The following is a 288358-nucleotide window of genomic DNA, read 5'->3' as shown; positions in this document are numbered from 1 at the left end:
CAAACCAGTTATATGTGTTACAGACATAAATTTAGGATCTCTGTAGATTGTGAAACAGTAGCCAGAGAATAATGGCCATGTAGTTCCTGTGTTTGGTAAAAGTAGCTAAGCTTCCTCCTGCAGTAAAATCTGTATTTTGTAAAAATGTCCAGTTTACCAAGTTCACTGTTTCCTGTGGCCTCAGGTGAAACTGAAAAATGAGCAGCTCAGTTTTGGATTTCCAGAAGACAGAAAAAAATTATGCTTGAAAATTGAAAGAAAAGTGATAGTAAACACACACAGCTCCAGCCCCCTCGTAATAAACCAGCCTTTTTTTTTTTTTTTTTTTTTATGGTAGCACAATAAGATGTTATGATAAAGTTTAGCTGACTTTTCAGCACTTAGCATATTGTGGTCAGAGCAGGGAGATGGGGGTACTATTTTCCATAAATCAGACAAAATCAGCAGTGACTTTAACGACGTTGATATGTATGAGCACAGACAAAAGGAAGTAATTCAGTTTTGCTATATCAAAAGTATCTCACAGTATTAAAAGCTGGCTTAATACCAGGACATATGAGAAGGTAGATACCTATTTGTATATTTCAAAGCTTCAATAACTTTCAGAAACAGAACCTTGTATTTTTGGTACCACTCCATTCTTCCAATTTCAGAAGTTTCCTCTCACTCTCTTTATTCAGGCATGTAGATTTCAATAGTAGGCAAATATTTCTGTTTGTGAAACTCGGCCAAAATTATTTCTCTGTTCTTCTTTCAGAACAGTGGCAAGCAGCACCCTTCAAGATCAACTGAATCAAAGGAGGCTTTGATTTTAATTTTTAATGTAAAAAATTCTCCAAACAAGCTTATAGGTAAGGGATAATGTTTTCCTCATGGTTTCTTCAAGAATTAGCAGGAAGTTAATAAAGCTTTAAGCAGGCATATCTAATGATCTTTAACAACAGGTGGTAAAACTCGCTTACACAGTTTACCTGATGCTAGCTGTAAATGAGGGTCCCTCAGGAGAACTAGCCACAGAATGGCTTACTTCTTTTAATAATACCAATCTCTGTTTCTATGGAAACAGCACATCATGTTTGCTGCTTGCAAGACATGTGTTTAGCCCCTTTTAAAATAAACTGTGTTCTCTTCACATTGTTTTTAAAACTAAAAGAAGCGCTCTGCTTCAAACACACCAAATTGTTAATACCTCTCCTTTCCCTCTAAATAAAAAAAGGCATTGGCTGGATGTCCCGTAGTAGTTAATTACCATAAGTATCGGCATTTTTGTATGTTACCATTACTAGGAATAATGGTTATCCGACTGCTTTACAGCAGTGCATTAGAAATTTCGGAACTGTGGTTAAAATCAAATACTATCGGTTTAAAAATGGTAACCACTTGGCTTCACTAAGCACACACTCCCCTGCATGCTTTTACATATGTCTGAATTTGGTGATTCTCACCACTGCTCTTTGAAGTGCTCATCATATTGCTAGGTATTTAAAGTATTAAAAATGCCATCTGTCAAATGCCTAATGTGTCGCTTGCATGTGCGTGCGCTTACCTGTGCTTGTACCGAGCCATCAGCTTTTCAGCCTGAGTCACCACTGAAATTAATGGGGTTTTCCTCCCCGATTGCTGATATAAAACAGCACTATGTAATTATATTGCAAAGGAAATAAGATGTTAAAAGCCACAACTTGTCTATGTCATTCATGGGTGTTTGGAGCATACTGAAACTATTTTAAAATCTGATTAGTTTACCACGGAGGCTGTTTTTATATCTTCCCATATCTTGAGCAGCGAAAATAGACTGGTCTGTTTCAAGCTGTGATGGAATGAAGATTTACAGGGCTTGGACAGTCAAAAGGATGGCATTATAGGGTTGTCAGAGTAACAGGCCTTGGGAATCTGCACTGTTTACTTTTAAAGGGAGAAGTCGGCTGGAGGCAGACATCTGAGACATGTTGGATTGATTTGTATCTTAAAAGCAGATTGTGTTTGGGGAGAGAAGAATAGAATTCTGGCTCACGTCTGTCTTTCAGATGATATAACAAAAAGACACCATGAAAAAATTGGTATTAGTGCTGCCCCGCTCCAACAGCAGCACTTTCAAACACCTCATGAAACACATCCCCACCTTCACAGTAGGTAATTAAAAGGTTGTTGTAGTGATGGAAAGCAAAGCCAACCAGCCTCATCCATTTTTAAAAAAATAAAAAAAAAAAAAAGCTATTCAAGGTTAAAGAAAGATATATCAAGCATATTTCACACAGCACTTCATATGGTATTTGAATACCACTTTTTGAAGTATGGAAGAGGTTTCATCCCACGTTTCTCACTCAGCAATCTGCCCTCATTGACTGGGGATTTATTCAATGTTCATGAGCTAAGTATAAAAGTATAATTTGCATAGTGAATTTTAAAAAGTCATCATTGTAGAGAACATAGGTTGGGATGAGAGAAAAAATCTCAGATGATGAAAAGCATTGCAAGGATTAAATGAAGGATTTATGAAATTTATAAATTAATTCTCTTGATTCACGATACAAATGTGGCTGATACGAAACTAAATGTCTCTTTCTTTTGTGGAAAATAGAAGTTTTACAGTGTTAGGAAGCTTTTGATGCTTCTGTTTCTCTACTGCTTCTCAGAACTATTCTCTGTAATTCATTACTGCAACCAAACTCCTTAGTCAATTTGTGAAGATCTGCAATTTCCTGTCTGCTTCTATTGTGCTAAATTGTACCTCATCTCATATTACTGTAGCATTTTCAATTCTCTATAGATCAATATGATGCACTGTCATTTAAAGGCGAATATTTACTCTGGAGTTGAAAAGGTTTTGTACAAGATACACAGTAATTTTCTCCTGAGGTGAGTCATCTTTCCTCCTGCCTTGTTCTATGCTATTTCTCTGTGTATTTCTGTTGGAAAGAAATTTTTTAATATGAGCTTTTAAAGACACACAGGGTGTATCTCTATTACAGCTAAAACTGTTGATTAAATGGGTAGAAATATCACAAACTTTTTTTAGTAAATCCCTCATAGCTACTTTAACCCTCAATACAGCATAATCTAACCTACTTCCAAAGGCAACGGTAGAGTACTTTAACAGTAGAGTCTTCACACCTCACCGTTTTTAATTTCTATTTGAATGAAAGTATCTTAAGGAATCATCTGGACATTGTAGTTCTGCACTGAGGGATATGGACCATCAATTTACCTTTTGATTTGCCCTGATTTTTTCCTATGACTTTTTCAACTTTTATAGAGTGCTGGAAAGGTTTTGCGACTTGCACTTGTACAGTAAGGGTACAATCTCTAGCTATCTATTAACTGGATAACTGTAACAGACAGAGACAGCGCTTCTACATTCAACAAGCAGAGCCTAAAACATTAGATCAACATATACATTCAACATATGCATTGCAAACAAATCAAATGGTGCTGCAGGAAGGAGTTTGTGCACAAGGTGAGAGTTCTCTTCTCACACAGGAGAGCACCCATGCCTGCCCCCAAATCTCTGGTGCCTGTTTCTGCTGTCCCTCTCTGCAGCAATTCCCCTGTGGGTGGCCCGACCCACTACCCTTTGGCCATGCATCCTCTGATATATCAGGCAGATACAGATTATATATCATCTTATCTCACACAGATTTAACAGTCTAAATGTTGTGTCCAAACTGCTGTTTAGTGAGCTAATGGTTCTCTGCCAGTACCAAAACTCTTAGGGAACACTCTCTTTCCCTTGCTTTCCTCTCAACATCTGTTCAAAAAGTCAGGACTGCATGCAGAAGGAGAAAATATAGGTAAAAAATGCTTATTTCTTTTCAGTAGGAGCCACATCAAAATACTTGCCTATTTTTCCAGGTGTTGAAAAATGTAAGCATCTAAATGCTCAATGAGCAGAAGAGGATATATGGTTTGTAAACATCATGGAGAATGACTCTAAGCTATAATTGTTAAATTATTTCTTCCAGTCTGTTGAACTGCAGAAAACCTTGGAAGGCTGGCATAAAAGTTCTGATACACATCCAAAAACATTATCTGAAGTCTCACAGGGTCATAATTTTTAAGGACAGGATGGAATTATAATTGTGTCCATCTCCTGTTTAAGATAAACCAGGAAGATGTGGCCAGTAACTAAAATTCATGCTCTAACCCATCAAACCTATCTATTCCACTTCTTTAGTTCTACATGATTAATATCAGTATTATTTGCTCACTCTCAAGTAACATTTGTAGTAGTGTGAGGACTTGTTTTCCATTTTAATTTAAAATCATATTTATTTTCATAAAAATCTCCAATACCTATGACATGATATCACTATATCTGGTAATACTCAGACTTGTGTTTTTCATGCTACCTTTCCGCCAGTAATTATAGTATTAGCAGTTGTCCTGTCCATAGGCTATGAAGTTGTAAAGAGAGTTTGTAAACTGGACTGCTCAGTGATCACATGTGCTTCCCATACACAATTCAGTAAGGAAAAGGAGGTCATTTCTGCACCCACGCTCACCAAAGAAGATAAGGAAAAAAGGTGTTTTATTATGTGCAGCATTAAAGTATGTTCCACACTGTGTGCTAACATACAAAGGACAACTTCCATTATAAAAGCTATAAACAAAATCTTAATTTTCATTGAAGATTAGAATAGGAGAAAGGGAAAAAGCACTGTTGAAACATTTTAATACAGATTTCTCTCATTTTAATAATTTTCTGTTTTCCCTTTCATTTGAGCTATGTGAAATATCATGTGGGATGATTTGCAAGGACATCACCAGCTGTTGCACTTTCTTGCAAATTATTCTGAAAAAAGAAAGACTTTTAGAAGTTCTGGCATGTTGATACTTAGCTTTTAGGTTTCTTTTCAAGCCACAGCATCATAACACAAGCCAAAAAACAGTGTTAGAGATCCTAGCATCAGAGGCTGACTAGTCGCTGAGAGAAGTGGAGGGAAAGGTTGCTCTTTCCAGCCTTCCCTTCTTCCTTCTGTTCAGTGACCATCAGATAAACAACATTCAAGCGCAGCAGCATGATCTGGTTAAACAGTTTCAAATACATTCTGGTGATTTAAGCCCATAGCTCTTGTAACACTAGCAGTCCATTTTGTCCTTATTTGTTTTGTAGACTGGCATCCATAAAACTGCTTCACAATCGTGAGTAGAAGTAGACTTCTGATATCTCAGGCAATTTAGACTAAAGTTGTCGGTCTCAGAACCTCATTTGAACCATGCAACTCAGCAGCAACTCCCAAAGTTAAATGTCAAGGTGGTGCTGTGAGCATGCTGTGAATGTGATGAAGAGAAGACCCAAGACAAAAGTCATGACAGCCACCGCTGCTTCCAATGTCCAGCAAATGCCCATGAGCAACTAGATCTGAAATTCTGCTCTGCGGCTGTACTCTCTTTTTCACCACTCAAAGTCTTCCAATGCAAGTTTTGTGGCACTATTTGGTATTTATCCTAGTTAGGGACAGGCAGTGATTGAGCAAGAACAAGAGAGAAAATGGAAAGCAGAATACAGAAATCTTTCAAGAAAGTAATGAATAAACGATTAAGGAATTAAGATAGTGATCAGTGCAGAAGCATGAAAACTTCAGATAAATAAAACACTTGAATCACTGCATTTAGAAAACAGAAGCATAAAGATCTCTTTGTTTCATTTTTTTGGAAGAGAAGAGCTTGACCCATCCCTAAAATCAAAATCATGCATGTTCTTATCTCTTTCTACGGTTGCATGCACAGATTTAGCTGGAATAAAAAGGGGAAGTTTTGGAATGCCAGTTGAAAGGCATTTTCTCTTTAAGTTTGTTGCATCGATCCATAGGATTTACAGTTTGGATAATATACAGTAGTCCCACACCGCTTGAAACCTAAACCAACCACATAATCTGTTGAACTTTGACAAGTTTAACCTTATGGGCATTTTCTTTCATATTTTTCTGTTTAAAAATCTGTGCTTTTTAAAAAGCTTTTAAACTCTTCTTCATTTTTATAAAATACAGGGAAAAACCCTATATTAGTGCATGACACTCATCTCTTTAGTTTTTAAAAATGAATGTTTTCTGTAAGTCTGTATGGGGAAATTCACTACTTCGTTGCCAGCCACTATAAATGACATGCAAGCTGAGTCATACATGTGTACATGCATGTTTGTATGTGCCTACACACGTATGTATGCACTAAAGTTTCTTATCACAGACTCAAACACCTTCAGCATCCGTAATCTGCATTCCAGCTTTCAGGATAAGCACAATGGGAACCAGGAATGATGCCAAAACACAACCATAGGTGTTTTGTAGGGAGATTTCAAATTTTTTTATAGAAATACAACCACTAATATTTTAACTGTGATCAGTGTCTGGATCTATATTCATTGACCACCTCCCCCCCGCAACCACAAAAAAAAAAAAATTAGGTGTGGTTTTGCTGTATATTCAAACACTCGTTATACTTGTTTTTTGACTTGTCTAGTTTTTCGCTTTCAAATGCCTGTTTTCATGTTGATATAATTTAAAAACCTGTTTTTTTTTTCTACTAACCTGTGCTAAGACCTGTAAAAGTGCAATCTCTCTAGATTGCCAGGTCTGGCTGAACTGTTTCTTAATGAGAAAGAAGTAAAACAAACCATTCAGATTTGCTTTAAATCTGTGTCACAAATATTAGCAACCAGATCTCTCTTGCTTCTCTAATTATTATTCTTTGGCAATGTTCAGCAGCGTAATTGCATTAACCTTCCCTTTTTGGCTTATGTAAAGAGAATAAGGGAAAATCAGAGGAATTTTTTAATTGTCACCTACATATCACAGATTTGCCAGAGATTAGAATTTGCATTATGAGATTGATTCTATGCACATTACTTTATTACTAGGATAGACAAATGTCATGATCTCCAATTACAAGGATAGGATGGTAATTAGTCCACTCAAACACTTTTACCACAGGTTGGTAAAGCCCAGAGGTAATGGGAGGCTGGCTATGCATCTTGGAGGTGCACACAATATTGCTCTGAAGAGTTGCTTTTGCTTCTTTTGCTATACCAAAAGAACAACAGAAAACATTACATTTACAAGGAGGATTTCCACCTTGTAGCCTTAAATGCATAATTTCAAAATGCTATTCATTTCAGAGTAGATCTCCTGTGGGAATACAAAATGGAATAGACATCCTGAATCATCAAGGCCAGTCCACTGCCCTGTCTGCAGTCTCAGGCAATCACATCATACACTTTTAATGACTGTTTAAGTGCCACCTTAAAGCTGGATGCACTTAGAAATTTTGTGTATTAAGAGACTCACAAAATAGTTCTTGGGCTAAAAGTCTGCAATTTCTTAATCTAACAAACTAAGTAAAAGCATTTGCAGCTGCTTATATATGCCTTCATGACTCAAAAGGCTGTTGACTTGATGGGCTCCCTGACTTAAAACCAGTCTTGTTTCCGCTTTAGGCTGGGCCACTCCCATTCCTTCTATTCACCTGGCCTTTGACCTGGTCTCCCACATTTCATATCAGTCTTTTCCCTCCTTCCCACAGACCTTCTGTGTGTCTTAAATAGTCTTTACAGAGATGGCATAAACATTTTCTGTAAATGTTTCCCCTCTTTGATGTGACTCAAGTTCTGGGTAGGCAGTGTTTGAATTTTTGGCATAAAGAAACTACAAACTTCCTCTTTCAAATCCTTGAACGTTGAGACACCTTCACTAGGTTGGAATTTACTACCATTGGCTTTGCCTCCATTCCACCCTCATGCTTGCTTTCAGGATTTGTAATTCATCAGGAAGGGTTAAAAGTGTTTGAACTCATTAGGGTACAGGCTTGAAATCATTAAGTGTGAGGTGGAATAAAAATGCTTGAGATAAGTACATGGCAATCTATCAGCAACAAGAAAAGTAAACAGTGACCAGGAGATTTGGTTAGATTTGCTCTCACTGCATCTTCATGGCTCAGTTTTTATGTTGGGGTGGACGTTTGTTCCAGGGAGGGGAATAAGGATGGTTGGCATGAGGTCACGCAAGAGTCTGCTTGGAACAACACACGGTTACTTAAATGAGTAGAAATATTCTCTGGATGAGATGATGGCAGCTGGTGAGGAAGTAGCTGAAAAATTGTAAAACATGTAAATTTAAAGTACATCAGATTTCAATCTAACACAACTTCTGAAATGCTCACACAGTCAGTCCCACGGTGCCTGCATGGTCTAGCAGTACAGAAGTCCAGCACATAGGCAGTTTTTCACCACCTCCTCTTGTAGCCTCTTTCTGCTAACCACAACAGCAGCTACTATGTTTGGCATAAACTTGGAGCTACGTGAGATGTTTCTGTAACTAAAAAAATGATCAAAAATATTTTCATGCCTTCAACTAAGCTGTGAAAAGACTGAGAGTTACAGTAGATGAATGAATAGTGGGGAGGCTTTGCCTTTTTATGCACTTAATATCATAGCAATCTGTGTGGGTCATGTTTTCTATCAGCTGAATGAAATTGTATACATCTAATGCATATCATCTAGTTGAAGGCATACCTGAAACAGACGATCCTTCACAAAGTGTCTATGCATTCTTTAAACGTTCAATTATTTTGGGTCTTTATGGTAATTTTCTGTCTCAGGCCCGGTACTGTGAGATGAAACGCACTTTACTGCATGATTCAGATTCTTAGAGTGTATTGCTCTAATATTTAAACATGGGGAAATGAGTTGCTGATTACTTTTCAGTCATTATTTTTGATTTCTTGGTTTTGTAGATTTAATCAGACCCCATTTATTTAAATACTTAGAATTACCTTTGATTTAAAATGTGCAGCTATGCTGGTTAGTGCTTAATACAGTGAACAAATCACTGTTTTTTCATGTTACAGTTTTTGTTATATTTTATACCATGGCTATAAAAAAATGACATAATGTTCCCTCAGTACTTTTCATTTTAAAGAGCTTATCACAAGTAAAATAGCTATGTGGCTTTTTGTATCTCCTTCATATTACAATAGAAAAATAATATGAAATCTCTTGGCAGCATTTCAAAGTATGCATATGTGAACTTCTTTGTGTATAGAAAATCTCCTTCATGCACTGTATAACATCTTTGCAAAAAAAAAAGAAAAAAAAGTCATGGAAGCTTTCCTACCAGTTAATGCTTTATTCTTCCAACATTTTCTTTCTTCCTTTAAACTCTAATAGGTGTAGCACTATAAGTGAAAAACACAAGCCATCACCATCATAGTATCTGTACTATCCAAGTTCTTATGCCATTGAAACTTTACAAATCTTCAGTCAGATTCCTAAATTATTCCTAAATGACTGTCCTGTTGAGGGCCAACTTTGAAGAATTATTCCAGTAGCTCAAATTGGGGCAGTTTTAAAAGTTTTGTCACCTGTTCCACAAAATGAAAAAGAAAGTAGTAGCACTGTATGTACCTCATTATATTGAGCTGTGTTTAATTTTAATTTTATTTTTTTTTTCTGTTGACACGATAGTATCATCACTGACATGTAAATCAACTAGATGAGCAAAAAAGAACCTATCCGTCAGAGATATCCTGCCTCCACTCCTCCATACACAGCTGGATCTGTCCTGAGGTACACTGATCTTGGAGGATTTAATCCAGACCCTGAGTCTGAGGTTTTATATGAATAAAAAGGAGGATCCTGTGTGCTTAAGGATTCTGTACTCCAAGTAAATCCAGAAGACTTAATGCATGTGACTGTAGTGAACCTAAGCTGATTCCCAAAGAGTAACCCTCTATTTTCCTCAGCAATTGGTCTGCTGATCATTCTCAATCTCAGTTCATGATGATGCTTCGCTATCTAGAACAGGTAACCCAGGATTGCAGGAAAAGGCACAGCAACAGAGAGGAGAAGGTGGTTCAATGATGAAGGTATATCTTGAAGTATGTTATTGGCAAAAGAGATCAAAACTCCTCTTCTCTGAGTGTTTGATCATGTATGTATTCTCTTTGTAAATGCTTCCAGGTGATAAATCCCTTTTAGCTTATCTGGAGGAAGATCTAGGAGTCTTCAAGCCAAAACCCACTGTTATTGACATGCTCTGCAACCAAAACTGTCTGATCATAGACAGTTCTGTTATATCTATGGCAACTGGAAAGATCAGGTATTTGCAGCTGGCTGTGCCCACAAAAACCTCTGCTTGCTATATAGCATGTAGGCATACAAAAGTTTTCTTTGTTGTTTTTAAGTGGCTTAGTATTACTGAGTCCCAGCCTCATGAGGACTCTGAGGAAAGACCCTGGTTTTAGGTCGTTGGAACTGGAACAAACCAGCAGCACCACCAGTTAGCCTGGGCTTTTATAGAGGGCCCACCTTTTGCTCCATGGCCTTATAGGTGGTAACAACAGGAAGAACAGTAGGGAACTGTCTGCTAGCAGCCCATGAGAATGATAAGCCTTGCCTGAACTGAGAGCGTGGAACAGCCATTTCATGATATACTGTGTTTGCAATATGATTGTACTACATGTGTTGCTCATTGATTACAAATACCAGTCACTTCACAAAATGACTGCAATTACAAATGAATTTTGCACACAACCCAGATCTCTGATACAGAACATATGCTAAAATATAATCAACATAGTGGAACTGGAAGAATGTGGTCTTCCCGACTGCAGTCGTTGACAGAGGCAGCAGACACCTGAGCCACATAGTGGGCATCACCAAAGACAGAGGTGAGTTTATGCTGCTATGAGAAAATGGAATTCTCTAGCAAATGTACAGAGCACCATTTGACTTGTCAATTTCTCCTCATGATAAAACTACGAAGAGAGAGAAGCTTGATTGTGTCAATGCAAGAAGCTGTTCCCTGATATTCTAGCAGAAGAAGTTTTGAAAAATGTAGTTAAAACAGTCTGAGAAAATATGAAACAAACAGATGCAAATGTTTCAAAGCAAAACAGAAGTTGATGCCTCAGTCAGGAAAGTAAGCTTCACTCTATGCAGCAGCATTTATTGCTGTATGTTTAGAAATAAGTATAAGACTCCATAATTTTGTCCATAAACATAATAGAAAAGCAATTTTTACATATACTTTTGAAATAGCAAATGACAGGGAACAGTTTTTTCAAAATAATATCTAGCTGTTTTTCCTACCCATTTTGCAGAATAACTGACACTTTTGAATTATTTTTTTTTTAAAGGACTAGTTTCTCAGGGTGATCATAAAGCATGCACTCAGAGAGTAAAAGGTTTGATTCAGAGTGCAAAGTAAATTCCAAGACTGAAATTGTGGATTTATTACTACATACATATTGGGGAGCAGATGGAACCCCATAAGCATGAAATCACTTTCTATGTGCAGTCATAAATCTTAAAAGCACTATTTTTATCAACAAGAATAAAGTGATGACTCATTTTGACTTTGTGCATTTGTACATCATCTTCTGTTCCTTTTTTTTTTTTCTCATTTGCATACATTCTTTTCAGAGGGTTAGAGTATTGTCTGTACCTATTTTTATAATGTAAATGCCACTAAAACATAGGAAATGTTTAGAGGAAGGATGAAAGCCTTTCACATAACACAGTCCATAGTACCAAGATATGTTTGTTAGCTGGTCAGCTAGCAACAGGTATTGACAGGATTCCCAATAAAAAGAGAGGAAATGCAGAAACAAAACATCAGCTGGAGAAACTCCAGTGATTTGGCATAGGGATGCATAGTTTTACATGTACTTTGTAGTCCCTGCCCCACATATCACCCTAGTGTGATATGGGAAAGGTTGCTGAGGAAAAACGGCAATTAGGAGGAAAATGGCAAAGTTACATCTGTCATAGTCATTCATCCTTCTTGAAGCTGAACTTCTAAAGAAGGCAGCTGGAAAGAGGATCTGTGGACCAGGTGAATTTTCTCCAGGGCTGGTTTGAATCAGAGGCTGTGGGTTGAGTGCTCATCTAGGAGTATTGGTTTAATTTCACCACAAGCCACTGAAGGCTGGATCAGTTTCAGCTCATAGGAAAGAGGCCAGAATGGATGTTTATGAAATCAAAAGCATTGGTGTTTTTTCTGCATCAGTCACCTACTGTATGTTCACTCATGGTAGAGATGGGAAGGAGGAAATGGTTTTAGGAGTGCTTCCTCACTGCCACAGGCAGTGGCTTGAAGCCAAATTGGACACATTCCTTGTGGCCTGTTTATTTGCAGTATTTGCAGAGTTTTGCTGGACCTGCTCAAAGGTCATGGACAATGTGTCTGTCTCCAAGTCTTCCTTTGCAATTGTTTATCACTCAAACATTTCTCTGTCAGGCATTAATTTAGTAGAAAAGTAATCAATTGACAATTTTGAGAAATATACTCCTTGGTTGCTGAACAAGCCAAGCACAAATCCCATTTCAAATTAAGGTGGCAGCTGAAGTAATTGAATGTGCCTGGGAAGGGCACTACAATGGGCAATACTTGCACTGTAGTTGTGTTCTCTTACTATTGACCTTACATTTCTTTTAAAATTTGATTCCCCAGGATCTTTGTTAATATATGGATCATGATATCATAGAATAATTCAGGTTGAAAGGGAGCTCTACAGGTCTTTCATGTTGTATCTTTCTTGAGAAAAAAAAAAAAAAGGAAAGAAGAAATAATGTTTGTAAATGTCATGAGAACAATTAAGAGTGTTTGTTTTTCCTTCCTTTACACACAGGAAAAGGTTTCAAAAAACCGTTTCTTAGAAGTTGTACTTGGGGTCAATAAATAAGATTACATGCTCACTAGGACCATTCCATTCATTCCTGGGACTACAAGGTCAAATGTTAAAATCAGTTACATCATATTTTCTTATCTGTATTTGGAATGAGAATCTAGTTTTCAACACTTTCATACTTTTTATAAATTGGCTTAAAATGTACATGCTATACAGTAACAGAACCTAGAAATAACTTGTCTTTTTAAAGTCATTCTTTGCCTTCCTGCATAATGCTGTGAACTCTGACATAGACATAGTATAAATATTGAGATATACCGTATTTATATTTCAGAACTTGAAATATTTATTTTAGTTCAAGACTATGTCAATGCCAAGTTGTTCTTCTGAAAGATGCTGCCCTCAGGACCCTCTAGACCTTGGAACACATGCACCACCAGTAGTTGGTGAGGACACAGAAGGAGATTTTGTTCTCAAAGACATGGCCCAGCAATTGTCTGGTTATCTTGTACACTTCTTATTGTGTCCAGAGAAGGTCCATGTGATGTCTGCTGAAAGTTGAAGGTGTGCTCATGACCATGGACTTTGCATAACACATGTACTGTCAATAGTGTTGTAATATGGGGCACAGTGTTGTGCAACCCACAAATGATGATGATATGTGCAAGTCACCGATGGTGCAATGGATCTTCACACTTATCTTCTTCATAAGAAAGTGTGTTGTGAGGAAGGTCCTAACTATTTAAATGCATAAAGTCTTATTAGATAAACTTTTCTCATGATTTTTCTAAATCGTCTGAGGTAGAAAGTGGAAGCAGTGTCGCACTGGAAAATATGGTTTCAGTACAATACCCAACCCACTTTGCATGCGGCTATTGCTCAAAAAAAAAAATGAGTGTCATGAGCCAGCTGGACACATCTTTTTCCCATCTGTTCTCTATTTATTTATTTCTTCAACATTTGGTTTACTGTTTAATGTTTATTTCTCATATTCAGTACTCAGTGGAGAACTACAAAAAGTCATCAACACTTCCTTCCCTCCCAGCCGTCCTACAGTTCCCACAGTCAAACATGGCTGCAAAACCAAGCACAAGCTTTGTCGCCAAGCAGGCAGGTGTTTTATTTATGTGCCTATGACACTGTCAATTGCTGTATATTTTCCAGCTATCTTCAGGCACTCATAATATAAATAGCATAATATTCTCCAGGATAAAATAAAATCTAATTTGACTTCTCCCAAAGAATAAATTATGATCTAATAGATCAACTAATCATAATACTAAAGCTAATACAGGAGCAATCCTAAATCCTCAAACCCTTTCCACTTCAAAAGACAAGAAACACAATGTCTTTATTCTTGGAAAATTTAAGAGGTATTCTTGGGGGAAGAACTGGAGGAAAACGAATCCTAATGCTAAGTGTGTCTCATAGGATGTACCTTTCAGTTCTGATTTAGGTCAGTCAGTGCATCTCTAGGAATTGGCAAGGCTGCTAACCTGCTTTGGAAAGCAATTTCACAGATACAGTCTCACTAAATTAGTTTAGTTTTGTTCTTATGAAATGGTTTCTTCATACTCACTAATATTTGTGTTGTAGTACTGCTGCTGGAGAGACACAAGAAAAGAGAACTGGGAGAAGTCAAGAGTTACCAGTGACCATAAGCTTAATAAATGTTTAGTGGTACAATACATCACATTAACAACCACCACTCCTGGCAGCGGGGAGATCCAGAGCCAGATCAACTTTTACTTGCTTAAAAACAACTAAACCCTAAACACTCCCAAACATCTCAGATCTAGCAAGCCTAGGAAGCCTAAATGCCAGAAGTGTAGTTCTGAAGGTGCTGCCAACCATGTTGCATGGCTTGTGTTTGGCTTTACTGCAGCTCAGCAGAGAGCGCTGCTACAAGCACTCTCTATCGTTTTTGCTGGGCCAGGAATACAAGCTGAAGTTACCAGTTTTATCAGCACTGCAGGAAAATCTGGTTTTATCTGGAAGGAACAACCACTTGAAGTGTTATCCTGCATGTCTAAGCTTGGCAATGTCTACTTTTTTTTTCATGAAACCACTTCATGTACCATTGTTTGGAAGACCACAACTACTCAGATCTTGGCTTTTGCCTGAATTTCTCATCTTGTAGCTCCATGCAGTGCAGTCCCACTGCCATGCTCATGACTGCAGTACTGGATTTACAGTTTCACTTGGTTTTGAGCATACTTGTTGAGGAACTGCAACCGTCATCCAGACAGAATAAGGAAGGAGGACAGAGCGTGCACCAACTAGGAGAGCAGAGCAGGAGGTGGACGGTACAACAAGTATTCCTGCTATTGCTGTATTGCTGTGGGCATAACTTGAATTCCTGACTATCACTAGTAAACAATTCCTTACAAATATTTTGTTTGTTAATGTTGTTAAATGAAACATTGTTAATGAAATTGTAGTATCAGTTCATTCTTCTATTATGATGGTGGACTACAAAACAGTCCAGATTTCCCACCTACCATACTTTACATATCGATTCCTGCAATGAACTGTATTCCTGTTGTTTGCCTGATTTCCAAAATTTTGATTTATATTTAATTGTAGTACCTGAGCTAAGTCACACCTGTATAAACACTGATCATAGTACAATGAATTTCAGGTTGAACATCACTCTCATAAAAAGATCTTTGTTTCCCTGCATCTCCTAATAGTTTGCATGGTGTCAATTGAATTATGCCTCTTCTGTTTAGTCCAGTTTTTTGGATTTCAGTAGGACAGATTTTTGCAGATGAGGACAGAGTGGAATGTTTTAGGAAAAAAATCAAGATAGTATTTTTAGTAAAACAAATTCAGTGCTCCCAAGCTGCCAGGAGAGCAGGCAGCCTGGAGAGCCCCTGTGGGACTGGGCTGCCCAGGTAGACACACCAGAATCAAGAGGATAAAAATACTCTCTTTAGTGAAGTTAGTTGGTCAGGAGAAACAACACCAAGACAATTGCTATACATATGTGCTGCAGGGCCTGACAATAAATAGATTGAGGCTAAATATGCATAAATAGAATAAGGAGTGTCTGGGCCAGACAAAAATGGTTATAGGGCACATGTATAGTACTGCAGATCTTGAGAATGATATAAAAATATACGGATATTTTTGGCATATGTTTACAGCAGTGTCAGAGCCACTCTTCCTGGCTGCCTGGGAAATGGATGTTGCAAGATTCTGGGGAAATTAGGCTGGGTTCAGTGGGACCATATTCCCTGCAACCAGACAGGTGCATTCCACCTCATACAGGATTCAGCTTTTTGCCTCTTAATTAATCTCTGTCAGAAGAAGAGGGGATGATTTAAAGAAGTTTGAGGTTTTTGTCCACCTGATTTGCACAATATGGGGTCACAAGATATAGTCAGGAATCTGTTTGGGAAGAGAAAAATTATTTTTGAAGTATACTTCTCAAGCTCTATGAGTGACACTGCCAAGACTATCCTTATTTTTCATGCATAGGGCCTAAGAGTTATAACATTATATTTAATCAGCAGAAAGCACTTTTGCAATTAACTTTTATTTGGAACTTTATCTGGCTTTATAATGTTTATTTTACAGCTCATTGGATTGATTGTTATATTGCACTGGAAGCAATACAGCATTTTATGTATGATTACTATTATTAAAGTTGAAGCAGAGTTAAAATACCTACCACCTACCTTGGTAACAAGGTAACAGGTAGCTAAGAAAAACTAGAAATTGTGGGCAAAAATGAAAATCACTTCCTCTATACTGCAACTTTCCTCTCTATATTCATGACCTTTGCCACAAGCTCAGATATAATGGATTGGATTTCATGCAAAATGCTATTGTTTCCTTGCCTCTGTATTAATATCCAGCAGCAGTGCCATGGGATCAAAGCAGAAAAGCAAAATGCTGAAGAGAACTACCTTAAACGGAACAGGCAGGAATAAGAAGTGCTTCCAAAGAAACCTATGTGTATGCCTTCCTCCCAAAATTTCCCTCACAGGCTAGACTTGGTAAGGTAAATGTCAGTTATGTGCAGTACTGATGAATCAGCACAGCTCGATGTGTGACTTCAGATTGGATTTAATGTACCTGGTGATAATGAAATCTCCTACACCCACTTTAGCCAGATCACGTGGGAGGTATGAATGTCAGTGCAGGGAGAAACATGATCAGATATTATTCTATACATTGTTCCTTATATTGTTAAGGGGGGAACAAGTTTTACTGTGTATTTTGTTCTAACGTATTCATTGAAGTATACAGACACACCCCTGAAAGAATGGAAACAGTGGTTAGAGGGAGAAGAATGACAGAATCACTGTAATCGAAATAGCCTGATTTATTAATACCTTTAAAAATAACTCAGCCAAAACTCTGTTTATACTAATGGTGGTGGATTTTTGGTTTTGTTTTGTTACTAATTTAGTAACTGCCACCTTCCTCATGCTATGCCAAGATTCTATGTTTACTGATGTGTATAAGCATTTTTGGGATGAGAGCCTTTTGGAGGCACGTGCTGTGTCTAAGGTGTGAAATAACTGAGTCAGGCTGTACCTGTGTGCAAATGGCAGTATAATGGGGTGTAGGAAAAAAACAAGGACTTGGCAAGGCTTTTGGTGAAGGGAGCCAAGCCTGTGTCTTGTCCAGAAGGTGAGGATGCCATATCCCTTAGATGAGAATAGCAGTTGTATGTTGGCTGGGAACACCAGGACTTGTCTTATATGGCTCTTCTGCTTCCTTTCCCATCTGCCAAGAGCTATTAGCCACACACGTGCACAAACAAACCAAGAATAGCTAGACATGCTTTTAAAAAGCTTGCATTTGAATTGCTGCTTTAAAAAGTGCATTCATACAGCCAACAAAATCCATCAACTGGACAGTTACACTCCCTATTTCTTGTAAAATATGCTGTAAATGCTTCTTTTCTGTCCCCATTCAGACATCCCACACCATGGTGAAGGACAGCTGGTTGCAGTTTCCTGTCCTTTTACTCTGCTTTTGACTCTATTCAGGCAGTATCAGAAATGTCATGCTCCATCTTGTCCCTGGGCTGACTCCCCACAAGAACAATGGCATTCCCCTTTCATGTACGGTGATGCAACACTCGACGATGGGGGAAGAGGAAAAGATTTCAGGCCCAGTAGGTTCCCTGATAAATTCAATCACATACCCTGTGCAGTAGAGCTTGCTGTGGCTGGATGCTGCAGAGCATTTTGTGCAGAACAGCCTAGTGAGCTGTACTACGCTCATGCAATTTGACACTTTTTTTTTACTAGGTTTTTTACTAAGTTTTTTACTAGGAAGTCTTTCAAAATAAAAGAATTCATAAGCAGGAAAGCACTGACAAATTTGCAGGACACAAGATGGATACAGCAGGAACTGGCCAATAGTTTGATTAGGCTCATTAGTCTGTAGATGTTGAAACTCACTAATTAATACTGAGTGGTGATATTGATTATTTAATTTGCAGTCTGCAATGCACTTCAGCTGCTGGATTTTGTATTGTAGTTATTCTGACAAAGGAACATGGCTTTTCTTTCTTAGCTCTTGGAAACAGAGCTAAGAAAAATAAGAGTTTGGTGCAAGATTCCAGAATAGCAATTCCAGGGAATCAAGGGAATCTAATTATCCAAAACACTGCAGTGCAAGCTTTCCCAATTGCCATGACAATGTGTCTCACACTGACATGGAGAAGCCCAGCAAAAGGTGTTGAGTGGGCGTTTCATACTCCTTACTTATTAAAACCTTGGTCTCTGCTTAGACTTTCACAAAGGCTCCCAGTTAGTGCCAATTGTGATGATGGCTTTGAACATGTGGATGTTTTTCTTCCAGGAGATGGTGGGAGTTCCCACTGCAGCTCTAAAACAAAGATTCCTCAGTAGGAAAACAAATCTAAGAGTTCCAAGAGCAGCATCTCTGAATGTGCTTTAAATGAAATATTTGCATAGTATTAAAATGCTTCAGATATTGGGCTTATAAAAAAATGCATTCTGAAGAAAACAATGATAAATAATAATACTAGAATATATTCTGTACTTTAAGATAGCAGGAACAATTACCTTGCAGAAACCAGAGGAGAGCAGTGACAGGGAGCAGTTAATATTAGTGACAGGCTGCAAATATGAGATAATTTTACACAAAACTGTTAATATCACAAGGTATTACTTAAATTATTTGCCTGTGTTCTAAAAATTATTTGTAGCAGTCATGCCTGATTCTTAGTGCATATCAGTATCTGTTATTATGAAAATAAATCAATTCTCCAAAGATACTATTGAAAGAACATTTTGCATTTCAAAGAGGCTTTGAGCAGTATTACTTGGGTTACTTCTGAAATTAAGGCATGTAAGTGATGAGAATTTCTATAGAGAATGAATGACTTGAGGTCAATGCAATTTTGTTTCCATCAAAAGTCATTATACATGTTGGAAAATGTAACAATGAAAAGGGACTAGGATTCTTCAGAGGATGTATAAAGGTTCAGAAGATTTTGGCTCAGCATCATTAGCAAATTCTTACTCATACAAATTCAATAGAAGGAAAACAGAGAAACAGAAAGAAAGAAAACTCCTGCATACATGCATTCTCATCCACATGAGCATGAAGAAAGCAGAAGTGACAGCAATGGACACACAGCTAAGAGAAAGTCTGGATGACTTGTAAACATTCTCCAATACGTGAGAGAGATCATATCAAAGCAGATAGAAATAAGATTACTGCTGATACTCAATTTCAGTGGCTTTAATGCCTCTTCTCTGAATTTTCAGACCTGTAAGCATGGTCTGGGAGGTGGCAGACCAGGAGGGATTTTCATTTTTTTTAAGACAAAATCATCAGTAGCACATTATTAAAAAATCACCTGGCCAGAGGATCTGAGAAAGGCAGCAGGCGGGCTCAGGTATACAAGTATAAGAGGTAACATTTCTTAAATAACCTTTCTCAAAACAATTTATGCATCTCTCTGCATCTTTCTTCCTGCATCTTCCCTCTTAATCCAGAAGCTTTGTAACAAAATTATTCTTGTAAAATACAAATGTCATCCACCACATTTGTCTGCAAGTTGGAATTATCTTGATGAGTAGTCATGCTGATGTTTAGAGAAAAGGCTTCCCTCTTACCTGTTTTAGCTTGTTTCCTCAAAACAGAATCAGAACCTGTTTGTTGAACCAGTAGGAACATCAGCTGCAGAAAATGGGAACTATGTCACTGCACAGGGAGAAACGCTAAACATTTTTGTCCTCATATTATTTTGTCCTCATATTATCTTCTTGTAACAGAAACTGCACAGGAAAAATGATAATTTAATAAAATGATGTCTTCTCATGTTCACCCTACATACTTGCCGTGTATCTGAACACTTGTACATATTGTACGTAACGCCCAGGTGATCATTCAGATTGTCCATCCAACTAGCCAAAACAGCAACAGCTGAAAGAGAAAGATGAGCAGACATTACTTCTGGAATAGCTATACTGTGGAAGGCTGATTCAAAGACCATTGTAATTTATTTATTTATTTATTTTAGTATCGAGGGATCACAGACTCACAGAATGACAATGTTTGAGGTTGGAAGAGACCTCTGGAGATCATCTGGTCCAACATCCCTGTTCAAGCAGGGTCCCCTAGGGCACATTATCTAGGATTGTGTCTGGACAGCTTTTGAATCTATCCAGAAAAGGAGACTCCACAACATCTCTGGGCAACCTGTTCCAGTGCTCAGTCACCATCAGAGTAAAGAAGTTTCTCCTCATGTCCACATGGAACTTACTGTGTTTTGTGCTTCAGTTTGTGCCTGTTGCCTCTCATCCTATCACTAGGCACCATTGAAAAGAGTCTGGCCCCATCCTCTTGACAGAGGATGGCCTGCTGGCCATCTTGACCACAAGGGGGACATTACTGGCTCATGATCAACTTGTTGTACACCAGGACCCCCAGGTCCTTCTCCACAGAGCTAAATTCTAGCAGGACAGCTCCCAGTCTGTACTGGTGTATAGGGTTATTCCTCCCCACGTGCAGGACCCTGCACTTTTTTTTGTTGAATTTGAGAGGTTCCTCTCTGATACCTCTGGGATTCCTCTGGGATACCAGATATTTTCAGGTTTAGAAACATTTTAATTCAGCATTTGTTGGTTTAATGTTTTGGGCTTTTTTGTTTGCTTGTTTGTTTGTTTTGTTTTGTTTTCCTTGTCAGGCTGTTCTAGGAAAAAAAAAAAAAAAAAACTTATTTGATTGGCTTTGCTATAGAAAATCTGAAATTTGCCAGAGAAAAATAAAATCGACATTTCCACGTTAGATGGACTGGTTAAATAATTGGATTTGTGCACTATTAGCGTACAGATTGCAACTACTGTTTAAAAACTCCTGCATAAAAACTTCTGCTCTACAGTACAGTGGAAAAAATCTGTCACACAGTAGGACTTCTGCCCTTCTGCTTACACTAGATGTTCACAAAGAGACATAGACCAGCTATTACTTCTTACCAAGAATAGATTTCTTCCCATCCTATATCACAGTGACCTGATCTGGTTGTTAATGCTCTTGTCCCCACTGGATCACTTCACTGATCTTCAGGCCTGAAGACTTCTGTCTTCAGATTAGCATGAGCAGCCAGAGCTGGCATCTGTCTTCTGCTGTGGATTTTGGTGGAATAGAGTCAAGGGAAAGATGTTTGGAAGACGATGGGAGCTGACATTCATGCTATGATTAAGCCTAGTATCCCTCTATTAATTGGTAAACAGATAAGCCCTTTCTGATGTGCTCTGAATTGCCCTTTTGTAGACTCCACTTTTTACTTAACATATCTGAACTAAACTGGGTTTAGAAACTGGCTGAATAAGTGCTTGGGAAGGAAATCCATTAACACTTACTAGACACAAAGACACCATCTCTGACTGAGCTGCGAAATATTGGAGGCTAGGTGAGAGTCCTGGGAAAGTAACGTTACATGTTTGCTCTATTTTTGTACTCTTACTAAGGCATTTTCTGTTGGTCACTGTTCAACGGGACACTGAGCCTTTGGTCTGCCCCAGTACAATAATTTTATGAGCAGGTAGCAGGTGCTTATATCTATGCCTTGAACCCAGAAAAGGTGGAAATCTTCACCTGCCTAAGGAGGGACATGATACACTGCATCTCTGTTCTTCCAACATGCCAGAAATTTATACAATAATGCTAAACTTTATCTGTGGAGCTTTTGAAGATAAGGTTCACAGGTACCTCTCCCTAATTGTTGAACATTCTGACCACTGAACTTATGGCTATGAATTCCACCGTCTATGTCTTTATGTACTTTAGTGTTGTCAGCCTTAGGACTATAGATACCTTTTTCTTCATCTCAGAAAAGCTAATACCCCCAAAATCTAGGTTGTAGGTATCTTGCCCAATAAAATATTCAATAAGCAACCTGCAAGAGAAAAGGCCATAGCTCCAAGTGTGAAAGCAGTAACATTTTGGAACACACAAGGATATATTGCATGTTGTTATTTTTAGGACACAGGATGTGCTAAGTGTATGTGTTTCATAGATTTAATACTCAAATTATGATATATTTTAAGGGAAATTGTTGTAGTTACTTTCTACTCAGAATGTCAGTCAGATTGTACTGAAGATAAAGAAACCTGATCAAGAGTGTTGGAGGGCTTTGAGTCACACAGTTACAGGGCAGCAAACATCAAAAACTAGTTCATGTTGGTTTTGCTGTGAAAACTGCCAAGGACTGCCTTTGTTTTTAAGAGTTTTTTAGGTATAATAAAGTTATTGGAAGCATCCTGAAAATTAATTTGCCCCTTTTCTAAAACAAGACAGTCTACTATATAATGTAAATGACACTTTCAGAGTCTGTAATGGCTTTCAAACTTTGTTATGAATCAGTTGCTGCCGAGATGCCAAAAAAGTTATAAAGAACTCTGCAGTGCACCTAAGCCTTGAGGTGTGTTGATGCGTACATGAGCACAGTTGCAATATTCCTTCTTAAATCAAAGCTATATGTTTCTTTTCCACATCTTGACCTACCTTGACTTCTCCACCAAGAGAGGAGGAATTGGAAATGCATAATTAAAACCTTCTGCCTTTACTATCACTGAAAATTTTGAGGGAAAAAGCCATTGAACAAATCTTTATATCTTTATCTGTATTTATCAGTCTGTATTTTTATCAAGATACTTTATGTCTGCAAAGAAATAATGTTCAGTAAATTTCTAAGGCAACACCTCTTAAACATCTTACCTTCAGCTGCAATGGCTAATTATGTCATAACATCTGAAAAAATTCTTCCCACACCAAAGATTTCATGCCAGGTTTATGTAATTTTCTATTTCCTCCACGTACAGTTATTTCTCTGGAGATTATCAAAGTAAGCTTTATAAGGAAGTCAGGTAACCACATTAAATCAAGGAAAGAGAAGATATATTTTATTGTGATTAATTTCATTTTGCTTTCTTAGCCCTGCCATATGTTAAGTTCAAGGAAAGATGGTACTCTTCCACTGCAATTGTACATAGAGAAAATTTTAGGTTATCTAATTTTAAAGAATTTACAGACCGAATTCAAATATATTTTTTCTCCATTTTGACACAGATGCACACCCACATGTGAGAAAGTATATCCCACAGCAAGACACATTTATAGAAAAGCCAACTATACATATTGTGCTGCATCAACAATGATATCAGTGGAAATAACAACAACAAAAAATTTGAGTTCACATTTCTGTTTTGCCTGTGTCAAATCATTGCCTGAGTGGGACAGAATGACAGTTTGTAGCACTGCTAAAACCATACTTTTCTTGACGCCAAAGAAAATAGCCTTATGAAACAATAATATGTTTTAAGCAAATCTTGACACTGTTATTTAGGAACAAAAAAAAATCGTAAGTCACTTGCATCCATCTTCACCCTGAAAACACAAAGCAGTAACTGCTTATGATAATAGTTCCTAAAATAGAAAATTAAATGTTAACTCAGAATAAATTGGGACTGACATGAAACAGCTACACTTGCAGCAAGCAGCTTAGATCTCAGCCTTGCTCCATAAGGTTTAAGGTTTTGCAAGGCAACTGTACATACACCTTTTAAATTTTAAATGCATTGTATCTGTTGTCTGTGAAAGTGAAAAATAAATGTTTCACATCACTTTGCTACCTGGGAGAGGCTTTGTGCTGAGATGTTAGCTATGCATGTGTGGTCAAATTATTTTAACAAAGGAAAATGCAGTGAGAATTAATTTGGGCATTTTCAGAAAAGAAAAAACTGTGGACAAAACAGATTGGACAACTTAGTGTAAATTAAGAAGACAGTTTATTTAGTAGATGGCATAACACAGCCTGCAGCACTTCTAACTCGATATTTTTGATACATTTCTATAAGTAAGGAAAAATAACACTTTCTAATTACAATTAATGTAAATAAAATGTACACATATCACCTTGCAGAAAAAGATATTCTGGTTAAAATTTTGCAAAATTCTGGTCAGAGATTGTTTTAAGTGTGATTCTGGTTATGTCTGAAAGCTTATGAAGTCTTGGATTCTTAAATTAATTACATGAGAGACATGAATAACCAGGAATTCCATAGTTTCTTCCCTGAATGTGACACGAACTCTGAAAGGTTTCACCTGATTAAAATAAAAAAAATATATAAGTATACAAAATAGGACATTATTATATTACAAGACTGCATTCAGCGAAGTATAGCTTTTCATCAGGCAGGAAATGGAAGAACTCATTACAGCCATATTGTCTCATGAGAGACAGGACACGGTCTGACATGTAATGCAGCAGATCATTTGGATTGCAACAAATTCACTTTTTAATCTCTAAATTACATGCCTGCAGATAGTGAAAGGACTGCAACTTCTTTCCAAAAATGTTGGTATTGTTCTTTTTATTATTAGTATTTTTAATATTACAATAGTGTTGGCAAATTCCCACTAGGACTTAGTTATGTCAGGTGTTGCAAACATGCGTGCAACAATGGTGATCCCTCACTGAAAGAGCTTCTAAACAAAAATTCTTCAACCATTTATTCATAGTTACATTATTTTTCTTGTGAGTCACCATGCTTCTAGGTCAGGAAGATACATCCGGAAGATGTATCACTAACAGTCTTCCTCACACGAATGCTAGTAAATATCTAAATGCTAGTAAATACCTAAATAAAGACCAGATATACCATGCCAGATTGCTCATTAATGAGAGTCTTTACTTCAGGCTGGGTTAATGGCAGAAATTACTTAATGTTGGCTTATACTTAACAGTTTTACTAACTATATTTCTTAATCGTTTCAGTAGAAGATGTATTAACAGAACTCCGTCGTTAGTTTTCATCATTCTTTCACTGATTTTACTCTGCCTACAGGAATAGGCCTCTTAAATGTTAAAAAAAATACTGCTATTTCAGTTTTCATTGGTTAGTTTGTTTAAAAGTGAAACCAAAGTGTAATGGTCACTGGAAAAACAAATTTTGAACCTTATTCCCACGAGAAGCAGGAACATGGCACAGCAAATTTTTATGTTTCTTTGACCAAAAAAAAATAAATAAATTGAAATTAAAATTAATTTAAAAGAGGAAGGAAGGAAGGAAGGAAGGAAGGAAGGAAGGAAGGAAGGAAGGAAGGAAGGAAGGAAGGAAGGAAGGAAGGAAGGAAGGAAGGAAGGAAGGAAGGAAGAGAAAGAAAGAAAGAAAGAAAGAAAGAAAGAAAGAAAGAAAGAAAGAAAGAAAGAAAGAAAGAAAGAAAGAAAGAAAGAAAGAAAGAAAGAAAGAAAGAAAGAAAGAAAGAAAGAAAGAAAGAAAGAAAGAAAGAAAGAAAGAGAAAGAAAATAAAAAGAAAGAGAAAAGAAAGAAAAAGTGTATTCCTTTATATTCCCTTCTAGCAAACATTAACATTCACACACAGTAGTAAGTGCAAGAATGCAGATGCTGTTGCTTTCAGCTGGAATGCCTGCGTGCTTGAAGGCATTGCTCTCAAAGAAAAGATTTTTTTCCCAGTTAGCCATGAGATGAAGGAACAGATTTGATCCTGAGACACTTCTGACTAACTGCCAGTGCAATTACAAAGCTCAAATTAAAGCTTTTCACTTCTAAAATGAAATGTCTGGAGGACCAAACCTTATTAATTACAAAATGAATCAGGCATAGTGTGTCGAAAATGCAAATGCTACACCAAGTGTCCTGCAGGCAGCTGATTTTTATTTTTTTTTTCATGTGCCTGTTTGGATAAAGGATATGGCTGGGAGGAAGCTGAAGGCACTCAGTCTGGCCAGAACAGTTGTCTGAGGTTACCGGGACCACTCAGGTAAGTAAACAAGAAGAAGAACCTAGACAAGAGGTTGAGCTAAAAATTATACAGGAAGGCTGTATGTATCTGTCACTCTCTTAGAACCCCTTCAGACTGGAGTCCAAAGGAAGCAGCTGCCTTCAAAGCCTTGTAAATCTTTTAGAAACCATTCTCACTGGATCCTTGCTTCTCCTCCATCTGTGTATTTTCACTACTTTCAGCTGAAAAAGTAAATGGCTTCAAATAATGCCTTGACTTGGCTAAAGCTCTAGGAAAAATAATGGTAAACTCATACTATGCTGATTAGTGCTGGGCACATGTTTTAGGAGAGAAGCATAAATAAGGAAACTCTCTGGTTTTAGCCAAGCATTACAAAATCCACTTAGAATGGTAGTTGTGGTAAGGCAAACTGGTGTCTAAGAACACAGAAATGAAAGCTATTTGACATACAAACTAATGAGTCAACATGGGAGCAATGCATTTCACAGTTTCATAGACTTTTATAAAGAACTAAGGGTTTAGGCTCTCTTTGTTCTATTCTATAATCAATACAAGTGCAGGCACTGTTTCAGAAATCACAGTGGACCTTTTTGGAGAAGCATTTAGTTATTTCTAATTCACATAGTCAAGATTTCAAAAGGAACTAATTCTGCACTAACGAGCAAGCAACCTGAAAGGTTTCTTGTTTGTAAACTAGGTTTGGTTTAATCTGAACAACTTCAAAGAAAGCAGCTATCACTACTGAGACTGCAGTATCGTTAATGTCAGTCAAAAGATTTCAATAATAAAAACAGCTGCTTACATTTAAATCCAGATTTGGGGAAACATCTCAGCACTGTCTCTCCACAACCATTGGACAAAATCTGTAGAACAGAATCTGCTTTCTCAGACCATATTAAACATGGAGCTGACACAGAGAGCTAAACAAAGATCTAACACAAATTACTACTCCTGTTATTCTAATTGCACACTGTTTCTGTAGTACTCAGAATTCCTCGTGAAGGACTAGAGATGGTCCCATTGTGTTATATGTTTTACAAATGCATAAAAAATGACTATCGTTGCCCCACAAGAACCAAGACCACAGTTTTCAAGTATGGAGGAGCATAGGGAATATATAAGAAAATATTATTTGCAATGGAAAATTGTGAGTTCTGTACTCCAACAATCTAACCATGGTCAAGACTAGTTTGTAGGCATCCTGGCAGAAGAGACCTTAGGGAGGGTTTCATGGTGATTCTGTGGATCTTCTCAGGATGGTGGGCCAACTGTGGTAATAACATGCTATGGGAAAATTGTATTGCAGATGAATTTCAACATGGAGGTTATGGTGGCAATGCGCAGGTCCTCATCACAGTACCAGCCAAGAATTGTGGTGCCTAGCTCTGTTCAGGAAGATTTTTATAATCTTTTCTGAGATAAACTTCTGTAAGACACAGAAACCAAATAGAGAGGTGTGAGGACCAGCATAGCAGTGTACAGGGCAGCCAAAGAAGGATCTGATATATGGATGGGAGAAAGGTAGAAGGATCTGGAGGGGGAAACGGACTCACTGGTGCTTTCTAAGTGGGTTTGACTTGTGAGCAAGAAGTATCAAGAGAGATAACCGTAAGTAGTAAAGAAGAGCTGAAAATTACTAATGCAAGTGAAGAAGAGCCAAGCAAAGAAAAACAGCCAAGAAATCTCTGTGTATGTCAGAAAGTGAGAGAAGAGAACTGTAGGAGGAGAAGTCAACAAGAGGATTAGACAAAAGAAAGGATGACTACTCTGTCAACTTTCTCTTTGAGGAAATCCACAAGATCCCATGCATTAAGAGAAGTGAAAGCAGAAGAAAAGGTTAAAAAAGAGGTAGTGCAAAGGTCATAGTAAAAGAGCAAACTACTACCAGAGAAAAAATGCCCAGGTATGGGGCTGTTGCTGGCTGGCCCTGGCCTGCCCTGCTTCCCAGCTGGGGGTGGCTGGGCAGGGTAGGCCCATCCCACCATCTCTTTCCACTTGACCTGATCACTAAGAACCCTTAGTTTTCCACTCTGGCAAGATGTGATAAGGACTTAGTGACTTCCTAAATTTTGTTCTCCCTCAGCCTTCTCTGAATTTTGAATTCTCTCCAGTGAGAAAAGCATTGATCCTGACTCTCCCTCCTGATGCCTTACAAAGCAGGTTCACCCCAGTGATACTTCTGATGCTTGCAAGGCCAGAGAACATTTTGTTCAAACAAGGAAGGAATTGCCAGCTTGATAATTCGGAGTTGGATGTCTCATTTCCATCAGCTTCTGGATTTAGTGGTCTAAGTTCTTTAATAGAAGGCTGCTTAAGGCCTGAAATAGTAGCCTAAATTAGTCCAAGTACATCAAATAATATTCCACTCCCTGGGGAGATTGTATCTTAGTCATCAGCCAAAAACTTATGCCACTAGTTATGAAAAATACATCTGATTGGTCATTATCAAATAGTTTAAATTGAAATTCAAAGCAATATTTGGAACTTTAAAATGTGTCTTTGTATAAGAAATCAGGATCAGAGTATATGTTGATTTAAAAGAGTAGGAAAAGAATAATAAACTGTGTTCTGGAATTGTTGCATGCTTTGGGAGCACAAGCAACTAACTTACAGGGCAGTATATTATCTTATTACTCCCAGGATCATTATCATAGTGAACAGCACATTTGTCATAGGATATGCCTTACTTCTTCCAGGAAATAGTGGGACAAATTCTGGCAACTTTTCTGTAGAAACTATCATTACTCTTTGTGTAATCACTCATTAGTCAAAGCACTGCAAGTTACAAAGAGGTGAATTGTGATGAATTATACTCTACTCATTGCAATTCCACAGTGGGAGTATATGAAGAATATGATCCTGGCCCAAGATTACCAAAGTAGATTAAACTATTGATAGTCCTTGAAGTAAAGGTATTCCAGTAACTTTTGTCAATAAAAGATTTTAAATACAAACCCATCTTGATTCTCACCAGGTATTGTTCTTATACAGTTTTTTAAGGATCCAATTTTTAAAGTTTCTAGGCACTTCCTGTGAACTACTGAGCACTGTCAGTTTTCATGGTCATCAATCATTTCTTCCAGCACAGAATTTCAGAACATTTTCCTCTCTAAGGACCATTAAGGTCAATGAGGAGCAAGAGATGGGTGAAGAGAGAGACAAATGCATGCAGAACTGCCACTGCTGATCTGAGTAACCAGGTAGAGGAAATAGGAATGTAAGTACTAAAGCAGTATTTGCTGAGAAACCTGCTATAGTAGCCCTTTCTTATACTGTCAATATCACAATTTTGTGCAAATACACTGATTTCATTTGACACATGTAACCCTGCATGCAACTGCTGTGTAAAAAATGTAACCACACTATCTGTTGGAACCTCCCAGGCTTCCACATTGAGCTGAGCGCTTCAGTGCTTCCATTTGTGCTGTATGAATAATACATACAGCTTTAACATCTCAGAAATCTTATTAGCGCTCCTGTAATGGGTCTTCTTATTATCAGCACCAAAGTTTCTGTGAGGTTTCATGTGTGATAAATGCAACAATGCAGAGTGAAACCCATACCTCCCTGCTAAAATCAATAATCACTCAAATTTATGCAGGTATCTCTGCCAGCTTAAGAGAATGCCTACCTTAACAGCTCTGTAATTGGAAAAAATGGCCATCATCCTTCATCTTCTCCCTTCTAAACAGGTTTACACTGGTGTATTCATTTGTCAGTTCATACAATGATTATTGCATATCTAGTGCTGGGTATGTGTTGCCAGTTACCAGATATTTAAGAAGCAAAGCCAAAAGTTGGTTATCACCATTTGTCTCCACAAGAAGGAATGCATGGTCATAATTGTGGCCTGAAACTAGACTGTATTTACTTAGAAATGTGTTATTAAGATACCTAGCCTATTGTTATTTACTGTCTAGAGTGACAGTTAAATGTTGACAAATGAGGAAGCTGGAGAGGGGTGTACTGGGTTCTTCTTTCTTTTGTGGCATTGATTCACAGTGAATCCCACCAGGTATACCTGGAGCCATGTGCAGCCGTTACATGTGCAAAATAGGTTTTTAACCCCCCATGTATACCAGTATTATTCTGCATCGGGGTAGGCTTTATGGGCATGATTACATACATGTACATATTTACTTTCATGAGGATTAGTTAAACTTTTTTTTTTTTAAACATTCTGAGTTCAGTGTTTACAATCTATCTATAACAGATATTCTACGAGAATAAAGTATTATTTAAATTTCAGCTGGTAGAATCCACACTTTTAGATATGCTTGACTAATTATCTATAGTCATTATCAGCTCTATCAGTGAATAAACAATCTGTGTTGTAGGCAGTATGAGGACACAAAAGAATGGAGAATACTGTGAGGAAATGATTTTCATCAAGAAAAAAAAATGTGAACAAATTCTTTCTGCCTCCAAGTGATCTGTCGATAAAAGGTCATCCTGTAGAAGCCACACTGAGCACTGGAATCTGCCTCAGTACAGCTTATCTTCATTAAAGTCAGTGAAGCTTCTCATGAGTAGACCATGGCATCTATTTAAACCTTCTTGAAAGCAGCTGGGGACTGCTCTTTGGAGCATTCAGAGCATCAGCTGATGGTATTCTTGGAACAGAGAATCATTCAACCTCCAGCTCATAAATCATACTTACATGGAAAAAATTATCAGCGTTTAGGATACATTTTCATATGGTTGTATTTGTTTTAGTAGTTTTCCTGCTATTTTTAAAAATAATGCATAGAATCCAAACAATTTCTTCCTATCATATTTGTCATTGACATGAGTTCTAGGATGGCATTAGGAAACACAGAACATTGCACTGAGATAAGTAAAGGCCTTGATTTATCTGTGTATCCATTTGTTATACAATTTGAACTACTATCAATGGAGAATCATACCATTACTCAGCAAGGGAGCTGTCAGGAATCTATGAACATTACTGAATTTTTAATGGCATTTCTTATTCATATATAATAAGCATACTTATTCACAAAAGTACTTGCTACAGAAGACAAGCAAATAGATTTATGTCAGTCGGGCCAAGAAGAAACTAGAGAAAATGTTTCTCTACTGATACATTAAAGTACAAATATATTAACACAAGCTTTGTAAAAATTGACATTGTGTTTATACAGTGACTTTCCAAAAATGGATCTCCACATGAGATCGATGGCATGGGGTCATAATAGGAATTTTTGTAGATATTGGGTTTGGAGAGCTACAGTTTTGATTTTGTTTAGTCTCTGATGATTAAAATATACATTTTATTTTTTTCCAACTCTTCCCATACTAAATACAACCAAAATTTCACTATTTATTGCTTTTATAAAGTGTGTCACATTACCATTAGATTCTTAACCAAGCAAATTTTTGCTGTTCAGCTACTATTTAGAAGAGCATAACTTCTGCCAAGCTTAGAAATGTTTATGCACATGCTTAATTTTCTACCTTGTGTCCCTGCTAAAGGTATTAAAGCTATTCTCATCACCAAAGTTAAACAAGCACACATAATAAGTGATAACAGGGATCCAGCCTGTAGTTAGATTCAGACAAGGACTGAATTTGGGATGAGTTTAGGACTCAGTTGTAAAGCTACCATGCTTTCTAGTCAGAAATGATTTTGGAACTGCTTATCTGACTTCAGCTCAAACAGGTATTTACAACACCATTGAATACTGCCTTTGTGTTCTCTGTTTCTCCTCAAGGAAAACGTTTAGCAAGATTGTTATGGAGATACATGTCATGATTTTCAAAAACATGGTGGGAAAATAGAAAGGAGTGTTCTTTCCATCAAACAGAGAGGAAAGAGAATTTCAAAAGTATTTTCTGTGCTGGAGGATGGTAAAACCATGGCTTTGCAAGCAGATACACTTCTCTTGATTACAGATGGAGGAAAAGCTGCTCAGCTCTTCATAAAGCTAGAGTATATGTGACTTATCTAGGTGGAAGTTGAAAGAAGAAAAGTAGAATCTTGTGTAAAATTTCTTGTCCTCTGACAACAAGAAACTGCAGTGGATTCATGTCTTGGTTTGAAATCCAATCCATTTATTACATAGCTAAGAAAATGTGAGGCATTTGAAGAATAAATGTTAAGCCTCAAGGCATGCTTAATTTAGCAAAACCAAGTTTAAATATAGCTCCAGATATGGAGCACACAGCTGACTCATCATTTTATCTGATATATGAGCAAATCCCAAAATAAATGAGGTAAGACCAGTGAACATGAGGAGACAATCAAAAGTAATCTGCCAACTCCTTCTCCATGCCCAACAGCAAAAGTAGATCAATGGCTGTGCTGGCAAAAAAACATTTATGTAGCAGCAATCTAGTGTAATTCATAACAACATGTAGACATTCTCCAAAATATTTGGGATAGATATTCTTTTATCTTGAGAATATCTAATCTTCATTCCTGCCAGAAAAATAATTGATTAGTTGGAAATCTTGGTGGGAGCAGGAGTACTAATGATAAGAACTGAATTTAAGAATCTAGAAGATTCTTAGTACGAGATGAAGCCCATATTCCTTCTCCCCTGAGAATCCAGCATTTTGGATAGAATTAAATTTAAAAATTTATGGGTAGAAGAAAGATACAAATCAGGGACCTACAGCTTTTACTGAGATAAGTGTTTACTTATTCATTGGTGAGCTTTCCAATTTAGTGAAGAATGATATCCTCAAGTTCATCTTGTTCACATCAAACTTCAGAAAAATAGAATTGCAAGGGACCTTCAGAGAGAGTGTTATTCTGTAATAGTACAAACAGGCATACCAACATCATGCATAATGAAAAGATGAATATCCTTAAAATTGCCATCTGCTGAAAACCTCTATTAAAACTCTTCAGGCAATGTCCCTGGGATACAGAGACAGGGAGGAAAGGAATCTGGGAGATTCATGAAAAGTTGTCAAGAAGACCACAAAGCAGTGAGCAGCAGCTCTTTTTCACCTAGAAAGGATAATGTTTTTTGATGACTGGTTGTGACCCTTCATGAGAAGCAGAGATCTGATAACTACCATTAAACACTGACATAGAGCCAATCCTCCTGAGGAGGAATGAACATTTTCAGTGCAAGGGAGCATGGGAGCAAATGATCCAGAATGAATTCTCATTTCCAAAAAGCTGAAGAAAGACTGTTTTTGGGTATCTTTTTTCTTCTCTTAATTCTAATACGAATCTTGCCTCAGTTTAAAGATATTGTGTTTTATTCCATCCATACCTCCAGTATTTCCTGATGATCATTCTCACTGCTGGATTCATTTTAATTAGTTTTCATGTCTCTTGAACCATTGATACACAGTATGGCCTTGAAGCCAGTTTTTCATGTAAATTTCTATATTCAGTAAGAATAAATTTTGTTAGGTGGGTTGTATGTGTGTGTAATGAAAATATGTTTAAACATACAAGACATCTTCTACTTTTCTCCCACTCACAAAACATATCATCCTGTCCTAGAAAGAGGTTAGAATAGTCTGACTTGATTTGTTCCTGAAAAAAAATAAAATAAAGAAAAATTTAAAAATTCCTCATTGCTTATTTATTTTAAGAGATAGAAGCTTAATTGGCTAGAGTCAAAACTCTGGCTCTACTTTTCCCTCACTTTTAAAGGTGGCTACATCTAGTCTTCTCCGTCCTTTCACAAGCTTAACCATCATCTGTTTTTTTCAGATCACCACCTTCTGTCCTAAATAGACTTGCTCCATTCTCAGGCAAAGGTAATTCATCTTAGAATTGCTAATCAAATTGAAAATATCTTAAAGAAACTAACCCAAGCACTTTCAAAACTTTTCACCCAAAATCTAGCCTGAATCTGTACTCTTTTTACTCTCATATTATTATACTCTCATTACTCTCATATTAGTTGGCTGCTTATGGTTAGTCTTTCAAAAAGACTACTTCAGACTTCTTTCCTTCCTTTGTTAATAACTTAGGAATTAATATATTTTTTTAAATGATTTATTTTTAAGTTTTCTTTTTATATCCTTTAATACCTTTTTTCTTTCTTACATTTTTCCTTTCTATACTACAGGTATTTAACTTTTAAATGAATCCTTCAAGGAGGAAAATCAAGGTACATACATATACTTTCAGTTCTGAATGGGGAAATGTCCTCTAATTGTAGTCATAAATGGGGAGAAATAATTTCATTCGCTTCAGTTTTCTAAAAGCAGGTGAGTACTGAAACATTTTCAACTTTAAAAAGAATAAAATACATTAGGAATATTTATCTAAGACAAGAGAAAGCTTTTTTGTTTATTCAGCACTGAAGAAAATTTGATGGTATCGTAAACAAAATTGACTACTGGTGTCAAAAACAATTCTCTATGTAAATATGAGATAAGAATTCCTTTTGGTAAACATGTATCTCTTAAAAGTCACTGTTAAATTTAAAACTTTCAGATATCTGGAAAGTGCACGAAAAACTGATTTTCAAGAACAAATTGAAGGAAAACTGAATTTTATGCTAGTACAATGATAATAGTAGAAGTTCTTACAGCTCTGTCACTTTCAGGCAGTTTGTGTGTTGTAAAAAAAACATATGTCAATGTACAAGATTTGATACTTGCTTTTTATTCATGGTGAAAATGAAGTACTAAATGAGCCTACAGGTGTTTTTTCATAGAATACCTAAATTCTCTGATGGTAGTGTTAACAAGACCTAAAAAGTTTTGTAACTTTTGACAATTTGATTTTTTTTTTCACAGACTCAGACTCTTGTGAAATTAACAACATTTTAATTTACATAAAATTGTAAAACCTTGGAATAGGATTCCATTCATAATACTCTATTTTTATAGTGGATTGTAAAACTTCTCCTAACACTAACTTATGTACTTGGATTAAGTATGAAAACTGTCAACAGTTAGTTTTGCTCAGAGTACCATGGAATATGTGCAATATATGTTTTTACAAGAATTTAAAAAATATGAAAATGAAAAGAAGAATATCCTAAGTATTTCTAAATAGTCTTTAATATATCTGTTTATGTTCCTGAGTGGTACGCACAGTTCTGGGATGTGTGCTATATGCTTTTCCATTTTCTCTTAATGGCAAAACCAAAATAAAAGTATATCCTTTTTGGACCACCATCAAGAGGTAGGAGGAAGAACTTGAGAAATATGGAGTTATTTTTCTTAGGAGTTGCTCAGCTACATTACAGTGGGTCATAATTAAATCAGCAGAGAGTGATATCTCTGGAACACCCGTTGTATGTCAGACTGGTATTAATCATCTCCAAGGTGATCCCAGTTACTATGGGAACTATGATATTTGTTTGTGTTCTTAGCACTGGCTGGTGGCTGAAGTTTGGCAGCCTCCTTACAGTAATCCAGCAGATTAGAAATGTTAAGTCTCTGTCATGAATTTTTCATTACTGCTGTCAGTATGAATCTGTCCTTTACCAAAATAATTACTAATTAATAAATCTTACTCTATGTTCAGATGGGAAAGATTGCCTATGCTAAACTTGCCCTTTTGTAACCAAGCTGTTTAAACCCTTTTGGATTTTGTCAAGCAAAGAAAGCACCCTTTTTTTCACTTGCTAAGCTCTTTTGAAAATGTGAAAACTCCTTGCCATTCCTTTTTTCCTGTGACTTTTAGAGATATTTATTGAAAAAAAGAAGAATCGTTCTGAAGAGAGGCTTGACTCAGATGTATCAGTCCCTCTTGTTTAATTAATTTCTGCTCTCCATCTACTCCAGAGAATTGCTCTAGTTAACAAAAGAGTGTCTGAAGGTACAAGTGAGCTCCTGGACCAGCTCTAGCACCTTTGTTCTCTCCCAGAGCTGGGGTGAGACCTGGCTGTGCCCTCCTTTTTTCCTGTGGATGGGTGGGTGACAACATGGCTGTTCTGTACCTCACACATCCCCACCACTCTGGGTGCCCCATCAGAACTGATCCCTAAGAGCTTTCTGGATGCTCCTGCTGACTTCAGGCAGTCTTTCATGGTTCATCCATGGAGAAAATGCCTGAGATTCATTAGATCCCATTTAAACTGTCGCAGAATAGCAAAAGACTTGCTCCAGGAGGGGGGATCAAAGGAGAAAGAGTGGGGAAACATTCTTAAATTTCCAGAAATTTGCAGAACTAATTCATCATCATGGAAAAAGTCTTGTTATCCTTGACTCAGTGCTAAAGAAATGTCACACAAAAAACTGGATGTATTATTGGAAATGTAATTGGAGGAGGGGAAGGAAAAGCAGAGGCAGCTAGAGAGCATTTCATTTTCCTGCTTCAGTGGCTATCTTTCCTCTGTGTAGATGCCATGCTTTGCTTCCCCTTTTATTTTGTCAGGAGAGAAGCAGACAGCCCTTAGAAAGTCAGCTGCACTTGAGTCATGCAGAAAATCTGATTTTACTTCGCTATGAAGTAATATAAACTCTCAGAGACACCTTTGTTGCAATGTCGAGTTATGTGTGTATCACAGTACCTCATGCTCATATATTTTTTTTTTTTTTTTTTTTACAAAGACATACTTATCCTGAAGGAGTTACAACCACACTGTGCCTTCATTATATATATATACACACACACACAGAGATATATATATATATATATAAACTTTAAAGGGTCTTTTTCAGCATGCAGCCTTACTCCAGTCTTTTCTATGATCCAAGCCAAGAACAGGTGAAGTTCAGGGGCTCACTATGAAGATTTTTTGCAGGAATGGGGCCTTAGTGATTGGTAATACTGAAGAGTAGTCCAGACCTCTGATAGGATGTTGAAAGAAATAAGAGAAAAACACACAGGAGTTGAGGAAGACAAGGGAGACTGCTCTTGAGGAGAGCACTTCTAAGCAAAGTGGAAATTTTCATCTGAACTCTGTTGTTGATGGTTTATTTTAGCCAAACGTGTTCATCATCAGCATTAATTTGTGCTGAGGAGTTTGCATCTCCATTTTAAAAAGCACTGCCTTCCAAAATGTTGTCTGAATATAAGATATGAAAATGCTATGGAAGATTTAGTCAAGTGCCTAGAGCCAATTGACAAAATTTTAGTTTGAAAGTTTGAATACCTATACAAATAATTAATTAACCTAAAGAACCTCTATTAACCTGAAATAAAAACACTTGCAGGAATCCCAGAAATATGGTGTTGGGAAGTGTGGGTGATTTATATGGTGCAAGAAATTCTTCAAATTATGACTGTCTTCCACTACACACTTTAAATGCAACAATGTGGAAACCTTGTCATAATAGAACATAGTAAAAAGGGATATACTCAGAAAGAGTTAAGACACAGAATTTCGTTCAAAAACAAGACACGGGAATGAATATATAAAAATATTCTTGTGAAAACTTGAGAATACTTTTATCATTTTCTGCAGAAATGATCAAACAATCTAAAAATAAGAAATGTTCATCCAGGATAAACTTTTCACATTCTTAACAAAGGATGAATTAGTCAAAGCATCAAATATAGAACATTTAGCAAAAAAATTCTTTCCATTCTGCCATGCCTTTCTGAATAGTTAAGTGTTAAAATATGTGAAATAACATCCATTAATCATCACTGAAAATATTTATGTCAGCTTTGTGGCATCACAGAAAAAAAAATAATTTACAATTTTGGAGACACAGTGAAAAGAGCTGGTGAATCAACTGACACAAATGTTCACCACTGAAATCTTTACATGATTTGAAAAGCCAATAAATACTATCAGAGCTCTGAAAATATTGTTTCTTTGCATATCACAGTTGAAATAAATTATCATCAAAACCACATATCTGCTACCTGGAGTAGATAATTTACACTCCTCTGATTATCTTTGCCACAGAATATGGAGGTGGTTGTTTACTCCTATGAAATATTCATCAGGAAGATTACTTTATATTGTTAAACATTCACAACTATAATCTTCCTTTTTTTTTCTTTTTCTTTTTTTTTCCTTCTTTTTTTCTTCTTTTTTCTTTTTTTTTTTCTTTCCATGAAAATAGACTTTTATCACAACAATTTTGATTTTTTGATTTAATTTGCCTTACTCCTTGGAGAAGAAACTTTCCAAAGATGAAAAAAGCAACAGCCACACCGGCAGGCATGTATTCCAAGATTCCTACCTATTTCCAATAGTTAATCTAATGTACTGGCATGCTACACCTCACTTTAGGTGTAATAAATTAAAACTTCTGATATTCTTAGTTTGGAAAGACAAGGCAACCTCACAGGCAAAATGCCTGAATTTTGCATGACCAATAGCTTAGTGCTTAATTGCATGTATCAAAGAAGTGCCAAAAGTTTAGATCAATATATTCTCAACATCAGTACTTCAGCTCAGTTATAGCTGCTTTAAATTTAGATACAGTATGTATCAGACATGTAGATATGATCAAGACAGAATTAATTAAGATCCTTAGTCATACTGAGCATGCCATAAATCAAAGCAAAACTTAAAAGAAAAACAAACTCGTTTTCAAGATGCTCTAAGAGGATGCCACACAATAAGAATTAGAAATTGGGTTATTCTCTATCATATTTTATACATGCGTTCAGTAAAATACTCACAGAGATTCAAAACTCATTTAAGAGGATATCCTTCCTCATCAAAAATAAAAGAGCACATTACATGAATAATGATGAGACTGAAATTAGCTCTTGTCCCTTAAAAAAGCACCATCTCTGTCCAGTTTAGAGGTACTTATAGAAGAAAGGCAGCCCTGGTGTCATGACTGTGTTCTTTAAGTTGATGTTGTCCACAGGGTATAACCACTGTGTATCATTCATGCAAGGCACCCTTTTGCTGGGATTTCTGCAGGGAAAGAAGAAGCTTCTGTGAAGGGGATGATGGCTAAGCTGCTTAATCCTTTCATAATGAATTTAGTACTTGTAAAACATATCAGATGAAAAGGTCTTCAGTACTGTCTACCAGATCATAGGTATGGTCAAACTTGCCCACAGGGATCTGGCAGTGTGCCCTGCTTCTTGGAAAAAACATCTTCAGAGATAACAGATCAGTTCAACCTTTTCATCCAGCCACAATTTCTTTCCTCTTCTGTCTACAGAGGTAGTCAACTTGTTCTTGTAGGGGACACTGCAGATTACAGTAGCTTCTGAATAGCAAAATCAAAACTGAGTGATAATGATAAAATTTAGTATAGATTGTTCTGCTGGATGCCACACTGATATCAAGCAAATATTTTTAAAAACTAAGTTTTGGTTGCATAAGTACACAAGTGTTTGGGAGTTACTGTTCTTCATAAAATGACAGTATTTCCACATACAGAAAACACATGTAGAAATAAATATTATTCAGTATTTGCTTTTCACTGTTCTTTTTAAAAAATTTCTGTTAACTAATAAGACAACAAAGGAAGTATGTAGGACTGCAGATTCCAAAGGCATCTCAGAAGGTAACTGTTCAACTGACACTGGAATCCACAAACTTGTGAACTTTATTAAGGAAACCAGTTTGGATGAGCAACCAAATATCTCAAGTATTGTTTGACAACCATCAAATTTAAGAAAAATCAGGTTTCAAAACCTCTTTTTCATCTAACCAGAAAGGTATAAACAGAATTGATTTAGGACTAGGCTGCTGTTGGATTAGGAATGGCTACTTAGGTAATATCTATCTGCTGTAGTTTTGAGTATTTTTTTTTCCAATCAGTATTTCACAATAAAATCATATTTTATTAAACAGCTATACCTGTTTTAAAGATTTTAAAGATGAGAGCTGAAAACTTGGGAAAAGAAAGTGGACTATTATTTAAATCATATCAGGAATGCCGTAGTAATAGTTCGTATGTGTACTGAGCTTGGGGTTAAGCTTTGGCATAGCTGGGGTTAAGCTTTGGCATAGCTGTTTGTGATAGAAAATTAACATGAGATTTGCTTTTCTTATTGCATTTTTATCATCCAAGACCTAAAAGATAAATGGTTATGTCATTTCAGCTCCGTAGGTGGAACTGTGCTGAAATAGTAACAGGTGGAAAATTAACCACACATAAGCAACCATGCTAGGAAGAAAAATAAAAACATTTAAATGCTCTGCACATGCAGTAAGACAGCTTCGATATCAGAATTTCATTCTGACTTCCTTCCTCCACAGAAATACATCATTCATTGTTCTCTGCAAAGACCAATATGGCATTACAATGTGTGTCATTTTGATGAGGCAGAAAAATTTAACTAATGACAGCCTGGTGATTCCAAACATCTGCTTCAGTTGTCATGAGGTGCTCACCCTATGATGTGGAAAACAGGGCCCCAGCAGCTTCCCCAAAAGCAGCGCCAGTGTTCAGTGTAACGATATGAAGCTGCAGAAGTTTTCAACATGTGAATTATTTCTTTAAATGAACAGATCATCTGTTAACATAAAAGAGCTGGGGGGGGGGGGAAGGAGGTGTTAATTTATTTATTTATTGCATCCTAGGCAAAACATGAAGCTGTATCTATCACCATTATCCTTGTCTTTTGAAAAGAGAAGAGACTGGGCAAAATTTCTTGGGGAAAGTCTTGTGTAAGACTTACCTTCCAGGACTAATTTAACAAACAAACAAGCAAACAACAACAACAACAAAGATAGTATGCTACTGTTTGAGGAAAGTACTCAACGAATTGATAAAAGAAATGAAAATAGTCATCATTCATTTTATTCTTGAATTTAGTATATTGGTTTAAGGCCAGTATTGGCAATATATATATATTAGCTTATAGCTTAAGGTTGTACCCTAGTTATCAATCATATATAGCTATCTTAAATAAAGTGGTGGAATCCCCATTCCTTAACGCATTTGAGGGACGTGAACTTGACACTAAGGAACATGATTTAGTGATGAGACTCAGTAGGTCAGGCTGATGGTTGGTCTTGATGATCTCAAAAGTCTTTTCCAACCTAGTGATTCTACTGCTAGATGGACAAATGGATAACCCCCATGCTGTCCTCAGCAGTTAATACTATTATATATCCTCTGACTTCCAACAAGTTTTAAATTCCTGCACTGCCTAATTAGGGAGAGTAATTCCCCACAGTTTTCTTCCCCACCAACTGAGAGAAATAGGCTACTCCAGAATGTTATTAACTTTTTAGATATGCTGTATCACCTACTGTAGAGTTTCTGTGTTGTTTTTATTATTATTATTATTATTATCCTTATTATTATTAAATGTAACAAAGGCGTTGGGCAACCTATACTCACTTACAAGTTAATTTCAAGTGTGTATATATGTTTTCATGAAAAGGAAGGGAAAAGTTTTAAAACTCCTTTGCATAACTGGTAAATTACAGTAGTTTTGTATGACAGCATAAGTTAACTAACTTCTGTAGTTGACAGCAAGAGCTATTGACTCAGGAGGAAATGACAAACCTGTGAAGGCTTTTCAATGAAAGTAACCCTCAAATCTGTCTTTCCTAACCTCTACAGATCATTTTGAAAAGATGGATGGAATTATTTGTCAGTTGGGATACAAGTCGTATTTTCATTAAAAATAATTTATTCCCACATTTCAACACTCTTATGACAGAGCTATGTTCAGGGACATTAGAATAAATTCGTCAGGATGAGTGCTACTAATAAGGGAATGCTGTCTGAGTGATAACAGTGCAGTAATGGCACAGATCATCCAGAAACATGAATAACGTAATGGCTCACTTTCTCTTTTAATTGCGTTTCCTTTTACTGGAAGATTGAGGCTCTGTTTTCCATCCAAATCTTTTCACAAGTAATTAGTGGGTGCAAACTTCTGTCAGATGTGAATATTTTTCCATAGTCCTCAAACCAAAGAAGGCAACAGAACATTAGGTCTGGCATTTCTAATTACAACTCTAATTATATAAAACCTTTTTGCCCAAAACAGCAAGAAACAGCTCCTACTGCTTAATGGAAGTTAAGCTCTTACCAATCACCATTCTAGTATAGTACTCATTTATGTAAAAGTCAATTGCTGCATGCTACCCACTGCCAACTGTTACCCACATGTAGCTAGAGTGGCAAAATCCACCTAGCAGCGTATGATCATTCCAGCTTTCTTTAAAATTCTGCCTCAGCATGGTGCTTTCTCTTTTTTTTTTTTTTTTAATAAGTATGTTACCAACAATAAACTAATATCAGAAGCAATAGGGAATCGCTGCTGGCCAGCTATCAAGTTCCAGTGTTCATTATATTAGTCACCAATGCAACTCTCTCACTTCTATATCACTTTATTACAATTTCCGCATCTTACAGCCTGAGAGGCCACTGGCAACTGATACTGCTTGCAGCTAAACACTACCTAGTGTTACTCACCAACACAAAATCTTTCACACAGAAGAAAGAGAGAGGAATGGAACAAAGCAAAACCAATACCCAGGACACAAAGGAGCTCCTAGGATGCCCTAAGAGGGACTAGCTTATGCTGTGCAGGCAGGAGGGGGGTGGTGTTTCTCATGATGCACTCTTTGCCATGTTGAATTTTGTCTCCTCTAATCACCTGGAAAAATATGTAGCCCTACAGGACAGTAAGACATTGGCAAACACCATCATAACCAGGGTTTCCTGCAGTTTCTTATTTCATAATCAGATGTAAAGGAATATGTGAATTCATATCAGTGGAAGACAAAAACAGAAGACAAACTTTTCCCAGCAAAAATAGCTTTCTGCCTTTGGGAAATGCCAAGCAGCTGGACAGGAAAGAAACACTTCTTTCCAGCACAGTAGGCTTTGTTGCATCTAGCAAAGGTGGAGGATGATTTTAATGCTCTTTATGCACAATATCCGGATGCATGTGAACTGCATGAAGCTTCCATTATCTCTGAGGCGAGCACAAAAATGTAAGACCATCCTCTTGCCTAGACCAAAGTCTTGCAAAGCAGCAGAAGAGTTGTTAGCACCGTCTTTGCTATGCACAGGCATCCTGGCTAGCGTTGGAGGAAGTGTGCCCACCTGTTATGCTCATAACCTGGAGCACAATTTAAAGAGCAAAATTTGACCAAGAGCGGATTTCTTTAAGGTATTTAGGTGCCTGTATCCCACTGCTGCCTTAAAAACTCTACAGTGAACAGTGCAAATTTGGCTTCACCCATATACAGGCAATTTTGATTCCTGTGCTTATATGACATGAGATCTTTGGTCACATTTCCAATGGTATGTCTGTAATTTCCAGCTGTGTTCCCAGAGGCTCAGTAATGTAGAAAGTTTCTGATAAAAAATGCTGATAAAATGGAAAAGACTCCTTTGCAATCATGCTGTAGCACTTCCACATCAAACTTCCTTCCATGGGCTATGAACAGACCTTTGACTTCTGTTGGGACTAAAAAAAAGTATAGCCTCTAGTCTTTGTCCTTCCAGCATTATTTTTTTGTGTCTGAGCCTCTAAAATTCTCATGTTCAGAGAAGTTGTACAAGTGGTACAAAAGTTTGAAAAAATGTAGAGAAAGAGAGGTTTCTCTGTTTTCATTTTTTTTGTTTTTTTGTTTTTTGTTTGTTTTGCTGCCTCATCATAGTTAACAAAATTAGCAAGTAGAGTCAGCAATTAGATAGCAGATTAGCACATGCATCAAGATATGCTATAAGGTCATTGATGGAGAAGCACATGCAAACTCTGAAGAACAGCAGTGAGAGGGAGCTTTCAAGAAAGGAACCTTTTCATTCCCAAAAGACAGAAAGGCATTTCACCACAGGAACTGCTGATCAATAAGCTATCAGTCAGCTAATTGTATTGTTCCTTACCCAGATCTCAAACATGACCTTTAGAATAAACTTCTGCCTTTACTGACAGGCTGAAGCTGTTTTCTCTTTTGAAGCTTTTTAGGATCTCACTTGCCTAAAAAAAGGGGGGAGAACTGATACATTTGGAAGAGAAATTCTAATACTATAAAGCAGACCATTAAAACATTGATCTAATTCCCCCCTCCCTAACCTCCTTCCTATTGATCTAATACCTGAACTCTCTTACTCATGAGAACAAGATGTCAAGGGCATGCATCTGCTTAACACAGACCAACTGCCACTTGGTTATAACATCCTTCCTCATCACCATAAATCTTCCATTTATTAAAAAAAAAAAATGCCCTCAATGAATGATTTTTGTTTCTCCAGCCTGCTGTTTAACTGCTCAGCTCCAGTTAAGTGACTGCTTGAAGAGATCACCACCTGAGCAGTTTGCCACTGGGCCCTGAACCAGTGTGAGTCAGGGCTTTGACAGGCAGGAAAGCTATTCTGTGGTTCTCATTGGGATGCATTTGCTGTTATACCCCCCAAACAATGACAGCGGCCTCCTTCTGTAGATGGTGCTTTCTTGCATTCAGCATTTGCAGAGAAAATCAAAATACAAATACAGTTATCCTGTAAGCAATGCTTCTTACATAAGAACCATCCTTTCTCATGGTTTCTGCTGCAAGAGAGCACATACGTAATCCTCTCTGCCCCAGGGTCTCTCAAGTGTTTTTACTGCCTATAGGATGTCTCTTTGTGGTGTTGTTTCTTCTTTCTATGGGGAGTTGAAGGCTGTGCTGCAGCCTGCAAGGCAGGATGGCACTCTGTGTGGGTAAGATTGTATATTTAGCCCTCAAGTAGCAGTTGTTGAGCAGCCACTCTGTCTGTCAAGTGTAAACAAGAGCCAGGTTTCAGAGCAGTGTACACAGAAATGGCAGTGAATGCATCTATTTGAGGATGCTTACTCCTCTTCCATCTGCCTCCATCCACCAGCACCAGCTAAAGCAGACCTTTGACTTGTGAGCTGGGACAGAGGCAGAACAGAGCCCATTGTTTCCTCAGGATGTGGCCCCTTTGCAGGCTGGCATGCGTATGGATATCTAGTCTATGCATCAAGAATGCGAGTAGCAACATTATGATAGCCTCCAAGGGTGCCATATCTGGCCCTGAGCAGAATTTACCCCACAAAATACGATGGACATAATGAGTCCATAGGGTTCTTGAGGGTTCTTTCACACCAAGAGTTCATCCAAAGATCGAGGCACCTCATATGAAAATCTGGTGAGCTAAGGTTATGTAGGTATTTAAATGTTTCTGTTGATCTTTGGAGTCATCAGACATACCTACTTCTGGGAGACAAATGCTCTTCCCTTTTCCTAGCTCACAAGTCAATTTAAAGAAATGTTGCTTTTTTTTTTTTTTTCAAAAAGAGGTTTGATAAATAAAGGATCAAGAAGTCAAAGAGAATGAACAAATCTTACACAAGTAGGAAATTGTCATATTTCACCTTCTGCTCACCAGCTCTGTGTTTCGATCTGGCACTCACTGAATTAACTGTTTCTTGGTACAGGTCTCCTTTCCTGCCAAATCCTGTCATCTGTCATGTCAGAGTAAAGAACCAAATAATTCTGAAATCCAATCCTGAAATAAATATAGTGCAGTGAGAAGCATCATTTTTTGCTTTCGCTCCACAAAAGCACAGAAGCTACACATTGAAATAAGCTTTCTCTTCTTTTCTGCTCTCTCTTCCATGATCTCTTGAAAGGGCATTGAGGAAAAGAAAAAAAAAGGCTAGAACTTAGGAAAAAGGCCATATAGCAGGAATCTCTCCACAGGCACTTGCAGTAATGTGGTTAATTCAGCGAGTGTAAACCCAGGTCATCCACTCAATTAAACATTATGAATCCCATTGTCAGCTTCCTGTGCAACCACAGGACAGAGATTCAGACTTGCTGCTGGGACACCCATAACTTTTTCCATGGTAGATATACATGTATTTTTATTGCAAGTGTACACAGCTCTACAAGGAGTTCTGTGTTTGCACAAGGAGCTAACCCCTCAAAGCAGAAGTCTTGCAGCTGGCCTGAATTCTTTCCTGTCCAAGGTCTTCAAAACTGGTTTAAATATAAAAAAAAATCAAGTCTAACTTAAAAAAAAAAAAAAAAAACTTTGTTTTACAGATCATATCTTAAAGTTACAAACTTAATCTGTCTCCATCACTATCTCACTTCTGCATGTGCAGAGTATACTCAAGCCACACTTCCCAGAGTTTTTGCAGGATGGAGGATGAAGAGTGAAGGGGTGGTCTAAGGTTTGTTTTCCCCTCCATAAAGAACATAGGTTCCCACAAATAGCAAGAAAATCAGTCTGCAAATAGTGAAAGATTTACAATCAAACCATGGCAAAGTGGTAAGAGCAGGTACAGCAGATAGTTGTTTGGCTTCTGCTACTTTACAGGACTCTTTCCATGAGCCCTCAAGCCCTCTCTTCCCAAAATGTGTAAGAGCTCTGTTCTGAGCCAGCTTGTGCTTCTTACGTGGAAAGTCACTCCTCTGACAGCTTTCTTGCTTGCTCAGCAACCTGCCCAGGTTATTGTCACCAGACTCCTACCCAGTTCATAATCTAGGGCAGCACAGACCTCAAGCACTGCTGCTATTGCTGGGCTTGAAATTGTCTGCTGACACATATTTTTTTCAGGCTAAGTTTCTGCAGTAATCTGCTGTAGCTTTGCTGATTCCCCAGACTTGCTGCCTCAGCTGGGGAAGGGTAGCACAACAACTTGAGTTCAAGATCCAGAACTGGAACAACGGCACGCAGAGCTTTAGCTCTCTCATGTTCAGGAAAAAGTGGACAAACTGAATGGTGGGTAATTTCCTGTGTGCAAGAATTTGATATAAGAGGCAAACCAAACCCTGATAATTTGCAAAAAATATACCTATTTGGCTCTCTTCCTTGTGGGTTTTTCTTTCAGGAAATCAGTCAGTGCCAGGTAGGTAACTGCAAGCTCAAATGTGAGCAATGCCCTGTTTTGTGCACATAAGAAGGCGTCTTTTTTTTTTTTTTTTTTTTTGACTGATTCAGAAATATTCCCAGCAATATCCGTTCTTGGTTTTGTGACTGTTCATAGCAATACAGTTCTGTGAACCCAACAGAAACTGTTGGATTTAACTTTCTATAGGTGCTACACATCTATGAGAAGACACATTTCTTTCATTGTTCATTCTACTAAGAGCAAAATGGACTTACTTTTGGGATTCTACAAGGAGATCTGGAACTCCCCTCCTTTAAAGGGACTATTTTGTTTCCCAGCATGCAGTGTATTTGGTGGTAACTTTCAGCCAAGGAAACCTGTAGCCTGAAGCTTGTGATCTCACTGTTGTAAGGTGAAGGGCATGGAAGGTATGGAAGATAATCAGAGATCCTAGCAGAAGACGTAGAATGACATAGAGAAAAAATAAATTAGCCATTCATTGTAACTGAAAGGCTGCAGGGAGGAATCATCAGTAGTGATATGGAGAAGACAAGGTACAATGGAAGCCCCACTAAATGCATAACATAATGTTGGAAAGTCAAGTTCACTGTAAAATAGGAAGTAATGTTAGCTAAGAGAGACACCAAATCTTCCTTTTCCTCCCCTTGTTTTGAGCCTGTACATGGGTCAAATGAGGAAATCTTTATTTGGAAGATGGACTAATGGAGAAAACAGAGTGAACTGGGCATACACTCTTCACTGCGTAAAGGACCATTGAGAAAACACAATCAGGCGCACCGCACTGAGTGAGTTTTGTGCTGTGACCCTGATTTTGCTGCACTCTCTCAACTACTCAGTAAATCTTTTCTCCCCATGAGCAACAAAGGATGTTGTTGTTCCTACTGAAAACAGACACAGCTTGAAAAGGATGGACAGACAGGAGAAAAAGTCAGTTAATTTAAGGGTAGAAGTTGGAATGGTGAGTGGCTGAAATAGGAAGGATTTAGAGAGTCTGCTGGGCAAAATAATTCTTCTCATTCTCTTATCTGTTAAAACCAACTTTCATTGTGACAGGAAACAAAGAGTGGTGACAGGGCTGAGAGAAATGGGAATATAAATCTCTATTCCTACTAACAGAAAATTGAATTTTTCTTACTATAACCAGTTAAATTTCTGCTATATCCAACCATATATATGCTGTGGATGTTCATATACTTTTCAATATGTTATTTATGTTCCTTGGAGAAAGCAAATGTTGTTTTCCTTTTAGATAATGTTACAGAAATTATATACGTCCTTTGTCAGTATTACTTGTGTAGGAGAAAAAACAGATGGTTCCTTCATACTGAAAAAGGCAAATATTACATTTTGAGCTTCAGGATGATAACCACAGGCTTGAGTAGCAAAAAAATCTTAAAGGAAATTTTGGTAAATTTAACTATGCTGATCGAATGAGGGAGACAAGCTTAAGTGGAAAACCAATGATAGTTTCAAATTCTGAATCCTGCAGGTCTTGTTGATTGCCTTTCTGATACTGTCCAGCTTTTCCCTAGTTATTAGTTAGAAGTCAAGAAACCAACATTTTGATCAATTCAAACAGACACCAGCTGTCATTTTAAAATAGCTGAATCATTTTTAGTGTCTGCTCCAGGATTTACAGGAGATACAGTTGATTACATGAAGACCCATAGCCCATATATATTATCCAAAAAACTGATATTGAATAGAAACTTACGTTATCTTGGTAAAGTTCCCAATGTACTCCATGTTCCTAACATAATTAAATGTTATTACTCCTGTACACGCATGAAATAATTAAGGGGTCTTAGTTTAGAACCTTTATTATCACATTGACTTTATGATTAGCTTTAATTATTAAGTTTTTTTTTCTCACTATTAGAGAGGACTTTAAAGAAAAAATAGAAAACTTCAGTTTCCTTTATATCCTGGGGATACTTTCTTTTAAATAGAGCAGATGCTTATTGATGAACATATATAGAACAACCTATACCTTTATGAAGAGATATTGTCATTCTAACTCTTCTGACCAGCTCCAAAAAAACTAAAAAGACATATATTTCAGGCACTTGATGCAACAAAGCGTTGACCAAGACAAATTTCTTCAACAGCTTCTGTTCTACAAATAGGAAAAGAAAAAAAAATCAAACATGCCTATATAATGTATCTACTCTCTAAAATGGCATACATCTAATTCCATCAGCTGATGAGATTTATGTCTTTCCACTCTACCCAATATATTCAGAGGTCTCTCAGGACTGTGGTTTTGACAAGAGGTGAGAGTCTTCCAAAACTATTTTCGTTCAATTTCTCCAGGTTCTGTGACAGAAGCTTGTCATAGAGCAGCTGGTTTTGAAATTTATTTGTTTAGTATTTCTACAGGACATCATTTGCTTCTACATCCTTGAAAATATGAGAAAAAAGACTGCACTAGCGTAACAAGGAAAGAAAGTGAAAACATTCACCATGATTGTCCTCCAAGTCTGTATGGTTTCAAACTGACTTACAACTTATATTTTGATACTAGCAGATACTGTTTCCTATTTAGGAAGAAATCCATCTATAGACAATAGAAGTGAAACACTTCACTAAAGCAGGCCCTGGGCTGTTTAGGAGGACATTCAGGTATACATTTTTTGCAGGTTATGTCTGAGCTGAGCTTTCTGGAAGCTGAGAAATGATGCATTATCCTTCTCATAGCACTCAACCTGGATGATTTTAAACAGCTGCAGAGAATCTATCAACATTGCAGATTGAATTTCACCTTTTAAGAAACCCAGTATCCTCTTCACATCTTCCTCTGCTCAGGTTTTAAATAATACAAATCCTTTTGTCTCCCATTGCAAATTCTTGCTTATGCTGAATCTGTACTTTATTAAATACAAAAGCTTTTCTTAGGTAGATAACATGAAGAAATTTAAACTGCCTAAAAGGTATATAGTCTTTTCTGCAGATACTTATTCAGATTTGAAAATCAATGTCAGCTGGACTGAGGTCATTATCTGTGTATATGTGTGCCACATGTAATCATATATTGGCACGTTTGGTGAAAGTAATTTTAAGTGTCAATACTATCAAAATCAAATATGAACAATATTGTTGAAAATAAGGTCAATGCCGATGCATTAATTAATTGGTTTGGTGAAAAGCACAGTCTGTCTTTCCCTGAATCAAATTTTTAGCCATGGTAATGACTACTTTATTTTCTGTCATAGAGTTCTGCAAGCCCGTCCCACTTCTTAGTGAAACTTGTACATCATCCTTACCTGATGCTATTCAACTCCAGAACACATTTGAAAGCAAAGACTATGTCAGAAGCAGCTATTCTTACATGAATACCAATCTTTATGCTACAAATCTTTGTTCTGTCAAAATAACAGTGCATTTAATTGCCTTTGAAGCTGCCAAAGACTAAATAAGCTGACAAAGACTGGTATCAGCATATATGAAAATACACAGGCTTTCTTTACCTTGGTATGCTTTCCCAATGTCAGAGAAGAAAGGAAAATAAACTAGGAAGGGTGTGCAATCACACAGAATATACTGTGTTTGTTACAAGCATTAACTCTGCAAGGAGTTTCAGCCCCTGACCTTCTCAGAAACCTGCCTCAAAAAGGCAGAAAACAAATGTCACAGAGTCCAGTCACCCTGACTAGTTTCGATTCAGCACACAAGTTTCGGTTCCAGGAGTTCAAAATGAGAGATGATTTCTTCTCCCATGGAAAATGTCTGATGGTTTACGCCACGTAATAATATGTTTTGAGGTGTTTTTACTAGCAGTGTGATAATAGCAGAAGTATGTTTGTAGTAGACAATCCCCGTTTGTTCCCAGCAACAGATCTCTTTCTGATTCAATATACTAACTTTTTATTTTTTTCCTGGGGTTCTCCAACAATGATTAAATCAGAGGCATCACCTTATATTTCAAAAATCAAGTAATTTGATAACATGATAAACTGAAACCTCCAAAACTCGATTTGGTGATATTTTAGACTGCATATTCCAGAATGTTAACCTAGGATGCTAGCCTCCTTTTTATGTCTCTTTAATCTCATTAACAATTTTCACATATTTCTGAGTCTTTCCATGTGATGATTTATATTGCTATTATTTCTATTGAGGCAGGAATGGATTAAGGAAAATCAGCTTTTTGGGCACAGGCATCATTGACTCCCCACTCACTTTGCACCATGCTGTTTATTTAAAAGCAGAATGCTCTGAAGTAAATCAGCTTCCAGATCCAATCAAACCTGTTACGTATGTATATAAATAAACACATATGTGTGTGAGTGTAGAATTCATATGATCTGATACATTATACAAATGAAAGAATTTAATTAAAAAATAATCCTTTCAATCTGTTCTGGAAATATGGGAGAGCTCACAGATACTTTTTTTTTTTTCCACTTGCCTTAGGTTTGGAAAGATACTTATAACATCAACTAATTAAGCTTTTCAGATCTTGGAGGAGAAAGTAACTGGCTATTGTAGACACAGTCATTAAGAAGCACCCATGCCTAACTTCAGAAGCAGTTCTGAGGCTGAATAAAATGACTTAACAATAATACGTGCCAAGTAAACTTATTTACTATTTTCAGGAATGGATTTCAATTTCTGAAATTGTTGTGCTCATTCATAGATAATAACCAAGAAAGTGGATGTTTGACAAGAGTAAATAGAGACAGAAAATCAGATAAAAATGTCATTGACCACACAACTGTTTAAGGAGTTGGATTATGTAGAAAGGTGTGGAAAGGAAGAAGAGGTCAGAGTCTAACCAGTATGTTGGCAGACAGGGTTTAGTCATCATAAAGCAATTATAAGACCAAAAAGTCTGTAATCACTGTAATGGGGTGTAGGTGTGTACATAAACATCAGAGAATTCTTAGTGATTTCCAGGAATGCTCTCACCTGTTCTACTTTCAAAAGAAAAATGCAACGTACAATGAAGTATTAAGAAAAGACACAAGAACTTTGCAAACCTGCCAGTCCAGATAACAGTGAGATAGGTATCAATGTTACAAGAATAAAATTATTCTTTCAAAAAGTCAATGGATATGAAATGTGTACTTTCTTCTTTAGAAGAATGACCAGGACCATCTTCTGTGATAGTTAGCAAGAGTTCTTCGTTTGAGTGCTAGTTATAAGGCATATAAATTTAGAAAATGTAGTTTAATGAGAATCTGATGTTCACTTTATTATTTCCTAACCCCTCTTAATCTATTTTATAAACCCAACTCCTCTGCAAAAGATTCAAAGAGTACTGTTATTTAATTTAGTTATAAGTCTAATGCTCTTCCTGGTCCCCACAAAGAGACAATAAAGAACACTTGTTTGCTACAGATATAATAAAATATGCTCACATAATATATCAGTGCTTCCTGTCTGTTAAAATGATAATGGATTCTCTGCAAGTGCAAGTTGAGTTTAACTATATTATAACCTCTGTATAATAGTAGCTGATCTTCCCCATATTTTTCTATTCACACATTTTTATTTGAGGTCATTGAGACCCTTGAAAAACTGGTGGCTACAAGAAGAAAGTAATAAAAATCAACTGGAGCAATATTCCTTCAGGGTAACATATCTGAATTTAAAATTATTTCTGAAAAACACACACACACAAAAAAAGTGCACAGTGGAAAGTTTTCTGAACTGCTTCTGTACTGTCATAATCTCAAAACAAACTGAACTTGCACAGAAAAGCAAGCCACATCTCAGTGAAGGTAGCTCAGTGGAAATACATGATGTTCATCAGTATGACTGGAAAAAAATACTGAAAATATAATTTTCTGTTATGTAACAAAGTTATACTCTCATCCTGGATACTTTGTTTTAGCTTTCTGTTTTCAGGAGTATAATGCGGAAATATTTAAGACCTCCAGAAAGTCAAGAAAAGTAGACAGAAAGCACAGGAATATTTTTCCCTGTGATGAATGAATTAAAAATTAGACATATATTAATTATTGCTTTGTCTTTACCTTGAGTTTTAACCTTTGCCTTGCAGAAAACTTAATTTCCCATTAAAAAAAAAATAAAGACTGAACAAATGGTGGTTGTGACAACTGAGTATAGAGATCCCTGGAAGGAAGAGCCAACAGATGTCTACCACAATCATTGTAGCAAAAACTGAGTAGCTTATGTTAAGCACTAAGTGTGCCATAGACAAGATGCTCCTACAAACTGAAGTAGTAATGATCTGATCCAATTAATTTTAAACAACAGGGATAAACTACAGTGGAACTCCAAGTCAGGTGTTGATTTCAGATGAAAAAATTTTGATAATTTCAGAAGAAAGCTAGTTGTTGAAATAATCCAGACAAGAAGGCTGGGGATTTGAGTATTGGATAAGGAAGACTTTTTTTTTTTTTTTTAGACTAACACAAACAAACATGCACCTCATCTGCAGGAAGCTTCTGAAGAGAATTCCAGTCCTAGCCGAATTAATGAGAACATCACCAAAACTAAACCAAAAAGAAAAGAACACCTACAAGTAAACGTAATGGGAAAATGTAACACAGCAGACAGTACATGTGGAAATGCACTGCAAGACGTAAAGTGTCACATTCAGATACTCTTTTACCCAGTTTAAAAAGAAAAAAAGTTCATTCCAGATACAGCCTATATGCTAAGTGAATACTTTGCCTCATTTTTCACCTGGGGTCACTATTACAGAAGTGGGATGAAAAGGGATGACTAGTAGGAAAAAAAAGTCTGGAAAAGGGAGATGGGGAAGTGTGGCAAATGGAAGAAAGTGTGAAATGAAAGATATGTAAATTCTCACCTGTAAGAAGGCTAAATTCAAGCCTTGAATGCTCTCACTGTGTGGAAGCACGTAATCTCTCTTACAGCAGCCTGAAAAAACTGGCACATGAAAAACATTGTAGCAAGGAATTTCAATAAATCTACTGAGTTGACAGAGAGAGGGAAGCCAATACGCATTAAAAATAGTAATCTTATTAACTGCATTTATGAAATGGCAGAAAGAAGGAAAGGAGGAGCTATCTGGTCTCTTGTAAGCCTGCTAGTGTGATCCAGGTAGGATGGAAAACTTCAGGAAAAAAAAAAAACAAAGAACTGAAGACAAGAATTAAGTTGGTGCCCACAGCACCAACTGCAGGTCTGCTTCTGTTGGGTCCTCAGCACCAACTACAGATCTACTCTATTGGGCTGTGCTATCTGCTATTGCAGCCTAAGTAGGGACATTCTATCAATATGGGAAAGATCAGAAGGAAAACTGAATTGTCTTAATGAGATGACGAGATGAGCAGAAATTTAACAGTAAAAGTGAAAAAATGTGTACTAGAACAAGTATTTCCTACAAGGCAGGAACTTATTCTGAGAACAGAAAGATCTAAGTGTTAAATGTGTTGTGCAGTGAATCACAGGATAACTCCGAGCAACTATTGTGATGGATTTCTTTAAGAATAGAAAACCCACAGAAATATCAATAGATACCAGGTTATTTTGGGTACATTTTTTTAATAGCCCAGCAAGTTGCTATTGCAATGAAATTAAAGTGCTGATAAAATTTTTAAACTGACAAGGGAAGTATATTTATTGGCATAACTCTTAATTAATCTGCAGTAGTTTCCAAAATAAATATTAGTAAACCGAAGGGCTTGGTGGGATTCAGAAATGGATTAGCTATTCCTAGGAATGCTATCCTGAATAATTACACTAGCTGGAATAAAAAGTGATAAAAGACAACAATGGATTAATAATTCTTTCTGTGGATAATTTATAGTGATTCTATACTCTCCTCTGAAGCTGTCTGCCAATTAGAATTAGAACCAAGACAACAATTAGACATACTGCTTTTCATTTAATATAGTATGTTCTTATATTTTAAATTCAATAAACTATTGTAAACTAAAATAACAATAAATAAATAAATTTAACTATCAATTATAACGTAATATTATATAATATAATATTATAATTATAATTTAACTATCTAACTATTGAACTATCAGATTTCCAATGTTTATGAGACTCAGGATTGTATTTCTGCCAACTATCATTCAGATAAACTATATTGTCTGGGCTTTACTGGAAGTATAAAGTACTCTGGTGAGGTTAATTTGAAATACCGAGACCTAAAACACAACTCAGCATTGCCATTCACGGAACATTGATGAAAGAGTTAATAAATGTTAACTGAATGTTAAACATGTGATAGCTGTGACAACTATAATTAATTTGCTCCCGAGTTTAATCTGAAATGGTTTAAAAAAAGGGCATGAACTTGTCCTTGAGTAGCTAAATCATACTAATTGAAGCACTCCTACATTATAATAGACCACTTATACCATTTGCATTTTCATATATGCATGCACGCAGTCTTTCTAAAAGATTTCTGCTTGTTCACCATAACATCACATTTTGTAGGAAAATTAACAACAAAAAAAGATAATGCTAGGAATATGAAGTCAGAACTTCCAGGAAAGCGTCAGAGATACACTCCTAGAAAGAACAACTTATCTGTAAAAGTACTATACTAAACCAATCATAGAATGGCTCAGGTTGGAAGGGACCTTAAAGATCACCTGGTTTCAACCCCCCTGCCAAGAACAGGGATGCCACTCACTAGATCAGGTTGCCCAGGGCCTCATCCAGCCTGATCTTGAACACCTCCAGGGATGGGGCATCCACAGCCTCTCTGGAAGGTTCCAATCCAGGAACTCCACAAGATACTAAAAAAACTTTTCAGAGAGAAAAGATGCTGCAGGTCAAAACTATTGCCCAAATTTCATATAGGAGAAACTAATGGACTAGTAATGCTATATTTTAAGGATAAGTAAAATCAGTGCTAGATCTGAGAAAGGCTCTCTGAGATGGTTGCACAAAATTTATTTAGCTGTCTAATCTATGCTGAGGGACAGATGTGGATGCCTACCTCCAAAACTGGTAGCCTTAAAAATTCTGCTCATTTATAACATTACTTTTCATTTTTAAAACCAGGCTGCCTTTCTATCCTTTATGAAGCCCAAGCATTAGGGTAGACATCAGGATGGGGAGCACCATATTGAAGTCCTTTTGCTTCAGAGAACCCCACAGCAAGACCTTCCTGTCCACAGGTAACAGTATTTGCAGCTGGTGCGTTTGCCACTCCCTCCTGCTGAACTCTGCACTGAACTGCATGGAAAAGTCAGGTGCATTGGCTCACATGGAGAGTGAACTGGGTTCTCCGAAGGAGCAGCTAAAATATCAAACTGGCCAGACACAGACCCTGTTTTAAGGTTTTTACTCAGTCAGTATTTCATATGAAGTATAGAAACAATCTGGAAAAGACGATGCAACCCAGACTTTCTCTTCTGTCACGGCAGAATTGTCCTCTTTATTTCATGATGAATTTTGCCCAATAAATGAGCAGACTGAATCAGATTTGCCAGGAGGGATGGACAGATTGTAACACCAGTCTAAGCCACAAGCTGTGATTAAGATGCTTACCTGAAAGGTAGAACACATGTATTTTTCAATGGTCTTACGGAGAAGAAGGAGCTGAACTCACTGCTTGTACAATACAAATGGTTTCCTTCTAGATTATTACATACAAAGGATGTGGTCCCATAACATCTTCCAAGGCCTAGATGTAAGGTTTAGCTTCCTATTGCATGAAAAGTCTTGTGGGGTGTCTGTACAATTATTTTCCCATATGAGAAAAACAGTTTAAAACTTCCTGTCTTTGGCTTCGTTTTCACCCTGAAGTTGTATTGGAGCAATTCGTTGTGGGGCTGCACAGAACATCAATAGTGTTGTTCAGAGCATCAGAAATGAGCTAAATAATAATAATAATAATAATAATAATAATAATAATAATAATAATAATAAAAGTCTGTGAACTGAATCAGCAACTGAGTGAATATAGTTATGCCCTAAAGATACCAGTGAGGTTTAAAAAATGCTCCTGTCTTCACCAAGTCTTTACTTGCTATCTGAACATGTGTTACAAAGAGTTCAGACATCTGCACCCTACTGTGGTTTCCCACCTCAATATATGAAGATTAGTGTTCGGGTCTTTTGAACATTTAAAACTTTTTCTGACTAGAGGTCGAGTAGGAATGACCCAAGGAATATGGGAAGATGCAAGGCCCTTAATTTCCAGAGTGATTGTGGTTAGTGTATCTGGGCAAAAATAGAGTCCTAGCCAACTTTTTTAAAACATTAAACCTTTCATCAGACTTAGCACCTTAGACTTTATGCCTTATAAATCATTTGACACATATCTTTAAAGTTTGAGATATGAAAATCCCAGGAAACAAGGTTACCGTCACTTTTGAGTTATCTTGTTACTTAATATGTACTGGATGAGCTTATTATTTCTGGAACATACAGTAGATGCTATTATCTAAATGAAACGTTCCATTTTAGGGTAATTTGGGAATATTTTTGTAGTCAATCTGTCAATCACATAATTTCTTTGTATGGTGCTATTTTGATTTCTTGCAAATTTAATTCAGTAACTTTACTTTGGTCCCTCAACCAGGTAGATTTTTCTGAAATCAGTACATTTTTCAGTACCAAGTATCTATGTTAAAAATTAAAAGCTCCTGCCTTGCTATACTTATAAAAGGATCACTATTCCCACATATGATCGTAAACAAAAAAAACAGTCTTTTAAGCTAAGATTTAATTTAGTTATTCAGGAAATAAAAGCTTACATCATTCACGTCTTTTTAATAATAGTTTCCATTTTTCGAAATGTACTGCCAAACTAAAAAGAACAAGGTGTTCTTTTTATACAAAATTTCCTTATATCAAAAGCGTTTTGAATACATTTCACATTACATTAAAAAAATATTAGAAACACAGTAAATTCAACCTTTACATGTGGAGGGATGTCATTGAAATTAATTAGTCATAGCCAAATATCTAGTGGAAGGCTAATATATTAAGCATAATGTTATGTACAATATTATGATACTTAATCATATTTTGATATGGAGGATTTGAGATTATAGAGGAAAAACATGTCTTACAGCAGATATATGTAGAGATACATTTTATTTTCATTTCAAAAAATAGCAAATGTCTTAAGAACACAAACCGGAAAGTTATTAAAAGCTTCATAGCAAAATATTTAGCCAACTCTGTTACAATATATAGGCTTGAGGTTCTAACAGTTAACACTATGCCTCAATTCACTGAGCAAGTAATGCTCTTGATACATAAACATTGCGCAGTTGAAATCTGGAGCTGAATATTTAAAAATAAAAAAGGAGAGAGAGAGTGTGTATTTTATCTTTGATCTTTCATAACCAACTGAAGTACAACTATAGTTTAACAGGCTTGATTCTTTTTGGGAGAAGCCGTTAAAAACAATTCCTGAGTATTTAAGTGAATATATTCAAAAAGACTACATACAACCAACTTCCTGTTAGGTGAGCCTTGCAACTAGAAGTGACATTCTCTAGCATGGCTGTCATGGCAGGATCACAGCCTAAATACCTTAATGAAATACACAAAAACTTTCTGGTATGCACATTCAAATTCTCATTTTCTTTAACAATAGCCTACAATTGTGAACTGAGGAACTTACTCTGCTGAGAAAAATATTGTTTTAAATGTCACTTCCTTTTGCAAAATCTTCTAATGCAAATTACCCCAGCTAAGCCTCCAATGAACCACCATCCCAATAATTATGTGAAATATATAAATCAAAATTTAGCCAAGGGGCTTTTGTAATACTTAGTATACATATTGAATTATATGCTTTGTATCAGTATCTTGACCATAGAGACCTAGCTATTTAGCATCTTGCTATTGTAATGAGAGGCAATATATTCATTTTCCATTATTCTCTTCAGATTCATGTCATGATATCATTTTACTATATACCATGTTTCTAAAACCCTGTTAGCATTCATTATGTCCCTATGATTTTAATCAGTATACTTTGATTTTAAAACTGCTGCCAATCAAAATGCTTTAGAGAACTAACCCCAGAAGAATTTTCAGATTTCTTACTTTATGTATGCTTTCCTGGAATTTTAGGATTAAATCATAACGGATGTAGAAATATTAATGTACAAAGCATAGTTAATAATTCACAACACTGGTATTCAACTTGACCAACTACAATGAATTCACAAAAATGTTTTGATACCCACTCTTTTCTATCCACCCACCCCATACGTAAACAAGATTCTCACAATGACAATGGCAAGATTGTAGTTACTGAGATGTATTATATGTGAAAGGCAACGCCAAGGATAAAGATAAAGGCCTGAATTTGACAATTCCAGTATGTATTCCTCCTCACTTCCCATTCTGGACTGCAAACACAATTTTTAGACTCTTGCAGTCATTAAATAAGTAGAACCTACAGGTAAATGGAGCTTTTAATTCTAATGCAGGTTTTTGGAGTCAAATTGATAGAAAGTAACATGCTTGTATAAAACAGAATGAATAATGACTTGGAAAAAAATGTAGTAAGTCGTACCAAAACTCTCTGAGAAATGATAATGTACTGTATTGCAGCTGTATGTTACTGTGACAAAATACTATTGGACTTACAAAGACAAAGATCTCTGTTTACACAAGCCAATATTAATATGCTATTAATCATCTGGATAAAAACGGGCTTGTTCTAGTTTCACTGAGAAGGAAACACTTGTCAAAATGGTTTTTTAAAAAATACTGTTGAATATATTGTAAATTGCAATTTAAATATTAAAACCTTGTTTCTGAAGTTCCCCGCTTTAGGTTGTTACTCAAAAACTCATCATGTTCAAAACTCAAATTATTATGAGATCTCGATATCATAAGAAGCTTTTCTTTATTGGTAAAGTCTTTTTTGACCACTGCTTGAGGCACAAGTAACCTGTCCATCGGGTCCTCTTTGTTTTCTAGTTTCATATATCCTTTACTGTTGCTCCGATCCAGTCTGGGCCAGCTGGGATGTTTCCTTTGTTCAGTTTGGACAGTGAGTGTAGATGGACCCCTGTCCAAATCCAGGGACTTTGAATGTGAAGAGAGAAGATGCAAAGATGTGTTGGACCCAAACTGTTTCCTGGCAGCACCAGGGGATAAAAGCTTTCCTGTACTCGGTCCGAGGGTCATAGAAGATTTGAACTGATCATGTGGAGTGTCCACAAATGAATTATGCCGTGGTAGCATGGCCGCAGCTGGTTTGCAGGATTCCTTGGTGTCAGTTAATGGAATGGCCAGGGAGTCCATCGACAGATTTCTGGACCAACTCTTTGTGACCTCTGAGTCCTCGGTTATGTTGTCTATACTGGGCTCATCAATAACACAGTTATTTAGTTTAATTACTGGCAGTGTGAAAGCACTAATAGAAGATGATACAATGGACTTTGTTTCACACTTTATAGAACTAGTGTTTTTGTCATCTGAAGCCTTACTGGAATGAGGGTAAAGTCCAAAGACTGAACCAGATTGGTCAGTCAGCAGAGGTGGTAGGAGGCTAGCAGTGGTCCTATCTTCATTTAGGGGGATCTCCTCTTCTTCAGCAGAACTATCCATTCTAAAATTACTCTTGAAGCCAGAGAAAGGTGCAATCGTGTTTGCAGCCAGCCGTGATGCACATGAGCTCCCACTATGCCCAAGTTCTCCTTCCCCCAACAAGCCAGCAAAGGCACCACTCAGCTGCTTCTGTTCCTTGATCCTCAGGGTGTGGATGTCTATTACAGTGGAGTATATGTCTCTCATGTGTATGATTTTTGTTTCTTTGTCACGGTTTTCGTGTAGTATGGCATTTGCACAGATAAAAATGAAGATTCCAATGCCCATAGTAAAAGGGCCCAACATTTTCATCTTATCTGAGTGCACATGCTGTTCAAAGAAACGAAGTAAAATGCTTCCTTGGTTTCTTAGGACCTCAGTTTCATTTACTGATAGTTTATCTTCAGATCCTAAAAGCTGGTCCTTCTGGGGCCAGTATCCAAGAATGGCCATTGCAATTCCCAAGAATGCGATAAGCACTCCCAAAACAAGGAAGAACCCCGATGGAGAATAGAGTCTGATTTTGCCCCTGACAATGACTACATCTGCCCTGGGCCGGCGTCTAACTGGTTTCTTCTCCTCAGAAGCTGGTGCTGTGGCAAGATTTACATGTTGCTGAGATCTGGCAGAGTCTTGCCTTTTCAAGGCAGCCAGTCCTGTTATGACTCCGCCGGTTGCTATCATAGTTCTATATTGTGTCCTGCAGGGGAAAAAAAGCAGAAATATTGATGTAAGCAAAGTTTGTGTGTGCAAATATAAATAGTGCTCTGTTAATATATTTCTTGATAATTACAATATTCATCACTTTAAAAAAAGTTACTATATTTAATCCAGTTAGGGCATAATAAAGGTTTTAAGACTCAAATGGCATTTAAAAAGCATTTTCAAAATACTTTTATCACTGTAAATATAGGTAATATATCTTTCAGCAATGTAACAGACTAGAAAACTAGTGCTCTGTGGTGACATATCAGGATTAAACATCAGAATACTCAGAAGTCTTTATAAATGGTTTATGTCAGGACAGTCAGTAACAAGTTACAAGTTAAGAACCTCGTATGTGTTCTTGATCATTTTACCACTATAGCTAGCTCTTTTAAAAACTTCTGTGACATACAATTAATATGAATACAGATCATTCTACATACTCTCTTTAAGACATTTTGCCTTTTAAGTTTCAGCATATATTAATATATACTTATTCTATCATTTAAAGAAGCTTTTATTAAGCCTATTGAGACCACCTGAGTGTCAACTACAGAACCGTTTTGCCTTTCCTAATAAAGCTGATCCTTTGCTATGCATATCTATATCCTTTTTCTCCCCATTTTGGTTCTTCACTGACTACAAAGTAGTAGCTCAGTTTAGTTTACCAGATAACCAATTTTCATAAATGTCAAGCTCATGAATTCAAAGCTTCATCGCTTTATGAGCTTTATTCTTTTTTTTTTTTTCCTGTTAGGCTTTTCACACCTGGGTGTCTACTACATGGGAAACATGAACCAGCATGGGTTTAAAAAGAGAAACTCATGTTTGGTAGGGCTTTTTTTGAGTAAAAGTAACAAATGAAACAACACAGTTCAGGATTATTAAATGTTATTTTATAAGGCATCTTATAACCAGACTCAAAAATAGTTTCTCAGCTTAACTAGTGGATATTTGAATGAATACTAGAAAGTATTATAGTATACCATTGAGATACTGTAAAGCCAGGTATGAAAAAATATATATGTTCTTTTTGATGGCCTTGCTAAATTCAAAGATACAGAAAGGCTGACAGTCTGTTGCAGAGAGAAAAGCACCATGTCAATGCTAGGGATGGTTTAACAAGCAGACAAAGCAAAAGTTGGACTGTGTGTATAGAGAGGCAGAGAAGCAGAGGCAAAGGAAACCAGTGATTGCTTTCAATTTACAGGCAATAACTTTCATCAGATATCTTTAAATATTTGTTTTTTAAAAATCCCAACAGTGACACCCATGCAAAAAGATTAGAGCTCTTGTAGTGTGAGAATGACCATAGGGGCACTATCATGAATTTCCAACAATGCAAGCAGGTGTCAAGTAAGCTCATTTCCAAGCAGAAATTGCTCCAACCCACCATTATTCATGATTATGAAATTAATAGGGAGTTTGAGACAGGTGGCCAACTGGAAGCACTAATCCAGAAAAAAAATGTACCAGTGTTCATTATTATCTTTTCAGCATTAATTCAGGTGACAGACAGAAAGAACAGCAAGCTGAAATCCTTGCCTGCACCATTATTAATGGAGAGAGTGCTTTCTCTCCTTCTGTGAGAAACCTTTTCTTTGTGAAGGGAAGACCTGAAAAAACAAGGCCTAAGATGCAGCATTTTCTTAATTTCTGAAAACAAATTTGATAGAATTGTTTAAAAAAAAAAAAAAAACACAACTCAGAAAGTTCATTTCTAGTGACAGGTTTCATGTTTCTCAACGCTCTGGAAATTCTCACCCTTTGCAATTCACTTTCATTTTTATGCTGTCTGGGCAATTTCAGTAGTTCCAGGACAATTAATTTCTTGAATGTTCCATGAAGAGCCAATTTTTTTTTTTTTAGTGTAGCAGTTTTAACACTATGCTCCCCCTCCTCCCAAGAAAGTTAATCGAGGTTGATAGTATATTAAAAAAAAAAAAAAAAAAAAAAAGAAAACGGTGTCTCATATGCCTATATTTAAGGGTTTCTGCCAAAAGCAAAAGATCATTCTCTAAAACATTTAGACTCTCTAGGCAGAAATAAATTAAGAGAATTATGGCATATCTTTACTGAAATTAATAGATCATTTAGCTATTATCTATTTTGCTCCCTTATTCTTTTCCACATCCTAGATCTTTGCAGGGATAAGGAGTTTCCATATTTATGTGGCATTTTGCAGCACACATAAACACACTCTCATCCATTATCAGGGCTGCCAAGGAACTGCACAGGGTAGTGCTAAATCCAAGCTCTACATGTTGGCTGGATTTGATATTTTGTGTTCTGTACTGTGCTTACCACAGCTACCTGGATTTCACCAAAGGGTGAACCCAGTAAGCTCAGATCTGGTTGGTAAATATTTTAAGCATACCTCTAGCAAGAGTTCCTCTCTAACTCTGAAAAGCAGATCAAAATATATATATATTACATCCTGAGGTATCTTTCGAAAATTCTCATTTGCAAGCTTTACATATATTGCAGGAAAACCACACCACAATTTCATTATTAATTGGTCTACAGTAACCTGAAGAACAGAGAAAAACTGAGATCTTCTATAGTAAAAGGGAGAAAGAGATCTCCTAAGCCACCCGGCTGGCTTCCTCCCAGTATTTCAGGGGAACATTTTGTTCCTCTGTTCACTTTACCTGCATTAGAACTTGGACATAAGAGAGAGAGAGTCTGGCTGCAACAAGATGAAAAAGCATTTTATATATAGAAGTCTCTTTCCTATTTGTGAGTTCACATGGATATTATTAAATCTTTATTTGATGGAATAAAATCACAACCAGCTTCATAAATATAATTTGTAATAAGCCATGGTGTTGGTAAGGCTTATATACTACTTAATTTTAAGACCTGAATTTCGATCTCTTCTTCATCTAATAAAATCATTGGTATTAGCAGACCATTGGTATGAGATGATTTCATTTCATACAGAAAATTTTTCAAAAGCCTATTACAGTGAAGTGTATTTTAAGATGGGAAACCTTTTTTTTAAAAAAAAAATATTGTATTTAGAATAGTGATATTGTAGATACAATGAATTATTTTACAAATCTGTTTACTTTCATTACAGAACAGCCACAATGAGTTCCAATGTCAAATGTTAATTCTCTTAGCTTAGTACAATGATTACATTTAGTTTTACTCAAAAGCCTGAATTCAAACTTCTGAACGAGCAAACTTTACAAGATTTTGACTCAGAAGTAAAGAAAGGTTATGTTAGAAGTTTTGACAGAATTTTTCTGGTGGCACTGTGAATGACACAGGCTTACTTTAAAATGGATCAAATAATGGTAAAATGGATGTAGAGTACAGAGAAAAAAAAAATAAAGGGATAGGCCTGTAAACCATTTCATAAACACAACCATCTTGCTGTTAAAAAAGCACCACAGCTATCAAGCTGCTTTTGAAGAACAAACTTTGAGTGTTTTTTTAAGCGTCTGCCTTCCTAACTTTGTAGCTGCTCTGTTTGTTTCATCTTCAGCAGGAACATCAGTACCAAAGGCCTAGATAGTTTACAATTTTAGTCTTGAAAGGAACAGTGGCCCAGATTTACCCTTACAGCTAGCATATCTTTGTACTGTGCTGTTGTTACTAAGAGGTCCTCGCACCAACCCTGTCAGCCACTCCAAGATCACCCAAGCCTGTCTTGGTATAGATCCTGTAAAGTAGCTCCTCCTAAGGTTTGCAAACGTGAAACAAGTTGGGTAATGAAATGTGAAGCGTCAGTCTGAGATGTGGAGGGTGCCTGCTTCTTACTTACATTACACTTGCTGCCCAGATCAAGGCTCCTAGAGAGCCTGAAATGGATTCTCCTTTATCACCTTTCCATATGGGGAAAGGTTTCTCAGATGCTCAAGGAATGGCTGTCATAAAGAAAATTATGAAAGAGGTAAAACCGGCTTTCCCAGAATAGTTGTAGGTAACCACTAGACTTGCATCTGCTGAGCAAAGATTGAAGTATTCCCCTAACCAAGTCAGGAGGTCAAAAAACTCAAATCAACAAAGAAATGGAGGCAGTAGATTCACTCAGTGATACAAAGGTTAGGCAAGGATAAATTATCATGGAGAAACTGTAGCACAGGTGGACAAGTGTCCCTCTTTTCTGTTCTGATCTGCACCAGTACATCAGGATTTCACTGATGATCAGACAGAAAAATGGTGTATTTATGCTGCTAGCATTACCCACATATGAATTTGCCAGCCTGGAGAAGGGAAGGGAGGCCAGAGGCAGGTGACCTGGGGACTCATTAGAGTAGCGGGCATCTCCAGACAACTGCAGAGCACAGAGAAACTTGAACAACATAGACATGTCCACAGGGAGGTATGACAGATAAGAGGGGGTCACTCTGAGTCCTTTTGAAACTAGGAACAGCCTCCAAAAGTAATACTCAGTTATCCTTTGGAAGCCATGCAAATGACAAAATTGGTGGGATAGGATTTGGTGGGATTTGAGCCCAGTTGACTCACTGACTGATTATTCCAGATATAAGACATGTCAACTGCAAGAATGTATTATAGACTGTACATTTCTGTCATAATTGCAACTGAGGCAATTAGCTATTTACACAATGGCTCTGATACTAGACAGTCTAGAAAAATCTGAAAGGTGTGTGTGGAAGAGCTAAAATTCAATGGAAGGAACTGACTTTATTGCACGTGCTAGTGGCTCCAACTAACTTCTGGTTCCACAAACCACAAACTCCTTAATTTTCTCTTTAGCCTAAGAGGTCACCAACTTAATACCCTTCTTTCCCCTCTGATGACTAGCATCACCATTACTGTTACTGGTATCAACTATGTTTTTCAGAGCTGGTCAAACTATTAAACATGTAGTTAATCTCTCAGAAACTATATTAACTCTCAACCTGTAGTTAGCTTTGGAGCTTGGTATTTCTATTTCAGGTGCCTCAAGGCTTATCTATTTTTTCAACTATTTTGGTACAATAAAAGTTACTAATTCTACCTACAACATAAGTCTTTTGAATAAATATAGTCATTTGAATTATGCTGAGATCATACATTTAATTTGAAAGGTATACCAGCACCAAAGATAGAAAGTGCACTAAAGGATATTAGGATTATATTTCTTTCAAATTATTTTTTTTATTCCAGATATATTTCGGTGTCCCTTAGTATTTATGACCTTTGTAGTTTGCACAAATATTTTTTTTTATTATAAAACTGGAACATTTACTGTTTAAAAGATTATTGAAACTTAATTATTTGAAATTATCAGAACTGTACATGCTATTTCCTTGTAGTTTAGGTTTATATAAAACTTTCTGAAATGATCAGCTATTGTATTTCAGCAAAGAATTAAACTTCATCACAGTGAGAATTGTGATAAAACATGGCTTCAATTACCATGGCACTTCCTAACCTGCTATTTCAGCTGATTAGGAAATTTACTTCATGTTAGTACTTGATTTATTACCACTTAAGTGACTCAATCTCAAATTTTAATGAGAGAACAAAATTTAACAGCAAGGAAAGTTTCCTTTACCTTTGATAAACCTGAAGTCCTAGCAATGAAAGAGGTATATGAGAGGCTGTTTACCCAGAAATTCTCATAATCAAGAATGCAAATGATAAAGTAATAAGAGAACTGATAACACAGCTAAGTAAACAAACCACTATTAACCTGTAATTAACAGACTACATCTAAACTTTGTTCCTGATGTATAATATATCAATGTGTTATCTGCGCATAGAGGTTGTCAACTGATACAATCAGTTCTATTCCAAAGGTAAAAATAATATGTTCCATTAAAGCAATTTTATAGGCCAAAAGGATTAATATTTCTGGCAGAGATAATACAGCAATGGCCAAAGAAAGAGTAGTTCCACAAGAAACAGAAAAATCATCCAAAATTACATTTTTATTTCGTAGCTTAACAAGCAATCCCCTCCAACTGCATAACACACCAGTGAGACTACCCTATGATGCATCTCTCTCCTAATATCCAGTCCTTAAAAATTATTTAAAAAGAAAAGCAAGCAAGCAAAAGGCATCTTTTGTATTCATGATTTTGGGGTATTTTAAATGTACTTTAATTGACAATAGGCGAGATGAAAGCATGTGAAATGTGGTATTAAAAATCTTCATAACCTCAGCTGGGATTTTAAAGTCATGCAAGCAAAAGCCAAGGATAGAAAATTGCACGCCTATTTAAAACATTAAAGCTTTGAAATTTCCAGCTGAAACAAACCCTTTGGGTTCAAATTCCCTTTAATGTTGCCTCTTTTAGTCTGTAAACGGGTAAGCTTAGGGACTAATCATGTCCTTTTAACCTCCTGTTTGCCAGTCAGATTATGGAAACAGGCCAAATCATGCAAGCAGTTTCACAGCATAAAAAGGAAAAGGCAGGCTGCATATGGGTCAGGCAATGCAAGAACTCCAGGCTGCCTATGACAGAGCAGTAGAGAGAAGGTCCAAAGCAGAGATTAAAAGCTCAGGCTTCCTGGACATTGGTAGACCTGTATCAAATGGTCTGTATTTGGTTTACAATAGTACTATTTCAAACAGTAAAATCTTTGCACTTGTAAGTGGAAAACAAAAGCTTGGTATTAAGGATATATCAAAATCTGTGGGGAAATTCAAGGTCTGACTGTGTTCCATTCATTTAAAATATCTAGATCTGGCAGCATTTTTCAAATCTACATTGTACTAACCCAAGCAAGGCCAAAGGTCTCCATCAGTTACCTCTAACGAATCTATGAAAGACAGGTAGGAATGGCAAATCTGAACATTATTAATGCACATTTCTTTATGAAACTATAATTTTTACTGATGTGGATCTAGAGCATGGACACTTTGGGAAGGAGGTCATTGTTCTAATATTAAAAGTTGGATACTGAAACATAAGCTAAGAAGGGGAAAATATTGTTTTAAAAACAAACCCAAGCTCTTAGGAGAGTTATGTAAGTCAACAGATCTCATTTTATATGTATTTCCATAACTATTCTCAGTCACACTGCTTTGGAACCCATGCAAAGAAATATCTTAACATTGTATAAAAGGCCACAGTTCCCTTTTTTTTGAAATTATTTTGATGCAGTTTTCAGAAGTGGCAAGTAGCTGTTGAAGCTCCCTTCTTTTACTATCAGTAGAGAAACCTATATGGCAAAATCAGTATCATGTGTTTATTTGCATATATTTGCCATGTCGCCAAATCACAGAGAATCACAGAGTAGCTGAGGTTGGAGACCTCTGGAGGTCATCCAGTCCTAACCCATGCTCAGTAAGGGACACCCAGCACAGGGTACCCAGGACCATGTCCACGCAGCTTTTGAAGATCTCCAAGGAGGAGACTCTATAGCCTCTCTGGGCAACCTGTGCTAGTGCTCTGTTACCCGCACAGTAAAGTGCTGCCTGGTGCTCAGACTGAGCCTCCTGTGTTCCAGTTTGTGACCATGGCCTCTTGTCCTGCCACTGGGCACCACTGAAAAGATCCTGGCTCTGTCTTCCTTGCACCTCCCTTCAGGTACTTATACACATTGATAAGATACCCCTGAGCCTCCTCTTCTCCAGGTTGAACAGTCCCAGCTCTCTCAGTCTTCCTCATAGGAGAGATGCTCCAAGCCCTTCATCATCTTTGTGGCCCTACACTGGATTCTTTCCAGTATGTTTATGTCTCATATCCACATTGAATAATATATCATATCTTCATTTAGACTCACATTTGCCCTATTTCATTAGCAAACCTGAGCCATGTTATTCTCTATCATGACTTTTATGACTGTTCTTATGTTAAAGCAGGACTCTCACAGCTGGGAAAGTTCAAGTATGGCTGTAAGTAGCCCTGCTTACTAACAGTCTGCATAATGATTCTGTGGAGAGGTTATAAAATTACCCAACTCACAAAACTACAATAAAAAATAATAATAATTAAAAAAAATCCTTTACTGTTATTTGGGGAAAAAATAAGGAAAAAAAAAACAAAACAGAAAAGAAAAAGAAAAGAAGAAAAAAAAAGAGAAAAGAGAAAAGAGAAAAGAGAAAAGAGAAGAGAAGAGAAGAGAAGAGAAGAGAAGAGAAGAGAAGAGAAGAGAAGAGAAGAGAAGAGAAGAGAAGAGAAGAGAAGAGAAGAGAAGAGAAGAGAAGAGAAGAGAAGAGAAGAGAAGAGAAGAAAAGGAAAGAAAAGGAAAGAAAAGGAAAGAAAGAAAAGGAAAGAAAGAAAAGGAAAGGAAAGGAAAGGAAAGGAAAGGAAAGGAAAGGAAAGGAAAGGAAAGGAAAGGAAAGGAAAGGAAAGGAAAGGAAAGGAAAGGAAAGGAAAGGAAAGGAAAGGAAAGGAAAGGAAAGGAAAGGAAAGGAAAGGAAAGGAAAGGAAAGGAAAGAGAAGAGAAGAGAAGAGAAGAGAAGAGAAGAGAAGAGAAGAGAAGAGAAGAGAAGAGAAGAGAAGAGAAGAGAAGAGAAGAGAAGAGAAGAGAAGAGAAGAGAAGAGAAGAGAAGAGAAGAGAAGAGAAGAGAAGAGAAGAGAAGAGAAGAGAAGAGAAGAGAAGAAAAAAGAGAAGAGAAGAGAAGAGAAGAGAAGAGAAGAGAAGAGAAGAGAAGAGAAGAGAAGAGAAGAGAAGAGAAGAGAAGAGAAGAGAAGAGAAGAGAAGAGAAGAAAAGAAAAGAAAAGAAAAGAAAAGAAAAGAAAAGAAAAGAAAAGAAAAGAAAAGAAAAGAAAAGAAAAGAAAAGAAAAGAAAAGAAAAGAAAAGAAAAGAAAAGAAAAGAAAAGAAAAGAAAAGAAAAGAAAAGAAAAGAAGAAAAAAGAAAAAAGAAAAAAGAAAAAAGAAAGAAAAGAAGAAACCAGTCTTATAAAGTTACTCTTTGTTAGGGCTACCTGCATGGTTAGATCTGGTTGCATAGGTCTGTGTCTACTCAGGTGTGGAAAATCCACAAACACAGGGATAGCACAGCCTCCCTGGGCAGCCTGCACCACTGCCCCTGTGTCACCATGGGGAGAACCTTTTTCCTTATATCCAATGTGAACTTCTCTCGATGCAACTGAAATCTGCTGTCTCATGTGCTAACACCATGTAGCACTGTGGAAAAGCCTAGCTCTTTCTTCTTGTTTACCCCCCTGTAGGTACTAAAGGGCTCCTGTGAGGTCCTCCCAAAGTCATCTCTTCTCCAGGGCTGAACCAGCCCTGTCCTCAGTCTGTTCTCAGGGAAAGAGCTTCGGCCCCTGACCAACTGTGGACCCAGTGAGCTTGCTTCAGTCTGTGAATGTCTTTTCAAATGCTATTGATGTGAAATTCCTTTTTTGAAATCACCTGTGATTTTATTTGGCTTTAAACTTGACTTGAAATGGTCAAACAATAGCTAAATGTGTAATTTGGACTAAAAATTACAAACTCGGAAGTATTGATAAACGTAATCATAAACTAAGTGAGAATGCCTGTTACCCAGATCTGGGGAATGCTGTGACTTTGTTCTGTAAATTACACAAAAGAAAAATCCCTTTTGAATGCATCACCACTTACGGTATATGCCATATACACTAATTATTTCACCTAGTATGCCAAGGTCAAAAGCACGATAAACAGGTAGCAATACTGCACAAAGATGAATGCCCAAACTGCTTGCCTTCTTTGCTATTATTTCTTCTCCAGGCTGATCTTTTCAGTAGGTCAGATATTATAATTCTGTGCAAAATCAGCAACATCCAATACCAGCAGCATTGCACAGAGCTCGTTAGCCACTCACAAAAGCACAGAGCACACATCAAAGAGAGAAGGAAGCAACCTGAGTTCTATATTTTGCTTTCAAGACACTGCTTTATGACTTGGCCTAGATTTGGTCTACAAGCTTTTGCCTGGCCCAGTTGCACTCTTTTAAACTTGTTCCTTCCTCAGTTACATCTACTGATATGGTGCAGTAAATCAGGTTGAGTCTACAGAAGTTCAGAAATTTTACCAATGTAGAACACATGACATGAGGTTGGCACCTGGTCTTCTATGTCTAGAACAGCTTCTCAGTCTTCATACTTGAACCACACATGTTCTCTTCATGGCCACAAAACACCTGTCTTGTGCATTATCAGTCTGAACCATCATCACATGTGATGTCCAGAATGTCCAGCTGTTCTGCTCTATGTAGCTGTACCAGCTTAGCCTAGGTCCTTGGTGATTGACTAGAGAAACACAGGAGCTCTGATCCTGGATGAATTTGTTTGTGGAATGCCTACTGTAATCTCTGTATTTGCCACATTTAGTTACCAATAACTTGAGAAGAGTAACTTGTTTTCAGAAGTGTGCATTGATTACTTCTTCACATAAGCATAGAATTTTTCACTTCTTGTGCACAAACATGCCATGTCCTGTGTGGTGGTTTTACCCTGCTGGGCAGCTGAACTCCACCACAACCATTCTCTCACTTCCCCTCCTCAAAGAAAAGGGGGAGAAAATACAATGGAAAGGGCTCAAGGGTTGAGATAAGGACAGGGAGATCACTCAGCAACCATTGTCATGGGCAAAACAAACTCAGCATAGGGAGATTAATATAATTTATTGCCTATAACTAGTGGACAGGAACAGTGAGAAACTAAAAACACCTTACCCTCCATCCATCTTCTTCTACCTCCTCCCCTCTAGTGGCATAAGGGAAAGGGGGAATGGGTGCTGTGGTCAGTCCCTAATGCTTTGTCCCCGCTGCCCCTTCATGGTCACTCCCTGGCCCTGCTCCCCGCGGGGTCCCTCCCACAGGATGCCGTCCTTCCTGAACTGAGCCTGCGGGGGCTGCCCACAGGCAGCAGCTCTTCAAGCACTGCTCCCACACGGCTCCGTCCCACGGGGTCCATCCATCCCCCAGGAGCAAACTGCTCCAGCACGGGTCCCCCACGGGCGGCAGCTCCCCCCAGACCCCTGCTCCTGCGTGGGCTCCTCTCCACGGGCTGCAGCTCCGGCCCGGGGCCTGCTCCTGCGGGGGCTCTCCATGGGCCGCAGCCTCCTCCAGGCCACATCCACCTGCTCCACCGGGGGCTCCTCCACGGGCTGCAGCGTGGAGATCTGCTCCGTGTGGGACCCATGGGCTGCAGGGGGACAGCCTGCTCCACCAGGGGCCTCTGCACAGGCCGCAGGGGAACTGCTGCTGCCTGCCTGGAGCACCTCCTGCCCTCCTGCTGCACTGACCTGGGGGTCTGCAGGGCTGGTTCTCACTCATCTCTTGCAGCTGCTGTTGCACAACAAGTGTTTTTTGTTGTTGTTTGTTTGTTTGTTTGTTTTTCCCCCTTTTTAAATCTGCTCTCCCAAAGGCCCAACCAGTAGGGTGTAGGGTTGTACCAGTTGGTAGTAGGGTAGTGGTTGGACCAGAAGATCTTGAAGGTCTTTTCAAACCTTAGTGATTCTATGATTCTAAGACTTGATGAAAGGCTGCTTAAAAGGGGATTGACTAATAAAGCTCTTACATTGTTTTCTTCCTAGAAGAAATAAATTGAATATGCAGACAGAAAAATAAATCTGGATATCCTAGCTTTACTTTTACTTATATTTGCTTGCATTCTCCAGTTTGTTTACATTTTTATACTAAAAAAGAGCAAGAGTGTTTTGGTTGTTTTTAGCCTCAAATGACTGAGGTAGTAATTGTCTTATAACTAAAGTGACAAAATATGTTTCTAAGCTATTTTAGAACTTTGAGTAAATCCATTTCCTAGTGAAAATCAGTACTTCAAGTGGAAGCAGACATTGGCTGTTTAGTCTGATATTCATAATTATTTTTTACACATTTGTCCATTCACATTATTAGCGTTCCTATTCAGGAATCAGATAAGATCCTACATTAGCTATGCCTATAGGTGAAATAATTAGTGTTTTGTTTTGTTTTTTTTTAAGTTATGCATTTTCTTTCATAAAGAATTTTCTTATTATTGAAAAAATCATTTTAGGAGCACAATCTAATTTAAAATGTATAAAAGAAGCATGTGGGTCTGTATGCATTTATTCCAGTTTACCTTTTTTCATTTTATCTCTCAGACATTTCAAGGAATATGAAGGAGCATCTTTTAGAAGAAAGTTAAAACTATGAGGTAATACTAGAACAACCCTTGAACTGAAATTCCAAATGCACAGAACTAATGGGAATTTGGAACCAAGCTCACACAATGCAGATTAAAGTATTGACCAGATATAAACCATGAGTCATTAAATAAATATTATAAAGGTCTCTAGTTTCTGAGTGTGTAAAAGCAAAATAAAAGCTTTGTTCTCAGTCACCGATTGCAAAGGAAAGGTATGACAACAGTCTGGGGCTCAGTGTGACAAAAGATGGGTAAACTCAGTTTCCTAATTAAAAAATAATAATAATAAAACAAACAAACAAAACAAAACATGAAACAAGATCAAAGATGTTAACAAATACCTTAATGTACAATCACTAAGCCATGCTGGTTCTTCAGTCCTTGAGCACAAAATTTCAAATAACTTATGAATAAAACAGTGGTAGGCACTTAGTGTGGAGGTATATAAGCACAAACAATGTTGGAGTCCTTTGGCAATCGTTTACACTTGCATCATCTAGCTTAACCAGCAATCTGTTACTTGATTTACTCAGAGGCAAAATCTCCAGCCTAGACACACACTTAATGTAGGCAGTGACCAGCTGTCATGAGACCAAACAAATGTCCTTATCTGCACTACATGCTCAGTTAATCATGTTAATTAGCATGTTCTAACAACTGTAATTTCCCACTGTATACAAATCCAATGATTGTAAGATCAAATACTAACAGGAACAAGATGAAGGAGGTATTTAAAAGAAGGTTTAAATAATATATGTATTAGATATGAGTTAAAATCTATTTGTTCCATAACTAAGGTGTCTCAGCAAAGCTTTCCCTCTCTCCAAGAAAATACATCTCGGCCTGTAAAACATACAGGCTCAAAACTGCAGGAGTTATCATTCTCTGTTTACCATCAGAGACCTAGGAGCAATTTTTCAAACACATTTAAATAATTCAAGAGCCTAGCTCTGAAAAGTTCTTAAGTATCCACACCAAGTAGTCATATTTGAAAATCTCAGTGCATTCCAGAGACACAAAACAAAACACAAAAAGATGTAGTTCCTGACTTTGCAGAATTTAAGTACCTAGGACAAAAAGTGACTGTGAAAGCCACAAACCAGAAAAAAAAAAAAAAGAAAAAAAGAAAAAAGGCCTGCTACCTGACAATCACCCCAGCATCATAATTTGAAATTAGTGGCTGAGGCACCAGCCTGGGAAATGGGACATTCAGGGTTCCCGGCCCCTCCACCACCAGTACACTTTTTAGTCATGTTGTGACATATTAGTCCACATTATTAGAAAAGTACACACAGGGGGTATTCGGAACAAGAACTGGAATTTGTTCTCCCTGAGTGTTGCAGCCACATGACGAGAGCATTTATGTGGCCAACAGGAACAGCTGCTTCAGCACAGCTGTGGCTCTATGCTCATCTTGTCTGTCACTTGCCTTTGGAAATCTCCTTTGACACCTATGTTCTAAGCAACATTGGAAAATAGAATGGGTCTCAGGATTTATTTTTTTCCACCAAAGCCCTTTGTGCAAGGTATCTCACCCTGCCAAGAAGCAAGAGAAATTAGCGACAATACAAATATATATATATAAATAAAGCACTATTTCATTGAGAAAGTGAAGCTTAGTTCAAAAATACTTTTGGTGTACCATATCATGAAACTTTTTTTTCCTATTAATGGATGCCTCAGAAATAATTATGTAATTCACAGTAAAACTTCACCATGTCTTCAGCTGAACATTGGAACATTGGTGCCCTAGTCAGACATCTACCTGGAGACATCATTAGAACCTGTAAGCATTCACACCACTGCAGTTTGCTGACCCATAATCTCAAGTTATTAAGTACACATAAGAGCAGCAGTTTCAAGATGCGGGGACAAACAAGTTAACCTTTCATATATATAAAACCATAGAAATATCAATATCAAATTAATTTCCAGCATGTAAATTAACCCTCACAATTTCTTCTTTACTTTTAATCATCCCCATAATAATTTGCATTATAATAACCACCCAAAACTAAGGATACTGCAAAAAGCAAGAATCCACAGACAGCCAAGGGATGTATCACTAGTGAGATGCCAAGAGAGATACTGAAACACTGTGGGTCACATTTATGGAATTGTATCCAAAGCTTTGGTAGCCAAATACCTATATATAGATATATGATTTGCTTAGCAAATCTCTTTTTTCCTCTACTCTGAACAACCCAACCTATGCTTTATCGTTGCAGAGAACGAGGAGCAGGAAACATGCTTTGGCTGAAGTGGTATAGATAGGTAGTTTATCCCTTATCATTTACCACCTTTCTGCTTAAAATTGACAGAAAAAGTATCAGCACCAACAGAAATCTGGAACTTGGAACCTCTGAAAGCAAAAGAGAACAGCTAAGTGTCCTGTGCTTTTGTCCTGTGTCCTGAAACTTTTCTGTTTCTGTTTCTGTTAAAACCAAACTACTCCTGGGAAGTGTGTAGAGTAAGGCCAATTAAACAAGCAAAAGAACATCTACCCTCTCACTTCCATCAAAAAACTTTCCTTCGTGACCCTTAAATGGTCCATCTCCACTTTATTCTGTTGGCCTAAGTTTCAAATATACACAGTTTTTCCATGGCATCAAGGCCACTCAAATACAGAAGAGTTGCCATGACTTCATTTTGCATCCATGAATCAGAATATGCCTATCCTGCTGTTTTGCAGAAAATCAGCTCTATCCAGTTGTTCCAGTTAAGTCCATGACATATTGAGTCCAAAATAGAGAGTTTGTGGAACAGTAGGCTGCTAGGCCTGAGAAAAATGAGAATATTCCTAATAAATGAGGAATGATAAATGGTGTTGCTAGCTACAACACGGTACCCTACTTAAAGACCTTTTAATGGATATGTTGCCAATAGCGTGATAGTGTGTTGTTCAGCTTCAATACCCTCCATTCATAATGTCTATAAATTTGTGTTTTAACACACTTGAGCTACCCTATGTAATTCAAAACAAGATCTCAGTCAACCCATGTGATCAGGACAGATGTCAAAACCAACTGATGCTAGGTAACATTTTAATTTTATAAGGAGATGTCAACTATTATTAGCATGTATTATAGGCTGCAATTTATTCACAAATGACTTACAAAATTATTTTTTTTAACTCATTGAGGTTCTCACTTACATTGTTATTGTTACATCACTTTATGCTATTAATATTTTACTTACTCTTCCTTAGCCTGGGTCTGGTCACAGTTTACTACAAAGATAAAGGTCAGTTTATTTTAATGGAAATCCTCCTGACTTACACAAAGCCAGCGTAAGGTTCAGAATCAAGCACTTTAAATATAAGTAAGGCAAGTTTAAACTAAACTGAATGCATGACTGAAGTTGATGTACCTTGTTAAAAACTGTTGGTAGATATGTGATGCAAATACAAGTAGCATAAACAATCACGAGAAGATTTTAATAAGGAGTTAAAAGTGAAGAAAAGAGAAAATAGAGCCATTTTTTTCCAGTTTCTGTAAAAATTATATTTATGTCTTATTGCTTTAGGGTCTTCTCAGCCCATCACAGAGCATTGGTAGCTATCAGTCAGTCTGGCATGTCTAAAGCTTTAGCCCAATTTCTCCACGTATTGCTGAGGCGAAAAGAAAGTAAAGGTCACTAAAACTCTCTCAGCAGACTACCAAGTACTAACAGATACAGTGTGGGTAACATTTTTTTTCTTGTAAGAAACTACTGCAAAATTATCAGCTATGCCTGAGAAAAGCAGGACGAAGAAATAGGGAGAGGAAGATAAATTGAAAATGCAATTACAGGTTGAGCAGCAGGAAGCTGCCAGTAGTCCACCATAAAATTTTCAGTTTTGAGTGTAGGGGAAAGAGTGAAACACAATACCATCAGTTAATTATTTTTTCAATACAAGGCTAGCAACATGTTACTAAATTACTTGGAATAGATTTACTTAGACAGCTAAAGCAACAAGCAAAACCAAAACCAACATTATCTGAGCATAACTGAGGGTATCCACTAAAATGTATAAAAATATATAGAAGAATTAAATAGAGAGATACAGTACTATTTAACAAATATTTATTTATGATTTCACTTGTCTCACAGTTGAGTTTAAAGGTCACCGTTCGATGCATGTCCCACCCAATGGAAAGACAGAACCAACACCAATGTAAGCATAGAGCAAAAGACAATAGATAAATACAGCAGACTTTACAAAACAGTTGAGACTATCAAGATTAGTGCAGTTAACAACCAGAGCATGCCAGGGGCATAACCATTTTATAGTTTTCCGAGATACAGCCCTAACACAAGTCACTTCTGAAGACAGAAAGTAAGTTAGCTCTTCCATTTCCTTGTGGAAGCCTTGAGGGGTTTGATTCTGCAGAAAAGATGCTTTATAGAAAACCCCAGGTAAAGTAAATGGGTTAGGTAGCTGGATTAGTATATAAATACATGAGTTTGAGTTCATTATGGGACTAAAATGTGAAGTAATTACTGCTTGTTCAAGGCAAAGAATGTACTGCAGCAGAACCAATCAGCAATGCCACAGGAAGTCAGATACATGAGAAAGTAAAAGGACAAATGTTATTTTTTCTTAAAATGTGCCCAAGAATTAGCAGAGCAAATATTAGAAGGAAAAATTTCTGTGCAATATGAACTGAGCTTAACATTTGAAATAGTGGCTGATAGAGCTGCAAACATGAAGGACCACCCAGAGTGAATAAAGAGGCAGAGGAGCATGCAGAGAGATGAACCAGATCATGCAACTATGTGCAAATAACCTGGAATGACAGAGATAAAATATAATTTAACCAACACAAATGCCAGAAAATGAAGATAACAAATGAGAACACTCTAGGAGGCAAGGAAAAATCAAATCAACAAGATGACCTACACAAATGATGAAAAAACATGACAGATGAGAATGAAAGCAAAAAGGAGGGTAGAAGAAGCATCTCATGAGAGCTGTCTGATTTTAAGAAATGTGTGAGGTCTGTGGGAGTTAACTAGTGAGATACACATGCAGCTGCTGGCAGATTTGGAAGTTGATCACATCCTCCTGTTTCAGCTGGAGGACAAGATTTTACAGAGCACACAACTCCTTTTCCTTTCACATCACATTGTTGTTGTTCCTCTGCTGAAAGGATCAACCATCATCTGCCCAGAGGCTAAAATAACCACTTCACAGGCACCTCTTTCAAGCTTCTCAATTATTCTTCAGTTTACATTATCCTAGAGCATCACTAAGACACCAACAAAGAAAAACAATATAGAGCTGGCCAAAGTCCTCACAGAAGTCATGGACTGCTCTGTGCTGATTCAATATAGCCAGCTAGTCTAGTCACCATCGTTGAAAGAAGTCCTCTGAAGGGTTCCTAAGTATCTAACAGTTATGTAAGCTGGCTCCCTTGGGAAAACGCCTGCATTACCCTGGTACAAGTGTGTGGATTATTATGCTGTCTTGACATCCTAGAGTGTAGGTATGTGTGGCACATCCAAACCGAGAGCGTTCCAAATTCCAGCCAACACTGATGCTTTTGCCTTTGAAATAGCTGTGAATTTGAGAAAATGTTTAACACGGGTCTTCTGCAATTTTTCACAGCTGAGTTGCTGAGTGGGTGAAATAATGGGTCAGAACAGAGGACACTCACATCTTTCCTGTTGCCCTCAAAAGCTAAATTTGGAGGAGAAAGATTGAAAAATAAGATGCTTGCCAAATAATCAGAAATTTTATTTTTCTGTACTATCAGGAAACAGGTTTGGCATTTTTGTTGTTGTTCTTGCTGGCAAATTTCTATTTGTTACAGTGTTTTATTGGAACCTTTGAAGGACTTCTGGTCAGCTGCAGACTGCAAACATGAATATTCCTAGCACTGCAGATCAACTGAAAGCTGTGGTTTAGACTTTTCACATGGACAGTCCCATTCCACACAGTTCCAAGTCACATTTTCCAGACCATAGAGAGATGTTTGCATATCAGACATCTTGCTTACACATGGCAGTCTTTCTGTGACTCTTACACAGAAGAAGCCTCCCTTATACATAGCAATAGTCAGTGTCAATACTGAACCTGATGGTTCCTCAAGGGCTGCCGTTAAATACCTTTGCCGTGACAGAAGCACGGAAGTCAGCTCATCACTGCCAAACATGCTGAAAGCAGGGACACAGAATTAGGATCTTAGTGGCTGGTATTTGACTGCTTTATTTAAGCTGACTTAAATCAGCAAACAGGAACACAGCTGTGCTCTCTTTTCCCAACTTGTCAGGTCATAATCCATATGTAGATCCACAAATTCAGCCACAAAATCCCACATCTGACAAGCCAAAAAACGATAAATTTTACGTAAAGTTTGTGCATACACTATATGGAACTAAGTCAGTATCTTAGTGGATTCTGAAATGAGAAAAACCTAGATGAGTCAGCCTGCTTTGGGACCAGTGGGACAGATTCCTAAATAATCCCTAAATTAGCCTGGAAGCAATTATCTCTTCTCCAGCTCATAGGTCATAACAAACAAGACTGCCTTGCATCTAGCCTACATGCAGAACCTTTCTTGACCAAATATTCTCACTTATACTAAAATCATTACAGAAATGTCAGTAAAGAGTACTAGTGTTAATGACGACATCATCATCCACTGGTACCATAAATACCCCTTGTGATCCTGTCCACAGAGGACCCGCGTATGTACGATGATTCCAATTTTCTTTCCATATGAGGTATGACACAGATCATACCTAAAGCAGGACCATGCTGTCACCTCAACTGCTTTCAGAACTGCTGGGACATTCATGCCACTCCAAAAGCCTCAAGTCCTGAGGGCTCTGAGAGACGGCCAGAAGCTGAGATATGAATGTGTCGCCTTATTCTAGTTTGGAAACTCCCAAAGCCATGCATGCCATAGCACCTTACTCCTCCCCTATTCTATTCTACTATTGCTATACTCATGAATAAACATAGTTACACCTGTCCTTGGTGAGTATCACACAAACCTAATTGAATTACACTACAGTGTGGTACTTGCTATGAAAAAGCATTACTGAGGAATATCGATGAAGTACAGTATAGCCAGCAGAATATTTCTATGAAACCTTCAGTTTTCCAGTACTTCCTGATTATCTTCTGATCTGAGCTGTGTGACCCAGCTGAGCATTAACATTGATTTTTAAATTTAATTACTGACACTCTGGCTTGGAGAGCTGTGACATGTTGAAATTCAATTGAATTGGGCTTTCCCTGGCCTCCTCCTAATAAACAGTGTGCCAATTAATCCAATCCTGTTCTGATTTTCTGCAGTGCAGGCTACATTTATCCTTCCCCATTCCTTCATACTGAATGCCGTCCCCCACTTGCATGCTGTCCCCATGCATTCCTGCAGCTTAACCATATGACCTACATCAGCTTCTTTTTTTTCATTCAATCAGTTATCACAGAAACATATTGCTTAACAAACAAATAAACAAACAAACAAACAAAAAATGGGTAATAAGAACAAGACGAAGGAAGGGCAGGTAGAACTCAGAATATGTTTTGGAGACGGATTTACAGATTTACATTTGTATAGGCTGCAACAGGTATATATTAATCAGAACATCTTTATTCATCTATTTTTTATCCCTATCCTTTCCATTTGACAGTAATGTAGTTCTATGGTAGCTCAATTTATTTCACTGATAATGTAACTAGGTTACATCCATCCAGTGCCAACTCTTGAGGACTGACATTAGCCCTGTGGAATAATGATAAATGATTCATTTACTCCGCTGGCTTATGAAAGGGGTAAGTAAGAGATGCTGTTTCAAGCTAAGAAGTCCTGATTCATATTTCTTACCCATAAAATCATAAACAGAGTCCAGCATACCGGAACCTACTCTTGGTCAATATCACAGTAAAGTAATGTTCCAGGATGTCCGGAACATAGCTATAAAAATGTCATCAGATTATCACCAACAGAATTTATTAAAAGTTTAATATGCATTTCCCCTTCACGGACATGACCAACTACTGCACCAAAAAGCTTAGTGCAAACTTTTGAAGAATGATCCAGGACCTCTTTCAGAAGTTAACTGTAAATCTTCATTCAAAATGGAAATTGAGTTCCCAAGTTACATAGAAGTTTTTGACACTTTTACCCTTAGGGTCTGAACCTACAATTAAGGCAAGTTTTAGGCTTTAAGCAGTTGAGAATTACAGCTTCCCACATTCTACCTTTTAAAACGGGCAATGGCTCTTTTGCTCTGACCCTACAACACCCTTCTCAAATTTCTATTTACTAGTCACCAAGTAATTAAGTCATAACTGTTACCCTAGACTGATATTGCTTCTACAACCCTGCCTTGTTCTCCATGTACATCAGCTTTACAAAGAATTGTTTTTTAAGACTCCAGGCAAGCTTTAAGCTGATGAATTGCTATCTTGCTATTTGTAGATCTGTACTGTAGGGCTTTATTCTCAGTCTTTGTTAATGGTAAAAGGAGGAAAAGCATTTTAAAGAAGAATGTGCAAGCCATATTGTTTGCCTCACTAAAGTGTTTATAAGGTGATGCTCTCATTATTTTCAGACAAAATTTTTCACTATTTCAGCAGCTTGGTCTACTTGGGGTGGTGAGCTGCAAACTAAAAGCAGCTTTAAAATACATTGAATGATGCCTAAATTCAAAAATTCCTCCATTAAATTGCAGTAGGCTTTATATATATAGTGACAAAATACAGGATGTGTGTTTGTGTGTAAGAAAACTCCATTAATTCAGAAAGGATTAGCAAAGTTACTATCAAAGATTTATTATTCCTTTTCTAAAAGGCCCTGTCTAATTATAAGATCCCTCAGTTTTGCTCTTCAAAAACGTTTCCTCGCAGTCCACCCCCCAGCAATGAAATTCTAAAGAATTCTCCTGTAGAAAATTACAGGGGAGGGAAAAAAGACTACTAAATCATAAATGAACATAGGAAACATTCTTTGTTATAAATTATTACTATGAAGTATGGGCAGAAGCAATAGTTTCTTCACAAGATGTCAGTTGAATATTCAACCTGATGAGATGACATCAATATTAACATGCATACTAAGAAGAATGCTGAAATATATGAAAATTCAAAACTGTGTATTTCTATTGTCATACAACTGATTACACAAGAGGTACAGTAGGGCATAACACACATTTAAATTTTATCTGTTTAAACAAAAGGAAAATAAACAAATAATGCTTTGTTTATTTTTCCCTATAGAGGCTGCCTTGCTGAAACATTTAAGCTGGCCCCTAGACACAGTCTTCTTCATGAGGATCACTTCACATTTTACATTTAATATTCAACTGCTCAGTAAACATTAATTGTATTCTTTCTCCACAAAAAATTAAAATGAAACACATGCTTTGTACCATGTCAACTAGAGCACTTTAACATTCAGAATAACTTCTACAAATATAAACGCTTTCCATTTAGGTAAAAAAATTTATTTTATTTTTATTTTTTTTAATTCTCTCTAATGCTGCTCTTAAAGTCAAACTAAAATCTAGAGAGAAAATAAGTCATTTAGTCCCTTTAACAATGGTAAAGATAGTGCCAGATATTGTTTTTAAATGTTCTAGACCAGAAAAGATCTTCAGTTCATTACTCCACAATCAAAAGAATTTTATAATATCTTTCAATTAATCTACTGCCCCCATTTTAAAAGTGATGTATTTTTTCCCACCTTTCCAAAGGGATCATTCTGCCCCAATGTCTAGAAATATTCTTCTCACTTCCAGCTCCACTTTATTCCTGGGTAGATTATCCTCTTTTGTTTTGGTACCACATTTTCTGAGATAGTTGAACCCAATTACATTTTTGAGACAAGCAGTATCTGATGTTGAAACAAATCATAGTTGTTTCTCTCTCTAAAGTAATTTGTTATGGTACTTTCTGAATTCCCAGTGGTATTAAGTAGGAGAGATTCATCACTTTCTACATTCTCTGAGCACTTGTTTGATCCACGAATATGTTTAGATGCACACTGAACTTCAAGAATATGAATATTGAAGCTGACCTTGTAAGCATTACAAGTGTGCTCAACATTTGTTTAGCTAAAGTGCTCCATGCATTGTTGGGTGGAAGCAATATCCTCCACAACTTGCAGACTGATGCCAACGGAGCAGGAAATCAGGATCTGAGGTAACCAATACAAATAACAGGCACAAGAATGAGGACAAACTTGTGCATCAAGAAAGAATAACCTAGGGTAAAAAGAAAAACGGGATGTGGGTGTTGCTGCTCACTTTTAATATAGTAACATGCACATTAAGACAACTCTAACTATGTATACCACATTCACATATGATGCATTTGATGAATTAGCAATTAAAAAAGAAGTACTATAGCTGATATCAATGACTGTGCGTTTCCCTCTTTGCTAAGTAACTAAAATGTTTCAAACAAAGCTATTTCTAAACTTAAGTCTATCACAAGGAATAAATACAAAAATATTATTTGTGAGGCATCATTGAATATTACAGACTGAAAATGCCCTACTCTCCAGTGCAGACCTTAAGTATTAAACTCTATTTGCAGATTCATATGGTACATGGTAAATATTCAAGCGTCATGCAATCTCTTCCTTCTCCAGCCTTTCCAAATTCTAAACCTAGGCTTCTCTCCTTTGGAAATAATTCTAGTAATGGGACCAAGCGGTGGGCTGTAGCCTTTGGTGACATTAACCATTGCAAGTAAATATGGAAACTGAGCTGAAGTTCTGACAAAAAAAGGATCAAACACTTATTTGCAAAGTGGTGGATGTTTCCCAGTTGCACAAACTGGGGTTATGTCCTAACACTTTCTTATTCCTTTTCCTGAGAAATTCTGAAGTTTTTATGTAGAAGATCCACCTAGAGATGCTGAGAACCTCACATTAGCAAGCACTGCTAGATCAATGTGATTCTTTCAAATAGACTCAAGGCATTAAGATTTCTACAGGTTCAGCTGTGGAAAGATTGTAATCGTCTTTTGACATATTAACTGTTTCTGCAATTTACCTTTTTTTTTAGACAGGTGATTTTAATTCCTATGAGGGCATTTGCACAAATCCATTTTCAATCTGGCAACTAACAGTTGAAACAGAGCTACATTTTTGATATTTTTTTCCCTTTGCTTGCTTCTGGGTTGTTCAGGGTTTTGAATTTTTTCTCCACACTGCCCTGTATTTTCCTCACTGTCACCTCAGTTTACTTTCTGAAAGTCTTTAAAATTAACATCTTTAACAACTGTGAATATGTAAAACCAAAAACAAATCGTGAAGACACTGTTACCCAGCTAATATAAGTTGGAAGTAGAATATACAGCTATCTTCAGCAAACACTGAAGGGCTTCAAGTGTTTTTCTAACCATAAAGGGATGATTCCTTAATAAAAGTAAATAAGCAACATCTTATCAACATCTTACAAGTTGATAATAGCATAACAAAAGTATATTTATCCACTGTATAGAAACTTTGAAAATCCAGCTTCAGAACAATTATCCATTTGTTAATAATCCACAGTTAACCCAGTGGTATCTATCCAACTTTACTATAATGCGGACAAGAATCTTAATAACTTCCCTAAACTTTATTTGTGAAAACCACCCTAGCGAATCATGGCAGTGGTACACTAAATCAGGTATCTTCCCTCTGTCTGGCAACACTTGCAAGAAGCCCTGCGGTGTCAGCTGCAAGGCATACCAGCTACAGAAAACAAATTCCTCCCAATTTCTCTCCCTTATAACATAAAGTGACTTTGTTTAAATTTTCACTATTATTGCTGGAAATATTCTCAGTAAGTACCTGATCTTTTGAAGCTTATGAGGGTTTTGATTTCAAACATGAAATATGGAGTTTTGTTTCCTTTGACCAGTTTTGTTATTTGTTTATAATGTAGTCTAGTTCTCATGTGGGTGAAGAGGAAACACACCCAAAGCCGTCTCATTATACTCATTGATTCATATACCTTCTTCTTGTCTTCCTTTACATGTCCATTATATCTGAGGTCTGTTCCTTTCAGTTTAGTTTCTTCCAAGAATGTTATGTTTTATAAGAACAGCTCCTATGAAAATTCCCATTGCCACTCTAAATTCTGTTTCTTCATCCTCTTCCACTCCCAGATGCCATACACCATCACGAATGAAGAGTAACTGAGTAAGTACCTGTTAGACTGTAAACTCTATGGAGCAGATAAGCTGAACATGCCTCTCTGATGTCTTCCAAGCTGTAAAGGTTTCATACCTATGCACAGCTGGTTATGTACATAAATACCACAGGGCATCCCTTCCCACTTCACATTCCCTCAATTTGATAGCAAAGAGTTAAGTCAATTAAATTTTGAATCACTTTTATTAACAGGTGATTTTAAATGTTTTCTGTTGCTAGAAAATAATAATAAAAAAGAACTAAGTTTGCTTTGACAATAAATAGTGAAATCCTTTGAAAATACACAAAGCAAAACTAATGTTTCAGTTTGATTCACTTGACAAAACTGGCCTCACTAGAATCATCCTGATGGACACTCACAAAACTTTGAGATCAGATTATGTGCTATGCTCCTTAAGGGAACATTACTAAAACTAAGATAAACTTACAGCCAGAAAGGTTTAGATGGACTCTTTGCACTAAGCATAAACAAAGATGTTTTCTTGAGTCATTGCCTGAATCCAGACACCCCAGATTAAAAAAAATGAAATTCTCTTATCATCATAGACAAAATACAGATAAAGAACCTACTGTATGCTTTCATAAATCAAATACCATATAGTTAAGAGAATATCTGTTGCATAACAGCAATGAATTTAATTATTTTGTTTATCTGTGAACATTTATGTGAAGATATATATCTTCACATTTGCATCTTGACATGACTAATGAAAGTACAGTGTTTTGTCTGCGACCAATTCATTTTCACTTAATACGGCAATGACTGATTAATTTCATTTTCTGGTGTGGAGGACATCCTGTAATATAGTCAATGTTGTTTCAGAACCTTTGAACTTAATTATCTCCAAATAGAAGGCAGAGTAATAGATACAATCTTTCTCTCTCTTTTTCTCTTTCTTTTTCTCTGAAATCACCTGCTGTGAATCAGAAGATAAAATTTTCAAAGATTTATCATTAAGCACATGCTACTCTTACTTGGTGTGCAATTCTCAACATGAACTTTGCATTTGTAAGGCAAGTAAAGGTTGATTTGGAAATGTCTGATAGGGTTCTGCTTACTATAAGTTATTTTAACCAAATTAGCAAAAAAAGTCATCTACAATGAGGCCTGATCGTACTTTTCTAAGTGCATATAAAATTATCATTGGCTTTGATGGAAGTCTTGAATGTGCAAGGAATACAAAATTATATTAAAGGATATCAAGTTGTTCATCTACCATGAAATAGGATTATGAGTACCAAATAACTATACTGTGTTCAAAAGACACTGATGTTGAGATCTCTTGAATACTGTGAAAATAAATTTACAAATGTGCTCTCTCAATAGAGAACAAAGGTTTCTTATTGTTTTAAATAGCATTCTGAGACATTTCACATTGTTGCCTAAGTGTTTTTCATATTTGTGGAAAGGAATCTTGAATTCTGAGGTATTGAAAATAAATAATCACGTATGACAGCTTAGTCACAAGAACCAAGATGGCTGTGACACTACTGGGTAAAATCCTAACTATAAACATCAGCTGAAGAATTTGCATTGACCTTAACAAGGCTAGACCTTCACTTGTGGGTTGGAAGTTTATTTTGTGGATATTTTGAAACATTCCTTTCACACACACTGTCATAATTTGGAAACTACAAAAATGTGGACACCAACACACAAGCCATGAAAAAGCATAACATGCAAGAATGCTTTTTTGTTAACAGTGCTACAGTTTTTCAATTTTCTATAATACAGCTATTTTCTAGAGGATATTCACCAACATATGCACAGACTCAGCATTCTGAATTTTTAGGTGCCCATATGCTGGGAAATCTTAGGCCCAGTACTCCTGCAGTGATTTTAGTTTTTATTACTCCTAAGAATGGAATTATAGGGAAAAATGTTTAGACTTTTACCTAAATAATTTTTAGCTTTTTCACCAGAATCATAACCAACCTAAACTATTTCTGTGTCAAACAAAAGTTTTTTTGTTTTATTTTTTTTGTATTATCACCAGTTTAAAAATAGTTATTTTTAGGGTGAATTTGGACAATAACGTCCTTTTGAAAGGAAAAAAGAGGTTTTATTTTTAAAACATCCCAAAAATATTTTGGCTGTTTCAACTTTTGTTTTTTTCAGTTGTTATTAACTTAGGCCAAAACCACTTGCTGAATTTAGTATGGACACCCATACAGTTGTGTTGATTTAAAAAAAAAAAATCTAAACTGCATTTTTGGCTAACAATTAATTAGCAAAAGTTCTAATATACATGCAGTGTCCCCTCAATTTTAGTTCCATCCCACTTCAAATTTTTGACAATGGTAAAATAAAAAGATGATAAAAAGAAACTCTACAGCAGCTCTTCTTTCATATTATTGTCAACACTGAGTCTGAGTGAAATGCTTTGCACATAAAAGTGATTTTTTATAACGAAAATATTGCATGTACAGAATGACTCATGTTATAAATCACACAACTTCAGTCAAAAGAAAGAAAAACTGCACAGGACTGACATTCATCTGGTTAAGAAAAATTAACTGTTTTTTGAAATGTGATTTTGATCTCCCCAGATCATGCTTCTCATAAGAATCTTTTATACAATACATAAACCATTTTCAGATGCATATATTACCAGCTGTCACAGACTGCAGCCAAGACTGCCCCCTGAGGTTTTCCAAATTCTTGTCTTTGCTATGGAACATGCTACAAGCTTGCCAAGAGCTGGGAAGTTGCTGCCCAAATACAGTAGATTTATTAGAAGAACTGAAGATATTTATGGCAATGACCAGTTATTTTCCCTTAATGTATCCCATTGTTCTCTCACTGCAAGCTACTCCTGATTGCCAACATTTTTACATATTCCTGTTCACTAGGTTTTATGAAGACTGGAGTTTTAAACAGTAGCTATAGTGCTACTTTAAATCAAGAAGCTCCACCAAATGGATATTCTCTAAGGATGATCGACTTTATAACTTTATTTTCACTACAATTTTGTGTCAGACAACATACTTATCCTGGATAGGAGTTTGCTCAGTAAAGCTTCCTCACAAGATATTAAAGTGTGGCAGTCCTGGTGAATCTTCCTCCCTGACAGAGAGAAGACCGTATGAATCCACCAAAGCTCCGCTTGCTTCCTGGGGACTTGAGCAGCATTCATCGGACTTCCATTAAAGTATCCTCTTGGTCCCCTGTTTTGGGCTCCCTGCCTGGGATCGTATGTAGGAAGATAAGCAGACAACTACAAAAGATGGATGCAACAGAAGCTGTCTCCAGACACAGGTGAAGATGAATTCATGATCCCACAACTCCCATCTTTCTACCCCTCCCCATATATTGTCACAAATACCCTTTTTCACTGGCAGTAGTTCTGTGTACCTACTCCAGCTGTTAACTGCTAACTTTTATGCAGTCCTATTTCCCAACATTGACTTTGGCAACAATATTCAGCTTTCTGATTAACTTCCATATTAAAGTGACTTTTGTTCAATTTGCATAAAATACCATGTGCGTAACTGCATATACTTGACATTGGATAAATGTTAACACATAAAACATCACTTAAAATCAAGGTCAGTATCGTTCAGTGGTAAAGACCTCAGATGACCTCCATCTGAAAGCACTAGCAAAATTACTATAATCATTGGCACATGATCAGCCTATAAATTGCCAGGAATCAACACTGCAAGGTGTTGCACACTTTGGCTCTATGTGCTCTGAAATTAGTTTTTAGCCTGAAACATATCTCTGGGAGGGAAATTTGGCTACACTGAGTCCTCAAACACACACAAGAATCTTTTAACTCAGTGCAAGGCCAGTGTCCTGATGAGGCCTCTTAAGACTTAAGCATAGATAATTAAAAAAGAAAAAAGAAAAAAAGAAGAGAAAAAATAAAAAAAGAAAAAAAGAAAAAAAGAGAAAAAAGAAAAAAGAAAAAAGAAAAAAATAAATATTTTCTATTACTTGTTTTACTTGTTACATTAACAACTGACAGCAACTCAAAAAGTGACATATTTTTGTTAATTTTATGGATTTTATGTATTTGCCAGTATTTTTTGTACAGCAAGTTTCTCTGTTTCCTATGTGATCATTTAGACTGTTATCTGTAGTTTTTTACGCAGCAATACAGAAAACAAAAAATAAAAATTGTAAACATTTTCAGGAGCACTCAAAAGTACATCATTTGAAACTTACATTAGACACTAATTTCTAATGCTTGTTGTCTCCTTTAATATTCTATAATACACAGACAATACATATTTGAGCTAGAAGCAGTTTAGAATTATTTGTGCTGGTCTTAAAATCCAGCCAAAAAAAAAAAAACAAAATGTGTACTTCTTCCAGGAAAAGACTTCAGGAGGAAAAGACTGCATGAGGTAGTATTAGTCTATTGAACTGCCAGCCAAAAGGCAAACAGCAAATTCCAGTTTCAAGAGCCGAAATGCCTAGAAAAGACTAAAGCCTGAGCACCTGTAATTCAGCTTCCAAAATACTCATGTTCTTGATCAGTGATTTTCAAACTTCTAATGTTTTTAGATGCCTAAATATTTTCCAGTGCAGTTTCCTGTAGAATTAATGTAAGAACTTTTTTTTCCCTAGTCACTTTCCATAAATGTCTTAGAAGTTGTTCAGAGCCTCTGCTTCTTTCCACTCCCCTTGGAATCCGAAGATCACATGCTGAAAACCCCAGTTAGAAATTGAGGAGCCAGATGGACTGACTGTCTTTTAAAAATAAAAATAATTAGTTTTAGAAGACAGGTAACTTCTCAAGGCCAAATCCTGTTGTTCTCATCCCATAGTAAGTTCAGATTTCCAAAAGTCTCAGGGCCTTGATGGACTCCTACAGGAAGTCACTGCCCAACTCTCCCACTGATTGACTTTTAGCTGGCAGAACAGTAGGCAGTTTTAGTAGGCAGTTGATCAAATCTCTCTCCATGCCTTTTATGTCTCTACCAAGTAACTCTTTAAATCTTCATGGCAAACTGCTGTTTCAACAACCAGATGTCTTAAACAGTCATGCTTGTGCTATGGAGTAGATTGTCCACATAGACGGGTCCAAGTCCTCCATGCTCCCTATGAATTATGTGCTCCCTATATTCCCCGCTAGGAAACCCTTGGCAGTTTCTGAGACAGCTGATTTCCTCCAGCCAAGACGGTGTTTCATATGCATGAAAATGTGAGTAGTATGACAAATTAAGATAAGATCTCTGCAATATCAGAATAAGCATACCTAATCAGAAGAAATGAAAAGAAGGAATTAGAAGAAATCAGAAATAATGAAAAGCCTAGTATGCAGCCTTTACTCACCAGAATAAAGCAACCATACGTTGACCTTAGATTAGCCCTAAAAACTAGGGGGAAAAAGAGATAGTCAGTCTCCAAAAAGATTGTTTTTCCTAGTGTTCATGGAATTTTTGAAATATACAAATGCAGTTTTTTTTGCGCAAATATTCACATTGGTTGCTTATTATTCATCTGTGTTAGCAATTAAACCATCATACCTGATTTATTAGTTTCAACAATGTCTCAGAATTCAAGATTCCATTCCACACATGTGGAATGGAAAAACACTTAGGCAACAATGTAAAGTCTCTGAATGCTGTTTATCAAAGTAGTTACATCTGAAGACACATTCAAATACAGAACATCTGCAGCCCTGTTGTCATAAAAATCCACAGCTGTATTACAGGCTGTATACATTCTCTCAGGATATCTGCTGAGGTGGGGGATGGGTAAATAAATCAATAACCCAACAAAGGAAGAGATTCTAAACAAACGTCCCCTGTAATAACACAATTAATACAGACATGGCATCAACACAGCTGAAAAATCAGCCACATTCCCTAACAAGGGACAGAGATTTTCCACCTATAGTTGCAACCACTCCTCAACATAATCAGTACTTTGCTGGCTGGGGCTAGATTCTGTTGCTGTGACTCACAGGGGATATAACTACATTGCAAGAGAAATCCTGCTGTGATTTACATTCTGTTCAATGTAGGAGTATTACAGTAGCTCACATAAAATCATTCTGGGGTCCTTACAGATGTCAGGTAATACCTTACTATTTCTATTACAAACAGTTCAACTAGAACTGAGTGGGGCCACATACTTAGTGTTTACTATTAGTATGGATGAAAAAGCTGGACCTTTACATTTCTTAAGAAAAATACATTTTCTAACTGGTAGTATAATAGAGATTATACTCACAGATCACAAAACCCTTGAGGAGGCTCAAAACCCAAGTCATATAACTAGTACGTTTCAGAAGTTTCCTTTGAAAGTTTTTCAGTGCTCTTGTAGAAGAAGGTGTCTCCTCACCCCACTCCCAGTCTTTAACTTCCCCCATGTACCACCTTCTCTTTAGTACCTGCCAACATCTCCCTCCTTCCTCATGAAGGATCTGACTGTCTCTCATTTGGTCACCAGCAATCCCTGAAATCATATTGCCAGGTATCTTTGTTCTCCCCTTTGGAGAGACCTGGATCTCTATACACTTTCCCTTTCCTCATAACTCTCTGTACTTGGCTCTGTATGCCTCTAATCCTCTCCATCTGTACTGGGTCTGGATGGAATGAATTTAACCTTCCCTGCGGCAGCCCATATAGTGCTGTGCTCTGCACTTGTAGCTAGAACAGCATTGGTATTACACCAGTGTTTTGTCTACTGCTGAGCTGTGCTGACATGGCATCAGGACTCCATCCAACCCCCCTCAGTGGGTTGGGGGTGGGCAAGAGGTGCGGAGGCATCACCAGGGCAGCTGGCCTAAACCAACCAAGGGGATATTCTATGCCATGTGGTGTCACACTTAGCAATAAAAGGGGGTAAAAGAGGGGGGGGGGGGGGGGGGGGGGCGGGGCTCTCATTATGAAAACGTCTGTCCTCCCAGACAACCACTATGTATATTGAGGCTCTGCTTCCTGGGACATGACAAAGGCCAAAGCTCATCTGGAGCTCAATCTGGCTACTGCCGTTAAAGATAACAAAAAATGTTTTTACAAATACATCAACACAAAAAGGAGGACTAAGGAGAATCTCCATCCTTTACTGGATGCTGGGGGAAACTTAGTTACAAAAGATGAGGAACAGGCTGAGGTGCTTAATGCCTTCTTTGCCTCAGTCTTTACTGGCAAAACCAGTTGTTCTCTGGATACCCAGTACCCTGAGCTGGTGGAAGGGGATGGGGAACAGGATGTGGCCCTCACTATCCACGAGGAAATGGTTGGTGACCTGCTACAGCACTTGGATATACGCAAGTCAATGGGGCTGGATGGGATCCACTCGAGGGTACTGCAAGAACTGGCAGAGGAGCTGGCCAAGCCGCTTTCCATCATTTATCAGCAGTCCTGGCTATCAGGGGAGGTCCCAGTCGACTGGCGGCTAGCAAATGTGATGCCCATCTACAAGAAGGGCCGGAGGGTAGACCTAGGGAACTATAGGCCTGTTACTTTGACCTCAGTGCCAGGGAAGCTCATGGAGCAGATTATCTTCAGTGTCATCACACAGCACTTGCAGGGCAAGCAGGCGATCAGGCCCAGTCAGCATGGGTTTATGAAAGGCAGGTCCTGCTTGACGAACCTGATCTCCTTCCATGACAAAGTGACATGCTTAGTGGATGAGGGAAAGGCTGTGGATGTGGTCTACCTTGACTTCAGTAAGGCTTTTGACACCATTTCCCACAACATTCTCAAGAAACTGGCTGCTCGTGGCTTGGACTGGCATACGCTTCGCTGGGTTAAAAACTGGCTGGATAGGCAGGCCCAAAGAGTTGTGGTGAATAGAGTCAAATGCAGTTGGAGGCTGGTCACTAGTGGAGTCCCCCAGGGCTCAGTACTGGGGCCAGTCCACTTTAATATCTTTATCGATGATCTGGATGAGGGGATCGAGTGCACCCTCAGTAAGTTTGCAGATGACACCAAGTTAGGTGCACGTGTCGATCTGCTCGAGGGTAGGAAGGCTCTGCAGAAGGATCTGGATAGGCTGGACCGATGGGCTGAGGTCAACTGTATGAAGTTCAACAAGGCCAAGTGCCGGGTCCTGCACCTGGGGCGCAACAACCCCAAGCAGAGCTACAGGCTGGGAGATGAGTGGTTGGAAAGCTGCCTGGCAGAGAAGGACCTGGGAGTACTGGTTGATAGTCAGCTGAATATGAGCCAGCAGTGTGCTCAGGTGGCCAAGAAGGCCAACAGCATCCTGGCTTGTATAAGAAACAGCGTGGCCAGCAGGTCTAGGGAAGATGTTTGACCCCCTGTACTCGGCTCTGGTGAGGCCGCACCTCGAGTACTGTGTTCAATTTTGGGCCCCTCACTACAAGAAGGACATGGAGGTGCTCAAGAGAGTCCAGAGAAGGGCAACGAAGCTGGTGAGGGGTCTGGAGAACAAGTCTTATGAGGAGCGGCTGAGGGAGCTGGTATTGTTCAGCCTGGAGAAGAGGAGGCTTGGGGTGACCTTATCACACTCTACAGGTACTTTAAAGGAGGCTGTAGCGAGGTAGGGATTGGTCTATTCTCCCACGTGCCTGGTGACAGGACGAGGGGGAATGGGCTAAAGTTGCGCCAGGGGAGGTTTAGGTGGGATATTAGGAGGAACTTACTGAAAGGGTTGTTAGGCATTGGAATGGGCTGCCCAGGGAAGTGGTTGAGTCACCATCCCTGGAGGTCTTTAAGAGACGTTTAGATGTTGAGCTTAGTGATATGGTTTAGTGGAGGGCTTGTTAGTGTTAGGTCAGAGGTTGGACTAGGTGATCTTGGAGGTCTCTTCCAATCTAGACGATTCTGTGATTCTGTGACTGAACATCGCTTGTTGATGGGAATTAGAGAATAATTTTTTCCCTCTCTGTGCTTCTGTGCGGCCTTTGCTTTATTCCACACACACACCCTCCCCCGCCTTCCTTTTCCCTTTAATCAAATTATTCTTATCTCAACCTGTGAGCCCTTTTATTTTATTTCCTGAATACTTTCTTCTCTCCCTCTTCTTTTGAGGAGGGGGAGTGAGACGGGGTTGTGGTGGAATTTAGCTGCCCAGCAAGGTAAAACCACTACGCCATCCTATCTGCACTACATCCTTTCTCCATTCACTTTAGTCAACCTTGCTCATTTTTTTCCTATTTAGGAGATGAACCAATCCAGATATCAGTTTTAGTGGAAGTACTGTAACATCTGAGATAAAGATCTGCTATGCCAAAAATGCTACGAGTTGACATTGACCAGCATTTTGATATACTATAATGTTTCTCACACTCTGATCTGTGCTTAACAGTCCAGTAGAGGAGGAGGAGGAGGAATCTCCAGGCTCTGGAGCTACTGGAGGCAATGGCCATTCCTACCTTTCCTTAACAGTTTGTTTAAAGCTGATGTATAGGTGCCTTCAATCCTGCAGTCATATCAACATTGCTTAAATAACACCAAGGTCTTGTTACATGTCCCATACTATACCTCCCATTAAATAATAATAATAATAATAAATAATAATAATAATAATAATAATAAGAAGAATAATAATCCATTCTGAGAGGTCTTAGCTCACTGCTCCTTGCAACACTGCGTAGGATTTTGGAAGAGAATACTAGAGCAACCCATCTTATCCATCCCGGACAAAACACAGAGATAAGGTATGCCATAAAGTTGGAGACAGCTCACACTTTGCTCAATCAGCTAGTTATTGAACTGTTACATGTATTAATATTTAGTTGGGAAAAAAGTTTAGTGAGAAAGAGGTACGGAAGTCAGCAAGTTCTATTGTTAACTTTCTTCTCCAGATTTTTTATCTATCCTTCAACTATATTCCCCAAGCTCTGCATAATTTTCATAGTCATCTGTCTTAGCAATTAGATATCTGAATGCCCACATATGTGCTTTGATAGTGTAGAACAAGACAAAAGGTTAAATCTTAAGTTCAAGCAACAGGAGGTTGCCATCAGCTTAAATGGGATCAGAATGTTATATGTGATTCAGGCTTGATTTTTTTTTTCTTGTCAGTAATGCTTGATGTGTGCCTTGCTGCCTTTTCAAAATAATTGCTACTATGGTTTATTATTTATATGCTTAGGAGTCTTTGGAGGCTGTCCATTTCAAACCTTAAGAGATCCGTTCTTGTTATTCATTCTTAAACATTCATGCTTCAGCATTAAATTGGCTTATTAAACAATATGATGATAATTACTGTGGAACTTAAAAACGCTGATCTTTTCATAACCCTAAAAAGTACAAGGCTCATTTTAATGTACCCACAGGAATTATAGAACTTAAATTATTATTTCTATAGTGACAAAAGAATGCTTTATGCTTACAAATTTAGCATAAACTTCTACAGAGAGCCTGATTTGTAAACATCTACTTACCTGTACTTTCTTCATCATTTTCAGGTCATAGAACTATTACAGTAAATTCTTCAGAGTTATTGCAAGTTGCATGCAAAACAAAATTATAATCTTACAACTTGGATGCAGAATTTGTTCATTACTAACAGAAGGAGAATGCTTTTAGTGAACCTAAATTCCTGGAATTCCCTCCTTTAAAATCAGTGTGATTTTTCGTTGTCACTAAAGGATGCTAGAACTGGCAAGAATTTGCAAGCTGAGCCCAGAATACTACAGCTTTCCACTCTGCTGTTTGGCATGTGAGGAAAAATTCTGTCATTCCACAAAAACTGGCAGATCTAATCATATGTGTAATTTAATATGGTTTTGCTTATCAATGAAGCAGATGAGCTGTATAATTTTTCTAAACTTGTATTTTATTTTATTTGCAGGACTGAAGGTTTGACCAGACAAAATGAATCAATAGCAGACACCTGGTCAAAATGTTTAAAAATTATGTTTAGAAGTAGTTGTTTGTAAAGTTTCTACCATTTTTAACTTATGAAAATGGTTCAGCTAGTAGATTGTAGCACATATGAGCTCATTCATCAGTCAGGACCTTTCAGCACTACATGCTATAGAAATAAAACCCAGTAGTCCATGTCGCAAAGAGTCGTATCTGATTCTTATACCTTAAATACATTAATTATCCTCACCTCTTTATACTTTTTATTTTCCTACAGAATGGATTTTTTCTGTAGTTTCCCCTGACTCCCCCTAAATTCTCACTTTCTACTACAGCACAGTGATTATCCAGAGAAGCTCTTTCTCATATTAAAAATTAGTTAAAAGATGCATTCAGTAGTATATTTTCATGCTCAGCAAGCTGACTGTAGTTAAGTATGATATGATCACAGAGAAAAATATTTTCTCTGAATATCTTTTTAACCTAAGCTTGTCATATGCTCCTGTAAGCTAAAAGCCTTATTTTGGCTTGCTCCCTGCCTTCTCTTGAAACAAAGCCTGGTTAGTCTTTGGAAGATTATTTATCTCTGTGTTAGCATACATATTCAAATTCTGTAAGTAGGGCTGGTTAGGTCCTCACTTCCACAGAGTAATCATAAAACTCATGTGCTAGCTTTTATCAAAGCCACTCTAAAATGCTAACTATTTGAATGATATTCTGAGGTTTCTTGTGAAAGCCTCATACTGTCTGATGTCCCCAAAGAAACACTTTCTGTTTAAGATTGACAATAAAGCCTCCATCCATAGCAACCTTAAGACAAAGCAAACACTAAAGTCCACTACATGTGTGCAGTATAAAGCACTTTAAAAAAAAATACGAGCAAGTAAACAGAGATTAGAAGGACAGCAAGGACTTAATGAAATCACTAGCTCATTTTGGATTCTCATTGTTCTCCTAGCTCACCCTGTTTCTCTTTGTCTTTTATTTTGTGACTCAGTTATTTGACCCAAGACCTCAAGAGTTTCAAACAGCATAATGCCAACAGATTGGTTGGCTAAAGATAATTCATAGTCATTAGTATCTTTAAAAGCTAAAGAAACTATACTGAATTAGAGTGTGCTATTGGTGAGCAGTGATATAGCTTTTACAGAAGTGGAAATAAGTAAAATGGACTTGATGCAAATATTCAGTGAATGTGGAGATTTCAATTAAAAAAATGAATGACTAAACTATAACATTCAGATAAAACTAGAAGCTTTACAGAAAAAGCTAGCATGTATTACAAAATATTTGAGTTTATAACATAATTAGCACATTTTTACAACAATCATCAGGTAGTTTTTGTTGTCAGGCCTTTGGACAGAGAAACAATATCTTCTGAGTAGACCATAATGAATCTTTTCCCCTTTCATTACAAGCCAGAACTGTAGCCATGGGGCACAATTACACCATGCAATGAAGTGCTATAAACTGAACTCTGAGCTACCACAAACAAAAAGTGGATCCTACTGCCTTGGATAAAACATTATTTTTCTGTTTCTTTTTGCACAGGTGTTATTTTCTCCAGATGGCATGATGCTGGTTAAGCAGGTAATAAAATGTCTGACTCTGCAATGTGCAGACACGACATGACATGTTTTGAACAGTCAGCTATTAGCTGAAGGTTTCTCATGAAAACTAACAGCCCTGTATTTCATGCACTGGTATCAAGGCTTGCCATTTGTCTGAGGAAGCTGCATCCTAAAGAAAGTGCTAGATAAATCACTCCTTATGTCTGTTGTTACATTTTGACACCCAGTGCTCCTCCACATTTATCCAATGGAAGTTATCTTTTCACGTGGCTCTGCATGACTGACAAAGTCCTTATAAACATGTGATTAAGTTGGACATGAAATTAACAATTCTAGGGAAGATCTTTACGCTCCACCACTGGTCACTTACTATTTCCTAATTATTTTACATGAACTTAAATTTGGGCAAATGTATTAAGTCCAAGTATCTCTCACTGCAAAGCCTAGCAATTCACTAACAGACAAATGAAGGGCCAGAGTAGACAATTATCAAAATATTTAAATTTCATGCATTAAATGTAATTTTTTAGATTTTCAGGAAAACTACATTAACCTTGAATATCCATTTTTAAATTACTATGAAAAAATTGTGAGTCTCCACATTAAGGCTGCTTGATGTCCTCTCTGTGAAACATTTTGCTTTCTCTGCTCTCAGCATGTCAATTTAAAATATAGCCATTGTTAGTGATCATTACAGTTAGACATACTCCAGATGAAGAGCTTTTGCAGTTAAAGTCAAACAGAGCATAATGAAATCTCCCATGGTTCAATGAAAAAAAATGCACATAGAATATGACTTGGTTTTCTTCCCATGAGCATTATAATGAAGAAAGAGCTATGAAAATCTGCCATTCTTTGGTGATTCTTGTCCTCTGCCTCCTGATACTTTTCCAGATTATTTACCAAAGATGTTATCCTTCAGTATTCTTCTTGTACCTTCACCTTGCATAGATGCCTTTGGTTCACAAGAAAGAATAAATTTTATTTAGGTATATCTAAATTATTTTCCAATATTTTGCTTTAAAAGATAACTGCACTTGCAATTTATAGTGCTTAAAACAATGTTAGTCTTCTAACAATGTGCTGGATATGAGAATGAAACACAATGGCTTGACAGTATCTGATCCAGTAGTTACTGCAGCTGATTCTCCCATGGACCACAAGAAATGTTGGAATTACCATCCTCGATGTCCTTTCCAGTTTGATTTTCTGAGATTCACAATGATATTTTGCATCATTGCATTTTTTATTTTTTTTTAAGGTCCATTTTAAACACTGCCAGGTACAGTTGCCTGGTTATTTACTTTGCAAATTCTTGTTTGTAATTTTAGACAGAACTGAATAGCTATGGGCTCATGTGGAACACGTCAGTCCTACATCTGATGGCTGTGTGAAAACTTCACTAAAAACTGGTTGGTTGGCTTCTATATGAATTGGGAGAAATGCAGAGCAAATATTTCTAACTGGTTATTTGGAAATCTGCAAGTCCTTTATACTTACAAATTCTATGGAAACTTGTTGGGACATCAGTTTTGCAGTGATAAATTTTGTCCAGACTCTGTGATAACATGAAAGCACAGGATACACACACACACAGAAAAATAATAAGAATCATCTGTTCTGTGCAGAATTGTAAATTATCATTTAAAGTAAAAAATAGATCACAAAACTTTTCTTTATAAAATATAGATTTTGCAGACTAACATACACCATCATTAAACAACCCACCTAAATAAGAATGGGAAAAATTCCCAATGTTTCACACAATATTTTAACAACCTTTCTCATACAAATGATTTATCTTCTTAAAAAAAAAAAAAAAAAGTATGCCAGAAAAAGAACTGCTCAATCATACTGAGTTATGAATCTGAACAATAACAATGTCTGCTCATGTTAAATCATGAAAATCACACTTCAGGCTGCCCAGCTCTAGACCATTTTCAAATGCTGAGGGTTTAGTGAAATCCCTGAGAGTTTTGGGTAGCAAAGGGAATTTAGATTGAACAATTCATTTATGCTACTTAAGTATGTAAAAAAAAAATTCTGAACACTGTTATTAACAGGCAAACTCTCAATGATTACTTGAGACCACCACATAATGTGATGTGACATGAATATGAAGTAAGATATCCTGCACTTTGATCTAACCTATCAAACATACAAGCAACAGAGCAATTCTCCTTCTTAGTACTATCAGCAGGTACCAGCTGCAAACTTTTCCAGCTGGTTAACTAACACATAAACATGCCAAATCAATCTCTTCACAAACACTGTGACTTGTGCTTCTTATGTTCTTTGTTAAAACAGCCAAAGGGTTATTTTTCTTATGGAAGTATATATTTATCCTTAATCTAAATATTTATTTAAGACAGTATTTGCATGAAACAGTAGAGGGAATACATATGCTTAAAAATAATACTTCATTCATAGCTATCCAGAGCATGTTGTCATCTGATTGGGTTATCTTGAGAAAAACTAGCATGTCAAACCTTCCTTCTCCCAGGTCTTCCATCTGGAGTAGCCCAGTACCCCACCAAGAAGTAAATACTAATGTCATAGATGTCCTCCTTTCAAAAATATGATCCACTTCACCAGTGCCTAGGGTAGAAAGCCCAAAACCCCCACCTGAAGCTTACCAGGAGGCAAAGCCAACCACATCTACTCAGCCAACATAGTCTGTAAAACGCACAGGCAGGGGGAAAAACACTCTCTTACAGTGACACTTCTTCCTTTCAGGTGCCCATCTGGGCACAGAGCTATCAAGGGTGCTAGCCGGCTCCCAACTTGTAATGCAGCCAGCTCAGAGGGCAATTTCACCAGGGATGGAAGGAGCCTCCCCACTGAATGACCTGCTAGTGCCATCTTTAGGGCAAACTGCCCACCCAGCCTCACCACAGACAGGGTACTGCCCAGTTGAACTCATCCCTGAAATTTCATTAAAGTACAGAACCTTGTCACACACAATCTCTGATATCTGACAGCATGATGATAAGATATGCTTTTAAATATTTCATCACAGATTTATATCATGAAAGACTATTATGGCAGTTAGTTAGGCAATGGCTCCAGCACTAGTAACCAACTGTTTTTCTAATCCATACTATTTTCTAACCAAAGTGAGCAATTAGCTGTTGCCTCTTACTGGCAGATGCCTTCTGGAAGTCAGAGATCAAGCCAGGACATGGAATTAATACAAAAACTGTACATGATGCTCCATCAATCAAAAACAGTAAGGTACCCCTGATGGACTTGCAAGATCAGGTAACACTAGGCATGAAACACTCTTATTCCACTTACAGGAGGTTTTAAGACACCAAAGGAGTGCCCACCTTTGGGCTATTATTCCTTCGATTCCAAGGAGAAGCAAGGCTCAGTCTTTCCTGATGAATCATACAATCATTAAGGTTGGAAAAGACCTCCAAGATCATCCGGTCCAACCATCCCCCTACCACCAACGTCACCCACTAAATCATGTCCCTAAGCACCACGTCCAACCTTTCCTTGAACACCCCCAGGGACAGTGACTCCACCACCTCCCTGGGCAACCCGTTCCAATGCCTGACCACTCTTTCTGAGAAGAAATCTCTCCTAATTTCCAACCTGAAAACCTGATGAACTGTTGAGTCAACATACAACTAGGAATGCAAGCAGCAGCTCTATTTTTTCATGAAGCAGAAGTCATAACCTTCACAGACAGTGGACCTCATCTCCACAGCCAGTAAGGGTGTTCACAGACTCCTTCTGGAATGGCTCCAACTGTACATAACTATGTGGCTCTGAAGTGTAGTACTCTGAAGTGCAGACTCATTCCTACACACATACAAGGCAAAACCACTTATTCTTAAATCACTGAATTATAGAATAATTTAGGCTGGACGAGACCTCCAGCAGTCATCTAGTCCAAACTCCTGCTCAGTGCAGGGCTAGCTCCAAGGTTAGATCAGGAATTCACGCTAATTTTCCTACAGGCTACAAAGAAAGACAAAAGAAGAAAGGTGGCTATTTCAACTTAGAAACAGTTCAGAGAGTGCTGAAATGATCCAGTCATGTACCATACAAGATGCATGATTCAAGTCTTTTTGAGTCATCAAAAATATTAGCAAATTGCTTGTATGAAGTATTGCACATGAAATGTAAACTTGTAGCGTGACAGCTGCTCCTGACCTCACTGAGCTTGTGTAAACTATCCAGTCTTATATTTGGAACAGCTCATCTGGAGTACACTTGTAATAGCCAACCCATGTCTGGTGCCCATATTATCTCAGGCGTCACTACAGAGAACTGAACTTTGTCAGGCAGGCTTACTAATATTAACCCATTTATTTCCATGCACAAATAATATATTAAAGGCACAGTGTGTCTAGGGAGCCTTACATCTACTCAGCCACATTTGTTCCATACACTACACCAACCTTGTGCAATCTACACTTGAGCTGTGTTGGAGAGCAGCATTCTCCCTTCAGCCTAAATCTCTTCAACATTTATTTAGTAATACAGCTGGAGATACTTGCCTAAAATAAGCATGTAAACCAGTAAGTTTGTCTAAATAACAAGCTTACGTTATACATTTCAAAGTAATAGCTTTGATGGAATTTAAATCCCTCTAGAGAAAAGTACTATTTAGCTGTAAACATACGACTGTTCCAACCTATATATGTGCATATATATATATATAATATATTTAAAATATAGATTCATGGCTAGAAAATATCATTGTCATCTGCATGCTTCATACAGAACCAAAGACCTTCACCACTAATTTCTCTATCAAGTCTATAACTTCTTGAGTTAGATCTTCCAGAAAGACAGTATTGATTTTAAGTAAAAGAGGGACAACTCAACTCTTAGAAGGTACTTTAAGATTTCTTCTCAGTATTAAAAATGCATCCAATTTCCTTTGTTAATTTATTTTCAGTTTAAATATTTTGATTTCCAATATATTTTGGTGCATTAAGATGTCTTCTGCCATTAGATTCTGTTCAGGCACCAACATTCACAGAGCTCTTTTCATTCTACATGCATAATACTGATTTGATTTTCTGCAGCACTTTTCATTCAAAGGTCTCAAAAAACCCTCATGAGTATTTATGAGTGGTAAGCCTCATATAGAAATACCTCCCTTTTGTAGAAAGGCAAACTGAGGGAAAAGACGCTAGAGACCGTATTCTCCACAGGGATAAAAATAATACAAGAATGAGGTGCCTGTGCACTTTTGGGAAGGCAGAATCAGTCAAGCTCTCCAAATACACAGAATAACACAGGAAAAAACAAGAACAAAACCTGCATCACCAGATTCTTAAGCCTGTGCTTCTACAGCAAGACTACTATGATTTGAATTAATTATTTCTAGATACTGTTGTATAAGGTTTAGGTATACAACTCCATATTTAAAACAGCTCAGAAATGCACTACAAATTTAATACTAGAGTTTCAATTGCATTAATGATACAAACTGTCTTGCACAGGTGTGCAACAGTTTTTATACTACTTAAACAACTGGCCATTCTTACCACATTTCATACACAACCACACTTTAAGCCTAATGAATCCCAAATACCAGTATTCATAGCAAGCCCAAATTCACCTTGGCAGCTGCAGAAATTCTCACCTATGGCAGAGACAAAAAAGACCGCAGCCAGGCAGTTCAGTGTCTAGTGACACTGTAGCAACGGACACATGAACAGTCAGCCACTTCCTTTCACATCTAAAACTGTGAGGTAGCGTTTTATTCTGGATCACTGAACACTACTGAGCAGATAAAAGGACTTAATAGGTTTACTCCATAAAGCAGTTAATAGTTATCACAGTGTATTCTAAGAGAAGCCTTGCTAGGCATAGACCTCTTACACTCGTGGCCTCACGTCATGTGAAGCAGGTCAGATCACAGAAACAGAAAGAATAAGTGCTTCTCTCCCAGCAGGTGGGATTGCAGAACCAAAGAAGGAAAGAAAATTCTCAGCACATTTCTACAATCTTTCCTACAACTCTAAGTTTATTTCTCAAGCACACTGGGATTGAAAAGTTACTGAGACTTTACTACTATTTTTGAAGTGAGCGTTATGGGCTTTCATGAATGGTCAGCTTTTTGCAGAATGAACATCTGACCTTTTGAGATTTAGTGGCCTCAGAGAGTCTTTCATATCTGTGCTAAGGCACTTCTAAAAGTTCTCAAAAAATTATTTATCCAGGACTGGAAGAGACATCTCCACTACATTTCCATTAAGAGCTTGAATACCTCATAAGAAAACCGAACATCTATTTCAGATCTTGATTAACTTAATTAACATATCATACACTTTCATAATATTCTATTATAATCAAAGTTAGATGGAAAAAAAATTCTCCTACTCCCAAAGTTCATTCTAGTCAGGCATGTTAGATACATCATTTAGAAAGTTAAAAGACATTTTAAAATCCAGGTGATAAAAGCATATGCAGACATGCAGAAAGCTATGGTGCTCAACAAGTACTTTGCCTCAGTCTTCATTGGCAGTCAGGCTTCACACACCTCTCAAGTCCCCAAAACTCTAAGCAGGGGCTAGAGGAGCAAAGTCCCTCCCACTGTAAGTGAAGAGCAGGTTCGAGACCAGCTGATGAAACTGAACATGTACAAGTCTATGGGGCCTGATGACATGCATCCCAGGGTCCTGAAGAAACTGGCAGAGGCACTTACCAAGCCACTCTCCATCACACTTGAAAAGTCAAGGCAGTCAGGCGAAGTCCTTGGTGACTGGAAAAAGGGAACTGGGGGTTCTGCTGGACAAAAAGCTCGACATGAGCCAGCAGAGTGTGCTTGCAGCCCAGCGGACCAACTGCATCCTGGGCTGCATCAATAGATGAGTGGCCAGCAGGTCGAGGGGGATGATTGTCTCCCTCTGCTCAGCCCTTGTGAGGCCTCACTTGAGATGCTGCGTCCGGGTCTGGGGTCCCCAACACAAGAAAGATGTTAAGAGTGGGTCCAGAAGAGGGCCATAAAGATAATCAAAGGGCTGGAGCACCTCTCCTATGAAGAAAGGCTGAGAGAACTGGGGTTGTTCAGCCTTGAGGAGCTAAGGCTCAAGGAACCTTAATTGCAGCCTTTCAGTACTTAAAGAGGGTTTATAAAAAAGTTGGAGAGCAACTTTTCACATGGGACAAGGGGGAATGGTTTTAAACTAGAAGAGGAGAGATTTACATTAGATCTTAGGAGGAAATTCTTTACTCAGAGAGTGGTAAGGCACTGGAACAAGTTGCCCAGAGAAGCTGTGAATGTCCTATCCCTGGAAGTGTTCAAAGCCAGGTTGGATGCGGCTTTGGGCTACCTGGTCTGGTGGGAGGTGTCCCTGCCCATGGCAAGGAGTGGGAACTAGATGATCTTTAAGATTCCTTCCAACCCAAAATGTTCTGTAATACTGTGATTCTATGCTTAGGGACATGAAAACAACAATGAAAATATGGCTTAGATAAACTAGAAAGTCTCTGCAGAAGATACATTCCCGAAGGCTTTGGGGGTTTCAGGATGGCAGCTTATTAGTGGAAACTGATTGTCATGGCTTTGAACTAAAACCCTTCTAGCTCTTGAGAGCTGGTTGGGCTTGCTTGTGTAATAAAGGCATGATTCACAGAAAACATCTTTGACATTTTTGGGCCATGTAAAAACCAGCACAGTGTATTTACTAGGTCCATGACTAGCTAACATATTGAATGAAATCCTAACCTTGTTGAAATAGATGAGAATTCTTCCTTGATTTCACAGTCAGGATCTCACCATACCACCACAGCAACAGTAAGCAAACAAGTATAATTCAATCACTCTACAGTGTTCTTGAGATCACAGCAGGAAAAGACAATTTTTGACTTGCATCATCCAATTCTCAGTGTGTAATATCTAACCCTCCAACATTTTTGTGACATAAACTACATTAAAATCGAGGATTTATATTGATGTGGAATGTGAGCAATGATAGCGGACACTCCAATTTCTTATGTCTTTTCTGACCTGTTTAAGTTATACAGCTTTAGAAATTAACTTTGCAGGAGTCATCCAGCAAAGTTAAAGGGGGCCAGCATTTAATTCCCTGAGCACTTCCTTCTCTGATGTAGGAAAAAAAAAAAAAAAAAAAAAAAAAGGAAGAAGAAGAAGTGAAGCAAAGGATGAGAGGCTGGATCTCCTATGATATAAATAAGGAGAGGACAGAGCATTGTAGGGACACATAAAACCTAAAGAGTTTAAAAGACTATTCCAGAGAGGAACTAAGTCACCTGTTATCAAACATTTCATGTAACATCATGCTAACAAGATTCTTACATGTTGTAATACACGCACATGTCTTGTCTATATATATAAAATACTGAGATGGTTTGGATTCACATCATAAAACAGGGCCACAGCATGAAGACCGGCACTGTTCAAAATCTTTATTAGTGACATGGACAGTGAGATTGAGTGCACTCTCAGCAAGTTTGCCAATGACACCAAGCTGTGTGGTGCGGTCCACATGCTGGAGGGAATGGATGCCATCCAGAGGGACCTGGACAGGCTTGAGAATTGGGCCTGCGCAAACCTCATGGAGTTCGACAAGGCCAAGTGCAAGGTTCTGCATCTGGGCTGGGGCAATCCCAAGCACAAATACAGGCTGGGCAGAGAATGGATTAAAAGCAGCTTTGAGGAGAAGGACCTTGGGGGTGTTGGTTGATGAGAAGCTCAGCATGAGCTGGCCAGGTGTGCCTGCAGCCCACAAAGCCAAATGTATCCTGGGCTGCATCAAAAGCAGCATGGCCAGCAGGTCAAGGGAGGTGATTCTCCTCCTCTGCTCTGCTCTCATGAGACCCTACCTGGAGCACTGCATTCAGCTCTGGGGCCCCCAGCACAAGAAGGACATGGGCATATTCGAATGAGTCCGGAGGAGGGCCATGAGGATGATCAAGGGGCTGGCGCACCTCTCCTGTGAAGACAGGCTGAAGGAGTTGGGGCTGTTCAGCCTGGAGAAGAGAAGGTTCCAGGGAGACCTTATAGCGGCCTTCCAGTGCCTAAAGTGGGCCTACAGGAAAACTGGGGAGGGACTTTGTCAGGTTGTATAGTGATAGGACAAGGAGTAATGGCTTTAAACTAAAAGAGGGTAGGTTTAGATAAGATATTTCAAAGAAATCCTTCACTCAGTGGGTATTGAGGCACTGGCACAGATTGCCCCGAGAAGCTGTGGATGTCCCATCCCTGGAAGTGTTCAAGGCCAGGTTGGATGGGGCTTTGAACAGCCTGGTCTAGTGGAAGGTGTCATTGCCAATGGCAGGGGGGGTTGGAACTAGAGGTTAGTCTTTAAGGTCCCTTCCAAACCAAACCATTCCGCGATTCTATGATTCTATGAGGGTGCTTCTACTGGTATCCTTTGGAGCACACTACAAAGCATGGCCTGGAAAATTTCTATATGACACAAATTCACTACCTGATTTTTATTTTTACTTTTATTTTTTAACAAAAAGAGGAGAAACAGTTCCCTAAACCCCCCATTCTCCTCACAAGACAATATACATATGGAAAAGGCAGGTTTGCTTGAGGAAAACGGAAATTACTGTCAGATCCACCAGAAAAGCCACAGTAGATTCAGAGACATTCAAATTATGCAATACTGGTTTGACTACAGGCATGCTTTTTTTCATGCTCCCTGTTCATGAACTATTCAAACAGAATAGAGATTTGCTGCACTATAACTACGTTGGTCAGTCTCAGTTAAAACAAACAAAACCCACACTGAGAAGGAGCAATAAAAAAAAAGTTTGACAATAAAGTACCATAAAAACTAAAACACAAGCCAAATACAAAATGATTAACACAAGCCATTCATCAGCTCCAATTTTGTCATTCTCCCAAAGTCATGACATGAAGTCATATAATCTTTTGGGTTTTGATGAAATCCAGGATAGGTTCTTTGGCTGTTTTTCAGACCTCTGCTGTGGCTCATATTTTCTGTTTTTACAGTTTGATCATAATGACTGATAGTTCTGAAAAATCTGTGTAAAGCGTCATACTCAGCAACATTCATCCTCTAACTTTTGCATACAAAGAGCTTATTTAATTGTGGCCACATCTTTACATGTGAGGTATGTGAAAGTGATTTTATATGTTTTTCAAACAATTTCTGTTGTTTTGACCAAATCTCAAATCCCCAGGAAAAACTTAATGCATCCAAAACAGTAAGAAATGTATAAAGTAGGATCAGTAGGCATTTTCTGTCTCATTCATCTCATTTGTGTTCCTCTCTGAGAATATAATTTCCTATCACAATGGGATTTTAAGCACAGGAATCATAGAAATCTGCCCAGTACCTCAACTTCAAGTTCCAGGTGATGACATGTTCAAAAATCTCAACTTTTGGAAACAAATTGCCTCAAGATCTTGAATAAAAATCTAAAAAATCTCAACCTATTGTTCTTGTTAACAATCCCTGCAAATACCGCTTCCTCCTCTATCTTCCACATCACAAACCAACATATGTGGGCTGCAGTTTGACTGGAAAATAACCCCAGAACACACTGTCCATAGACTATCACCAAGTACATCACAGTCTAAAAGGCAGAAGTATGACCAAAAGGAGGACAAGAAGCTGTATACACATGCATACAACCACAGTAAGAGCAGTCTTTCACAATGCAGTGTGCTTGTTGCTAGAGGTTTTAAGTTGAGAATTTGCAGAGTTCAGAAGCCACAAACAATTGGAGAATAGTAGGCACAAAAGCAGACCAGACGCCTTTTATGGGGCTCTTTTATTGCTTTATGTCAAAATTTTTGCTGTCACTGCTGCAGTCCTGAATGTTACCATCTCTGTCTTCTAAATGATAACCATGGCAAATACCAACACCTGGCCTCATCAATGGATTTAATGAAAGATGGGAAAGAAAGAGTTGAATGATGAATGCCAGATGTATCTTTAGTCACACAACATGGGAAGACCCACATCTTTTACTTCCAGTTATTCAGATAAGAGAGAAGTCTCCCTGCTACTTAAGATATTATTGGTAAAAACGTGGGCTTGCCCCCAGAAAATAATTAATGTCCATGGTTGCTGCTATAGTACTGAGCTATCTCCCTCTCCATCTGCATTCTGTCCCCATACCATCATTATATTCACAGTACTGCAGCAGTCAAAGAACGAAGTGTGTTTGAGTACATCTTTTTTTTTTTCTTTTTCGTTTTTTTTTTTTTTTAAGTAAGGCAAAGAAAGTGTAACAAACTGTCAGAGCTTTCTGGCTAGCACACAGCTAATGAATAGGGGCAACTGAATCAAATCCATGCAGTCCAGAACAGCACAGCAACCAAATTATTAATATAAAACAATGGATGAATCTGCACAACAAGCATTAACCAGACCTCCAAGCACTACATCTAAACTAAAAATAATAATAATAATAATAATAATAATAATAATAATAATAATAAAAAGCCCCTAAGTACCAGAAGGGTTTCAAAAGTCACATGTTCCTGGAACACGGGTGTTCCCAAACAAAGTCTCACTGTTGAAGGGCAACAAGGGCAACATCCTCAAATAATTCCAGAGCAAATGACTCATCAGAAAAATCTTCCAAACCAAACTCTCCATAACATCAGCACCCTCTCTCCGAGGGTCATCTCTACTTCAGGCTGTTTTTACTGATCTTTCTCTCTCTCAATCTCTCTCTGTCCACTGATTTCATAGTTTGTTGTACTGGAGCTCCTTTTTGTTTTCTTTTTCTTCCCCCGTTTTCCCCGGAAGATGCTTCTTTAACTGGAAAGGAACAATTACTGGATTAGGAAAGAAAGCTTGGAACTAAACTCCTCTGAAGTCCAACACTTCAACCACAAGGTTTAATAAAAGCATGCTTAATCTGAGGTTGATGTTGATACTGACTTCTCAAAGAATATCAGGCAACGTGTTAGGCCTACTTCCAAAGCACTTGACGTTCAGGGATGAAAATAACCTCCTCAACTCAAACCTGAAAACCATGCAGGACAAGCCTTATTCAAAACTAAGCTTTGTCTAGTAACAATTAGAATAGTCTATGCAAGAGTGAAAGAGGTTTCTCTGGGACTAGTTCTAAAACCTGTAAGAAAGGACTGCAGAAACCATCTCCAGGTGCTTCCTTTGGACTTTGCCTTCCTGAACACAGGTTAAATACCTAATGTCATGTACACTGATAAAAATGGCCATAAAAACAAAGGTTAAGTATTCTCAAAATTCTTTAGAGAAGGCAAGAAAAACAATGAACTTCATATGTCACAAAGTCATGTCACAATGCACAATAATAAAGCATTTGTATGCTATGAAGGCAGCGTAAGAATACACTGGTAAAAATATCTATAAAATGTTAACAGAAAGTTACACTACTCCACCTGGTTGCAGCCTCTCATAGGTTAATTCTGACTCTGATAATCGTACTTCTTTTACAAGAATTATATAATCTATACCATGGCATCTAATCATAATCTCCACATTTCACGAGAAAAAAAAAAATCTGAATAAAAAAAAATCACAGTATTAAGAACTAAGATGAAAAAGAACCATAGTCTTAGCTATAACCTATTTTCCATTACCATTTCAACTCTACAGCCAAGAGGACAATGAAAAAATACAAACTGGAGTGCTGCAAAACACAGCATTGCCTGTTCTTAAACTCTAAATGTTTCTGTGTATAATTTCATTGGTATGTGTGTTGTTTGTAAACTTGGATTGGAAAACAGTGACTTGCATCTTTCTAATATCACACAGCCTATTGAACTATTTTCCAACAGCATACATAGGACCTTGCAGATATTCCACCATGGTCAACAGTTAATGGGGCCATGTCCTAGGAGAATAAAATTGAGTTAGAAAAAGAATGGAAATAAATTCAGCATAGGAGTCTGCAAAGTAATTTGGAAATAAATTTCTTCCTGGCAAAGATCAAAGCAAGCACTTTGTAGCGGCCATAAGAAGGGTTTGGGGAAAGCATTTTGGCATTGAATTATCATGAATTGACTCTACAGCTCTAAAAGTTTGAATTGTATTAACAACCAAGCCATTGGCTTGGCTATTATGCCCAAAGAGAGTCTGTTAGGCCTCTGGAAGCCATTATTATTAATACTTTGCCAGTCATTTTTTTACCGGGTTATTATTATAATGCTGATAATTGTGACATTAAGGAACTGTCAGCTGGAGATTTATTTTGTGTGTAAATCTGAACTTGTTCAGTAAACTTCTTGTAAAACATTTGGAAGTCTGGTGCCCCAGTATGTTCCACCAATTCCACATATTTTGTATATCTAAGCATAATGCAAATAACCAGACCACTCTAGTTGGTATCATGGCTAGAGAACAGGTTTTTGCCTCAGTAGTTTACTATTACAGACATAGTGAACACATATTGGAAAGGAAAATCTGTGCAAGTATGGCAGCTAAGTACTCACTTGAATAAATGCCATTTAATTATCCGACATTTTGAAGGCAGTCCCCATTGTGCTTATAATGCTCGCTAGTCTTCTATAAGACAGCGACATTACATAGATCTGCATGGTGGCTACTTTTGGGTTCAAGGTATTAGTCTGATTATAAAAACAACAGCTCACCTAACTTGCAGGTACTTCAAAATGCAGTAAAGTGCCCCACTTAGTAGTTTCTATCTTGGTAAACATGCTATACTCCACAGCTCCCTTTCTTTTTATATCTACGTTTGAACAGATTTGCTTATAGTATAGCTTCTCTAAGAACTGTTTAATGTCATTTTTGCAGACTGGTGTGTTTTGATACACAATAAAGACAAAATAAATCATCTAAAATGCAACTTAGGGAGACAAGAATTATTCTCTTCATTTTCCAGTTCATTTTACAAAGTCAAAAGATGGGAATGCATCATAAAGGAAGCACCACCATATTTTAAACATTCTATTTATAATGAGAGCCTATTTCAGTCTACATTACTGAATGTAGCATCATTCACCTTTAAATATGCAGCTTATTATACCTCATAATTTTTTCTGCCTTCGTATTTTTTTTTCAATTTATATTTTGTCATTCATTTTCTTTTTTTTATTATTATTATTATTTTATATTCCCTTCTTTTTCCCCTCCTTCCCACACCACCTGCTTTCTTCTTCATTCTTTTCTTCTCTCTTACCTGTCATATAACTTCTCCTTCCTACAGAAATATAGTCAGACCTCAGGTGAAACAAGTCAACTGTTAAATACACAGTCACTTATAGCAAGAAGTACACACTTGCTGAATCTCACACACCACATCAGGTTTATTCAGTTGACTTTGAACAACCCTACTGTGACATCCATGTCTCCAGGACAACGTGGTTCCTTGGTGCATCTCTCATTCTGAGTTCAGCAGGTTGCCCGACACGTACACTACATATGTCTAGCACAAGATGCTGCAAAAGCGAGAAGCTACAGCAGACAAGTTGTGTACACCTTGCCTGCTCCAAGGAACAATTCCTTAAGAAAGCACATTTGCTGCAGCAGACTGCTGACCCAACACACGGCACTGATCTCATCCATCTTCATGAAGTAGTACATTAAACGTACATCTCACGACAGTGTCAACACATGCTGAATTTCAGATTTGAGCAACAGAAAAAGATCGACTGTGTCTGTGCATGTATCCATGCAGTTACATGAGGAATGTACTGAAAATTTTCAGTAACAGGATCAAGTCAATGACTAGCCTAGTATATGATTCCTTGACAATCCTGCCAACCCATACGAAAAGCAGGAACTACCAATATTAATTCTTCATTATGAGTTTTCCAAAACACAGAAAAATGATATAACATCCGAATAACTCTAAGAGTTATTCATTTACCTGTAGTTTCTCACACTGATTCACAACAAATTCCAGATAGATGCTTTTCAGTAATGGTGTTTGAAAACTGAATAACGACCTTTCTTTTTTTTTTTTTAATATATGACAACATATCTTTTTGTGTATGTTTTGTATTTTAGTATGCGATATGCCTTTGTTACTTTGAATTACACAAATGAGAGAAACAATGCCAGTGCTTTAAGCTGCAACTCACACATGCAACTAGATTGATGGACAAGTTATGGTACAAGTAATGTCACTTTTTTTATTCAATACATAGCAAAATGTAAGTGATAAAATTAATTAGTTTGTTCAAAATTTGTTCTTCAACAATAGGCAGCTGATTACAGATAAGTGGAGCCATTTATTCAGACTCACTCAGATGGAAAATGTGGGGAAAAAAATCAAATTCTATTACTGTTATCACTATCACATCAAATTCAGTAGAACAAGTGAAGTTTTTTAATTGTCTCCTAATTAATCTGCTCTGATGGTGGTTTAAGTTCACAAAAATCAAAATGACTTCTGAAATTCCCCCCCTTATTGGAAGAAAGTAGTCATTTTAAAGCTCTAAAAAGCTTGTTTTGATTTCATATACACTCCCTGAGTTAGAGCTACAGATCCCAGCACATCACAGGCATCAAAGTGGATACCTCTTCTACCATAAGTTAAAGAATTAAGTGCCACTAAGGAATTGCTAGGACTCATAGGCTATTAGTGCCCAACAGTATCAACCCTTCATTGAAAATGTTATTCCCATGTTACAGCTAGAGTGAATTATAGAAATAAGCAGTTTCAACATCCTCACATTGTAACACTTTTTAGTGATGGCTTTTAAAATAGTAGCACCGGGATGCTCAGTCTTTGTGAAATAGATAAAGAAAAAAAAAAAAAAGTCATCAGAAGATATTTTTCTCTTCTCCTGTAGTTCTTTGTCTTTAAACTAGTTGCAGTGAGAAGTAACTTACCCTATATTTCACATCACTTGTGATTTTTAAAATCTGTTTGGTTAGGGCATGTATCTGAAGTTAAAAGGATCAAGTCTTAGTTTCTCTGATTCAGTAAGAGCTTCATCATTTAAGTGGGATAGACATAAGCAATGTAGAAAAAGATACAGTTTGTTTCTTCTTAAATTAATTGGAGGAAAATGGTCACATGTCCAACAAAAAGAACAATTGACTACAGTTCCAATGGGATAGAAATAATAATGACATGTTGATATAAATGGACACAAGAAAGGAAGTCTTACAGTCCTCATTACAATTCCTGGAGGCTGTGCACAAAAAGGTACTTCATGGCTTTATTTTCCACAAGTCCGTTCTGGTACTATCTTTCCTGAAATCTCTGCTGGATGATTACACCTCACTGACTAAGATCCTCAGGCGTCCAGTTTTGGTCAGGTGGCTCTGCGCCTCTCTAGCACACTTCTTTAGGTACAATAACCTTTCCCAACATGAAACAGGGAAACACAGAGACAAAGACTTTGAGGAAATAAATCCTTCCTTCTCATGTATTCTGCCCATTCAATAATTTTCAAAAAGACCCCAATGCTTTGTAATATTTCTGTCACCAAAAGATCAAAATAAGAATATTGAGTGATACAAACAGTCTGTCACTGCTGCAGATAAAAAGTTGCAAATAGCTCTTTGTTAGAGGATATCCATCTCATTTATAGCTTGCTGTACAAATAAGTAAATAAATAAATAAATAGAAATTAAAAAAAAAAAACTTGATTTTTAAGGGAAGGCATGAAGTTAAAAAACAAAAAAGATGAAGTTTAAAATTATTGATCCTGTAATAAAGTTCTGGTAGGAGAATGTAATTGCATTTATACTATAAGAGATCAGTATAATCTGAATATTGCAGCACTATGTTCAGCCATCAGTTCCACCTGATCTGCTCCCGACTAGATTCACTTAGTTGGGTAGGGGCTACAGATACACTGCAGGTACTGAATTGTGTCACGTGGAAATGGTTGGTGGTGGAATAGAGTAATGACCTCTTGCTATACGGTCAGACCGCAGTCCCAGCAGGGAAGTTTACAACAATGCTTATTCTCACAAACTCCACAAAACGCAGGCACTCAGGAGCTAGTAAAACTAGCGTGTAGGATAACAGCTGTGCAAAACATCTGTTCAGCAGTTTCATTCACTGACATTGTCAGCATTTCACCTTTCCATGCAATCTACAGTCCACTTAATAAGAACCTAATTACCCCGAGATTGTGTGGGTGATGTATTAGTCAGTAAGGGAGAAAAGCAGAAACTTTTCCTTACTCCATTCTTATTTTAACATGAAAGCACCACGTCAAGTATCATCTGCAAATTCTTTTATTTTCTCTTGGACTTGGAAGGTATAGACACCTCTTTATTTTAAAACGTGTATGAACCTTCTAAGAAGATTTCCAGTTCTTAAGCTATCGATCACAATCTTTGAGGAACGTAAAGGCAGTCATCCAGCCGGCAGCACAGGAAGCAACACAAAGATCCTGCTGGTAAACAGGCACCAAGAAGAACCTCCCTAAATCCTCATAGCAATGTCATAGCTGGGATGTCTTCCCACATCCATCAGGTCGCAGCTTCAGAAATTTCAACTACAACGTTTTTTCAAGTCCTTCTAAAGGCTACTTTGTAGAACTGTAATATAAACATTATCTAATGGGATATTCTACCCGGCCTTCAGCTGTCTTTGTACAAGTGGTAAGGCTCTCTTTTAGACCCTGTTTGCCTGTCTCATGCCAAGCATCTGAAATGCCTTAGAGTGTGGCTAAACTGGGACAAGATGCCCATGTTTTCATGAGTGATTCCTAGTTTAGTTGTCTTTGCACACTGGAAAGTGATTTGCTCTTTTCCCTTTGTTCCAGTACCAGGAGATCAAACACCCATAGACTAAAAGTAATTGATCTGTTTACAAAGCATTATGGCACCAGGTCAAATGGAGACATCATCACTGTCTAGGAAATCAAGCTCTTATTTCCACTACATCTCTACTACTATCACGGACTATCAAGATTGCTAGCATTCTTCTGTAAAAAAAAAAAATAGGAAGCTCTTCATGATGGCAACACTTAGGTTTCATATTTTTTATATCATACCTCTGTCTGGTTTCAATAATTCTGCTGGGAGTTTTCACTGATTTTCAGCATTTTGAATTTTTGACTCCTAAAACATACCGAACAAGCTATGAGAAGCAGTAGTCTCCTCCTGCTGTTCCATACATGTATTCTACTTCTTAACTCATTTGCACTTTTCATTTCCCCTTTTTGTTCACAGAGAGGTATGAGTCGGTCAGGAACATAGAACCCACAGGATGTGGCTGATGTGAGTACTTGTGTATGGCACAGGTATTTTATGTCGTATGCCCAGCAGTCATGGAAATGGAAGGAGAACACACCGAGAAACACAGCTTTCTCCAGGAAGGGTCCAGTAATGCAGCTAAGCCAGCAAACAAGTTTCACTGAAGTTACTGCACCTATTGCTATATGCAATGAACTCACACCACAGATGGAGGTCGGCACTGCTTACCTGCTGGAGGGTCAACATACATTTCAGTGCTTTGTCAGAGCACGGCTTGCTTAGTCTGTACTTCACAGGATTAAATTTGGACAGCCCACCTTTTATAATCTGATTAAAGAGCTTCCATAAAGATGAATTCTGGTCCAATTCCAGCGAGGTTGTATTGGGCAAAAATGTTTCTATACATGGAATAAAATAATTGTAGTGTGCTGAACTCTCACATCATTATTCCTTTTCCAACTTTCATTTGGGTCATTGTTGCAATCCAACAAAGGAGCAACAAATAAAACATGTTTCTATGCCAACAAAATAAGAATTATATATGATTTTATTTTCCAAACTGCTATTTATCTACCACATATCTTTTTCCACAAGGGTGCTTTTTTATTTTTTTTTCCTGTGCTCAGAACAAAAATCTAATTGTACCTCATGTCTCAAATTGCTAAAAATTGTCTTATAATTATCTTCTAACAAGTATTTTGCTACAAGTATGTTTATTGGTATAACGAGAAGCACATTAAAATGTTCCAAACTCAAAAGACCCTTTGACTTCATTATTAAAATAATTCAAGATACATTCAACAGAAATCAAATTTTATGTTTAAAGCGCTTTTTTTTTTCCTACTTTTTACAAAGCAATACAGAAACAACAAAAGGAAAAAATGCACTCTTTCTTTCTATCTGGGCACTTCTCTGGTTTCCATCACATAGATCGGAAGTACCGTCTAGTTAAAGAAAAATAACAGGAGAGTTGCCAGCATACTGATCCAGAAACAGGGTGAGCCAGAACACACAAAACCTTTGGTGCTATAATTTCATGGAGCAATAAAGCCCTCCGTCCTAACAGCATCATAAAGTGGAGGTCCGCTACGTGACTACAGGTTGTGTTTTGCAGCTCGTCTTACACAAAACGATGCTTTAGAGGAATACTTTGGCCAGTTTTCTTTATCATAACCTGCGTAAAACAAGACTGGCGGTGGTTAATGACAATCAGGTACCCCTCCTGCGGTCCCTGCCCCGCCGGACAGGGCACTGACGCTGACCCAGGGACACAGCGGGGAGGGCAGGGAGGCACCGGGGGAGGCTGCTCCGTGCTTCTACCCTCGGGGAGCCCGGGGAGGACCCGCTCAAGCAGCGAGCCGGGTCTGCGTGCGAGGGAGGAGGGCATCCCGCTCGCCGTCCCCATCTGGCTCCCATCCTCCCAGACAATCCGCACACCACCACCATCTTTCCTCAAACAAAGCCAACCGAGCCCCGAACTTGGGTGGCGATGAAGGCAACGGGGAAACTTCCCGGGGCAGGGGGGGGGCGAAACCGGGAGGCAGCTGCGGGGCCGGGGCCGGAGCCGGGCCGAGGGGCGATGGCAGCGCGGAAAGTCCTCGGGAGCCGAGACCAGACAAAAGAGGGTGTAGCAGCTGCACGGAGAGAGGCAGCTCCAACACGCCAACTGGCTCCGCTCGGGAGGCACAAAGTCTATTTCTGGGAGGGGAAAAAATAAAAAGAAAGAAAGAAAAGCCCCCCTCCGTCCCTCTCCCCACCCTGCCAACCGCCCCAAAGCCGAGCGGGGCTGCCCGCGGCTCGTCCCCAGCCCGCTCCCCGAGAGGGTCCGCGGCTGTGGGGCGGGGGAGAAGGGGTGTCAAGCTCCGGGGTGCCCGGCAGCCCCCCCAGCCCGGCGCCCCTCCGCTTACCTGCGGGGAGGAGCGGGGTCTCACGGCGGGGAGCGCCGCGGGGCCGCTCCGGGGAGGCGGCGGCTGGCTCAGGGGGCGACGGGGCTCCCCGAGCTCTCCGAGCCCGGCCCCGGCGCCGCCGCCATCCTCGGCGAGACTCGGGCGGGGGCCGGCAGGCGGCGGGGCCGGGGCGGTCACTGCCGGCCGGGGGAGGACGCCCGGCGCCCGGGGGCTGCGCGCCCCCCCGCCGCCGCCACCGCAGGGCCAGCCGGAGGCGGCCTCCCCCTGCCCGCCCCGCGGCGACGGGCGGGTGCCATAGCAGCGGGGCCGCGGCCACCCCGGGGCGGGGGGGGGGGCGAGGGCGTGGGCGGGCGGCGGCTCCCGGGCTGCAAAGAAGGTGGAAAAAAAGGAAAATAAAAATTAAAAAAAAAAAAAAAAAAAAAACTTTGCCCGCTCCGCCGCGAGGTGCCCGGGCGCCGCCCCCGCCGCAAAGTTTCACTCGGCGAGCTGCCGGCTGCGGGCACGGTTCCCTGGGGGCGGCGCCCCCAGCCCCATCGCCCGCTTCTCCCCGCGGGATGCGGCCGGAGGAGGAGGAGGAGGAAGAAGCGGGCGGGCACCAGGGAGTCTGCGGCGGGACGGGGCAGGGAAGTTTTCCCTGTCCCCGGGGAAAAGCGCGGCCCCCCCGGCGCTCGGTGCGCGGTGCCGGTGCTGTCCCCGGTGCCCTGTGCCCGGTGCCGGTGCCGGTGCTGCCCCTGGTGCCCGGTGCCCTGTGCCCGGTGCCGGTGCTGTCCCCGGTGCCTCCCCGCGCCGCTCTGCCGCCGGCCCCGCCGGGCGGGCGCTTTGTAGGGAGCCCGGTCCCGCCCCGGCAGGCTGCGGAGCCCCGGGGCCGGGAAGGAGGAGCCGGCGGGCGGGGAGCGGCGCCCGGCGGAGCTCCGGGGGCTGTGGGGGCTGTGGGTGCACGGGGGGCTCGGCGATGGGGCAGGACACCCGGCCGACCCCGTGTGAGAGCCAGGCGGGAGCACGGGGTGATTCACCCGGGTGGGTTTTGCCTCAGAGACAATGACACTTTTATGATTCAGCTTTACTTTTCTTCTCTTATTCATTTTCTTTTTTCGCTTATTTTGGGGTTTTGTGGCTGCCCGCCCACCCCTGGTGTCCAGCCAGGGCTGGCACTGTTTAGGTACCTGCTGCTCGCACCTTCCAGTCAAGCCAAGTAAAACCAGATGGGCTTGGGAGAGGGGGAGACTCCTGCCTGCATGGGAGCTCCCCACGTTTGTAAGTCGGGCGTGTCTTCTGGGGAGAAAAAATTGCGCTTCTTTGGAGTTGGTAGCTGCTTTTATTTGATTTTCAAAAATTGACTGGACTTCGAAGTTACCATCACCTTTTCTTACCATTATTTTACCTAGCACTTCTCCTGAAAAGACAGAAAGCTGTTGAGCTTGGCATCGTCATACCTAAATTTACTTCAGGCAGCACTCTCCTGGAGATGGGTAGTGACCTAGGAGCTTCCATCCACCCTTCAACAAGCCCTCAACTCTTACGTGCATGCATTTTATTTATTGTGGTGTACAGTGCAGAGCATTTGTCAGTTCTCAGACTTCACTTTATGACTACACTCCTGCCTGAGGCTGCAGTGGCTTCCACATTGAATATAGCCTCAGTTACCACCTTGCCCTAGCAAGAAGACATTCATGCCACCAGCTCTGGACTAGCAAAGAGAAGAGAAACACAGAAACATGTTTAGAAGTTGGAAACATTGTGTTTCCAGCTTTCAGCATGTATTGATTCAAGGGGGAAAGAACTGCTTTCAAGTGTCAGATTTATACCTTTTCATTGGGGTGCTACCAGATTAGTAATTTGTTTTGTCCATCATATTGAGTGTATCTGATGCCAGCTAGTGAGAAGACAGTCTACAGACATATGTGTGCTCAGGCTGTCTGAGACCCTGCTGTGCATCACTGGGAGTGAAGAAAAGCAAGATGTTTGTGTACACCAAATCCCTTTCATAGTCAATGTCTCTGCATAGAAAAATTCAGAAATTTTCTCTAGAATTTATGCAAAATGTCACTGTGAAAGTGATGTGGGAACTTTACCCTCCTGTGCTGCCAGTAGCTCATGAAATGTGAATGATGTGAACCAGCACCGGTTTCACCACAGCTCATGTACTCATCCTGGAAAGATGGGGGCTTGTAGCACTGCAAGGAAAGTGATCTGGTCACTTCTTGGTAATGATCTCTGTTCGTCTCCCCTCCAACACCAGACAACGTACAGTATCACCGCATCTTTATTCATATTTTCCTGCTGTAAGATACTTCTCAGATACCTCATGTCCTTTTGGAAGTGCTGGCATTTAAATCCTCAGATGAGTTATGCCCTCAACTGGCCTCTCCCCATAAAAAAGAGTTCAGAGATAGTGTGGTTGTGAGGACAGAACGAAGGGGCTGGGAGATTCATTTTAGTAGTGCTGCTAGGTGGGAAGCATCTCTGGATTAGACAAACTTCCCCTTGCATTTGCAGTATGTGCATAAAACCTACTTTTACACTAAACCGCAGGGTTGTTGTTTTATTACATGACCCACAAGTCATATGTATGAAAATAGGACAATCGTGATTTTTAAATGTAGGCAGCATGTTTTGTGTGAGCTTCCTGCTGATGTTAGTACAGCAAGAGCTGCCCATCCTCGTGACAGACATCAGGGAGAAGTGTCATACAGGTGGATGACATACGGCTTTGCTTCTTACCTGGGTTGTTTCGATTCTTTTAAAATTGTATTAGTGTATTCTTAAAGAGAGGTAGTACTTGCTCCTTTTCCTGCTTACAACAGTTTAATACTGATCTGTCAACCATTGATTTAAGGGATTTACTCCTGATCTGCAGTGGAAAAGACGGCAGAGAATAAGATCCTGAGGCTCTTAAATCTCAGTCATCTGCAAATCTCTGGATACTAAGCCACTGTCAAGACCAATATTCCAGGCTTTAAAAGTCAACACTGATATTGCTCATGCCCAGTAAAACAAACATTTTAATGCATTAATTATGAAGGTGGTTGCTTCTGAGACTACAGCAAGAATCAGTAATTAGCGTCAATGAGTGAGATCCTCCCTTTCAATTCATTTAAAGGCATGGAAAACTTTTATTTGAAAATTGGTTTGTTAGCAGCATTATTCTAGTTTCCCTTCCACCCTGTATCTTTCAGTTCATAGTATGAAAAGTCATTCATTTCCTGTAATAAAAAAGTCAGTGGGTGGATTAAATGGCAAGCACGTCTTCCGTAAATTGAAGGCATTTAAAGAGAAGGCAGGCATTTTCAGTTCTTCCCCTTGGACAGGAACTTTTTCAAAGATTCAGACTCACTTCTACTTTGACTTTGGCTAGAACTTTGTTTGAATTTGGGACACTGAACTGTCCCATGCTGTAGGGCTACAAACATGAAAATGTGAGTTTGGAACACGAATGTATCTGAAGGTTGAAGGGATCCACACTAGTGTGAAGAACTGTAGTCAAATCTGGACCGCTACAGGGAGATCAGCCCTCATCACAAGTTTTTGCCAAAACATAGTGTAAATAGTACTGTGAATCAGTCACCTTACATAGCTTGCTTTCCATATTATATTAAGCTAAAATATTAGTCAAAAACTGTTATCCCTTAATTCTGAGGAAATCTTCAGTCTATCATTTGTTCATACTCTTTTTTTTTTTTTTTCAATGTTATCAGCATGAATTTGGTCTGCATAAGATATCAAGGGTTCCTTGGTGATAATGAATGTTAGTCAATAAATAATAACTATGGGACCACAGAATATGTCTAGATCTCTGACTAACAGCTGTTTTCTGCCCCTAAAAATACAAAATTATACAAAATACAGTTCCTTAGTCTGTACGTGAGCAAGTATTTAAGCAATCAAGGGCCTAAATAGTGTCTTAATATTAAATTACAAACCTGTTACATGTAATCAGATGACATGAGCTGGTAACTAAAATTCAGTCATAGAAAATCTGAATCTTTCCAGTATTTTCCAATAGGAAATAGAGTTAACAGTGTAGGTACTTCCATTACATACACACACAAAGTGACCTTGTATCTTTTACAATGTTTTCCCTCGAACTGAGACAGTAAAGTTTTTATTAAAGAAGCATGATGCAACCCAGGCTGTTGTTTTAACTTGTGACTCTGTCACTGCTTCCCACTACCTATCTCTTCAAACAGGAGCCACCTTTCCTCACCCTTCAAGGTCTAGAAGGTCTTTACCTCCTTTTCTAATCCCTTGCTATACTGGTAGGTCAGGTCCTAGCCCCTGAGGCCAGTATACTTTACCAAGCTGCTAAGATGTTTAACAAGCAAATAATTTTTTTCTTAATTATTTTTTTTCTGTGATGCCTTACACTCTAGAGCTATGTGGAGCTCATCATGAGTATCAGTAAAGCTACTTCATTGGTCTCCTTAGAGCAAAAGTGTGAAACTCCTTTCTCTATCACCTGTAATCTGTATCACCTATATCTTCTGTAGTCTTAGAATTGTCTGTTTTGAATTGTCTTTATCCTGCTGGAAGCCCTTTGTGGCAGATACCATCTTTTTGTTTGCATCTGTACAACAATGAATACAATGAGATCCTGTTCAGCAGAATTATGGTGCAAATATTTGGTAATAGCAATGTAAAGCACAGAAAAAAAGGGCCAAGAAAATGTCAGAATTCTATAAAAGGATTTTGGCATGTGTCATTATTTATGCTAACAATAATTAAATAGCACAGAATACAATGTGATTTACTACTTATTGGCTTGAGCTTTATCTTGAGCAGTTTCTGAAGCTAGTGAGGATGCAGATAGAAATATTTGCTTCCAGATGATTTTCAATACTTTAAAAGGCTGATTTAACTTCATGCTTTCATATGATCCAACTTTTTAAAAAAGAATAGACAGAGAAGATTTAACACTCAGCTCTCTAGCTATGACGAAAATGTGTGTATGTTAAAAATAAACCTTTGAAAATCATGTCAGTAGTCTCTGTAAATAGAAAGTAGACTTCTCGCTGTTCAGCATCTAGTGTGTATATGGCATTTCATATATAAAGAATTTGCTGGAATATCTATTGTTTACAGTTGTATGAAAAAGTGTTTAAGTTTAATAGGTTTTATTTGAAATGTTTGTCTGTAAAAAAGTGTTATTATGAATACCTGGACATGCTGGAATGTATAATATTGGTAACTAATAAAAAACACTGAAATCCTTTTCTAGGAAGAGAATGATTATTATGCATACATAAATGAAGAGACTGAAAAATACACCGAATAAAGAAAGGCAAATATGTATGGACTGGAACTCTTGTTTAATGTACAGGATATTGAAAAAAAAAGTCTTCCAAATGTTGTTGTTTTTTATTATTATTATTTTGTTTTTATTTTAATATTTTATTTTATTAATTTTATTTTCAATTTCTTATTCATCAGTGCAATGTAAGTGTTTTGGCCCGTGTCTGAGACACTCTCTTGTGTTAGCATATTTAAATAGCAGTACCATCTTGAAAGGAAAATGGAAAGTAGTGTGTAAGCTTTCATGTCCATTACAGCAGAAGCATAAATAATATGTTAGTGGAATATTATTTTTTTTTAGAAGAAGAAGCAAATACATAGAAAACATAATATTTTCTCTGATTATCAAATTGTTTGCAGCAAACACTTTTTCCCCTCTGCATTTAAGGTTTTCTGGTACTTCATTATGAGTCAAAAACACAGCTCTTCTCTTTGGGCTGTTTCAAAGTAGGCAGGATGTTAGTACTACAGGTAGCATATTTCCTTGTTTGCATAAGGGCTTGTCTCTGCATTTTAAATGCCAGCGTTAGTGCCAGAGAAAAGAGAAGAGTGCTTACAGAACTGCCATCCCTTCATCATATATTTCCAGGAAGATAACAAAAAGCAACATAGTGTGTGATTTAACATTTAAGTTCCATAACAAGCTTTCCATGCATGTGGTGGTGCGAGCAGTAGTCACACTATCTCCATACAAAATTCCACTGTGGACTTATAGGAAATCAAGTTCAAGTGAAGCAAAACTATTTTGGGAAAAGTACAGTTGCTATTCTGAATGAAAATCTAGATAATGGAAACCATATCATTTCTTCACAATTTTGAACTTTGCCATTGACGTGTTTCTTATGTGACAGATAGTAGTTATCTGTGATCATTTTAGTTGTGGTCACAGTAAGTCCAGACTTCATGCCATTTTATGCCATCTTAAATTCTTTTTACTACTGTTGTGAGAAAAAGCCATGGAGCATTAAGAAAAGTTAATAGATGCCTCTCATCTGAATACTTGTATCGCTATTGAAATGCATTATTTAGGGAATTATCAATTTTTCCTTCTATCTCCTACTACACAGAAAGAAAAGCCATGTCTACGTAATACATTCTTATTATGTAAAATATGTAACTAATTACCTAGAAGTGCTACCAATCTGTTTCCTAAATATTATTGTTTCTAGACAAAAAAGAAACTAGAACTGAACAATAGTTTACTTCATTATGAAGTGTGAATGTGTTAAAAACCTTTTGTGACATGACTAGATATGCATGTTTTTCTAAAACATGAATTTTACGAACTGATACCTCAAAGAAAGTGCACCTCTCCAATAGTCATTAGTATTGTAACCACAGTAATCACACGCTGTTACTGCCCATCCTTGATCAAAGAGTTAGATCTTAATGCCTAAATTATAGAAAATACTTTAGAAAAATAATGATTTTCAAATAAAATTATCTTCAGCATAGAAAACTGGCAGAAAATCACCTTTAGAAATTCCTACTATGCTTAAAGATTCTCTGGATAGGTTTTCAGGAAGCCACATAGTAGTGGAGCACTGGAACATATTCTAGAGATAATGTGTTTTCATTAAATCTAGTTTGATGTTTGGAGGTTCTTTCTTTGTGATGTGATTATGTGAGTCCTCTGAATAACTGAGTTCCACAGAGAGTCTAGAGAGAAGTTAGCTTTTATTCAAATGGTTAAAGAAGGTGCACTAAGTCTTAAACATCAGGTAAAAACATACTGTAAATCTCCAGTCATAATTTCCAAGCTTTATGAAGAATACATTGTGAGTTATTGTTCTGTTAGATTTCATGCCTGCTTCTGAAAGGCAAATGATGAATAAGTCCATAACAAAGACTACCAAATGTGATAATTAATGCAGAATGATTGATGACATCAGGAAATTATCATTTATTATGTGAATAGCGATGGAAATAATATTAATGCCTAATCCAGCATTTTAGATCCAACACAACACAAATATATAGGCTATAGGCTATTTTACCTGATATTACAAGGACTTAACCCTGTATAAAAGAAACCCATAGATTTTATCTCAGCAGTCTTCTCACTGTCCAGTTTTAGCCACAGTTCTTTCTCCCTTTCCCTTTCCCTTTCCCTTTCCCTTTCCCTTTCCCTTTCCCTTTCCCTTTCCCTTTCCCTTTCCCTTTCCCTTTCCCTTTCCCTTTCCCTTTCCCTTTCCATTTCTGAACCAGTAACCCAGAAAAAAGAAGATTCTCAGGATAGTTTATATCGAGAGATTGTCTTAAAAGAAACCACACAAGAAACTATTATGAGAGGGGTAGGGGAAACATCTATACAAAGATGTCCCTGAAATCGTTTTTTAAAATTATGGTCTCTGTTTTGCTCAAGTAATTGTACGTACTTGTTAAGGATGATTAAGATATGTAAAATTAATGGCATAAAATTCTTAAGAGACCACTATGGAACAATAAAAGTTGAGCCATTCATTAATGTTTAAAAGTTCAATTATCAATAATTATAAAATAATCATATGTCTACCATAAACCATAGTTTATCATAGTATTGTCTCAAATATGATTTATGAATGGATTATAACCAAGTAGTTATTTATGAATATTAGATTTGCTTAAATGGCAATTAAGATAGAAGCTTGATAAAAAAGAGCCTGTTATCCATTATTTTCGTACATCTCCCGGGGTGTATGTTATCAAAAGCCTAAGTACAGGGGAATTATTTTCAGAGTATTGATATCTTCACTGAACTGGTCATGATGGAAAGAGATTGCATGAAAACGTTAACCTGGTGCTAGAGAAAAAAGAAAAAAGAAAAAAAAAAAGAAAAAAAAACGTTTCAGAAAAAGTTATTTTAAAGGCGTTTTTAAGCAAATTTCCTAACATACTTAAGTTAAAGGAAATAATCTGGAATAAAATGCTGTGCAGAATAGGCTTGACTACCTTACCGTATTGTTAATTGCTTCAGCACATCTGCAGAAAAGCACACAGCAGGATAACTGGAGCCTCTGTTGATGTAGTTTGCCAAAATATCAATTCGTTCTTTGTGTTGAAATGAAACATGAGGAACTTCGTTAGTATCTGTTTGTTTATTTTACCGTCTCTTCTGAAAATATATTTTTTTCTTCACAGCTTGACCAAAGCTGGATAACATCTTCCTCAGGAGAGCAGTTTTGTTACCGTTATTTATACATAATCAGACAGTTTATTATGTACCCATCTGTATGCAAATTCTCATTGACTTTATTGTGAATTTAGTGCACAGGATGGCAGAGGGAAGAAGTGACTAGTGCATGTTTTTTTTTATCTGTCAATGAAAGCCTTCACGTAAATAAATGGGGTAATGACATGCACTTTCTGGTATTTTTTTCATCCCAAGAAAACAACTGGTGGTAACTTTGGTCTCCCACTTACTTACATTCCAGCATGAAGGATGACATTTTATTCTACTTAAATTTCCTCTGCAGTTTCCAATTGTCTCAGCACTCCTCTTCTCACCAGTATCTGCCACATAGCGTGTTTGTACACTGTTGAATGAAACATAAGAGGCCCCATGTTTCATTCAGTCATCAGCTGTATTTTAGCTTTACAATTTATTTACCTTGGGATCTGAAAATGTCTCACTGTTCTCATAGTGTTTCTTCCATCAATTGAAGCTTAATCCATATCTTCAGTCTAAAAAAAAAAAAAAAATCTGATTTATAATAAATTTTATAGTCTATTCAGTTGTTAACTTTGCTGGTAAGTGGTTTAATTAAACTGAAGTCCTCTTAGTTGTGATGTGATGTCTTTAAAAACAATTGACAACTCTGAGATCAATGACAGGCATGCTGACCAGGCACATTTCCTATTGTTTCCTAATTTGTGTCTTTCACTATAAGGCTAGATTGTGATCCTCTGGAGTCAGGGCTGTCATGGATTGGAGGATATGTTAGTGTGATCTCATGAGTAGACTGTCATGTTCCTTGCCACAGCCGCAGTCTCCCTCCCCTAGGACATGCGGTCTCACAACAGAGGAAGGCTTTGAGCATGCTAGCTCAGCCTGGACAGGAAGTACAAACACATTTTCAATAAAGAACCACTTTACTTTGGGTTACTTTTAGAAGATTGTATACTAAAGCAAAACAAAGTGAAATATAAAAGCAAGAGAGAGTTGGAGAGGGCAGCTGGAGAAGTCAGTGAAAGACCATGGGTCTGGAAGAATACACATGGCTGACCACCGTCCTGAGAGGATGAGACCAAGTGTCTAGGCTCTAACAAGCAGTCCTTCTACCTGCAATGTCCAGATATATTCACATGATTCCTGTGGAGCCAGTGTCCTCTTTCTTTCCCTGATGAACTAGGATTCCAGATGTGGATGGTCTCATCCATCCCAGCTTCAGGGGGGGTTCAGTGAGGGTTACAGTGACAAACAGCCCTGAGGTTGATCTGGCTGAAGGCTCACCTAGCTGAGGGAGGACTCCAAACGGTCACACTACAGACAGAACCTTTGGCATGCAAGAACCGATGACAAGGACGACCTTTTTTTTTCTGTGTTTGTGTAAAATGCAGCAGCAGCAGCACAGAAGGTCCTGCTCCATGGGTATATTGTCACTGGTAGCAAGCAGAAATTTTACCCGTTTGTAAGAGTGATAGACATCTATGTCTGATGCATTTGCATGGGCTTTAATAGAGCCATTTATTTTCAGTTCAGAGAGTAAACTCCCATATCAGGATTCCTAAGAACTATGTGAAATAATGAACTTCCATCGTCTAAATTTAGGAATTTTTTAGCCCAAGTGTGAGTTCTTTGCACACAGTAAGTAGAGAGGTTTGGTTGCAAATAAGCATTTTTGCATAAAAGAAAATACATAAAACAATGCTCAGAAATGCAGACACTAAATATAAAAATATTACAAATAGCAATGGTATCAGGAGCAGCAGAATGATCTTTGTCCTCAGTTGTCTTTGTCTTCAGTTGTCCAGAGTAGCCATTCCTTGCATAGTAGGGAACAACAAGAGTAGTTAGAGGTTTGCTGGCATAGGAAATATCCCAATTTTATGAAATGTTCTGAAAGTGCATGTGAGTACAAATTACTATATAGACGTAGGAACTAATTTATTTATATGCATTGAGCCTCCTGTGACATTCTCAGTGCAAATTATAGATAAGAAATGGCTATATAGTGCAGGAAAGGGATTCACTTAGAGCACAGGGCCCCCAAAGAGTTGCTCCACAGTCTTTACAATGTAACTCCACAGAAAACAGAGGCTTGACATTCAATGACCCTCAGTCTTACTAAGTTTCCAACACTAGTGCAAAATAGTACCTTTTTTATCTGAACCTGCTTTTGCAACCAATGTTTCTGATAAGAAATGTTAGAAAAAATATTTAAGATATCCTTTACAGATTTCAACAGGTGTGTGAATTCTGCAAATGAGAACGCCTTTTGTTAAAAAACATCCTTGAAAACATTTAAAACACTAGACCTCTTTAAACAGCTATGGCTTTTTGACCTTTGGAGAAATCTGAAGTCTTATCTCCATAACATGAAAATAACTTGCCAAGAGTACAGTCTCAGGGCACATTTGCACAGAAAAGACGTCTTGAAACAAGATAGGGCATGAATTTAAACTTCACTTGCTGTTTTACAGAAAATATCTACATAGGTAAAATTATCTGGATTTAGGACCTCTATATCATCAGCACTCTTCCAGAGGAACAGTGCAAGGATATTCTGACTTCACTGTAGTATGTCAACACAGCTTCTGCAAACCATGTATTCTGTGCAGTGTCCTTTTTCAGTGGTGCCCAGTGCCAGGACACGAGGCCATGGGCACAAACTGGAACACAGGAGGTTCAGTCTGAGCACCAGGCAGCGCTTCTTTACTGTGCAGGTGACAGAGCACTGGCACAGGTTGCCCAGAGAGGATACAAAGTCTCCTTCCTTTGAGATCTCCAAAAGCTTCCTGGACACTGTCCTGGGCACCCTGCTCTGGGTGTCCCTGCTTGGCAGTAGGGGGACCAGATGACCTCCAGAGGGCCCTTCCAGCCCTTCCAGTCTCAGTCTTTCTATGCTTCTACAGCTATGACATTTAGTAAATTTTGTTTTACTCATTGCAGAAGGATTTCTCAGACAGGGGGAGGGTAGGACTACATTTTGTCTACATTACAGAACAAAGCTAATGCTTTTCTTAACTCATCTATTAGCAAGTCAGAGTTCATCTTTTGCAAAAGCTCAAAAAAAAAAAAAAACAACCATGGAATGTAAATTACAGTTAATCTTGATCTGTTTTCCTACAGACCAGCCTACACACATTTTTGTATCAATTTAAGTTAATTGCAGGTACTCAGGATGGACACACCAAGCTCCCTAAGTGAACTTTATCAATATATAACGTGTTTATAACAGTAAAACTGCAGCCACCTTACTGATACACCCATTTGGCTTTCCATTGTTTTCTAAACTGTAATATGAATCCTCTTCTATTTTCTCTTTCCTTACAGTTTTCTGTTTTCTTCAAAAACTATACACCACTTTCACTGTGTTAGCGGGGCTTATTGCAGATGTGTGTATATAAGAATGGTTATGAAATACTCACTATACAGCACTTTCCACACCACTAGTTATTTTGCAGCAGCAGCATCAGGAAAACTCTACATCCCAGTGAATATACTTTACAAAGGTTTGAGTATAGCTTCCAATCCCAATGGCTTCCTATGTGACTCTACAGAACCTAATGCACAATCGTGTACCTTTATTTATACAAACTCCCTTGGAATCAGAAATATTACTTAAATTGGAAGACGCTGCCAGGATCACAACCTTATGTTTGAAATACACATCAAATATTAACATATGTTTATACTGTTAAATGCTGCATTTATTTCCTACCTTGTTCACTGTTTTCTGAAGAAATATCTGGTAGTTTCCTGATATGAATGTTTGATTGAATTGCTCTGGTTTTTTTTCCTATTTTTTTCAGACTTCTAAACATAAGATTAATTCAAATCAAACTCATATACTTTATCTATAACTACATAACTCATAAAATCAAATTTTACTTCATATACTCTTATCCAGTGGATTGATTTTCATCAGACTATGAATCATATAAGTAATTTAACACAGGGATTTGTTTTTCATTCACTTAGAATGTGACTGCTTTCTACTGAAAATGAGTGCCTTTTGTATTTAACAAGGGTCTGTATTTAACAGTATATTGTTAAATAACTGTATTTATCATTAATACTGTATTTAACAGTGAAGCAGAATAATAGTTTTCCCAGCTCTTAAAATATATTACCAGGTTCTTGTTTGTCTTTAGATTGTTTCTATTTTAAAAATTACCAATTGTACGTAGAATTATTTTAAAACCTTCGGTTTGTAGGCTATGGAGAAAAGGAAAGAATGGAATAAATACTGTAATTTATTGATATTGTGCAATGTTAATCAACAGTATATTTCAACTAATAGGAGGATAAATGGGTAAATGAGATGGGAAAGTTCATAGCAGAAAAGTAAGTTTATCATTTCCAAACAGATGTTTACTGAAAGAAAAATAGCTGCTTTTATTCAGATAGATGACATTTTGCAGAGCTACAGATTCAAAGCTTGAAAGCAGGTGTGAATGTGTTTAAAGTTTCTTAATCCAAATTGTTTATACAGTTTTAGAGCTATACCTTTTGGCAAGTCTTTGGCAAGGCGGATGGCGTGCAATTTTTCTGCTTTTGCAACAGCTGATAGAGGAGTTATATTTCCTTGCCCCTCCCTTCTCCTTGGCAAAAGACTTTAGCACAGTTCCTGTCCAGTTTTCAGCATACTTTTGGCTCTGCTGACTCGATGCACGCTTTGTTTTCAAGCCTGGCATAAAAGAGAGTGGGATAAATGCCCTGCTAACTCTGTCCTGAGTCCTATTCTCAGTTCCATGGATAAAATGCTGACACCTCTGAATGCTGACCTGTGAGATGCAGAGGGGAAGGTGGTGTCCAAATCCCCGTTACTGAGAGGTGAGTCAAAGATGCTAGAGAAACTTCACTCCAGTGTAGTAGCAGTTGCAAGACTTTCATGCACTTCAGTGAGTGTGTCATTGAGGCTTGACATTTTGGTAGCTGATCTTCTAGTCCACACTCAGGCAAAAAGGCTGAATTTTCCTCAAGAGAACCAAATCGAACAATTGAATAGAATTTTATGTATCATACATATAGAGTTTGTAAAAATAAATACACATACTTAGGTGTTAAATTTTCTATTTGTTCTACCAGATTTAAGAAATTATGATTCTAGTTACTAGGCTATGTTATGCTTAATCTGTATTAAATTTACTAGTGTTACTTTGAATACAGCATTTTTGTTATTCCCAGCCCTTGATATATACACAAGCACTATAAAGATGCAAAATCTGTTCCATTTCATTATAAACAGAAACATTTACAACATACTACACATCATTTCTGAGCCATGGCTCTCCTGCTTGCCAAAAGCATAAAAGCATGCATCAATCCTGACTGAACACAACTGTAGTTTCATTGGGGGATGATGCTGAAATCATAAACAGCAAGTGCACAGCTCAAGCAGTCTGTGAATGGTTGCCAGTTCCTGTGGTTAAATACCAGGACCAGATTTTAGTTCAGGACCATGCTTCTCTCTGTCATCCACCACTCCTCTTACTGTCCTAGTGCAAGGAAAGTTGTCAAAGATAGGAAGCACCCTGAAGTACACTGCAAAGTTACCCCAGGAAAATAATAATAATAATAATAATAATAATAATAATAATAATAATAATAATAATAATAATAATAAAATGCTCATCTGAGCAGTGCAATGATTAGTGCCAAAGTTTGAAATATAAAGTAATGGATCTCACAGTCACTAATGAGGGGAAATTAGGCAGACAAAGAAAATGTGGCCTGACTAAGTGCTACACAACTGGGTTCCAAGTGGGCTAGCAGCAGCAGTGTTGCAAATACGCTTGAAAAGCATTAAGTGTAACTGGCTGAGAGAAACATTGGAGAACAGAGATTATTGGATAATTATGTTGATTTGTACCAGGAAATAGCTTGTTTGCAGAACATTTCAGTAAATCATCCATTCTGAATCTACAATTGTTGATAGTAAGGCATATATGGAGATGAGAAGGGGCAATCTGTTCATCTGAAGCTTCAAAGTTAAGAAGACTGAATTATTTCAGTCCATTTATCGATGTTTTTTCATATGCATTTTCCCTGCTGAGAAGGTTTTAACCTAGTTTTTCCACCAAAGTGAAGGAAAAAAATAAACAGTCATTTACAGTAAAAACATGAAATTAGAGAGGATCTTGCAACTAGGTAAGATCCATTTCCAGTCTCATACCCAACCAGGAAACTTCAGCTACAAGTTCACAGCATCAGTGCAGCTTTGAAAATGGTCAGCCATGAAGGTAAGCTTCCTTCTGTGCTGCCTTTGTTCGTCCATTTGGCATTATGGTGTTTGCCCTATACCAGGTTCTGGAGAGCACTGGCAGTGATTTTATTCTGAGGTTCAATCTTAACTAAATTTCTCCCTTGGTTATGATCAACTCATATTACCTTTAGTAACTTTTAATGGCTGAATATTACTTTTTTTTTTTTTAACCATTCTGAAGCTGCCATTCAAATTTCATCCACTATAGACTTAATTAAAAGCTATATTGGGACATCTGTTTAGGAAATTCATTTTCTCTGTTCTGTTGTAGATTTTTACCACTCAGTAACGCATATATATCATTTACCTCAGATATGGAGCATATCCTTAAATTAATGTGTTCTGAAATAATGTCATACTTACAATGATTTTATTTTCTTAATATTAGCTTTCTAAGAGACTATTTCTCTGTTTTCATGTTCAGCTTGGCCAAAATGTACCTAAAACATACATCGAATATGAGCTAGATCTCACAGAAAATTACTAACTATGCTGCCACCTAGTGAATCTGTACTGTCTCTGATAATTTTTTTGCTCATAAATAGATTTAGCTCCTTTTTTTTTAAGGGCAGAAAAAGCTTTGTCTTACATACTCCTTCATTAAAATAGGAAATGTATGAAATGCATTAAAATATTTTTTTTAATTTGGTTTAAGATAGACACATACAAGTATTATAGAATGCTAGTGTGTTGAATTTGGGCACTGAGTCAATCATTAAATATTTTTTCCTGGATGATCATCATACAGAATCCAGAAAATCATTATTCTGAGGTCTAAGGTCACTGCAATGTAAGCATCTGTTTATAATCTTGATGTTCTCACTAATGGTTAAAACGTCACCATTTTACCCACTGTTCTGTGTTTGCTCCTACACAACTAAAATCAATGCACTTGCCATTTACTTTAATTGAACAGGGTTTCTTCTGTCACTGCAAGACTTAATCCATATGTTTGCCAAACTGTTTTTAATAGAAATCATCTGTCCAACAAGAATATCAGCCCCTGTTTGCAAACACATTTTTAAGAAAGAAAGGCTGCTTGTATTTCATCTTAGAAAATCACACATTCAGTAAGCATGATTTTTTTTTGCATGTTTTGCTGAGCAAAATGATTATTACTGAGAAACAACAGCAGCTAATCTACAGTGAAATCAATTCTTAGTAATAGCTATTAGCATTCCTTAAGGAAACCCATGGTGTAACCCCTTGTCATCTAACATTTAGCATCTTTCCCAGATAAGTGAATAATTACATAGCACCTGTGCAATCTAAATGTCCTGCTGAAATACTATAAATATGTCCTGAAATTCCTCATCCTATACACTTATTCTCCCTATACCTTATCAAAATAAGCCTAAGAAAATGTAGAGAATGGGTGGATCATAAGTTGTATAATGCACATTTGTTTCACAGCCAATTTTCTTGTTTCCAACCTGCAGTAAGGGTTGCCTCTTTTTTTGCTCTTTGTCTCCACAAAACTGTGTTCTACTTTTGCAATGAGGAGTCAGCTCCAGCAGCTGAAGCTGGAGCTGACGTGTCCTGGAAGAGTCTCACACCAGGCTGCTCCAAAATCTGGTAGTCCCACCACCCTCAGACTGCAGAGAGTCTACATCCAGTTGTCTAGATAAGTCATTGCACTCTGTTGATCTGTATTTTTCATTTAATTAAGCACAGTCAGAATGCAAAAGAAATAGGCCGAGTAGGCCTAAAACATGTGAGGTTATCTTAGTGGAGAATTGCTCTGCTACCTCACTAAGTCCAAAGAGCATTTGATTTTCCAGATTTGATGTAAAAGGGAGATCTTGAGCACTTGTAGTCTTTAAAATACTTTGTGGTTCATTTTCGTAGAGTTGTTACTAATCGTTATATCCTAGAATTCATCCTATTAAAAGTTTCAGCTCAAAAAGCTGTTTTTCATCTCACCTCTATTAAAAAAAAATAGCTGCAGTATTAAGAAATGTTGAAGAAAGGCTCTTGTGAACAAAGACTGCTCTTTTCTATTCAAGGAAGCTAAAAACAGGAATAGGAGAATGAGCAATTCTTATGTAGTTTGTCAAATATTTGAGAACCTTCAGTATATAATGTAAGCTCTTCTAGAAGCACCGCTTTACAATAGGCAATTATCTGCTTTTATTTCTAGTAAGTCAGTAGTAGAACATAGTATGCAATCCTAAGTGTAGGATTGTATGACATCCCATGAACTAAAGAAATGCTTTATAGTGATCCCATACAGCATGGCATTCATATCCTACTTCAGAGAGTAGGACCTCAGAGAGTAGGATTTGCACTTCAAATATCAGTTAATTAGCAGCAATAGCCAAGCAGAAAGGCAAAGCTACTCCACATTCACTGATAGCTCACTATGGGTTACTTGAGAATGCATCCACAGTAATGTTATTTTATTAACAGTGATGTCTTATACAGATACCTTTCATGAGATGCAATACTGCAGGTACATAATTTCTAAGGACATTTGGCAATTGGCTACGTAATCACTGTTTCCTTGAAATATATATAGTGATATATATAATGATCATGCTCTAACAGAATCAAACCACACAAGACACATAAAGTTGGTTGTCTTTTTTGATCTTCCAAAAACATTATCAAAATTGTATTTTAAAAATAAGAAAAGTGTCAGCTGTTCTAGAGAGGCATGATATGCAGGTTCACCTCCAGAATCAACATTTGGGCAACATTAGGTAGTCCAATAGTAGTAGCAGGTGATTACTGGTGGCACTGCAAGTATGAAGTCCTGGAGGAAGATGAGTTTTGCCTGCGTTAAATATTTGGATTGGTAGTGGTGAAGTTTCAGTGAGGATTTGTTGGAGATTCTAGTATAGTAGAGTGATATGCTTGCCACCTGAAGGTGCCAATCATAATTACCTAATCATGTAATTTAGGTGATACTTGCACAGATCCAGATGCTCCTCTAAAAGAATAAAAGGAGAAAACAGTTAATCATGTGAGATTGCTTTTACCATCACCCAAACCTCACAGAATCCTTTCCACACCGAAAATGCAGAGTTGGCTAAAGTGCAGGAAGACTGAGACAGAAATAATGCCAAAGCATATTACTGTTTCTGAACAGTCCTGCCAGGATCCCTAAAAGCAACTTTTGCCAGGAGTAGATCCAATGTTACCATTGTGAGATAACGAAAATTGAGGTCTTTTGGCCTTACATAGAGATCAGGGAGATATTGCAAGTTTTCTCCCTGGTTGCACTTGAGAGATAAAAAGCCATGGCAGAAATCATCTTTGGCATAGCAGCTCAGATGTGGTATTATCTAACTGAAATGTCTAGGTGGGAGGATTTGTGGTTAACAAAATTTACATCTTACATGAGTAAGAGGTGCTCAGTGCCACATCTGATGGAGCCACATAAGGCAGAAGAACTGTTGCAAAGGAAAAAATGGGGGAGCATAACACGTTTTCCAGAAGGTTCTCTGACTATTCACAGTTCGCACAAATTACATTTCTCCCGCGCTTAATTGTGTACCTTTCTGTCCAATCTCCTTGCACATTGCACATAGCCAGCAACATGGCCATGTTGCCTCTTTGCTCTTTTCTTCCCTGTCCCATCAGCCGCTTCTGTGCTATCTGCTCACCAAATATTCCTCTTTTTACATTCTTCTCCTATAATTTTGCTAGATGCTGGATGCGAAAGGTCATTTTATCACAAAGGATGGGCAGTAAGGTGTGAGAGAGAAGCATTTAGCAGCTATATTTTTATAACTCTGCAGGCAGTCCTTATGTCAGAAGAGACGTCACTGACTGAGAATCAGAACACATGCCTATTTTACAAGTCCTAAAAGGAGCACAGCAAGGTATGCTCTGACTTAATTCACCGGAATGGTCCCACCTGATGTCCTTCAGGGATAAAAGGCCAGAGATACCTATTCTGAAATGAAAAACAGAGAGGCTCTCCTTCTGATGCCAGACCTACAACAGAGAACTTTTATGCAAAAAGTTCCATTTTGTACCCCCTGCAGGCATGCACAAGGTTTTCAGTGAGATGAATGGAGTTAAAACAACTTTTGAAAAGTGTGCAATGACCTGAGCCTGTTATCTTACCAATGCCCTATTACTTTTGCTCACCTATGCTATGCATTCAATAAGCAGAACAGCAGAATTGCTTAGTTTTGTGAGACAACACCACCCTCCACATTAACACAAAGCCATCCAGTTGTCCTTAAAGACAATATTATTATAGTATACTACAAAGACTATACACCATACTATTTCACAGAACTTTACAATGTACTCTGTAACTTTCTATGTAGTCTTTAAACAGTTTTAAGGAAAATACTGTAACTACTGTAACTCAAAATTTGTAGTGTACTTACTGCAGACAGGAAGAAGAGGTCACGATTCTGAAGACAGAACAACCGTACACCAGCTCCCTGTAAGCATGAAAAGTGTAGAACAAGAAATAAATGTTTTCTGAATGGTGGCCTGGTTAGGTACAGAAAATTTTTAAATGCACAGGCAACACTGATTCTTCCCCTGACACAAACATTATTTTAGATATCAGTGAAAAAGACCCAGTGTCCATCATAGAAAATTTAACAAAGTATTTGCAACAAAAACAAATCTGACCAGTGAAAAGAAAGATTCCCATACCAAAAAGAAGGAGTTCCATCCAGAAATCTGGCAGACCAAGGATTCCCATCAATAGCCTTCTCTTTGCATAATATGGAGGCTCAGGTTTTCAGCTGACCATTATCTGACTCCATGCTGATCCTGGAATTACCTCCGTATTGCAGTATCTTAGTACTCTTCTCCAAACCACAAGCAGGCAGAAGCATCTGACAAATACTGCCTAGTCCAGCCCCACACAATAACCAAAGAACAACTGATGTTGGAGGGACACTTTTTTCTTTTGATACTTGGAAGATTGTATTGGACTTTCTCTTGTGGTTTGACACTGCAGGACAGACATGACTTGGTTAAGTGAACACAGTAGGTGACAGCTTTGTAAAGGCCTTTGCTATGAAGTTTGTTCAAAAGAACAAACGATAACCTCTTCCCAGAAGACAAGGAGACCGGTGGTGTATTGCTCTATATAAGCTGAACTACCCGTCCATTTGTTATACCCTCAAATTCAGAGTGCTTTCAACTTCAGAAAGAGCTCTCCTGCAGGAGCTGATATCTAACCAGCCCTGGCACAGTAGAGGTCACATGGACAAACCAACCACCAAGTCATGTGAGGACACAAGGCTGGAATATTGCCAAAATGGCAAGCATTGCAAATGAATGTTAAGTGCATATGAACTAAATGTGCTGTGAAGTTGATATTCCTTCAGACAAAGGTCGCAGAATCTGTACTTCCTTGCCAGATGTTGAGAAATGGGTGATGTGAGTAGTGAGCAGAATCAGAGCTTCAACCAAGCACACTGCTCCAAGCCTGTTTAAACTGATCTAATTCCAGATTACCATGGCCCTCCCATCCCTACATCAGCTCTACATCTCATACAACTACATGTTAAACTCATTCAAAAAGGGCATTTAAAATAATAATAATAATAATAATAATAATAATAATAATAATAATAATAATCACTTTCTTGCTACATTCATTTCAGCTGCATCAGGTGCCTGAAAAGATTCATGACATGCTTACAAGAGAATAAATGCTCTCACAGGGAGGGAGGAGTAAGACACAGCAGGGACAGTGGGAAGAAAAATATCCACACATTGATCAGTTTAGGCTACCACAGGTCCCATTGCTTGAATACTTTCATCCTAATGTACCCTGGAAAGAAAGTTGTGTGTATTTATCAATTTTATTTTTCTCCATAATATATTAATTTGAAAAAAAAAAAAAAAAAAAAAACCCTTGCAAGTTGTGCAAGTTGTTTGCAGCTATTGACCAATGATTATACAGTTTACTTAAGAAAGGATTGTGATCACTGGTGTTATTCATTGTAAATTTGTCAAGTTCAAATGGAAGCAACATCATTTAACACCATCACCACACTTTAAAACCTATATAAACTTAACAGTGCCACAGAAGTAGAGGGTTTGAATTATCAAAGAGATTTTTAAGGGTATACTTAGCAGAAAGCTTATAAACACTGGATCTCGTGGCTTGGGCTTTGTTTTTTAATAATTAAAAAAAATCTTCTTGATATGTGTTACAATTTTCTCTGTTCATCCTGTCCTATACAACTGTAAAGTTAATTGTACCGTATGAGATCAAAGTTCTTCAATACTAACATCTGCTCTGCCCAGAAGAATTGAACTTCACAAGTTAAAGGGAAACTATGAAAATTGCTTAAAAATATCATAGTTGATATGTTAAAAAGTAGAATTTTCCAAGATGTGGCACCAAAGGATATATTTCAATGGTTAATATTTTGTAACTGTTTTTTAGTTTCAACAAGAGTCTGGTAAGAAATGCAGGCTGTGAAGCTTGTTAATAAACTCAGAAGAATGATAAATTTTCTATGAATCCAGGTGGTAAATTTAGAAAACTGTTTGTAGTAAAATGTGTATAAAAGTGGCATGGTTATGGTTGTTAATTTCAAAACAAAGGGTTCTACAAAGGCAAAGAAAATAAACTTTTGGTTTAATCATCTACCCTTCCAGTATCACCATACTGGTTAAGTTTGACTTGAGAGAGTATACTATATGCAAGCTGAAATATCAAGGCTTAACCAGCTTTTTATGTGATGACTTTTGCTTTAAAATTAGTAATAAATTCTTTAATATGTATGTGTTGAGAGGAATACTACCAACATTAGCTACACTACCAGCAGGAATAGTAAAGGGAAAAACAAACAAACAAACAAACAAACAAAACCAAGAAATAAACAAAAAATAAAAACAGAGGTTCATAAACAATTTACAACTTTTCCAACTTAGGCATTTAGTTACTGAAACGGAAAAAACATCTTAAATACAAAGACTATCATCCTGCCAAATTCGAGATCAACTTTTAATGTCTACTTCTTCAGAAGTCCATTGCTAAATGGTAGCCTCAGCTGATTTTAACATAAAGACTGAGGATTGACACTGAACACATTCATTTTTTTCTAGGTATAGAACTATTGGTATAGGTTTGTGAAATGTTAAATATGCTATCCTTGGGTTGAAGGTCTGCCACAAATTTTGAGAAACTAGTGACTCAAAGCCATAAAAATCCAGGAGCATTGGGAAATCTGAGCAAGTAAGAGCAAATTGTTTTGAGTGAAGTTGATGTCTTAGAATGCATATAAATAAATAAATGAATAACAGCAACCCATTGAGATTACAGCAAAAACAGCTAATGCATAATTTTGCATGGAATTAGGAGAATGTCAGTCGTAGAAAGGATTACTGGCAAGTGTCCTGCATTCAAAGCTTTATCAAGTTGACAGATGGCTTAGTTAACATTTTCTTTTACCAGTCTACTGGACCAGTTCCCATGACCCACCAGTAGTATGTTATGAATAAATGTAACTAAAACTGTTGTTTCAGATATAGCTTTAGCTGTAACTACTGACTGTAGAGCTAATCTCCATTCTTTCAAGCAAAGGCTTATACTCCTTTTATTATAGGAGTATAACTTAAAAGGAAGCTCTCATCTGTGAATATTTAATGCATCTGTATTTTAAAAGGTAGATTTTCTCTTCCTACTTACCCGGCAGGATAACTGTCAGGGCAATGAACTCCTTGGATACAGGATACACTTTATTCTACTGAAAGAATTGTTTTGCTCCGATGCAGATTATACTAGTATGGGATGAACTTTTCAAACAAAAATAAGGATGAAAGTCTATTCGCACAGAAATGCTGCTATCAATATCCATGATTTCACAACAAGGTGAAGTGCTTCACTATCACTACAAGGTGTTACACGTTTAACTCCTAGACAAAGTATTGTGGCATAAAATCCTTAGTTGAGATAAATATCCAGGTTTCCTATAGAGTGAATAAACCATGTTGGGTATCGAATAATGGGATCCTCATAGACTGTTATCCACAAACTTAAAGCTAGCTTCGCAATGATTGCTCCTGGCTAAACTGGGATAGGTGATCAGAACATCGCCTCAAGCAGTGTATCTGGCCCAATCTCTTTTATTGTAGAGGCTCACCTTCTCCGTTCCCTTCCCTTCCCTTCCCTTCCCTTCCCTTCCCTTCCCTTCCCTTCCCTTCCCTTCCCTTCCCTTCCCTTCCCTTCCCTTCCCTTCCCTTCCCTTCCCTTCCCTTCCCTTCCCTTCCCTTCCCTTCCCTTCCCTTCCCTTCCCTTCCCTTCCCTTCCCTTCCCTTCCCTTCCCTTCCCTTCCCTTCCCTTCCCTTCCCTTCCCTTCCCTTTCCTTCCCTTCCCTTCCACATGGTGCATGAGGCGTGGCCATAGGGATTTCCTAAACAGCGAGATGTAGACATAGTCTTATCTGTGCCATGGAGACTGCATGGTATTGCTTCAGTGTTGCCAAGCTTGAATCCAGACTCTCAGCTGTAATAAAATATAGCACATAAATATAATATTGTATTGAGTAAGAAAAGGTTTGTCTACACATAGTACATGAGTTAGCATAACACTTACAGTCCTTTGCTTTCTTCTTTAACACAGGTTTGTCTGAAACCTGGAAACCACAGCATTCAACAAGAGCTGAATATAAAGTATTTGTGCTAATTGACAGTGACATTAACATAGAAAATTTCACTGCAGCAATTACACATTCTATTTTAAACAATATTTGTAAAGTAAAGGGTGATTTTCTGCCAGGAGAAAATCCAGCAGGTAGGTACAGGAAGCTAGTTTATTTTCTTGTGCAGAAATCTGTGGTGCCCAGCAGTTTGTTATCGTTGTCACTCTCGAAAGATATAAGGATGGCTTTCAACCATATAATATCAGAACCAGATAAAACAGCTAACAGGAATACACTATCTATAAAAACTGCAATAAAAAACCTGTTTTGTTACCACCTGCTTATGTTGAATATAGCTGTTGGCTCCAACAATGTTCTATGATACTTTTTATTGTGTTGAAATTCTATAAAATTTGATCACCGCTTGGTCGAAGCTAACAATACATTTAAGACATGCTTGGCACAAATGAACACTTTAACATTCTTGGCTATACCACAATTATTTTTAAAAGTTCTGTTCTGCATTGTTTGTGTAGTTTCAAAATATTTGAAGCTGTTCTAGTTTCTATTGTCCCCAGCCAGCAGCATTTTGTTTGTGCTATTTCAGCCCACGTACCAAGTCAAATTTCATATTTCCACTCAACCAAAACTCTCTTTGAATTCAGTTCTTTTACTTTATCCTTCCAAATAGTGTATGATAGCCAATTATTTCCAAAAACTCTTATTGTAAATATGATTGTGTAACAATATTACATATACAAGCATGGGCAGCTGGATGGATTTTCAGGGGTCTCTTTACTGAAATTTGTTGTCTGTACAAAAAAGAATACTGAGTTTGTTGTGAAACCAGTTCTTAAACTAAACCAGTTTATAGCTCAGTATTTTAAAGAATTAGCTGAAGAATTAGCAGTGGCTTGCATTCAGAATTCACCACCCTATCAGGGACACACATTACAGAAAACTGATGAAAAGCTGTTAATCTCTTTGGAGTAGTTTGGTGTAATTCCTTAATGTCAAGAGATCCTGAGAGTCAAAGTCTGGAATGTAGCTAATTATTTCCTCTCAGTAAAACTGGATTTGCACAGCTTTGCAAAACATAATTTAAAATATACCTCATATCTGCTAGTATTTATAAAAATTATAGAATAAATGTGATAGAAATATTGCTGTATAGTAGCATTTGAAACTTCATTTAGCAATCAATCACTGTGCTATCCTTTGATTGCCTTAATTACACTTCTTAATTACATAAGTAGTAAGTCAGCATTGATTATTTTAAGCCCTTTAAGATATAGCTGAGTTTTAGTTATTTCATAAAATTTTAGATTGTAAGGATACATTCAAACATCTAATCTCAACATATGTATGTCAGTGGCAAGTAAGAACACGCACATCCTTTAGTTGACATAGGAAAAGTCAGTGCAAAAGACGAAGCAATCCTAATGTTGCTACATTTTCCATGTACAAACAAGAAGCCACAAATAATTGCTATGACCTGGCTGGAGATGCCTTGTGCAGCTGTGCTTTCCCCACCACCTCCCTGCTCAGTGCAAGCCAGAAGGATGATGGTGTTGCTGAACTCTCCCAACATTCACCCAGGACCCCAGAGCACAGGCTGGAGGGCAAACCATGGCATAATTGGGCCGCACTGAATGAAGAGCAGCCCACATCCATTTCCTACAGAGAAGGAAATGTTCCCTTTGTACAGCCACAGAGAACCTGTTCCATGCTGTGCCCTAGATACAGCCTTACAGTGGCTGGACAGGCACAGGGCTATGATGGGGCATCTGAGCTCCAGCACCCCATGCTGTGGCAGGAGGACTCAAAATTTTGTGGATGTTGTTAAAAGATACTAAACTTCCAACTACATTTAGGCAAGAAGACATGGAAAAAGAAACATCTGTCTGCACTTACAAGGAATACAAGATTTGCAAGTGTAATGTGAGAAATTCCAAATACAGGCAGACTTAAGGAGTTCAGGTTGCCTAGTAATGTTGATTTCCGCCTCCTCCCCTCACCTATTGTTAAGGACTATCTCATCCACATCAAAATGGTAATGAAACTTCTGTGTATACCTTTAGCATATCAGTAGAGGGTCCAACTGTTTAGGCTAAACTAACAAAGAGGATTTAAGCCCTGATTTCTGTTTAAGTAGCCAAGGGACATGAACACATTGTCTTCCATTGACTGTCCTAGACTGGAAAGCAATGAGCTCCCAAGCTGCGGTAAAATACAGCTGAAGCATTGAATTCCACTAATGCTGCAAATATGTAAATGTAGCCCCAACAACTCACTTCAGGCCTAAAGACCGAATGTGTTCTGATGAATGTGAATCTGATGAACACTCTGTTTTCAGAAGACTAAGCCTGAGCTAACAGCAGCAGCAAAGTCACCCTCAGAACAGTAGGGAGACCCTGGTGCCAGCCATTGCCCAGGACTGCTGGAGCAGCCAGACGTCAATGTGACGAGACCAAATATCCAGAGGATTCCAGAAGAAGCAGGCTCTAGCCTTAAGGAAGGCCAGCTTTTCCTCATTCCACCCTTACCAATGTGATTTGTAACAATTTCTGCAAATACGGAGATTTGGGTGACTGTATATATGATCAAGATTCACCCACTTGGCATGTAAAGCTTTGGTCAGTCATTATAAAACAGCTGTGGTGATTTAGGGTATCATGCCCACTGTGCCAATGATTACCTAATGCATAACTAAACTGATATATGGGAGTACTGAAACAGCTTGGGTTTAACATTTTTCCTGCCAAGAAACAATATGCAGCTGGAGGTAATGCTTCACATCAGGGCAGCTCCTTCGCAAATGACTGTTTGTCTACATCCTTATTTAAATCCAGCTAGTAGTTCAACAGATAGTGTAAGGCAACACTGCTATCAAAACGAAGAAATCTTCCCACATGACCCCCAGCTAACTCACTGCCACCTTTGTGTCACCACCTCCCTTTGATCAGCACAGGTAATTTATGGGACTACAATGAACCTGAAAAGGACCAGACCTGTCAGGTCTTCCTCAGCCTTCCTCTAATTTTTCACGTGTTTGTCTGCTGATGGGTCTCACAGGACCACAGAGCACTTGTGCTGGCAGGAGGGATGGGGACAGTGAGGGGTCTCATGAGGCAGCAGAGGGGACAGGGGTGGCACCTTTCAGTGGCAGTGGCTTGGTTCTCAACAACACCCCAATGCTTACATCAGCTGAGCAACTGAGGATCCAGAAGGGAGCCACCTGGCAAAGGGGCTGAAGTGGACTTGTTCTTTAATGCAATGAGAAAAAGGGAAGAAGAAAATTATTTTTTAATCATTACATGTATTAGCATAACGTTTTGGACCAAAAAAAGTGCATCTTCGAAAGCTTTTTAATTCTACTCATGGTTTCCACATCACAGTGTCTCTCATAAACGCACAGTTTTCAGTATTCACCTGGGCTGTATTAGACAGCTAGTTTAATAACATCTTACACAATATCCCTGAATAGCAATATACCTAGTAACAAATATGGTGAAACATAGCAGTAACAAATCCCAGGCAGTTTACTTACTTACATAAAGTTAATACAGTATTTTTAATGAGATCTTGTGTGTTCTAGCAAATGTTTTTTTCTGCTCTTTCATTCAAATAGGAAAAAAAAGTAGCTTTTCTTAGCTACTTCTTTCACAGCTTTTCTTGCATTCAGATCACAAATGCTATGTTTTTATGGTATCCTTAAATACGTATTTGAGCCTGTATATCTACTTCTATACTACTGTATCTATAAAGGCTTATTAATGTGTCTTTCTGGCAATTTAATACACTGTCTCTGTGTGAGTAAGTTGTCTGTACTCTTTTGGTATGATCTCAAGGATAATGCAAATGGAAAAATGACTGGGAATATCAGTGCAACATTATTGGAAAGAAGATTTCAAAATAGAATTGTCCTGGTTTCTGAAAGAGAAAGATGAAATACAGATGAACATGACAACATCTACCTTATGACAAAGATACCCTGTGCTTTTTGCTGGATAGAAAAGTGCCTGGGAACGGGAGAATAATGTTTTTTTCCTGATTATGTCTTTTTTTTCTTTTTTTCTTTTTTTTTTTTTAATTCCTTGTTTTGTTAAAGCCAGACAATGTCAAAAAAAACTTTGTATAGAAAATAAAAAATAAAATGGGAGATCTTGGTATATATTACTTCTCTGTGACTGCTGAGTCATTTGAACATGGCCATTTTAGCGATTAGAGTAAGCAGCCAATCAAATTTAGTACAAATTTAGTAAAAGCTTTTTCTCCATATTAACACCATGGTTTGAAAAAAAAAAAAAAAGTCTGCTTTGTAATCAATTATACAGACATGAAGAGAAGAAATAAATTAATGTCAATCATTTTTAAGACTAGAAATGTGAAAGCTACTCGTCTAAATATTGGTATGCCAGTATATCCACTAACATTGCATTATTTCGTATTTTATATTTTCGAGATCAAAGGTTTTTTTTATTTTGTTTTGTTTTTTAATTTGGCCAGTGTTTATAACCAAATACTTGTAATGTGTGCTGCTGTTTGGGATATTCATTTGCTTAAAATTATTAGCATTTTAACAGTAAAATGATGTTATGACATTAACACTCTACTTAAGACACATTCAGAAGAATTTCACACCTCTTTTGGTGTTGTATTGCTTCAGTCTGACTGTCTGCAATGCAAACAAGACCTACACTCAGAAAAGAATTATTTATAAAATGCGTAGGTTTAAGAGGCACAGAATGAGTGAAACAAAGCTAAATCACTGAACCCTTACTTTTTCCCACATATATTGTAAATGCCTGAGACTGAATCACAAAGCTGATTTCCTTTAGCTGTTTTGAAAAACGGGTTTAACTTCATTAGTTCACCCTACAAGTATAACACGAACGTTTGGGGCTGTTCTGAAGGCACTGCTTCTACCAAGCACCAGCCTGGAGTGTGACATTGACTTTCCCATGAGATTCCCACCTCAGGAACCTCTGCTGGAGAAGGCTTGCGAGGTGGGCTCAGGCCTTTCCTGACACCCTCTCCCCCACCCATTCGTTAAGGCCTGACAGCCTGAAGGTGTAAGGCGTATTCCCAAATCCCAGTTCTGCCTAGTCTGAAGTGGGAATTTGAAAATCCGTATTCTATGTGCTAACTAAAGGGCCTCCGGGCAACCCAAAGTGAATCTCTCAAACTCAGGAGCTCCACCTTACATAAATAATTCAGGGATCCTGAACAGTGTGGATTGCAGCTATTAACTGGAGTGTTGGCTAACTAACTGACAGCTAGTCTAACCACACAATTTCAGTATATCCTTAGAGTGGGAAAGTTAAACCAATGACACTGGAAAAAATTGTACATGTATAGATCCCTATGTGTGATATTTTGTTTGTTTTGTTTTTGTTTTTGAGGCATCATAAATTATCTGTAGCTGAAAAAGTGACAACAATCAGGATGAAACAGTCCTCTGAAGAAGCCTTGTGAATTCTTTTACTTATATTCTGGTTACACTGCCGCAACCAAAGCAGAAATATGAGATTACAGATGTTCTAACTTCCCGGCTCCCTCTTTCCACCTTGCAGACAGAGATGATTGATTATCTTCCCATCGGTGGTTTCAGCTAAAGTTCTCGTATCAGATGCGGAGTGTTTACTTGGCTTCTTCATCTGGATGTGATGAAACAGTAACACACAGGCAGTGGGCAGTAATGACTAGTTTGGTCAGGTAATACTGTTAACTGTAAGGGCTACTACCCAAAGAAGTGGGCTGCATATGCCCTAAACATCAATTAAACAAGAAAATGTAATACGTTCCTTAGTACTTCAGAATGCTCTGTAGAAAAAGATTTTGTGCTAACGAGTGTCAAATTAGTTAAGCTGCTGTTTCTGCTGTGCAAAATAGGCCTATGAGACAGCCTGTTTTATTTTTACCATCTAGCGCAATCATACCCAACTCACCTGGCTTAATATGCCAGCACTATTCCTTGACACAGTCTATGACTGAATGAATCAGTCATTAGGAATTAACAGTATAAAACAACAACAACAAAAAAGTGCATCATGAAATGTGTTGAAACCCAGTTATTCATCATTGTCTCCGTGTTCGTATGATAGATAAACTGGAGGAGGAGTGCTGTCAGCAGTTAGTAATCATGCAATCCAGCAATCCTCAATTATACTAAAATAGCAAACCAGAGGTACCAGGAGGCGATGTGCATGGCTCAGTGCTGCATCTCTGCTCTCAGACTCATCAACTCCTAAAAGAACTCAGTAAAACAGGTGCAGAAGGCAGCTTACGGGGGCTCTTAAAACCTTTTTGCCTGCTCCTTGCCACCTATGTGTGGTGAGGAGAGACAGACAGCTGCCTCCCCTGCGTCCAATTAAACCAGAGAGTGTAGCAATATGCAGTTTTTCCATGTAGTGGTCACCTGTAAGGGACCTCTGGACAGATTGTCACTGACCAGCCTATTCTGTGGTGTGTAGTCACCTGTCTTTACTGCTGTTTGTTCAACTTCAGGGGTCTCTTGCGTGTCTTAACCATGACTTTCACTCCTTCTCTACCTTCTGATTCATTCAACTGATCAAATGCCAGGAGAACTCAAAAACTTTGTTAGGGTTCATTTTCTTTGCTGCCTGGTAAACATCTCTGGATGTATCTAGTAGCTCTTTTTAAAATTAGTTGGCTATCTCAGAAATGTGGCCATTCCAGATGACTAGGGGAGACCCTTCTCAGCGAAACATCAAATCCTGAATTTGGACATGACGGAAATACTGTGTGATAAAATCTTGCATTGATGTAAGACTTGTTCAAAAGAGATGTGCAACTGCTTTTCGCTGTGAATCTGGGAGCGCAGTGCAAGTAAGGAGTTTTGAGGGATGAATCCTACATATTTTTTTCTACTTAAAAAATATGTCAGCTGTATTGGTGCATTGCTTCACTGTTTAAACATAGCTGAAAAATCTCACTCTGACTGGAGGGTGTAACAGAATAAGAACAAGTAAAACACGTGAACAAAGTTCAAGTGGTATGCTTTATAACATCTCGTCTGTATCAAATACAAAAGTGTTGTGCAGATTGCTGGGAAACCATGTGTACCTCATCCCCATGGGAGTCCCAGCTCATGTCATGGTTCAACTACTCAAACTCCATAAGGATATACATCATTTTCTGGACGTGATTGTGACTGACCAAACCCCTGGGGGCACAACATGCCTCTGTGAATAACCTCTTGGCCTTGGTTTTAGATAACAGCTAGCAAGAGTGGAATGGGTCAGCTGGCACTGGAGGTGTTCCTCCCTCAGTTCATTACAGGAGAGTGAATTTGTCCCTGAGCTGGACCAGCACAGGTCATTGGGAGAGTGAATGGGCCATTCAACTCAACGCAGAGTATAACAGATGAACAACTAGCAAAAGGATTTTGAGGAGAGCAAAAAGCTTGAGCTGGCCTCAGCCCACGTCTTCCTTCCCAGTGACGGGACAGAGACCAGCAGTGGGAATCACATTTGTACTGTGATCCTACTCTATGTGGCAATCGTTATATTGTGCTTGCAAAGTGATTTCAGTACACGGCTATATCACTTTTCTAAATCACAATCCTGCATGACATCAAATATATCCCAATAAATAAATCTGATCTTAAACATGATGTCCTCCTCCCCTGGAATATAATATGGAGCCTGGTCAGAGAGCATTGCCCTTGGACAGCTACTGCACTGCCTAAAGGGATTTCTCTATCCACCCTTTAGGAACAAAAGAGAACAGCTTTTTCAAACATTAGCACCTTTGAGGGTCTGCCAGATGAAATACTGATAGCACTGCCAACCGTTTTTCATCAGAATAGTTCTGGTAAACATTACTTTCAGCTAACCTTAACCATTTTGTGGTAAGGTCACTGTGACTGACTGTCAGTTCAATTCTCTCAACTGGTTTATGATTCTAAATCGAGAGAAAATAATGGGTTGGACTCCTTATTATGAGTATTCTATGTCTACTACTCACAGTTTGGGATGCAGGCCTAATTTTACAGATCGATGCTCCATAAAGATAGAAACCTTCATTGTTGTAATGCACTGTTTGCCTATTCACCTTCTAGATGAATCCAGGGATATGTTTCCAAGCATTTATTTTCACCCAGCTGCCCAGGGAGTTGGTTAAAGGGACTGACCCATCCAAAATCTACCCATATAAAAATATGTCTATCTGCATATGTTTTCACCTTAGCCTGTACTGCTGACTGAATGAGCACATGGACACCTGTGAAGAAAGGCCTGGATTACGACAGCTGTGGTTTAGGCTACTGTGGAATTGCACTACAGGGCTCGGGTGTCAGAGTTCTCTGCACTGGTCAGTGACAGGAGGTACAGTCCTTTGCTAAGACACAGACAGTGACATGATCAAAATACTGGAGATCCTGGTGAGAAATTTGTAGTTCTATTCTGAGGAAAAAGAAAAGTTACAAAAAATGTATATTTTTATTTAGTTTTCTGAAGCAGTTTCCATGTCATACTTTAGACATTCAGCCTGATTTTTCTTTTATATATGAGATTTCATTTTTGTGGTTTGTGGATTTTTAACCTTTACTTGATTTTACCTTGTTCTCCATATCTGGTAACCTTGTATTTCTAATTTGGCACATTTTTTTAAAGTTGAATAAAAGGGATTTGATTTTGCAGTGGCTTAACTTCCAAAAGTTGTGCTCATAAAAACAATAAAATATTTTTCTTTTATAACTAACTGGCTTATGCACTGTTTCCAACAACATCAAGGACAGGGTCTCATCTGTAAGAACATTAAATCACCTTAAAACAAGCCAAATTAACTTCCTTTTATTGCTTTCAATTTGCCAGATAACTTGTACATCTCTAACAGAAAGAAGAACTTGGTAATTGGGTTGGATCTTGTTGCTGAAGTGTTACAACTCATTTTTCCAATAGCACTGTAGATAGTACAGATGAAATTAAAATTTATATAGTAAAAACTTGAATACTAGAAACTTAATATTTTATCAGAAGGAAATAGTTGCTTTTTTGCTGATATTCTTCAGAGCCAGTTCCCGCAGGAAAGGGATTTATAAGCTCAATGGACAGACAAGGCCAGTAGCCTTCATATTCCCCTTAACTCTGATCAAGGTTTCGAAGGGCTGCATGGCTTTTTCCCCTTTATCTAAATCTGAGTTATGGTTGTGCAAGTTTTCTTCCTAGATCTTCTTAAATAACTGCACTGTTAGTTGACAAAATTTTCTCTTGTGTCTGCTGTACATTTGTTTGTCTCCTGATCTTGCAGCTGCCTGTGCCTTACTCTACAGTAGCAATGAGATGACAACTGGAATGTGTACTTCAAGATTTACCCCTCCCTCCCTTCACATTGCTTCATTCAGCCATTTCTGTGAACATTCAATGGGATGCTTTTGCTACCATCTACCAGATAAATGTCAGCAAGTTGTTGGCATTTTCTTTTTTGAGGAGAGTGACAGAGGTGTTCTACTAGAATATTTCTCTTCATATTATTGAAAGAGTTGGTGGATAACTGATATTCTGCTGACAACTTTTTTATGATGACACAGCACTGTACCCAGGATGACACATTCTGTCTTCTACAAAGTAGCTTGGATATTTTTAATTATTTAAAAAATAGTTTGGGAGCAAGCTGAAGGAAATTATTCAGTCCCTGTAATGCATACAAAGATAAAAGTGAATTATGATACAATTCAAAAATATACACAGGGAAAACCTTAGTTGTATCTATGGTATGCAGCAATTCCTAATCTTCACGCTTGCAATGCTGAGACCTGGGCCTGTACAAAATGTGCCACATAGCTACGACATAGATGTGTACTTACCACATTCCTCACTGTTGTACTAAAATGTACTAAAACCTGAATTCTGACCTCACTGACAGCCATGTAGAGGTCTGTTAAAGGCAGTCTGTGATGCCACAGGTTCTTTCTTACAAGTGAATGTGTAAAGTAGATATAACTCACTTTTCTAGCCTAAAATGTTTTGACATAAATTCATTTGTTTAGAAGTGCCACTTCACAGTGTTGATAGCTCATTATACCTGCTATTGAAACAAGCTGCATGGTAAATGAGTGCACACACATTAAGGAACTGCTGCCAGCAGTGTGCTGGTCAGGAACCTCCTCTCTCTTTACCATTTAGATAATAAAAACCCAAACATCAGACACCTATACCAGAGGTCTTCAGCTTTACTTTTCATTAACTAGGGCTGGTTAAGTCCTAATAGTAGGCGTTTGCTCTACGTATTTGAAGAAGTGGCTCCCAGGGATTGGCTGTGTTTATTAACAAGCGAGGATCGCTCACACTTATCACTGTTCTGAATTTGACTTCAAGTCATGCTGTAAATTGCTAAGATGTCTTCAAAATGTTTCTATTCTTGTTTCTTGTTTTGTTCTTACTTGTATGAATTGACTGAAGATAAACATTCTTGTGTTTTACAGGGAGCCCTTCACCAGATTGCTTTTTAATGTTACTGTAATAAGTAGAATTATTAATAAAGACAAATATCAGCTTTCATGCTCAGTTTTTCTGGTTCCCTCCATAATGCTTCTAGAAGACTAGTGTGTTCTTTTCCTTGCGCCTTTATCTAGCATATTTGCAATTAAGTGAAAGCACTTTTGAAAGGCATTTCAAAATATTTTTGTAGCAACAGTTAATATGTCCTGTTTTGTAAAAGAGTCCCTGAACTACCATTGTTTTCCTCCCCCTAAAGTGTACCACCTCCATTTCCATGTGTAAATGGACATTTTGCTGTAGAGTTAGCCTCACAGTGATATATAAATGCATAATGTTTTACATGGCTGTAGTTTGCTTGACACTTTTTGAAATGTTAGTTATATGCATGTCTGCTTTAGCATGACTGTTCCAGGATCCAAGGCTTCTACTAGGATGAAGCAGTGACCTTCCCAACATTTTAATGTATCTCTCTACTTTTACACTGCTTGGTTGAAAAGGCAAGTATCTTTCTGCTTTGCATTGGATTTTATCTTTCTTTTTTTTTTTTTTTTCCCCCCTACTCTTTGCAAGGAAGTAAAAAGTGTGACAGGAAGGTGTGATTTTTAATTTACACCCGAGTTCTCAACAAATAATGACTTTTCACACCCTGTTATTGCTGCTTAGCCTGGAGGAGGAGTTGTATGGCTACTGTTGTCATATCAAATTAAATCCACTCGTGTAATTCAGAAAGACATTCCTCTTAAACTTAACCCTTTTTAGTTGCTGAAGTGTACCAGCAAAAACGCGTAATCTGAGTGCATCTATTTTGGGGGATCTCTGCTGTCGACTGATGAAAATGGAAATGATAGTTCTCAATTTATTTTTACTTTTTGGTAGTGCAGTGGAACAGGTCCTGATGAGGTTTGCGTGGGCAAAGCCTCATGTTGTCTTAGGAGCTGACAGTATGCTCAGGGTATGCACGTGGACACATTTTAAACAAGGATGTGCTTGGCCAACAATGCCAGACACTCGTGTTCTCATCTGAAAAACTTGCTTGAATAATTTTCTCTAATGCTGCAGAACGCAAGACACGGAGCATCAAGTGCTCCTTTATGTAGCAAATCTAAATCATGTCAATGAGAAAAGCAGTCTCAGAGAGTTTTTCTGCTGCCAAGGAGTTGGTAGAGTAGGATGAACATTGTCCCCAGCAATTCCCTCGGGAAGGAGCACGGGTAGGTGGTGGGTGCACACACTGAGCAGCACCCCCAGCCCGGCGAGGACAGTGCCCCCCTCCTCCCGTGCCGCCCCGTGGTGTCCCAGGGGGGCTGGGGCCTGAGGGTTGCCACCAGCAAATGCCAGGGGAGTAGCCTCCTCCCTTTCCCTCCTTTTCCCTCCCCTTCCCTGTGCTCCCAGCTTCCCAGCAGTGTTGCCCCTAATTGCCGGTAACTGGGGTTAAGTATTCGCTTCGCTACCTATCGGTGGTGCCGAGGGGGTTAACGTGCCTGATGTGCTACCAACATATATGTGACAGACTCTTACCCGACGTATTTATTTTTTTCTCTCTGTAAAATGTCAACCATTTCCCGATGAGGGTGGTGGTGGTGGTGGTGAATTTCACACCGTTTTTCCTCTCTGTGTGGAAAGCTGGGTGTTAATGGTGCTGGAGCAGGTCGTGTTTTATAAGGGATGAGGCTGCCTCTGAGAGCAGAGGGAAGGCAGGAAGAGGAGAGGAGGTGAAGAGAGAGGGATCCAAGGAAGCTGCCACTTGCAACAGGCATTAGTTGGATTATTCTCACACTTTATTAAGAACATGTAAATATAACAGTATTTGCAGAGTGCGGATTTTTTTTTTCTACTTACAGTTGGAGTTTAGCTCAGAGTTCAGCGTAAAAATAAACCTCTCTTTTTGCTTCACAGTGAAATTTAGCACTGTGACACCTGAAGATGGAAAGTTGGTCGGTTGATCAAGTCTGCAACTGGCTCAGACAGAGGAATTTAGGAGAACTAGTTCCTAAATTTCGTGGTAAGCATTCTTGTTGTTTGTTTGTCTTTTCTTTTATATGTTTTTAATTGGTATTGCCTACCTTGTTTTGGGAATGTGTATATGTATCTATCTACGTTTATGCTAACTTAAGACTTCAATAGGAATCTATTAGGGAGAGGACTGACATGCAACTGATAAATCAAAATAAGCGTGCAGGTTTATCATGAAGTCTCCAAGGAATGCTGGGGGTGAGATTAAGCCTGTATATAAATAGGTACACCTTCCAGAAGCAAATCTGCTGGTGTAACAGGCTTAACAGGGCCTATTTTATACTGTGTACATCTTCTGAAATAATGCATCTATCTGTAGCATCCAAATGTGTTATGTCTGAGTATATAAACACTCTGCAAGAGAGCATGAGGAATTGTTGTATGAAGATGTTGTTTGCTGTGTACCTTAAAAAGCTTACTTTCCTTAATTAACAATGTCTGCTGTAGTCAAAGCAAGGCCTGATTTATGCATTGAAATAGTTCACTGATTCTGTGTAATACAGATGTAGCATTTTTGTACTGAAAGGTGCCTGGGCAGTGACCAGAATTTCTGGCACTGGAAAGCACAGTAGCTAAAACTTCCTTCTTTTTAGCAGTTGAAGAAACACAAGAGCAATAGAAAGCCTTTGACCTATCTTCCATCATCATGTTTTTAGGCATAAATGATGTTACTGCAACTCTAAATTGCACCCCCCATAACTGCTATCCTCCTATCCCCTTCACTCTGCAGAAGAAGAAGTGAGTGGAGCAGCTCTTCTGGCTCTTAATGATCGCATGGTGCAGCAGCTTGTGAAGAAGATTGGACACCAGGCAGTGCTAATGGACCTGATTAATAAATACCAGCAACAAAAAAATGAGCCAGAACCCCTTACATATTACTGTGAAGCAGCTTCTCCAATGCTTCCAGCAATCAGTGGGTGAGTCTGTACATAATATCACATAAAACATGTCAGACTAAAGTTGTATTCTTCTCATAAACTTTTAAAACTAACATTTACTAGCTTTACAGTTATAAGTTGCACCTATTTCTTATACTCTGAATGATCTCTAACAATGTTAAATGTAAAATGTGGTTATAACTTGGAGTTTTTAAAGGGAACATCAACGTTCCTGAATACCACTATTATTTTAAACTGCCTTTCACTTCTAGTTCTAGGACCAAGTTTTAATTTGCATGAAGCATAATCAAACTTCCATTACTTTAGGAGAAATCTTCTATATTTACAGCATTAAGCTATTGAGGCCTTTACTTTTAAATGTTTGTGAGTTTTAGAGTAAAAACACAGTTTATCTAGAGATAATGTTTGTGTCATAGATATATTTAAGTCTGAGCTCTCAAAGGAAACTCTGAATCTGATCCAGGTGTATGCATTTAATAATACCAGTGCGTGCTACTCAAAAAAGAGCTAGAAAGATTTTTAGAAAACAAACTCCACAGAGATTATTTTCCCTGAGTATTCTCCAGATCTTGGCTGAATAACTTTTTTTGTTTTGTTTTGCTGTTTTTGTTTTGTTTTGTTTTGGGGGGGGGGGGGAGGGGAGGGCAGGGAGGGAAGGAAGGAAGGAGTTGGGTTTACTCTGTTTTTTTTTTCTTCTTCTTCATGTCTTGCTTGAGGAGGGACATCCTGGGTCTTGTCATTTCTTCCAATCCCAAGAGTCCTGAAAATAGAGAAAGATTTCCAATGGCACAAAATGCTCTTCTTACGAGGGCACATTCCCTTCCCATATTTTGAAGGAAAGGGCTTGAGCACTAAGTCTGCGCTGGCACATAGTAGTAGCCCAGTAGCAGTAGAGCATTCTCTGCAGCATTTGCTTTTTTTAAAGGAAGTCCAGGTTGCATAGACTCCACAGTACAAAGCAAAGTGTACTAAATGGTGATGATTGGGTTACTTCCTACCAAACTGCATTCATGAGAAGAACTAAAATGCTCATATAGAAAAATCCTTTTGTCCTCCTGGAAGCGTTTATGAAACCCCCTGTTTAAATGGTCCTGTACTCTTGGAGGGAGTTGAACTAGAAGCTGATGTCTCTGAATATATGATTTATCATAGGCTTGGTTCTTTGCACAAGGTTTCTGCTTCACTTGATTCATAGGAAGCTCCTCTGGAGGTAGAGCAGGCATCTGCTGTGAAGAAGACTACTGCATGTAGGTCCTGTACCTCATCCGAAGTACAGGAGGTACTTAGGCTTTACAGCAGGGGATTACAGAAGACGTGTTCTTATGCTTAAGGTAGTTTGAAAACAGTTTTGAATATTAAGATTTCATCCTTGAGTTCACCAGGGGTGTTTGGCTAGACTGCTTCTCAGATGTCATTGCTCCCTGTGCGCTTGAAGTCCTACAGATCAGGTCTTGATGTCTCACAAAGAGCATTCTGTTGCAATATTGTGAGGGCACAGCTTTTCTGTGGGGTTCTGCAGACTTTGAAAAGAAAAAAAAATGCTAGGAACTCCAAACGTTAGTGAATATAATTTACTTCAAAATTTTTCCCTACCTAGTCTTATTGTCTGAAAAACAAGACACTGGTACTCTTCTATTTACAGGGAAGTTGGGTAAATAAGCTACTGCTTCTGAAACACTTCCTGTGTCACAGCCAAGAATCACATAATACAACTCCTAAGCACATTTCAGAAGTGCCTGTACTCACATATTTTTGGATGAGTTAATTTTTTTTAAAGATAATTAAAAGCTGTTTTGTATGTAGAGTGATGCTCCTGCAGTAAAAATAGCTTTTATCTTTTTATTACTGTGTCTTAATATGCAGGCAGCTATAAATGTCATTTGCTAACTCTGGAATGCTTATCTTAATGTTGTAGCTCTGTGGTGAACAGATGTGTCTGTCTGAACAAAGTCCTGTAAGAACTTCTTTTGACCTCATTCAGAGATTGATCACTTGAATAGTATGCATATGTTACACACAATAGTGTGCTGGGGACAACTGCAAAAACTGAGCCGGAGATTCCACAGTTGCATGTTCCTAACCCTTCCCCTGTGGTGCCAGAGTCCGGGTGAAAACAAACCACCTTGTCTGTCCTGCAGTGGTGTTTCTCAATCAATCCAGTTCCCAGAATTAACTCCTCCTGTGAGTGCTAGGACAGAGGAGGCAGTACTCAGCACAAGGGACAGGGGAGAGAGCAGCACCATAGCTGTCTTGAGTCAGTAAAACTGCTGTGGAGCTTCCAAGGGCTGTAAGCTTTATTTCCCTGTCACATTTCTCATGTGAATGCTACCCCAGTGCTTGATGGTACACTCCTGCCTGCCCACTTCTTCTTCCTGTTGTCCTCAGCTTAGCTAACTCAGTGAGTTTAGCTCACCTCTCTCTGCTAGGAACAAAACCCTTATTTATTGACTGGACTTAGAGTTTCAAGTATGATAGGGCAACACTTTCTGTTTAGAAGTAATGGACTTCTGAAGGAACACTGAGCATGACTTGTGTCTCCAGCAGTTTAGATTAGGACATGGAAATAGCATTTTGGTTTGTCACTTGTTATGTGCATATGAGGACCTCATGCATAGACATTGCCAAGTAATTGTTAAGGTGCTTTCCACTTCCAAGTTTGATTGTAGCTAGGAGCCGCATATGGAAAGTACTGGATTTTTCTGGTTTTAACTAGACAGCTGAAAAAACATGTACGGTAGAGCTGTATTGATTCATGAAAAGGGAAAACTCCCCATATAAACCTACCGAACAGTAATGCTGCTTGCAGTAACAGCATTTCATGTGTGAGTGTAGCTGAGGCTGGAACAGTTTATAGGGCATCTTTGGAGTTCAGAGCTTCTGAAGAGATAAGGTACAGAAAGAACCTGCGTCATCTCCAAAGAGTTCCAGGTGTCATAACTTGTGGAAGATCTAGTTCTTTAATGCATGTTTACTTTTTCCCTAAGCCAGGTTCTAGCAAGTCTCAGAAAGGCTCCAGCGGTAGTGCTTGAAGTAGTGAAACTTGTGATGATATCACCTTGGTGGCTTTGCTAAGAAAATTTTTATGCTGCTTTCTGAGAAGTGGTTCAGTTAGCGGCTGGAGAATAGCCTGTGGGTCTCTTGGTAGAGTGGACTGAATCTGTGATGCTGATTGACATATTGTTGTACAGTATGTGCCGATGTTAAAGAATGCTTGTAATCATGTTCACTGGTCCCCTGTAGCTTTAGCTATGATTGGGCAAAGCCTAATTGATTATGGTGGATAAATAAATAAATAAAAATCCAGAGAAGTATGGAGCCTCTAGCATCTGGCTAGCAAAGTCACCAAGTTCATCTACGTCTCTCATCTGTAAGTCAAAAAACAGTTGATGATTGCTATGCATTCTTGACAGCATAATAGTAGCTCCTGTCCTACAGGGTAAAACTGCTGATGTTGACTTCTGAAAGCAAAAGGAGAAGAAAGAACAGGAAGGGGACAAGAGGGAGGGAGATGGATGCAAAGGTGAAATTAGAGAGCGGTGGTTTTGTGTAGGGATTTCTGGCATGTAGCAAAGTGGATATATGTAGTTCTTGGTGCAAGTGACTGACTGGAGTTCGAGCAAATAATCAGGAGACCAGGTAGTGTTCAGGGATCCGGTAGAATGGTCAGACTAATGTAAAACTGACTCAAAGGTTATAGATGGGTTTAGCCCCAGGGGAAGGGAGAAGGGAGTGGGGGATGTTCAAAGTTCTAGCTGCACAGAAACTGCTGTGCAATATTCACGCTCCATGCACACCAGCATGTTGTAGTGGTTAGTTATTCCCAGTTTTCTTATTGTGTAGGAATTGGAATACTGCTGGACAATATTTTTTTATAGTTTTCCTTGTAAGAGTTGTTGGGTAATTGAACTGAGTTTGATTAAGAGACAATATCAGCACCATGTAAACTCCTGCTTTTTCAGTGTTATTTTTTTCCTTTTCTATTTCTGCCACTGGCATTTTAGAACCCTGAAATATTTTTTTTCCATAAGCTGCACAAATCTCGACTGACTTATTATTTTTACTTATTTACTTTTTATTTCAGGGACACTGAAAGGCAGATATTAAGTACTTTTAGTCCTGTGGAGCGGAAACTGTATTTGTCCTCAACTGAAAATGAAGAAGGACTAATTGATCAAAGAGTGCTAAAGCAAAAGTAAGTTCATAATGTGTTTACTAAATTTTACTTGTCTTTTGTAAATGACATAGTACTTGTCCTAAGTATTGCAAGTCAGGTTTGGGTTTAATCAGGTGTATTTAGAAAACAGCAGGATTTGAAGTGTACTACGAATCAACTAAATGAAATGGTCAGATGAGAGGTTATTTTTTGTTGTTGTTGTTCTCTGTATCACAGCACAATACAGGTTTGTCCTTATTGCTTTAGTTCTTAAAAATTCTTTTTCACAGATCTTTCAGTAACATTCTGGAAAACTAATTACTGAGTGGAATATGGGTACATACAAAATCATGTGCTTGATGCACCTTAAATACAGTGCTTAAGAAAGTAGGCATGCTGATTCCCTTTGTGTGCATATTTTCCTTGTGTGTCAAAATGAGCCTCCTTAAAATCTGGAGGCAAGATGAGGGGTTGCTTTTCTCTCTGAGCTAGGCAGCTAGTGTTGGAAGAGTCCTGTTTCTCTTCCAAGATAATTGTTCTCTTATCTTTATTACTCCCCTTATTATTCCCCACCTTGCTATCATTTCTCCCCCATACATGTGACTGATGGCCTCACTGTTCTGTGATAAGTGGAGATCTTCCTGTAGAATTGTCTATTTTGTCACTTATAAAAAAGTTAATGATGAGACTTCTGGGAACAGAGAAGGTGGCATAGTGAACCACGTAGGACTTTATTTCAAAAGTTTGAACTATGACATTGGGAAGGACGAAACAACAACAAACTACAACAAAACACAACAATCCTGACACCATTGTTACCAGTGAAACAACCCCTTGCAATAAGCCATTAAATATTTTTGCGATGATGGTTTTTAGCCCTTACTTCTATAGGATACTTATTTTTAATTAATGGTGAGTAATTTGCCTTGTGCTGCATTCAGAGTTTTAAACGTGTGAATCAGCCTAACTCAGAATAGACTGGCTTTAGGAAATGTTCTCAGTACAAAGCTTTCAAAGGCCCATAATGGCCTGTTAAGGGAAAGGGACTGCAAAAGAACAGTGCAAACTCACCTTGGGGCAAAGAAGTAGAAGAGGAGGAAAAGAAAGTCAGCTGTAAATGGAAGTGCCCCTTCGTGAAGCAATAGGTGCCCTGAAAATAAGTGGAGCTGTGATGATTTATAGTCTTGAAGACCCAAGCAAATTTTATGAGGGCTTCTCTTTAAAGGTCAGATGAGAAGCTGGCAAATGTCTTTTTCCAAAATAGCTGTTTTAACTAACTGATTTAGTCTGAAGACGGAATTGAGCATCCCTGGCATCCATTAACTACTGCACTAGCTTTGTGCCTAGTTAAATACTATTTTTGGAGGTGAATGCTCTTGTTTAAATATGTCTATGACTTGACCCACTGATTAATGTGGAATTATAGAGTTATCTCTCCCTACCTCCCCAGTACTCCTTTATTGCATTTTTAGCTACTGATAGAAATTTTAATGCTGGCTATAAACAGGTTGTAAAGAGTTGAATAAGATATTTCTTTTAAAAATATGATTATGGGAACAGAAAATTGCTTTTACTATAAGGACATGTTCTTAGCCTAGGGTATGAAAGTAACCCCTGGTTTACTCTGCTAATATACATACTCAGCTGATTTTCTGCACAGTTTCTCCCTTCCCCGCACTGCATACACTCTGGTTTTATTCTAAGAATACATTAAATGTCATGGTAAAAAGTGTTTCTTCCACATCAGATTAATGATGGCTTTTTTTGTGTGTGTTTTGGTATGTTAATCTGGTATTTGTTTTATCAGCTGCAGAGGAGTTTTTTTGTTGTTGTTCATTGTTTTAAATTTATAATTTTTAAAGTCTGTGCAGTTCTGTGTTTTTTTTTTTTTCCTTCTATCTTCTCTAATCCTAATTAATGGGGAAAAGGAAGATATAGTAATACAGGGGGGAGGCTCTACAAATTAAATACTCTGGATTGTCTTCTTCAGAATGGGAAGGAGGGCACATAACCCTCTGTCAACAGCCAGGCTAGATTTGGAAGAGAAGCTAAGAGCAAGAACAACTTCCATTGCTCTTTAGTGGGTATTCCCACCTCACTTATTTATTTAGTGGCAAAACAGTTCATACAAGGACTTTTTGAGCCAGTTCTGGCAAGGGTTAGTTTAGTTCAGTGACTTTGGTTTAAATGTTCAGTTCAAGGGACTGACCTTTGGCCAAGGTTACATTTACAGCATCTGGTTCTTAGTTTCTCCAATCTTTCTTTCCTTTTTTTTTTTTTTTAACTTAATTTTTTCTTTCTTTTTCCCATGCATCTACAGCTTTAGTAACTCATGTAGCTTCGCTTGAAATGAAATCATGTGTTCTTTGTTCTTTTACAAATTATTGCTGCTGATGAATTGGCTCAAAGTTTCTCAGTATTTTACTTGTGTAGGCAGTTGTTAAACTGTTATATATTCTTCCGCATTACTAAGTATTACAAAGACAGCAGAGCAGACTGTTTAAACACAAAAATAAAGAGTAACTGGCTGCAGCAATTATTGTATAACTTTATTTTTCTTGCAGAACAACTTTTTTCTAACAGCTATAGAAGTGAAGCTGGCAGTCTTTATGTTGAGCCCCAAGAAGATTAATTTTGAAGCAGTGCATTTCTGTGAAGACAACAATATAGCATACAGAGGGCAACTCAACAAATATGTTTCCTCAATACCTGCTTTTTGCTATCGGAGTGCTAGCAGTCTCCTGGCAGCCCTATGTTTGTCTTGTTGCTAAGACAGAGGCTGTCATTGCTTGTAAATACCTGACACTGCTGTGAAAACCAACCTTTTATTGGTTGCGTTGTCCTCTCTGCCTTTCCTCAAGGTGCTTGTTTATCAAAGGACAAACGTAATGTATCACCTTTTTTTTCCCTGTTTCCAGTGGGACAGTACAGATGTTTGCCTTTGAGTGATGCTCCAGTACATATTTATTTGTACATTTGTTCTTCCTATAAAGTTGTGCTCTGTAGCTGTAGTATAACAGACTTACTGTCTGAGACTTCAAGTCATTTGTTCAGAGCAGGTTTGTGTGCACAAGCAGAATAACACCCTCTGTCCAACCTTGACAGCCTTACACTTCTCATTTGCTGCAAGTTTAGAAGATATTTTTGGCGTTCAATTAAATCTGGGCCTGCAAGTTGTCAATATACTAATAAGGCCGTTCCCATTGTATTGGTGCTGGTGTCCACATAAATCTGGGCTTATTCTATTTTGTCGCTCTTTGTATATTTATTTTTAATTAAGTTTGGCTCCCATCTCCAAGATGACTGTCATCACTGGCCTGCCAGATTGCAAGCCACCATTCGTTCACTTGCTCAGTGGAACTTGCTGCAAACCCTCTCCAGGTTGGGTGACCATCAGCATGTATCAGTGCAGTGTTTGAACTCATCCTCATCATGCCCTGCTGGCAAGGACTGCGGGCAAGCAGAATGCTTCCCCATTACCCATGCAACAATATTGTTGGTCTGTATTTCATGTGTTTTAAACATACACATATACAGCAATTGTCTTTAAAGAAAATCTGCTGAATTGTGCCCCTTTTTATGTTCCTTAAGAGTTTCTGTGCTTCAGTGCAGAAGCCTTATTGTTGAGGTCATCAGAATAATTTCTAGTAGATGTAACGATCACTCTTCAGCTAGATCATTTGAGTAATTGTGTTATTAACTTTCATGTCTCAGTAAACATCCTTGCATGAGCTGTGTAAGCCTGTAATGGAGCCAGAGAAAGGTATAACTGTGTGAAACTGTGTTGTCACTTAGTGCAGGAAGGAAAGTGGTCATCTACAAAATCTGAACGATCAAAAGCTCGTTAACTAGTTGTGTCCTTACTGGGAAGGTGCTTCTTTCGATGCAGCTCCATACTCTAGCTACCTATAAAGAGTCTGTCTTGCTTCCTCTGTGCGGGAATTTTCCTCACCTTACCAGTTAAGTAACCTAAACATTCAGAAAATTAAACCTAGAGGGAGAAATGAATAACGTCATCACTGTAGTTTCTTGAAATAACTTGAATCAATGTTAGAAGATTCCCAGTACCAGTAAGGAAAAAGTAGAGACCTGTGACAGCAAGGGGAAAGTGGGACTGCAACAGTCATTGGGTTATTTGAGCATCAACACCAAACGTCTCACAAACCAGGAGAAAAGGTGTAGTAATTTGCCTTTTGGGATCTTAATTCTCTCTCTTTGTGTCTCAAGTAATCTAGAAGACTGGAGAGGTATGGTCGGAAGCAGGCTACATATTTTTGTACCTAAATCTAACTGTAATGCTGTTATTCAAAACCAAGGAAGGTCTTGATTATTTGAATAAATCATAGTGCATGTATAGTTTAACTGAACTGTTCTTTTAGTTGAACAAGTTTGCAAGTGATCATTTCTGGGAATAATGTTTAGAATGGAGTTGTCTTTTCAAACAAACTTTTATTTCATTCAAAAATATTACAGCACATATTTAATGTGACAGCCTAACAGGAATGATTTCAACAAAAGCTAATAAAATATTAAATGTCTTGCACTATGAAAATTAAAGGAATCTTCAGTTTTTGTTTGGACATACTCTGGATTAAGTAAGGCTAAAGAGAAATTTGGAGCATGAAATAAAACTTGGAGTCTTTTTTTTTTTCCTCCTACTGACAAATGCAGAGGGCCTGGTAGAGGGGAGAATTACCATGTAACCATGACTATTAGCCATCCCAACCCAACAAAAAATTATTTTCTTGAAGTAAACGACTACACCTATTTGGAAAACTAACTTGTAGCTGAGGTGGCAGAGGGAAACCATGGAGAGCCCTTGTAGTCTAAGGTTTGCCTGAAAATCTGCTCAACTTTTTCATTTTTCAAAATGGTAATTCAGTCACTGTTATTAAGAACAATAGGAATTAGTGATGCTCGGCTACAAATTACCGTACATCTTAAATTACTGTCCTTTTTTGTGCTAGTTTAAATGACAGCTTGTTGAAAATAGTATGGAGTAACTGGGAGCGACCTGTCTGCTATATTGGCTTCATCAGTAAAGTTGATGAAAGTAGAGGATTCAAGCGTGAATCCTCTAAAGTTCCTTGTTGATGCTACATTGAACTTCTGCACTTCACTTGCATAGTAGTTTTTTCCAAGTGATTTCAGAATTTGTTTTCTTATTATTATTATTTCTGTAATAATTTGTCACCAAAAAGGATAGTAGGATGTGTCTGGGGTTATAAAATTTCTCATACAGTTGAGTTTTTACTTATTTTTAGACTGTAAAGTAGTAAAAGTTCTATATGCATGATAAAAGTATTAGTAGCCTGCAAGTTTTACCAACCTGTATTAAGACACCAAGATGCTGTGGTGCATACTGAGGTCAACAAGGTTAGGAGTTATAGGCTAATCTACTCAAGAAAGTATTGAGGCCATAACTGTGGCTATATAGGCCCAAAATGAGCTGCTCCCACATCAAAAGTAGTATTTCAAAGTGCTATAAACTATTACAAATGCCTATCCATTAGAGTTGTAGTCAATTTTGCCACCTTTAAGACATGGCAGCCATAGGTTTTTCTTTACAGAGAGGCTAGGTAGCAAAATCTCCCAATAAAGGCTGTAGGCTTTGTCTATAGGCCACTGAAGAGAGCTTTTGCAGTGAAAACTTATGTATGTTGACTGTAGTCCAGCAGTATTTTCTTCCACATCGTAGTTGTGTCTGGTTTTGAGTTAATTTTCTTTGTAGAGGCTCATGTGATGCTGTTTTGGCTTTTTGATGAAAGTAGTGTTTTCATCAATGATTTGTGTGATAACACACTGTTGTTTTAGTCATTGCAGAGCAGTGTTTACACAAAGCCAAGGCCTTTCGTGCTCCTGGTGCTGCCCTGCCAGTGTCCTCAGAGGCTGGGGGTGCCACAGGAGCTGGGAGGGGACACAGCCAGGACAGCTGGCCCAGGCTGCCCAAAGGGATGTCCTGCACCACTTGGCACCATGCTTAGCAATAACAGCTGGGAGAAAGGAGAAGAAAGGGGGGGATGTCAGGATGATGACATTGGTCTTCCGGAGATGCTGTCACACGTGACAAGCCCCGCTGTCCTGGTGGTATAGATATCTGTATATTTGTACTTTGCAAGCATCTACATTTAGTAGATAGCATTTTAAAAGATTTCTATTATTATAATCACAGACTGGTTGAGGCTGGAAGGGACCTCAGGAGGTTATCTAGTCCAACACTTGTGCTCAGGCAAGGTCACCTACAACAGGTTACACAGGGTGGTGTCCAGGTGGCAGAAGTCTGATGTTTCTATAAGTCTCTTAGTTGCCTTCAAATTACTCTCTTCAATTTAAATTCAAGCAAACATGAATTGCAGTGATATCATACACATAACAGGACTTTTAAGCTCTCTTTGGTACCTCCCATGTGAAATTTCTAATTGGTTCCAGGCTACTACAGTCGAGAAGCTGTCCGAGGATGAGGATGCCACTACCACCCTTTAGGTGGCTCTTGATTTACTTCCAGCTCTATTTTACCTTGTGTTCCTCCAGCATTAGGGTTTAACAGGTTCTTTGGAGGAGAGAATCACTTCAGATAGCTAGTGCTGATTTCCTGTCTCAGCCTGACACCGCCTGGGGTGTGACATTTGTAAATACTGCTGATGGCTCTACCTGGGGCCGTAGGTGTGGGTACTTACAGGCTGTTTGTGCATTGTTTCCACTCATTGAGTTGATTAACTGTCCTCATCCATTCACTGCTTTCCCCTTAGGGAGGGCAATTTTAGCTAATATCTTGTATAATAATTTATTCTATTAAACTTTTTGGTTTCCTATCACCACTAAATTAGCAGGACCACAGGAAACGCTGCAAAAGGAAGATGCAGTTATATTGCAATGGTAGCAAGTCCCTCGTGACTTCTTTTGCTTGCAGTTATTGACCATTTTCTAGCATTTCATGCAGTGTTTACTGACTATAACATTTCGTGTTTGACATCCATTTTAAATTCCATATATTTTGATCGCAGCTTTTGTAAGTAATTTTGTAAGTAATTTTTATGTAGAAACCAAGAGAGCAAGCTTTGAATATGTATAGCAATAACTTCACTTTGTATTGAATTTTTCTTCGTATTTGTCTTTTCTTCTTGCTTGCATTGCCATAGAGGAAGTGTTCACAATCATATAATCTTTTTCAGAAGAAATCTGAAATCATGTTCTGCAGGATGTAAGATGTTGCACTGGACAAGTTCTTATATGTTGCCAGCTTTTCCTTATGATGTCAAGATTTTATTAGCAGAAAAAAAATGCCCTGATCACAGTATGAGAATAAGGATGATTGAATGTTTGCAAGCAGACATGACAAAATACCTAGCAGGATCGCTGTAAGTAAATATTGTTAGGTTTATTTGGGGGCATTACCAATTAGCTGCAGAAGTAAATTTTCAAATGAATGTAAAGCTTTTCTTCTTCATATGCTTACTGAAATAGAGGAGGCTAAGACTTTAAACCTGTTGATGCCAACAGTAAGATTTGCATGAAATCTTGAAGTTCTTGTTTGGATGGGAATTGATAGTCTTAAAAATAATTTGGGAACATTCAGTCAGTTTAATGTGTATCAGTATGGACTCCATACACTCTTGAACACCATCAGTAACACCAACTATTTCTTTTACATCCCCATCTTGTTTGCACAGGTATCCGAACAGCCAGCAATACAACTTTGTTGTCAGTGCTTTGCTGCAGGCATACCCGTTTCTGGATGATGATGGGAATGGCTTTGTAAGTACTGTAAATAGTACTCCATCTTGAAAAATAATGAAATAACTCCCTTCCCGCCCAACACATGGTCAATTACAAGAAAATAACAGTTCAGAGCAAATCAATATAAATTTCTTGTATGCTGTTTTCATTCAGAGCTGTAAGCTTCACTTTGACGTGCCTGTCAAAACACATTCTTATTTCATGGTATTAATTAAAGGTTCATTCATCTGTATCCCACTCCTCAAAGCCACACTGAGATTACTGAGGACCATACTTGAAGTCCCTGGTTACTCACTGGGTACAGCTTCTTTCTGGTTTAATTTTGCCCAAAGGATAAATTAGAGTAAATGTGATTTTGTTTTTCTTTCTAAAAGCAAAGAGAAGCCAAACCTCTTAAAAATAAACAAAAACCCCTGTTTCTATGTGGACTAACTTAAGACTTATCTTCTTGCAATGCTTTATAATCATTTGTGCATTAGATATGCAAATAAATCATAAAGTGTTTCTACCATTCTAGGTATGTCAGCAATCTAGTCATTGTTTATAAATTATTATTATTATTGAAACTTTAAAAAACATTGATTGGGATCTTGGCAGGGACATATGTGAAAACAGTGGAAGGAGATGACTAGTAAAATTGAACCAAGTTTTTTTCCCCCTACTCCTGTGACTTAGAATACATATCTTGGTCTCAAAGGACGACATTCACCTTCTGACTTCACATCATTGCTTTGCCATGTGATACTTTTATAGCTTTTTGTAAAAGATTGTGAGACTCAGAGGGGACTGTTAGCTTTAAACGTACATAAATACATATCTGTGCAGTTACTGCAGAAAGCAAAACAATTTTGAGAATTAAAAAGTGTGAGGATTAAGTGGAGGTTATTCAGATGAGACTCTGAGGTCAGGCATTGTAAGAGGGAAGGGAGTAAAGAAAACAAACACATCTCCAAAAGGAGAGGGGGAGTGGAGGAACAAGAGCCGCAGCCCACCCTTGCTTCATTCAGAAGACCTCTCTGAATGCCCCAGTGGGAGTCCCCTGCCTGGGTCTTGGGCAATGTTACGGCTTCATTTGGCATCCTTTGTGAAGGCTGGCTGGAACGTGCTTCTGGGTGTTTCCAAAGCCCTTTTCACAGCCTTTAACTTTTTAAAAACTGTTTTTAAACAGAGGTTCTTAAGCTGGGCTTTCAAAGGGCTTTCACTGCAGCAAAAGCATAGGCTTACTGAAGCCACCTATAAACGCATACTTCAGAAAATAGCTCATTGCTTTCCAGTTATCGATCCCCAAAGCGGTGCTGGCAGAAATTACCTGCGCGGTGTGGCAGAGATTTCAGAATAGTTGTTCAGTGTCTTTCGATATTTCTTTCACACTTTCTAGGAAGTGAACCTGGAAGACACAACCATTGTTGTGTCACAGCCAGGCAGCTGGAATTGTTCTCAATATCGCTAGCCTAATGCTTCTGGGCAAGCCTCTCTCCATTGCCTTGCTTGAGGTAGGGAAAACATACATTAAAGGTCTGTATAGCTAAGTTTGGAGGAGAGGGGAAGACAAATTACCTTTTTTTTTTTTTTTTTTTTTCCGACATACTGTTAGACACTTTTTTTTCCACCTCTGCAGTCATGGAGACAATAAATACTTTTTTATTTATTGGAAATAGTTGTGTGTTATAGCAGCAAGGGCTTAAAACAAACCTTATCATCATATGCATAACTACTTAATGTGAGACTTGCAAGAAAAATGAATTGGCAATCCTGGATTCATAAAACTTTTAAAGAAACGAACAACGAAAATCCACTAGCTAACCACCACTTTCATCTCAGGAGAGCTGTCTTCAGCAGCTCAAAAAAGTGAAGTGTCTGTAGGTACTTCACTTAAAGTTGCCTCAGGCTAATATAGGAATAGAATTGTTGTTTCTGATAACAGTAAGGAATCACAGGTCTTGTTAGGCACGTAAAATGTTACTTTTTGAGCATTTTGAACACATTTAACTCATATTATCCTTAGATAGCTGTTATTACAATTTTTTACAGTACAGTGAAAGCATCTGAGAAAACCATCAATAAAATAATTCAGGGGTAAAGCATAAAGCATGTTATTTGAGGACTGATAGCTAGAAGTAGAAAAAGAAAACTAAAATGAGAATAGAACTCTAGGCTAGAAACCCAGTTATGTATATGTTAGCTATAGTATTAAACCTCAGGAGATGCAACTTATGTAATGTTTTAAGTTCCTACATTAGGAAGAGAGGAATCACACTGTGCAAGTTCTTGTTCCAAGGACTACAAAGGGAGCTGTGCATTGATGTCTGGGCTTGATAGGGCAAACCCAACCCCACCTTTTGGGGTGTTGTAAGGCTGGATAAAGGGACACCAACCATAGCAATTCAGCCAGGCAGGCCTCTGGGAATACCTGTTTCCAGGGCCAGTAGATTAATAAAGTTCTTTGAGTTAATTCAGAATACTGACAAGCACGTTGTCAAATATTCTGACTTCTAATTTCTTGATAAAGTTATAGGGGTGGGGGGTGGGGGGGGAAGTTGCATGCACTTTTTTTTTCTAAAGAAACTGAACATACTCTGGAGTAATTACATTCTAGTGTTCCCTCACTATTGTTAATTAGATTAATTTACTGTCCTATATTTATTGCTGTGGTATGTCCCAGCTCATAGATTCAGTTAAACTCTAAAGTCATGCTTAAGAGGATCCAAAGTGCTTACCCTTTGGGCTGGAGGAAGTACTTCTGGAAAGCAGGCTCTGTAAGTGTGGCTGCAGCATCTGCTGGGGTGTGCAAGAGGCTGTGGTAGTTCTTAATGCCATACACTGAGAAAGTTTGCTGGGTCAGGTTGTTATTTTTAAGTCTTAAACAGAACAGTTTGGAGCCCTTCACCAGAAATGGATGCGTCTCAGTTGCTGGAATGATGCAGTAGAAACTGTTCTGGGTTCTTCTTTGCAATTATGTGCATATCTTCATGTCATGGGTGGGCAGCAGCAGGCAGTTGTGCTTTGACTGAGAAAATGGAAACTTCTCCCCTTGAGATATCTTGATGTTCTAAAACTAGCTTTTTCTTCTGACAAAAAACATAAAATCCAAGGATACAGAACTTGTAATGAAAAATTTCAAACTGGAAATGTCAGCAATTTTGTTGCAACACTTTCATGGAAATGAAATAGATTAGGAATTTGGAAAGGGGTAAAATTGGCTGTAAAATGTAGAGCAATGTACATAGAAGAGCCTAAATTCATGCCAATAAAGCTGCATTTTCATGACAGGAACAAATTTATCTGCAAAACTCTTTGAGTATTCAATTTTTTCATAATACTGGATATGTTTTGTTTGCAACTCCAAATTATTTAAAGCAAGTAATGCAAAAAAAAAAAAAAAGTCTCCATAATGCAGAAACTGAGTCTAATATTATAAATCTCATCCTGCTGCAATGAGACAGGTTTTAGTTAAAGGTTTAATGTTTAAAGATTTATTAGTAGGTTATCCATAATTCTGTTTTCTTGGTTATGATTTCTCATTTAACTTTGCAGTAGGGGAAAAATATCCTTTTGTGCTGTAGGCCCTTTTGAAAAGGATATCAAATGTAATATAGTCTGGAAGATCATGATCCTAAAAGAGTAAGCTTAAAAATAAGATTAACAATAAGCTACCTATGTGCTATAAATTTAAAAAGAAGGCTATTTACTACATCACTTAAGAAGCAGGAATTATTTAGGATTCCTGATAATTTTTTTCACAGCACAATAAATAAATAAATAACAAAGACAAAACACACTGAAGAGCTCTGTCAAGCACTTGGAATGAAATTAATTTCTCTACCCCTTCCAAGATTTGCTTTTGGAAAGAAGTGCTTTAAAGTGGTTGCTGAAGGAATTTTTTCCACGTTTCCTTCTACTCAAAAAACAATGTTACCCTAAAGTAACACACTAACAATTAAAAATTAAATAAAGATAGTTTCTATTTAGTCATGAGATTAAATTACTGGATTTGTGATCTATAATATAACCAAAGCAATATTTTCAAGTAGTTACAGGAAAAATAGGCTTTAATATACAAAACCAGGTTCATAATTGCAGCAGTCAGAAGAAAATTGGTATGATACTTTCTTGACCTCCTGCAAGATATTATTTTATTTATGTTATTCATTTTACAAGGGTTGCAAACAACAGTTTGGAAGGAGTCACTGATTTTATTTCATGTTGAAATTGTACAGTTTCTAGAACTGCTTTTATTATGAAGGCAGAAGGGGGCTAGTAAATCCTTGCTCCTGTATAAGACATTCCCTGGAGTTCAGCAGTGCTGTGATCCTGGTGAAACCCAGGATCACATTGCTGACACGCTCGATTATGCAACTGCTGCATGCAAAATGATTATTCTCTAGTAAATTACTGTTTTTAATCTGCGTGTAATCCATTCCCTCCCATGTCAGATACACACAAACTAATCCTTGTACTCCCTTATAAGCACGGTAAATCTTCCTGTTACTCTTTTTTTCCCCTCTGGTATTCATAGAAAATAAAATTATTGGCTCACAAATGCAACAAAAATATCCTTTTTAGAAAATGTTACCTGTTAGGGAAACCACATAAATATGTCTTGGCAGTCCAGCTCATGAAATAGGTATGTGAGAAGGGCCTTATGAGAATCCTATTACAGAAATAGATTTAGTTAAAACTCTTGACTTATCTGAGGACAGGAGGCTGAAACCCCTGAATGTTTTGAACTTTGTGAGATATTTAAAGCACTTATATGGAAGAGCAAACTAAAATATCTCCCAGCTTAACAAAGGCTTTCAAAAGACAAAACAGCACAAACATCACATAAGAGAATATTTAATTTGTCAGCTGTTAATACTGTCTGAGATAATCATGTTTTAAAATATCTTAAAATATCCTGTTGAATGTTTCAGAGAAGCATTACACTAAGTTTTTGTTTGCTTTTAATCAGTCTTAAAATAAATATGTTCCAAATAAATTTAGCTAGGCATATGATTTTGGTGTATTTGCATCAAATTGTAAATGCATAGGGTCAGAATTAGAAGAGCATTCAAGAGCCTTAATGAATGGTTCAGGCCCACACCAAGTGGGGTTTCCAAGGCATGTAGACACCTTACAGGTTTTGAGAGTACTTCTGGGTCATAATACTCAACTTGAAGCTGTAAATACATGTGGTGAGAAGACCTGTTGTGCTCTATTTCTAGTCATTAAGTTTAGGTTGGTGAGGACACGGCTTCTGTTCTGCCAGATTCCGAAGTCAGAAGTTTCATAATACAAATACCGGTGGGTTTATTTGCTTTCCAGTTCTCAGATGTTTAATTGTAGCTGATGGTGAGAGGATACTTTCTGTGAAAGCCCATATGTGGGTGGCAGAAAGTGTCCTGTCAGAAATGGCACTTCTGCCTTGGTCTGCCAATGAAAAGCTGAGGTAAAAACCATAGGGCTCAGATCCCATAGATGTGCTGCTGTGATTTTTTTCACCAGTCCATGGTGGAGAAAGACTGGCATGTCAGACTCCTGCTGCAAAGAAAGATACTGTAGTACTTGGTGTAAAATAGAATTTAGTAGAAGTAGACTTAACCTTGCTTAATAGAAAACACCTCTTTGGTAAGGAGCTTGGAGTACTTATTTATTCTGGTTTTAGTGTGTCAGTAAGTATAGGTTCAACTTGGAGTCAATTTCAGAGAATGAAATGACTATCTGAATTTCTCTTGCCACATCCTATCACTTTTTTGTTGTTGTTGTTTTTTTCCCTGCCTTGAAAAGGAAAACAAACAAACAAAAAAAATCAATAACCAAAATAATCAGTTGTTTTGCCAGATCCTTGAAACATTTTCATTACTCGTGGTAGCAGGCTTTGCTTGCAGAAATGTCTAACAGCCTTTGCTTTGTAACTTCGTCCCTGCATGTCAGTAGTTAGCACTGCTGTGTCCTGCTGTGGGACACCCAGCTGGGACTGCAGCTGGGCAGCTGTCTGTCCATAAGGAAGTCATGGAAGTTGCCAACCATCCAGCTCTCAGAAGCAGCAAGCAGCCTCGTTTTTCTGTTTCCAAGTGAAAAAGACACAAGTGCAAAATAAGCAGGGAGCACATAAACTCCAGCTGTTGGTTCTGATGAGTGGTTCCATTAGGCAGGGACTGCATCCGCTTGTAGAACTGCCTTGAAGCTGGAATTTACACCCTGTGAGGCAACTCACAGACACCAGGACCTACTTAGCAGACCCTCTTACTTCAACAGCTCTAAGTTCAGTTTAATAATATGTTTGACACAATGTTACTGCAGGCTCCCTTCAAAAGGAAGATTCTCACTGTGTCTTTTCCTGTAGACTGTGTCTATACCTAACCCTTGTGTTAGGTATAATCATCACACAGCTGCACAACCAGTCAGGTGCTGAGGTAGGGAAAAATAAACTAGTCAAAAACATTAGTTTTCTGTGGCATCTGTGGGCTAATCTGTTTCACCACATATTTTTTTTTTGACCTCATGTCATGCAGCGAGTATCCAAAAGTAAGAGGTGGAAAAGGAAAGTGAACTTTTACTGACAGCCCTGGTGATATTGGATACATCTAACCCTTAGATTGAATTACTGTGGTCCTTGAGGAACTGCGCAGGTGCCAGTAGCCCTGCTGTTTAATAGATGCGGAGGCATGTAATCACAGGTGCTTGTTTCCTTCAGTCCCGAAGCCACCTGTATGCTGATGCTACTGTATGAGCTTTTTAAAATGTATTTGTATTTAGTGACAAACTTTTTTTTTTTTAATACAAAATAAAGTTAGATAAAACAAAGTAACCTGCTTTAGGAATTGACAAATTCTTGGAATATACCGGGAATGACAGATTTTTATTAATTTCTTTAATTATGCAGTCGGTATGGAAACGGGCCCTTAAAGATCGTTTCAAATATGTGCGGAGAGCTATTGAAGATGATGAGGAAGTTTTAAGGAACAAATGCAAATTTGGCCAGAGGCGAGGACAGAGGAGGAAATCTTCATCTGCTGAGAAGAAACTTTATGACATTAAAGTGCAGAAAGAGGTAAGATTGGTGGTGCTTATCTTCAGAGTCCTGGGCCATTTAGCTCCTGTGCTGCCAGTAAGGCTCCACCCAGCAAGGGAGAGGACACTGTGATCTCATCCTATTTAAATTCTTCTCAGATTGTTTGTTCTGTAGCCAGACCCCAGACTTTTTTCCTTTCTGGAGAGCTGAGTATCAACCATGGAGCTAAATCCAGTACTTGATGCTTTGGTGTTAGTTGTCGTTTATAGCTGTCACTAATTGGATATAAAACTGTTTTGTTTGTTTGTTAAAGCAATGTTCCCATTCTGCTTTAGGTTATACACCTCCAATTAGAGTGAAAAATGATAGAGGTTTACATGTAAGAGCTGAAACCTCTGTACAAGTAAGAATGCAAAATGACGTTTGAGATTACAGAAAATTGCCATATCCTACTGCCACATTGCACTTTGTTATATAAGAGCTATTTGTGTTGATGCACAACATACGCAGGGTTGCTTATGAATGTATTCATGCAGATGCTGTGTTTCCCTTTAGTCAGAGAAATCAGAAAGAGCTATCATTGCCCAGTAAGTGTTTGAAGCACACTAATTAGTTTACATGCTTTCATAAATACCTTAAGGTTCCAGTTATGCTTTGTCAACACACCTCATGCTTCTCTTAGAGCTGCAATTAAAATATGGTAAAACTTCACCTATGTCCATACTGTTCTTTACCAGATAAGTGCCTGTCTTTAGCAGAACAAGAGTGGTTTATTTCATGCATTTCTGCATAAGTCATACCTTTGTGTTCTAATGTAGCTGTAGTTTTCTCCCAAAAAAGCATGTATATGTTCAATAGAAGCTTTAGTAATTTCTGTTTATCCCTTCTTAAGTAATGTGTGCAGGAATAAACAGTTCACTCTTTTTTCCTGTTTCAGTTGAAAGGTTTGCAGAATGTGTGATATAAGAAACCTTTTTTTGGGTGCAAAACAATAAACAGCCTTGCATGAGGTAAAAGAGAAGCAATAGGCTCCTATCACGTATGCATTAAGTCAGCCTTCATTAGTCTGCTAATGTTTGGAAAGGGAAAATGTAGGTTGTGGGTGGGTTTTGTTTGTTTTTGTGTCACACCAGCTGCTTGACAAGGGCTTTGCTGTGATCCTGTAGGGACTACGTGCTAGACTTCCTTTTCCTATAGAGAAGGTATAACTAACTGCAGTGCGCTGTGTCTGCACTGTAAACTGGGAATGCCATTCCCTTTAAATGCTTTGCCCAAGGCCATTGCTGGCCACTCCTGGTTTGCTCTAGAAGTTGAAGAAGGAAGCACATTCCATCTCACCTCCTCTTAGGCATTTCCTGCTGGCTGTAATGTCGTAAGTGGATAAGGGTGAAACTGGAAGAAGGTGAGAGGATGCTGAGCTCTCCCTGAACATCCTTAACTTTCTCTTTTTTACCTGTATCCCAAACAAGGAGGAATAAATGTTAGGATTAACACTTGTGGAGTTCATTAAGGTTTAGGAATGAATCCCACATAACTGGGAATCGTAGCTTAGTTTTAAATGCATTTCTACATTGAAGCCAAGTACACCTGGTTCTGAGAGATCAAGTTTTGTCACTACAAACTGCAAATGTGCACGCCTGAACAAGATGGTTGTTTAGCATCCTTTTAAACAAATGTAGTGTGGAGTTTTTCATTTTGTATATTTAGGAACGTACTTAAAGGTACCTTACTGCTAATGCTTGGCACTAACTACTTTGTGATAATTTCAAAATGCTAAACAGAAAGTCTTAACCTCAAAAAATAAATATTTGGTCTAGAAGTCAGTACCACAGGCAAAACCAAATGATTTTCAGATTATCATTAGTCAGATCCCCTTGCCATCGTCCCTTTTACAAGCCTGAAGAAACAGACCAGCCATATGCCGATGGGTAGCCAGCCCATCAGGACTATTTAAGGTAAAAGGGTGGGAAATGAATTCCATGCTAAGGAGACCTTTGGAGAACAATTAGTCAAGGATTTCTAGCCACTTTGTGTGTCCACACTCTCCCTTAGATAGGCAGAGTAGGACACTTAGGGCATTATAGGTCAAAGCCAACTGGCAAGCAGTGCAGACGAAAGCGCACATCTGTTCCCAATGGATGACCTACTTACCAGCCACACAGCTTTAGTTTCTGAATAGTCATAAGGTGCAACTCCATGCAGTGTGTTTTGTGTCAGTATAATCTTGAATTGTTAATGGTATGAAGATGATAAAAAGATTCTTTACCAGTGAGGCATTTCTAATTAGTATAGCTGGCATTCTTTTTTACATAAAAGGAGTAATAATGATACTAATAAATTTGACTGCTCTTCCTATCTCATCATGGGGGGGAAAAAAAAAAAGTATATTCCTAGCTAGCATCACAAGAAATGTCTTGAGTAAGGGCAAGGGCAGTGCCCAGGTCATAAAATGGCCTATGTCATGGCCTCTGGCTACGGAGTGAGAATCCTCCCCAGTCATTTTGCACAGTTGTGCGAATATCCTGGAGCTACAGTAAGCTAGGGGAGAGTACATTGTAATGCTAATGATCTTGATCTGCTGCAAAAGGAAGGCACTTTTATGAGGGGGTGATCACACTAAGAAAGGCAAGCCAATCTCCTCTCTACAGCCAGGGTGTGGATGCTACTAAGACAGCCATCCAGTGATTGACTTCCTTGTTCTCTTTTGACTGATCTCCTTGTTTGCTTTTTAGTATCACATTGGCACCATAAACCCCTTCCTCTGCTCTAAGAAATAATTTGGTTTGTGGTTCTTCAGCCCATGAGAGAAACCACCTTCTGCCAAATGTAACTACAGGAGCCCTAGACTGGGGGGAGTCAGAAGGATGAAGACAGAAGGAATAGGGTAATAGGACACATGTAGTGTGCATGGATAACAGGTATGCACATTTGGCCAGAAGATTTTCAAAAAGTAAAGGGTGATGGAGAGCGTGGTTAGGGCTCATGATTGGCCTCCACATGATGAAGGCATGTGATTTGAACACTAACTTATTCATCACAAGGATGGTGAGCAAAGTGTCCCTTCCAAAACCTCAAGTTTTGAAAACTTGTCAGTTTTGAACACTGTTGTTCCTGGGAAGTGCACTTTCACAAAAAATTAAGTTAGCTAAGATAGACATAAAGACACCCACAGATATCCCATGTAGCAGTAAGCACAAGGTGGGTCTCCCATAAGTCCTATATCGTATCTGCTGCTTTCAGGGATTTCTGGGATACCCTTACAACGCATCACTGAATAGCTGTATCTATGCACCTGAATCAAGTTCCTTCAATCCATCCCAGATGCAGTATGAAAAAGCCTGTTAGCAAAGGGATTATGCAAAGATATCTTAGGTTGCCTGAATTTTAATGGATTAACAGGCTAGAAAAAATATGGTCTTAAGCAGAAGCGTAGAAAAAGAGTACAGTCTGTATTCTAAGGCCTCCAACTTCTTACAGCCTCCAGCAGCCTCTTTGTGAAGTCAGCAGGGGTCTCTGAAGCACATGTGTAAATGCTACATTTACTCCTGTAAATTTGGATTTAGGTGTGAAAAGGAGAACTAACTCCCAACAAGAGGGATAAGATAGCAGTAGATGTTTGCAGGTACTTGGCATGTCTACCACACCCAGTAGAACTGGGAATAACATCATGAAAATAATTTATAAAGGGGGTACCAGCAAGCCACCTCTTTTCTGTGTCTGTGGGATAGTACAAGAACTATTTTGCACTTAGTCTACCCAGTACTTAGACTGGGAGAAGTGGAAGGATTCAGCAGAAACTTAAGCTCATATAACTGGACATCTGCTAATATTATTCATGTACAGAAAAGATGAGCATTAACGTTGAAAGTGGTGAATATGTAAATACTACGCCAAGAGGAGCAGATGGAAAACCAGGCATCTGGGTGGAAGCTGAGACATGTGGCACCATAAGTGTTTTGGTGCTATCATGTGGCACAAGAGTGATTAAGGTGGTAAGAATACTTTTGCCATAAGGCTGAGGCTTCCCCTTAGTCAAACTTTCTCTGGAGTTTCCTTAGTTCAGAGAGAATGGATGAGCCTCCTGGCTTTAAATAGGAGGAGGGTTGTAGAAAAGCTGCATGATGGGCATCCTGAGTTTTGTCCAAGTCCCTGGGTGACCAGAGACAGACTAAATGATGAGGCCTGGAAGCCTTAACTTGCATGAAGTACCTGAATAAGGTTAGATGTAAGAAATGGTCCCCGAACCAGCCAGCATAGGGGAGCAGATTATTGAAGGAAGCCAACCACTTACAAGGTGAAGGTCTTTTGCCTTTACCCTTCCTTAGTGTGTGTAACCTGTTGCCACTTGTAAGACTGATATTGAAGCTGGGGGTCTGCTTGAGCTTCTGGGAGTGGTCGTAGGGCTGATTTCAGGGAGACAAATGGTAATGGAAAAGTTTAAGATTTTGGGGTGCCTCACAGAAATTTACCCCACTGGCTTTACATTCATGGCAAGCTAGAAATTCTTTTCTGATGAAAGAAGTAATCAGGAATGAGTGTTGCCAACTCTGAGCTGGAGTTTCTTTTATCTCAGTACAGATTTATATTTGAAGCTCTTTTAGACATTTTATAGGGGTAAGCTTTTCTTTGAGGTGATTAAGACAAATAACATCATGTTTGTCAATGAGATTATGCCACTGCAGGAGGCAGTGAACTTGAAGCAAGTTTTCAATGAATGCAGAGACAGTAGGAGTTTGTAGGAGATCCCTGGGGAAAAGGGAGAAGGTGGTGTGTGTGTGTGTATGTGTGTGTGTGAAGCATCAGCAAGTGAAAAATGAAACCAAACAAATCAGATGTCCATAAGTATCTCAAAGTGTAGACTTCCTGTGCATGAGCTGCAGAAAACTCTCTTTGCTCAGCCATGTGGCTGAGGGATGCTATTAGCAGCCACAGAATTAGATGTCATCTATGCAGTGAATGTTGTACACAGGCAAAGCAAGTGATAATAGCCCCTTTTTTCTAACACTAAAAATCTCCAAATCATGTGTTTGGATGTATGCACGGCCCAAATGTGAAACTGCATATACAAATGATCATTTAAAGTTTGTATCGACATAACGTGGTTTTACCGCAGCAACTTTTATGTATGTACATAGTGTACATAGTTTGTGTCATTGCTTAGTCAATATTTTAAAATGCTTTAGGGTCAAATGAGAAACTTTGAACACAGATTCCTCCTTATGCTTCACGCTCTTCTTAACATCATTCAGTATTCCCATCCTTCTGTGAATTAACATGAAGGGTGAAGTATGGGTTGTCCCTTGACAGATGAAAATAAATTTTATCCCATGTTACTTATGCTGTTTGTTTTGCAGTTTGCAAATCAGAAAGCAGCTGTGGTCAGAAATAGACTGACTTATATGGCTTTGAAAGTTTGCAATTAATATTGGCATGTAAGTCTAGCTCTGAAAGTATCTGCCTGGCTCAAAAGGGTAATTATGTGTAATTAGAGCAGAGCTTGCTTTAATTAAATATCTCATTTGAGTAAGAGTCAGTGTGGTCCTGGAGTAGGTTACATGCTCATTTCGCATGAAAGCAGCCTGCCTGTGCTGCTTCAGTAGTCTTTGTGTTCAGCTTTTGGACATGAAGGGTGGTGCAGTTGTGATGCCTTCTCAGTTCTCTTCCACCCACTGGGGCAAGAAGATGGGTCCTGAGCTCTGCCCAGTTTATTGCTTGCCTTTCAGAATCAGACATATTACAGCTTAGTTTGTTTTTCTTTTTTACTTGGTAATTCCTCCCCATATAAAAAGCCTTAGTATTCAGAAGATATATCTTATATTAAACATCATTATGATGAACGTGAAAGTCACCACAGGGAAAAAAAAAGACTGTTTTTTACAATGATGGTATTAAAAACACAGAATATAAAAGAGTTTTTATGATGTCTTGTGTCAGTACATATTCCAGACAAAACAGCAAGACCCACTTTCCAGTATTTGAAGATCAAAGCACAGGATTCAGGTTACACTCATGTAACTACCTATGAAAGTCATTTCTCATTCCGAAGAGGTTACAAAACCCACTTAGAGTAAAAAATTACTCCAGGCAATGGTCCCTCACAAGTGTAAGTACGCAAGCATCATATTCTTTGTTTAGGTAGAAAGAAGACACTGAAACTGCTACTGTCAGGCTTGCTTGCATAAGTACTTTGAGCATTGATGCCAACTCTGATGCACATAGACTCAGCAGTCCAGAAGTGTTAAGCAGCAGCAATGCACTAAGCAATGACATGTCTTGGAGTATGCATTGGCGTCTAGTGAGGAAATTTAAAAATGTATTTTCAAAGGAAATATTAGCTGCTGCTGCTGCTGGGACCTTACATGATACTGAAAGCAGCATAAGGAAAGGCAATGCAATAGCTATACCAACACTGCTACTTGTCAGCAAGCTGGTCCAAGCATAAAAGAATGGTGTAAAAGTGGAGCTCCCATTCAGTGCTGGCACCATGGAACCTGCCTGTGCAGTTCTCATTGCCATTTAATGGTTTCTACCTTTTCCAGCAAGTAAATCAGTGGAGAACCTCAAATGAATATTCCCAAAGCATCCCAGGTGAGGAGAGGAGAAAAAAAAAAGACTTTGATCATCGTCATTAACAACAGCTAGGCTACATTTACCATTCAAGAACTGGTATAAACGCTTGTAAGGAGCAAGAGGTGCCTGCTGTCCTCACCAGAGGAGTTTTCATCACTCTGATTAGGTAGTCATGTTACTTTGGAGTTGACATTAATGACTTTTAGGATTTATGGTACTGGCTTTCTACAATAACAGAAAACTTAGACGTTGTGTTGTACTTCATGCATTAGAATTGCTCCCTCCCTCCTTCCCCAAAGAGAAATAGGAGCTTCACTTCATTGTCTGGGACACTAATAAAGTGCTGCAGAGTACTAGCTGGGGCTTTTTACAAGAATCTGGCTGCTCTTTTTACAAGAATTTCTAGCTATATCTTGGGGAAAAAAACAACAAGATCCATCAAAAACATCTAGGGGACCTGATGAGATGCATCTGCCAGGTCCTGACGGAACTGGTGGAGGTAGTTGCTAAGCCTCTATCAATCATATTTGAGAAATTGTGGCAGTCTGGAGAGGTTCCCACTGACTCGAAGAGGGGAAACTCTGGGAAACTTGAAGAGGGATGGGATGGCAGGACCATTCCTCAGGCAAGGTCTAGGCTACACTGATGGACAAGTGTTAGATATCCTCTTATACCTCATTATCTTCCTTTCTGCATACTTTTGACATCTTTCTCTATTCCACAGTATTTCTCATGTGCTTGTGATGAAAAAGCAACTCTTTTTTTTAAAGGTATTGAGGTAATTTCTCATGTTTGTTCCAGAAAGATTATTTTTTTAAATTTAATCCTTAGTACTTAAAAAGAAAGGAAATTATTCACATTATTCAATATGCACATTACCATTAAGACAAAATTCCATGTAGGAAAAATAAAAATAAGTTAAAGACCACCAACTATCATTCTTTTTATCACCGCAAGGGGAATGGATATTACTGGTGACATGGTTGAAAATCTGTTCAGAGGAAGGATTCTTTATTCAATGGGAGAAGCTATTTTTTTTAGTTCCCTACTGTAAACATACTGAACTGTTAGCTTTGTCTTTTTTTTTTTTTTTTTTCAGACATTGAAATAATGTATCTTTAATGCAGATCTGGCTTCAGTCTAGATGGGAATGTTTTTCCACAATGTATTGAAGTAACCGAGGATTGAAGTTATTGTTACAATTTTACTGTAATATTTTCATACTGCAATGAGCTTTTTTGCTTTGATAGTTAAAGTGGAGAAGATCTAGAGTCTTCCCTAAGTTTGAAAGTGATAGGCTGAAATACCAGTTCAGTAGCCAGCTTTCTAAATCCAGTTTGTTCCTGCTCATACCGCCAATGTCACAGTTAACTATAAAAGATTTTATATAGCACTTGAAATAATTCTCCAATAAAATTTAAAATAGGTTGCAAAATGGTGTCCTACTGAGATAATTTCTTTCCCCTCAAAGAAAGTCACCTTTCAATTATCTTTCTGCTTCTCTTAAAAATCAACTTGTCCACAAATTAAAACCTAAAAGGAAAAAAGGAAACAATCTAAGTGAATCCCACATTCAAGTTTCTCAGTTAATGTTCATTTATTGTACTTTTCTAGAAAAAAAATTTGAAAAATAGGAACAAGGTTTGAAGATGATGGGAGTTCAGTTATAAAACAATGTATGCGTAAAATACATTTTGAGGCAAACATGGTATTTTATATATTTTTTAATAAAGCCAAAACTTATTTTCATGTTTGAATCTAATAAATCCTAAAGTCAGAAATTATTTGTGTTTAATTCAAGTGAAGTCAAACTTTCCTGCTTAATCAAAAACCCTCAGATTTTAGTTGAATGAAACCATGCTTAGAAATAATGATCAACATAAATGAGAACACTTTCTCCCTTTAGATTTTCAGCTAGGCTGACTGTAAAAACAACTACTCATCCACAAACATCTAAGTTTGCTGTTCTCTAATTCCAAGGTGGTTCTACTAAAGGCAGTCACTGCCATTAGGTTTAATGTACCCGTGAGGTCCATTGCTCTGTTCTGTTCTTGACTGATAAACGTGCACTGCTTGTACTAAATCAATTAGAATTAGAAACATGCAATGATGCAGTAAATCTATCCTCCCAATTACCAACTAATTATAATTACGTAGCACTGTATACTACATTATATTGTTTGTATAATTCCATACTTGCAATGAAGTTGTCCAGAGGCAAAAATGAAATTAAGTGCTTAGATATAAAAGGCACAGACCTGTCACTGTATATAGAGGCCCCAAAGTCATAGCAACTTTGGTCACTAATGCTGACCCACAACTCAGTATTCACTTGCTCTTTCATTGAAAGAAGCATTCTGCACCCAACAAGTGTTTTACTTCATACTTACCGTTGCACATCCTTTAGATACATAAAGTTTACTTGTTTTATTTCTACTGTAATTAAACAAGAAGTAATCTCTGAAATAGTGATGGCACTAAGGCTAGTAGAAAACTTACTAATTTGTATCCAAATGGTGCTAGCACAGACTTGGTAGATTTCTGAAGCTCTATTATTTGACTGAAGTGTGCTTCTTTTTCTGGGTATGCGTATCTATTATACGGTTTACTAGTTTAAAGAAGGTATGTTAATGAGGTAAAGGTTAGAACCACCAATAGTTTTCTTCAGCCTAGGAGTGCAGCCTAAAAATATGAAAAGGTTACAGATGGCGATTGCTGTAAGCAGGCAGAACACTGGAAGAAAACCACTCACCTCTGCTCGTGTTACTTGTAATGGAAGGTTTACACAACAAGGTTTGGCTTTCCAACGTGCTTTTTCCTAGTAGGTAATGATAGCAATTCTTCCTTAGACCACAGCCATATTTCTATGGGTAGCTTACCACTGATGTCATTTGGAATCATTTAGCTAATTAATAATGTCATTGACTAAACTCATTCTCGAGGACCGAGCTGACTACATGGAAAGTCCATCAACTCTGTTTGCCTTGACGAGGGGGATGGAGATAAGCTGGAGTAAAGGTCACAACTTGTTCTCCTTAGTGTTTGTTCCTGAGCAACAGAGTCCACTTGCTTATGGTTTTAGCACACGGGGTTGAGTTTATGCTGCTCTCCTGCCGCTGCAAGCCAGTGTCTGAAGGTGACTGCTGCTCCAGAAATGAGCTCTTGTGCTGCAGACCTGCAGCAGGCTTGGAAGCAGTAGTATCAGAGAGGTATCAGTAGAAGTCAGTAGTATCAGAGCTGTTTGGAGTCAGAGACTTCAAAACGGCTCTTGTCCAGAGTAAAAACCATAAACGTAATTCTGCGTTTTCCAGGTACAGGAGCGCTCACAGAATATAAAGACTTACCAGAAAAAAAAACAGGCTTTGCAAGGATTCTCAGAAGTAGAGTTCGGGAGATCATGTTACTGGGAGCACTTTTTAGGCAACTTCAAGGCATATGTCTTAGATTGATATGTCAGTCAAGAGGTTACATAATAAGGCACTAAAATGAGCTGTAACAAATTCACAGGACTCAAGGTTATTTGTGAAAAAACTTAGATTTGTACAAGGATAAAATAGCTAAACTTCCAACTGGGATGTGCAACCTCTCTCATGAAAAATGACACTGGAAAATTGGAGGTAGCTGATTTGATGCCAGTTTCCAGAGTTTCAGGGGAGATCAAGGGAACATATTGACCAATAAACTTGCTATCTTTGCAGGTGAGATTGGCAAGAACTATAATGCAGAGCCAAGAGATGAATAAATTGGGAAAGAATTAATGAAGTTTCTGTAAACAGAAGTCATGCTTCATAAATTTACTCGTTCTCTGAAGTATTCAACTACCCTGAGGTCATCAGAAATCCATCTGATAAAGTTTATATTAACTTCAGAAGAGATTTCACATTTTTTTTTTTCAAATGCTCTTAGAAAATATAATCTGAGGGAATAAGCAGGAGCTAGGCAGAAATAGTTTTTACAGTGGAAGATAATGTTAATACTTAGTTTATGCAGTTCAATATATTTCTAAGTGATATGGAAAAAGGACAATAGTTGGCTGACCACATTTGCTGATGCAACTAAGGGTAGTAAAGACAAAGGCTGACTGAAGAGCATCAGAAAGACCCCATGCTACTGAGTTAACAGGGCAGAAAAACAGAAGACAAAACTCAGTGCAAATAGATCTACAACAAAGCACAAGGAGAAAACACAATTCTAACAACATTTACAGTGATGGACTCTGAGCTTATTATTACCATTCACATGATATTTTTATATCATGCTAAAGAAAATTTGGCACAATGCTAAGCAGCTATCTAAAGAAGTATATTGATTGCTCAGAGTTATTTAAGGAAAAAACAAAAGAGAGAGCATTATTCCACTGTATGCACCTGTGGTATCCCAGCAACTCAACTAATATTTTAAGTTCTACTGTGCCCTTCTTATGAAGACAGTAGTGAAATTAGAAAATATGGAAAGATGTTAACAGGGATAGTGGAAAGTGCAGAACAGCTTTTGTACTGTGATGATAGTATGATGATAGAATGATTAGATAACTTAGGGCAGTCGGCTTGAAAAGAGGTTATTGAGGATGGAATATGATGTATCTACAAAATTACAGGTGAACAGATATTGAATCCAGTATGATAAGCAAGGAGTAGTCAGAGAAAACAAAAGACATTTCTTCTGACAGTGCAATAGTTAAGCTGCTGAGCATAATGTAGAATGCTGTGAAAGGTGCAATTTTATCTGGATTGGAAAAGTGAGTGGAAGAAATTATGGGAGAAAAAAATTACAGGAGGCTATGAAATATGACAACATATCCACTGGAAGTCCATGGGCCCCAGTTCAGTGGAATCTTGACAGGGCTCAGGGGAAGTGCGACTACACTGCTATCCCCTCAGCCACTTAGAGGAGGGTACGGGACCAAATCATCTGACCCGCTACCTCTGCTCCTGGGCAGTGAGGAAGAGGACAGGAATGCCCAGTCAGGCTGCTCACAAACCAATGTTACTATTCAATTAAATCTAAAATACACTATTAAAAAGAGAGCAGACTGTGCTGATACAACACCATCCTATCAAGGGCCAGGGGAGTAGATGTAGGGGTTATGGTAGTAAACTGTCCCGCATTCAGAGCTGTTTTCTTCCCTGATAACAATGGCTATTGAAATCCATGGATATATAGTCGGAGGGAGACAATTTTTTACTTGTATATCTTGTGCATCCTATTTTTGAAATTCCATATGTCCAATTTAAAAAAGGGTGTTAACCAGAAAATTAAATTGCACATAGAGAGCAGTTTTGAATGCTGTATGTTTTGCAGTTCTGTCTTAAATGTTCTGGGAAACAAAATCAGGTGTCTCAACTTGTATTGGCTCTGGCCCACAGGCCACCACTGGCATAGATGACAGCTGCGTCAGTGACAGTGCTTTTGGGAAAAGCCAGTGTAAAAGCAGCTTGAGAGTGGTAATCATACTAACAATGCAACTGTATGTTTTCTCAGCTTGTTTTGATGGACAAATTCACTGCTTCCTCTGATAGAAACTAAACAGCCTCAGGCTACAACCACAGATGCACTGCTTTGGATAGCCATCCCTCTTCTGAGTAATTACTGTTTGTGGAATTACAGCAGAGACAATATTGATAATTTTGAGGAAAATCATTAATTATATCTTCAAGTATGAAGTAACATTAACTGTCAAACTAATCAACTAATGGTTTCCATTAAGGATTTTCTTTCTCTTAGTTCTTCTGGTCTCCTTGGGTAAATACTTCAGTTGCGTGAATGTGGAAGTTTGTATGAGTAAGAAGAAAATACTTTTTCTCTTGGCAATATAGAGCTGATATTGCTAAAGGAGTAACACTGAGACATCATTAGAAATGCCTTCTAATTTCCAATAAATCACAATTAGGCAAACCAAGCACAGGCACAGGAATCTCATGAATCTCCTCTAATATGTAATTTGAGCTTGGGAGACCTGGCTGGTAGCTCTATTACTATATGAAAATAGATCTTAATACAGCTATTAGAGCATGAGGGTGAATCTGCAGAGCCAGTACTTAAGCCACATTACAGGTCCTTTCCGCTGAGCTTTACAACACTTTCATGTAGTCTCCAGTGTGGACTGACATCAAATCACACAGGTCCCACATCAGATAAAAAGGATAGCAGATTTGTTACAATTCTCTCCTTCATTTGTTGATAGGATGATCCTGCTTATCTTGAAGGTGATGCAATGTATGCGAACATTAACTGGCTGAAGCAAGAATATATGAAAACTCAGAGAAACTGGAAAGAAGTGAATGACAGAATGAATGCAACAATACAAATACGAAGGAAGATGATCACTGATAAGGCACCTTTACAAGACATTCTTAGACTATTTCCTTTCTTAAGATGCCCTTATCAGGTAACAGATCTATACTTAATAATGGCATTGAGTTTAATATTATAAGTGTGATACAACTGTGGGCATGTATCTTACTGGATGTTTCTAGTGAAATATTCATCAACGTTCTTCTGTTTAATCTATTGTATTTTTACTGCTAACACCACTTTAAAAGACTCACCAGTTAAATATGCCACACACAACAGCAGTGAGTTATTGGAAGTACTTTGTTGATACTTGATGTACTTCTTCCCTGTTTTGGAAAGAAATTAAACTATCACCTCATCCAGTTTATAGATCTTATTTTACTGAGCTAGTCTTACCTTGTCTTCAAAGCATGCATTTTATTTTGTTTTTAGTTTTGATTTTGAGGATTGCAATAATACTTTTTTTTTTTTCCTTTTTTAGCTCTTTCGGGAGTTCCAGGTTCTTACACACATGAACGTTTATCAGAAAACAGTTGAGATTTTGGAGATTTATTCAGAAAACATTTTATCTTTGTATCTGGTGAAGAATAATCCAATTACCATTATGCTGCAAGAAAATCTGAAACAGCACACAGAGGAAGACATTCTAAAATGTCAGTACAAATCTTCTATTCTCTGAATATCTGTTCTGGTCTGGATGGGATGGAGTTAATTTTCTTCATCGCAGTTGGTATGGTGCTGCATTTTAGATCAGTGACCAAAACAATGCTGGTACCACACAGTAATGTTTTAGCTGTTGCTGAGCAGTGTTTGTACAGCATCAAGGCCACCTCTGCTTCTCACTCTTCCCCCCAGTGAATAGGTTTGGGGGCTTATGCAGAAGAAGCTGGGAAGGGACATGACCAGGCAGATGACACAAATTAACCTCCTGACTTGGAAGGCACCTGCAAGGATCATTGAGCCCAACTCCAACTGATAACTGGGTAGGAGAGGAGTTTGGGGGTGAGCAGTGGTGGCAGAAAGATTATCCAGCTCACAAACTCCACTAGAAGCAAGGCCTAGCATAAGAGAAATTTAATCATAATATTGACTTTATGAGTGTCATGAATGATTTAAATACTGCTGCGCGTTGCCAGCTGAGGCACCTAAACCTTTACTGTGGCACAAAGTACTCTTCAAAAGGGACTGAGCAGCAGTTCCACTGCTGAGCTGTTAGCTATTTCATAAGCCACAGTTTGTTTTTCCAGGATGATACCAGAGTGCCAGAATGTTTTCATTTGTAATTTAGTAGAAATCCTTGCCTTTGACAGACATGAAGATGACGGCTGCATGTTTACTTCTGCCAGATGTCTTTGGAGATGACTCGAGTCTGTTTGCTGCAGTAAACGAGGAGGTAGGAGACAGCACCACTGGTTGTGGTCTCTTGCTCATATGAGCTGCCTGGGCACATCCCTTGGCCTTTTGGTGGTTCAGCTTAGTTCCTGGAAAAGGATGATGTTAGCCTGCCTTTTGGATAAAGAGCAAATACTAACAGAAATGCTAGTTAAATTCCAAGCAGTGTTATTAGGCTTACTGAATTCTCTGAGATGTTGTTACAATTTACAATTCAGTTCACCAATGTGATGCTGTGACATCATTTGAAATATTATTATTATTTTTTTATTTAGGTGAAGGTGGTGACACCAGTGTTGGAAGTTAAAAATCCCTTCAATGTGAATTCATGTGAGTTTGCTCTGTATGTAGAAAAACAAGAGGTAGCCCAGCTTGAGGACTGCACCACAGCCCTGGCAGCACTGGTGGCTGCATTTTACGTGTTTGATATCCCATGCCCAAACAGAATCTACAGGACACTGAACTTCCTGGAGTCCCTGGTCTTTGAGATGAGGTGTCCAGCATTCCTCCCAGCTCAGGTAAAGAGAGGGCTGGAGATCCCTGAATATCCCACTATTTGCTAGTGTGCACAGCACTCATCTCAGGAACATTTTGTCAAAATAAATCCCTTTGTTGTGAAGATGAATCAGTGCCATTCTTTCTAGTGAAAGTGTATGTATATTTGTAACAGTTATGTTTAATACTGCCTTTTTTTTTTTTAATTGTACTGGCTACTTTTATAAAAATCTGAAATCTGAGCATTTTCTTTATTTTAAATGGCAATTCTAGAACAGCCTGGAAGTATTAGAGAAAATAAAATTTTCTAGATTACTACACGTGTTGTGTATTTTTTTTTCCACAGAGGATTTTACAAATTCAGATTTTTGACCATCAGAATTTAAAAAACATACTTGTGAGTTAGTGAGCACTTTGCTGCTTTAGATGCTAATATATTTAATGTCCTGAAGCAACAGAAATTAGATTTACTGGTTACCACTCTCGCTATATTATGATCATATGATCATTGAAACTACTTAATTTTTTTTTTTTTTTAAATGCTGGGCCAGATTTACAGTTTTGCAGGATGATGACTTTTCTTTCTTTTCTCCATACATGAAATGTTCTTTTCTTCTTTCTTTTAATATTAATCCTAAATTTGCTAAATAAGGATTTTGAGATGAGCTCTCAAAGTAGCAAAAATGACTTATCTGGGATGCTGCCATGTGCATTTGTAACCACAGATTTGGCAATGGGGAATGAATGCTTCATTTTCTTTCTGAGTTTGCTTTCCAGAACAGAGCAGCCTTTTCCACATGTACATGTCCCATCTGCCCATGCAGAACAGAGGCCCTCTCCACTCCTTTTCCGCAACCTCCTCTTCTCCCTAACACCTCTTAACTCCTTAAGCCCCTTGTACGTCCTGAAATCCCATGGGATTAGAGCCTGATAGTGGGTGGCTTCAGACAGGCTCCTAGTGATGGAAAGAGCAGCTGCCAGCAAATTTGACCTGTGCTTTAATTAATCTACACAGAATAGCAAATAGCATTTTATTAAAACACTACATTCTGCTAAAGAGCTCCATCTCTCACCAGTTCTAAAAGTGCCCATACAGGCAAAGCAGCATTTGTGGTCACCACTATTCCTCACACCCAAACACAAAGCTTGGAAGACTGCAGAAGTTTTCTTAATCCTTGGATGTGCAAGAGTGCGTCCAGTTCAGAGATTACAGTGGGACACTGCAGTATGAGAGGAGAATACTGACTGCATTTAATGGCCAGACTCTCTTGCTAAAGTTTTTCGATTTTCACTTGCCTCCCATGGAAATTGTGGGATATCCTTAGCCCATGTAACTGCTGGGTCACCTCCAATACAACACTGAAAACCATTGCAAATGCCATTTTAAAGATTCAGTAGGTGTCCTAAGTACATTTAGTTTCCTAGTGCATTTGTTAGATGTAGTCTTTGTAACAGAAGTTGCTATACCCTATTACCTCATCACATATACAAAAGTGAAGAATGTACTAAGTCCTCATTAGTGAAGTGATAGCTATGTGAATAAAAAGTTGGGCTCTGCATCATTTAAGTGAGATTTTCTTCTATATCTTCTAAATAGTATTAATTCTAAACCATTTCTTTAAACCACAGTACTCTGTACTGTGGTATACAAAAACAGGAAGTTTTACTGTGTACTTAGGTATACAAAATCTCAGGAAGCTGCTAAGTAATCTCTGTTGAGTGGCAAATCATTGGTTCTCACTGAAGGCTACAGAGCTGGCACATGAGAGAAAGCTAAACACAGAAGGTGAGGGTTCAAGGAAATGAACTACACGAAAGGACAGAAGGAAAGAAAACGTAACAATTTGGCATTTTACTGTTCTGCATAGGCAACCTCAGCTGTTGGCAGTGACAAAACCCAGGTCCATAAATCTCAGGTGAGACTGGTTTTGGGGCAAGGTCGGACAGCAGCAGCTAAGTTGCGCTCTCAAACTCATGGCCACATTGAGCTACAGTGAAGAACTACTCCACGCCACCCTATGGAACACTTAGGTTCATCTGGGAATCATGGGCATACACAAATGTAACAGACAGCTCCAATTCAGGTTTTATTTATTGTAGTACAATAAGAGTGCAATTTGACTGTACAAATATTGAACAAAATGTAAAAATATTATTTATGCAATGCTATGGAAGGAAATTAACAGAGCAATGCAACTTACTTCATACTGACCCTGTTTTACCTCACATTATGGCAGGTACCAGTCCCCAAATGTGATCTGGAAGGGGCACAAAGAGTTCTTGAAATCTTGAGGAACTTCAGCCAAAGAGCAGCCTAGCAAAATCTGTGTGAAAATTTAAAATTCTCCGAGTTCTGTGCAACAGAAACACTGTTTGTTCATAACTCCACAGACTGAGCAACTGCCCACCTCACCGCTAAGGAGAGGGCTGCCAAAAGCTTGATCCAATTCTTCTCTCTCTCTCCTTGCAAAAGCAAAATTCTGGTACAGTCCTCAATATACTGGTAGCTAGGCTTTCCTCAATTTAAAGTGCATCCGGCTTACATCTTACGTATATATACCATGTGCAACAACTTTCCCTGACAAATTGTTATAATAATCCTCCAAGAAAGATGGTTGCCTCACTTAAGTACCTGCTAGTGGAATCTGCAGTCTTGCTAACGACCTGCTGAAATCCATGCCTTTTACCTAGTTCGTGCCTATGCACCATATGTGTTTAAGTGGCCTTTTCCTCCATGCTTTGGCTTTCTCCCTATGCCTCACTCACTTTTAAATCAGACTTTCGAACTAGGAATTGGTGGGTTAAGTAATTTTCCCACCTACTGCGAAAACAATCCTATGTTGAATATAAAGCCAGAGTAGCAGTCCTAGCTTAGCACACTGTTTTTCTCCACTGTTGTGGTAAGTATACTGGAGACTAGCATGTGCAGACACGAATAAATATGTTTTTTTTTTTTTTTGATAATAGTATTACCTCAAAATACAGTTATTTTCCTTCATGTGCTGAAGGACTGTAGCACGCTCCCATGTAAAAGGCTGGGGCTCTATTGTGCAGCGTAAATGAAAGTCTTCTATGAAGTCAAACTTTATTTTTCAGTTGCAGCCTTCTCTATACTGATCTTTTGGTAAAATACATTAAAGATGCTGGTGGAAAAACTCACGTAACATTTTTGTAATCGTGCAAAAGTAAAAACATTCAGTTATCAAAAAAGCATTATAATTTCAACCCCAACAAGGTTTGTTTTGTTTTGTAACAAGCAAACAGACAGTTTTATAATCTGCAAAGTCATATGCTGTAGCATAAAGTGCCACATATGTAACATTAACCGTTTCATTTTTAAACTATGGCACAAATTCATATTAGCCATAACAGTCTCATCTGGCTACCTGTAGCCTAATTTTTGGCTAATCATTTTTTATTTTCATAGTATGAAGTAAATGCTACTGAAAAGTAAAATGGGTACATGAAGTAGAATTCAAGAATTCTTAGAAAATATTAACGTTCCCTTATATAATACAGCATAAATAATTAATGTTTTCTTGATGTCCAGAGAGAGTTAGGGATCCTAACCATCCATGGAGAATTAGCGCCATTAGTTTGGTAAATAAGACTAGCTGACTTGGTTGTTACACAGTACCTTCTTAAAAGCTTGCGCACTTCCCAGAAGGATTCAGATGTGTACTGGCTCTAGGAGAATATAAATAGTCCACCAGTGCCGAACATACTTTGCTTCCTTTCCGAGAGTCCTTACTCAACAATTCTAGTGAGTCTTTGTGCTTTGAATAAAACATGAGCTCCAGTGGAGAAAGCTGGCTTGTACACATTTTCCATTATCTTCAAAGTTCATTGTGTGAGTTTTTCTCTGCAGCTTTGAACATCAGAATGGAATTAAAGATTTTTAGGGCTGGTCCCAGTTTAATGCTCATTATTTTGACAATGTCTGATTGGGTCATTAGCAGAAATGCTTCTCCATCAATTTGCTTTAAAAGAAAAACACAAAAAGCTATTAATAGGTCTGACAGTGCAGCAGTATAGATGTTTCAGAAAACATGAAAAGAAAATTCCCAGACAGCATAAAGGAATGGCTGGATACAAATGCTTTCAAACTTCAGGATAGCTTTGCTATAAACTTTTTAGACAGATTAACTAGTCAAAAAGAACAGGATGATGATCCTCTTTCTGCTTGAAAATAACTGTCTGGCTAATTTTTAGCCAACCTGTTTTTATTTTCATATTGACAGTATAAAGTAAAAGCTACTGAAAAGTAAAATAGGTAAACGAAGTGAAACTCAGCAGTACTGTAGCACAATAACTGTTTTTGCCATCTTAGCTGCTCCTTGTATGCAAACCTTCATAGGAAAGTTTCTAGATTTTACTCCCAGCTAAAGAACTGGAACCCTCTTCAGGCCGCTCTTCTCTGTTCATTCAATAGCATATTAAAATGAATTTGGTCACAGATGTAAATGTGGGCTTGAGTAGGTAAATCTGCTTCTGGTACAAACACAACACTTATTTTTTCCTCCTAGTTTAGTAGTATTGCTAGTTTAATAAACATTACAAACAAATGTTCTCTGTAAGCAAATCATTCTGTCACCAGGGGTGCTAAATCTGAACATGAAAGCCATGAGGCAAGGCCTTCACTTCCCAGGGCTTCACTGGTGCAAACACTTCCTTTTGTAAACTTCAGGTCATTTTGGTATCTGTAGCAACTTTTCAGTGTAACATAAGCAAGAACGCTAGGCCTAAAAACCAACTGTGGTTAAATTAGGAGCACTGCTTAGGCTTGGAGATACTAATTTGAGATAGAACTAGTGTAATTAATTTCCTGAAAAAAACAGAACATGAGCTTTCCCAATCACACATGCTGCTAAGGCAGAGTGCAAGGTACACCGCAGCATGCACCGCAGCACTGCAAGCTGAGAAACGCTGCCGTGAGACCAGCACCACGTAGTTACGACAATTGCTGGTGACTCATGTTGTGCACGGAGCCAAACTGGGTGGACTCAGAACCAGAAGTGTGGCAATGTGGGGGTGCCCAGCTTTTTGCAGCATCTTCATAGAAGCAGGATGAGTGTTCATTTCCAAAGCAGAAGTTTGAACCAACACCTTCCACCTACTGAAAGACCTTCAGTTGTATGCTTGAAAGGGTATTCCAGAATGAACTTCTTTCAGTCCCTTTTGTGAGAGCTAGAGTTAGTAGGTGCATGCAGTATGACTGCCCCGTAAACCATATGGATGCCAGCCAGTCCATGCTGGTTGGTCTCACTGGCAGGGAATGCTCCTGGAGAGATTTAATTTATTACTCACAGACAAATCGTCTGAATCTTAAAGAGGGCATGTATTTTCTTACATCTCTGAGAATTAAAGTGTTTAGCATTCATCCATTTCTGTGGCACTTCTTATGTGCTGGCTCAGTCAGCAGCATGCCAGCTATTATTGATCTTTAAATTAATTGGAGAGACATCCTAAGTGACACAGAGGATGAGCTAGGCCTGCATACCTGCTACAACTGTAAAATGCCTAAAGTCTACGCAAGTGCAAAATGCCTAGAGATGCTACACATCACTCCTTTGTTATATAACTGTAACAGTAAAATCTACAGCCTGAAACTTCTGACAAAGGAGAGGATTAGCAGGGCCATCTGTATACATTTTCCTCAGAAGGTGCATTTACATTCTCAAGTTTAAGAAGTGCCACAATTATTCTTCACTGGACTGTATGGCTGACTTGGGATATTACAGTATTATACTCTGCCCATTCAGGTGGTCTGGCTGAGATAAACACCTGAACTATTCACTCCGGCACTTTGTGATCAAATAACCTTCTTGGAACTAAGCAGTAACAGAAGTAGCAAACCTCTGACAGGAAAAGCAAGAGTCAATACAGATTATAAACATCTATTGTGCCAAGAAGCCCTTTACTTCCCACTCCATGAGCTGCAAAATGACCTAATCTCCCATATATATGCTTCTGACTTCAAACATACACTTCATCCAAACAGTTTACATGTGTTTTTAGTGACAAAATAAAATTAATCTTTCCATTAAGCTTTGCGCTCTGTGATTTTTTGAAATAAAATTCACCCACCTCATCTTTAAACACCTTGCCATGTTCCTCACAACCTGGTAAACTCCGTATAAATTCAGAGACCTGCCACCAAAGAATACAATTATAGATTTAGTAAGACTGGGGTCTTCTCAAAGTAATCTTAAAGGTTGACAAACATTAAAGCAAAGGTTTCTAGCTGTTTTTGCATCCTCTAATTAGGTACTTCACATTCTGTCAGTGCACAGAGTCATGCAGCTGGGTGTGTAAGGACAAGATTAATGGCTACTCCCTCACAGTCAGTCAGGTTACTCTACCTATGCACATCCAGAATCATGAATCCTCTCTTTGCACAAACAAAAATGTCTGCTGCCTTCCTCTCCTTTTATTCTTTGCACCAGAGGGACTAGCAAATCTTTCTCAAATTTCCCTTTTTTCTTCTGATTAGAGGAGATACAACTGTTCCATCCACAGAAAAGTGCCTTAGTCACAGGCACTTCTAAATGTAAAGCAGGGACTAGAACTAGATCCTCTCTGTCCAACCATTACTATACACCTGAACAGTGATGGGGGTTTGATTTTGAAATTAAATGTCATGGTTTGACCATAACCATACTATTTGTATACAGACTACACTGTCACCCTCCATAACAGTATGCCACATCCAAACTAAGTACAGGGAATAGTTCTTGGTCCATGACCCCTAGACCGTTCCCACAAAATGTTTGTGAGGGTGCTAGATGTCATTAGTGTGGACCTTGTGCACATGCTGGGCCATACACTTAGTATTGCTCTTTTCCTCTTTAACCCCAGTGAAAATATATACATACATATTTATTTGTGCATCTGTATCTATGCCTATACATGTATCTATACATGTATGAATTAATACTTACTGCTTTTATGGCTTGATGGCAGCTGAATGAGAATTTTGAGGACCTGTTAAATTAAGTCTGGCTGTCTCTAATCTTCTGAGTACTAATGCATTATCAGTAATTTATGGGGTTAATCTATAGCTCTGAATAAACCAAGAAGTTGAGGGTGTTGGCAGTGAGACAAAAGATACAGGGAAAACCTACCTCATCTGTACTCCACTTAGAAACTTTACTGGCTGGGATCCCAGCTACACTTGGAAGGAGCTTGCTGTGCTGTTCCCAGCGCAAGGGTAGGCCAGGGATTTGCAGTTTTGAAGACACAACAACTGGTTGAGAAAGAAGCCTCTGGGTGTTGGGTTCTTCAGTATCTTCAACAGAAAGTAATAAATAAGGATTAAATCCCTCAGTTGGTGATGAGATCGGTCACAGTAAATCACATTCATTTCTATTAATATACATGGGCCTCCCTACAAAAGCTGTACAATTTTGCTTACACCAGAATTAGAGTACGATGAGTATTCTTCCAATAGTATGACTGTGATTATATAGGCTCTGTATAAATGTAACTACTCTTACAGGGAAAAAATCTCCTTTAACACAACACAATGCTATGCTAACATGCTATGCTATGTGATTTGGCATGCTATGCTATGTGATTTGGCATATCACACCATTGGTCACATAATTTTAAATATTTTGATACAATAATTAACACCCACTTTTAACAGTTATACAGTACTACAAGAACTAGCTTAATGCCAGGGTTGAGCTGTAAAACTTCATCAAAACCAGCACTGCACTGCTATAAAATTCCAAGTGAATCAGTTGAACAGTTCCAGCCCACACAACATTTATGCCTCATCCACAACAAAATGTTTTTCAGTTCTTCTGAGAAAAAAACACAAATGTCTGCAAATTCCCTGCTCCCACTTTAACTGAATGTTTTATTTGGAAAATAACATTTAACTCCTCCATGATGCTTTTTTTTTTTCCTTTTTCCTTTTTATTTCTTGCAAGGTCATTTCCCTTTTTTATCTCACCTATCCATTATGGAAGGAAGGAGGCTCCCACTCCACCTGCCTCAAAGCTAATGTACAGGTGGGAGGGTGGCTTCCGCCACATGCTGCTGTTGCTGTTTGGAGAACAGCAGCAGTTGCAGATGTGTGTAGGAAGACAGTGAAGAGTCATGCCTTGAATGATGTCAAACTGCATATGACATCTACATTCATTTAGATCCATTGCAAATGCAAAAGCAACAAACCTGCTGTGAACTCAGGCCTGAATGCCTCCCTGTTGCAGAGTAAAACTGTGGACAACCTCTGGAATTCATTTCTGAATGAAACAGTCAAAGAATCTATATCTAATATTCCTTACTATCATTACTTCATACAGTCACTCACAAATCTCTATGCTATTCTTGTTTGGATTGTTCACTTCTATTACAGCTCCATTCTATTTCAATTTTTGGGAAGTTGCTATTATTCATAGATCTCTCTATTCTTACTGTTCTAGTTTTCATACATTTGTGCCCAACAACTAGGGCACAAATTCCTATTACAGATTTCTGCCATCACAGTGGGATCAGTTTGAAATATATAATGTGGCCAACATAGGAATTTATTACGTTAGTGTTTTAGTTCAGGTTAGGAGCATGTATTTGAAGTGAAATTCCTCATCTTCTCTACTTATCTCACCTTGGTTCACAGCATGAAACAGGCTCAGTTTATTTTGGATGAAACTAAACTAGAAGGTTACGCTCTAGGAGCACACCTAGTGTGCTCCAGTCACTAATGGGCAGGCAGTGCATGAGAGGAGTAAAGCCCAAGAAATAATCCACCTGAAATGGGGCTACAGTACATACTGTATCTTCACTACCACATGATTCACTTTACAAATCTGCTTCTACTGGGTAATATTACTCACTAATTAATGTAGAAGCAGCAATAGCTGTTCAGACCTAACAAACTGCTAAAGTAGTAAAGCAGTAAAACTGCTATGAGAACAGTTTCTTTTGGGTTGGGAAAGCGCAGAGGAAGAGAAAGAGATGCTATATTAGTAGAAATATCAGCTCTGCAGACATAGCAGGTACTAACTTTTAAAGTACCCTGCTGCTACACTATGGAGGGTATTATTTGATGGAAAAATAACAACAAACTGAAACTAGCTCCAGCCTTCTAATTCCAGCATCTGCATACCTGCTGCCATTGCTCCTACTTGTAAAGATAAGAAATGTCTCTGCAGAAATGCTGCAACAAATCCAATTTTTTTCACTATGAATTTGGTCTCTTCCACATCAGTTGTCATCTTCTTATCTTAACCAATCTGCTTTTTAAGCTCACATCAGCAGACTGCAGCATGTCTTTTTCACTTCTTAAACTTGCTTCTCCTCCTCTCTCTATACAATCTTGCTGATTCTCCCGAGAGAATAAAAAGGGGAGGTGGAAGGGGGAAAGGAGGGGGAAGAAGCAATTCTCCCTCAGCTGGACCTGCCCTTTCCTATCACTTCATTAACCCAATCCTTCTCCTCTGCTATCCCTGATGCATGTAATTTTTGTGCTCACCTTTTCCCTCAACCTTGCTCCAATGATCCCATTCCACCAAACTCTCTATAACTGCTTTTAATTCTCACTCTCCCTTCCTCCTTCCCTCCAATATTTCCCACCACTATCATGTTGGCTACTCCAACCTGTAACCTCAGCGTCATCTCAATTCAGACCTTACTGAAGGTGATTTCAAAGCTCTTCCCAGTCTCCTCCACCAGTCTCTCCAAAACACTGCACTATAGTTCTTCCCAAACCCAGCAACTCCGAACTCCCTTTCTTTTGGGTTCTTCTGGTCCTTCAGCTTAAATCTGGTTGCTTTCAAGACCTATCCTCACTTTATATCCAATATCCATTATTCCAAAGTTTACTCTTTCACCATTTAGTCAGTATTGTCAGTCCACTCATTATATTTTTGCGGTCTTCATTTTTTTCTATCATACACTTACTCTTGGAAGTGATATCCTTAAATGTCTATCAACACATCACTATTGTTTAAATTTTCCTTAGAGCTTATTTCTAAAAATCTCAGTGACAAAAAAATAGTCTTGCAAGGCAGCAAACCTATTGAATGTGAAGCTTGTTTTACCAAACAATATATTTCTCATTGCTCCTTGAATCATTTCCCTATCCTTAGCTCAGTTTTTTTTTTTTTCTAAAAAATATCTTAAGAGTTGAGAATAAAATTATATTAGGATTTTTTTTTTCCATTTGCAAAGCACATAATGCATTGCTATGGTAAAATAAATAACAGATAACAATACTGTGCCAAGAATATTCCAATCAAAGTATATGTATTTATGCATATGTAAGAGCATATAGGTTCAGATGTAGTGAGTAGCAGTAATGTCAGTTAAGGGTACCTATCTATCCCACATGAACCTTATTTTCTGTAGTTTACAGCAGCGTCATATCCCAAAAATTCCAGATGAAAATTCTATGCTGGACATCTGTCCCATATTGTATTGTTGTTGTTTGGTTTTGGTTTTGTTTGTTTTCTTTTCTTTCCTTTTTTTTTTAAAGAAACTACAGCAAACAGTTCAATGAATTGTGAATGACATTAGCAGAAAATAAGTTCACTAACGTGACACTGCATAATGGAATTGATGGAGTACAAGGTTTATCATTCAAGAGCTCTAGTTAGTGACAAGAAAAAGAATTCAGTGCCTAACGCCTTTCAGGATGTGGGCAAAAATGCCTCTGCTTATCAGCCTGTGTCTTATCTCCCTCACACATAAGTTGCACTGCAAAAAAGGAGCAGGAAAAGTGCCAATTTATCAACTAGATGTAGGGAAAAAAAAAAAGTCCTTCAGCCCTGCAGTGTGTATAGTCACATCCCTGGCAAAAATAAGTTGAGGCTTAGTTGGGGTAACTTCTTGTACAAGACAGTGCAGAGGACAGTGTTTTGGCTACAATCCATGTGTATAATACCAGACTTCTGAGTTTTTTCATCTAAAAGCTCTACCCACTTCATGCTCTGGTCTTCCTTGTTCTGCAAGCCCTGCTTTCCAGGAAGAGGAAAATCATGTTTGTGGACCAGATAAAGCACGTGATATACTCAAAATAAAGTCCCGGTGTGAAGTCCCAGTTTGGACATTTAGGAGAACAGGACCCTAAAGTGCCCCACCATGTGTTAACCAGTTTCACCACAGACGCAGAGGATTCCTTGCATCAGGTAAGTGAAGAAACAAAATCTGCTTGCCAGAAAGATATTAGAAACCCTTTTAATCCTGACCACTGCTCTTCTCTGATGACATTCTGCTTCAGCATCAATCCACCTGCCTCTACCTTCTCCATGCTTAAGAGGGCCTTGTTACCCTTCTCTCTGAAATGTCTTCCTTACTTCATCTTTATCTTCTTAGTTTGATCCCTTCCAATAAAATAACCTAAAATTTCGAAGAAGCCAAGAGGCAAATGCTTTTTTTGCATTTATGAGAGACCCTTAACGCTGCTCATGCATGTTCTAGCTCCAAGTCTATATCAGTGTTTCAAACACAGGATTTGTATCCATAAATAATAATAAAAAAGAAGTATAAAAGGGCCCTGATTTCAGCGGTGCTCTTTAGCTCCAAATAATCCTTCTCCAAAAAAAGGGATGAAAGAACAGTACACATTTTGTAAAGTATTAGTGCCACAAATCATGCCACAAAATTACATGTACAGAAAGAAAGTAAAGAATCACTTTGTTAAACAATAATACAAGTGTTCTAGTTTTACAAATCTAGTCATGTAGGACCCTACACAGAAATGCATACTAAGTAGTAAGCAAAGTGAAAATACTCAAATAGTCAATTCTGCCAAAATCAAAATGCTTCATAAAATCAGACCATTTTTTCTTAGAATACATGAAGACTTTCTTACAATTTAAAACACTCAGAACGATTTTTTGTACTGCATTATATAATGCAGCATCACAACAGTATGTTTCTATTCTGCTGAAACAAAGTACTTCAAATGACCAAAAAAAATTCATCTGTTTTAGAAAGAGTTTTCTTTTAATTCATTTTCTCCAGAATTCTGCACTACATTATGTTTCAGAACACTGTAACAACTTGGATTTTTACACCTCTTGTAATAGACAGATTCTTTCATATTTCACATACCCTTCAGAGTGCCTCTTAGATCCATTTGAAAAGTGCTGCCAGACAAACGAACTTTTAAGGTAAAAGGAATATATCAGAGGTTAATAATTAAAAATCAAACACTGCCTTAAGTTTTATTTTTATGTGATGCTCAACTAGTCTAGCAGAATTTTCAGGTTTTTATGAGGATGAGCTCACTTAGAAAGTAAGAAATGTAGCCCTTAAAGAACCACAGTTACTCAAGTCTTACTTAAGATTTCTGGACAAAGGCCTTACAAATTTTGTGTTGCACAACAAACTGTTGAAAAATAAATCTAAAAAGTTATGGAATTAAAATATCAAATTAAGAGCATCTAGCTTCTCATTGAACTTGTATGAATTGACATATTATTGCAGCAAAAGCTGCTCTGAAACAATATGCCATTTCAGTTCAGGAACTAAATAGCCTGACATACTAAGTCTCACTCACAGCAAATAATTATCAAAGGTAAGACTGTAATGTTCTGGTTTTGTACTCTGTTCTTTCTGATGAGGATAAAAATGAGTAATGAACAGCCACCTCAATCTGTCCAGCTGGATCTGTACAGCCGGGAGTTTTGACACAGTGTTAAATGAAAACTTACAGAATCAAAAAATATGTCCAAGCTGTGGACATTTCCACGTTCCATCATAGGGACCTCTGGAGACCCTATGATGGAACGTTCTGTTGATAACAAAACATTAGACTAGGTTATCCAGGGTCTTGTCAAGCCAAGTCCTAAATATTTCCAGCAAAAGATATTCCAACTCTTTTCTGGGCAGCCTATTCCAGTTGTTCTCATGGTGGAAAGTTTCTTCCTTATATCCAGACAGAACTTCCTCTGAAGCAATTCATGCCCATTGCCTCTTACCCCACCACTGTGTATCCTGAAGCAGAGGGCTCATTTATCTTCTCTGTAATACCTTTCAGTTACTGGAAGACTCTGAACAAGCCAATTCCTTCAACATTTCTTTATATGTCAAGTCCTTCAACCACCTAATCGTCTTGGTGGCCCTCCACTGGACCGTTTCCAGTTTTTCAATGAAGTAAAAATCTCAGTCTTCCCTCTCTAATTCATATGAAAAGTGCCCATTCTTCATATGGTGGGCTCAAAACAATCAGACTGCACAAAAGACTGAGATGGAGCTGAATCAGTCACTTTAACATTGCATTGTAGCTAATATGTAAATGCAGAGCTTTGCATCTTCAACTTTCTTCCAATATATTTTTGAAGCAACAAATGAACATAATAACTTTAAAACCCAGACTAGTTTAATTATCTATTTGTAAAACTCAGTGAAAGGAAACATTTTATACCAGCATTCTGTTTGCACTCAATTTTACAACTTCAATAATGTTCTTAGCAAACCCTCTGTTGATTACAAGATAAACACAGCATTGAAAGTGCTGCTGTCAGAAAACTTTTGGACACAAATAGCAAATATGTAAAGCAAGTTGTAATGCAGTTTCATGAAGAATTACAAGGATTGCCACACTTTAGTTCTGCAGATTTTAATATCAAGTGTAAATATCAAAAGTACTGCCAGGTTACCTTTAATTTCATTTGAAATGAGCAGCTTATTTTCTGTCTCCTCTTCCTCACACTCTTTGTTCTTTATGGAGTCCTTTGTCTGTAGTAATCCACTGAGGAAAATAGACATTCATTTTTATTAATACATAATAAAAATCACTAAGCATGATGAAATTGCTTGCTAACAATGCTAGATCATTAACACACCAGGATACCCACACAAGGGACATTGTATCATCATAAAATATAAAAGGGGAGGATCAAATTTCTGACTTACACAGATGGTGACACTAATGCCTACCAACATGAGTTTTGCAATTAAGGCTTAAGAGTAGTGTAAACTAAAATTCTCTAAATCATATAAACGTACTTGACTTCGTAACTGAAACTAGAAAATACACAAATGAAGGCAGTGGACGTGTTCATGGCAGAAGATGAGAAGAGTAAAAAAGACATATATACAGCTGCATATCCCACAAAGCCTTACTGGTTATCCAGGCCATTCTCAGGAGCTGTCTTAAACATCTACTTCTTTTTCTCTACCCAACCTTCATCTCCAACCCAACACCTGTACTGTATTGACACACTGTTGTGCAGGTGTTAATGATCCCACTGGAAATATTTTTACCCTTCTGTTATTTCTTACAGAAATGAAGTTTAGATGAGCTTGCTGACATTATGTGTGTATTTGTTTCCTTCCTTTTTCAGTAACATGAGAACACTAGCCAATTCTTACTAAACCATCACAGAAATAGAGCTCTCAGAGATACTAAGTACATAATGAATATTTTGTTAAAATAGCTGACAGACAGAAGGACCTTAAAGTCAAGACTGTAAGAAAGCCCATTACATGAACTCAGGCTTTACTAAGTACAAGAGAAGTAATCAACAAGAAAACAAGAACTTTATCAACATTCCACAGATTAAAAACAACAACAACAAAACAACAAGACACAAGTAGAGCTAAGAACCCATTAGGCATCAATATTAGCTAACTTCAAAATACAAACCCATAGAAGAAACAGACCTGTTTAATTCCATTACTTACATTTATACCTACTTAATGCAAGTAAAGCTTTTGGGAATAAATCAGGTAGGACCTGCAAGTTCACTGACATAGAAAGAAATGTATTTAACACACTATAAATGGCGCAAAATTAACACAACAGATCAGAAAATCTAGCCAAAAGACACAAATGACACAAATAATAATGGTTTGACAGACAATGCCAGTAGTATAGAGCTAGCAGTTAGGCCTTCTTATGCCACAATGGACTTCTCCATAGCATCTTTCTCAGAAATATCACCTCTACTTATTTACTGATTTTTTTTCCCTAACTTCCATAAACATAGAAAACTTCTAAAGAATGATGCTACAAAGTAGTGCAATTAATTTAGAAGCCAAAGTAAATGACTAGTGTAACTCAACATAAGGAACAGAGATTTCCAGAACCTGTGAGGAAATATATATCTTCCTATTTTCTCAAGGACAATTTTCATGGAGACATACATCCAGATATTTTATCACATTAGTTAAATACAAGTTAATATAATTAACTGAAGGTGTTGAAGAAGGGGTTGGAAGATAAATCTTTTTATGAGGTAGTAGCATTTGATTCCCCAGCCTTAGAGCTCATCTTCCTTAACTATAAATACTTCCAGAGTAGAATTTCTATTACAATGAAATTCAATTTCAACTTAAAATTGAATATGCTGTAGGCATACCATTTCTATCTTGAATTTTCAGGAACATTCCAGAGGACATACTCTGGTTTTCACACACTTAATTTTGCAAACAAAAAAATTCTGGTATAAATAATCATTTGTACACATAAATACCTCTTATTAGTGGGAAAAAAATGCAAAGAAAAAAAAAAAAGGAAAGCAAAGGAGGCAAAAAAAAAAAAAGGAAAACAAAGGAAGAAAACCAAAGGAAAGCAAAGGAGGAGATAGAAGTGGAAATTAGCTGAGTACTACTTAGGTTAGCCACAAAATAAATCTCATGGTTGGTTGTGTATGTGGTTGGTTCCTCAACCAAGTACTTCTACGAAACAAAATATTGCCTAAAACATGAAGACGTACACAACTGTACTGAAGTCAAGCAAAATTAAATCTACACAACAAGCTCTGCAGCTGAAGAGCACGAAAGTATGCATATCTATGTCTTCAATTATACATGTGCACTTTGAATACACATCTAAAAAGATCCACTGGGCATTGCAATAACCAGATGCTCAATATTTAATAACTTTTGTAGTTCATACATACCTAATTTTCTGAAGATCATTTTTCATACCTTTTTAAAAGGAAGTTTATTCAATTGAAAGTCCTCTCTGACTATGCTGACTACATAAAGAATGTGGAAAGCTGGATGACAAAATGCAGATAGTCATCAGTGTATCCAAACAGTTAAACAACTTGCAAAGCCTCAGGGCAGTTCAAAGTTCACAGAAGGCTGTTATTCTCTGAATGAAAATGACTCAATGCAGTGAACAGATAGCACACATATCTGTTATTTTAGGGCTTCATAAAAATAACACCCTCTAAAAAAATGAAAGACTAAATAAAGTGTTCTTCAATTAATTTTAAGAGATATTATGTGAAGCCAATGTTTATTTACAGAAAAAGGTGAATTTACTATAAATATGATTGAAATGATGAACAAGAACTGTTATTTAACACAGCTCATTTCAGAACTACATATGGGAATATCATTCTGTCTTTTTTGCTATTTAAATTCACTGGAGTATGACTAATGAATTATATTTATTTGTGATATGGATATATCAAAACTGCTTGTTGATCCTAATAGGTCTTTTTCAATATAGATTTAATAATAATAGTATCGTGGTTGAAATAATGTGACAGAATGTTCTAAAGAAAAGTTGACAGAATTTAAAATATATAAAAAGCTGCACGTTCAAAAAAAAGTTTAATTTTATACTTACTACAGGACTTTTTGGCATAAAGGTGAGTGCATACTAGTTCAAGAAAGAAAAAAAGCTTATACAGGAGTTTCAAGGCATTTAATTGTGTCTTAATAAGACACTGAAGTTTCGATCACCAGCTTTACCATGAGGCATTCACCATATAAAACTAACTCTCTAAAGTCTCTGAAGACACTATTATTATAAACATTTACAGTTCATATATGATGAACAAAAGATAGTGTCATTAATTTAAATATATAACAAATGATAATTTTGTTCCAGGGTGTCTTACTTCTATTTCTTTAAGAAAATAGCCAATAAATAATGCACCAATACTGTTATTAATGAAAAACGTAGGGAACCCAATTGCCTCACATATCCCCATGAAAACACAGAAGTGTATGATCTCTTTAGTTTCAAAGATAGCCTTCATATACCATAAATATTATTTTCTAATGTACTATCGCATGTCATTCTTCGTCAAAAACACATTCTGAAAACTGAGAGCTAAAGAATTACTTCCAGTAATTCTTCTGTCTTGTAGTATTTTCCTATCCTTTCTGATATGCATTACTTACTTAAATACACTGTGACACTCCATTCCTCCCTGTTTCTAATAGAAAGACTATTACTTTATTCTGATAAGAAAACTTTCTTCTTCCTCCCGCTCCTTCCAAGAGCTCCATGGGTAAAATGCACTGCATTGTGTAGTAAGCTGCATTTTAAATTGACAGTCTCCAAACAACCCTCACTTTGGAAGGAACTTATAGTTACCTAGGTGGCTTCTTTTCTTTCACGTCACATAACAGGGGCAGCTTCTTGCAAGGAAATGTACTTTCTCCATCTTCCTGCTTAGTAGTTTCTGATACAGTTTTCCCAGATGATCGATTATGAACTGAAGATTTTGCACCTATGTGACCAGGGCTGGGACATTTCCTGTCACTGCTGAGAACAAATTATCAAAACGTTTAAAACCGAGAGAGTTATTCATTTTATTTTCTTTATGAATAAAGAATCAGTGTAATTGAAGAAATCTAAGTGTTTGTTTTTTTTAGTTGGTTGGTTGGTTTGTTTTTGTTTTTAAGAAACACATGAATTTCTCAGTTGACAACAAATTAAAATCGCATACCTGGGACTTTCAAAAAATCACAATACCCTCTTTCTCATGAAGTCAGAGATAAAGCTTACAGACAATTCAACAGGAATAGAACTTGCCTAATGTTATTTTTGTTAATAAACTCCTCACTTCAAATTCTTGTAACACAAAAAAACTTTCAAATATATTTTCCTGCAACCCCACTTCTCACAATATACAGCTATGCATTTAAGACCCTATAAAACATTATTCAATCTGTCAAGTGGGACAGTTGAAGAAGTAGCACTTAATACTGTCCCTATCACAGAGAACACTGGTGAAACTTTTACTGCCTTCACTGGGACCTTATTTAGGCTAGCTGTCAGAGGGCAATTAGGTCACTTCAGATTTCTACAATCCTACACTTTCAAGAACAATTGAACCAGACGGTGCTCTGTGACAGCTCAATATTTTCTTTTTAAAGCATGAAGCTGAAACTGTTTCTGAGAATCTCATTTGAAACATCATCTATTGAAAACACATGGTAATTACATAGAAAACTTGGAAGAAATCCTCACTGTACCCATTGACATTTTCATTAACGTGCCCTTGTAACACTAAACACTAAACACTTGAAACACTAAACACAAACAACGTGCCCCTTGTAAAAGGAATGAAAAGCTTCTCTTTTCCTTCTTAAATTCTCTATGTATCTCTCTAACACAAAACAAGCACAGGAATCAGTGTCCACAATTTGTGATGGAAAATCATCATTTGAAGAGGCTCTTGGTATCACATCCATTTGTCTTTTCACAGTATTCCTGCAAGAAGCTTCAGCTACAGAGTTATCGTTCTTGCAGAACTCACTCCCAGTAATTCAACTCTCCACTCCCACAATAATGACAGAATTTATAGTGGCTATTCAAAGAGCAATATTAATTTACAGTCACATCCATAAGGCCACCCCAGCAAACAACAGAAACACAAATAAGAAGCTGTGGATGTCCATTCCTGGAAGTGTTCAAGGCCAGGCTGGATGGGGCTTTGGGCAACCTGGTCTGGTGGGAGGTGTCCCTGCCCCTGGCAGGGGGTTGGAAATGAATGGTCTTTGAGGTCCCTTCCAGTCCAAACCATTCTATGGTTCTATGATTCTATGAAATAAATCATGTTCTTCAGCGAAACCAACAGGCAAACAATCCATTTATTTCCAATTAATCACCTAGTAGCCAACACAGCTAGACTGAACTTGAAACTGAACTCTTGTTAAATCACACACAGTAAAATCAGTATCATTCTTTGACAGTTCAGTGACCTTTTCAATAAGCACTGATGAAACCATTCCTTCCCTGTAAATGAAAATGCAGAAAAATAGACAAGCCTTCCTGAAACTATTCTGCCATTACACAACTACAGATTATGCTGCAGAACATTGAAATAAAGCTTTGCAGTTAGTTAGAGGCATGGTTCTGATCATAATTACTTGATTACAGGAGAGGGGGATCTTTCCCTTGCTTCCACTCTTCTGTTTCTTGGGGCAGGATTGGCTGCAGGCATCTCCCCACTCAGCCGATCAGGTAAGAGGCTTTCTTTGTTCAAGTTCATCTCGGAGTATGGGCAGCTGACTGCACTAGAAGTAGAAGAAACGTCCCCTTATTTCCAGTCACTTTACAGACTTCACTCAGTTCAAATGAAATGACCTCAGAGACCAATTTTCTAGAATTACATGGAATCAATTTGCATAGAAAAGATTAGAAAAAATGCAACAAGTAGTCAGGCTTTAAAATGTTAATAAATACACTGATTGAAAACTTCAACCTGAATGCTTTTCATATTTCACTTCCACAGCAACTTATGTAACACAAATTAGATTAATTTATATTACAGTGTACATTCTTGCAAACTGATTGATGAATGTTTAGTCTGCTCTCTCATTCCTCTAATGGTATTTTATATATAATATACAGGATGCCTTTGACTACCTCCATCTCACTCCCAATAACACGATTTTATTCCTGTGGTTATTTTTTCCTGCAAAGGAGGATATTTTTGTTATGCAGTGTCTACAAAGAGACTGCATTGCAAGGGCACAGTGTGAGGTATGGCACACTTCCTCACTGCAGCAAATGCCCCATCTTTGCAACGGAGACTTTTACTCCACTAGAAGTGTGCTTCTCACACACCTTCCTGTCATTCAGAGCTCCCCATTTCACTGCACTCCCGTTAGTGAGATAATCTGACACAGTGCTTTGATAATGACTTGTAAATATTACTCTAACAAGTGTGAAAGTCATACCTCCCAACATCAGAAAACACGTGTGTATTTGCACAAGGTGTAGGAAGGGGAACAACAGCAACACAGAACACACTGGACTGAACTCAGATTTTGTCTTTGATGTATATGTAAATGTATATTATGTATTTGGGATATTATACTTGTGAGTATGTTGACTGACTAACCAGCTGAACATTGCATTGTGTTCTTCCAAAGATGATATAGCAAATTCTGAAAGATATATATGCCATGACAGTGAACAACAAAATACTGAGTTTGCAAACCCCTATTTAAGATAAACATGCTTTATTTGGGGTTAATGAGCTACTACACTAACTATAATCGAAAATGATGCTTTCCTACTCATCTGTATTATAACAAGGAATTCTATAATGTTAAAATGTTAAAAAAAAATAAAAAAAAATCTAAGGATTTTACTTGTTTTCTTTCAAGAATACAATTACCTGTCTTTCCATAAACAACTGCAATGTTTTATTTGTTTCACTGGTTTCCAAACAGAACTGATATAAACAAGTCTACCTTGCCAGCAATATGCCTTGCCACCTCCAAATTACAAAAAATAAACAGAAAAACAACAGCTTTAATTATCATGTTCATTCTACAAAGCACAGCATAAAACAAAAGGCCTTTTATTCAAAATATGCTGTACATCCTCCTTCTCCTTTACCCATGAAGCCTTGGATTCACAGTGAGCATGAATCAACTCTTATCATGAGGTTTGTCCAATATTAGCAATCTAATTTTGGACTTACCAACATAAACAAAAAGTTGGTGGCAATTTACATTTCTCTCAGCACTAGCAGAAAAGGAGAAAATTTCTTAAGGTTACACAGGCCAAGTCAGTCAGTCCTTTCTGGGGTTATCAAAACAAGAGTGAAACAGAAAGTCTGATTTTTTTTTTCAGATGGTTCATTTGAACAAGGCAATATCAACATTTTAAAAATCCTTGTATAGCTGTTCTGAACTTGAATTATGGAGGAAAAACATGTCAGCAGAATGTGATTTCTGCTTTTCTAATCAAGATCAGATCTCCACGTAATGCCATTCTAAGCAGATGGCGGTCTACCAACAGCTTGCACCGTGTTTATAAGGGACACCCATCCATCCCCAGGTGATACAATGAAACACACCCAAGTGCCTTCTTCAAAGGAACTGGGTGATAGGCCCAGCACTTCCTCTGAGATAAAGGCACTGAAGTGTTTTGGCATGAAAACTTTCACACCAGAAGTTTATACAGCAGAATGAGCTGTAGCCAAATGGGTGGCTGGACTCTAAAACACTCCCCTTGAAAGAGGGTATTTTTTGTTTATGAATTTGTTTTCAAGCCTTTGAGCAGCATATATAAAGAAAAAAATTAACTTAGAGCATTTGACTTCTATTTCTAATTTCTCTTAAACAGAATTTAGCATTTCACTTTAGATTTGCTTATATACTTCTACTTACTTTTATTTTTGTACCTTCTATTTTTTTTTAAATCTGTTTCAGGACTAGCATCTGCCAGATGTCTTAAAAGAACTAAAAGCCAGGAACTGAAGCATGGGGAAGAAAAGAGGAAGACTAGGGAAGTGGGGAATATGTTTTATATTCTTAATCCTTTATATTGCTGCATATATCACAACGACATCCTTTTTCCCTTTCAAATGAAGTACAAGCTGAAATATACAGGCTCCTGTTTAGAAAACAGTTTAAGGAGCCAATGCCAATGGGATTTAAGTACTGGCTGTGACAACTCATACCACTGTGATAAAATACAGTTATGTGAAACTCAGCAATATAATGGTCCATCTCAGTTCTGCTACCGCAGCAAGGTAAAGCATGTAATCTTCTTTTGACTTCCTGTGCTCACAGGGATGTTTTAAGGCTTAGCATTTTTAAGCAGTTAGAGGGTGTTCCAAGGAAACACTAAACACAAACAAATTGGTATTTAACTTCAGGTATGTATTATTAAACAAGCCTTACATCACAATGAAATCTGACACTACAACTTCATCTCCAGCAGATCTTCTGTTTGCCAACATCATTAATATGTTTTAAAATAAAAAGTAAGCAGAAGCCTCAAAATTTAGTTCTTCATTGGAATTTGCTTGTTTTGTTGTGCTTTTTCTTTTTAGTAGTTTCCACAAAAGCAGGTGCTGAATGACAATTTCAGTCAACAAAATGTATAATATTATATATATGAAGTTTTAGAGCACTAAATTCAGATGAGTTTTTCTTTGCAATTAATCCTTCCAGTTGCTGTAACATGTTAAAAAAAACTCCATGACATTCCTTTGATGTTTCTGTTACTTGAGGCAACAAAAAGAACCCTCATGATTTCCACTGTCAGTTTTGTTTCAGCAAAACACAGCAAAACACAGCATGAATGAACCTGTGTAATGAATTAGGTGGCTTTAGATCAATCAGTACATCCTCCTGAATCTCAATGCCTCCAGCTTTCAGTTCAACATAACTTGTATGCTACAAAGACTAAAAAATTAGTCTTGTTACTCATGCATAATAGAAGTATTTGATTTATACATGACTAAGTTTTAGAGACAACTCATCTCAAGAGCTCAAAAGTCTTGATCATTAGGTTATTAAAAAAATAAATTAGGATTTTTAAGTCTTCTCTCAACTTAAACATGGATTTCCGCTCCATCTTTTGCTTTGCCCTAACACACTATTTGTCCCTTTCCAGAACTGTCCAGTGGATCAAATGTGTAGAAGTAGGATATCCTATTTGTGGTTATTCTGCAACTGCTCTTCAATCACTCGCAGGATATATCTCTATGTATAGCTTAACATATATCTTGCTTTTCAAAAGTTCAAGGGTAGTAGGATAAAACTGGGCCACTAATGGGGTGCTTGAAACGTAATTTTCTCCAGGTATCTGGAGATGCTCCAGTCTTCAAGACAGCAGTATGTAAAGTTTCTGAAACACAGAACACAGTCTCAGCTACATATAATATTGCAAGGGAACTTAGGCCACCATTCTCCCTTATCCTAAAGAAGAAGAGTAAGGTGTTACTCTGGCAAAGGAAAGTTAATACTGAATTATTTTTTTAATTATATATATTGCTAGCCTTTATGACTGCTTGGAAGATTTGGCAAACCTAGGTGAAACCAGAGACAGCTGTCCTGGTTTATCTGTACTGGTTGCAAATGTCACCAGTTGCAGTCCATGATGCAACTTCTAGGTGCAGGTTATTGCCAAGCACTGTCAAGGGATGAGGTTGTATGGCAGCTCCAGGAAAATTCACCTGGATTTGACTGAACTATCTTCCTTGATGGGTCAAACAAGTAGATTGGACTAACTGATGGGTTAGACTTTTTCTACAGGCTACACTCAGATGACTGCATCTGCTGGTGGCGATATGCGATCAGTAAGACATCTTCAGTAATAATGTGATGACAAATACCTGGAGGATGTATTCTGTAGCCTCAATGCAAACTCAGTACTCCACTTGGTACTCCAGGACAGATCTGTACAATGCATGCTTTGCAAAGCAGAACAATCCTGAGAAGTACCATTTACTGTTTGACCTGTTGACTGCCCAAAAAGCACAGAAAGCAACAGAGCAAACTGTGTTCTTACTTTTCACCTGTAGAACTTCTGAGTTAAGTATAGCTAGCATTTTTATGAAATAGCTGTAAAATTATCCCTGAATATTGTCTCTTTTAATTAAGCAACGTCTTTATTTTGTGAGAATTATTTTGTGTGTGTGTGTTTTTTTTTTCTTTTATTTTCCGGATTTTAACTAAATGATGTCTTTACTTCAGTTGACTTTATGAAAACATTTTTAACTATTCTGCAGAAAATGATATGTGTTCTCTATCACAATTTACAACATATGTTTATCATTGATGCATTCTTTTTTAGAAAAAGTTCCTTTAACAGTATAAATCTGAGTCTACAATAGTTTATAATCTATTTGGCTTGGGATAATAACCTTAACATGAAAGACAATGAAACCAGAGACTGGCATCAGTATCAGATGAGACTTATTTCAGCAGATGCTAAACAAATAGATGGAACATCCTGCTGAGCTGAGGCTTCCAGTGCTTCTGCACCACGGTTTTCTGAGAACATAGCCTCTATCACAGCACATTCAGTTCACTTCCACATAATGGATGTGAAGTTTCTGATAAAATGCTCTCCAAGCTTACATTTTGGTCCCTAAACATTTCAGCATATTGTTTATCTCTTGCCATATTTATTTGATGGTTGGAGCAGGCTTCTAGTTCATACAAGAAGTACAGAGTCACTAGTATGAAAGTGGTACCATGCAAATTTTAGCTTGTGTTCTTTAACAATGTTTATGCCATTAGTTATGAATTACAAATCTATATTTTTCCCCATTCTAACTGCTTGAAAACCATGACAATTAAGAACTGCTGGCTAAAGAAGATTTGATCTTTAGTCATGGAGAATTGACCCAAAACACTAATGTCCTGTTTACAACTGAGTGTTCTTCATTGCAGCTTGGACTTGAAAATTATTGCATGCATTAAACATCAGAAAGCATACAATTCACAATCTATCATAAATATGCAGGTAATCTGCATGATGCTACCAACTTACACACCAGTCTCAGTTTCAAGGACCCAGCACAAAATCCTAGATCAAATGGTGATAGATAGCAAGTACTTATTAACATTGACTTTTCCAAAAAGTAAATGCTTTAGCCCCACTACATAATTAATTACCAAGCCTTTCATCTGGTTCCTAAGAAACAAGCTCTCAAAATGCTTTCAGAACTATTTAGCATTTTAAATTATCATCTTTTCTGCACACAGACATTTATGCTGTAGATAGATGTTGCACCTCATAACGAAAAAAAAAAAAAAAGAGATAAGCATGGTTAAATACATTTCAAGGCTGCCAAGATAAAAGAGCCAAGGGACTGCAACCTGATGTGGATAATTACACCAATTTCAAAATGTCTTTGTTAATTCAGGAAAAAAGTAATGGTACCATTGTAGATTTTGGGGGGTGACCTGGACCCTCAAATCTAGACTCCAGATAAACAACAAATTAATGTTTTTCATCAGAAATGTTCAAGGAAAAAAAAAAACTAATAAAGTTACAGAAAAGGTATTTATAGTGCTAATTTATTTTCTATTTAGCAGCAAATTTCTCTGTCTTATGATCAAAAAAATACCTTACATTATATTTTTATCCCTTAGAACTATCAGTTAACATGTAAATATGTAAATAACAGGATTGCTAAGACTATAGTAAAAATAAAACACAATACATTGCCATGAGTTTATTACTTTTCTCAGTATTCAGTATGAGTAAGTATAATAACTTTAAATAGCATGGAAAAATCTAGTTATAAAAGCAAAGAATACATGAACTAACTAGACATACCTCTTACTCATCCTTTCCCTGTGAAACATTAGAAGTTTTAATGCCAAAGTTTATTTAGAGGGAAGCTCACAAATGAAAAACTTTTCTGACACATTCACCTACAGTTTCTTTTCTTTTCTTTTTCTTTTAAGTTTCAGCCTTGGGCTGACTGGTTATGTTCACATGATTTTAAGTAATTGAGATAGCACGTGTTAAGGAAGATAATACCCTGAATTTGAAGTTATTGCTTTACACATCAAATGTATTAATAAATCATACAAGACTCAGTCTACTGGAATATGAAATAAAACAAGTTTCAGTTAAGCAACCAAGAACCTTTTTCAGCAACTCTAAAAAGAGAACAGGTACCTCTTAAGCACCGACTAGATTATTTAAGCCTACTGATTAAGGTCAACAAAGCTTCTCAAAAGGGAAGGCAGAAAAAATGAAATAATAATAATAAAAAAAAGAACACGGACAGAAAAAGACAAGGAAAAAGGTGAGAATAATCTGCAAGACAGACATGGTCTGTATCATGACTGAAAGATCAACAACACAGTTCATACTGCAGCCAGTTTTTTTACCAGAGCTATCCTAGCCACATCCCTTCCTGTAGATAAAGATTGTTCTGCCTCCTAATACACAAACACAATGCCTCTGCTGTACATAGGAAAGAGCTTCTTACAAGAAAAGATGCCTTTTGCAAATTAAACTTGCATACATGCAGTGGATTTTGCTGGCAGTTATCTTTGTTAGGGATGAGTAATGACTTGAACCAGTGGTGATATGCTATCAAAACCTTGTAACCTAATTCTGGCCAGCAGGACATAATTCTGCCACCAAAAATGCAAAAAAGATTGCAGTGCTCTCTCCTGAATCATGGTAATTTGATAATATTCTTGAAAACCATAAACAGATACATTAGCAAAGAACAATCCTCTAGCCATATGACAGCAGAAAGCACAAAATGACATGACATTAGAGGATCCTATGACTGTATAATGGAAAAAAAATCCAAGAAAATTTTTGGAAACTGATTTGCTAAAAGGTTATAGGATGCTATTTAAGATATTTAATTTCCAACATGTTGTATTAATTGTATTCCATGTACTGAAACATCCAGGATTCATCTCATATTGTAAATGTTTTTAAAATAGTAGCATTTTGACTTAGTAAATATTCCCATTTATTCTGTCCTTGTCTGTCCATGCCCTGATCCATTCTCCCATGCAACTGTGCTCTTTGTGTCAATTCTCCTCCAGGAGAGCCTGGGATGTTCACATTTCTGTATTAAATTTCAGAAGGTGTTCAACAAAAGTATCTTCAGAAAAAACAGGTATAAAAAGCAAGTTGTTCAGCCTGTAATTTGGGAACATCAGTTGGAATTTTTCTTTTCAGTATTTTTCCAATCCAACAAGCAAACCCTCACCCCTGCCAACTGAGCAGAACAAAAACATCCGAGCCATAAAAAAAAAAAAAAGCAAAAAAAAAAAAGCTGAATCTATCAATTGTGACAAAAACAATGTTTAACAAATCTTATCTTGGCACACCCTGGTGAAATGAAGTTACAGATTGCTAATGTTTATTTCAGCAGGCTCACCATGGCAACTGAAATCATTGCATATTTAGGTTTACAAAATTTAGTATTTTTTTCCAGCTTGGATCTGTTTTCTTGTGATCAGCAATTAGAAAAAAATGTGTGCACACATTACTAAATTGAATAAAATCAGTTTCACAGCACATACCTATGATGGCCGATATGTCTTGCTCTTTTAATGTGCCCAACTCCTTTACATCCTGCTGTGGGACACCCTCCATGCTCTAACGCTTCCACTAACTCCAAGGGACCTGTATGTCAGGGGAAATTACATACGAAATTACAAAAGTTGTCTAGTTTTTAGAAGTTACATTAAATATGCAGGGATACTAGAGTATCATATTAAACATGAAGAAGAAATAAGTAAACAAAACTTAATGTAGTTAAAAATGCATTTTGCAAAAGCATGATGGAGATTCAAACAATCTATTCCACTGGAGAAATAAAATTACTCCAAGTAAGTTTCTACAGGAGAGCTATATCTGTATAAAGAATGTAATTCTTAAAGGAACTGTAAGACTTCAAATTTATCTCCTATTAACTACCTGGTTGTTTTGCAAGAGCACAGATACTCCGTTGTTCTTGAAGACAGGGAACTGTTCATAATGAGTACTGACCTCCATTTTCAGCTTGAATTTTCCAGTAAGCAAGAGGTGAAAACAAAGGCTGAAAATAATACTAAAAATACTATCACTTGTCACTAGAGAAAAAGAGACTAACACCCTCCTCACTGTAAACTTCTTTCAGGTAGCTATAGAAAGCAATGAGGTCTCCCCTCAAACTCTTCTCCATGCTAAACAACCCCAATTTCCTCAGCCATTCCTCTTAAGTCTTGTTTTCTAGTCCCTTCACCAGCTTCATTAGTCTCTGCACACACGTGAGCAACTCAACATCCTTCTTGTAGCAAGGGGCCCAAAACTGAACACAGTATTCATGGAATCACAGAATGGTCTGAGTTGGAAGGGACCTTAAAGACCATTTAATTCCAACCTCCCTGCCATGGACAGGGTCACCTCCCTCTAGGTCAGGTTGGGATGTGGTCTCACCACTACTGAGTACAGAGGGACCATCACTTCCCTAGTATTGAGGGCCAGGCTATTTCTGATGCAGGCCAGGATGGGATTGGTCTTCTCAGCCACCCAGGCACACTATTGGCTTGTGTTCAACTGTCTGTCAACCAGAGTCCCCAGGTCCTTTTCTTCTGGGCAACTTCCCAGCTACTTTCCCCAGGCCTATACCACTGCATGGAGTTGTTATGCCCCACAGTCAGGACCTGTCACTTAGGCTTGTTGAATGTCATGTAACTGGATTCAGCCCATTGATCCAGCCTATCCAGACCCCTCTGCAGAGCACCTACTCTCAAGCAGATCCACAATCCCACCTAACTTGATGTTGTCTACAAACTTACTGAGGGTGGACTCAACCCCCTCATCCAAAGCACTGATAAAAATGTTAAATAAAATTGGCCCCAATACTGAGCCCTGGGGAACATCACTGGTGTCCAGCGTCCAAGTGGCTTGAACTCCATTCACTATGACTCTTTGAGCTTGGCTATTCTGCCAGTTCTTCACCCAGTGACCTGTACACCTGTCCAAACCTTTAGCAGCCAGTTTCTGCAGGAGAATACTGTGAGATGGTGTCAAATGCTTTACTAAAGTACAGGTAAACAGCATCTACTAAACCCTTCCCTCATCTACTAAGCAGGTCATCTTGTCATAGCAGACCAGGTTAGTAAGGCAGGACCTGCCCTTCATAAACCCATGCTGGCTGCTTCTGATCACTTGATTGTTCCATACGTGCCATGTGATGGCACTCAGGATGATCTGCTTCATAACTTTCCGTGTCTCCAGGGTCAAACTGACAGGCCTGTAATTGCCTGGATCCTCCTTCCTGTCCTTCTTGTATACTGTATATTCACTAACCTCCAGACAACTGGAACCTCCAGTTAGCCAGAGCTGCTGGTAAATTATTGAAAATGGCTTGTTAAGCACTTTGCCAGCTCCTTCGGTACCCTTGGATGAATTCTGTCTGGTCCCATAGACTTATGAACATTCAAAACATGTCCAGAAGTATTTTTAACAAATGCCACCTATGCTAATGTTACAACACTGTAACTACACCCAAGACCCAAGACTTCTCTAGGCTTTAAATGGGTGTAATAGAATGTTATATTTTCTACATTTATTCAAAATTGATGCCTATAACATACCAAGTTAGTGGACTCAGAGGAAGAGTTAACCTGCTATAATGGCTGTTGTGAAGGACAGTCCTGCCTCACAGTCCCATTACAGATCTCTGAAGGGGTCAACAAGTGTATGGTAATTCAAGATCCTATGGGTTGTGACATACAGTTCCATGAAAACATCGACTCAGTGACCAGTAACAGTTAAGGAGGCAAATAAAATGAAAGGATTTACATTGTGAGTGACTACAGAACAATACAGGATATCACTATTCTACTTTATCTATTGCTTTCTTAAATATTTTCTGCACATTTATCTGGTTGCTGTATCTCAGTATAGCAAAACTGACAATCTTTTTGTCCATGTTGACCTTCTCTCAACCCAGGTATGAAATAGCCTCCTTACAAGGAATGACTAAGTAAGGTAAGACACTTCCAACCAGAAACAAAGTAGATAAACAGGAAAATTCTGGAAGAACGGGTAGGTTCAGATAACCAAGCTACCACATGTAGCTTGAAGATATGCAGTCTTGTCAATAATGAGACATAATGTGGTATCACATTTATGTGTTGCTTGTTTACTGGCAGACAGACTGACAACTGGATCAGTTGGGATCCTGTAGAAATAAGTGAAATTGGACAAAAAAAAAAAAAAGAAAAAAGAAAGAAAAAAGCAGTATCCTTATTTGAAAACTCATCTTATCACTTATCGTAGAATTGGAAAATGCATCTGCTGAGTGTTCAAAAAATATTACAGTAACTTCTCCATTCCTATTTGCACATCCAGATACAAAGAATCTGAGCTTCTACAAGGAACTTCTTTAGGACTTGGCTTGTCAAGACAAACTGTCTCCAGATCTTCAGGAAAACTGACCCAGTAACTTGACCACCAAAATATTCCTTCATACAGTCCAGTACTCCTTCATACAATTTTCATAGCAAGACAAAAAAGTTCTTCATATAATTCAGAAGTGCTCAAAATCAGGCAAGATAAAATGTAGGTTAAAGCTGGAAAAAAAGCTTTTTTTTCTTTTTTTTTTTCTTTTTTTTTTTCTTTTTCTTAAGGAATCAGTATTATATTAATTTTCCCATTTGCTTGTATCCAATGATAATGCTATGCACTCATTCTATGCACAACATAGAAAAAACATGTCCCAAAATACAGAAAAGCTTACTGGAACAAAATCAAAACATCTAAATATAAAATACTTTCCTCTGTTCTGTTGAATATCTACACTTGTGTGAACCCTTAAAAAAAAAAAAGCTGATTTTTTTGGTAAAGAGTCATTGAAGCATAAAAAATAATGTAATTAGAAGGCATGTGCTAGAAACAAAATTTCCTTGGAAACAATATTAATATTCTTATGCTATTCTACATTCTATACTATTATCATACAGTAATAACACAAAGCCATACTGTAGAAAGAATATAGTATTCAGTAATCATCCAAATCTAGTTTGGAAGAATGTATTATTCAGTAATCACCCAATTTTAATAGTATTCCTGCAGTGAACTACTCTTTTTCTATTTAAAGAATGGTTACTTCCCCTTCTGTCATATTGTCCATCTTCCTTTCTCTTACTAACCTAATATCAAAATATCATTTCCTACAATTGCATACTAGAAGAGATGAACAGTGGCTCCTCCTTTGTGACCACCTAAAGGAAATGACATATTCTATGTGAAGGACATCTGCAGTTTTGTTTCTTTTAACACCTCCAACAAAATGAAGTTATGTGTTTTACACTCCCACCTAGGTTAAAACAATTTTTCTTCAATCACAGGTAATAGAAATGTCACAAACTTATTATTTTTTTTTTGCTGTATGATAGAACTTTTATTTATGTGGCCACATACTACTTTTTCCCTCTGGACTCTTCCTTCATTGAGTATACAGGATGCACATCCCAATTTAAGAAGCAGAGACGCAGCATCCTATTTTCCCCTCATTATTCACTTTGTGTTTTGGCACTTACGGCGCTCTATTCAGACTCTGCTTTGAAGGCAGAATGATTAACTTCCTAACAGGCAGTCATCACTGCACCACTGGAGTGCTCAGAAAACTAATGAATATACTCTGATCGCACTCTTGATAGGAAACATTTCTTCTTGACATTTTAGAAATGCTGAACTGAGGTACAGAGATTTTCAGGTAATACATTCACACTTTTTGTGTGTGCCTTATCCCTGTTATTTTGCATTCAACTTTTCAAAGTACTTAGCGTTGTTCAGCATTTCTTATTTTTCAAGCACAGCTCTTTCCAATCTCAGTTACAGCTGTGAACACTCAGCAGTTACTCAAACCATACCTCAGAGTCACAAGTCAAGTACCTATAATGTAAGCCCAGAAAAGAGCACTTGGTTAAAAATCATCTGTTCAAAAATTTGTCTAGTGTGTTTTCACTAACTCTATCTAGAAATACAGTGGCACAGGCTGGATTATCTTTACCACCAAAGTGTCTTCTCCCTGTAACCTCCAGTCTCATTAATGACAGACCTCCCACTTCTTCAACAAGCAAAGCGAAATCCACGGAGAGGGCAAGCTGATGAAGACAGTATTATTATTGGTACTATGCTTCTGTTTGATTCATCTTCAGCATGGGCAGCATTTCGTCTCTTTGCTCTGCTGAAGATGAAAAGAAAGGTAGCTGGTTTTGAGGATTTGACACAGCACTTGAAAGGAGCACCTTCTCAGTGCAGTCTGGACTCCTCTGTGCTAAAAGCACACTAAGTTTCAAGAGGACGTAGACAGAAGATTTTAAGAGTAATCCCCTGGCCCTACTGAAGTACCACAGCATTCTCATCACTGGCTTCAAGAGGGTCTGGATTTCACACAACAGATCTTTATTAATGCTTCAGGTTTTGACTCTAGTTCTTATACACACAGACAAACATTGTATTTCGATTATAGTAAGGACCAGTAAAACTATCTATGAAAAAGTGATTAATTAGTGACATTTCAAATTATGTTGATTTTGCACTAAATGTCACATTTACATTACTTTGCATATCCTAGTTGTTACTCTTCCTTGGACAGCACTGGCAGAAAAAACATTAGCATGGTACACAGGCCTTTTAACGTCTCTACATTATAATATGATTTCTCTTACTAAGTGGGGGTTGAAGAGGGTGTCCCGTTTTTGTACACCAGCCTGCAGGATGGATATCAGGGCTATCTACATCAGTCCAATAATCATAAATACTATCCCAGCCATCAAAATGGACCTAAAATTAAAAAAGAGAACAATGCATTTTAGATGAGAAAGATTCTCTATACAATCAGTTTCCCTGAGTAATCTCTAGAAATGCTAACTCTGTTAGACAAGTTAATTTAAGAAAATTATGGGTGTTACAGAGAAGATACATAGATATTAAATTCTGGACTCAGATACACTTTCAGTGAAGTAAAGAGAGAGGTGTCATTTAGTTATTTACCAGGTCTTACATCAGCAGGCTCAAATCCTTAGAGTAAAGCAAGACAAGTTCAGTTCTCACATTAATACTTAAATGAAGCATGAAATTCTGCCTTTTTTTTCTGTCATTTTAAAAATAAATAAATAAATAAACAGCACACAAGTAACAATCTTATTAAAATCAGACCATACAAGATAAGGAGTTGAAGCTGAAGAGAAAACAAAGTGTGTGACATCCCAGAAAATCACCAGTACGTGGTATATATCTTTTTCAGACAAAAGCTAAATGTATCAGCTCTTAACCTCTGTACTCCTAAGAAATCTGTCATGCATGTGCATATTCATGTACACACACTCATTCTCAAACAGAACTCGTTCAACATACGCTCTAGAGACAATTAAAAAAAACACTCAAGAAGCTACAAATCCTATCGTATTAATAAACTAGACTTGAGAGGGTTCCCCCCCATTTTTTTTTAATGACCAACTTAATGCTTAGGTAGAAAGTGACTTCTGATTACTCCCTACCACTGACTAATTTAGGTTCAAAATGGAATGTCAGCTGCATTTCCTGCTTGAAATACAGGTATGCCTAATAAACCTGTAGCAACTGCAAACACAAATACCTTTCATCTCCATCTAACTGGATATCTGGCATATGTCAGTCCTAACAGTCAAGGGCTTCACTGAGTAAACTGCTTTTGTACAATAAAACAAAAAATAATTCAAGCATACAACTTCTGGAAAATTGTAGTTTGTTAAAAATACATTATCTGAAATGAATCCAATCTAAAGTCCATAATTACTATAAACTTCAGAATTGCGGAAGTTACTGACAAGGCACAAGAGATCAGGGTTCATTTTTTATATCTCACTTGTATTATCTCTCTCCTCTCTCTGGAATTTTACACAGACAGGTTCAGTTAAACCAGGCCAAATATTTTACCAGTCCTAATACAAATATCATAGCAGCCCTTCAACATTTGATTATTAAATCATCATTTCTCTCAATAAAATAGACAACTATTTTACATTAACTATTCCCAAAACAATTTCACAACATATTCATTTCTTCTCTCTTATTACCTATGTCAGCAAATGCAACTTAGAGGATAGCAGAACAATGTCTTCCAAAGGAGTTATATGCATATTAATCAGTGAAAACAATGAGCAAAAGCTTAGAAGGACACAACTAAATCACTCTTTTGCTTAATTTTACAACTATAGGATTTTGTTTTTTTCTAAGTACTCATCAGAAACTCAAGCAGGATGGTATAGTAAGACAGAGAAACTTACTTTTATTCTATAGTCATCAGTATCTACAATAGTTGCTACTCTGATAAATACTGGATTTCTCTTGTCAACCACTTCAAGTTTCATATTTTTCTGAAAGCCATGAGAAGGTTTCTAGAAAAAAAAAAAAATAAGAATTTTGTGAAACAGAAGAAAAAACTCAACACCCTCATACAATTGTATAGTATGTAAAATCCATAGAAAACTTCCTGCATTCACTTTCTCAAATCTGCCCTTCTCCAACAAATCCAAATATAAAATGATAATTCAAACCAATTTTATTAAACTACAAAAGCAAATAACTACTTCAGGATACCAGATTCTCCATTCAAACCTTCCATGCAAGCAACTAGAGCTCTTTATTTTAAACCAGTTTGTTTGTTTTCCTTAAACTCTCCAGAAAAATTATTCCAGAGATTTTGGTCTTTTGCCATCAGTTTCAGTGTAGTATTGCATGAAACGTTACATAACAGCAGAATGTTATAGAATGAAACTTCTTCATAGAATGAAACTTCTATGTAATTGTCTACAGGAAACATATTTTTCTTTTTAGTGTGTTTTTTCTTGTCATGGATCACATGCCCTTTTTCAGTCTCTTAGTGGAAACATAAGTAATCCATAGTATGACAGTAAACATTCACTCAGAACAAACAGGGCCAAATACCCATTTCATAATACTATTTTGTCAAAATAGTTGGCTATGCTAGGAGTATCACATTTTATCTTTCTTATATACAGCTATGAAATCTAAAGCAAAATTTATTTCTGTTTTAAAGGAATACATGTACAAGACATATTAAGGTTTTTATTTTAGATTCCCAGGAAAATAATATCTCTGTCCCCCTAAGACTTTCTATCATGACATTCCAGAAAATCAATGCTTTTTTCATAGCTGAAGCACAGGAACTGTTTTCTCCCATAATACAGTACAAAATATGGTGACTGTCTCAGAAAGACTTCATCCAAATTCCAAGGCAATTACCATTCTATTCCCATTAAATATGCTTTCTTACTTTTATCATAATTTGTATTTATATTAGTACAGAAAGCAGAGAAGGGATTTCCTCTGGCTCTGAAACCAAAAGGCAGAGTACAGCTGATGCCCATACTGTCAAGATCTCCTTCCTCTCCATCCTCAAAGCCAGATGGATAGCCTCATCTGAACTATTTTCTGCGGCTGGTCCTGGAACCATGCTAATCCCCTAAACCATACCCAGTCACTGTCTGTTAGTACAGTTTCTGGATCAGTTTTGAGCCATACCAGCTAGCACTCTCCCAGTTAAATGCTACCAATCCCTGCATGCCTGTGTCATGTCCCTGCTTAGTTTCCCAGTGCAGGCACAGCCAGCTGGATCCTGCTGCATGGAGGAATCTTCGGGCCAGCTAGTGAGGCATTCCCACCCCGAGCCCTGTGGGGTGGCAATTCCCTGAATGGCAAAGGGAGAAGTTAAAATATGTGTGCTTGGAAAGAAAATTAACAGATTTGCTTTTAGCTTGATGTACTCAAGGTCACAGCCCTCCATTGTTTTGCCAAGGACTATTCCTCTCAGATATAATCAAATACTTCCTTGATTCTTGCTGAGAATGTAGTATTGAGACACATTAATAAGAAGAAAGGATGTGCAGGGACAAACTGCACAAAAAAAATAAATTTTGGTGAGCTAATGACCCCTGGAACTACTATAAGCACCACTTTTCCTGCTGTCGCTACTTCAGTCCTTAGCAAAGTGTTATTCAGAATTTGTGTCTAATCTGAAAAAAAGCTCAGGGAAACCAACTTCTGAGTGCTCTGAAGCAAGGGGCTAGGGGCTACCAACTACCTGATGCTGGCTCCTATCAGTGATGCCTTCTGCATCCTCACTGAAAATCCCAAGAGCTCACTACTGACAGGGAAGATAGGTGTCACTGAAAGAAACTAACAAATACTAACCTGAAGTAAAAGAACAGACTACACAAAAATCATAGTTAAGCTTGGGAGCTGTATCTGGATGCTGACCATATGCCCCATCCAGAAGCTCACAGAAGAAGAAGTCTAATAAACATAATAAACTGCCCTGTGGTTACTGTGGCAGAGAACGGACTAGATGGTCAACCAGCCTGACCTCCTACAGTCATTTTTATGTTCTCACTGTATTACACCACTTAAAATGTAGGGATATAAATATGTATGTTCAAGATACAATATGATGACTCAGTAGCTAACTCATTATTTCTAATAGCTAGACAGTAATTTCCCATTGCAAATTACAGTTGAATTAGTAGTATTTTGTAGCATTTAATTCCATTTATAACAATTAAAATAATAAACTAATAGTAATTATTAATAATAATTATCTGATTTCAGTGAGCTTGCATAGAAATAAACCTCCTATAATGCAACTAATTAACATAAAAACATCATATATGTATTCTCTTCTTTAATTAACCATATGCACTTAAAAGCATGAGAAAAATTTAAGTATTTTCTCACCACTTTAAAAGCCCTTGCAGGTGCAGGTAATGAACTGGTTTCCTCCAAATACTTCTCCCAAGAAAAATGCTTTGCATGTGGATAGTCTGGCACAAAAGAAACATTAGCAAAATAAAACTTTGCCTTGAAAAAATTAATGCATAATGGACAGAATGCCTAACACTTACTTTTAAAATACTGTTTTGACTTATGTTTCAGATTCATAAAATAATTATAAGAAAGGCTATTCCAAACTGTCTCTGATGCATACACCACATACATTTAAAAAACCACCATCTTCTCCTATACAGTACTGAGTAGCTAGCAGAAAGAACAATCACAATTGCTTTGGATTTGAGAATATAAGTAACGTGGACTGATAAAATCTGGCCACCTTATTCAAGAAACTTATTCAAGTATTATAACCCTAATCCTGTATTTTAAAATAATAATTTAGTGGCAAACACAATCTAGTCAGTGATGGCTTTGTACACACATTAGAGCACATCTGACTACTTGCTATGCTTTTAGCAATTTTGTTTTAACCAAATTTCTAAAAAATAGCTGGGACATTTACTATAATAACAATTTACAGGCATCAAAGAAAATGCTGCCCTTCTCAGAAAATGTCATGTTTACAAACACTTCATACAAGTAACACACAGCTTTCCTTTCACAGAACAGGCAGTGCCTGTCCTTCACTTTTAATCTGCACTAGAAGTTTAATGTGAAGTTTAAACATTCTGATTTATCATCTGGAACAGAACAAAACCAATTCTCATTTGTTTTAAAAGAGATTTTGCTGAATAGGCTGTAATTAACCTTCTGACAGACAGACTGCTTATGACTTTCTAAGATTGCTGGGCATTAGAATTTCTCTCAAAGCTTATTTTAACCAATTAAAATTTTCCATGTTGTCAGACCATGGATGTCAGTTTCTGCTACAGATCCAGAATGCACAGCTTTCTTCCCCTAAGTCTTCAACTTCATCAGTAAGCTGTTGAACTACTTGGTCCAACTGTACAGTTGACCAACTTCCATTTTGCGGAATAAAAAGGCTTCTTACAGAGTTGAAAGATGGATTGTTCTCTGAAATTCTTTGTTGATATCAGCAGCATGAAAATACTGAAGACTTTGAATATGAACTTCAGCTTGCCCATCTTTCATCAAGTCAATGCTTTTTTTATTTCAACAAAACACTATTTTTTCTGAATAACCTACTCCAATTAGATAAGAAAAATAACGAGAATAAATAAAACAGCTATTTATAATTTCAGAAGTATCTAAGCCAGCGTAAGTCACCATTTCTAAGAGAAACGGTTCTATTTCCCAACCAATCCTTCCAGCTCACTGTGATAGAAGTTTTATTTGAGTGATCATAGAGTGATTCAGTCAGGAAACAGATCTAGTTAAAAATTAATCTAGAAAAAAAAACAGAAAGCGTACAAAATTTTTGGTATGAGTGTTGGCCTACATCTTAAACCTTAATTAAATCTTATCAAGCTGTTTGGGGACAAAATGGTGTAAACTTCAGCATACAAATGTTCTGATTTGACAGACACACAATTGCTACAGCAGTGCTATGACAGCTAGCCTAACAAGTGTCAGGTGATACGGGTGCTGTATCACATTCCCAGGTTCCAGGTACTAGGCTATCATCTGCTTATATACTAGGCTATCAGCTGGTTATATTGCTTTTTAAAGTCCTTTATGTCTGAAAGCTGTAGAGGCACCAAAGGCTAAAGAGATATAAATTGGATAGCAGATATTTTTATAATGCTGTGGTCTGTACTACTTCCCACATAACCATCTTCATTTTCCCATGGCAGGGAGAGCGTTTAGTTAAATCAGCTACATGCAACAGCCCTGAAAAACAGGAGTTTTCTTGTATTTAGTAGTAATTAGTATACTTTCGTTCCTCAGAACTCTCTCACTGTTTTCCTCTCTTCCAAAGAGCCCTTAAAAGTTTGACTCCTTGATCAGACAAGGCAATGTTCTCATCCATGCATTATCATACATATTTAGTTCACATTAAGTTGTTTTTCATACACAATAATCTCACACACCTAGAATTCTCACAATGTAAGCATCACAATAAGTGAATACATTCAGCCAAAAATACAAAGTTGTTCAGATTTCAATGAGTATCTTTCTTGGATAGATTTCTCTATTAAAGCAACATACATGTGCATACTTAATAACAAAATTATATTGTACCTCTGTTCTGAGTAAATTATGTCCTGTAAAAACTAAACTAGCAATACCAATTCTTAATTACAGAAAGAAAAATTCAGGAGAGGTAGCAATAGCCTTATTGTAAGACATAATTCTCCTAGGTGGCTATAACTTCCTTAAATCCTTCAGATGTGTAGTATGATACAAACCTGGCGGGGTGATGAGAGTTCTTTTATGCTCTTTACACCATCCAACAGGATGAATATGGGGGCTAGCTGCCTCACACCTGGGAAAGAAAAAATAACACAGTTCTTCAGACATCCTATTACGCTTATAAAACAGTATATGCTAAAAAGAATTAACAAATTCTAAATAACTTATGATATATTCAGCTTACACTTAAACTGCTAACAGTGAAGACATGAACACATTTAACACTGACTTTGTTACTACCTAAACAAGCATAAGGCTTTATTAAAAATTTCACTGAAAGATCAATAAAACAAGTCTACTAAGTCAGTGGTAGACCTCTATTGGGAAGCTATAATGCTAGACCTGAAAAATTCAGACTCTTGGTAGAAACATGTTGCTTGGTTACAAGAACACACTAAACTATCAGATAGGTGGGGTTTTGCAATGCCAAGACCCAAACTGTGAACCAAAAGTTTAAAGACTTTGATTAATGATCTGAGTTCACCTGGAAGCAGATTCGAAAATCATGCACAACTGCAATAGGCTGACAATAGCAAGCAAAAATTCAATATGAGATTCTAAGTGGTTTAAATGGAGCTATGAACATGTTATTACAACCCAGCAGCACACAAGAAAAGAAGTCTGTGAGAAGCTGTCAGCAAAAGAGAATAAAATACCATTTTAGACCTCAAACTGCATGAAAGAATCCAGGACTAATCAGTGAACCAAGACTGTAAATTGCCCTAAGAAGGCTGATCAAATTCTTTCACTCAAGAGACCAACAAATTCCTGTATTTTCTGTTATGTGCAACAAATTTTGCACAAGTGCCATTGCCTATGGTGCAACACAAGAACCACAGAAGACTAACAGGCAGGGCGAACTACAGCTGATGTGCTGGTGATACCGAGTCAGAAGTTCTCTCCCTGATAGAATAATAGAACCAAATTTGCAATATTTTACTGTGCTTAGTTAGATAGGAGGAAGACTAGAAACTTTGTATGTCTGATGCTATGTTACTCACTAATTAGTCAGCCTTATCTGTAAGACCATCCAGAATTGTATCCCAGGATGGGGGAGGGGGGCAAGATAATAATTTAGGCCTGGAGGATGTGCTGCAAAGAATAGGTGAGGAACTCATGGTATGCACGTCTTTGGATGTGTAAATGACTTAGCTTAGTATGCATGGTTAAATTGGAATAACAAGGTAAGAAAGAAAGAGATGGTCTAAGCATGCTCAAGAAATGGGTTCAAGCAGCAAACACAGTGAGGAAGACTACCGTAATATCCAATATTACAGAGCACTGTATCCACTGCGTAAGTGTAACTTCCACTATTGCCTAACTTCCACTATTGCCTAACCCTAAAGGTCAGCTTCTGTAGCTGACGCTATATACTCCTAGAAACGTGCCTGTCCTCTTTTAGGGAATCCTGGAAGCATTTCCATCTCACAGTGGCTGCAAGCCCTGAGTCTCAACTCACTCTAGGGCCAACAAACCTTGTTCTGAGCAGTGATGCTGTGACCTGCCCAGGAGACCAAGGCGCCATACAACATACCATGATGGACATTGCACACAACACAGCCAAATGGAGAGGTAGCTGCACCACCCTGCATGCTTGTCTATGGAAGTTGAAGTAGTTAAGGATTTCATTCCTCATTCCCCAAAGGTGGGCTCAAGAAACAGGATTTAGACTGGGCTTAAGCGATGTAAATAGAAACATCGTCTCTCCCTGCTACTGAAGGAATGCTGCGTTCCAAGTACTTTGCAAAGCAAATATTTACTGAGAAAAGAAGCCATGCAGAGAGCATCCATGCATAAAGGCATCTACTTAGTATATAGGATGATCTTTGCATAAAATATTGCAACAGTCATTGTGATTCAGTTTCTATTTAATCTCTCTGAAGACAATGTTTCAACCACTAGACTGGAGATTAACAGATATTCTTGCCTTTTTCCCTCCAGCCCAGGAGTTACTAATGCAAAATACATGAACAGTGGGTCTGTTCTCACTAAGTGTTGTAACTGAATCACTATCTGCATCTACCTTGAAAGTATTGGCTGGAAGTTTATATGCCGTTCTCTCCCTCCATTAGCAGGGAGCTGATTAGCTAATAGCTAATTGATATTTTTAAAAACACTGCATATTAATAATCTGTAATATCCAAGAGAGTACAAAGAACTGTGTATGAAACAAAATGATGATGAAGGTAAATTAGCAAGAACCCTAATATCTTTACGCATAGGTCAAAATGATAGTTCTGCAGACCTTGAACAGAAGCATGTTGTAAGGACTGCAGAAGGAAGCAGCACAGAAGACACTGCAGAATGAACCCTGGGCAATTATCATGTTGTAATTTTGAGCCTGTGCTGCATAAAAGAAAAATGAAGGAGCACGCCATATTTAGAATACACAAAATGTTAAACTTTTAAATAAAAATCTGAAAAGCAATTTTACACAACAATGTCTAAAATTCAGCACAGATGTATTTCAACAACAGAAATGCAAGCTGGGTGTCTCAAAACCAGTCTTACAACAAGCACTCCTGTAGCCTTGTACCTAAAAGGCGTATAGTAATGCTGAAAAATATTAGCCAATCTACTAAAGCTATCTTGTGGCTTTATGTTCGAAACTGTTGTGCTCATATTTCTTTGTAATAACGCCAAACGAATCACCTTCCAGCAGATAAAACCTGCCTTTGATAGACTCTGTGATGGCTCTGACAATAGCCAAGGATTCAACACACATCAAGAATACCAGCCTTTTGTCCTTCTACAATGTACAAAGCCGTACTGTATCTATATGGTATTTATAGTATTGCACCAAATACTTTCTAAATAACAGAAAGTACCATTAATAAAAGGAATGAAAAGGACTTTTATGATTATTTTGCGTTGTTGAAACTCAGCACTCACTCTGACTTCTAGAAATGCTTTGCCCTGAACAAATCAGAAAAAAAAGTGAATGCTTCATGTTCCCTCTTTCTTCTTCCCTTCTCTTTACAGTAACTGTGAAGAGAGGCCAAAGAGCAAGGGGACAGCATTTCTCTATCCTATCTTTCTTAAAATGAGACTATTTCATGGAAGTATTTACCCAGACAGGGCGTCCTTCCACACTGGAAGGGTGTACCTGTATTACTTTATGAAATGTTTTGGAGTAAAGTCCACAAATTACTTTCAAAGTCTCCAGAGTTAAACTTGGGATCAAGACCCAAGCTCACAAGCCACTATGGTATTACCAGCATTTGCTTACAGCAATGGATTAAATGTGTAAAAACACTTGTCAGGACTTCCTGAATGCATTTCTTCAGTTTTGCTTCTTCAAGCATACAGTTTGAACACACATGTTTACAAAATTCTGCATAGCAAATGCCACTTCACACACTTCTTGCCTTGAAGACTGAAGAAGGTCTGTCACAATGGAAGATGCACTACGGGAAGATGCTCTGACAGTTCAGCAATAGGAGTTAACACAGAATGTGTAGCAATGAATGCCAGACAGAAGAGCACAGCAAAATAGTGTTATAAAGTATCTGTAGCATTTTGATTTGCTTTACCAGAAAATACGGTCATTACAGATGAGCCTATAAGAAGCTTTTGTAACCAAGGTGGCCTCATAAAAAAAAAAAAAAAAAAAAAGTGGCACTGTTCCAGCAAAAACAGTTCATACAGCCCATCTTTGCATACTGATTTCACACAGCCTTCCAGCTGCTAACAGTCCATTTAACAATACAAACTAGAGATCAGTAAAAATCACACACAATTTAAAGCAAAGCTATCGTGCTTTAATGTGTGTTATTTCATGGACATATGTATCTAGTTTGGAAGAGCAGCTACAGTCTGTCAGCCTAAGCCCATGACTTGTCAGCTCGAACGCCCAAGGCTATTCTGACTTTTCACAATCAATTTGCAGCGTCCCACAGATTTTTAGCTCCTTTACTCCAAAACAGATCACAGAACACCCAGCTCACACACTTGATGATCCCTGAATTCTGACTGTGCCCACTAGGCCCAGAAGGCTGCCACCACTGGCAGGAGCTGCAGAACTTTGCACCTCTGCAGCCACCTCTGCCTGGACTGCAGCAGCGGAGTTGTGACACAGGCATATTCAATTCACAGAGCAACATTATAAAGTTCACACAATTTATACCACTAACAACCAATTCCTTCTGTCTTGTGGGAGCACGCAGACAGAAGACATCTATTATCTGTACTGGAAATGAAGCTAATCCTGCAACTGAAGAGGACCCAAAAGCAGCAGAGAGCCAGCTGAACCACACACGGTTCACAAAGAAAAGACAGCAACTCGGCTAGGTTATGGACGGCCTAACTGCGTACTACAAAAGAGGTCAACACAGAAAAGAGCTACATGATGTGAAAAGACAGGAAGAAGCTCTGCCGTTCACAGCTTCCCACAATAAAACAGCTGAGGGCAGTCTGACTGTGAGCCCCTGGCGTGTTCAGCCCTCTCCACAAAAGGAATGTGTCTGCAGTGGTACGATCCCTAACTCACGGCAGGAGAGCACGTCCGGATGATAGACTCAGCTAAGAAGAATTAGTGTTTCTCTGTTGCTCACTTTCAGCTGTCCTGTTACATTTCCCCAGAAACCTGTTTCATATATACAGTTCATTAAATTCAGATCAAGAGAGACAGATGATAATGCTGGCTGTTAAAAAGAAGAATATTCAATACTTTTAGGAAAACGTTTTCCCACACGGGTCTCCACCTGAAGATTTGAACAGAATTCTTATTTAGTAATCATCATTTTCTTTAAAACAAGCTGTATGTGTTATACCTGTTTTCTGTTTTGAAATAATTTCTGATTTTCCCTTTTGGTGAAACAAATCTTCTGGTATTTTGATTTTCACTTTATTAAACATAGATAGAATCTGTAATGGAAATGTTATCTACCAAATAACATTCATACACACATGCATTACATGCATAAATAATATTATGCCCTCCGGAACATTACTTAAGGAACATTACTTATACAACTTCTTGATTATGAGATTTCAGTCCATCTAACTATGTAGAAAAAAAAAAAGAAAAAAGAAAGAAAAAAAGAAAAATGCAGAAATCATCCTGCAGCCCCATCTAGTGCATAAGTGAGAATACTTCATCATTAACAAGTATAAAGCAGGTACCATTTTAGGTCAGGACTTTTCAAAATGTGAATCATGAGGTTATTGCATACATACAGAGGTGGTCTAGCAAGCCACATTATCATGTTATCCATTGAAAATCTAATGATAAGACAGCTGCATGGTGATTTGCAAAAAAATTTACAGCTCTAGAATCACGCATTATCCATTTAAATAGTTAAAAGCATGTAGTATAACTCACAATTCTTTAAGACTGTTTTATCTTCTTTTTGGTTTATTATAACCCCCTCAAAAAGATTTCAAAGAAAGAGTGCGGCAAAGTTAATTATCTCAAAAAAGACACAAGCAGAGCACAACTTTTAAGGACTTTACTATTAGCAAAGTTGCAGATGTTGGTGGAGAGCTGAACTGGCCTCTTATTTAGTCTTCCACCAAAATCCAGCCTGTTCCAAAACTCACCCAGATAAGACAATGATTCAGATAATTAAATGTGATTCAAAACTTCCTGAGGGAAAAACAGATGGAAGAGAACAGTGAGTGAAGCACGGGATGCCATATTTTCCCACATGCCTGGTAAGCTGATCCCAAAAGCTGACCCAAAGCGCTTCTTCTGCAGGGGATGCTCAGACCAGGCAGCGTATTAGGGCAGCCAGAGACCTCTGACCCTGCAAGAATGGGCTGCAGCACGCTCAGCACTGCCACTGCTCAATCTCTCCTGAGGGCCAGCAGCAACAAGCTAGTACAGCTTCTCGTCCTGCTAAAGCTCTGACTGCTTCAGGTTTTGTCACCAAAGTATAAGGAAGCTTACGCTTTGTATCTGCATGTAAACAGAGATGTAAGAGAATGAGGACTGAAAGCCAGCGAGGACCTACAATTAATTCATAGAGATAACCAAAGACTACTTTGGGTAGATATCCAAATGCTACTTCCAGATTTAGTCCAACCTTAAGAGCATTTGGAAACTCCCCTTGGAGTGAATGTATTTGGCTGTCAAAGAAGCATTATTTGTTTCATCAAAAAAAGATAGCACAGATGGAAAGAACCAGAAGACTTATGGAATACAGACAGACCCAAATTCTCCTTCCTGAATGTAAGGCTTAAATCTGTCCATTTTGTTCACTATTCTTCCCCTTAAAATCCACTGTCAAAAGACAATTTAATGGAATTTATAATACCCTGGAAGTATCACCACAATACATTAAAGAGCTGTAACAATGGCTAGTTCTATGTAGGGTATTTATTCTCAATCATTAACGTGTTTTCTAATGTTCAGGGAAAATTCAGGCAAACTATCTTCAGGCTGAAAGCCTCAAGTCTAAAAAGCTTAGGCCATGGTAATATATTTCTGTTTCCTGAAATCTAGTAAATTTAAGCGACCAAGTTTTTTCACTTATTCAAGAAAAGGAAAGAATTTGTGTAGTTAATGAAAAAGTTCAATTTACCCAAACTAACCCGCAGAAAGTATATAGGAAAGAAAGGAGCTTGTTTGAAAATAATCCAGAAAAGAAAGGTACTTGCTTGAAAATCCTCAACTACATGACATATATAATTTTTCCTCACTGAAATCATTACAATTCTGAGATAGAAATTTACATGCAGGTGCAGGAAGACTGTGAGGCCCTCCATTCTGGGTAATCCCAACATGACCTTCCATTTTTAGTTAGAGACTCTAATTGGTAGATGTGAAGTTTACGCACCCAAGATATTTTAAGGCCTCTATAAACCTGGTATCTAAGATTCAAAATACAAGTGGGATGCATTCAGGATGCATTTACAGGTTCTCATTCGGTCAGATGTTCCAATGCTATCTTCATTCACTATTCTTTCATAATATTTTCTTTCCTTCCTCCTCTATTCACTTCTGTTCTCAGTTACAACAACACAAAGTGGGAGGCCTGCTGACTATTACTGTGCCTGAAATTCAGTGTATGCAGTGTCTGCAATGCTTTATAGATACCTATGCTACCTCTGAACAAACTGTGTTATATTACATTGAGTTCATTTGCCTTAAAAGCCTTGCCCAAATGTTGTTTTCATTATTGATTAATGGCATAACTGTTATCCATGAGCACTGACATATCTGGAAATTCAGAACACCTATTACCACTCCCCAATCTCCTGCTACTTTGTAGAGGAAATTTATGCACTGTGTTACTTTGTTATGGAGATAATCACTAATCTTTCCAGTCTTTGAGTGGTATGGCCTATCATCTTGTTACTCAGTTCTTGACTTCCCTGAAATGCCTGCTCGCTGCTGTTTTAATAACTTACTTCTCCTACAGCTTATTTGTCATGTAGCCCATACAATTATTATTTCAAGAGACAGACTCACAAAGTTTTGAAGTTAGAGAACAGTTTCACATCATTCTCACTGACACAGTACCCAAGTTGTCATCAAGTACAGATTAAAAAAGCTTTCTTCATTCATTTTTACAAGTTATACCATTAAATTGCCACTGCAGAAGCCAAGATGCAGCCTTACAATGATCTACCTGTTCTGTAGTAATTTACTCTTAAAAGAATGTAAGATACACTACTTTGCTCTAGATGACCCACCACAAGACCATGCAAGTGTAAATAAAAACCTGTGCTGTGACAGCCAAAGTCTGAATTTCTTTCAGGATCTCTATGGTTATAACATGTCCTGCTGCTTCCACTGACTATGAAAAGTCCCTCCACCATACAACATGCAGAAACGTCATCTCCAATACATGGCAGGATACCAGGGTGTCCTGGTTCCAGTTAGGACAGAGTTAAGTAGCTCATAGTAGCGGGTAGGGTGCTATGTTTTGGATTAGGATGAGAAGAGCGCTGATAACATGCTGATGTTTTAATTGTTGCAGAGCAGTGTTTACACCAGGCCAAGGACTTTTCGGCTTCTCGCTCTGTCCTGCCAGCGAGCAGGCTGGGGGTGCAGCAGGAGCTGGGAGGGGACAGACCCAGGACAGCTGACCCAAACTGGCCAAAGGGGTATTCCATACCATCTGACGTCATGCTAAACAATATATAGGGGTGGCTGGCCGGGGTGGGGGGGCCGGCTGCTCGGGAATAGGCTGGGCATCGGTCAGCGGGTGGTGAGCAATTGCGTTGTGCATCACTTGTTTTCTTACACATTATTATTGTTAATACTATTACCATTATCACTATTATTATTATTATTGTTATTATTATTTTCCTGTCTTAATAAACTGTCTTTATCTCAACTCACAGGCTTCACTTTCCCGTTTCTCTCCCCCATCCCAGAGAGGGAGGGGGGAGGGTGAGCGAACGGCTGTGTGGTGTTTAGCTGCCAGCCGGGTTAAACCACAACACAGGGTCCCAGTTTGTGTCCCAGGAACACAAAATGCAAAAGATGAAAACCAGATTTTGCTACCATCCTGATACATTACACTAATGTCTAAGGTCCAAGCTGAACAACGTAATGGACCAAGAACCTCACAAGGGTAAGCCTTTCTTTCAATTTACAATTATGCATAAATTTAATTCTAAGTACAGTCACATTATCATGTTGCGTATTCTTCACTAAAGACATTAACCTCAGCTACACTATGTAATTGAAATGAGAAATTAATCCGCAGATCTAGATGTAGCACCACGTAAAAACACTCACTCAGTACCATCTCTGAAAATTTTTCACATGCAACCCAACAAGGGAAATTTGATTCATCCGGTCTACCACTGAGACACACTCTGGTGGCCATGATTACAAATCTAGCAAAAGTTGGTATGGTAACTGTATGCACAGTCTGGAAACTATCACAGAAAATACTGCTTAAAGCTAACACATTTCTGATACATCTCACTAGGATACAAAACAAAAACATCATACCAGTAGTCGTAACTCTCATCCCAGTTGTCAAAATGAACCAGAAAACGATTGTCCACCATGTCTGTTACCGTAGCAACACAAATGAATGTAGGGTTCTTTTTGTCTACGGCTTCCAGCTTCATCCCTACTCGAAATCCCGATGGAATCACTGTCTACATAGAGAAAGACATTTAATTAAAGATAAATACTGTAAATCCAGAAATCTCCCCAGTGTCCACAATCAATATATTCATGTCATTTCTAAGTTTCCCAATTAGCTTCTCCAACAGAGTGGCAGCAGCTTAATTAGTTGACATGAGAGATGCTCAAACACAGAGACACTCACGATTTATGAAATAAAAAAGTACTGATCATGCTGCTAAAATTAAACATGTTGCTTTTGACTCTGTCTCAGACACTCCCTCTGAAAGATTGCTTGTTCCACAACAGTATGATGTGAGACACAGTAGTAACAACAATTATTGAGATTCATTTAATATACCATTTCGGAATATATCAGATACTTAAACAGATTCAGAAAAGAAAATAATGAATGAGAATTGCAGAGGTGAACTGAAGTGAAGATTATTACTGCATTTGTTTAAATTTAAATATTTACAGGTCTCAGGTCAGCCATCACTGAAATGTGCCGTAAGTCTACCAGACACATGAGCCCACTAACAACTTTCCATACCACCAGTAACAAATGAGTACTTACTGTATTCTGGTTTTCAAACAGAGATTTGGGAGCTGCTTGAGCCTTGCACGCCTTTAGATATGAGGGCCAGCTGAATTCTTCTTCCTTATATCCTAAATAAGGGCCATAAAGGAATGTCATGAAGTAAGATGGGCATGATATGAAAGAAGTAGAAATTATTTTTCAGTCCAGTTCTGGACTGTTTCTTACAATTTTAAAACCGAAAAGCTTATTCACTGTTAATTACTTATTTTATTTTTATATAAACTACATAAGAAAAAATTACTTTAAAACTAATTATTATTTTTATCCTAATATGAACTCAATGAGTCTCTAAGGGTTCACTATTTTGGATTACTAGAAGCTGAAGAAGCTGGACACACTGTAGAGTAGCTTACAGAGTTCAAAAGAAAGCTGATGAAGTTCCTCTATTCTTATTTGTGCATCTGGTATTACAAAGAGGAATAACGTTCTTTATTTAGTGCTGGTTGAGCTTCCTTACAGAAATGTCAAGATTTCTTTATGCTAACTGAAAAAAATACTGCTTCACATTATTAGTTTCCTGTAGTTGGCTAGGAGTGACATTTAAACTGTTCCTAATCTTCATCTAGGAGGAAGAGTAGACATATAAATGAAGCACTGAGCCACAGCTCAGGAGACTTCAGCTCAGTTTCAATTTAACCTTCAAAACAATGCAGGGAACGTTTCTTAAAAAATTACTGCTCTGTCCTTGATCTCTGACCTCAGAGTCCTGACTGCCAAAGGACATGGAGGTCCTTGAGGTGCAGAGCAATATTTAAGGGAAGCCTAGCAACTGAAACGCGCAATTCTACCAGGTATCAAAAATCACAATCTCGGTAAGATAACAATTTCATACTGTAATCTCCCTCCCATCCAACAAAACTCTCCAAGCAGCACAGGCTACTAGCCGCCTCTCTTTCCCCATGAAAACCACACCTCGCCACCTCTCTTCTTTCTGCCCTGCAGCTACCCACAAACTTTCCTCTGATGTTCTGGCTGACACACACACAACCAACAAGCTCAGAGCAAGTGCTCTCTCCTGTGGCTTTTCAGTCTGTGTCTTGGATTTCAGAACCAACAAAGGCCCCAAAGCTTTTCTAGCTATGCCAGTCAGTCTAAGAAAAGAACCTTCCACTTCCAACAGACTTTACCCTACTAAACCCTCAGGTTACCACTGAAACAGTATGACCACAATTAGCTTTAAAACAAACTCCTTAGGTTATATTGAAACAGTTGCTTATACCATGGATGCCACAGAACCCCGTATGTAGTTACAGTGTAAACAGTCCCCTACACGCATTTTCCATACTTTTTATTCTATGCTTGGAAAGAACAGTACTTGGAAAGAAATCCAAACTTCTGTTGATAGTTTGCCTCTTCTAATATTTTCTTATGGAAAAAGTAAAATAATTAATAATATATAGAACTTCATAAATAATTCACATTAAACTGCATGTACATCTGATCACTAAAGCAACAATGAAGAGCTGTAAGCACACAGAGCCTTCTTCCTTTATTCTGTTAAATAAGCTTTAGGCACATCTATTTTAGTTTGTATGTTACAATCCAGTAAAACAAGACCCAAAACACCACCAATTTCAGTGAGTGATTGCTTTAACAATTGAAATGTGTCACCTTTTGACTATTTAAAGTGTTATTCGAATATGCCACAGACTACAATAGCTCCATGTAACCTTCTGAGAATCTCATATTTTCCAAGACACCACAAGTAATGAATCCTTAACTTCAGTCTCTCCACATGCCTGTTTTAATTTTAAATATTAGCTAAAAGAAATTAATCTCCAAGTACAAATAATGATACTTTTCATTATACTCTCCCTGCCTCTTGTATTAATGCACTATAGCTGTAGACCAGCCAAAACCATTCTTAAAGCATTGTGGTTGGTATAAAGGCTTTAATTCTTCCTTGGCATTTTAGAGAAAATTCAGACCTAACTCAAAGCTCACAGTAGACAACTCCCAACTCACAGTAGACAAAACTCTCACCTACTGCATCTGCAATAGGATCAGGTACTGGTATTGGGCCAAAGCTCAAGGAAAATAAATTTGTGTTCGTAGACAGTTTCTGGACAGCATGGGTCTTCTAGTCACCACGTAAGAAAGGAATATCTCTACCTCCTACATTACCTATCACTCAAGAAAGGACTGAAGGTCAATTTGATCAAGCCACTGTAGATATAGAACAGTATTCACTAATTAAAACCACAGGCTTCATTAATTCCCAGTCAATTCAAAAGCACAAAATGCAATTGTTAACTGGCATTACATAATTTGTTAACTAGGTAACAGTCTTGTTTTTTTTGTAATACAGCAATACATTTTCATCTCCTGCGAATCTGAAAATTCTTCTCACTTTGATCACTCTTCTTAATCATTTGTCAGTGAAATTTTGTTTTCAAGAATCTATGAAACTACACCATCATTAGGACTACATATGTTTCTGGAAACGTTTGAGTTCTGTGAAGTAGTATTTTATATACGATGCAGTGCCCCAAGCAAACTGCTATAACTGGTATTAGCTTTAGTGTCAGTACAATCTGCAATGGGCACCAAATAGAAAGCACTGTTAAAATGTAATACCACAGCAAAATATAAGCAATCTGCCCACCTATCTGTTGATCTACTAGACATAAGAAGTTTCAGAGGACACAAAAATGTACTATACATGAAAAAAATCTGGTTTTCCTCAAAACCCAACAAAAACGCGCAAGAAAAACTCCAACAACCTCAAACTGAACTCCCTTTGCTTGGAATAACAGAACTCCACAAATGTCAGTAAAACATAAGCAATGAAAGACCTCCTGCTGCAAAACTAGAAAAATATCTTTAACTGACGAATGGCCAATTCCTCCCACCTCCTTCCAATGTACAGTACCGCTTGTTCTCTCCCATTCCTCTTCCATCCCACATGCAAGCTAAGCTTGCACTGGGACAATGGAAGAAGTCCCACAAGTACAAGAGCAGGTTTCAGGAACCACACCTCATCAATAATCGAAGAGATTACTGCTGAGGTGAAGCAAAGGAGCCAAGCTACACAAAGGGCAACATACTTTGCTGGTCTTGAATAAAAATACCAGAGAATGATCTTGTTATTTAAAAGCAGGAATATGTTCTTGGGGGTAGCAGGATTACATAGCTGTGCAGGATGACAACCAGATTCCTGACAAGTACTTCCGTATTTCCTTATCTCCCTCAATACCTCTGATAGGCCCCAGGACTTTCCCAAGTAAAAAGAGCTATCCACTGGTTCAGTGTGGTGAAAAAATAAACTAAACTTAAACTTAACAAAGCTTGCTCTAATAACATCAATCACTCTGTAACTCATTTGCTACACATCACTACAGTGAAGGCCAGCCTTCTGAGAAAATCTGATTTATGTTCAAGAAATTGCTATTTCTACATAGCTAGTTATGCAGAACTATGATCCAAAGAAAGGTCATGTACTCAAGTGGCAGTATGGAACACTCTTGCCCTGGAGCCAGCAAGAGGCTTGTGGAGTTCTCAAAGGAGCTGCAGTCCATGCTCCTTCCTACAAGGCTCAGCTGCAGAAATGCCATCTTCTCTCACACTGGTAAGCCTTCGGCCCATATATTTTCAGTGGCTTTACTCTCACTTTTCACACCTGAACACTTGCATCCACAGTTTTTTAATTCTCTAGAATGCATCTTCTGACTCTGTGCAATCATCATTCTGCAGACATAACTATAACATTCTGCAGACGTAACTATACAGTCCTACCATCTGTATGTCAAAACACCCCATTAATTTCTTATTCTCCTGTGTCCAGGACATGCTCCCTTTAACCCTGTTTACTCCATTCCCTCCCAAAAAGGGAGTCTATTTGTCCATTTTGTCATAGTACTGTTCAGTGCAGATGCCCTCTATCCACCAAAAGAAAATAGTTACATAACCTTAAATGGAATATTTAAAGAAGTGAGTTCCAAATATTTCAATAGATGTATGCCATTTATATAAGCTATGTACAAATTACCTTTTCAGGTTGTAATCTTTACACTGTTTTCTCCCTCCTGCTCTGGTCATTCCTATTTCTGTCTCCCTAAGCTTAATCTTTGAGGCAAAAGCACACAATCATCATTAGTCTATGCCAAAGTATGTATGTTGTTAATACGTAAAAATGAAAATGTCCTGAGACCCTCTGCTAAAGGATTCTCAGTTGCCTGTGAGACCTCTCTTTAAGCATACATGTCACCAGGATGCTGCTAGTTTACTTGCAATAAGCATTCATTTGGGGACTACTTTTGTTTCTTAACTTTCTTTCCTAATGCCTTATGAATGACTTTTCTGGTTTTTTTTATTTCTTGTGTTCCCTGAATTTTCACTGAATAAAAAAGGTAGGATTTCAACCTCAAGACTTAAGGCAGAATCTAATTTGCCATGTTCCAATATTCTGACTAAAAGAACAAAAACATTTCTGATAAAAAACCTACAGCATTACATAGATAGTCTCAATCAGAGAGCTATAAAAAATGCACACATTTCAAACTAAACAATACCTTTAGGTGGGTGAAGCTTGTGACCTGTTTTTTCACACCATCCAACAGGATGAATGTCTGAAGAATCAGCATTCACCCAGAAATCATAACAATCTGGGTATCCATCAAAATGGAGTCGTATTCTGTAGCCACAAACCTAAAAGCAAGAATGTACAACATACAATACATAAGATTTAAGATATCTGCCCTACACATAACAGTTTCTGTTCAGTATGAAATATATGAATATAGTCTTAGCAGCCTTTTACTTCTGCTCAGGCAAACACTGGATGAATAAACTCACTTGATAAGAAAGAAAGCTTGACAAAAAGCAAAGTATTCGAGTGCCTCCTCTTCTGGTAAAAAGCATTAACTAAGAGCTGAATACTGCTATTATTGTTCAAAAAATTGAAAACTGTTCCAGCCCAACATCAGAATAAAATAGAAATCCTAGAGAAGACCATGGATACAGCTGATATGATCATGGAGAAAGTGCTGATAACGATGGTTTGAAAGTACCCTGATTAATCAATATGCAAGAGAGCACTGCTAGAATGCCAACAATGACTATGTTAAACATGGTCTTCAGAACTGTTATGACAGATATGCCCCAGAACTTCTTCCTTAAAGTAGTAAGTTAATCACCAAGTCAAAGGGAAAATCAGGAGATACAATCCTTCTTTTCTGCACTGAAGTTCTCTATATCTTCCTGAGTGCCAAATGCCATAATTCTCCTGCAGTCATCAGTGGAATTCTCTTAACATCACAGCCACCCTATTTTATATTTAATTTACACTCTGACATAACTTTCAGTTTATCACCTTGGAATTTATGACAGGTCACCCTGCCATAAAATATGACCCATCACTAACTGCTAAGCACCAGGTGCACAGGAAATACTCATCTACTGACATCCATCCACAAGAAATTAGAAGAGATCCACACAAATGGGATATGACCATGGGCCATAAAGAGATTCAGAAACAGGAAAGAAAAAACCTACGTTATTAAAATATATATAATGAAATTAAAGCTGTCTAGAATACCAGTGACAGAGAGCAGAATACCTACCTATTCCTTTTTCCCCTTTTCAATACATAGGAAAAAAAAAAACAACAACAATAAAACTTTGCAAAAACTCATGTAAGGTATGTTTAATAGACATAAAAATTGTTATTGAGAAGCTGGATCTCATCTATATTATTAAAAGCAATGAAACTTCTCATGAAAAAAGAAACAACACTTCATAAGCCAGCAAAAAGGCAAACTGAGTTTGCATTGTATACTAACTTGTAGAGGCTGCCAATACAGGCAATTTCTGAGGCAATAAGCCTGAAAAAAAAATTAGCACAATTGCAACACAAAAACGAAAAGTTAGTTATTTGTATCAGTGAACGCACCACCAGCAGTACTATCAAACCTCTATAAAATTTCTAAAAATCAGTTGTCATATATAAGTTTTTTAAACTTATTTTCTCTTTTAAGTATAGATTCAACCAAAACTATATGATTACAGAAAAAAAAAATTGTCCAATAACAACAACGTAACACTGTTTTCTCTAGCTGTATATGTTAAAGGTATGCAGATAGCCACTGCTGCATGGTAGTGGACATAATCTTCACATGTTTGTCAGGCAGATTTAATAAAGCTCATTAGTTTAAAAGCTGTCTTCTTACATACAGTTTCTGCCTGCCTGTTAGAGAAGACAGAGCACTTCCAGCTGCTGCTGTTCCAGTTGAGTTTCTTCTGTGATCTTGCACCAAGGCTGCTCTCAGCATCCTTTCACTGTCTGGGAACTTACCTCAGCCACTGTGAGAACACAGTAGATTGACTGGTGCTCGGGATCCACACCCTCCAGCTTCATCCCTACTTTGAATCCATTTTTGTTGTATGGGAAAGACTGATACTGGAATGGAAAAGGACAGTTTCAATATTTTTGAAAGTATACCAGAGACAGACAGAATATCTTCATAAGGAAAAGAACAGTGATTATTTATTACTCATGTTTCTGAAAGTACTAATAAATCACTTTAAAGTAAGTTTTGCATTTTAAAAAACACAAGCAAGGAAAAGAGAATTTGATGATTGTTTGAAAAATGCATTGATACTAGAATGACTTAAGGTTTTGGAGTACTTAAAAAAATTACAAGGAATCAGCAAAAAAGTTACCTAAGAGAAAAAAAGAAAAGATAATTTGCCCTCAACTTTCCACTAATTGTCAATAAAACATTTTAACAATGTAATTATTTTTTTTTCAGCCTGTACAGTGACACTTCAACACCTTTCTGGTGGTTGTAACTCCTATAAAAAACAGAACAATGAAATTCTATTTTGCCTTTTCTATATCCCAGGTCACCGATGATGAATGGCAAAACAGAAATACAAAATACCATTTCTACATAGGGATGGCCTCTTTAATGTCATTTCTCATTTATAAGCTCATTTTCCAGGAATATTTTTGCATCAGTGGAACATGATTACCCTTACATCACACTACAATGAACCCAGGAAAACATTTTTTTCAAAAAGAAAGTGAAACAAGGCTAAGCAGAATGGATGTTTTCAAGTGGAAGGCATCAGCTTCCCTGTATCATGATCCCTGTCCTCTGTTATAGAAGGAAACTAGCAGCTTTAAGGTTAAATTAAAGGGAGGGAAGAGGGAAAAGAAGAATATCAGAAAAACAGCTGAATAAAACCAAAGACGGTTTTCCAGGGGTTACCAATTTTATTGCTAGTTTCTATGTCCCAGTTACTGATAAAACAGAGGTGAAGCATCATATGTGCTCCCCCTCCCTTTTGTTTCTGCCTTTGATTAGTGAGATACAGGATATTGGTCTTACCCTAAGGGGCAACTCTTGTTTATTTATACAGAGAGTTAAATATTGAAACCATTTTTGTATGTTTCTGTTACCACTACACACCATGATTTAGTCAAAAATTCTCCTGAAATTTAGACAAAACACTAACAATGTTTTATACAAAAAGAATATATGCATTACCAAGTAAAAATCAAACATATTTATAGTTAAAACAATATACAATCCATTCACTCTAAATGTTTAGAAAGGAAGGAAGAAATACATAGGAATAAGAAAGGAAATAAAAATACAGAATATACTTGTGCCAAAGTATCCAAAACTCTGCTAGGAAATAAATACAGAAAAAAGAGGGGATTCATTTTACCTAACTGAAAGTTACACGTGCTATCCAGCCATCTACAGTACCTCTGCAGACATTGGAAAGGAAGGGAACTTGAAAGGAAGGGAATCCTCTCTTTGATGGCTTTGGCTGTAACTCATCTGAATAATAAATCCAGGAGAAAAAGAAGTAGTGCATGGCACAAGGGCAGGAATATGCAATCAAGGGGAAAGGAAATGGAGAACTAGACCAGCTGATATTCTACAGGGGCCAGCTAAGACATGTGTAACCACAGCTCTAAGACTCTACCTAAAAATAGGTTAGATCATTCTGTAGAGCTCAGTTTAAGAGATCAGAGTGGCTGACTGCAGTACATGGATTTGAAAAGTTATTTAATCTTAACAGCACCATGTTTAATGTATTTCGTATCAAAGAAATTTTAAAGAAATTACACTATGCATAATTCTGGATACTTCCTCAAGATGAAAGTAAAAGCGAAGCATTTTTTTAAATCAATAAACTGAATTTTTCAAGCTTATCTTGGTGCACAGTGTTGCAGTTAATGCTACATCATAAATACCTTTACAGATAAATTATCTTGGTATAAAACTGAAATGTTGGAAATGCCAACACACTGAGGAACAGTGGCCAAAAAGGTAACTGAGATTTTTCAAAAGCAAGTACAAAGAAATATACAAAGAAAAGAAACAATTAAAAAAGTCATGGATCTGTTTATTCTTTCATTGTTATAATAAACAATGAAAACTTCAAATTCTACAAACAATACACCAAAAATTATGCAATTATCACACAGGTATTTCTTGAAATATGAGACATGAATTATTCACTATTCTTTCCATTGTCAAATTTAAAACTTGTAAGGCAACACAATATTTCTTTTACAACAAAATAAGACAACTTTTAGAACACTAATAACTTTAATACTACTTAAGATTTCGATTTTGTGCATTATTCTCATACCATACATCACCCAAGGTGAAGTCTGTAACAAACCTAGTTATCACACATTGCCTTCATAACAAACATTTAAAGTTACATTGTTAAGGAGAGGTACAAGAAGAAAACGAGTAAAGGTAAAAGGAGTCAGCAAATAAGCAGATGACAGACTGAGGATTAGAAACGTTTTTGCATGGTGCAGGAACATAGACCAAAAACAGAAGATTGTGTCAGGGGAGTTGGACACTGAAGAAAAACAAAACTCAAGGGTCAATAATTTCCATTTCCCAGAACAATAACATCTTGTCAGTCACAGCCTAGAAATGAGTCTAAGATTTAAGTAACAGGGAGTGCCAAGCTCTCCATTATCCTAATCATTCCCGACAAAGCGTACAAAAAAAAAACAGCTGTTGAAAAGTACTGCTTCTGAACTGGGAAAAATAAATAAATAAATAAATAAATAAATAAAGTAATTCTCATAATCCAGACAGAAATCGAGGATTCAGAATTGTTATTACTGGTTTTTTTTGGTTTTGTTTTTAACATTACTGTTTTTCTGGTTTGCTTGGAGTAATATTAGCTGGGCACTTCTGAGTGCTATTAAGAACGCTCTCTCTGCTACAGGATTTAAATACCAAACAAAAAGCTAGTTACCCAGGGGATAAAGACCTTAAAAGTAAATATAAACAAGATGCATCAAATGAGGAAGGTACTCTGTGAGGACAATGAAAGAGAACAGAACGTCATCATGTCACTCAAGGCTTTATCACTATGCACAGTGCCCAGAAAGGCTGGTACATGCCTGGGTGCTGCGACAGCAGTATTTCATGGAACTTCAGCCAGGCAGAGCAACACTTTTAAATCTACATTTCAGATAGAGACACTACTTACCAGGATTTTTTTCTTGTCAATTTTTCAACCAGTGTATAGCACAGGGGGATACAACAAATGATGGTCAGGTAACTGTTGTTCTTGCACTTACATATTTTTGGATTCTGTACATTGCAATCTTAGTTCTTTAATTACTTTTGTATCTCAGTACTGTCTAGAAGAACCAAGATCAGCACCACACACACATGTAAGCTGAAAAGCTGATCTCTGCATGAAAGATTCAATAGTTGAAGTATAAAGCAAACAAAAACAAATGGATGCAGGAAACAGACTCCAAGTTAAGGACAGAATTATCAAAAAGTAGTATCATAACTGTTAGAATTAGACATTGCAGAAGTATAGCAGCTGAGACGTTCACATCTTTTGCCATCTTTTGCAAAAGAAGAGAACAGCATGGAAGCTTTGGTGATTTGCATACAGAGCTCTCATCCAAGCAAAAGAGAAAGCACAAGGGAAAGCACTGAAATGACACATGACAAAGACTACATAGCAGACAAAGGACAAGCAAGAGATAATGATGTGACATCCAATCAGATGACAGGCAAAATGGGAACACGGCAAACTAGTATCAGATGTAATAAAAAAAAATATAACATCCGCAAGAGCTGCAAAAAGACAGGTAATATAATCCAAGCAACAAGCTCTGACGACCTTTGTACCACCTTTCTAAACGTATTTAAAGAGAACGAGATGGCATGGAAAAATGAGGATACATATCAGATTTTTAGCCTCAGAAATTAGAAGCAAAGGCTAGAATTTGCAGGTTTTGGAAAAGCACCCGCTGTCTATAGTCTCAGCTGACAGCATTCATCTAAAACCACAGCTTTCTTTGAAAAGGCAGAAAAAGATAACTAATTTTACACATATTCTGAATATTTTATCTGATGGACAGAATTACCTTAATCACATAGGTTTACCTCTATAGAAGTGAAAAATCTTCAGAATTATTATTTTTTAATTTTAATTGATTTCTCTAGAAATGTCATGGTCTTAGGTGTTTGACTGATTTCAACTCCAGAAGGTCATACCTCTTTAAAAAGCTTAGTAGGTACTGCAACAGCCTTTTCTTCCTCCAGATAGGATGCCCAACACCACGCTTGCTTTCCTTTAGAGTGTACAGCTGCAAAGAAGGATAGAACAGCAAGAGAATTCTCTAACTTAATTTCTCGAGAAAACAAAACAGACATTTTGAAGTGTATAATATACCTATCTCAAAGCTATGTTTTATTAAATGCATTCATGGTGTTTCTCTGGATTAATTTCAGGAAGAGTGGTTCTGTAGGTTTAATGGCACTAGAAACATGAAGATTTGTACAGAATCATTTCCATCATTTCAAATCTTGACTAGTACCAAGAAAAAGCTGTTTTACATGATGAGAACAGCTTGTGTAATCTTGCCCTCTGCACCTTTTCCCTTATTCCTCCTAAGAAAGCATTAAGATGTACAATTTGCAAACAGTTTGCAAAAATCTTAAATGAAGACCAATGCAAATCACATAAAGTAGGTCCGTATTTTTAAAAATTTCATCAGAAAAAATGTCCAATTCAGGAAAGCATTTTCAACTGGATAGCAGACATGATTTTTTTTTTTTTTTTTTTAAATCTTAGCTGAAATATGTTATTCTGTGACAGAATTCATCACTTTGTAGTTTGATGGTTTGGGGTAGAAAGGCAGTGATTTAACAATAATTTTTCCAAACCATCAAAACTGCCACCAGAGCTTTTTTTCCTCCCATCCTTTCTTTAGCATAAGATGGAAAGCTCCAGTTTCATGTTTGTTCGTATAGTATGAACACTTGCATATACTCACATATGCAATATTGGCTATAGTTCATCTTAAGGAAACAGTAGTGAGTAGCAGTTTTTAGGCCTTGAAAATAAGGCACTAACTGCACTAGCAAAAGCCAGGAACTTCAAAAACAGATGGTTTGTGAGGCTGGCCATGTATGTATCTATTTTCATACACTTCCACTCTTTTCTACTGATCTTTGCCTAAATGCCTCCTTCTGCACATGTAGCTTAGCATTTCAGACTATAAACTCATGCCATCAGGAGGATTCCTCGCAGTCCACAGTATGATTCCAGCCTGATCCTGACTGCAGGCTACTCACAATACAAATAAGCCTCTTAAGTAGCCATCTGGCTAAGTGTTTTTATAATTAAAATGTTTGCTATAACAATAGTGATACCAAACTCTCCTGAAGAAAGCCAGTAATTTAACCAAAAGATAACACATTTCAGAACCACAGAAATTGCTCAACACTACTAAAGCACACTCATTTTATCTGTGATTTACCCAGCTGATTTGTTCTATTCAAGAAATGTGTTGCTTGCCACAATAATACACTGTTATGTGTTTGATTCTGAATATACAGTGTTCCATTACACCACAGCTCATGTGCTGAGCTGACATTTTCCCTAATAAACAAAAGAAATCCATACAAACCATTCTGTCACCGGACAGCAGTGATTTCAAGATTTTCAAGCTTTGTGCTTGTATCTCACATACTTCATACAGTCTCAGCTTTGGAAACAACTGTAGTAATGATATTTATATTTCAGGAGTAATTCTATCTCAGGAGGGGGATCTTCTGTGACTTTTACATGTTGCATCTTCAATCAGTATATCATCTACCTAGAGCGCAGCAGAGCTACTTGGAGCTCCGTGCTGAAGGCAACTTCTGGTAATGGCTCCCAGTATACCAAAAGAAATTCGCTGAAGGGCAAGATGCAGCTTTCTGGTTGGTGTGTCAGTGAGGTATAAGAGCTGATGATTCTCTGAATATTCCTAAAAGTATTCATCATGTGAACAGCTTGAAAAAAACAGCACTCATTTAAAATATGTTTTATTATGCTGCTTCATGCAGCATATTTCCCTTTGGACTGATTATAGCAATTATTCCTAAACAGTTCCATAAATGTGTCTATTTCCAGCCATACCATAAATACAAAATTGATCCCCAAGGAAACAAAAGTAAACTTTCACTTCTCCTTAATACATGTCTTTCAACATCTGAGAACTCAATGGGCCTGATTCCCTTTAATACCAGCACTCTTTAAAGGGATTAAAGAAAAAAAAATTCAAATGTGCATCAGTTACATTTACACTTACTCCCTGCTTCTCCACACTGCCAGGCATATAAAAACTAGCTCTTCGTAAAAGGCAATCAATCTCCAAGTGATGCTTTTTTCCCCTGAAGTTTCCATTTGGTTCCCTCAGTTCTTCAACCCTTAAAATTTAATTACTATAAATAACACTGGCACTGTATTTTTACAGACTGACAAAAATGTATTCAAGAACTAATAAAAATTCAGTGATACAATGCCAGCAATTCACAGTATGAGGTGGATATCACATAAATAAGTGATACACGAGATTTTATTTCATAATCTAACTTACTTTGTTTCAAAACTGTAATTTCCCCTTTTCTTTTTCTCCTGGCTCTCTGTGAGACTCTCAAGATCCTCCCTTCAGGTTTGTCCTCCTATATTAAAAGAGTACAATAATCATATTAGTTCAGAAGTCTAATAGCAAAAATGGAGACACCCAAGGTTTAACTTTGACTTCATTGAAAAGGCTATTACATAGCTCTCCACTATCTCAGACAAACCTGTAGATATCTAAATACAAACAAAGCAAGCAACCAGTGACAAACTTCAGCAAACACAGTGGAAATGACAGACAGAAGGACTCCAGTACCTGGCACTCAGCCAACGAGTCCTGTTTAAGGCAGGGACAGATCACCAACCCTTTCAGGGCTGGCTGAGCTGGAGATAAATAGTATCTTTGATATGTTTGCGCTTCCAAAATAACTTAAAGGAAAACTTCTCACAGCTTTAATCTTTTTTTTTTTTTCTTTCTAAATATGTAGTTGGTTGACTAAACATAAATTGGCACTGATCGGATTTTATTTTATTTTATTTTATTTTATTTTATTTTATTTTTGCTTAGCAATAGTTTTCTTGGCACCTGAACTGACGAACAGAGTAACTATTCATTTGGAGGGGCAGACTGACGATGGCAAAGAAGCTGTCCCCTAACTTTTCCCTAAGACACTGTCAGACAGAGACTTGAATTCCCTTCTGACACCTCTGGTGTTTTCTGCTTTTTCGCAATTTTACAAATGCAGTGCCCTCCCCTTCTCCCTCCAAACTGTGCTCCTCCCAGTAATGCCACAGCTATTGAGAGGAAAACAAACATTATGTGAAGGTACTGCAACAGGTTTATTTGTTGGTCTCAAATGAGGATTAATTCCAAAAGGAAAAAACAAATGGTGCCCCAAAGTTCATTACACTGCAACATAAAACAAAACCAAATCCCAGACCATTTTTCTTTTTTTCATTTTTCACTTTCACTCCTTCAGGAAATACTCCACAGACACCTGGCACAATGAGAAATTTTGCATGTATGTCCTCCAACAGGCACAAGACAACACACATGTAAACTGGCAGCCACCTTGAGGTTTATAGTGGGCAAAAACACCTAGAGTATTCTGTAAAAAAAAACCAAAGCTGTTAACACTGTGCATGCTGCTTCTTCTGGATCTCTCTCTCCATATATATATATATATATATGTAATTGTGCAGGGCTCCAGCAAAGATATCTCAAGTACAGATGAAATGTTTCTCCTAAATTCCATCAAATAGTTTTAAGTAGTAACTGTCATCACAAACCAGAATCCACCAAAAGCCTATTACAGAACAAGCAGGGCAATGACAGCAAGAGCCACATGGATTTGCTCATGGTGAGAAAGCCTTGAAAGTTAGATTACTCATCTTGGTAAAAACATTCAACACTGGACCTGGATACTTTGTTTGCTTCATGTGTTTTTTATATCTTTATAATTACCCACAGAGAATGTGGTAATCACTGCTAACTGTGTGTTGGAAGAAATCAGACAATTTGTATACAGTCCCTCCTGAATCAAAAAACAAACAAACAAACAAAAAAAAACCGTCCTGTTAGCTGAAAGGATGAACATCAATGCTCATCTTTGGCTATGATTTTCTAAGGCAAATTACATTACAAAAATCAAAAGTACACTCTACTTAACTGTAACAGAGTTTTCTTTACAAATAAATTATTTGTCTATAATCATTTACTCAAGTGCAGAGTGACTAACAGATGTTTGGAAACATTTAGTCCTGTTTGTCTGTACTAAAGTCATAGCAAGTCTTAACATCATTTTTCCTTTAACTTCTTTTTGTTCTGTTCTAAAAAAAAAAAAGCAAGGAAGAGCAAAAAAGCAGTTCCTATCAGTTTATTGTCAACAATTGGAATTTACTGATGAGGCATAATTAAACTGGAAAGGGAAGCAACTACTTATTGTGATTTTAACAGAGCCATACAGTCACTTCTCTTTCTAGAGTGATGAAGTTACTGACACTGCAATATAAGGCAAAAATCCCACTAAAATGTTTGCAGGAATGGGTTTATGATGCATACTAACAGTTTCATTGGGATTCTCTTTCTTCTCCCCATTATCCCTGGACTCTTCTTTGAGAGGTAATTTTGCTTTTCTTTTCCGAATGCCTTTGGAATCATCTTCCCCATTGCATTCCACGTTGGGCTTTTCCTCCTTTGGTTCTCTATTACAAGAGCAACACAATAACACAAAGCCAGTATTATCTTACTTCTCATACTCATGACACAAGTAAAATGCAAGTAAATCTAACAGTCAAGTGTAGATCCCAGGGTATTATGCGTAATATATTCTTAGAAATACTGAAAATTAAATCTGTCAAAAATTAAGCTGAAAGACCACAAGAGCAACTGCAAAAGGAAAGCTGTCAAACTGCACCAAACAGGTTCTGCATGTTTTAAGCAGTGTGCCTTTTCTCATGTACCATCAAATCTCACAGATTAGCAAACTGAAATGTTTAGGACTACAAGGCAGTTCATGGAGAGGAAAGAAAAGGTAATTATTAAGACTGACAAATCCAATTGGAGAAAGCTGGTATGTGACTGTACAAATTGCTAAATAAGCAATCAGAACAGAAAATGTTGAAGTAATTACCTAAAAATAAGGAAAATGCACAAAATCATAGATGTTAACAATTGCCATAAAGTAGAATACAACACAGAATGGACCTACTAACACAGGTTTTCCTTTATGACGAGATGAACTGCACTAGCTGAAAGAAAAGGAACTGAGAAACCACACCATGTTCATGTTTTCTCTCACTGTCATCTATAATACAGCTCTTGAACTTAATTACAATTAACTTGCCACACCAACCATCTCATTACTGATTATCTTAATTCCAATGATTATGAAACAGGGTGGGAGTCTGACAGTGATTCATACATCCCATAGACTGTATCACTGTTTGCATCTGACAGCAGAACACAGAATTCTCTGAGCAAAAAAGATTGCCTTCAACATCAATGTTAGACAAAAAGCAAGTTTCATAATGCACTAAGTCCAAAAACAGTGAAAGAACATTATAAACTGCTGGAAACTCACCAAAATATGGCTGCTTAATGTATCTCTGCCCCACCATTAATGTTTTATCCCACCACTTTTATCTCATGCTGCATTTATGCCAAATTCTTTGTATCTATGCTTTATAATAGCACCTACTTGTTTTTCACTTGCTGGGCACATTTCTGGCTGCAAAATTTCCCTTCAGGAACAAATTCTTCTATGGTACCATAGCGATAACAGTTTTCACAGAAAACAAGTCCATCCATTTTTGCAGTTTCCTTCAACTTTGTGGGGATCCCTGTCTTTTCTGAAAAGGCTGCACAATGAAAAAAGTAACTTCACTTAGGTAGAGGTGATACATTTTCAACCATACTTGTAGCTCTTGCCAAACAAATAGAATACCAAAGTCATGCCACTCTTGTTAAAATGAAGAAATGAGAATTAGTGTCTGTATGGGGTCTATATTCCTAATAAGTAAGTTGGGTTTTCATATTGCAACACCACAGAGAAGAATCTACTAATTTCATGCTTCTGTTATCACTGGCACATTGACACTGCTGGCATTGCTACTCATGGAAGGAGTGAATTTTGTGATACACACACACTGCTGACTATCCAGTCATCACTGCATGGAGTTCATCAACTCATGTCCTGCTGACATGCCTGATTTTTGACCTGTAGGGTCACCTGGGGAGGAGTTATCTTCTAACAGGTCATTAAAAACTTATTCCTGGAAGTAAATTACTCACTACATCTTACAGTCTTTTACTACAGCAGCTATTGCTCAACTTTTCTGAGTTGAGGAGAAATAAAAAAAAAAAGTAAGGTAAAAACAAACAAACAAACAAAAATCTAATTTGTAACAAATAGATTTTCAAATATTGAGTTACTCACGATCCTAAGCTATGATTTTCACACAAGAGATATGCAGCCTAGGAGAGGATGCTGTTTCTTTTACTCACAGGCAAGTATGCAGCATTCTAAACTTCTCCAGTTCCTAAAGCAGGCTATTGGCCTTGCACCCGCAAAAGCCAAATTTCAAGGCACCATTTCTTTTGCTTGAGCACTGAACTGTTTTTAAAAATGGAGTCAAATGAATTCTTGTGTGCAGACTATCTCCACCAGAGTAATACATTATTTATGGGATATATTTACGCTCCAGTGTCATTAGAGGTTCAAAACAACCATTTCCTCTCATAATTGAAAATCTTAGCAATATTACATCTTTGGGGAGCAATAAATTAATCAAGGACTATGTAGGATATTTGTGATGATTACTTAATATGTTTACATGCCCATAAACACGCTTTAATTCAGTAGCAAGATTTTTTTTTAGGTATACCAGACTGTAGGGGATGAAATTGCATGTTTTGTTATAGGTAACTGTGATCTCTCAGCCTAAAGATACAATCTGCTGTGCTACTATATTATCACATTGCTGTCACTCTCATCACAGATTTGAATCTTGAATATCTGAAAAATTATCACTGACTTGGAAACATATCGAACAAAATTATCTGTGGTCTGAAGCTTTAGACCTCATGGCTGAGGTCCAAAGTACTTTCCCACTGGTATAAATGTTTCATTTATTCACAAAAGTGGAGCTGTAAGTAATCACAAAAACAGCTGCGATATTCCCTTTTATGTTATTCCATCACTGTCTCAAAATTTTCGGAATCCTGACCATGTAAACCAAATTTATTTGCACAATAAAGGTATTTACATACATCAGTACTTTAAATCAAGGAAGCACAGTATCTCATTTAACACCCTGTTCTGTAGACAGATACTGCTTACATTGAGACTGGTGGTAGGAGCTGAGTAGCAACCAATATTACATGAAGGCAGTTTACAGACCTCAGTCACAAATGAATTGAAGAAGGTTAGTAAAGTCTGTGGGCAAGCTGGAAAACCAGCTTAATAAAAATAACATCTCAAAAATTATGAATAATTTAGAGTAAGAAGTTGACTTCTTTTCAAATTAAATAAAATGTAATAGAAAAATACCTGTTCTAAACTTAGAAAAAATTACTGTTAGAAAAAAATGTGGCTGTAGTTCAACTTCAGATGTTTAACAGTGGAATTATTTCCTTTTAATTTAAAGTACATTTATTTTCATAACTATTAACACCCCAAGAAACAGGTAAGATCATCAGAGATACTCTGTGCATTAAGTGAATAAGTTTATTTTATTTTGGGGGGCAATCTTTTCGAAAAACTGGTATATTAAACAAAATACAATCACAGAAAGCCTCAGTGACCTCTTAGCTGACCTTCTTGAGCAGTTGGAACCATCCAAGTTGTGGTAGCAGTGGCCTTTTTAACATTTTCCATCTCAGTTTCATCTGTAATCACCTCCAGGGCTCCGAATTCATTCACTCTAAACTGGTAAAACAAAACAAATGGCATAAAGTACAGCAAAAATTTACTACTGCTTTCTTGCAGCATCTTCTTCTATTCACCTAGAGTTTTTACGCAGTATCCTCACCATATTCTAAGTGTTCCAATTTCTAAGTGTTTCTGCTTATCCCCAAGTAATCATAAACAAGCATTGTTTCTGTAAAGCAAGACACAAACTCGTTTTGTTATTTAAAATTTTAATTTACTGTAAATATCAGTACAGATGCACCTACACGTATCTATATCAATTAGTTTGATATGCAACTGAAACAAAAGAATCAAAAAATCAGTAATAGAAATTCATGGGAATATCACCAAGCCATATGTATTTCATTGCCAGCAAAATAATGCGCTCTGGTCACTGAGTATTTTCGTCAAAGAAAAGGGAACTGAATATCAAATACAAATGCTTCACTGAGCACAGAAATTTCAGCATCCTGCAAAACACCATACTTCTCTGCTGTAAAGTGCCCATAAACAAACATCTCAAGGCAGTTTATGAACTGTTTAATTACACGCTGAATGTGATATTACTGTCAGCCAGAAGCAAGGCTCAACAATATCCCACATGCTGGGCTTACACAGGATCACTGTGAGTTATACCATCCTGCCACCAGCAGAAAAGCATCTTCCAAATGCCGTAATAATTACAGTGCTACCAGACGAAAATAAACCTCCAGCTTCCGAGTCACTACTTGGTTTGCAGGCCCAGCTGGTTGTATGGGTTGAACTAAAGGCAGTATTTTGTCTGTGGCAGTCTACTTCAAAATGGCAATGGGGTGTAACTCTTAGAGCTTTATCACAGGTCTCTGGTAGTGAGGTGTGACCAAAGGAGATCAACAGGAAAAATTAGGTCCAAGAGAGACTTTCAAAGCTCCCCTGCACCCACCTGCTGGAATACATCTTCAGGGCAGTAGCATAAAGCATATTTCTGTTTCTCTAATTAGACAATTTAACATTGAGAAAATGACAAGGGGAACAATTGCCTGGCATTATATCCACCTCCTCCGTGCCTTAGGAGGGTCCAGGATGAACCATGTCCACACGCGCTGGGCCCTGCTGTGGTCTGGTACTGAAAGAAAGCCATTCTGACTAGAAGTAAGGGTGAGCTTCATGACTTACATACCCTGGCAGCATTTTCACTAGCATAGGCTCTCCAGTCTCAGCATTCACAAAGAGTTCTACAAAAACCAGCAGCTAAGAAATAATAAGCTGAGGGGAGGAAAAAGAAGAAGAGGAGGACCACACACACACATGACTTCTGGAGCCAAGTTATTTACTTACAATCAGCTACTCTCACAACAGAAACACAATTGTGGACAAGCTGTCAATAAATCCTTCTAGACTGAAAGACTGAGTTCAGCTTTGAAAGGTCACCAAATGCAGTAACACCACACATTCATACTCAAGTTTGTAGACAGACATTTATGCTGCTCCAACAAAACAGAAGAAATAGAGTTACCATTTGGAAGAGGATCCCTGTGTCTCACAGCTGACTTCAGTACCCCATCTTGTTCCTACTTTTGCTAAGCTACTTTCTGCTATTTCTGCTTTGTCTGCTGCCTCAGAAATAGGTGGATGCTACAGGCAAAACCTGGATTGTTTCTACAAGCTGCAGTACTACTACACCAGCCGCCTCGGCAGGCAGGCGTGGGTACAGACCCAAACGCCATGCTGCACCACAGCAACCAACAGGCTGCACCCAGGTTACTGACCAACTTCTGCGAACCCCTGTGCCTTTACACAACATCAGTTACAACACATGCACACCACAGGTATTTTTGAAGAGTCCAGTTAATACCTGGAGCATTTCCGCATGGCCTGATCAGCGTTAAGCCCTTGACAGCACACACACATTGCTTCTCCACTAGGGCCTTCTGCGGTACACCAGGGCATAACCCTTGTCACTCTGCCACCACATGGCCTTTTGGGACTTCAGTGGGATGACTGACACTTTCCAAATGCCTAAAGACAGACAACTTGAGAGAAGGCTGCTCCTGGCTATCCTATGACTTGTTCAAAGCAGAGATAGCCTAACAGCTGGGCCATTACACCAAGCTGGGCTTAGCGAGGGAGTGTGACTGCTACTGTCTTCTGTCTCAGTGGGCAGGACAGCACAACACTGCCTGTAGGCCAGAGGCCCAGTCTGGTTCCTGCAAAACTTCTGCGCACAGCCATGCCTCTATGGGTGTCAGGGACCTCTCACTCAACCCCTGTAAGTGTTCAGCCACTAACTTGTAGAAGACAGTGTCTGCTTTTTCTCACTGTTTCCCAAACTACAACATCAATATGAGTTCTCAATAGCTGACAGAAAAGTGCCTTGGATCTGCAGAATCGTGCTCTGATTTTAGTTGGTGAAGAACAGCAATGGAAAACTTGTGATGAAGGTTAACTGCTTAGAAACAGGACAAATATATGTACAGAGCAGTACGCTGCATGAAGCCCTCACAGCATAAGAGCTGCCAGAACAACGTGCCAACTAACATCTACTATTGGAAGCATGACAGAAAACAAAAACAAAAACAAAACAAAACAAAACAAAAAGCTCTTAGAATATTTCCTATGTTTTGTTGATCCAAGATAAAATATAACATGGTATAACGTGGGCATTCGTTCCTGTATAATCTTCACGTATTTCTTCAGGTGCCTTGACAGTCTGCAGGCCCAAGCTGATGATACAGAGAAGGAAATGGTGGCATTGAGCAAACCTCTGGGGAACTACCAATAGCTTTGTGAGAAGTAAAAATGTTTTTCTTAGTCACAAAACTCCTTAAGTAAATATATAAATTCGCATTAGATGACAGGATTTTCCTGAAACCTCTCTTCATTAAAGCACAGTAAAATGGATGGAAACAGTCAGGTCATTATCAGGTACTTTTAAAATAATCTCACAAAGAAGCCTAATTTTTGTCACTTCAGTGTTTAAAAGAAAATAAATTATAAAGGTTGTTGGGTGTGAATTTAATCCTGTTAAATCCAGTCTTTTGTTAAATACCTGTTTGCAAACGTTAAGTAAACTTTTAACAAGACAATCCTCTATCCCACCCAATGGAAAGAAAAGTCTTAAGAAGACAAAGAAGAAATCTCAACAGGTTTCATGTAAAAATAAAACATAAATAAAATAAAAACAGTAAAATAAACACAAATAAAAGTAACAATTAGATAGGAAATTTCACTTTCCTCCTACAGGTGAGCCACAAGGGCAAGAATACACATTTTAAAGTTACTGCAATTCTTTTCATTTAACACAAATGTGTCATAACCTGAGTTGGCAGAATGAGTCCAATTGTTAGTGGTTAAGTATGCAACACAGAACTTACTTAACTACCCTGTTTAGCAGTTTCCACTGCTAAAGGATCAAAAAGAAATTGAACAGCAACTTCCATCTAAACGTTCATACAGATTCCTTCCACTGAGATACATTTTCACATCCTCAGGAAATGATGCCCTGATATACCAGCACTTCATCTTACATGTGTCAATTTAACACAGGAACATTTTAATATTCATACAGCAAATAAAGAATACATTGAGGAAAATCAAAGTTTAAATAAATATTGTTCAAGCACTATAAATAGTTTCCGAAACATTTCTGACTGTCCACACATTAACTTCTTCTACAGGGTTCAAAAATTACTATCTATAAATAATTTTAAAAAATTAAAATTTCATTAAAATTTACACAGGACTGGAACAGGTATCATAAGTCACTGAGATGAAACCTTTTTTTTCTGCAGGCAATTGTAGCAGCCAAAGTATTTCATAAACAGTTCAGCTGCAAAGGCAGAATTGCCCAATTTTTTGTAAACTCTACTGAAAGTCTTCAATGCTTTTTCACGCAACATTTCTTTAATGTTCTTTCTCAAAACAACAACAACAAAAAGAAGAACAGCTTTCCAAAAGCTCTTTCTCAAAAAAACTTCTTCTGACTTTCCATTTACTTTATTCACAGTCAGCGTATGCCCACTTGTTCTTAACACAACATTACTCTATGGATTAAACACCCCTTCCCTCTCCACAGTGCTTACTCTCTGGGTATACATCTGAAGTTAGGAATTATGCACCCCCAAGCTTCATTTTGCGAGGCTAAACACAAGCTGCTTCTGTTCCTCGTGTGAAAATGGTGTTCCAGCCTCTTGATCAGCCTTGCCCACCATGTGCTGCACTCAACTGGGAAATTCACTTTTTCTCAGTGAAAGGGGTCCAGAACCTGATAATGCATAATTCTACAGATGGATTTCCTCTGTACCTTTTCCAGTGGCTTTAGGACATTTTATTTCTAATAGAAGTTATCTGTTTTATCATGCAGGCTGGGAGGCTTTCTGTAGTTTTATTTAGGGTAATTATATGTTGAAAGGGCTTTTAGTTATCTTGTTTCAGATTTCATAAAATACTCAGTATATCTGTCATTCAATGTGAGATGAAAATAATTTTGCAAACAATTACAACAGTCTACCATATTGCAGATTAGTTCTTAGAAACTCAAACCTATTGGGAAAAAATATATACAACCCATTCTAAATTAATTCCCTGCTACCGTACGTGTATACTTCAGAGCAACAAAGATCTTATTAACTCAACATACTGTTACTTCTGCCCTTTTAGGAATGTGTGAGATCTCATCAGTACACACAGAGACCAAACCAGAATAAAGACTACTGTTGTTTTCTATGAGGTAAAAATATTATGTGGGAGAGGAGGCAGAAATAAAAAGGAAAAAAAAAAAAAAAAAAAAGAGCATATCAAATGCAGAAGACAAAGAAGAAAAAAAAAGAAAAAGAATTTTAATACACTTTAAAATAAATTACAAAACATGGCCAACAGTACCATCTACTGGGCAAGATTAGGACACAGAATTCATAGCAATGAATACAATTGTTACTGCACCCTGACAGTAACTTCAAGAATAAAACTTATCTTGACCACAAAGCAGTGTGATTATGGACTAGCTCAGATGAAACCTGCAAATTTTGTGTTATCCAAAAAAAATAGATTGGGTAAATGCTCATCATGTCTATGAAATAACTGGACTTAAGTAATGGAATTATACAACACTCTGTAAAGAGGGCCCTGGGACACCGGGAATACAAAAAACTATACTCTGATCTCTACCTAGCAAACATTCTTGATTTCAATCCTGAACATCCCCAGTGATTTCAGAGAGACTGCTCATACAAATTAAGGCCTTTCTGGCATTCTACAGCTCTTCCTCTCTTCAGAGCAAAGGAATCGCCTATAGACATTGTATGTCCAACCATCTCCTATTACATGCCAAACTTTTAAAAAATATTATTTAATCTGAATAAATTAGTAAACGTCAGAACTTGTCTATTCAACCATACCCCTTTTTCTGTGTGTGTGTGTGTGTGTGTGTGTGTGTGATGAAGTCTTCACATGAATGATCACATACTATTTTTTCCACAGAACCCCTGCCTCAGGCACGGGCTGGATAGTATTCAGAAAATGAGGCAGCTGTTGGGTATTTTTATACTCTTTCTTCAACTAGTGATGTCAGTCTTATTTACTCTCCATTGTTTGAAAGCAGATTGACTGCTTATTTTCTTCAAAAAAAAAAAAAACAACAAACAAACAAACAACAAACCTGAAATAACAAGGAGTATGTATTTAAAAAGCTTGAGGCACTCTATCAATTACTGTTACAATGCATTGCAAAATTACTCCTGAAACAATATGTCTGTTCTCAGCCACTCACAAAAAGAAACAAGAATACCTCTTCCTAGCTCTTCATCAGTCTGAGACCTCTGCTCCCAGCTTGTTTCAAAGTCCTTGTCAAGCACCTGACTTCTGGAGCTTGTCTGGTCACAAAATTTTTATTCTTTCATGTATACAGAAGGTTAGGGAAATGAGTCCCAGTACCTGGCTATTCCCCTCATTTAGAGATGAGGACAGATCCAGCCTGCACGCTCCAACATGGCAAAAGACAAACAAGCTAAGCAGGACCCTGGGCTATTTAGACCTCCCTAAATCATCAGCAGCAAAGATTAAATTCCACACCACGATCAACAGGCAGTGATTTTGATCCACGACCCCCACACTGGAATCACTCATTTCTGTCATGATGCTGTCAGCAAGGAAGTCAGGTACTTCAAGCAATCCTCAATTGATTTTAAGAGCTTCAGTACCACTGCAATAAGCAGATCCTGAAGTAATAAAGAAGAGCTAACAATCTGTATGCAAAAGCAAACTTTCTCTCCTATCCTGGCAGGCACAAACAAGAAACAGTTGAAAGGATTACTATCACATTACAACTTGTGCCCCTCAAATAATAAAAGGAACATTCTCTTTATCACTCTCCGATGAAAGCCTAGGTACCATCAGCAAACATAAAATTTTAGTAAGAGAGACTGACATATGTATACCTCTAGTAAAAGATTGACATTTCCCCAAACCTCAGTCTTGTCTGGAGGAAACTTAGCTATTAGCTAATTTATTCTTATTAGCTAATTTATTCTTAGACATTTTCAGTCTCTTCAAACTTTTCCCTCCAGATTTCTCAAGAATAATCTTAGCACCAGAGGGCTTCTCAGTGATGTCTCCCCACTGCAAACTCAGTCTGTCTTATCTCCACTTGACTAGGAAATTGTAACCAAAGAGGTTTTCTTAAGATAACACATAAATCCATGCCAGAGCCAGAAGTCAAGGCTCTGTTGGACATGTTTATGCTCCTGACTGCCAAGATGCTTATTGATCCAGAACCTGACCTATAGAGCACCCCTGGCTCCAAATTATTGCAGCCAGAACATTTCTAAATACCAGATGTTAATATCTCCCAGGGAAACCAAACAAATGACAAATACAAAACAAATGGCTACCTGCCAAAGTTTTGGTTTCAGCGAGTCGTTCAGCACCACATAGGAAGGCTGTGGTATGAGCAAATACAGCACCAAGCCTTCCTGTGTGGTGTTGACCTGCACCAATCACAAAACTATTCCTTTTTCTTCCTGAAATCCTCTGCCTGGGTATTTACAATTCTCAGAGCATAAACAGCAAACAATGCAGTAGAAAATCACTATTTACTAAATAACCATGTTTCATTCCCATTTCTTCAGTGTAGCAGATTTTGTGGTAAAATAGCATGTGATCCAATAAGTAAAGACTCTAATGACTCATGGGGACTCATGACTACTCATGGGGAAGCCCAATTAAAGATCCAAAGGCAAACTTAATTCTGGCATTTCTTGACTTTGGAGTTTTAGCAATTTTAATAGTAAAATTTCCTGGCTGGTCTTTCTTTTTTACAAAGGTAAAGGTGACATCACATTTTATCGCAATGCACAGAGTTAACCAAAAATCCATGGCAATGAATGCACAGCACGGGCTGAGTAATTACATTAGAATGCAAGAGAAGAAAGGTATTTCCAGGTGGTGAAAGACCACTAGGTACATCTGCTCGGGCTCACACATGATCCAAGAAAAGTGTATCCTGCCTTGCTTTCTCCTCCCTATACTACTCCTTCCCAGCTTCCCTGAAGAGAATCCAGCACCTCTCTTAAATATGCCTTCCTGGTAGGGCAGCTATTTAGCTGGTGCCCAGTAGTTGATGTTTCCTGCAGAAACCCTCAGCCTGATGGAGAACTGGCTCCTCTGATTTTAAGTGTAGCCCATGATACTGCAGGAGAAGAGAACTGGCCTTACACAAAGAAAGCACTGCAGTTAGTCACTGCCTGAAACACTGCTGGTGTTTCTGCCGTATAATCACATGAGAAAAAAGTAACTTGTTTTCAAAACGTTAATTATCTCACTACAGAGTGAATGGATTTTAGAACGGGCAGGTGGAAAGATGCATGCTACTGTCTTGAGCTGTTGCACCTGTGAAGTCCAAAACACGGCGCTCTGAATCACGCCTACCTTCCTTACTTTCTTGGCTGGAAACACCCAGCACTGCTCCTTAGCTGACCATTATTCTACCATTCATGTTCCACTATTATAGCTGGTTTTCTGCAATATTAGCTGCCCAGATCTATCTACATGTTAATTTCTTCACCATCAAATTTATTTTTATCTCTTTTTTCAGTGCAATCACAATTTGCAAGTTGGAAATGATGACCAAAACTCTGTCCATGCGGTATGTAACAGTTTACTTTCAAAGCACAAGCACTGGAAATCAAACTCATTATGAAGTACTTCATAAACTTCTGTCACCATGATAGGAAGTAATTATAAATTATTACAGCTTTTCCAATTTAATGAGTACATTTAAATCTTGAAGTGATAGTGTTACTGCCTGCACTCAGCACACGGATTTCAAGAAAAAAAAAAAAAAAAGTATTTCACATTCACATTCACACCATGCAGAGTAACTGGTGAGCACTGACATTTTTCAGAGCATATATTACTTAGCCTGCCACATGAAGGCATTCCGTGATTTGTAAACTATTTTAAACTGGAATTTTCTGTTTTATTTACACATCTTGAAAGAACTCCCAATATACAATGTTAAAATTTTTCTTCCTGGTCTACAGTGCATCATGCTGTATAATTTTTAATTCTCCTTTTCCCCTGTATAATTTGAAATTCTAGCATTTTCCACAAATATTCAGTATTCATCTGTCATAGAGAATGCTCAGAACAGTGTTCAAGAAATATTAACAATTTTAAGCCTATTTTTACTAACAAGTTTTAAGGAAATCTGTTATGAGAATGTGTTTGTACAGCCTCCTCCAATTATGGATGACAAAAATCTAACAACTAACACGGCACAAAATCATAGGAAGAGAACATTTTCAGCATTTTACTGATTTTGGTACAGACGTATACATAAGAGACCATAGGATGGCTGAGAACAGAGGCTTGACACGGCTCCCTCATTTTCATTAAGCTGGGAAATGACTGCCCCCTGGTGCAGTCTATCTCACTGAAGTCTAGTAGGCATGAAACTGGCCATAGGATTTTATAACAAAAAGAAAAAAAGAGTAATTACCTATATCTGGTTGTTCTTCTGCATCATAAGAAAAGTTAAATATGAACAAAGTCTAGAGAACATTGAGAAAAGTTATTTGTAAATATTTCAAGTGTTTGACATTACTTAAAATGGTTTTCACCAGGCTTCATTTACAGAGCAACTTGTATTCACAAAAATGAAGTGTTTCTTAAAAAAAAATGGTTCCTCTTGCTAGCTACATACAGCTATATCAGCTATGCTTGCCTGATAACCTCTGTTGATGAGGCTGGGTATGTGAGCAATGCATTACTCACTACAGAGTTGAGCTATCGCATATTATTTATTGCATAAAAAACAGGAACTCCAATCTATTACCAATCAAGAAAAATACAATCTTTGGATTTGTGCACACGGCTACTACAGGGTTTTCACTGCATTTTTCAATTGTATTTCAGTGTAAATACATGGCAATGGTTTGATGTCTTTAGTGGAACAAGGATATTAAATTTTTTTTAAAGACACATACAACTTTACAAGAAGTAACTGCTACATAAGGCCATTTTCTTGAGGTCTAGAACACAGTATTAAAATAGGCTTTAAATGGGAAAATTCAGGTAGACCATTCAAATCAACCCTATTCTCAGAATTCCACAAAGAACATAATGTATTTTCTATGAGCATGTTTACGGCTTCAAGAGATTAGTCACCCTTTTCACTGTCATTATTTAGAAGCAACCTTGAAAAATAAGTTGTTACAATTGTTTTGAAAGCTTAAAATCCTTACTATTCTAACACCCTTAATTGTTTTGTTATTTACATGAATGTCTAGTCTTCACTGAGTCTTGATATTCTCTGGTCCACTGAGCTCCTCAGGGTAATTTTGCATTGTTGGAAAATATTCTTCCTTCAGTCAGTTTTAGAATGGCTTCATTTCAGTTTCCTTGAGTAGCTCCTTGCTCTTGCATTACTAAAAACAAACAAATAAACAAAGAAAAATGCTACCTGGCCTGTCGTCTCTGAAGAATAATCTTTCATTATTCTATGTCATCACCATCTCACCTCTCATTATTTCTCTAATGCCTGGACTAAAGAATGAACCTCTGTCCAAAAATCTAGTATCTTGTTTGTGCCCTAATAATCAGCTGGCCATAAGAACAACCTTAAAATGAAGTCCAGGCTTTCCTCCAGGATGTGAAGAATCTTACATGATTTCTTGAAATTACACTCAGCTACACCTCCTTAGTTATTTTACTTGCTTTGTGCTTAGTAGAGCTTTCCCATTCCTCTTCTAATTAATGACCCAACCTTTCCCTCTGTTTTGTTTCTTTTGACACAGGGCAACCAGAACTGAACAAAGTAAGTACTAGTGATTTATATGATATTATATTTTCTTGCTTTGTACCCTCTTGTTCCTTCTTCCAACTTTTCGGTGTTATGCTTGCCTTTAACACAATTTCTCTTATTAAAATATAAAGGTATTTCAAAATTGTGAACTTATTAAAAAATACAGAACTGGTTAGGGACATGAAGGCTGATGTCAGCCTTCACAGCAGTGACCACAAGATGGTGGAGTCTGAAATCCTGAGAGAAGCGAGCAAAATGAACAATGAAATAACAGCACTGAATTTCAGGAGATCAGATTTTGAAAAGGTAAATGGGCCCAGGCAAGCTACGTATCTCCAGGGTCAACCTTTTCATACCACAAGATGTATGCCAATGTGCAAGAAGTTAAGGAAATGTGGATGAGGGCCAGCATGAATGAACTGGGAACTCATGACTTTAAACTAACAGAAAAGGAAGTATGCAGAAGGTAACACTGGGGAAACATTATACATTAGAAGGTGTACAGAGATATTGCCCAAGAGTACAACGATGGAATTAGGAAAGCCAAAGCTCAGCAGGAGAAGAAAATAGCAAAGTCAACAAGAAAGGGTTCTATATGTGTATGGGCAGCAAAAGCAAATTACCAAATTGGAGAGTGTCATTGATACACTGGAGGGCTGGGCTGCTGCTGTTCAGAAAAAAACACCTCTACACACTGAAGAAATGGGCTACCAAGATCTCATAAAGTTCTGCAGAAACAAATGCAAGGCCTTGCATCTGGGATGGAATAAAAGCATGCAGTAGTACAGCCTGACACTGGCTGTGTGAAAGCAGCTTTGCAGAAAAAGGCCAGTGGATCCCAGAGGGCAAGCTGAACACAAGACAACACACCATGGCAGAAATGAATCACAGAATATCCTGAGTTGGAAGGGACCCACAAGGACCATTGAGTCCAACTCCTGGCTCCTCACAGGACCACCCAAAAATCAGACCATGTGTCTGAGAGCGTTGTCCAAAGACTTTTTGAACTCTGGCAGGCTCAGGGCCATGACCACTTCCCTGGGAGCCTGTCCCAGTGCCCGACCACCCTCTGAGTGAAGAACCTTTTCCTAACACCCAGCCTGACCCTCCTGTGTTGCAGCTTCATGACGTTCCCTCAGGCAGTGAAGGCCAAAAGCATCTGGGGCTGTTTTAGAAAGAGGGTAGCCATCTGGTCAAGGCATCTGACTATTCACCTCAGCTCAGTTCTGGTGAGACCAGATACAGACTGCTGCATCCAGTACGAGAAAGACATTGATGTATGGGAGCAAGTCCCACAGATGCCCACCAGAACAAACAGAGGCTGCATCAGATGACAGGTTAGGAAATGCTGAGGAAACTTGCTTGTTCCATCTTAAGAACAAAAGGAGAGATTTAACTGCTGTCTTCAAGTACTCAATGCGAAGATATAAAGAGGATGGATCCAGGCAACAGGCACAAGCTCCTAAAGGGGAAAGTTTTTTCTGGAGGATAATCTCATCCCCTTATACCAAGGCAGTATCAGCATAAGGAATCAGTACTTCTGGGTGTTTGGCTGTACTGCTAAAATGTACTGTTAAAAATATTTTTGTTTTACTAAATACTGCCTTCAGTGCACAGGATGTCATGTGCATTGGCACAGTATGCAAATCTCTTCTCTCTGGTGACCTGTGATAGGACCCGAGGGAACGGCATGGAGCTGGGACAGGGGAGGTTCAGGCTGGGTGTTAGGGAAAGGTTCTGCACCCAGACAGGCTCCCCAGGGCAGTGGTAATGGCACTGAGACTGCCAGAGTTCAAGAAGTGTTTGGACAATGCTCCCAGACACAGGGTCTTGTTTTTGAGTGGCCGTGTGTGGACCCAGGAGTTGGACTTGATGATCCTCGTGGGTCTTCCAACTCAGGATGTTCTGCCACGCATCCTATCAGAGAAAGGAAAAAAACACCATGAGAGTAGTCAAATACTGGAACAGTTTGCCCAGAGGTGGTGGAATTTCCAGCCCTAGAGACAGTCTGACCTGTCCTGGAGAAGGCACGGAGCATCCTGATCTAGATTGGCCCTGTTTTGAATGACGTGTCAGACTAGAAAGTCTTGAGCTTCTTTCCAAAGAAAATTAATCTGTGACTTTATTCTATGATTCTGTTTTCTAAAAACAAACCAAACCAACCAACCAACCAAACAAACAAACCAAAACAAAACAAACAAACAAACAAAAAAAAACATGCACAACACATGTATCCCAGATTTCACACGTTTCTAACTTTTCAACACAAGAAATTTTATTAGGCACCAAGGGATATAAAGTTCCTTTAAAAACTCACAGTTTCTAACAAATTTGTGAGATTTCAATTAAAAAGCAGACTGTGAGAAAACCTCATCAATGTTAGTCTAAATGGAATTATAGGAAAATATCAACTACAATCAACAGGAAAAATAATGCAAGAAATCTTTAATACCAAAGCTGTATTTTTAGCTAATGCAGATGAGGACATGGTAAAAAGTAGTACATTTAAAAAAAAAAAAAATGTAATACATAAAATATTTTGAAAACAGAATTGTTATAATTTACGTGGGTAAATGCATGCAGTGTGAAAAATTTAATTAAAAGAACTATTCCAATGCCATTCTAATTTCTAAACTATACCAACCTTAGAAGCACTCATTTTATTCATTTTGCTAGGCACCCACATGACAAAAGCACAGAAAAAAAAATAAACTATTTTTAGAAATAAAAAGAACTAAGAATATGAGACCGTGAAAGTCAGTGACAGTACAGAGATTCTTAGTGAGACAGCAATGTAAGTGGACTGAATTTTCATACTTAAATTTTGAGATTTCTTGTGCACTTGATTACTTCTGTCTGTATAGTGAGGCAGTGCTAATTTATGCCTTCCTACGGGGATGGCTGTTGTCTTTGCCAGCACCAGAAACTGAATCAAGAAACTCCAGAGCTAAAAGCTAACAGGCTACAGTCTCTTAACTCTGAGCTGCAGATTCATGTTTTATTCATGAAAGGAGATACCTACACACCAGCTTGTGAAATACACTCCTCTGGCATTTAAAATTCGTATCTTTCTTATTAAAAATTACAAATCTTACCTTTAAGTCACTTCCCGGCAAAGTACCTATGCCATCCTTCCAGTCCATAGCACTAAATACATCAAACTCTTGACCATTTCCACTAGCGGCAGATTCATTCATGATGCATGCACTAAAAAAGAATAAGAAGAAAAAATCTGAAAATGCTAAAAATGGTTTAATAATCATTTCACTGGACATTTCTTCAAAAGCACTCCATGGATTAGTATTAAACACTTCTCAGTATGCTGACAATGTGGACAAGTGATGACAATGATAAACAAGGGAAAATCTTTGGAAAACCATAAAATGTAATCCCTGCTTTATACGCTAGGAGGTTAGCAATGAGAACTGGAGAGAAATGAGAAATTTCCAATTGCAAATAAATTGACATGGGGAAAACACATGTTAAGTACACCTAAAGAAAACCATTTGTTCTGGGGAACATGAGACAGAAATATATTCAGAACTGATTTAAAGAACTTATTAAGTATAGAAGATATTAAGGTTTTACTGAATATCTCATAACACGCTGATGGGAAAGATTTACCCAAGTTCAAATTAAAATTACAAAATGAATTTGAAACTGTCTGTCATTTTCATTGTGTGACTCAGGAGACCCAGATGTTCCTTGCCTGTCTCCATATAGTTTCACCAAATATTTGATTTGTATTTGTAAAATTCATTTAGACGTAGACAAGTACATACACAGGAGGGAAACTTCAGCTTTGCAAGACCTTATTTTACCAGATCCCTCTGCTTCAGTACAGTAGAAACAGAAGAGAAAATATTTATCTTCAGAAAGAGTGGATTTGGACACCCCATCCCGTGGTAAGCGTTTACCTCCAAAAACCTGCACAAGCAACACTTGCATTACACATGCCACTGGCCCTTGCCTTTGGCCCAGCACTTCTCACCATCACAAAGATGACATCAATTACACTGAACTGCAAATGGTTTTAGCAGCCATTTGGGACTAGCACCAAATTCTTCCTTTCTGCTTCTTAGAAACCCACTGATCTTAAAATTTGTGTCCTGACACCTAATTTAATATTTTCTTGATGTGGAATCTGACTCATTCATTTTCTTTCTGGGACTTCTGTGCTGTGCCTAGCAGCTGAAGCAATCTGTTGCAAAATGAGTTCTGTCTTCAGTTTGTGAACTATCAGCAAAAGCTTCCCTCTTTTCAAACTAATACTTTCTAAACTCTTTAACAAACACTTTCTAAACCTCATACTCTGTCTGCAGACTGCCTGCAAACTTTCCCTGCAAGGATCGGTATTTGAAATTCAAATAGGTAGACAAGTTTCCTTGGTTGCTTGACCTTGTTTTTTAATTTGTTTAAACTTTTAACTTAGGTCCCACTCCTAAAATCAAGTTTCCATGAGTGTCTATTAATACTCTAAAAATCTGAAATTTCCCCCCCCCCAAAAAAAAAAAAAAAGACTGAGCATAACATTTGTTCACTCACAGATAACAGAAGAAGATGCAAACCAAGCAGAAGGAAATGCAGGTCTTCCAGAAGTTTTCGACTGAAAGTTTTAGGAGAAAAATGCTTAGCTAATTAATTCCGCTGTGTGAAAAATATTCAAATTTACATGTTCTTCATTAGAAAAAATGCACCAATCAATGGAACACCACCACTACAGAGAGGTACTACTCCAGCATTGTGTCTGCAGTATGATCTCCCTTGCGTTTCTCCTCAGTTTCCTTCTCATGTGCAGCAGGACCGTACAGTCTTTACCACCCCGAGCAACACCTCACACCATCAGCACTTTCGCTACACTACAGCCAGCACACAGCTGCTCCGAAGCAGGACTTCAGTCAGGAACCACCGCTCATGGTGAAAGCATCTGTGCTCCCCTTCGCTCCACACGTCAGGCAGGGCTCAGAGATGGGGTCAACAGCCCTCTGTGCCTACAGAAGGCTCTCTGACAAAAGGACACGGGCTTCACGTGACACATTTGAATTAAGAAGTACATCATTTAAAGTGTCTTTTTGATCCCTCATTTTAGTAATCCTCTATGAGATAATACTGAAAAACATACTGTCAATGCACAAAAATTCATTTTAAAATACATCAATAAACCCACACAAATTCAGTGCAAACTGAGAAATTCCCTAAATCCCTAGACCTTGTCTTTTAAAATCTCTACCAGGTAATACCTGCCACCCTACCTTAGGGCAGCTCCCACAACACAACCTGGGCAGTCTCTATCTGAGCCCGGGCATGGGGCATTGTAGAGCTGAAGCCCACCAGGAATCCAGTCTTCAGCACAGCAGCAGAGCAACTCGAGCGGGCTGGCACCAAACTCAACAGCAGCCTGGTGGCAGGGACATAGACATTCTCACAAAAACACAAGACCTAAGCTGCTAAGAAATAGCTGAAAATTCGGTCTACCCAGAAATACATGAAGGGGGACATAAAGCACACTGTTCCAGGCACGCTGGTGTGATGAGCTACCCACAGCTAGGCGAGCTAAGCACAGACAAAGCTGCTTTCTGTATTAACTGAAGTTTCTAAGTAATCCTAAATTACCATCCTATTTAGCAGACACTGCACTCAACCCCTCCATGGTTTATTATGGCAAATATGTTCCAAAGGTTTCTGCAGAAGGAATAATGAAAAATGGGAAGAGGCTCGGGAGTTGGTGGGGAAGTGTTTCCTTGCAGCAGAGGCTGTCCTGAAGAGAGGAGCAACAGTGAGCCGTTGCATCATGTTGTCCTGGCATCTCTGATGGTGCCACTTACATTACAGACACGCTTTGTAATAGAATCAATTGGAAAAAAAAAAAAAAAAAAAAAAAAAAAGAAAAGGACACAGGGAAAAAGCCTTGCAGCCTAGCCTGCTGATGCAGGATGTAAACTGCCTGAAAAAGTCAAAGTAAAATCTTGGTAATAGAAAGGTACAGGGCACATTTATCTTAAGAGAACACACAAATTTTAAATTAATTGCACCTAACAGAGTTTTCTTAGGTAACAATCAGAAATAAGGATGTATTCTATTGTTTGATAAGGTATTCATTATTGTTTTCCTCTTAAAATTAATATCAAAGGTACAACTTGTACTTTCACATAATGGTCCTTTTCTGCAGCTTTCAGAAATGTTCTTGTTGGGGATGAAAAGGTTACAGGGCGATGCAGATAGAAATGAATTTACCAAAAGGAATTACATTTAACAAAATATCTGTTTCCAGCTTTCCTGAGTTTGAACAGATGAAAGATCAGTCTACATCCCTCTACTAATGATAATAAGAAGGGAGAAAAAGACCTATTACATTATTACAGCTATGTGAGACTAAAAAAAAGGACAAAATCATTGCAATATATACATCTAAATCACAGGAGAAAGAAAACTCCTGAACGTCTTATCTACTCATTTTCATTTTCATTTTTAAAGCTCTGATGTAGCTCTTTGAACTAGTATAACTCCTTCCATAATAATTTCATTTGCTATCATTTCTGTCGCTACAACACTCCCAGAAAGTAGTAAAAATGCTAGATGAATACAGGGCCAAGCAACGACCGTGCTGTGCCGATGCCTGTCAGTGAGTGCCATCTGGCGTGAAGGTAAGGCCATCATAGTAAGAACTTGAAACAGTCACCTTCCAAAAACATCTCCAAACTCCACTATTAGGGATGCAACTGTGTTTCAGTCTTCACAGCTGTAAGCTGCAATGTCTATAGGAGTGTGCTGCATTTTAATATTTCAACACTAATGTTGTTTTAGACATACACAGTAAACTCATTAAACTAAGCATGCATATGAAATAAGATTACACACATCCTTTAGAAAAACCTTTGTTTTTACCAATTGGTTCAGCAATAAATGAGTACTTCACAGGGCTGATACTTAACGAGAATAAGAGCACTAAAAACGAGATGGATTCACCTGGTGAAAGATTCTCTATTTAAAGATTTAAACCAAAGAAATAGGCGAGGATATGCCAGTTAAACTTGTAAGTAGTTTCTGAAGTAATTATAGAGTTTTGTACTGAGTACGTCAAAAAGTAATAATAGAAGAATTTTTCTTTCAGTTAGTGCTTAAAAAATTAACCAACACCTACCCAAATTTTGAAAGTCTCAGATGCCACCTTTGAGAAGCACGAGGTAGCACCGTACATGATTTCTGACCCCTGGGCCCAATTCAACACAGGTCACCAGGCAGCAGAGAGAGGAGGTTTCAACAGTAAAGCCAGTAGTCAGCACCACCAGATGGGCATAACCTGCCCGTGTCGGTATGCCTTTTTTTTTTTATGCATTCCTGTGTGTTTTTATTTTTACTTTTGAGGACTTCTACAAGTACCACGCCAGGAAAGCCGAGCAGCCTTTCTCCAGGAGAGGAAGCTGGTGTCTGCTTCCATCCCAGGCTATCAGCTCTTCCTTGGAGAGGTAAAACCCGGGACATGGAGACAGAGGAGGTGGAAGCAATCAGTGGGAAGGGTGAGGTCCAAGGGACAAAGAGGGAGAAGGTGATGTCCTGATAACCACAGCAATCTCCCCTCTGCCTTCGAGGCACCCAGGCAGCTGGAGACACCAGTCCTAATAGACGTTTGTGGAAACAGAGGCACCATTTTTTTGTCCTAACACCGCAGGTGATAATTTTGGTCATCTCCAAGGAGAAGGCTGCTTAGCATAGCGTCCACAGGCTGAAGGGACACAGGAGGGACGTGGTTTTCCTGCACACAGGGGAAATCAGCAGGATCAGCAGGAGACAATGCCGTGTACCAGAGCTGTGAACACACCAACCAACCTCTGGCAGTAGAGTATGAGTGGATACATCGTTGTCTACTTTAGCATATAAGGGTGGGAAAGTGACCAGGGCTGAATCATCCCCCTGCCCAAGGCAAACACAGAACTACCCCACACAGCACAAGCTCCCCTTTTGTTTTAGACAGACTTCGTTTTAAGCTAGCTTCACAACAACAGCAACAGCAAAGGAAAGCCAAAAGTCACGCATAGCTACAGCGCAGAGCAGAGAGCAGTACTTCCTACTCGGTGTAAGGGGGTGAGCCCGGCTTTCCTTCTCATGATCATCTGCTCCAGCAGGGTACACCACACACTCATCTCTTTCTCACCCTTTATCTTTTTGCACCTGATTCTTTACTTAAAGAAAAACAACCACAACAGGAACAGAGCAGGAAATGGTAAAATGCTTTGAGGCTATCCACTGTGTTTTAATATCTGCTTTTTAAATATCTATTTAAGGTTTTAATTCTTTTTAATGTTTCATTAAAAGAAGTATCTGCAGATTACACGTTTCCTTCAAAATCTCATTTTTCAAGTAGCTTTCAAAAACTATTTTTCACCAGTTCTGCCACTCTTCTGTTCTGTGTGTTGAAGAGCTGTTTGAGTCAATTTCACTATTTTGCCTGTTGCACATGAAGTTTATTACAAACAAATTATCTTAAAGATGAGCTATATAGGGGGGAATGGCATTCACAGAGGGACCTAAGCTTAAAATTCTTTGCCCTTCTTAGCACTTGTAACAGAAATCAGATCAGATTTCCTGTTGATGATGCCCCCTTAGTATTATTTCCTCTTATTTTACCTATTGCTGCTTTTCTGCCTGCCAGGTTCTCCAGGGACACTGTTTGTGTTTGGTCTTGCTTCCCAGCAGGTAGGCTTAGTCTGTTTCCTCACAGAAGGAACCTGGCCACATGCAATACAAACTGCAGACTGTGCTCTCTGATAAAAGCAAGCCTGCACCAGTGCTAAGAAAGGTTTATGATGCCTCCACCTGAACCTGGTCTCTGCCAACACAGGTACCAGAGCTAGAAACTGCGTAACATTTACTGTTACACACAGGCTTTGGCTACTGCATCACTTTCAAATACCCACAGAGCACTGTAGTACCAGTATTTACCCAATGCCGAAATTATCCCACCAGCTAATGAAATTTACCACCCACAGCTTTCAACTCATTCAGAGAACCCACACCTTGCTCTGAAGAAGTGTCTCCTCTGCTTGTTACAAGCTGTGCCATCCTGAATGGAGGTGTAAGCTACTCAGACCGTAAGGCTTGAAGCACAACAGCTCTGAAATCCCATTTGTGAATTTCTCTTAATTCCCTGAACCAGGCACAGAAAGTGAGAGAACACTTCTACGTATGCCTCCTTCCTTCCCCTGTGCAGACATCTCAAAAACTGTGACGCACCAAACCCTGACATTGAATATCACCTGACCTATTTCAAATCATCACCAAGAGAAGTTAGCTGCCCAGTTAACTCGCTCTGCCTCTGCACACTCCTTTTCTCTGACTCGTGCCCTCCTCCTCCGCTTCTGCCTGCTCTTTCCAGCTTCCACGAGGTCTGCAGTCCCTAAACGATTAGTGCACTTTCTTCTAGCTCCTAAATACTGGTTACTGCATTTATCCTTATCTCCTTCCTTTATCTACAATTCATAAAACTCGTATTTCCCACTGCGCTGAGCAGTCCCAGTACCGATGCAACAATAAGCTGTGGCTATATACACACTATCACTTTCCTCGATAAATCTCGTGTCACGTAATCACTGGTTACTCACACCCATCACTTACATTTGATAATCCTACTTGCCAGCAGTATGAAAAAGATGAAGAGCAAATGGAATAACCCACAAACATCAGCCCAAGTGATGCACAACAGAACTGAAAAAGTCAGAGGAAAAGGATTCATTGTGTTATCGTTTTCTTGAAAGCTGTAACTTTTAAAAGCAACAATGTAGCAAAAAATCACGAATCAGTATGAAACATACTCAACAACTAATAAAAACAAAGTTCGCTACAATTGCCCAGTTGACAACAGAAACCCATCCAATAAGACGGCTGCTTCAGCCACCGTCATTAGCACGCCACGTTCATTAGAAGACCAACCAGACCATAGCCAAAAGCCGCTGAAGTCACGCTGGGAAAAAACGACTACCCGGCACCACCAGGACCTAAACAGAGTGCTTTACTGCCTTCTACCGCTAGTTTCCCTGAGTTTCTCCCTTACAGATGTTAATCATCTGAACTGCTGGGAATGAGATAACTTCCTCGGTAAAAAGAACCGCTCGCCTGAGGAGGCTTTAAATTTGCAGCACGAAAATTCTGTGACGAGTCTCAACGCAGACAATTTCCTAAAACACCGTAAAGTGGAGTTTGCATCTCTCGAGTTTCATTTACGCTTTCCACCTGACTTTTGGGACTCCCTACAAAGCCGCGCTTCACGACCAGAAACAAAAAGCAAAACCGCTCCGCCTGATGCCACTCCGCCGCACCGGGGAAATAAGGAACCAAACAGGAGGCAAACTGAAAATGCAACTCTTGTTACATTTCACCCTGCAGCCCGCCTAATTGGGCGCGGGTAATTACAAAATAACACACATTATAACCCTCACCGCCCGAGCAAGGGCCTGGTGGCCGGGAAGCTTTTCCCATGCGGGCTCAGCCCCGCGTCCGAGCGGGGCAAGCGGCGAAACGGCGCCGAGAGCCGCCGGCCGGATCCGGATCCGGATTCGGATCCGCTCCGGAGCCGCTCGCCCGGAGCCGGCGGCAGCGGAGCGCACCCGGAACGGCGCGGCCCGGCCCGGCTGCCCGGGGCCTACCGCCAGAGGTCCCTCCTTGGCCAGTTTTTACGGCGTGTTTTGCTGCACTTGAAACTTTCTGGAGAGAGAAAAAAAAAAAAAAAAAAAAAAAAAAAAAAGCTCAGGTCCGCGTCTCGCCCTGGAGCGCGGAGACAAAAGCGGCCGCTCCGCTCCGCTCCGCACCCTGCAGGCGGGCAGCGCCGGGGGCGGCGGGCACGGGGAGCGCTTCTAGCGTCGCTCCGCTCCTCTCCCAAATTTCTCTCCCGCCCCACCCCGGCAATGAAACCGAGCGGGGGCAGCCTGACCCCCCCCCCCCCCCGCCGCACCGCACCGCAGCGCAGGGCCGGGGGCGGCGGCGGGGGTGGGAGAGGAACCGGGTGCCGGGCGTTCCTGAGGAAGTTGCACAACTGGAGAGGGACTCCGCTTGTTTACCGGGTCCTTTTCTCCCCCCCCCCCACCCCACCCCGAGACGGGGATCCGAGAAAGGGAGGCTTGTCTCCGAGTGGAAGGGAAAAAAGACTTCACCTTCTCCTCCCTCCTCCCCTCCCCCAGCGAGGAGGAGGAGGAGGAGGAAGAGGAGGAAGAGGAGGAGGGGGGCGAGCTCTCTTTTTCTAAGGGGTTGCGGGGATTTGCTCCTCGGCCGCTGGCAGCCAATCTCCGGGCATCCCTCGGCGGAGAAGTCACCCCTTCCCGCGGGAGGGAGGGAAGGGAAGGGAAAGAGGGGAAGAGAAGGGAAGGAGGGGAAGGGAAGGGAAGGAGGGGAAGGGGCGCTTCGCCCCCCCGGGGGGCTGCCCCCCGCCCGCCCCGCTCGGCCCCGCGTACCCGCAACCCCAGCCTCCGCCGCAACTTTTTCTCTCACGCTCCGCCGCTCGCACGCTCCGGCCCGGAGCCGGGGGGGGGGGGGGAAATGGGGGTGGGAAGCGGGGTCCCCGCAGCCTCGCCCCCCGCCCCGGCCGCTGCCCCCCCGCCGGCCTCGCCCCGGCCCCGCGCCCCGGGCGGCCGCTCCGCGGGAGCGCCCCCCCCCCCCCCCCCGCCCCAAAATCTTTCTCCCCCTCCCCCCGCCGCGAAAACAGCGCCTCGCACACACACGTTAGCGAGAAACAAGTGTGCCGATATCCTGTTGTTACGTGCACCGGCTGCACAAAACAGGAGGGGAGACGAGAGGCGGCCGGCTGCGGCGCCCCCCCCCCCCCCCCCTTCCCCAGCCGGACCCCGGCACGCAACTTGGCCAGCAGCCCCCGCCGCCGCCCCCCGGCCCTTCGGGGCCCCCCGGGTGCGGGCAGCGCCGCACACCCCCGGCAGCCCGGGGCCGGCCGGCGGGGACCCCCCCCGAGCAGCCAGCGGCGGTGACAGGCGGGGACCCCCCCGCAGCCCCCAGCCCGCAGCGGGCAGGGGTCGTCGCCGTCCCCCGGCCGCCCGGCCGCCGTGCCTGCCGCAGCCAGCGAGGCGCACACACCGCACGGAGGCAGGAACTGAGCACTCAAGCAAAAGACTTTTTTTTTTTTTTTTCTTAAATCGCTACGAGCTTTTTTTTTTTTTTCTTTTTTTTTTTTTTCGCTATGTGCATGTGTGTGCAAACTTTCCCCAAAATGGCGGAAATTGGGAGATGATTATATTTTAAATACCTCTCGCGCACGACCAGACAAAGTGCGGAGGAGCGACGGAAAATACAAACTCTCTCCGCTGCGCGCTGAGCAGGCCTTCGCGCGGGGGGGGGGGGGGGGGGAACGGACCCACGGCACATTCAACCGGTATCTCCCGGCAGCCGCCGCCGCCTGCCGCCTCCGACCGAAAAAAACGGGGCTTTCTCACACCCCTCCCGGCCGCGCGTTGTCCCCCCCCCCCCCCCTCCCCGGCGCCCGCGCTTCGCCCCGTCCTCCCGTGCGTGTGAACAAAGAGCCGGGCCCGGGGGGGCGCGGAGCGCAGGGCCCCCCCCTTCCTCCTCCCGCCCTCCCCGAGCACCCCCGCAAGCCGCAGCCCCCCCTTTTTCCCGACCCCCCCGCCCCCCTTTTCCCGAGCCCGGCGGCTGCACCCGCATCACATTGTTCCCCGCGGCACGGCGGTGCCCCGTAAGTGGCATTAAATGGAGCCAACTGACAAGCTCATTGGTGGGGCAAGTCTGCAAAATGTCTCTCCCCTTCCCTTCCCCCTCCCTTCGGAGCCCCCTCCCCCCGAAAAAAGCCTCCCCCCCCCCTCCCGTCCCCGACGCATTTCAGCGGCTCCCTCCCCCATATACATAGATATGCACATCCACATACGTGCGTGCGTGCCTGTGTGTGCATATAAACGCGAGCATATATATCCCCGTGTACTCCCTTCGTGTGTTTGGGAAGGGAAAAAGAAATGCGAGGCACCTCTCTCTTTCTTTTGTTCCTCTTTCACACTCACACACTTATTATTTCGGGAGACACCCGGCGCCCCGGCCGCTCCCCAGCCACTTGGGAGCCACTTGCCCACTTTCCCCGGCATTAACTTCCATCCCTGCCGCTCGAGGTGCTGGGGGAGAAGCCCCCTCCCCTTCCCCGGCTCCGTTTCGTAAGGGAGGGAGAGGAGGTGCGCCTCTCCCTTTATCTCTCGCGCTCTCTCCAACTTTCATCCTCACCTAGGGCCGAAACCAAAACCCATCACCGGCCTCCGCCAGCGCCGCTCCCTGCGCGGCTGGCGGACCGGCTCGGAACCCGCCGCTCCTTACCCCCCCAAATTCTCTCTCTCTCTTTCTCCGGCTCTCGAGCAGTCCTGACAAATATGGTCCAGGGCTGCGGGCACAAGTGAGCATGCGCCCGCCGAGCCAGGGCTGGGGAAAGGGGAAACTGCCGCCGCCGCCGCTCGCTCTTCCTCCCGCGGCCGCGGCTCCGGCGCGGCGGCAGCGCGGGGCACCCGGCGAGGCGGGCGGCGGCGGCCCCCGGCCCCGAAGCCGGCCCCGAAGCCCGGCCCCGAGCAGGGGCTCCGCCGGAGGTGCGGCATCTCCCCCGAGCGCCGACGCCGGGGGAATAATAAGGAGGCTTCGCGCGGCCGCCTGGCGCTATTTTGGGCCCTTTCGGCAGGGATGCGCTGCGCTTTTTTTTTTTTTCCTCCTTCTTTTTCGTATTAATTATCTTTATTATTTTGTTGGCGGCTCCCCCCCCCCCAGCCTTCCGATGCCGGCCGCGCCGCCCCGGTGCGGGGCGTGCCGTGCCGTGCCGTGCCGTGCCGTGCCGTGCCGTGCCGTGCCGGGTGGGCGGCGGGGAGCCCGGCGCTGGCCGGGGGCGAGCGGAGCTCCGCAACTTTCCCCGCGGTCCCCCGGCGGGGCAGGGACCCCCTCACCCTGGGCCTCGTCCCATTCCCAGCCTCGCCGCTTTACCAACGAAAAGTGCTTCCAAGCGTGCCACCTGCCTACGTCCTCGCCGCCGGTCCGTTCCCCTGTGGTCCCGGAGCAAAGCGGTCTCCGGCGGCTATTTTCTGTCACTTGGCATTGTTCGGAAAACACCGAAGGCTGGAGGCCCGTCTTATTGTATGGCACCGGCTAGGGCGGACTTCCTTCACCTAGAAGGAGGTCTGTTATGCAAAAGAGCATTGAACAAAATAGACCTACACGAGGCCTAACTAGGCTGGGGAAGAGGGAGGAAGAAGGATTGCAATCTGTTGTATGCATGATACTTGAAATATATATATACATATATATACATACATACACACTTTCAGGCAAAGCCTAAACCAACACAGAATACAATCCTAATTATACCAATCATATATATATATTCACACCACAGAATACCTCTGTGAGATGGCTCTATCAAGAAGTGGCAAAGTGAATTTTACATTTTTAATAGTTTGGCAAGTTATTATATCACTTTTAAAACAGCCCTTGGGTCTCAATATAACTTCTGTTAATCCCAGTAATTATCGACGTCCAGACTTTCCCTTGATTTTACACACGCTTCCTTCTACAATTACAGGGACGGCTGTGGCCCAAATTACTAGATCGGGAGTAGTAACAATAAATTACCAGGAATAAATGTTAGGATTCAGTATCAGCAGAAATAAATACATGACAAAAATGCTCATCTACAAAGTCAGAATAACAAAAAGTGGTTTACACCCAAACGAATGAAACCTTTTTGCCATTTTGGATACAGGCTGTGTTACAGTAGCACACCGATGACTGGGGCAGCCTCCCACTGGACTCAGGACAGAGGTGCTCCTTCTCTGACACAAGGACTTCCCAATCCCAGCTTCCATTCACTGAAGTATTTACTTAAGAACTTGTGCTAAAATATTTAAGAATCAAATCTGACCACTCTCATTCCTTAAACTATGCCCATGCTCAAATAATTTAAACGTGACATTACTTAGACTTGCAGCATACTATCCCGAGAGCTTCTATTTATCTAAGTTTATTTTTCTCACAGCAGTAAAATGGAGCTTGTGACTAAGTGTTTGCAGGATTGGTGCCTAAGCGCAATACGTAATAGTTATTTTATGATTAACATTTCTTGTGCCCATCCACCTCAAATGGCATTGCATATAGGCTGCAGATTTCATCAATGAACATATGTTCATTAGAAACTAATTACAGAAAACAGTATTAACCTAATTGTAATAATTAGTGATAACATACATTTAAACTCTTCTAAAACATGGACCCAGAAAAAAAAAAAAGAAAAAGAAAAAAAAAAGGAAAGGATGAGAAAATTCCTATTTCCCTACAGTGAACTCGCAGTTGAGGAAATTTATGGGTTAGAAACAAAGAATAAACTGTAAATGAAGTCATTCAATGCTTTTCTGAAAATCATTTCCTAATGTTATTGAAATGTTTCTATGAAGATAGTTGCCAAACAACTAGATTATTCTATTGTAGCCTTAAATTAGCTGGGTTCTGCAGAAGACATTTAAAGAATGATAGAATTTGGTACTATTTAAAACACTCTTTAGGACGCATGACCTGTACTGATTATTTCTCCAGATGACAGCGAGATTTAGGTGGATAGTGTACCGTACCCTGTTAGCAAGACGCATTTCTGACTAATCTATGCAAAGAACACTCATTTTGAGTTATCCACAGCTATTTTTTTTATGCTTGAAAAATTTTGTCCCTTTTTCTTTCAAAATCTTACAGGGAGATGCAGCATTTGTAAAACCCTGTTACATTCTAATCCATCTGATCAATTTGCAGAAGTTGTAGTCCCTTCCAGAAAATGACTACACAGATGAAAAAGCTCCTTGAAGGATATATGTTGGAGGTCAGAAGCGAAACCAGGTATTTGAACCAGAGCAAAGCTATTTTATTGGGTAAGTAGTTTAAAATGGATAGCTCTTTGATTAAAGTAAAAGGACCTGGGAAATTAATACAGATTCCTTCCATTAACTGTCTCTTCTTTGATTCTTGCCCTAATCGTTTTCTGGCAGCTCATGATGTGTACTAAACCCATTATTTTGTCAATAACAATTTATTGAGTAAAAATAGATTGAACATTATTTAAATATGCTCTTTAAGCATTATTTCTGTTGCCATTTTATTGAACACTAGACTTCCATCTGTATTCCAAAGACTGAGGATTTTGAACACTTATTTTCTATATGTAAATATGGCGTTTAATATGATTTTGGCAGTATGTTTAATGACATATTTTGAAGTAGCTAAATTTGGTCTCTCTGTGAGTATTCTTGCAACTCGTTGAATAGGTGTTTGTGCTGTAGCCAAATACTGATTATTTTTCTTACAGCATGTGCATGAGCATCCATATACACAGCTTCCAAATCCCAAATTGTGAATACCATTTAAGGTGGTGAGAGGAAAAAAACGTACATTATCGATTCAGTTTGCATATTGGGTTGATACCATCATGCAATCTAATGGCTCTTCTTCAAATACCAAAAATTAAACTGAGGAAAAGAGAGACAGTATTTACATTATACCAAATTACTTAGCACTTCTGGTGTCTTGATTTTTGGAATACAGACTAAGACGCCTCAAAGATGGCTGTATTTTTTAAAAGTAGCCTGCACGTGACGTTTTATCATCCTTCTTCTAGCAACCTGTGCAGCTCATTGTGTGACCTTTCTGACCTGTGACAATTACCTATCGGCCACACGATCCTTCCCCAAGCCAAACCAGGAGGACAGGAGATATAGCTTGAGGGAAATCACTAGCAAAAAAGAATATGTTGTGTATGATACTATGTTAAATTTTAAGCCAGAAAGATAGAAGCATAGAGATTTGAGAAACTGGGGGTGAGGAGAGATGGTGTATATGCCAGTCTAGAAAGAAAGACAAGCCAGTTGCAATCCATGGTGATTCCAGTTCCACATTACAGTGCTCTCTTCTTCTCCAGGGACTTGGTGTCCCCACAAATGTGAAGAAATGAAGACTGACCCATTATCAATAGAATCTTTCTTGTGGAAGACTGAAAGGCAGCTGTGGTTTTTGTTTGTTTGTTTTTGTTTGTTTGTTTTTGTTTGTTTGTTTTTTCCTACTAGTCCCAAAATAATTATCAAAGTTTATTCAGATGCCACACTAAACTGGAGAACCAGTAGTACATCCTGTCTTTCAAATCCAGGTGTGTGCCCTGGCCACATCCTAACCCTGTACCAGAGTGAGACTTAGGCACGCAACACTCTTTTTTCCTGGGAAGGAAATCTGAGTATGAGCTCTTGAAAGAAACTGCAGTGTTCTCTGTACAGGTTTCAGCCCAGTACACACTTGGACACACTCTAGATGCAGCCTTGGAGAGCTTCTTTCTATAGAGTAGCAGTTTCAAGGCACTGCAAAGTAGGTGTTCTAGGGATGTCACTGAAGTTGCAAGACTGCAGAGATTTCTAGAAGCAGTCTTCACCCTGCAGGAAATATGAAGGCAGATATGGAAGCTATGGGATTCTGACTGCAGAAGTGAATCCAGGGCAATATTGCCTATGAAAACTTTGGGAAGCATGGGACCAGGCTAACAAGTTATAAAAGCAGAAAAAGTTATTTGTAAGACTGGGTCAAATGGAAATTTGGACCTATAATGGGAATATTGATGTGGACTCTTGAGCCAGGAGAAGGCTGAAGATGGAAGCCTGGGCATGCGGGTTGCACATTAGGGCTTGAAGAACTGACAAAAGCTTGAATCAGTTGAAGGAAGCAGGGAAGGGCAGGAGAGTCCAGAGTGGTAAGGAGGAGGGGTACAAAGTTAGAACTGAGACTGGGCCATCTGGAATGGATGATGGGCCAAAAATAAAAATGGTAAAAATAAAAGTCCTGTGGAAAGGGAAGGGCATGGAGTACTAAAGAGAAAACATAGTGTGCAACAATGTGGAAAGGGGCAGAATGTGAGGGGGCAAAGAAGGAAAAAGGGAAAGAAGGGAAGGAACCTGTGTTAGACACAGCTGGAACAGCACAAGAATTACAGTATTTAAAAATGGGAGTTTCATGGTGAGATTTTCAAGGAGCAGTAATGAGCAATGTCTTGCTTATGGGTGGAGAGGAAGGCAACCACCACAGGGCTCTTTTTGACATGGAGTTCTGTTCCTGCATCTTCTTTTCTAAGGAGAGTGGGCACAGAATGCACATAAGGGCCACTATCATTTCCTTTAGCAAAAGGCTTTGGCTTCAACTGTACCTACGATTACAATGGCCTCTCAGCAGAGCACTGTGCTGGAAAGTCTGTTCAAGCTGGGTACTCAAGACCTGCCATCCCAAAGCTGGTAGTCACTCCGAGAGCTAAGACTGTGGTTTTAAATATGCACAAAGAAGGAAAGTTGACGAGGCAGCACAGGAACAAACCTCATTCTTAGGAACAGAAGCTGAATGAGAAAGGATTGCTGCCTTACACAGAGAACAATTGGGTTGAAATAGGCAACAAATGAAGGGTTTATTTGGTTGGTAAATTTTCTAGATCTATAATTGCTTCTGAAGAATAACTGGAAGTAAATCAATAGCTCATGCTGTAGGTCTGATTGGACAGCAAAGCCTGCCAGCATAGGGAAAGAAGGAGGACGTCCTATCCGAGGTCCTTAAGACACAATGGCAGGGTGAAAGCTAGCTCTAACTTGCTCTCTCTGGAGAGCAATAAAACATTCTTTAGAGTAGCATGTGTTAGACTTAGTGACTCACAACCACATGTGGATGTTCCTAGCAAAGCAGAAATAGATCCAGCAGGAGATGAAGAGGAAAGAATCCTGAATTTTGCATCTACTAGCCCTAAGATCAGATGACCCTAAGAATACATGTAGACTCATCTTCCTTTATTTTCAGTCCTTTTTATCTAAAAGGTTGTTCTAACAGTTAAATGAAATACTTTGTTCTAAAAAGTTAATGATGATGTAAGACAGATGGCATTTAACAGGTAATAAATACATACATGATGTATGTAAGGTAATGTACAGGGTTTACTCCAAACAAACAGATTTCACCTTGAAGTGGCTAATGCAAGAGCCTGGCCTCAAGGGTTAACGGCAGCAGAAGGAAAACAGAAATGCAGCTAGGCTCTAGCAAACACTGAATTAAGACTTTCTGGACGTTAATAAGAGGTCTTCCTTATTGGAGTGTTCAGAGTTAGGATTGTAACAAAACAGGTATTCAGTAGGCCTACCAAATGCGATTGCAAGCAAAGCAATAGGCAGAGCATCTCCTGTTAGCTTCTAGACCCAACCTCCCATGTAGAACAACAAGTGCAGTCTTTATAACATTTTCCCAGTGATGTCATGTCACATGGATATGGAGCAATAGCATTCCACTCTTTGACAAGCAATAGCAAATATTAATAGGGCCTGTTTCTGAGCATGACAACAAATGGTTTGTTCAGAATCTGAGAAATTCATATTCCATTGTCACCAATCCTGAGTCATCAGGCTCTGAAGAGCTGACTCGTACTGTTGCTTGGCTGGAGTAGCGGGCATTGTTGCTATATACTTGCTACCGTGGATTGAGGTATGTAAATGGAAATAATAGCCTCATTTAAGTAAAATAGAGTTTTGATTCTGGACTCTTATGTTATGCTCTAACCCTGCATGCTAGGAAAATAATCTGCCAAAATCTCATTTATTATCTAGAAAATAACGAGGAGTGTGGATGAGTATTCTTAGAAAAATAATGACGCACAATAGTAAGAGAAGGGAGTACCTGCCTACCTTAGATTTCAAGGTTCAACAAACATGTTTTAATGGAGAATGCAGTCTCCTGGCTACCACAACAAAGCAGACAGGATATTCTTTTTGCTTTGAGTACAGAACTGCGTACGTTAGTAGTCTGTACAGGCTGATGCGTGTTCATGGACGAATCTGCTCATGTTGGTTTATATTCACAGTTTACCACAAAATGATTTGATTTCACTATCCGATGACAACAGAAATGATGTATATATGAGTATACCAAGCATTCAAGAACGCAACTTCCAAAAAGATGTTTTTATTTAAACTGGTTCATGTGCACGTGTTCAAAGGCAAGCTTCACGGAATACTTAAGTCCTCCTGACTTCCTACCCCCAAGGAAATCTTTGCAAACTGAAAATCCTCTGTGGCTTAAATTTTAGAAAGAGGATATTGTGGCATATGAACATGAACCGTATAATCATTATAACAATTAGAGTACCGTATCGCGAGGCATATCTACCCTATTTTACCTAACTTCCAAGTATTGAAACTAGTAAAATTAAGTTAAAAATGAAAGACTTCTAGGCTTGCAGTGCATAAATACTGCATTTAGGGGTGGCGGCAAATTTCCAGGAAACACTTAAAAATTTGCAAGCATCCAAGAAAGCACAGAAGAATTTTGAGATTGTTGCCTAAAAACCTGTGATGGACTTTTCTGGCTCGAAGGAGAAAATGTCTTCCCCTCTCATCACTCTTCTGGGCAAGCAGGGATGTAACTAGTAATTTCATAAACATTTGATCATCCTGAAAGCTCAATGCATATTCTTTGCTTTACTCACAGAAGTAATCACAGCGATGATAACCTGCAAAGATACTGTTAGTGCACAAACCTCACCTAGGGGTTATGTGCAATGGCTAACACGTAACGCATAACATTCTGGCACTTCTGTTACCTGTTGGGCTTGGAGCTAAAGTTTTCTAGAAAGTCAGTGGAGTGAAGGATGTTCTTTAGGGTGGGATTTAAACATATATATTAGGAGTTTATTGCTTATAATTAACCAATAAGTGAGTTAAGATATATGTATAACATTACTATGTAAATATTGGAATTACAATTCTCAGTCCAGAAATGATTGGCAAAAGCTGTCTCCTACAACATGATGATGATCCCTTTACATTCATAATATTTCTGACTTCACCTGCCAGGATGTGGTAGCTCTGACCATCCATCCAATGTAAAAGAGTTACTACCTAAATATATCCAAATGAGCAAGAAGAGTTTAAAATTACAGTGCTATAATTGCATGTTATATATATATATACATATATATATATACATATATTTATTTATAATAAAACACTTAATCTTTTTGCAAGTAACAGGGTTGCTCTCCTCTGTGGAATGTAAGCCAAATTTCAGCTGGGAACAAATAATTGAGTTATATAAGCACACATAAAAATAGACTGACCCACATCTATAACAACAAGATCACATTAGAATAAAATGGTATTTGTTGTATAATTTCCTGAAAGCAGAAAGCACCTATGTAAGTGGACTTATACAAATGTAATGTATCATATATGGTCTACAATGGGCATCCAAGGAGGTCTGCAATATGATGGTTTACATGCATGTGAGCGAAAACATGAACAGTTTTGTCTTTCTGGTGCAGTGTCCTTCTGCAGGGAAGATGGATATCCAGTTCTGCGTAACACACTCTGCATTTGTATCAGAAGATTGATGTAGGATGACATGGCCTGAGAAAAAGTAGCTGCATACAAAAATTGTTTAAGCAAAATTATGATTTTTTCATTTCTCAAATAGGCCACAGTACTGTACAGTTTTGTCTACATTACTGCAACCTATCAGAGCAGAGCTTTAGTAAGCACAGTTCTGCACACATCAGGGAATCTGCAGCTGCAGATTTGAATAGGCTAGGAAACATTATATAAACTTATTGCACATGCTGCTACTCCTGCTGTAACAGCCAATATGTTGAGACATGCTTATAGCAATAGGTGCATGCATATGCGCGTTGCAGACAAGGTAGATGCTCAGCTGGAATTCAAACCAATGTGTATTTACAACTGCTGTCCCCACCTCTCTTTTGCACAGCTTGCAAATTCACAAGCTGCCACGGTATATTCCCAATAATGTAAGTTGTAGTTCTCTTTAAAGCTAAAAGCCAGCAGTATAACATGGTAACTGTGAATATTTAATATTCCACAACACAAACGGACTAGTTTTACCAAGAAAATCTGTTCCCAAACCAATAGTATATGTGCCATAAGAACACCTTTCTTTAACTAGACCTACCATTACTGGTGCTCAAAGTCAACTTATGAATCCTTAAAGCTTAGTTAAATCAGAATTAATTTCCCTCACGATAAGAGCATGATGTACTCTGAAGTAATGAATATTTCCATGCCAATTTCTATTTTAAATTCATAGCTATATTGTTGATAAAATTATTTATTTAATTATTTTTAATGTGGCAAGAATTCTTTCAGAACAGGATCTTTTTCTCCCTAATATTCTAATAGGTGAAAAAATAAATGTTGGCTGAGGCTAAGCATGCAAAATTTCAGCCTAAAATATTTCTGTAAGTAGGACATTATAATAGGACATTATATGGACATATAATAGGACATTAAAATGAAAATCATTTCATCTAAAGTTTACATTTGCCACCTTTTAGCTCTAAGTAGTTTATAGTATACGGGGGGTGTTTCTGAAGCAGAGGCATGCATAGATTTGGTTGCTTAACCAACAAGGTAGAAATATAACAGATCAAATACAGCATAGAAAGGGCAAAAACTTTTTTTTTTTCCTCTTTTTTCTTTTTTTACACTGTTTAGCTACTCTGCCTTAACACAGATGCAAAGTAGCTACTTGAGGCAAATTTAGGCTGCAGTTGCCACTTGAGGTTGGCTCCAATTCAGTGCACAAGGACTCAAAACTACCTCAACTGAGTCTGTCAATGACAGCTAAAACTAAGCGTTCTCCATGATGCAGAGCCCCGTTCTCTGAAAACTAATCAAGGCGTCAAGGTCATATTGCACTGGTTATTGAAGAACCATCAAAATAATTTTTCTTGTTTCTATTCCAACATGGACTGAATTCAAAACCAAATCTACAGTAGAAATTTACAGTAGATGAAGAAGGTAAGTAGAATGTGCAGTACACCAAATCTGCACATTAACTGGTGATATCTCCAGCTAGCACACTTAATCAGATAGCCCATATATCCCAGTAAATCACACCTGTATTTCAAGTGCTTAGTATGTCAGATAACACCTGGATGTTTTGAAATAAGGGCCACACTACAGACAAGAGGGTACCAATCTCTCAGTGTAATTGTTTTATTCTCTATATATTCTTGTGAGATTGCAACAGCGTGGTCATTATATATTAGTCTGAAATGAGGTAAAATCAAAAATCAGAGGATAAAATGTACTTCTAAACCAGCTCAGTGAATGGTCAACCAAAAGCCTATAGAAATCAATGAAATTAATTCCCAGTGGGAACTGGGCTCAAAAACATTTTAGACCATTTTGAAACTTTTGCCCACATCTAAAAATAATCTGTTTCTGGAGCCAAAACCTCTGGGTTTAGTGTATTTTGTGTTCATACACTGTGAGCTGTGCAAGCACCTCTAATATTATGAATGTTAAGAAAAAGTAAAAATGTTCATTGTGTTTTAATACATCTTGGCAACTTTTCATTAGGAAAGACTGATACATATGATCAAAAGTAAGCCACATAACTTAAAGCAACTGAACAAAGCTACAGTAATATTATATCAAACTGCTGAGTGTAGCCCTCTCTGTTGAAAGGCTTGCAATGACCAGTACATATTCGCCGAACTCATGTACTTCTTTCTTGTTGGGCTCAAAGGCTTTGTGAATTCTGAATTTACAACTTTCTAAAAGGAAACATTTCAAAACTGAACTATAAAGAAAGTAAATTATATTGACAGTTTCAGTTTAACAGGGAATACCATTCACTATACTAATTGAAAATTTACCTGCAATTAATCCCATACTTGGCAACTGGAAAACAAGGGAAATTTTGTTTCAAAGTGCAGTTTTCAAATTGCATAAGAAAGGAACTGAGTTGCTCAAACCTTAATCAAATTCTCAAATAGGTGTTTGTAAATTTTATTTTATTTTTTTAATTTTTATTTATTTATTTTTTTTTTAAGGATGACCATTTAATGGGAGAGACATTAGGCTGCAGGTCACATAATAAAAATTTAATTTCCTCAACCCTATCTTTTCTCAGCTTCCAGGGCTCTGTATCAGCTCAAATGTTCATTTGCTTGTCATCCCTAAAAGCACACCCAGTGCAATATAGCAATATACCAGCCCAGGGAAGTGAACTCACCGTGACTTTGCACAACTGTGCAGCATGTATGAGCAGCTGAGGCTCATCCGTGTCTGGAATGCACAGCTGGGAGATTTCCTCCAGCAACGGCTCCTGTCCCTGGTCACCCACCCCATTCACTCCAGTCCCAACATA

At 38.3% G+C, this 288358-nt stretch overlaps 3 protein-coding genes across 22 annotated transcripts; 1 reads left to right on the top strand and 2 right to left on the bottom strand.

Moving 5' to 3' along the window:
* Window positions 1-57506: 57506 nt before the first annotated feature.
* On the bottom strand, window positions 57507-117464 carry TMEM200A (transmembrane protein 200A). The gene is made up of 2 exons (XM_083830667.1): window positions 117154-117464; window positions 57507-60683 (listed from the first exon to the last, which is right to left on the bottom strand). Exon 2 carries the CDS (start codon window positions 60665-60667, stop codon window positions 59192-59194), a length of 1476 nt encoding a protein of 491 aa, XP_083686793.1. The 5' UTR covers window positions 60668-60683; window positions 117154-117464; the 3' UTR covers window positions 57507-59191.
* Window positions 117465-152195: 34731 nt separating this feature from the next.
* SAMD3 (sterile alpha motif domain containing 3) lies at window positions 152196-187663 on the top strand. 5 transcript variants are annotated; one of them, XM_083832555.1, is made up of 11 exons: window positions 152196-152315; window positions 152791-152896; window positions 153638-153824; window positions 157888-157998; window positions 165132-165317; window positions 165630-165714; window positions 172562-172729; window positions 185445-185648; window positions 186036-186207; window positions 186865-186947; window positions 187222-187663. In XM_083832555.1, exons 2-11 carry the CDS (start codon window positions 152818-152820, stop codon window positions 187507-187509), a joined length of 1563 nt encoding a protein of 520 aa, XP_083688681.1. In that variant the 5' UTR covers window positions 152196-152315; window positions 152791-152817; the 3' UTR covers window positions 187510-187663. The 5 variants fall into 5 exon arrangements, with proteins under 5 accessions (XP_083688681.1, XP_083688680.1, XP_083688679.1 ...); XM_083832554.1 differs by having other exon boundaries at window positions 152197-152324; XM_083832553.1 differs by having other exon boundaries at window positions 152305-152417.
* Window positions 187664-189504: 1841 nt separating this feature from the next.
* On the bottom strand, window positions 189505-278295 carry L3MBTL3 (L3MBTL histone methyl-lysine binding protein 3). 16 transcript variants are annotated; one of them, XM_083832538.1, is made up of 24 exons: window positions 274810-274902; window positions 273782-273871; window positions 268715-268775; window positions 267265-267376; window positions 253797-253908; window positions 251680-251839; window positions 250546-250684; window positions 248496-248580; window positions 246124-246215; window positions 241911-242015; window positions 240130-240265; window positions 235595-235686; window positions 234898-235049; window positions 225983-226059; window positions 223620-223705; window positions 221153-221263; window positions 219554-219668; window positions 214409-214511; window positions 206519-206665; window positions 204738-204908; window positions 201055-201146; window positions 194566-194729; window positions 193529-193591; window positions 189505-191421 (listed from the first exon to the last, which is right to left on the bottom strand). In XM_083832538.1, exons 4-24 carry the CDS (start codon window positions 267364-267366, stop codon window positions 191278-191280), a joined length of 2448 nt encoding a protein of 815 aa, XP_083688664.1. In that variant the 5' UTR covers window positions 267367-267376; window positions 268715-268775; window positions 273782-273871; window positions 274810-274902; the 3' UTR covers window positions 189505-191277. The 16 variants fall into 16 exon arrangements, with proteins under 16 accessions (XP_083688664.1, XP_083688666.1, XP_083688670.1 ...); XM_083832540.1 differs by lacking the exons at window positions 273782-273871; window positions 274810-274902 and adding an exon at window positions 278161-278178; XM_083832544.1 differs by lacking the exons at window positions 273782-273871; window positions 274810-274902 and adding an exon at window positions 277481-277670.
* Window positions 278296-288358: the final 10063 nt, after the last annotated feature.

This window comes from Anser anser, assembly GCF_964211835.1.
Source record: "Anser anser genome assembly, chromosome: 3".
In the NCBI taxonomy this organism is placed as follows: domain Eukaryota; kingdom Metazoa; phylum Chordata; class Aves; order Anseriformes; family Anatidae; genus Anser; species Anser anser.
The sequence above is the reverse complement of the archived record's forward strand: the minus strand, read 5'-3'. Positions and strand labels throughout refer to the sequence as shown.

Bases quoted from the DNA above. Each gene is read 5' to 3' on its own strand.
- TMEM200A (XM_083830667.1), bottom strand. From the start codon at position 60,667: ATGATAGCAACCGGCGGAGTCATAACAGGACTGGCTGCCTTGAAAAGG.
- SAMD3 (XM_083832555.1), top strand. From the start codon at position 152,818: ATGGAAAGTTGGTCGGTTGATCAAGTCTGCAACTGGCTCAGACAGAGG. The intron at 185,649-186,035 runs GTAACAGATCTA...TTCCTTTTTTAG, and splicing joins TCTTAAGATGCCCTTATCAG to CTCTTTCGGGAGTTCCAGGT. The intron at 186,208-186,864 runs GTCAGTACAAAT...TGCCTTTGACAG, and splicing joins AGAGGAAGACATTCTAAAAT to ACATGAAGATGACGGCTGCA.
- L3MBTL3 (XM_083832542.1), bottom strand. From the start codon at position 273,899: ATGAATCCTTTTCCTCTGACTTTTTCAGTTCTGTTGTGCATCACTTGG. The intron at 235,050-235,594 runs GTAAGTACTCAT...TTCTCTATGTAG, and splicing joins TGTTTGAAAACCAGAATACA to ACAGTGATTCCATCGGGATT. The intron at 194,730-201,054 runs GTAACCTGGCAG...TTTCTGTTGAAG, and splicing joins CATTTCAAATGAAATTAAAG to ATACTGAAGAACCCAACACC.